Source organism: Strigops habroptila, chromosome Z, assembly GCF_004027225.2.
Source record: "Strigops habroptila isolate Jane chromosome Z, bStrHab1.2.pri, whole genome shotgun sequence".
NCBI lineage: Eukaryota > Metazoa > Chordata > Aves > Psittaciformes > Psittacidae > Strigops > Strigops habroptila.
In genome coordinates this window covers 76,343,155-76,631,512 of record NC_044302.2, presented here as the reverse complement: position 1 = coordinate 76,631,512, position 288,358 = coordinate 76,343,155, and the positions used below count along the sequence as shown (strand labels likewise).

Here is a 288,358-nt window from a genome sequence, read left to right as displayed (position 1 = left end):
ACATGCACACCATGAGCTTTGGTTAAACAGAAACACGAGGGCAGAGATGTTTAAGTCACTCTTCCAATCTGAGGAAACCCTAACATCAGTCAGACAAGCAGCTGCATTTTCCACTGTGACTGTAATTATAAAGGGTGCAGAATCCACCAGATTAGTGAGAAGAGACTCTTTGCACCCCTTCAGTCTGCCTGTGCCTCAGCTCCCCATAACGGCCCATGTCAGGCCAGCGCAGAAATCTCTCCTCCATCCCATTACTCTGATTGTAATCCCCACTGATGTGGCCATGCTGGAGGTAAAGCGGTCTCTACCTTTTGCACACCTGGTAATAGTGTTGCTGCCCAACAGGAACGAGGCAATGGTATGCCAGTGCATACCTACTGCACAACCACTTTTGACAAGAGGCAACAATGAAAAGCGTAGAGAAAATTTAGTGCAAGGAAAAATTAATTGTATGCATTTTTGTTTCTCAAGGTTGGAATTTGGCCAAAATACTTCCATGTGTGCCGAAAACCTTATGGAAACTTTAACAGCCCAAAGAAGTTAAGATGTTGGGTTTTCACCTCTTCTGAGCACAGTCAGACACGGGCCATGTACTGATCAGAACCTTCAAAGATTCTGGGCAGGAAAGCACCAAAGCATATTGATTGACTTTAAATACATGAATAACCAGCAGCCTTCACTAAGGACAAACCATACCTGACAGATTTGGTGTCCTCCTCTGACTGGGCTACAGCATTTGTGGATGAGGGAATGGCATCCTCCTGGACACCTGCAAAGCATTTTATACTGTTCTGCATGACATTTTTGTTTCTAAAATGAAGAGACATGGATCTGACAGGTGGACCACTCGGTGAATAAGGAATTGGCCGGATGGTTGTACTCAAAGAGCTGTGGTCAACAGCTCAATGTCCGTGCGGAGACCAGTGATGAGTGGCATTCTCCAGGGGTCCATATTTTGACTATTTAACATCTTTGTCAGGGACATGGACAGGAGAACCGAGTGCACCCTCTGCAACTTTGCCGGTGACACCAAGCTGAGTGGTGTGGTTGATGCTCCAGAGGGACCCTGACAGGCTTGAGAAGTGGATCATGTGAACCTCATGAAGTTCAACAAAGCCAAGTACAAGATCCTGAACCTGGATTTCAGGATTGCCCCTGGATTAAGGCAATCCCAAACATGGAAACAGTAAGGGTGATGGGTGGACTGAGAGAAGCACAAAGGTGAAGGATTCAGGGGGACTAGTGGCTGAAAAACAATATGAGCCAGCCAGTAATGTGCACTCACAGCCCAATTGTATCCTGGGCTGCATGAAAAGAAGCGTGGCCAGCAGGTCGAGGGAGGCAACTGTGCCCCTCTACTCTGTTCTGGTGAGTACTGCACCCAGCTCTGGGGCCCCCAGTGTAAGAAAGACATGGACCTGCTTGGACAGGTCCAGAGGAGGGCCACAAGGATGATCATGGGACTGGAGCACTTCCCTATGAGGGAAGATTCACAGAGTTGGACCTATTTAGCCTGGAGAAGGCTCTGGGGAGACCTTACAGCAGCCTTCCAGTACCTAAAAGGGCCTACAAGAAAGCTGGAGAGGGACTTTTTACAAAGGCATGTAGGGATAGGACATGGGGAATGGCTTTAAACTGGAAAAGGCTACATTTAGATTAGATACTAGGAAGAAGTGCTTCAGCATGAGGATGGTGAGACACAGGCACAGGTTGCCCAGAGAAGTTGTGTATGCCCCATCCCTGTAAGTGTTCAAGGCCAGGTTAGATGCGGCTTTGATCAACCTGGTCTAGTGGAAGATGTCCCTGCTCATGGCAGGGGGGATGGAATGAGATGATCTTTAAGTTTTTTCCTAACCCAATACATTCTATGATTCTATGACTTGAAAAGTAGGTGACTGATGTGCTTATATTTGAAATCATAAAAGAGTCATTTATTCAGCTGATGGCACCACTTGCTGCAGCTTCTTCAGCCTCATGTTCATGCACTAGTTGTAACTGCACTGCTGTAGCACAGATGGTGCAGTGCAAGCAGCACGTGAATCCTAATGACGAGAAGAAGCGATGGGCCAAGGAAGAACATGAGATTTCTAGTGCAGGCCAGAAGATATGAAGAGGAGTCATGAATAGGGAAAGCGGAAGTTAAGAGAAAATATCTGATATAGTTGCTTGCTAGCTAAGCACATTCCCTCCTGTGCAATAAAAGCTATAGACGGACTTTGGAAGTAAAGAAGGCATGATAATATAACTATACATTAAATTGCGAAGCAAGAAAACTACATTGCAACAACACCGTTAGCATCATGCAGTTAAGTATTCAATGGCTGGAAATTCCGATAAATGTTCAGGCAACTGTGGTTCTTGCATTTCTGCAACGCTTGAGAGCTTGACTACAATGTTAACAGCATACTCTTCATGTTGATTTTGTGCATGATATATCAGTGTTCTCAGCCATGTTTTGGTTATTACTTCCCATTCTGAGGATCCAGGACCTGGGACCTCTTTCTCTTCATATTAATACTAGTGTAAGTTACAAGTAAACTGCACTGAACATGAAAACACTGTCATAAAAAAACCCAGATGCAAGCAGGAACGAAATTATATCCTATTCTTACATAATCAACAGAAAGTGGCAAGTAGCTGGCAAAAAATACCACTGTGAAATCCTAAAGTGATGACTGCAATCTTTATTTTGCAGAAAATGGGTTTTTTACTCTAAATGAGCCTTGTAGATTCCAAAATATGCTTTGTAAAATCATTGCTAATTGTCAGATGATTAAGCCACTGTCACTGAAGCCAGTAAAAAAATCATGCCACTGCAGCTGTCAAGAGTTATGGATTTTAAGGCTCTAGACTATTTTTAACATCATGCAAAAGAATATAAAACATGTAATTATTCAAATGAGAAACGCACGATCTGAAATGTGCAGTGTTTTGAAAATAAGCAAGCATCCTGACACCTGTAACATTGCTGCAATTTGGCTGGCACTGTGATTATGCCAACTATTAGTGCAGCTGTCACCCAAAATGCTGAATAGATGCACGGGCTAAATGCTTCATTTAGGTGAGCAAACATACCAGGGCTTCTAAATGAATGACAATAGAAAGATCTTCCTTGGCTAATTGCTGTGGTGCCACACACAGTGTTTGGCAGGAGGATGATGCTGTGAAAGAGGAACACATTTCTCAGTTTGGGGTTATGTTATTCCCCCAATGTCTGACATAAATATTCTAATTTCTCCTCCAGCTTGAATAGTTAGGGCATGTGTATATGTGTGTAGACTGCTGTACCAACACCCACACTATTATCTATTTACTAACACTGGCCTATGAGCATCTGCGTCCAGATTATTCGCTGCTGGAGGTTAGCATGCACTCACTGAAATCATGGTGACATCCCAGTTCAGACTCCTGCCCTTATATTCCAGAATTTGTAGGCTGCTCTTTCAAGCTTTCAAACCCAGGCACGCTGTCTGTATCCTTGTCTGCATAATAAAAACTTCTTCCCTTTAAAGCAAAACAAATCAAAACTAAGGTGAATAAAATGACATGACTCATTAGTTAAAATCCCCAAGAAAACACATTCTTTACCTAAATCAGTTGTGGCAGCTATTAATATTCCTGCCAGCTGTTACAGAAGGCCTCTTCAAGTGTACTGAGATCTCAACTTAAAGGTCTCCTGACAATGCATCCACCGCAGCATTTTAAAAATGAGCCTTACTCAGTTAAGCCTTCTTAATCTTTATTTGCAACGACTTAAGTGATTTATTCAGGCCTGAGCGGTTCATTAGTTTTAACGGTGAATACTGGCAACTGGAATATTACCATAGCCAGGTGTCAGTAGCGTCTAGGGAAAAAGAAACACTTTCCTGAATGCAGGTCTCAGGACACTGAGGAAACAGGTGAGGCTCATGTAATATTTTGGAGACAGTTGTTTCAACAATTTTGCTGTGTTCTACCCTACCTTGGATAACTCCAAAAATACAGCCTTGGAAGAACCAGTTAACCTCACTTATTTCCAGAAGGTCTGAGGAAGAATAAGCAGTGGCTACCCAGAGCGAGAATGATTACAAGCTTAAATCCATATTAAATTTTCACTCAACTCTGGCTGTGGCAAAATTCAACTTAAATTGGCATTTGAACAGGCAAGGTGCAGATTTCAACTGTCAGTCCAGGGGCAGGGTCTCTTCAGGGTGCCACATGTATAGACATGTGGGAGAGCAGATAAAGCTGAAACTCTCAGTCATCTTTCACAAATCTCTCTCCATCAAGTTAAAATATACACAAAATACCTCAATGTACAATAAACCCCAAATATTGCAAATTCACCAGAAGAGCTATCCTTCTTTGAATACCTCCAACATTTGACACTGAAGACATGCAGTGGATAAAGAACTTGCGATTTTCCTCCTAGGGTGTACTGTGAGCAATTTCCAAGCTGAGTCTGCTGTCTAAAGACATGTCTAAAATGAAGCATTTATATGGTAAAATGAAAAATGGAACTACTGTCTCACAAAAATCATACTTATCAAGAACTTCCCAACTACACTCCCAATCTTGTCAAATGCTTTAAACAAGCTCAAAAAACCTGGATGGGGCCTTGTCGACTGAACCAGAATAAACACAAGAAGCCCATCTCTGGTGCTTCCCGGTTATCATTTTCAGATCACACTACCTCCTTGGTAAAAAGTTTAACAACTGCTCATGGGCAAATAACCCACCCAGCCAGAAGCTCTGCTCTCCCACATCAATCACAACCAAAAAAACCCACTCCGAATTATTGGTTGATATGGATCAGAAAATCTCTCAAAAAGAATCTCCAAACAGAAAACCTCAGAAACAACTCAGGAGCATTTTGTTTTCCCTGCCATTGCCCTTGTGGAAGATCAGTGTACCTACATCACACTGAGCAATTGTCTATGAATAGACAGACCTGCCTTGGAGCAAAGGTTCAGGAACATCAGGACTTTGAGCAATGTCACGCAATGGAGAACTGCTCTTTATAAACCATGTGACATTTCAAAAAGCTGAAACGGTCCAGCACCGAGCCACTTACTTGTGCATTGTGCATTGTATCACTTTGGTTTTTAAGCTATTGTTTCTTTGTTATGCTGCATAGAGCAATGCTGGGCCTGCCAACCTGGAGGAGGGTGCCTGCCACCACAGCAGTACCAACTGCTTTGGGCAGGTTTGTTGAAGTTTCATTCTAGCCTTTCCACTCCATAGGCTGGCATTCACATTAAAGAGGAGTCACTTGTGTACTTTCCAAAACTCCTGTGTAATATTTACCATTCAGAGTCATCACATTTGCTCTTTCTTATTGCAGCTTAACCCCTTTTGGGCCATGAATCCGGACCTCAAGGATGGCTGGCTAAGGGGAGGCTGAACAGCAGCTTTTTTCTTGCTAATTAGTCTCAAACTGCCCATTCCCCTTGGACTTTTTGTTTGTTTACTTGCTATTGTTAGTTCAAGACTTCTTTCTGCCTTCCTAGATATGTCTGTGGCCTCCGCTCCAGTTATATCCAACTGCCAGTCAGTTCTTCACCACACCTTCTGTGGTGATCACAGAACTGCAGAGTGGTTGAGCTTGGAAGGACCTCTGGAACTCATCCTGTCCAATCCCCTGACCAAGCAGGGCAACCTAGAGCCAGCTGCCCAGGACTGTGTCTAAACAGTTTTTGAGTATCTCTGAAGAGAGAGTGAAAACAAGTATTATTATTCAGATTGTGCAGATAAAGAATCAAACAGAAAAACTAGGGCTTTCCCAAGGAAGTTAAGGAACTACGATAGTTTTGGTTCACACTAAGCCTTATTTAACAGTGCTGGACACTTTAGAGACTACTCCTGCCTGTTTGTGGTACAGGCTGAATAAAGAAGATCAAAGCCTGAAAAAACAAATCTACTGAGCAGTGTGATGGTGGTAACTCAAGAAAGTATCACAGTTTTATTAATCAACACTTTCTTTGATGTATTTTTTCCAATGGGTAGAAAGCAGACACATGAAAAAGAACTGGTGATCTAATAGAAAAAGATCAGCTGGGGGAAAAAAAAAGCAAGAAGAAAGTGAAGGACTTAAGGGGGAAAAGTCTGAAAATGCACAATGTTAGTGCAACAGTTAAGGTGCTACTAAATCTAGCCCGACTACCTGTGCAGGTTTTTTAGTCTAACAAAGCTCAAAAGTTGAGGTTTGGCCAAAGCATAGTGTCTGCAACAGCAACAAGGCTTGACCTAAGACTACTAAGACAAAGCCAGTCCACCATTGTCCATGGCTAGAAAAGGGAAGGAAGACAAAGGGAGAGCAGAAGGCGGCTGAGGAACACGGTCTGCAAGGCATTTACAGGCGAAGGTCAGGGCATGGCCGATGAAGAGTCGGCTCTTTGTGGGATGGGGTGCTCTGCTGACCCACAAACCGGCTGAGGCTCCTGCTGTGCTGGCTCCTCCTCGCATTTCCTTCTCAGGATCACTCCTGAGACTCAACTCATCCATTGTGAGCACCATTCCTGATCCTAAATGTTAAAAGTAATGTATTTTAAAACTAGTATCCATGGGCCTAATTTTCTTTTGTCTGTTTGGTCTCTGGCCACGTTGTCCTTCTGTGACGGATTCCGTGCTCCTCGTGCTCCTCCTCCGGGGCTGCAGGGTACCACATCAGCGGCCAGCTCGGGGGAGCAGCGCCCCAGTTCTCTGCCGGCGGGGGAGCAGGAAGAGAGGAGGAGCAGCAGGGGGGCAGTTCTAAACCGAATCTCGGAGCTCTGACCCCTCTCCGCGGCGCCCCCGGCCTGTGCGGGCCCCGCTCCTCCCTCGGCCGCCCCCCCGCGGTGCCGCCGCCGCCGCCGCCGGACCAGACGGGACGGGACGGGGCGGGGCGAGGCGAAGCCAGACAAGATGGCGGCGGGCCCGGTGGGGAGGTAAGGGCCGCCCGCGGCGGGCCGGGCCGGCGCTGGGGCTGCGCAGCTCCCCGGGCTCCCAGCCGGGGTCTGAGGCGGGCGGGTGGCTCAGGGCCGGGGGGAAGCGGCGGGAGGCGCTGCCGGGGCGCGGACCTTCGCCCGGCCTTCCTGGCACGGAGCCGCGGGTGCGCGCAGGAAGGGTTCCGCCGGCCGGGAGGCCAGGCCATAACCTCGGTTTTTCCCTTGTCTTAACCAAGGAGGTTGAGGAGCAGCAGGAGGGGCGGCGTCTGCCCTGTTTGTAGTAGCACTGAGGTAACACCGGGACGCTTCGGCACAAGCGGATGAGAGTGGATGGTGCTCTGCGGCACTGCAGGGCAGCACCAAGTGCTAGCCAGACCAGGGAACCGGTACGCAGGTATGGTCATGAGCAGAGCGGCACTGCCGGATTAAACTGAGATGCAGCTGAAACATTTAGAAGGCAGCAACTGGGTGACATAAAAATGCCACATTTAGTGGTCACAAAGATACGCAGCACTTACGTAAAGTTCATATAGAACAAACCCCTCTGGTAAGCACATTTAAATACATCTTGTTCGTATCCAGATGTCATTTTTGACATCTCTTCCTGCTGTTACGGATTTGTTACACACTGGGTGAAAGGCCTTGTCAGGTACACTTCATACAACCACTTGCAGCAGGAAAGGGTCTGTTCTTGCTAGAACAGAAACTCCAGTTCATTTATGGTATGTTTCATCTGTGGTATGAAATAAAAATATTTCATATGTATACAATGGTTCAGAGCCCCTATGTGTTTAGTCCGGTGGCTTTCAAGCAATGATGAATGCGCTCCCTGTTTTTACTTGCCAGCTGGGTTATTAAGCACTGAAGATATGAACGTGCCTACTCTTTTTAGTTTATTTTAAATTTCAGCAAAGTTGGTGCTTTGCAAAATTCACTGTTGGGACGACGGAAAATAAGTTGGTTATGTAAACTGATTAATGTTATTTTTAACAGCTTTAAGATTATATATATTCACTAGCAGTATTTATATACACACAATCAACTACTAAAACTTAACAACTTTGGATGTGTAGAAAACCAACTTTGTCTAAGTGATCAATATTAAGTATCGTAAGTTGGAAAAGACAACAGGATGGTTGGAGGACTGAGAAGGTAAGACAGTTAAACTTCATGCTGTACTTTACTGGTTATAGCCTCCAAAATTATAATAGTGCAATGGCAACTCATGTTCCCCTCCTGACATGAGGGAAAGCAGTACTGCGTTTGCACATAAGGCTTGCACACCATTGGTGGCTTTCACCTAACTTAGTTGTACTTAAAACATTTTAAGAGGTCACTAAGGCAGGGGATGAAAAGCTCTATTTAGCTCAAGTGAAGTCTTCCTACTCCATAAAGGTACACAGCTGCTTGATGTGTATTAGACATTATATGCAGTTGTTAACAATGCTGTGTGTATTAACGGCACCACTTTTTCCACTTTCCTAGGCAGCTTCAAGAGATAATGGGATATGTCACAACAACGTTAAAATGAGACTAAGCATCAACCCTTGAAGTGGCACTGTACTTGGAAGTGCTACTGTGAGGAAGCCAAAGTACTGAAAGCAATCAGTGCTTGACTGCACGAGACCATGCCTCTCACAGAAGGCAAATGATGCCTTACTTCAAAAGCTTTATGAAATGCAAACTCAGTTATGTCCTTTTGAGTTTCTTTTTTTGCAGGGCAACACTAAACGATCAATGGACTTTTCTTAGAACTGTTATTTGATTGGGGAGAGGGGAAAAGCTAAGGGGAGAGGGAAAGCTAATTGGGGAGAGGGAAGGTTAATTGGGGAGGGAAAGCTAAGGTTCCTACTAATGTATGTTCAAGATGTCTTGCTCTCCCTTGAGACTAAGATTTGGTCTTTGATCTACTATGAAGACTACAGAGGTCAACTTAAAGTGGTGGATGGGGCAAAAACTTTTTTTGCAGCTAGAAATAGGTAGCCTCTGAAAACATGAAGTTGTCAATATAAAGGAATGTAACAGCAAAGTAAGCCAAAAATTCCTAGCTGTCACTAAGAACCCCCAACTGTTTACAAAGGCAAGCAGTGAACTGGTTTAAATTAAATTAAGTAATACTGCTGCAGGCATCCAGTGCTTGTTACTATCTTCAGCTGTCTACTGCTGAAGACATGCTTCAGGCTGTTAAACTTGTGTGGTTTAATGATTTAAATAACATATTGAATATTTTGCTTTATATTGTATGTGTCTAAAGATACATCAAGATAAATAGCTAGCAACTTGTACTGGTTTTATTCAACAGTGCTTTACAGTTGCCTGTATGTTCCAGGAGGATGCCGAGACTATGAAGTTTCCAGTACTTAGACAAGTATCAGAACTTTAACTTGACTAAATTGGGATTAAGTTTTTCCTCATTTTAGAAGGGCACTCCTATCACGCATATGCAGAAGATAGTAGCAAGAAGCACAGTGCTTAAATCGACAGTGATTTATTGTGTTTAGGAACATTCAATAAATACCAAGCTCTTAGCATCAGTTTGGCAATCCTTCCCCATCAAAAATCTGTTGGTTGGTTTATTCTTCTGGCATAAACTCCATTGCCAGCAATGGATGTATCAGAACAAGAAGTTAATAGATACTACACATGCCCACACAGCAGTTTTCTAAACATACCTCTTTTAAAGGCATGAGACAGATTTACTGAACAAATCTCAAGGAAGTTCTTCATAGAAGAAAATGTGGCTACAAGCAGTCTCTTGAACATCGTTTTCTTCACTAATGCTACCTGGTAGTTTATTTCTGGAGTATAGTATTTATTTTTGAACAGTATTGATGACTGTTTACAAACAAGGTTTTTTTTCCCCCCTTTAGCTGCGACATGTAACTAGTACTGAACTGTATGAGTTTAAGAGTGGTGTACCACTTGCTGAGCATTTCATGGCAATCATGAATAAACTCAGAATAGAGGAAAGGGGAAGGGGCAATATGATACTCTGTTAGTAGGGCCCTGGGGGATTTTCTTTCTCTTTTTTTTTCTTTTTAACCACTGTTCAAATGTTAAAGGTATATAATATTTTAATTTGTTTTGACTTTCCATGAAGAATTGTGTTAAAAAAACACAACTGAGGAAACATTCTGCTCATGATGGTAATCACTTTCAAGTACTTAATTTGAATATGCCCCTAAATTCCATTCATGTTTTATTAAAAATGTTTTTATAAAAGCATGAAAACTACAGAAAACCAATTAACATGATAGAGTTAGTCTTGTATATTTTTTCCCACAACTGTATTTTACATATTGCCAAACTTCTGCTTTAGCAAAAGAAACAAAGAATAAAAATAAATTCTCTCCCAACTATTTACACACAGGAATTACCCTGCTGTGGGACTTTACTCTACAGTCCCTCTAACCCAAGGTATAATCTTAGGTGTATCTTTTTGTGATTTTGGTTCTTGGAAGTTTTCAGCAAACCTTTCTCTTGCTTTATCCCAGTTCTTTTTATTCTTGCTCTGGATGATCTGAACATCTTCAGTTGAGGCTGGTCTGCTGGTACCCAAACCCGCATGTGTCTTATGTAACTGAAGGTGGATCTGTCAAATACATTAAAAATGGTAACTGCAATTTAGGTATTCTTAAATACTTCTAAATCATGTTTTATAATACTAATTCTAGCCCCCATCCCCAAGCGCTTCTCTTTAAGCCTCTAATAACATAGAATTATAGAACGGTTTTGGTTGGAAGGAACCTTAAAGCTCATCCAGTTCCAAGCCCCTGCCACGGGCAGGGACACCTTCCACTAGACCAGGTTGCTCAAAGCCCCATCCGACCTGGCCTTGAACACTGCCAGGGATGCGGTATCCACAACTTCTCTGGGCAACCTGTTTCAGTGTCTTACTGCTCTCAGTGAAGAATATACCTAGATCATATGTAGACATATAAAGTACTGTTAAAAAGATGGGTCAAATCACCAGTTCTGGAATTATGGAGTGCTGAATGATGTCACTTGCCACTAACTATAAAGTACTCCTCACTGAGTCAATAGTGTATAATCCCTGTGCTGGGTAGTCTTACAACAAAAGGTACAGTGTGGCTCTGAGCAGTACTACTGCCAAAGGACAGCATATCCCTGGTGAACAAAAATTGGGCTGCCACAGAGGCCCAGAAGTTGATGGCTACAGTGACTTTAGCCAGTTGTTTCTCCCTCACAGTCCATCACCTAGCTTGATTTTGTGCTACATCAGCCTCGGAGAAAGTGAAGAATTCCACCAAGTCCATCTTGAATTCTTATCACTTAAAATTATTTCAGTCTTCCTCCAGACTTCGTATTCAGATATGAGATTTTTAATTGCTAGAAGCTGTCTGTACTCCCTTGTTTCCTACCAAACACAGACATTACTGGCATTTTCTACTTAAGAGACAAAATCACTGAAAAATTTCAAAATACTTCATTAATCAAGAGATTTGAGATCAGCCCTACTGAGACTATTCCTTCCTAACCAGGAATTTGAAATGTTCTAAGTGAATAGTGGCTTACAATTACACATTTTTCACTGCAAATACATTTCTATTCCTTTTTGCTCCAAGTAAAAACCAGAAAGACCTACCGGATCCTTCATACCGCCACCATCCTTGCCCAGGCCTTCCCCCTTCTTCCATCCCATCTTCTCCAACATTTTATGTCCTTTATTGCTGTTGCTGATTTCACTTTGAAGAAAGTTTAAGATAACTGATAAGCAAGAGTTAATACAAAGAGTATGCTCTCTACTCAAGTACGGAAAGACAGAAATGTGCATGCTCTAGAAACCAGGACTCGACTATGATGCTGTTCCCACTTCCACAAAGAGCTATGCAGAATACCCTAGTGCTACCTTTTTCAAGTTCTTTCATGAATATTATCTTATTCCAAGCCTCTGGTCAATACCAACTTAAAAGTCCTTCTGAACTAGTTGATTACTTCTGGAATTAACTTCTAGGTGGGAATTGACTGCACTAGGTAAAAGACAGTATCGCTGCCTCACCACCAAATCATCCTAACACACATTTCATTGCTTCATACTTCCTTTTACTAACCTACAAGTTCTTGTTTTTAAAAACAACACCACTACAACTACAGAAACAAAGGAATGATCAAAGAGGAAGACTAAAACAAGTGTTGTTATGTCCTATGATAGGCTGGATATTGACAGCGAAAGAAACTGCAGGTGAAAAATCTGCATGTGTACCATTACTGGTACTAGATAAGAAAAACAGAAACTGAGGCACTTGAAAAATAGACAATATTGAAGGTGTCAGTAGTGCAGCTGGGGAGTTCCTTGCTGTTTTGAGTTGGTAAGGAAGTGATCTAACCACCCTTACTGCCAAATTGAATTCTGTACGGAAACGTGAGAAAGAGTATATGAACTACTAAGTGAGAATAGTTTATCATTTTCTAGATCTCCTAACACATTAGGGTAATTAGGTAATTAATACTTAAACTGTATCCTGGTAACAAATTAGTACTTCATCATCATTTTTTAAGATTCACTGAAGACACGGAGGATTCCTCCCTTCCCCTCACACCAGTCTCCCCATCCCCCCACCAAACTTACATATGAACAGAAGCTGGACTATCATCTCTCTGGAAGGTTCCTTCACTTCCAATGGTCTCTCTGCGTTTTCCTGCTCTATCTTTGTACTTTGGATTCTTCACTGCTTTATTGTCTTCATACTCTGTGTTCTTTATAAGCAGGTTAAATTCCATCAAGAGAAATAAAGCGGACTTTACATTCTTTATTTTTGATAACTTCACGCTTCCGCCAAAAGTAAGGCATTTTCAGTCTATTTCATTAATTCTACATCTTATAACAAAAAACCATACTTCTCATTTAGTGGGTTCTTACCTTACAGCCATACTTTGTAAGGTATGTGTGTGATGTTATTGCCATCATCACATAATAATTTTGCCAAATTCATTAATTTCACAAAGGCTGTAAATAAATTAACAGGTTCTCCTGAATCTTCACTTCGTATGAAGAACCAATCTCTCCATATTAAGCAGAAAACTATACAGACATACTTTCTGTTTAAACATTCACCTGTTTCTCGCAATTATTTCTTCAGAATAGGTGACAGAACTAAGCATGTGTATAGAGGCCATATTGGTATAATTTTGCTACCTCAAGAATTTGAGAGAAATGATGGCATTCTAATTTCTACACAAATACTTAAGACAACTGCTAGATGTAACCCCATAAAAATAATCTCCAAAACAGAAGTAACTTGAATACTTACATACTATACTGCCTGTACATTCATGTTGGCATTCTTCTATAGCAAAGCAGACTTAACATAAAAACTTAGAAAATTTCCCTCTTCCTTCTGTCATTTTTTCAGTTGCTCATTATTTTTTCCTTTCCAAATAAAGGACAGCACTGCAATTTAGTGCAAACTTAACTGGCAGAAATACAAGTTGAAATGACTTAAAAAAAAAATCTTAACCTCAAAAGGATGAAGAATCTTGCACACAATGGAATGAATCTTCTTTTCCTAAACTTTTAACAGAACTTTCATCACCTGTTACTATCATCTCTCTCTGTAGAGGTTTGTAAATAGTTATTATTCAGTGTACAAAAGACAAACTTGAGTTAAACTACTAGGTTCATCTTATAACAGAAAACCATATTTCTCATTTAGTGGTTTCTTACTTCACAGCCATACTTTGTAAGGTATGTGTATGATGTTATTGCCATCATCACCAGGCCCAAGTCTGAATGAATTTTAAAGTTTTCCTCATTCACTGAAGTCTATGGCTTAACATAGGAATCACAAAGTAGATGTAGACATCAAACCCTTAATCAACTTCTATTGTAAACTCACCTGTAAACCGTATTTTTCCCGTATTTTTTTTAATGCTTTTCTTCTGACTAACTCTCTCTCTTCTTTGCTGAGTGCTGGGCAAACTAAAAGGAAGAACACAGGATTTATTTTCTAATTAATAATGTAACAATGTTTTGAAACCTAAGACAGCTGTAAGAATTTTTGTTCTAAGACTCCTACACACAGACACACATACCAGGAAAAAAATACATCATCATGTATTGTAGAACTATTCCCAAGAAAGAAAAAAACTGTAAAAAAATTGAAGTAATTATTTTGCTTATAAAATAAAGAGCCACAATAAAAAAAAACCCTTATCCTGCAATAACAGGACTAACCAGAAGATTCCTTTTTCCTGTCAAGGCGAAGATGTGCTCTGACTTGTCCTGGTTCACATCCATCACAAGTATCACTGCCAGGATGTATGTGAAAAGAAAGCACAGTTTCACCAATCTTCACTTCATCTCCATGCTCCAAGATGTAGGGATCACATTTTGTTTTAGGCTACAGCAAAAGAAAGTTTTGAAAGCCATGTTAATTAGTTACTAATGAAGGGCACTAATTCTATTTCATAAGCTCTACTCATAATTTAGTAATTCAACTTGGTCTAAAAAATACAGGTAAGTATTCAACTGCAGTGGGTATTTCACACTAGCAACTGCAACTGTTGCAACCTAATATAAAGAAAACATAAAAATATTGTAAGTAGCCTTAAAACCAGAAGAGAAACAACGAAAAGACAAATGTATGAAAGAAGCCGTACAATGATGTTGTTAGTGATTTGCAACAATATATTTAAGAAGCCCACATGACTAAAGTTTTCTTCAATGTAGCATTATAAACAAGTACTCACCTGAAGAATCTGATTTCCATTAACAACTGTTCCATTCTGACTGCCTTGATCCACAAGAACATAATTTTGCAAATCATGGTCAAAATATACTTCTGCATGGAACTGATAAATAGAAGCCTCAGTGAAATGTTCTTATTAAGGAAGTATTAACAATGTATATGCTATTTTAAAGTAAGATTTCAGAATACATTTTAAATGAGTGGCTCTGGTACTTTTAAGTTAACAGAGTATTTCACACCTTATGATTTCATCCATGTGAACTGCAGATGAATGGGCCACACCACCATGAGCTAAAGCATACTATTAATAATATAACTATTTTGACCATAAACTGAATCAATACCGAAAAAGTATATACCTCCGATGTGGCAAGTATACTTTACTTAGAGGACTACAAGATTCACTTATAGACCATTTTTTACTGTTCTTTTAAATAAAATGCTTTTGTCTTATAAGGTATGTTACAGGAGTCTGACTTTTTTCTCTTTCAATTAAAAAAACCCTCATTGTACAGCTTTGGATTACTTCATCTTTCATAACTGAAATATCTCCCTAAATCACATGCTTTTATAAATTCCATGTAATTCACCTTCGCCTGCATCTTAATGCCCAGGACACAATGACTAACCATCATTTGCTGTTTCTTTTATATCCTTTCTGATATTGAGACTAACAACCTAATATTTTTGTTTGTTTTGTTGTTGCAATTCTATCTAGACACTGAACAGAGAAAACACAACTCCAAACTCAAAGATATACACTACCTCCAAAAATGGCCACTGAGTAAACTAAAACATCAACTTCTGCAGCCTTCTAAGGGTGTCAGTAAAAAGCAGGAGTCTAAAAAACCTGACTGCTTCAAATTTGACAAGCAAAGATCCCTTTTGTTACAGTCAAGAAACGCCCCCCCGAATCAATCTGTGAAGAAAATGTTCATTTAAAACCAAATATCTTCTTATCTTTGAGCAATAATTGAGTTGCTACATTCAGTAATTAAAAAAAAAAAAAAAAGAAAGAAAAAAATCAAGGTAGCATTTTGTAGATTGGCTAGCACGTACAACAGGAATACTCCCGTAACAGCGGAGACTGACTAGCTCACTCAATAATTAATTCCTACCTCTGTTTTATTGAATAGGATGAACCCAAACTTCTTCAAAAGATGCTATACCTACAGGATGCAGTGGTTTTTTTTTTAAATCTCACTTTACACTCAAGAAAATGCCGAAGTGGTACACAGCTGTTAACTATGAATAGCAAGGTAAACAAAGTACTCGTTAACTTTTCAGTTCTACAGATCTGTCATTTATCTTCCTGCCTTTGACTCCTTATCTGCAAAGTGAAGTAACTTCTCATAAAACAGGCAGGTACTCAAAGAACTAAAATGGCAACATTACAGAAAAATAAAAGCGTTCTGGCTTCTTCATGCACCCAATTTCAAATACATGCCTGAAAAAAGTCATTTATAGCAGGAAAAGATTTGTTCTGGAAATTATTCAGTATGAAATATGATACATGGCTGATTAATCAGAACTATCAACTGGAACAGACAAAGTGAAAAAGTAAAGCGCATTTCAGATATTGCACTTGCAGATAGTTTTATCTTTTTTTTTTTTTTTTGGATGACATTTTTGTCAATCTAGATTTTCTTTTATTAAGAGTGCTGTATCTATGGTCTGTGAGAGCCATTAATTTATTTTTACTCCTTCTTAGACAGATGAAAAGTTTTCCATTACAACCTGGCACTGAAAGAAATTATGTTAAATTTTCAAACTCCCTGTTTGAACATCACTTACGCATTTATACAGTTGCCTTGAAGAAACATAAAATAAAACCTGTTAGTCTACCTCAACTGCAAGGATTGGATTACTTCATGATAAAGTTCTAACTAGGTGACATCAATATTCTACATATTGTTAGGACTTAACAGACTAATAAGGTTTCTTCCAGTTCAACAACTAATAAATGCAAGACTCAAAGAGTAATTTTTTTTACTATGCATTACACTGTGGACTAGTAGAAGTCCAATTAAAAAAAAAATAAAATAAAAAATTTAGCTTTTCTAGACTTTGAAATTGCACTGCTGCTCATGTTAAATTCCCATTCAGGAAAATACTGTATGTTTTCCTTTTTCTAACTTCAAATATGGCTGAGCCCACATCTCATTCTGAAAGTTCTTAGAAAATTAACATAAGGTTTTGCAAAATTTAAAGACATAAAGCTTCATTCATATGATGATCTATGTTTCAGCAGACAGAAAGAAGAGTTACCTTACTGACTCCAACTTCAGGAATCTCAAGCGTGTGTCCAACATCTTTTTCCCTGAAAAGGCAAGTTGATATATAAATCACAACAAATTAGAAATACGTCTAATAAGTGGCTTACAAAAAGTGCATTTCACTAGAACTTTAATACTAAGTTTTCCTTCTGAGCTCCTACGGAGTTTTACAGACATAAACCACTGCGTTGCTATATAGACCATGTGAGGACTTGCTTCAGGTTCCTTCTTCCATCTGTAAACTATACACAGTAGACAATAAATAGATGATAAAGCTGTTACCGTTAAATTTTATCTATAAATTTGACATTTCTATCTGAACTTTTATACTCATATAATGCCTGTAAATATAACAGCAAGGTACAGTTTCAGATATATATATAAAAAATTCCATTCAGTTTTACCTTCCAATTGTAGCAGGCTTCACAGCTGTGATAATATAAAGTGATCCAGTCTGCAGAACTGGTGATCTTATTACAATCACTCTGATACAAGGAGGCCAGATCTTTTCTTCATCTGTAATTATATAAAAACCCCAATACTATTACTACCAACAAATTACAGTTTTATCTCTATAGCCCATAGCTTTCAAACAACTGATATACATTCAGCCATGATTTGGCTGAATCCTATGCAACTTTCAGAAAAAGAGATGTATAAGCACATCTGAGAAAACTTTGATAAGACTACTGTTTCAAAGGCTTTCTGACTGCACACTGAAGTATTAAAAATGTTCTCCTAATTCTAGTTATTTACATGTGCACAACTGTTTAGTCACAGCAATAAAATATAAATACATGCATAGAATTTCATATGGTAAGTTTACGGATCATTAGTGACAACGGATGCGAATAAAATTTTAGTTTGAGAAAAGACAGCACCTTTTTGTTCACCACATCACAAACCAAATGCATACAGAACTTTATATTTGAGAATTTAAATGCCAAATATATTTTTACTAATTTTTACTTTTATTAGCACTATGCACCAATAGAAAAAGAAAAAATAACAGATGAGCCTATGCATACCTATGTATTTTTGCCCCAATTAAGTAATTATATTCTAACAGCTGTATAAATTCTGTTCTTGGAAGTACATTTGCAGAAACAGTCTCCAGTGATCTTAGTTAGGAACAGACATGGTAAGATGGGAAGACACTAGCTCAGAAGGTACAAGGAGGTGAGAAACTGCCTCCAGTTTTTATTACTCCAGGATTATTGCAGAATTTATTAGAAAACAGTAAGGGAAAGAAATCTGAAAGCCTGATGAGAGCAAGCCCATTTTGAATGGCATTAATCACTCAGAATCTAAGTAGTTGAGTGAGTAAAGTAATGAAAACAGAAGAGACAAACTGACTATTTAACTATGAGCAGGGCATGGGCTGCAGTACAGACTTCCAGAGGTTGCATTTCGTTCTGTGCATTTGGTTGCATGTATCCTTTGCATATACATAGTCACAATTGGTTGCATTATGCTTTTCACAAGTTACTATTTTTTTTATTTCCCTCCCCCCCAAGAGACCATTCAATTCTAGCAGAACACCTTCTTTGGTACAAAACTGTATACAGGTTTCCTCTCTATACCCATTTCTTAAAAGTTGCCACTGAAATACATACAAAATGAGATTTCAAATAGTACTGAGTACTCCACGCACATCCTTTTCACCACAGTGGACACATCTTACATTGAATGATACATGATTGTTTATGAACAGTATCAAAAACATACATTCGTTGAAGAGAGTTAATATACGGAATTACTGTGAGTTCTGTACTAGAACCTCTATTTCACAACAGACTTTTTTTTCTCCTGTCCCTATGCTAATCTAAACAAATCTTATACTGCCAGTGAGGGTTCTACACAAGCACAGGACGTTATACCCCTAAAGAGCTTTTACAAAAACACCACTACTTAATTCTGTGCGAGTAAAGAGAAAGAAACAAATGCCAGTAACATATATATAACTTCTTAATTCAAAGTATCTTAAGTCACATGCTTTTATGTATTAATTTTTTTAAAATTATCCAAACTGTTTTCTTGTAGTTAGTTCTTAATGGACTCCTGGCAAAATACTGTAATATCATACATAAAAGCCATAATAATTCACCTTCATTTTCTGAGTCTTCTGAATCAGCAGTTTCTTCACTTGTTACTTCATCCTCACTGCTGTATGCTTCACACTCTGAATCTGTAATTTCACCTTCTTCTGGCTCACTCTCTGTGTCTGCTGTTCTACTGTCATCTGTATGTGCTGCAGTATCCGGTGTACTTTTGCGAGAATGTGAATTTATATTGTCTGTAGAAATCGATTCTTTGGCTGTTAGACTGTTTTGTGGTTGTGTGTCCATTTTAGTCTTTTTTCTTATGTTTGGAGACTCCTCTTCTTCATTAGAACTTAGTTGCTCAGTAGTGGAAAAGCAATTCAGACTGTTAGATGATTTTTGCTCTTCAGTGTCCAAATCCTGGAGGGGAGTTACAGAATGTTACATTCTTTACAGATCGAGTTATTCTGAAGTCTGCTATCAGCCTGGAAGTAAATTCTTCACTAGGAAGACTTATTTTTACAACTATTAAGAAACAGTTAGATTTCCAGGAAGTTTTGCATATGCAGTCAACAGAGCATTTCGGTAGAAACATTTTCACGTCCTGTTAGGCATGACTGAGAGAGACCATCTTCTATTTGGGAGACTGCACTCTTCTTCTAAACTTCACTTACTGTTTCCTCTTTTCTCACAGAAAACTTAGGATCCTTGTCCTCACTTTCAAACTGGTACAACAGCATCTTGAATATTTTTCCATTTTGACTTTATGACACTTACTTCTGTCCCTCTCTCACTCAATTGTTGCAACTTGTTTAAAAGTTCTTTAACTGATCTTCACCATATCTTCCTCCTGTTTTTGTCTTCTCACATTTTCCCCACAGCAGCCCAGAATACCTGGAATGCCCACCCATGCTTGCCTAATCACCTGTTCTGCCTCCTTTCAGAATTGCAACTTTAAAATAGCCTTTCATCAAGATACTGTAGAGAACTTGAGTTTAATTTATGCTACATGAAACATTTCTACTGAGAATCCATTTTCTACTGCAACGAATTTCTCCACTGAATAACAGATAAGATCATTACCACTTGATTTCACCATCAGAAAAAAGAACATCAAATTTTTTTAAAGTGAGAAATCTAAAATGTCATATTAATTTTGCCAGCGTAATTTTTACCTTGCAAATTTAATTCTCAATTTATTAACCCTGACGATCATTTAAAAAAAAAGAACAGAAAAGAGAACAGCAAAGAGAAAAGAGAACAGCAAAGAGAAAAGAGAACAGCAAAGAGAAAAGAGAACAGCAAAGAGAAAAGAGAACAGCAAAGAGAAAAGAGAACAGCAAAGAGAAAAGAGAACAGCAAAGAGAAAAGAGAACAGCAAAGAGAAAAGAGAACAGCAAAGAGAAAAGAGAACAGCAAAGAGAAAAGAGAACAGCAAAGAGAAAAGAGAACAGCAAAGAGAAAAGAGAACAGCAAAGAGAAAAAGAGAACAGCAAAGAGAAAAAGAGAACAGCAAAGAGAAAAGAGAACAGCAAAGAGAAAAGAGAACAGCAAAGAGAAAAGAGAACAGCAAAGAGAAAAGAGAACAGCAAAGAGAAAAGAGAACAGCAAAGAGAAAAGAGAACAGCAAAGAGAAAAGAGAAAAGGAGAAAAGAGAAAAGGAGAAAAGAGAAAAGGAGAAAAGGAGAAAAGAGAACAGAAAAGAGAAAAGAGAAAAGGAGAAAAGGAGAAAAGAGAAAAGAAGAAAAGAGAACAGAAAAAGAGAAAGAGAAAGGAGAAAGAGAAAAAGAAGAAAAGAGAACAGAAAAAAGAGAAAAGGAGAAAAGGAGAAAAGAGAAAAGAAGAAAAGAGAAAAGAAAAGAGAAAAGAAAAGAGAAAAGAAAAGAGAAAAGAAAAGAGAAAAGAAAAGAGAAAAGAAAAGAGAAAAGAAAAGAGAAAAGAAAAGAGAAAAGAAAAGAGAAAAGAAAAGAGAAAAGAAAAGAGAAAAGAAAAGAGAAAAGAAAAGAGAAAAGAAAAGAGAAAAGAAAAGAGAAAAGAAAAGAGAAAAGAAAAGAGAAAAGAAAAGAGAAAAGAAAAGAGAAAAGAAAAGAGAAAAGAAAAGAGAAATGAACATAAATGGTTTGGCTTGAAAAGATAAATAAAAAAACCCTCATATTTTAATTTATTTACCATCTTAAATTCAGAATGAATGCATTCGATTGCCATGAATTGTACCAAATGTTGCAACACATCAGCTAAAACAAAAAATCCTTAACTTTTTTCAGTGAGTTCTCATATAGATCATTTGACATTTCAAGATACATGCATTAATGTGAACGTTCACATCATGGAAATAAAAGCACTTTCACTTTTCTGAACTGTAAAACCTCATCAGTGGTACAGGTGTAAGACAAACACAAGAATTCCTTTGAGCCTAGCAGTCGAGCTGTTGGATAGGACTTTACAGTGTGCTTTTGAAATACTTTCAGTAAGACAGCAGATTGTCAGAAAAAACAGCACATTTTAAAAGACCTCATGCTTTCACAGAAGGACTGTTGGTTTGGTTAGGGTTTCTCCATAATGCCCTAGCTCTCCTCCTGGAGTCCTCTTACGTATCAAAACAAGGAAGGAAAAGGATCGCAAGGTCACTGCCCAATACTGTTTATTTTAAATAAGAGATACAGTAATCCTGCCAAAAGTAATCTTTTTGGCAAATCTGATTTTTGCTTTTATGAATGACCTTTTCCAGTGTATTTATCCTTGTCTATATGTTTGGTATATATATTAGATCGATGCCCCAACATACGAATGTTGTCTGCAAATCTAAATGTACTTTTTTCCATAATACTGTGAGCTACCGAAGTTTTACTCACGTACTCTGAAAACAGAGAAACTAAATGGTCTACTCAAATCACAACTGATGCAGAGCAACAGATGACTGTGATGCACTGATGCCAAAGTATAATATATCAGCCACTCAGGTCTTTCTCCACAGTGAATCCAGTGATATTAATTTCTGGTATCACTTCAGATATTCTACATTACAAAATAAAAAGTTGCTGTTTCAAAACCTGGTTACTAAAGAGTACACTCTCTTCTGGGTTGAACACAGGAATTTAAAAAAAACCTTATAGACCTTATAATAAATAATAAAACCTTATAGATTCTGTACATACATTCTGCCAATATGACCAATAAACCAGTTCTCAGCAGTTTCTTTATTTTTTCCACTACCACTACAATCAACTGTTAAGAAAGCAAATAAACTAAATAGTTAAGTACTGATAAAAATGAAATCTTCACATTTAGAAATCTTTGTACAAAACTAAAAATTTAAAAATTGCATTCCTAAAGAATATAGATTTTAAGCATGTTATGATTTCATAGATCTGTATTAAAATACACGCCTTGGCGATGTCTAAAGATTAAGCCTGGAGATGTTGACTCGGGATGCTAAATTCTTAAAGCATTTCAGGGGTCTTTAGTTGTGCTGGAGAAATCCTTTTCCATTACGTATGACTACAAGTACTTACACAAGAACATATGTAGCATGTATCTATGCAAACAGCACCTAATATCTTGCCTCCATATAGCCACTGCTTAAAAAACTGGGCAACTGGCAGTAAACAGAATACTCAGTAAATATCATCTGAATGACCTAACAAATACTAGAAATACACTTCATTTCTCATTGGCAAGATACTTTATTCTTCATCCCAAACTCATAGAATCACAGAATCAACTAGATTGGAAAAGACCTTTAAAATCCTCAAGTCTAACCCTTACCCTAGAACTGCCAAGTCCACCACTAAACTACTAAGGGCCTCATCTACACAGTTTTTGCACACTTCCAGGGATGGTGATTCCACCACTGCCCTGGGAAGCCTGTTCCAATGCCTGATCACCCTTCAGTGAAGAAATTTTTCCTAATATCCATTTTAAACCTCCCCTGGTGCAGCTTGAGGCCACTACCTCTTGTCCTATTGCTTGTTACTTGGGAGAAGAGACCGACCCCCACCTCACTACAACCTCCTTTCAGGTAGTTGTAGAGAGCAATAAGGTGCCCCCTGAGCCTTCTCTTCTCCAGACTAAACAACCCCAGTTCCCTCAGCAGTTCCTCATCACACTTGTGCTCCAGACCCTTCACCAGCTTTGCTGCCCTTCTCTGGACTCGCTCCAGCACCTCAATGTCTCTCTTGCAGTGAGGGGCCCAGGGATTCAAGGTGCAGACTCACCACTGCCCAGTGCAGGGGGATGAGCACTGCCCTGGCCCTGCTGGCCACACTATTGCTGATACATGCCAGGACGCCATTGGCCTTCTTGGCTGCCTGGGCACAAGCTGGCTCATGTTCAGCTCTGTCAGTCAGCACCCCCAGGTCCTTTCCCATGAGCAGCTTTCCAGCCACTCTTCCCCAAGCCTGGAGCATTGCATGGGGTTGTTGTGGCCCAAGTGCAGGACCCGGTACTTTGCCTTGTTGAACCTCATACAATTGGCCATAGCCCATTGATGCAGCTTGATGAGATTCCTCCGCAAAGCCCTCCTACCCTCCAGCAGATCAACACTCCCACCCAACTTGGTGTTGTCTGCAAATTTACTGAGGGTGCATTCGATCGCCTCATCCAGATCATCAATGAAGATATTAAACAACACTGGCCCTAACACCGAGGCCTGAGGGACACCACTAGAAGTGGCACCATTTACCACCACTCTTTGGGCTCTGCCATCCAGCCAGTTTTTTACCCAGTGAAAAACACCTATCTAGAGCACCATGAGCAGACAGTTTCTCCAGATACAATACACAATTCTCATGATACAGTATACAAAGTATGGAAGTACGTGCTCATTAAAACCATGTTTGCTACACCATTTTATTAGGCACATACGTTCCTTTGTGTGCTGCTTTGCCTAATATATCTAGTCAGTAGACCCACCCTAACAGTCACATGTTGGATACAGATTACCTCTATGTGATTTAGCTTTGAGAAACTTTTTATCTATTGGGTATCACCACATGATCTCTGATTTGTCCCTCATAAAGCATGAGTAAAATTGTGAGGTGGGATGAATTTGATCCATAATAAACTATTTCTTGACTACAGGCTTGAGTTGGTTTGCATTTCGGCATCCCTGGCAAAAAGACAGCCAAAGGCACAAGTGAAATCAGGATTTTTATGTATCCCACAAGGACTGATCTTGTAAGAATTACAAATCATGCTCATATGACTGGAATTGATGGTTGTGCTTTATAAAGAATAGGCCACAAACTACTGATTATGATGACCCTCTAAAGTATGATGACCCTCTAAAGTGCAGATTGAACAGCTTACAAAATATACATGAATGATTACAATCATGAGCGTTTTTAATGAAAAATTTGAAGTCTTTCAAAACTTTACATTTTTCTGTATTATGCCTGATCAACATGCATGCTCATGCAATTCATCAGCATGCCTTCAAATCAGAACTTAAAAATTACTGTAAGCATATATATAACTAGCATATATAACTAGCTCAATTCTAAGAAGTGCACTGTTTAAACTATTGTTTTATAAATCAATTTCTTTTGTATAAAACGTCCAAGTATGTACAAATACAACTTTTCAGAAATGTGTAGTCTGTTGCTTCTTCATTTGCTACTTCAGTAGATGACTTAATGGAATCATGAGCACTCAACGCTCTCAACTAAAGGGCTGAATATTAGAACTTTAGCACTGACTCTCTCAATTTGAAATATTAATCTGAAAAAAACAGTATTTTACTAAAACATTTTCAAACAGTTTAAAATAGCTCTTTCACTCAGATGACTAAGGTTTTACTTGCTAGCACCATTTCACAAGTATTTCAATTACTTTCTTCCACGCTACACAATACTTGAATTTCCAATGCAAAAGAAGTCTGATTAAAAGCCAGAAAAAGAGAAAAGCTCTTTCTGTATTATAAAGAAGCCATTCTAAACACAGGTGGACAGCTCTGAAAATACAGGAAACATAAATTTGCCTTACTTAAAGAATGCATAGTTTGTTTAGTTAGGACACTGTATGTTAATACAGTAATGCTAACTATGTCTCTTTCCAAATATTCTAGAATTGTCATCAAAGTTTTCTTCAGATGTTTTACTTATACAGTGTTTCAAATATATTTCAAAGTTACTTTGTAGATGAACTGATTTTGATCAAATAGCTTCCAAAAACTTAAGTTTCTTTAGGAAAATAGGTATCTAAACATCCGCTGTTAGATATTAGTTTTCCTTTAATAAAAATATCAAGATCAAAGGTAAACATCCACAGACTAATGTGTCTGTTGTCTCAACTCTACCTTCACCAGAAGCTGCCAATCCAAAAGAAGAAATCTTCAGATTAGCCATGGTTTCTGTCAACTGACGTACCTAAAGATGGGACGAATATCAGCAAAAGTAAACTACACGTGATAAAAAAAAAAATATAAAAAAAAAAAAAAAAAAAAAAAATCACTGCTTGAAGAGTTCTAAGGGAAATACTACTACAAAAGCCTTGTCTCTCCTACCGAAGTAGATAGGATGTGTCTACAATGGAAAAGAATATGGCAGAAGTTAATTTTGAGCACCATGCTGAAATACAATTTATTAGTAGTTTAAGAATAAACTGCAAAAACAGTTTCTGGGAAAAAAGTGGCACATGGCAGACCCCGCATCAAAATTTTGCTACGTATTTTTAACGTCCCCAGTACAGCAAGTAGAACTACATGATCACTACTGCACACAGTCTGTTCTCCAGCCTGTATGGAAGCACTGGATCTTGATATTGGGCCAGGGATCACAGTATCATTTATGCAACCTCATGGTTATTCTAATTTTTTTAAAAAACTTCTCCAAATTTACTTATTTAAAGGTTTTTCTTGTACAGCAGATAACATGGTATTTCTTGCCCCACTTTTTTTTTGGTCAGCCACTACAAACAGATAATCAGAACTGAACTGTATGCCTGAAAGTTCCAATGTATTCCACAATCCTTTTATGTGAGCTGCACAGAGGCTATTTAATACTTCAAGCCGGCAAATAAAATTCCTCATCACCTATTAGAAGCAAGCACGTGGGTAGCATGCTTAGTTTCACAAGTCAAAAGAAAACTATTTGTAATATAGAAGGTTGGTGGCTGAAAAGAATCTCTTTACAGAAAATACTTGTATAAATCACGAACATCCCTCAGGAGATACTAAGCACTTGAGCTACTTTCTGCTTTTTGTTTTTTACAATTAGGAGTACATTAATTTTAGAAGACACTAGCATTTTCTACTTAGTACTGCAGCTTAATTTGTTAAAAATACAATAATATTTTAACATATTTGTTTTATTCTTTAGATCCTCAGATTTATATTGCTTTTTCAAGAATGCTGCAATATTGGTGGAGACTAAACTTGCCATTTCTGTATTTCTAAGCATCCCAACTTGCTACTCATAAATAGATACTATATGTAGCATAGCCGAGTACATCAAATTCTTCACAATAGCTACAAACTAAACCGCAACTAGAAAATCCTCATATGACCAGAAAAAAGGTTAAGAGACTGGACCAGTTACCATCTTTTAGATTAAAAAAATATATTAACTTTGGTTTAAACAGAATAAATAATTCAAAATTCACATGCAATTTTTGTAAAAATTATATAGCTATCAGTACCATCCACGTAGAAATATCTGCTGTAATAATATACACATGTAGCTGCTAAATTTTCATATTTCTTGTATTTAGCAACTTTTACGTAATACTGAGTATCTATCAAAACTTGGTTATATTTAATTCTTTAACTGGAAAAGAGAGAAAACAAGTTTTGCAAGTGTTTTGTGTACTTGAGATTCTAGAACACTGCTCACTGTCTACCCTTGTTTCACATGCATATTCTTATAGAACACCTCATCTTCATTTAGGCATAATGAAATTCAAAGGTACATGACATATTCCCAGAATTAGACTCTGGTATTGCTTTATTTACTACTGTTACTGGTCCACAGACCAGGCAATAAACCAAACTGTTCTCCTACTTGTACTGCATGTAGAGAAAGAAAGTCAAGTAAAACATACTTTCCAGAAACTATAGAAGGAAAAAGGAGAAGGCTGGGTCTAAGTGTTCAGGAAAACATTTCAACAGACAACTCTTCAACCACAATGTTCTACTTAAAACCAGACATTTTGGGTTTTGTTTCAGGATGTCAATAATACAGTAACTAGCATGAACTAATTAGTGATTTTTCCAATACCACACTAAACTGAACAACAGTAGTATTGCCAGGAAACACCAGGCATCTCCGAATTGGATTGTGCACCTTATAAACTATTTTTTTTTCCAGTTTTATAACAGAAAAAAATTAAGATCTATTAGAAAATTAATTTTTTACACTAATCAAACATTTTTTTAAAAACTAAGGAATGAAGTTCTTATATGATTAAGAACCACATAAGAATGAACTGAGCTATGTAAAACATGACAGGTGCTTTGTTTTGTCTAGCAGTTCATTTGCACAAAGTGCACTTTTACGTAAATGACATTCACAAAAGATATTATTTTCTTTTTGAAATTTAAAGTGGAGAGTAATTGTTTTTTGTTTTACTTTGTATGCTCCCATTTTTTGTTTTAAAAAAGTAGAAAAGGTCTTGATTCTTACTATGACAATAACCTTCAATTACTGTTCACAAAGATCTGTGCACTAATTAATATGACTTAAATGTTTTTCTTGTTATCTTGCTGGTCAAAAAAATTAATTCAAAATAAATCAAAGTACTTCGTTTGCTATCAATAGAACACACTAGAAATTGGATGCTTACCTCCTACCTTGTGACTGGGCAAGCTTCACACAAGAGTTGTTAACAAACCATCTATATAAAAATACTTTATCAACATAAATTAAGCTAAAGACAAGCAACTATTTCTAGAAAAAACAAGTGACAGAAGCAGACTCTGATAGGATCCCAAAAAGTAGTCAACATTAGTTGTCAGATCAGAGCAAATGTGCCCCAGAACATTTATAAATACACTTGTTTATTTTGGTAAGTATGTAACAGTTGATGACAAGACTATATTTAGGAGATTTATTAACTGCATTATATGATAAAGCCTTACTTCTGCTACCTTTCCATGATGCTTTCCTGACGCACGATGAATGAAGTTCTGTATTAACAATGCCTTTTGAGAGTGACAGAATGCTAATCCAGCAGTTGTACACAATCTGCCCAGAAGTTGGATGCTGGTAGAACTCCTAGCCTCAACTGCGTTAGCTCCCCTCTCTGAAGCCTAAAGGATCATTAAAATTACTATTGCTATGTATCCTCCTCAAACTTTCAGAACGGAGTGGTACACATGAAATTTTCTCAGAGAAGACACTCCCACATCAGCTACAATCACAGAATCATAGAATGATTCAGGTTGGAAGGGATCTTAAAGATCCTCTAGTTCCAACCCCACTGCCACGGGCAGGGACACCTTCCACTAGGCCAGGTTGCTCCAAGCCCCGTCCAACCTGGCCTTGAACACTGCCAGGGATGGGACATCTGTTTGTTTCTTTATTTATTGCAGTCGATCCACTACCGCTATACATTTAACCTACCTTCACTGGTTCTTAATGTAAACAGTTTCTGTTTTCAAATCTTTCATAAGATCTCAGTCCTGATAAAAAATTTCAAACTCTGTACTGGTGCTACATAACTGTTATGTAAGAAAGAGTACCTGTACACTAAAACGATTACTTCAGATTTCAACCAATCAGCTTGACTGAGGCCTACGTAATGGAATTATGCATCCAATAATATGGCCTCAGTCCCTTATAGTGGGCATTTAGTAAGATGTACAGCTTATCCATGCACTATGGAAAACAAAAATGTATTGAACAAATAAAACAACAATAGGAGAGCATAATATGCAAAGAATTAGAACTTCACAGATGCTTCCTTAATCCCAAATGATGGTAGAGATACTGTAAAATGTCAATGGAGTGAGCTTTGGAATACAGTCACAAAGAAGGGGTGGTGTGTGCATGTGTTTTCAAAACCTTCAGTTTTTGATTCACCATGTGAATTTAAAAAAAAACCAAGCAACCAAACAACACAAACAAAAAACCACCAACAAAAAAAAATATAAGCCAAAGCCCTCAAACCAAGACACTGAGGTAATACTGAATTTCTGGTGTAAATCCAGCCCACACAGTACCCTGAATTCATTCTAGTGTGCTTGCTAATTGGACAGCTTCGCTGACATTCAATTTTAGAGATCTATACAGTTGTACTGCAATAAAGTAACACTGAAAAAGTGAAGGGATCCAAGTTTAGAGTTTCATCCTTAATCGCTCAATGAGAAAATTATTTGAACACTAACCACATATTAGGAACCTGCTATATATAGTTTAAAGATATTTGAATCCTTCAGAAAATAAGCATACATCTTCAGCATAAAAACAAATCCCGCATGATATATTGCATCATGAAAAAAACCCCAGGTTTTGCGTTTTCCGTCTGTCAGTTCTAAAGTTACCTTATAGTCATTTGCAGTAATACGCTCTGGATCTTTTCTCTTCTTTTTCCCTTTTTTATCCCGGGTGTGCTGAGTACCAGAGGTCTGATAAGACTGCAGATCCACTCGTGAATGAAACTGGTATCGGCCACTTTCCACATCACAGTAGTAATAAATTCCCGTTGATGGATCATAATACAGTTGATTTTCCTTTATAAGAAGCAAAGAAAAATGTTATTATCACTTCAATAAATACATTGTTCAAAGAAATACATAATTAATAAAGAACCACACAGTAAGTTTAAAAAAAAGCCAAAACAAAACTCAAGTGTATTAAAGAACTGTGGTGGCTTGACAAGGGCTGACTACACAGTGGCCCATCTAGCCGGGCTCCTCAATCCTCTTTCTCAACAAGACTGGGGAGACTGTAAGATGAAAAGCTCGTAGGTCAAGAAAAAGACAGGGAGATCCCCATCATGGGCAAACCAGATTCGATCTGGTGAAAATAAACTTAATTTCCTGCCAGTTAAAAAAGCACTAGAAGATGAGGACTAAAGACAAAACACCTCTCCCTGCTCCTTTTTCCCCCCCAAGTTCTACTTCACTCCTTTATTCCCAACTCCTCTACCTCTCTTCCCCCTGCCCAAGTGGCACAGGAAGATGAAGAGTGGGGGTCTGTGGCTGGTTCATAACACTTCCTCTGTGCTGCTCCTTCGCGCCCCTCACACTTCCTCCTGCCCAGCATGGGTGCTTCCTGTGGGTTGCAGTCTGTCATAAACTGCTCCAGTGTGGGTCCTCCGCAGCTCATAGCTCCTGCCAAGGGAACCTGCTCTGGCATGGGCAGGCCACAGCTCCTTAAGGAGCTGCTCCACTGCAGGGTCCTCCACAGACTGCAGTGTGAGTATCTGCTCCAGCATGGCCCTCTTCCATGGACTGCAAGGAATTGCCTACTCCAGCACTTGGAGAACTTCCTCCCACTCCTCCTTTGACTTCGGCATTGCAGGGTTGTTTTTCACCCTCCCCTCCCACACACACTCCACTGTGCTATCTTTTGCCCTTTCTTAAATATGCTTCCACAGAGGCACCACCAGCTTTTCTGAAGGGCTCACTGCGTCCTGCCTGTGAACCAGCAATGTCCAGGCAGCCCCTGACCTCTTCTCACACAGGCCACCTCTGCAGCCCCTCACCCCACTAGCAAAACACTGCAGTAAATCAAATACAAGAACACGTTCCATAATTCAGAACAGTTACCGAACAAGAAGATATGCTTTTGTGTAATTGTACTATAAACTGTAATCTACAGCTCAAAACATTTATGTATCTAACTACATCCACAATGTAAAAGCAATGGTATCATTTAAGGCTTTAAGCCCAGATATGTCCCTGAAAAATAAAACATGTAGTTTTGTGTGCCACATGCACCATTTTTTTCCATAGAGTTGAATGTAGTGCTGCAGACAAAACCTTTGTTTTAACACAGTAGCTCCACTAGGATTTGTGGCAGCGTGTATATCTATATATGCATGTACATGTACATGTACCTCAAAGGACAAAAAGAAAACCTCCCCAAAAGCTCTCTTATGAAAAAAGTATTGCAAAAAATCAACCACTATAAAAAAAAAGTTAGGGGATCAAAATTTCAAAGCAGTTTATTTTCCATACCACCAAACTACTTGGTAACTTTACTCAAGTACAAGTATTTTGTGTATTTTCTCTCAACATGCTTTTCATTGTGGCGAAGCCACTGATTGAGTCCACCAATCTGTCTTTTTCTAAACAAATCATCTTTTAGCTCTAGCTTTTAATTTTGAAAGTTGCAGAGCACCTTTATAGTGTAAAATCTCTACAATGCCAAGCAAGTTAAAGATCTAAAGGAGACATCAAAAAGAACTGAATGAAAATCTAAATTTTGTATTTTAACCTGCTAATTTTGACTGAAATAGTTCAACAACTAACTTCCATTACTACTCATCTTCAGTAACATGTTTTTCAAAGCAAAGTCAGTTTAGATCTTAGTTCTTTTGCTCACATCAACTTTTACTACTAAAACTTTTGCAATAGAGAAAAAACGCAGAGGATTTTGAAAACGATCCTTACCGAATTATAGTAGAATCCAGTACTGTGGTCATAATACAATCCTGTATTTTCATCATAAATAAATCCGGTTTGTGAAACAGCAGCTTCTGCAGCAGCTCTCAAGCTCTCTGCCAAAGAACCCTCCGGCACTGAAGTATCTTCCGCTTCCTGATACCAGAAAGTAAGAAATTATATTTTCTTCCAAAAAGGAGCACTTTACAATGCCCTATTTTAAATAAAACAAAATTAGTGCTTGATAGACTTGTTTCAATAGCTATAAAACAAGAAGATAAAAATCCAGCTGTAGTTTACTGATAAACTCCTACTGTACCTTTTCCCCAATCTTTATTCAAAAGTGGTTCTGATCAAAAATATACACAGCAAGTATCTTTTAGTACATTCCTGAAAAAGAGTTCTGCTCTGTTCCATTTCAGTTGCTAGATGCTAAGGCACAAAATCAGTTAAGCTGCTGGAAAACAGGACAAAACGAACCAAAAAACCCCACAACAAAACAGACAAATAAACTGCCCCCAACAACTTCCTTTCTGTATCTGTTGCCTCCTTGTACCAATGGAAGAAAAAGTACACTTTAAGAAATATAGCATGGCCATATTGAACATACTCTACTGATTTTAAAAATGCCATGCTTCCAGGCTAAGTAGGACATAAGTACTATGGGGTTTTTTGTTTGGTTTTTTTTTTTTTTTAAACAGTTACACTTGGAACATACTACAGAAAGAACTAGCTTCAAAGTGCAAGGACGTTTGTCTGCTATTATCAGCACCAGACCATCAGAAAAAAAAATAAAAAAAAAAAAAAATAGAGAACACCACCCCCCCCCAACCAAACCCAACGACATCAAGACCAAAGCACATCTTTGAAATGTAATACTAATAGGATGATGACTTCAAAACTGGTAAAATCCCCAACATTTCCATAACCTGTGAATTCTGGATGAAATTTTCCTCTTCTCCACCTTCAGCAACTTTGGTGCTATCCGTCCTTAATGGAATATTAACACCTGTCTGCAGTTCCTCTGTGGAATTATGCTCATTTTCTTCAGTCCCACGATCATGCTGCACTGGCAGTTCAGACGCACAATCCTGAGTATCAGTGTGATTGTAGTAATCTTCATAGTAGTAATAATCTGTGGAGGTGGGAAGGGAAAGAAAATTGAAGTAGCATAAACTAGCAAAGAAGTATTTTACACAATGCAGTTTAAGGATCCTAAATCTTAAACTGGAAATTTATGGTTGTAAGTAGTCTAATGAAAATCAATTATTAGGTAGTGCCTCTGCTTTGAATTTATTCTACTCTTACTGAAGAAACTATGTCTTGTTTTAATGCGCTATGAAATTTGGTAAAACATATATGTGTGTAATGCGAGATTACTATGTAACAGACTGCTATGACATTAGTTCTGCTATAGTCCATGCTATGTCTTACCCTGTTCTAAAAGGAAATGTTTGAATAAGTACGAAAAGGTCCAAAAGATAATGCCAAGTTACTGAGCTTAATGCAGAGTTGAAATGTGTTTTATATAAGATAATGCTCTAGATGCCTGTTAAAGCAATCACCACCCTCTCTACCTGCTTGCGACCACGCAGCATATTCCTCTGTCTGTACTTCTACGCTATACGTATCCTTCTCCTTCCTACTAGGGACCTCCTTAGTGAGCTCTTCAACCTGAAAGAAGAACAGCATCTTACAGAACACAACACTGCATTTTGGGGATCCACATCAGAAAAGAGTATCAGCCTATTTCACATTCTATAATTCAAACACAACACAATTGGACTACAAGTGTTTCAACTCGTCTTTGGGTGGCAGCAGAGAATTTTCTACTTGAATTGTTGGCATAATGAAAAACATAATTTCTGCGCACAAAGGGTATAATAATAATGGCAAGCACTTAGAAGGAAAAACTTCACCAAGGTTATTCTTAAGATGACCACCCTCAAAAGTTGGATTCAAGCAACAATCACTGTTCTGTGGGGACAAACTGTTGCATTTCATGGAAACACTGCACAGTTTGGGTTGGAAGGGACCTTAAAGCTCATCCAGTTCCAACCCCCTGCCATGGGCAGGGACACCTTCCACTAGACCAGGCTGCTCAAAGCCCTGTCCCACCTGGCCTTGAACACTGCCAGGGATGGGGAAGCCACAGCTTCTCTGGGCAACCTGTGCCAGTGTCTCACCACCCTCATAAGCATTCATAGGACAGCTCTTCCTTCACCTCACCTTGTTTATTAATCTTCTTTTCTGCTGCTAAATGCAGTTTTCCTTCTGACTGCGAAACCAACTTTGTGGCTGAGAAGACGTTACCACTCCCACACCACCACCTGCCGAGCCAAACCTTGAGCGTTGACTCGTGACAGCAAACTGGAGCCAGAAGATGCAGCAGCACTCTTGCTGGTCGCTGAAGTCCCTCCCGCAGCCCAGGAGAGCCTGCCCCACGAGCTCAGCCCGGGCGGAGGGAGCCAGCGATACCGAGGCCGAGGGATGACGGCAGCGCGGATGCCTGACAGGGCCGGTACCGGCTGCCGCCCGGCCCGAACAGAGGAGAGGGCCGCGGGCGCCGGGTCGTACCTGTCTCCTCAGCGCCTCGTTGCCCTCCCGCGCCTCGCGGTAGAGGCGCTCGGTGCGGCGCAGCCGCCGCTGCGTCCGCTCCAGCTGCCCGCGGCAGGCGCCCAGGTCCGCCTCTAGCGCCGCTATCCGCTCCCGCAGAGCCCGCTGCTCACCGCCGGGCGGGGAGGCCATGCCCGACTGCCCGCTCCTCAGCGCCCGCCCGCCGGCCGCCACCGGGCGCCTGCGACGAAGCGGCGGCCGCGGCCCCCCGCGCAGGGCCCGGCCATGGCGCCCGGCTGGGCGCGAGGGCAGCAGCGGCGGAGCGCGCGCCCCGCCCCGCGCGCGAGAGCTACCGGCGGCGGCGGCGCAGAGCGGAGAGACCCTCCGCCGCGCGCCAGGACCCTTCCGCCGGGCGGGAAAGCGGTGCCACCCGGAAGGGGCCGCCACAAGCCGGAAGTGACGCTCGTGGTTGCCCGGCAACACGGTGGGGCGGGCGGGCCCGGAGCAGCCCATGGGGGAGTGGAGCGGCAAAGGGAAGGTGAGGGGTCAGCGGGGCGCCGCGGAGGCTGGGGCCTGCGCGGGCCGGGCCGGGGCTGGAAGTACTCTGTTAAGACTTCTGTGAACGGCCTCAGCCAGCGACTGCGCTTGGCCGTGCACGGGAGGACGTGTTGCTGCTGGCGTAGCGCGAGGTTTCCCTCGGTGGAGTGAAAAGTCCGCACACTGCTCTGTGAACGTGCAGCACGTTTTGGCTGGGGCTTTTTTTACTTCCTATACTGTTTACACTGTCTATACTGTGGCACACCACTTCATATCCCAGTTACAAAGTGCGGTGTTTGGGGAGTATTGCAGTTGTAGCTGTCTGAGCAGCATCCAGGGCTACTGTGTTAAATCCGTGCTGAGAATTGCGGTATAAATTCTGTTGCCGGGATTCCTAGAGGCGGCTGCAGAGGATAATTCAGTGTCAAACCCCCTCCCCAGGCCCATCTCAATATGGTAATTTTCACACCTTCACCACATAGGCTTCAGTTCCGTAAGTCTGATGAGCACAATGCTGCTCAGTTGTTAATGGAATCTAAGTGTCACTTCTGTACCTTGCTCCAGAAACATCATAGTAGGTCAGCCTAACAGTTCTTAGATTTGGCAGTAGTGAATATATCACATACATGGACATCTACTCCTGCTAGCAGATATGTCCTGAATAATGCACCACCTTTAGAGGAAGTGTTCACCTGACTGCTCGCAGTAATGTATGCATTTCATGTATATGTATAATATATTTCATATGTATTTCGCACATATATATTTCATAGAACTTTTTTATTTATTGTTTTTGACCTTTGGCTGATGGTTCTTCCTATGCTGAAAGAGCTCACCAATGGGATGAGAGCTTTAAAGTTTGCAGTGCGTCATGATGCAGGCAACAAAAGTCATAGCTATGCTTCTGTGGCTGCTGAATACAAGGGGCTGGCTTATTGCCTGTCAGACTTTTGCTTCAGCATCAAATTAGTGATTATTTTTGCCACTGCAACCTATCAAGGCACTTCTGAAAGACCTCACTCGGCAGATAATACAATGCTTTTAGTCTCTGAGTTAGAAGCTGAGGTAGTACTACCTTTGTTCACTTGCTCTTCACAGCTGCTGAAGTAATGACCCATTTCCAATAAATAATAAGTCTAAAGACCTGTGACACGGTGTGTCACAGTGTTATTTTAGCAGGAACACTGCTTTCTACTGCAAAGGCAATCTGGTCATGCACTCATGCGCAGCTCATTCAGTACCATTCTGACCAGAAACTGCCAGAACCAAATGCCTGAACTCCACAGGGTGGCCTTCATGAGAGAAAGGCAAGAGAGAAATCTGTATTTATTCATACCCTAACTGAAAAGAAATGGGTAAAATATGTGTATAGCTTGTTTTCTTTACAGCATTGTGTAAAAGGGGGTAAAGCTCTAGTTGGACTGTAGGTCTTAAGAGATGCTAAAACAAAAAATATAGTTTCAGACCTCAGTTTTTCTCTTCCATAGTTTCTCATTGGAAAAGTTATGTCTTATCATCTGAGAATTAGTATATTGTCTCTGTCAAAAGGTATTTCAGATAGTGCTTTTTTTTGGATCGTAATGGTTTTGCTTAGCATGTATAAGTAAAGAAGGACTTGAGCTGGATGGAGATACTTTCTGAAAGAGCACAGTCTTCATCCACTGTTTTGTATTAATTTCAGGGAATTGCGCTTTCTAAGTACATATTATTAAAAGATTAGCCTAATCTCAGGCCTTTGAACTGCAAGTCGTATATTTAATTCTAAAAATATCAGATTATAAAGTTTAAGCAGTGAAAAGAGGATGAAAAATTATGCCAGCACTTCAAACAGTGCATGTTCCTAAAGGTTTGCAGCAGAAGAAAATGGAGAGGATGGAGGAGATGTACACCCCTGCCAGCTGGGGAAATGTGCTGGGGTGCCTTGGTTGTCACCACAGGCTGTTGTTCCACTGAGCCTTGCTGTCAGGAAGCAACAGACCAGGTGGATGAATGGAATATGCAGAGTGCGATTAATACCCACGTGCAGTTGTGTTAAGTCTGAAGAAGAAGGAGGTGGCAGCTGTCACCACAACTAACCAACTTCCAGACAGACCTCTTGTTTAGTGAATGGTCCAGCCACAGGTGTAAGGTCTCGGAGCATGGCACTTCAGAGCTTAAGTCCTCTGAACATATTTCCGCTATTCCTAGTGCTTCTGACCTTACGACATTCAAGGATAACAATGTGAAGGAAACTCAAAAAATCCAAACAGGTCTAACTATGTATTTGCACAGTGCTCCTTTTCTCTGTAAAGCAGAAATGTAAAAACGAACTAGCTTTTACCACTAGATGGCATTTAAGGATTGGGGTTTTTTTAAACGTACTGAAACACAGTCCTGAAAACTGCCTACCTAGGCAAAATGGTGGATTTCTAACCTAATTTTCTTCCTCTTTCTATGCAGTTTGGGCCTGAGCACACAAGTGAGTTATCGATATAGGAGCACACAAACAGAGCTAAAGTTCACTTGCAAGAACTGTGGAAGCCTGCCTTACACTCCTCAACCTCACCACAGTTTTCTTAAAGAGCTGGGCAAAAGCAGTGCAAGCAAAAAACCAGCAAATCTTAGCTTGTTGAATCAACTGGTACTGCAGACAGCCACCAAAACCTGCTTGTTGCTGTCCCTTGAGATAATCTGATCTAAGGGCTGCCAGCATAGTAACAGAGCAAGGCTGAAGAGGAATAAATATGGATGGCCCTTTTTTGCTGTACAAGTGATACCATTGCCTGCATTTTCTCATTACTCCCTGAGCAGCTTGTCCCAAACATCACATACACATACAGAGCTGTTGCTGTGAGTCACCATCTACCTGACAGTAGGAGAAGGTTCACAGGGGCAGCACCAACCTAAATTCTGTGGCTTAGATGCTAACTCTGGTTCCATGTTTTATAAAGGCTATTCAACTTTTTTTTTCCCCCCCAGAGGCATAAAGCTGCCAAATGTCAGGCATCTGATTACAAATAAACTGACAACTTTGCTTAGTTGCAAAGGCAAAAATAGATCAATGTGGGCAAGAATCAGGGTAGTAAATGTAGGCTGTTCTCTGAAGAGAGCAAAGCGCAATGCCAGGGCTTCAGGAACATCTGCCCTTAATAATGCCAAAGTTATTGCAGCTAACACTCTCTGGGATGATACGGCCTCCTCTAACAAGGATGCCACTGGTAGGATCATCATGCTGGATTTGTTAGCTTGTGTCATATGTGAGAGAAACAGTCTTGTCTTCGCATATTGGGGATGGGGCTTTGCAATATTAAGGCTTTGTAATATTAAAGTTTTGCAATATTAAGGCTTTGCAATATTAAGACTTTGCAATATTAAGACTTTGCAATACTGGGACTAGGGCTAAGTTACTAAGGGAAGGAAACAAAGGGTTTGTAATACCATGACTTCAACAGACACACTCTGTGGTTAAAAACAATGTCATCTTTGGGCAACAGACATACTCTGTGGTTAAAAAGAATGGTATCTTTGTACAACCTATGAAACTAAGCTGGTGCAAACTGGTTCTGTAGTTAAACAGTAAGTTGGGATACCACACATGTACCAGAGAGTTATGAAATCGAACCATAAAAGGAGATAAATAAATAAGAGGAAGTAGCGCATGAAATCGAGTAAGAAGGAGATGTAAACAGAGGCAGGACAGTTAGCATGTAGATTATGGGTGTCAGATAGGCTATAAACCTTGGAGTACCCAACCAATGGTGAAACAAGGAAGGGAACTTGTGGACAGGATAGGAAATATAAATCAAAGTTCTGCTTTTGCTGTGTGTGCCTACTTGGTAGGACACCTATTTTTGCAAAAACATTAATAAATGGCTGCTTCACTGTTGTGTCTCCCCTGAGCTTTTACAAGAAAAGTTTTTACCTAGAGACCGTTTCTCACGTCATACATGCCTCACTTGTTGGTGCAGCCGCAGAAAAGATTGTTCTTTCTTTTCTTGAGGTATGCTGTTACGGTTCCAGTGCCTGTGGTATGCTTGCACCCACGGAACATGCCTCCGCACTCTGCTCTTTCTGGGTACCCATGTACAGTCCCACTTCCATGAGCTCCAGCTGCACTTCTGCTCAAGGCCTGCTGACACTGCTACTGCTCCTTGTCCTGGCCTCTGGCAAACCTTAAACTAACAAGGGCCAGGCAACAACACAGAAGTGCGTGGTTTGCCTCCATGCTGTGTAAAGGTACTTTAGCATGTACAGGCCTGAGCATGTCCCAGAAATCAAGGTGACTGTGGTTGTTACATGAAGAAAACCAGTCACACAGGGCAATATAGAAGCAGATGGCTCAGAAGCAAGAAAGCTTCCTGTGACTTATTTATCATGTCATAGCAGGGCAGAAATGACCAATCACATGTGAGAACATGTGGGTGTTACACCTATTTGATGTGCAATACTTACATATTAGCTGCACAATTTGCAGTCTTCCCACTTCCCCCCATCATGGTCATGCTACAGGTTGCATAGCTTTTAAGTTCTGGTTTTAATGAAGAATCAAAAGGACACAGAAGCATTGGATGGTGTGCAGGTGTGAATTTGTAATACATTGTAAACAATTTGTTGACAATTAAAAGGCTGTCTTTAAAAGATATGTTCTTGAAAATGCAGTCCTTTTTTATCAGGGTCAAAAGTGTGGAAAAAAAAATGGAGATGGTTTTGTGAGGGAAGATAGGAAGCAACCTCATCACCAGGTTAATTAAACTGGCAGCTTTGTTCACTTGACTCGTATTTCATGAGAAATTCTGTAGGTGTATTATCAGTTAGTTAAAAAATAACGGGGATAGTGATCACAAAACTGCTGTAGTCATTTATAGCCATGGAGAGATGTATATAACTATTCACATTGCAATGCATTAGGTCGAGAGTCTAATTAGAGCAAATCAGGTGTGACCTCTTTTAATAAGTATGCTGTATGAATTACCTGATCTTCTACTAGAAGCCTGGTGAATTAAAAGTATCTCAATAGCTTTATTATCTGAATAAGAACCAAATTGGACTTACTCTAGTTAAAACTAAACCCAATTATTTTTCAATTTTTGCTATGAATTATTAGATAACTAAATAAAGTCCAAATGAAACTCAATGACCAGGCTATCTGCGGTTTTGACAGGAAGCTAAATTTTTATTTTTTACATTTATTTGGGCTGGGACACGGGCAATGCATCTGATTTTTATCTAGTATGTACTTTTTTCTGCAAAAAATTACTGTCTTTTCTGGGGTAAAGTAATATTCAGGATTGTGGATTTTAGCTCTTCTTTTCATTCTCAGCAGCCTCTTGAGTCTGATTCATTCCTTGCATCCAGAACAGCCGCCATCTCATTGGAATGGAACAAAAGTTGTGTCAGATAAGCAATGTTCAACATGATATCCTGTTCCCAATTATGCCCCTGTGACTCTCCTGTGTTTTCTCCTCTGGGGGCTGATGTGTCCTGGAAGAGAACTTTCAGGTTGTACTTTTTTTCAGAATTTTCCCTCTGAAACAGGGTCTTTTAGTATAAACTTAAAAAAAGTATTTGTGGATGTACTGTAGGAACTTGTATCTGCATTTAAAGTTATGTTTGCATGTCACAGGCACAAGTTTGAATCTAAGAAGGTTTAGTGCTTTTATCATATAAAATGCAATTTGGTTTAGTCATTCTACTTACAGGGACATACCTTATTTCCTCCTGTGATCCTCATTAGAAATATTTGTAGCATTTTCCCAAAATACTCCATTAAGTTCTAAAACATATCAGGAAGCAAGGAGGACACCAAGTGTCATCAGGAAGGCTATACTTTCAAAGGGACACACCATACTTTGGGTTAATAGCTGAGGTTCAGCTCTTCTCTAAAAATGCTGCTGAAAAGCCAGAGAAGGTAGGTGTAGCAGGTGTTTTGGAGGGATCGCTCTGCATTGTGGTGAAACTTGTGGTGTCTTTCTTTTTTCACCATCCTGCTTAGTTGGCTTCCCAAACATCAATAAACCACGAAAATCAGCATTTCTTTAATATGAGCAGAGCCCTCCAAAGTTTCTCTTCTTGCTGTCTCTTAAGAAAGCACAGAAAGTAAGCAGGAATGCATCTGTGTTTTGAAAGCAGGAAGGTCAGCAGTGAAAATTCCCCCAAGACCATGGTTTTAAGGCAATTCTCAACTCAAATGTCTTTTTCTCTTCCTCAGAGGCTATTAAAATGGTTTCTTTCTACATGATGATTCTTCTTGCAAGCCAGTTGCTTCCAAACCTTTGGGTTAAATAGGTCCTTCTCTTTACATGGTATTTCTTGGCTGTTTTTTTCTCAGGCAGTTTTCCTGGATTTTTCATAGAATCATAGAACAACCCGGGTTGGAAGTGATAAGTGATACCAAAAGGCCACCTGGTCCAGTCAGCATCTTGAAAACCTCCAGTGTCAGTGACTCTGCCATGTCCCTGGGGAGGTTGTTCCAGTGATTGATTGTTCTCAATCCATACTTACTAATATAAGTGGCTCTTACCTTGGGTATAGTGGGGTTCTTCACACCAGAACTTTATAATCCTTGTTAAATATTCCTTCTGATGGCATACAGTGACCAACATAGCACAATGGAGGTTTGCTTCCAATATAAAAATGGAGGCAAATGCAAACTTTTTACAAATGTATTACACCAGATAATGTTTACCATAAATATAAATATACATATATACTTTTTTTTTTTTTTTGCAAAGACTTAACAAGTTAAGACTTAAATAAGTCACAGTTCTAGTGCAGATGTGTACTGTTCAGTAGGTCTCTGCAGAGGTTTCACCGGCCTCCAAGCTCCCAGAGAAGGGGACATGGCAGTTCAGGGTGAGCGTGAAAAGGAACATAAGAAGAAAGTTGCTCCCAAAGTGGTAATGGCCACTTTCCTCGCTTTTCCAACACAGATATGCTAAATTCCTTTGTTAGAATTATCTTGATAATGGATAGCCTATACTTCTTGTTTTCTACTGCAATGTTCTTTTAAATTTCTTTGCAATTTATGCATGCATATATACATTCAAGTCACCGCAACATTTCTGTTAACATCCTTGTCAGCTGAAAAGCATTATAGCTCCCTCTTGTTACTGACTACACCAAACTCACTTTTTGGACTTCTTGTTCAAATTCCAGAGTGCAAAGTTGCACCTAGTTTTTGAGGGAGTATGAGACTGGCTACAACTGAGACCAACAAAAAGACAAACTTCTCACTATTACTGATGTGTTTGATACCTGATCCAGCTACTGAATTAGTGATGATAAGACAACTTTGAAGTAGTACCAAAACTGAATGAAGGCCTAAATTATGTGTGATGCCACTAGCTTTTTCCTCCCTCTTTCTCCACTTTCCTGTTCCCTGCTGCTATTGTTGAGTGTGCTGTCTTTCAGCAGCCCTCTTTTTCACTGCAGATGGAGCACAGACACTTCTAAAAGTTGACATTCATGCTCGAAATGGTGCTCATAGCCCAGCTACTCATGTCAGGAATGCTGTAGTATGAAAGTGTAATGCTACTTGCTGTCATGTCTCTGTTCAAATGACTTCTTGGTTATTAACTAGTCTCAGCATCATCACTCTGGGGCAAACATCTGTATTTTCCTCTGCCTGATGAGAGGGCTGAGAGGAGAATTCTATTACCACATTGCCAATACAAATTAATCACCTCTTTCCTGAGGAACATACTAATAGTTTTTCAGATGAAAGGAAAAGAATCTGCCCTGTGCTAGCTTGATTTTTTCAAGATATTTTAATAACAAATAATGTATCTTTTGCAAGAGTAGTGATCAGGGACAATATAAAATATTGCTCTAGTCTTTGGGTAATTTTGAACATGAAACTGGATAACAGGAACTTATTTCAACAGCTATAGCGTACTGAGAAATAAATATATTCTCAAGCCATTAAAACTCTCAGAGGGGCTGGATGGCTGCCGGTGGCAAAGGTCTGTGACTTTGATACATGCACCTTGTTTAATGACTCTTCAGAGAAATCTGGAAAACCTCACAACACAAAAATTCTTCTTTACAATCAAGACTTTCAGACCACTTTGTGCCACGGGTGGTGAAATTTTCTCCTTATTACTTTGATTCTTTAAATCTCTTCAGTTTTTCTGATATCCTACAGGGTTGTGTGAAGGAATTGGAGATGGGCTGCAGGCCTGACTACAGGCAGTAATGACTAATGGAAAAGACCTTCTCTGAACTGCTCAGGGCTGAAACCTGGGGCCAGGGACTAGCTCTTTCAAAAGGCATCATCGGAAACTGGGAATCATGCAAAAATCAAATGGGGAAGGCAAGAGTAGCTTCTGAGTGGTTCCATGCCCCTCATGCTCTCACCTCTGCCATGGACAGAGCTGAGAGGCACCAGCTCCTCTGCCAGCTGCCTGCCAGCCCAGGACAAGGGTGGCCAGCAGGGTCTTGCTCTTCTGTGCAGGAGCAGCAGAGCCGAAGACACAGTTGGTGCCATGTGCAAGGGTGCTGTCCTGGGGAACTGTACTCGGGACCGTCCCGAGGTGTGCTTGTATTTATTCGTGTTGATGCAGCTGTGCTGTAACAGTTTTCAGCCTCACACAGTTTCTCCTCAGCTTCTGGAGTTACACAAGTAAGCCTCCTCCTTCCTTTCCCCGGCATAGCTGTATGCAAATGCTGAAGGTATGTAGGGGGCACTTCATGACTTGTGGCTCTCCCTCCTTGAGACCTGCTATCTTGAGATACTGTGGTAAAATCGAGATTAATGAGAATTTTCAGGAATTTCTAACAAATACAGTTTATCTGGGGAAGTATTTGAGGATTCACATGAGCTGCTAAGATGCTTTGTCTCTCAGAGGAATGTATGTTGCTCCTTAAAGCTGCAAGATCTTACCAAGTAGGGTCATGTGCAAGATCTAGTAGCTACGAAGGACAGCAGCTCAGACCTGAGCACTGCAAGGCTGTGTGTCTGGACTCAGGAAGTATTTGATCTCCCTGCTTCATCTGTGACCAACCGCACATTTTAAGTGGAGAACTGTGGTTCTCCCTAACTTTTAAACCTCAAAACATTACAGACATAACCAGTGACTACCTTTTTTTAAATAATTAACATAATCTTGTACACATATACTACAGATCGTCACCCAGGATAAAAAATAAATTACCTTTAACTGAAATCCACATCCTTCAGTGACAGATTTAAGATTCAGCTGGCTCTTCCTGTTGCCTGGACCTGGACCGTGCACAGAAATGTAATTTAACCTGGTCAGGTATCACAGTAACACGGCTGAGCCACTCCTAAGACTGGTAACAGACACCACCAGGGCTAGCATTGTGCTTTGTAAATAAACCTGCCTGCTAGCAACAACTATATAAATTGCTAATGCAAGACACAGTGCACAGCACAGATAAAGCTTCAGAAGCAGAGCATCCAACACACACAAGCAACAGCTGCAATACCCTTTCAGTTGCTCCCCTTCTAAGATTAGAAAGCCAATGCTGAAGTATTGAAGACCTGTGATAAACAGGGGTGTGTCTGTCTTCTGCCTTCGTCTATTAGTTAAAGCATGTCCTGAAAAGTTTTACATGCCTCTCTTCAAAATAGCAGATTAAATATAGAGTTATATATAGAGAACTTAATTATTTAAGTTATCCCTACACAGAATTGATTTGCAAAGGTAATATTACCTTTGCAAATAGTAAATAGTATAGAAACTATACTAATAGTTTCTATACTATAGTAAATAGTAAATAATATAGAAACTTAAGATATCTCTGATATACCTAACTACAGTGGTTGAAAATGCAGTCTCTCTAGGGTCTTCAGAAAGAACCCTTTATCCTGTTGCGTGCTGGTAGATTGCAGTGCAAGCATGTGCTGCTAACAGCATGATTTTCCAAGGTGATGTGAGCTTGCTTCATTCCTCTGGATGAACCCCAGGCCCTGGCCTGTGAGCCCAAGTGGGACTGTAGCAGTCACAATGAGGTCACAACAGGAAAAGCAGTTTGGTGGACAGGCTTGTATTTTCTGTTACAGCTAGAAAATCTGACAGTCACTGACTGAAAGAAGGAAAAAAGAAGGCTGGAGCAGGGGTTGGAGGGAAAAGGAGGTTGCTATTCATAGGATCAATGGGCTTTGATCCCCAGAGGTTTCCCAGGTCACAATAAATCAGAAAAATCAAATTCCATGAAAATACGTGGAAGAACACATCAGTGCTGAGTGAAGGTGCTGGTAGCTGAAAGAAAGCATGCTCTATGTAGGTAGAGCATGGCCAGTCACTGCACACCTTGTACAAGCCCACACAAGCCAATGCAAACAATTCTGTATGATGTTCTAAGTTTCATGGAAAACATTTGTCTCCAGTATGTAAGATTCCAGCTCCAGACTGTTGGTTGTTCTTCCTTTTTTTTTTTTTTTCCAAAATAAGAATGCAGAGCAGCTTGAAATCCATCTTTGCTGTAAGAAGCTGCAAATCATTAATGTTCAGTACTCCATGCAAATGTTATCAGTGCCTGTAACTCATCTTTTCAGCCATCTAGGTAATGGGACATGATAATGTCCCACAAGATATATATTTTTGCTAAAGCTGAGAAGATGACTTCAGTAACTTTGCTAATGAAATGCTCCATAGAAAGCCTAGAAAATCCTGATCGAGCAGATGTGTACAAAGCCCTTTCCCCCAGTGATTTCTCTATGAAATCTATCTATCTATCTATCTATCTATCTATCTATCTCTATCTATCTTTCTTTCTCTCTCTCCATCTCTTTCTCTCTCTTTCTCTCTCTCTCTCCCTATTTTTAAATTGAGAGCCTTGGAGGGTTCTTAAGATGATGTTTCCCCTTGGAATCCAGTAACGCAGCATCTGTGTTTTTCTGAGAAGGTTTTCAGGTGAAGTGAACCATAAGATTGCTCCCAAGTAGACATTCATCTTTACCTACAAATGGCCTCATTACTCAGCAGGTCACCCATTCATTACTGGTTCTTGTCTCGAGAGCTTGCAGAGTCACCTGGCATCTTGTCTAAGTGTTTTAGCACTAGCAAAAATGGGTATTAATGATTGTCCTTAATAGGACCACATTGTAAGATTTGATTTGAATGCCACAGAGTAACTGGGCCATCCAGAATTGACCTACCTGAAAATGTCAGCGCAGCATGCGACTATTGGGAGAGTTAGGTGCTGCTGTTTCGATTAGTCATTTTATGACTCTGTCCCTAAATGCATCCATTCAGCCTTTTTTTGACTTAAAGCCAACACCAGCTGCTCAGGCTGGGAACTGCCTTCTCTTAGGAAGACCAAAGGAAATGTTGATTTGTGCTGTGTCTATTTGAACCAAAGATCAGCAGGGGAGACTTTCTTCCAATCACAAGCAAATTGAAGACTGTGCGTGACAGGTAGGCCACCGCTGTAGCTTATAATGACTCTAGTTAAATCCCCAGCTGAGTACTTTAACTGCAAGTTAAATTAAGATATTGTACAAAAAGGGTTCCAAATGTAGGTGTCTTCCTTTCTTAAAATAATCCTTAAAAAGCAGTCACATGCCTAAAACCCTGTGATGTGGTAAAACTTTTCTGTCAAGCCATGACAGATACTGATGGGCTGTGCAGTATTTGAATGCAAATCTGGCTCCAGCTCCAACATTAACAAGATGCCGTCTGTTGAGGTAACCGTCACTGGAGTCATCACTGTTACTCAGAAGTGTAGTTGCACACTAGATTAAAAATAGAGATCCCAGTTATAAATAAAGAGAAGTGGTTACCGATTGTGGTGACTTATATCAGAAAAATGTGGTGGTCTCCACTTTTCAGTAGTGATACAGCAGTGATACCCATATAATCTGTGTCTGATTACAGGGTTGTAGGATAATTCAATTTGGAAGAGACCTTCAGATGTCCCTAGTGCAACCTTCTGCTCAGAGTAGTGTCAGCTACAAGGTCAAAGCAGGTTATATGTGATTTGTCAAGTTACTTCCATGTGCACCACTCTCTGCAAGAGTTTTGTTCAGCTCATCCTTAGTTTTGATCCTTGCCTAAATAGTTTAAAATACATGTTAGGAAAATACTGGAAAACACAACTCAAAATGCCTCTGTGCTCATTCATACCTAATTAAGTAAGTTCAGTCCATCCTTAGATCCTTGCCTCACTGCCTTTCTTTGGGCTTAGATCTCACACAGCATCTTTCAATTTCTGCATTCAAAAGGGTTTAGAAAAATATACTGTATTTCTTGGCATGTAGCTGTCATGTTAATATGATTGGCTTGAAAGAATTTTTTTTCTTTTTTACACAGCTCAGAATTTTATATTTCTGAGCTGCACACCAGCAGCAGGTCTGAGCAATTGGCTTGACAGCTCTTTCACATATGTCTTTTTTATATCCTCAAATACAGACTTCCAGTTTATTTTCTATGTGATCAGAGGTGTCTGTTGTTGATACCACTGTCCAGCATGGCAGTTGATTACAGGGTTGTATGAATTTATTACCCTATTTCCACCACAGCCTGCTACATCATTATTTTCCTTGGAACGATCTTAAACAGACGATTTTATACTTCTAGGCACTTCAGAGAGATACCTACATTTGTTAAGCTATGGATGGTACATCTTTAACATATTATGAGCAGAAACATTTCCAAATCAACACTAGCTCTTTCTGTCTGTGCAGAAATTGATCTTTGAACAAACTGGAGAAGGAGCTCTCCCCTCCCGCTTCAAAGAACTCATCTCCTAACTGCCTGCAAATGGTAATGCTAATGCTGGAAGTTACCAATCCTAGAAGTTAGGAGAAAGCAGACAGACAACTTTTGCCTGTTCACCTTCTGCATACCAAGCACACCCTCCTCTTGGGCTGAAGGTATGACTCAGACCTAAATGAGAAAATATTTCAAGATCCATCATGAGTCTTAATCGTTATCCTCCACCAGATGTCAGGGAGCTTACAAAGTTTTTGAGAGGCACAACTCCAGTTCTTATTCATCTGCTCAGGGCTAAGTAAAATAAGGTCTGGACAAGACAAAAATTTTTCTGCACAGGCAGAAAAATTGATAGTGAGAGAACTTCTGTGGAACATTCACCATTCTGCAGACCACAAATGTTCAGAGCTGATGCCACCCTTTTGCACAGTAACTTTAATAAGCCAATCTTTTATCTCTGTGCTTATAAAGAATATCTTTAAATTATGGAATTACTTTGAATATCTATCTAGAGGCCCACAAGGCCATTTTGAAAAACCAAGGCTGATTTGTGTTGGTGACTTTCATGTAACTTTGCAGCATCCTGCTGCAGGCTGGTATGGACAGGTGCCTTTGCCACCATTCTCTAAAGTCAGGAAATGTAATAACAGTGTTCAGGAAAAAAGAACCATTGCTGAAACGATTGCTCTGTGGGAATTGCATTCAACAACAGGGTGTCTGTGGGGATAAGGTTTTTCTCTTACTGCAGTTAGGAAGATTTTTATTTCTTTTTTGGTGAAACATCAAAAATTACACATATTTGCAGATACCTGAGAGACTTATTAGTCCTAGTAGAAATCCTTAACAAAATCCAACTTCCAGTAGTGTAGAAGCATAGAGGGTTGTTTAACCTGAAGAAGAGAAGGCTCAGGGGAGACCTCATCGCTCTCTGTAACTATCTGAAAGGAGGTTGTAGCGAGATAGCTGTTGGTCTCTTCTCCCAGGTAACAAGCATTAGGACGAGAGGAAATGGCCTCAAATTGTGCCAGAGGAGATTTAGATTGGATACTAGGAAAAGATTCTTCACTGAGAGGGTTATCAAGCCCTGGGACAGGCTGCCCAGGGAAGTGGTTGAGTAACCATCCCTGAAGGTATTTAAAAGACATGTAGGCACAGGGCTTAGGAACATGGTTGAATGGTGGAATTATCAGTGTTAGGTTACTTAACGTGCTAGGCTTGGACTTAATGATCTTAAAAGTCTTTTTCAAAGATTCTATGATTCTAAATAACTATTCAAAGTGAAACCAATCTTCATTATTCTGCACAGTGGGTAAAAAAGAAATATAAATCACAGAGGATTCAAGAAGAAATCTCATTCTGGTAACAAAGATGATTGTTTCCAGAAGAAGCCCATACATAAGATATATGATAACAGAAACATAAGTAATAATTTTTAAAATGTGTAAATTGTAGAGACTCCTTTCACACACCTGATCTGCTTCACCAATACCATCAGAAAGTTATCACCCAGGCAGCAGAGAAGTAGCAACACTGCAGCAAATATGTGCAAGGAATTGGGAAGCAGATACTATGATAAAATATAATTATGCTATATAAAAATTGTATTTCTTTGGAAACATTCATATTAAAGTGACAGTTACATCCCAAGAAATACAGTACATTTTTCTAAATGCTTTTCTAATGTGGAAATTGAAAGCTACTGTGCAAGATCCTATCTAAACCTGAAGGAAACAGGCTCGATTTCCAGACTAGCTGATGAGTGTATGTAGCCATTTTCCAATTTGTTCTGTAGAATTGTAAGATTCTGGCATAAAAGAGCAAAAATGAAAGGTGTATTCAGTAGCTCTTGGGAGAAGCTGCTGTGAGGGCCAAAAAAAGGAAATAAGGGAAAAGCTCTGCATTCCTGCTCTGTGTTTTCTTTGGCTTCTGACTGATCAAATTTCATACTTTCTACTTGATCGATCCTTTATCTTAAGGTACAAGTTGCTAAATCCAAAGGCTTCACAAAGCAATAGATGACTAAATTATGCCTTCAGCTGCAGAACTTACATGATATATTTAGTTATGTGAAGTTACAGCCTTAGCTAATTAGTTGACAAAAATACATTTTTTTTAGGCTTTTCCCTTTCAGGGAACAAGGATGTTTCTTTTTATTTTTCTTTAGTCACTTAATAATAAAAGGCTTCAGAATATGTCTACCGAAAGAATAATGACTATACAGAATTTGCATTTTCCTTTTGAATGTTTTTTTCAAGGGAGGCTTACAAACAGCTTTCCAAAACACTTCCCATGATTTCTCCTGGGAGAAATGGGAGAAGGAGCATGTAGACACTGTTGCATGTGCTGTGTCTACACATTTGTTTGTGTTTGGCTCTTGAGGGAACAAAAACTGAATAGAACAATTTCAAGGATATTTTGATGACTGAATATCCATAAATATTGGTCTGATTTAGGTGGGGTTTTTTTGGAGGGAGGGCGGGTGTTTCTTGGTTTTTGTTTGTTTATTTGTTTGTTTTTTGGTTTTGTCTTAATATCTAAGGAAAGAAGCAGATATAACCCCCCCAAAACACTATGAACTCATGAACAGTTAGTGTGTCATGAAAATCTGAGTGTATTCAAAAAGCATAGAAAAGTGGGCTCATACTATATTTGCAGGATGTTATTTCATTTCAGTTCTCATCAGTTCTTGATGCTTCAGACAATGCAAAGATGTCAGTAGGGATGTGAGAGCTTTGCCATACCTACAGCTAAGTGATTAATTTGAATTTTGGAAGGACTTTCTGTTTTAGTCATAGCTTCCAATGGCACCTCTGCTGCAATGCCAGAGTAAAGCATTTCCACCTTCCACACACAGTCACACATTACCATCCCATTGTGCACCCCTTAGTTTGAGTCTGTCCAATCTTTTCTGGCAATAGCTAGAAAAAAAAAAAAAATTGCTTTTTTTTTTATTTAACATTTTTCTGTTCTGTTATACAATGCCACCCCATGGAAACCTATGTCAGCACAGCTGTGTGGTGGGAAGTAGCTGGATGAGATCTCCAGTTTTGCCATGGGTTTATGTCAGGGGTGATGAACTCCGTCAAGCCCTCCCTCAGGAGACAAAAGGGGATTTCAAAACGGTTTGCCCTAACAGCTGCTGCTGCTGTGACACAGCCAGGCAGGGACTCAGAGATGTGGCTAGACCAGTCATAAGCGCCAATGGTTACAGGAAGCCCCAGAATATGGTTATGTTCCCAAGGAGAGTATTTGGATTTACATCCGTATCCATGTGGCGGAAGGTAGGGGCAGGTGCAGTGGCTTTCAGCTTGGGGGCTCTGCTGATTGTGGGGGGACTGGAGCTGGGAGCTGGGAGTCTGCCTTTCTTGCTGAGGGCAGGCAGGAACCTCCTAGAGACCTGGTGAGGCTGAGAAGGGCAATGATTCTCAGCTCTCAGGAACTGCCTCCAAACGTCACCCCTAATTTCATAAGCCTTGCCTGTCTGTTCAATGAACTCATTTTATTCAACCCTGAAAGTGTATCTAATACTAAGATCTGCTTCAAGTGTGGGTCCCTGAAGGCATGATTCCAACATGGGAAAGCGGGGTTCTCTCTATCCTTAGCACTAGCACATTATCCAAGTACTTTCTCACTAAGTGCAAAGGTTGGTTTGCAACTCAGAAAGATGAGTTGTTGGTTGGAAAGATGATAAAATGCCTGATTTCCCATCACTAGGAGTAACTATTTTCCAGCTTATGTTTTGTTTCTTTTCTGTGTCTGCTCTAGAACTATTATAATGGTGATTTCTGTTACTCAGTTAGTGACTCAGTGGCTTTAAAATAGGGCTTTTAACTACAGTGATGCTATACTATAATCTAATTGAAAATGTTTTAATTCAGACCTGAGTTGTGTTAGCTTTTTAACTCAACCTCTGACTAAAATAATTAATACAATATATGGGCACTGGAATATCATGCACAGCCAATTTAGAAGTAAAGTATTAGAAATTGAAGAAAATTAGAGCTAATTGAACATGAAATATCATTCAGCCATTTGAAGTAACAGTTCCGATGCACTGAATACCCACCCTCTCCCTTCTCCCAAGCGCAAAAAGTGTTTGTTTCTTTTAATGATCAAAATGTCATGAATGTGCCTTTCAGCCACATTTGTTAAGAAACTCGCTGAAGGGTGGTTAGAAAGAAACACAAGTTTTAAATGTTCTTCACTGTTTACACTGCTCTCTGTACAGGCTTGGAGCTCATTCACCCTAATCCAGTAAAAGAAACAACATGTATTTCCATAACTTGCAAATTAGCAGTCAAACAAATACAGAGTGTGTAGGTACTAACCTGTGGCTTTCTTGCTTCTTAAAATATTAACAGCTGGTTAAAAACCCGCTTTGGTCATAGCTCTAATCATTACAGAGTAGTGGTAATTGCATCTATGTACTCAAAATGCTAGTACAGCAGTCTGCTTTCTCTGCTCTTTTATTTCAGGCTTTGTCTTTGCCAGGTACTGGACAAGACACAATCAAGTCTTTCAATAAGATGAAGTAGCCTGGCATGATCACCTCCTTTGTAAGTTAAGTAAGATTTAAGGGTTTGAGACCTCTACCAGCTTTGTAATTTGAAAACAGTTGCTATTAATGAAGAGATTTCTCATGAGAGAAAAAAATAGTTTGCATTCCCATTCCCTATTCTGCCAATACAGTAAAAGGCATCTGACATGTCAAGGACTTGTTTCATTTAATCAGCATATGTACTTATTCATCAGTTGAGAGATTTAGTAAGGAGCAGCCTCTTATTGTCCACTCCTCAGAGTGGCAGTATGGGTGATATTGGGTGTTTTTGGTGAAAAGATTAGGGAGGTAGCTGGTGCATCCTTTTGACTCTGAAGCCTGAGACAAGACAAACATGCAGTCTGTGAGAGGAAAGAACAGCAAAGACAGAAACCCCAGCTCTGTTTCTGTTGACATGTGTCTTACTCCCCAATTCACTACTAGCAGAATGCAGATGTAAAACTAACCCTATTAGACTTTCTGTGGTCTCAAAGCTCATATGGAACTTTTAAGGACATCTCATGGGCTTTTGGGTCACAGCTGACTGGCAAAAGATGTAGACTAGGGCATGCTCAGAAGAAAAAGACAAACAAAACCCAACCATGATAAATAAAAAATATGTGTGAGGAAGAGGGCAGCTCTCAGATCTCCCATCCTGTTAAGGACACAGCTGTCTTTCCAAGAGCTGGCAGCATCTTAGAATAAAATCATAGAGCATCTTGCTGAAAACTGTGGCTGGTTCTTGGTGGCTTCATTTGGTCACTGAGACCACCCTGGTCTGGGAGCCCCTAGGCTAGAGCAGGCCACCTGGGTCTCCAGATTTCAGGGCCCAGTGGCTTATCCAGAGTGTACCAGGTACTCCCCCACCACATTTTACATACATACCTCAGCACACGACATCAGCTGCTTCAGTATTCTCAGCAAGGCTGATGTGAAGGGCACAGAAGAGATGGGACAGCCTGGAGGTAGCATCTCTCACTGATCTTAGCTGGAGGAGGTCTTTCAGCCCCATGTTTGCTTTCTGTTTTACTACTGGGCATGTAAGTTTGGCCTGCAATCATAAGATGGTTTTACAGCTCCCAAAGGTGGTGTCTTGAAGGATGTCGGAGGGTACGCATCCTGCTGGAGACTGACCTTTGGCAGAGTAAGATAGTCCCATACAGGCTGGTCCGTGCTGCCTGGGTCCCTGGAGGAAACTGTCCTCCCAAACAAGCCCAGGTTTTGTACTGGAACAGTCCAGAAGAGAGGCTGGCAGCAGGTCAATGGTTTCCCAGCCTGGATGGCAGGCGGTTCATCAGGCCTGTTTGGTCCTGACACTCTCTTATTGAATGATATAAATATTTCCAGTGAATCCCAAGAGTCAATGTCCAGGATAACAAATCTATGGCATTCCATTCACATATCCTCCTGCTTTATGCACATAACAGAATTTCCTAAAAATGGAAACATGGCTTCTCTGTGTTTTGCTCACCAAGGAATATCTGTATTTCAGCATACGGTTTTGACCCATAGGTTTTCCTATCTTGCAATTACCTTATTTGATGGACGTGAACTCAGGCTTTGGCTTGGATTAATTCTATGTTACCTATCTGAATCAGCTTTGCTATTAAAAATAAAGTCCTGTACCACTGGACTGAAGTTCCCACATACATCTTAAAGTACTAGCTCCTTCCACTTTATCCAAGTATCAGCAAAAATAGACTGAAAACCCTAATGCCATTACAGCTAAAACATGACCTCACTTTCATTCTCAGTAAGTCATTCTCTTTAAGTCAGCGTGGACAGAAGAAGGGTGGGAGATTCTGGATCCTTGCCAGGACCAATTTATTCTATTTTTCATTATTTAACAGACAATGTTGAAAATACAAATATCAGTGGGATAAAAAATGGTTTATGTAAGTAGCAGTGGGAAAACTCTGTGGTAAACCAGAGGTGGGACTAATCCCTTAACAGAGACGAGTGAGTAATAGCAGCTGAGACAGACAGAGCAAGGTCTCAGTAGGTGCTGAGTATGTCCATGAGGAGCCAAGCATTTCTGCTCCCGTGACAGTGGTCACTACAGCAAGGCAGGACTGACGTGATCAGTGAATCCTGTGTGCACTGGAACTTAAGAGGACGATAAGGACTAATAAAGGCAATTTGGAGAAGACAAGATGAGTAAAGGGGCTGTTTGAATTTCTAATGAAAACAGACCAAGTGGCTTTTTAGCTGTCTGTGTAATTAGTATTACCACTGAGCAATGTATTACTGGGATTAAAAATACGCCATGTCACTCCTGCAAAAAAGTAATAGAATCAGTACTATGCATTTATTTTAAAAGGCCAGATAACCTGTTCGAGTGCTATTAATCCAAAACCATCATTAACTAGAAAAAGAGACCTATTTCCAATGCTCAAGTAAGACTGTGCTACTTTATAGCTCCTGTTAAAGGGGTGCAGCATCAATTAATAGGAGTTAGTATTCCATTTCTCAGTGGAGGCATGTGCCTTATGGTATCTGCAACTTGCAGCTTCAAGTTGCTCCTTGTTTCTCCGGATTTCCTGAGAAGCCCGCATAAATAGAGGATGAGAGGGATGTTGGTTCAGAGTCTTTTGCCTAGATATTAATACCAAGGAAAACAAAACAGATGGATGGTAGGGCCCAGGCTTTGTTCTGAGGCTAGCAAAGGGAAGTCATCTTTAATGTACTCCATTTACAACCTGCTATATCAATGGTTGTCCCTGGAAACCAAAGGTTACCCACTGTGTGATCCCAAATCACTCTCAGATTGTTAATTAGCTGTTCCTCATTCTTCCCAACAAACCAGGAAGGGTTTAGGCTGTTGCAGTGACTTGCCACTGCCAGCAATGGGAGATCAACTTTCCACCCTCCCGCAGCCTCAGCTACCTGTGCTGTCCTGCACTCCAGTGGCTCACTGGGTCCTTCACTGAGCTGAATCATCTCCCTGGCTCAGTAGAGGACTGATGTGGCAGGCAAACCAGGCAAGTGGCACTGGACACATGCTGGAGAAGGCAGAAGGAGGAAGAGGAGGCAGAGGAGGAGAGGAGCAGTGTGACTCCAGCCTCAGTCACTGCCACCCTCTGACAGCTCAGCAGAGCAGTCAAAACCTACTCATTTCCTAGCTTCTTTTGTTTTTACAGGAGAAGGGAACAGCTTTAGACCCTCCCTCACCACTGTTTGCACCATCATGAGGGGATGATGATGAGATGAAGAAAACTCACCTGCTGGCCTCAGTTGCTGGTGTGTTTATGTAGGCTCCTAGCACCTCACCTTGCATGGTTTGGGGTCTCTGTGCTCCCCAGCAGAGTCCCAGTGCTTGCTTGCCTTCATACAGCTCCTGAGGCTTACCCAATCTCGGGGGAAAAAGCAAAAGGGTGAAAAAACCATGCTACAGATTCTAGTCAGATGTTCCCTTTTAAACACAGACTTGACAAATAATGCTTTATCAGTATCAATGCACATCAGTGATCACATTGTTCAGTCTTGCATTTGGGAATGCTTTCCAATTAAAAGCAAATCGCTGAAAGAGACTTTCAAATTGGTTTCATTGAAGAAGAAGAAAGGAAGGGAAGCTACTTGAGATCTGACAATAGCTGAAGTGATTTGTAAGCATGAAGCACGCAAGATAACATTTAATTAACAGCAGCAAAAATAGAACATTGCTTTGAATTTACGTAAGTTCTCTTGTTCTATGTAAGCGCAATGCCCTTTCTTTAAGTTTCTCTTTTCACAGAGCTGTATTAATGCTCCATTCCTATAGATGATATACCAGTCATAGGTTGGGAAGCACTTCCTATCGCTTTTTCAGATATTTCAATACTCACTTGTAGGTTTTGACCCAGGCAGTATTTTCTAAAAATCTCAATCTGGCATAATTTTCCATAAAGCAGTGAAAGTGACTGCGTAAGGGAAATGACAAATAATTCCTGATATTTATTATGGCTGTGCAGAAGCTTACTTATCTACTGCTGCATAAATCTGAAACATCTCTGTGGCTTAATCGAGTAATATCTCCAGAGCACATGGAGAAACAAGGACACCTGCAACTCAGGTGATGATCCTGGGTCCCCTGGTCAACAGAGCCAGACAGACAGGTTTTTGGTGCCACTCACTTGATCCATTTTAGATGCCTGCTTTAAGGAGATCTTGAGCCGCAGTTCCCAGACACTGCTTCTCCCTGTCAATCAGCGAGATGGCCCTAACACTGTGATGGCTCCAGTTACATAGATCATTCAGTGAGACTGCTCTTGAGAAGGCCCTGGCTCAAAGCACATCTCCCAGCATCACTCCAGTGGTCACTACAGATGGGAAACCCATTCCAACAGCCTCTGCTTAGCACATGCTGTGATGGTATCACTGTCTGCACCCAGTTACCATGCTGCATCAAGATGGCAATGTTGAAATGCCACTGAAATGGATTTGCCTCAGGACCCTCTCCAACCTGTCTAGCAGACTGCCTCTCACATTGTGATGAGTTGGCACTTTGTGAGCAAGTTGTTGCTCCCTAGGGACAGCACTGCTGCCCATGTGCTTTGAGACTCTGTGATGCTAGACTGTATGCTATGCCAGTATGTCTGCTGGGATCCATTAGCCAGGGTTCCTACCTAATTCATTGGTCCTCCAGTCCCCTTGTGATGGAGAGAGTGTTTTAGACCTAGGAAACAACTGGAGGGACTGAATAATGCTGAGCAGCCAGGTTGTAGCTTCTCTATTCATGGCACACTTCAACCTCCACTGGCCAAGGCTCTGGGCAACTTGGTGCAACTAAGATGTAAATATCCAGATGATCTGCAGAGGCCCTCTCTAACCAGAACAGTTATGTGAGGCTGGGGACCACACTGAGCACACAGCTGTTGTCCATGGGGACAGAGTCTGTGCAAGGTTCCCAGCAAAGGGCTGGCATTTGCACCTGACCCCATCTCACCAAAGGTAAAGGTTCCCCTTTCTCTTAAATAATGAGCCAGGATTTCTCTGTGGCTGTTGTTTCCTCTCTCCCTGCTCCACCATGAACCTTCCCACTAGTCTCCCCTGCTGATGCTCTGCTGGAGTTTGAAAACCAGTGTGCAATCGGCTCACAGCGTGCGCTATGCCCACCAGATCAGGCTGCTCCTCTCTTGCTTTCATGGCAAAAACATGCTGCTTTAGCTTTGACATCCACTTTCTTTGGTTTTTTTTTTTTTGAAGTTACCCTGCTTTTAGTTTTACTCCAGTTTTGAATTTTGCAAGCTTACTGCATATGATACTACACCTCTGTGAACTAGAAAACATCAAAGAAACTATATCTCAATATGAAAAATAGCAGTAATTGATAGTAAGTTGTATAGGAATTAGTAGATAATCCACTAGTAATCAATAACTAATTATGCATAGCAATTAATCAATTGTACAAGAAACATGAGCAAACGTGTGACCTATTTGTATGATCTTATTATCCAGATTTAAGCAGTCCTCCAGTTTTTTGGTAACGTTTTAGAGTCATGGAGAACTGCTGGCTTTTCAATCATGGGGTCTCCTGCGTCTGTCTAGTAATATAATCGTACCCCTAGGTTATGATGAACTAGCCTGGCTTTTCCGATTGACTTTCCTTTTGCATTTAATGCAATGCAGGCTCCAAAGACTACTTGACTTTAATGTGTCCTCTGTGAAGTATGCAAACACACACTTGCCAAAACTTTCCCCTCCTGCTCCACTTTTCCCTGCTTAGACAGGAAGAATAACTGTCCAAAAGCCAAGAGATGGGAACAAACTCTGATGGATCACATTCCTGAATTAAACTGGTTTGGAATAAGAACAAGCAAAAAACACTGGGGCAAGTCCCCCAGGATTCAGTCTAGTTCATTCTTCATTTTAGATTGGATCATTTAAACAGCATTTCCACTGCATCCTCAGCTCCCTAGAAAATTGTACCATCCACTGACTGTAGAGATTGACAGCTCAGATGGGCTGAGAATGAGCAGGTTTCTTATTTTGGTAACTCCCATTATCTGTGTTCAAACCAACCAAATTATGATAGCAAACACACAGCAATTTCCCTGTTTTATGAGGAATCTATTTCTAACGTAAAAAGTATTATATTCAGACAGGTAGGGCTGATACTGCTGTAGTGACAAATGGAACAGCCAAACCCAGTCTCATTCCAAAGACAGCTATATGTTTTGGTGTAATGAGATGATAAATATATATGTCAGCTGCATTAAGAATGGACTCTATTATGCAGGAGTGGCTCTGTAAAGCTTCCCAAATTTACTTCTTTGCCTCTTATTTTGAGGATCCAACTCTTACTGCCTCTAAGCTGGTCTTACCTAGTTTTCATCATCTCCCCGACTTAAAGGAGCCCAGTGGACTTTAAGAGGAGTCTTTTCTTTACCCGTAATGACAGTAATTATACTTGTTCTCAGAGCTTCAGCTCAACCCAGGAGCTTGCAGCAACATGAAGACACAGGATCTTTTGTACAGTAAGAAAGTACCTACACATACCCAAAGGTGAACCTGGAGCTTGACTTATTAAACAGTCAGAGACTCCATTTGGTCATCTCTTCATCTGGGACATTTCATCTTTGCTTCCAATTAATTGTTGTATCTGCTGGGACTGCAGGAGAACTTACTGTAACTCTAATTAAGTTATGGCAGAATTAGAAGCATGTGTCATCAATCCCCTTTGCCTTGCAAAAGAGCCAGATTTCCAAATTAAAACATTTTAAAGATAAACCAGAAACCTGAATCAGTGTTCAGACCTCCAAGAGGTGCCCAGTTTAAAGCTCGGTTTACTACAGCACCTAAATTTGAGGAGGATTGAAACCACGAGCTACTTAGAGATGTTCTGTTTTTTTTCTTGTAAATATAGACTTCCTAATAAAGAAGCTTGTGAAACCTTCTCAGAGAGGTTAAGTTTTAATTGTTTCTCCACACACCCAACTGCATACTGAAGGGTTTTTGTGGATCTGCAAAGCCCACGTCCAGCTACCTCTGATGTCAGGAGATGCCTGGCTTCGCCTGCAGTTGGTGGCAGCTGCAGGGTGTGGAGCTGAGTGTCTCCAGCTCCTGTTGAGCCAGGCATCTCCAGCGACTTCTCACAACCAGGAGTAGTCTGGGACTGGGAACAGCAGGGTAGAATCAATGGAGACTCTCAGCAGTGTTCCCCACCAGCCTAACTGAAGTTCTGACATCTGAACAAGATGTCAAAAGATGTCATCATGAGCCAGCTTTTGTATCGGAATACAGCCAGCTCTGCTGTGCTGGAGGTACTTGCCGGTATCCATCAGTTAATTAAAGCTGAGTTTTCCAAAGACAGAATAAGTGTTCTTCAGACAAATTATTATGATCTTTTATCACCTGCTATTGTGATGATTCTGTATTTTTTGATGATTTTATTTTTGTTGTGTGATACTTAGTCATACCCTTTACTATTGCCTCAGATTGTTTCAATAGCTGAGCTTTACATAATGATTTATTTAAATACATGCCAGTGCCTGCCTGTAGCAGTGTGTGTCCAAGATATATGTGGTAGGCACTTCACCACCAGCAGTGGGAAGTGTCCCAGGGCAGGGGGAAGCTCAGCCTGGACATCTCTCATGGGAGAGGAGCTGAGGTTGCCCTTACTTGACAACGGTTTGCTCAGACTCACTGTGAGCACTGGGGAGCAGGAGGCTGCAACGCTATAGTCTTCTGCCGTGGGGCTCCTGGAGCCTGGACAAGGAAGAGCCAGAGATGTGACAGCAGGGAAGGGGGAGAGTTGGGGGGTCTGTACCTGTGAGCTTGAAGGCCAGAGATGTTTCTCCTCCAGCCCTGGGGGTCTCAACTCCTTGTAAGAGGTGGTGCTGCCAAGCACAATGCTGCTTTGGAAGACCTTCAGCTGCCAGCCCAGGGTGGGACTGTGAGTGATAGGACATCCATGAGCAACATGTCCTGCATGAAACAGCCATGTGCTTGACCTGAACGACATGCCTGGGTCCTTCAGAATTAATCCTGGTGAGGGGCACTGAGTACAAGTGTATAAATGAAAGGCAAGTTTTGGTTATAAAACTGCTTGCTTTCCTGTTGAGGGGCAAAGTTATAAAAAAACTATTAGTCAACGCTGTAATTGATGGTTTGATGGTAATTTGCAGCAGCACGGTATCATGAATATCAATTTTATTCAAAAGAACAGATAATGAAAACTTTTCATTTTGTAGTGACTCACGTGTAATACACTGCATTTCCTTTAATAGGAAATGATGTGCGTACAAAATCCATAGTTGCTATGATTAGTTGTTGCTGATCTTTAAAGATAAGAAGCAAAGTGGGGAGAAAAAGTGAAAACTGTGTCAATTTATCAACAAGAAAGTTACTCAGATACCAGAAGTAATGAGGCTCTGAATAAAAATGACTATAATGAATCACTTCCTTGAAGTATAATTTAGCTTGTGTTTAGAACTGAGTAAGTACAGCTTTGAGGTCCTAAGAAGTGTGCATTTCATGAAGGCAAGTGAAATTTCTTTAAGCTCTTAAAAATTAGTTGGGTCTCTGTTACATAATTGGTGCTGTACATATTCCAGTGCAGGATAACAGAGTTCAGAGCCTTTTGTACCCTATGTGCACAAAATAATGCAGTCCCTGTAGCTAGCAAAAAATCCACTTGGCGTGTGAAGCCAGTACAGTGTGATGGCTCTGGAGATGTGTTACAAATCTGCAGTAGATATTCAGTGAGAAGCAGGTTATATGATCAAGCACCTAATGTGTTCTGCAAATTCACTTCCCTTACTATTCAGCCTCTGGGTGATTTCTTCCTACCTATTGACCAAAATGCCACCACAGCGGAAGCAGGGCACAATTTCGTAAAATCAATGTTAGCAGAGCAGATATTTAGAAGATGTTTTAAAAGTAATTTAGACCATTCAGAAAGATCACACTTGTCTTTGTCTGAGTGCTTATTTTCATTGTCAGTAGTGAAAGATAAAAATCAATATTAGTTTATCAGAACTACTCTAACTTAAAATAATATTGCATATTATTATGGGTAATTGCACGTTACTGCCAAGAAGTCTGTGATTTTTTTGTCACTGCTTTAAGAACAAAGAATCTAATTTTGAGAACAGATGGTCAACTCACAAAACAAGAAATCATTGTAACATCTCACCATGATCATTCTTTCTCAGTTACAATTGTTCTGCTGAGTTTTTACCTCTAAAGGCAGCAATTCTAATCTTAATAAAACATTTCTACTACACCTTTACTTGTTGATAATAATCCTTAATTCCTGAACAGTTTTGTTTTGTTTTGTTTTGTTTTGTTTTGTTTTCTCTTAAAAATCCCAAAGTACTTGAACAAGTCGGTATCTATTCTTGTATCAAGGCCTATTTTAAACAGCTTTTGGCATGTGCTCTGTGTTTGTAGGGCCCATAAAAATGTTCCCCTTTCCATTGCCAGAAAACTCTTGATGAACGTTATTTCAGCTGACTGATTCTTTCAAATGTCCAGCGCACTTCTACAGGGGCAAGTGCTCAGGCTTTTTCCCCTCTACCTCCAGAATATTTCCATCTTCTCTTCTGGGTAGTTTCAACAACAACGACTTACCACTCTCCAATAAATCTCTGCAATTGTTATGAATTTATTTCATTTGTACATGGGAAAGATGAAAACAACAATTAAGCTGAAGATTTATTGCAGGGTCTTTAAGTAGAAGACTTGTAATTGTTAAACCTTAACGAAGGTGGGAAATTTAGCCTCCCTCTGGGCAACTCACTACGCTGTTTTTCCTGAACAGCCACCCTGGATTATATGTTAGTACAGAAATGCAGAAGTTGATTCATGTTCTATGTCTCTCTGTCTTCCAAGATTGAGATTCCAGTAAGAATTGCCATTTTTTTTTCTTTCCCTTCAAACAACCGTTTTTAACTCCAGTTTCCTTTGTAGTTTCTGTGGTGCTGTAGAGTTTTTCAGTTGTTTCTTGAGTCTTGGCTGACCATTAAGTTCCAGTTCAGTGGTTTTCTTTCTAAATCTAGCATGGTGCTCCTATGCTCTGTAGTGCTTTTATTGTGGTATCATGCCACCTTTTACATCACTTCTCTAAGGGAAACTCTGTGCTGATGCCAAATCAAAAAGGTGAAGTGGTTAATTCTCCACTAAGAATCTTCACGAAGCCTGTCACTTGCATCTTCTCCTGTCAGCTTACTAGGTTTTAACTTTAATTGTGGTTTGTGTGATTTTGCTTACAATGACAGATGTCAGGGTTTCTAAATTCTGGACATACAATTTCTTCTCTAAGCCAGCATTTCCATACAGTGCCTCTGCAAAGTCTTTTGTTCCATTTTATTATTAGGAACTTGATTTTTTTTTTTTTTTTTTTAAATTCCTGAGAGTCTTTCCAGCTCTTGTAAGCCTCCATTGTAAAAAAAAATAAAATCAAGTTATTTTCTTGCTTCTTTCAACATATATTCATGTTATTGACATGTTTCTCATCCTGATTTCTTCTTTTTTCCTTTTGCAAATTCTTAGTAGCTGCTTCTCTGCTTTTTTTTGTTGTTGTTGTTGTTGTTTGTGGGGGGGGTTTCATGGTCTTTTGTTGTTGTTGTTGTTTTGGTTTTTGTTTGTTTGTTGGTTTTCTTTTTTTTTGTTTGTTTATTTGGTTTTTTGTGCTTTTTTTGTGTGGGTTTTGTTTTGGTTCTGGTTTGTTGTTTTTTTTTTTTTTATTTCTTCTTACAGTGCTTTTATTGCCTTGGTTTCCTTTCTTTTCATTCACAAGGATACTTATTTCCCTATTTTCCAGAACTAAACCCTGGAGGCCTTGTGACATTTGACATCTATAAGCTGACTCGTGTGACTGAAGTTCTGCAACTCCTGAAATGACGAGGGTCTCCTTTAGTACGGGTACACAGATTGAAGTGACTATTGATTTTCTGCATTAGGCGGACCTTAAAGCGCAGACCAAAGAATGCCTGACTGGCTGTGGTGTGGGTTTTTCTAAGACACACAACAGACTGGAGTGATGTCATTGATGGTGCTGCCTAAATTTATGTTGATTAAAAGGAGTAGGGGAAGTGACAACCAGTTCTGGGAAAACCATGATGTACTTGACTATTACGCATGGAGCAATAGCAATAGATGGTGCTGTCCTACACCAAGTCTTGTTTTTCACTCTCCTTCATCCATAACGCTAAGTTTTCTTAGTAATAGACTCCACTTCTGTGTACTATGGGAGGAGAAATCTAAACCTTCTGAACATAAGTATCTTTTCTTTAAGACCTTGGTGATTTGAAGGTATTTAAGTCATAGAATCATAGAATCAACTAGATTAGAAAAGACCTTTGAAATCATTAAGTCCAACCTTTACCCCAGGATTGCCAAGACCACCACTAAACCATGTCACTAAGGGCCTCATCCACATGGTTTTTGAACACTTCCAGGGGTAGTGATTCTGCCACTTCCCTGGGAAGCCTGTTCCAATGCCTGATCACCCTCCAGTGAAGAAATTTTTCCTCATATCCAATCTAAACCTCCCCTGGTGCAGCTTGAGGCCATTTCCTCTTCTCCTATCGCTTGTTACTTGGGAGAAGAGACCAGCCACCCCCTCACTCCATCCTCCTTTCAGGAAGTTGTAGCGAGTGATAAGGTTCCCTCCTGAGTCTTCTCTACTCCAGATTAAACAACTCCAGTTCCCTCAGCCATTCCTCCTCAGACTTGTGCTCCAGACCCTTCACCAGCTCCACTGCCCTTCTCTGGACCTGCTCTGGCACCTCTTGCAGTGAGGGTCCCAGAACTGAACACAGGATTCAAGGCGCAGCCTCACCAGTGCCCAGTACAGGGGGATGAGCACTGCCCTGGCCCTGCTGACCACGCTATTTCTCCTACAGGTCAGGATGCCGTTGGCCGCCTTGGCCACCTGGGCACAAGCTGGCTTATGTTCAGCTCTGTCAATCAGCACCCCCAGGTCCTTTTCCATGAGCAGCTTTCCAGCCACTCTTCCCCAAGCCTTTAGCGTTGCATGGGTTGTTGTGGCCCGAGTGCAGGACCCAGCATTTTGCCTTGTTGAACCTCATATCATTACAAGGGTCACCTTGTCATAGAATGAGATCAGGTTGTTCCAGCAGGACCCGCCGTTCAAGAACCATGCTGGCTGGGTCTGATCCCCTGGTTTTCCTGCGCAGGAATGTTAGGATTGAAAAAAAAATGTATCACATCAAACTGAAAGGTGGGAAATACCACTATTGAACTGCACTAAGCAAGAGATTGTGAGTTTATCTTCATTGGTGATCTAGTCCTGAGCTAGATCTGTTGTTGATATTTCAGCTCCTCTAATGTTTCTTAGTGACCAAGGAGCAGTACTTTACAGACTTCTACCTCTTCCCAGTGTTAAGGTAGGCGTGTGGATAGGTACAGTCTAATAAGGGAACCTGCGAGCTTGTTCTCAAACTGTGCAGCCTGGAAACCTGTCCTGGTTCACCAAAGGGTGCCCAGGAAAGGCTGGTGGGGCTAGATGCAGTTAGGGCCACCCTGAAAGTGACAGGCACCCAAAAAGGGTAAGCTGAGTGTGATGTTGGGGGACAGAGATCTTCTGTCATTGCAAGTTTTCCTAGGAGAAATGGTATCTCTTTGAGTCCTGATTTTTATTTTTTTCTTTTTTAATGCTTCAATGTCTCTGGTGCTGGGTGGCCATGCCAGTGCTGCCAGCACTACACCTGGGGCCCAGGAAGCCCATGATGGGTTGCATGGGGCTGGATCAGAGTCCTGAGCCAGGCTCCACGCCTCGTGGTAGCCAGCAGCAGCTTTGTCTGGTTTTTTTTGAACGAAGCAAAACATTTCCACAATCCCCACCTTTTCCATAAACACAGCCCTGCAGAATGGACACACTTGCCTGAGTCTGACCAGTTCTGCCAAACACATCCCTCTCTTCATGAGTCAGTCACCAAAACTGGGGTCCCAAAACCCTACAAAGGGCGAGACTGAGGCGTCCTGTAGTTTTCACCCACTTCAGTCAGGAGGGATTAACTTCAGAGCTGCTGAACACTCAAGACACTTGTTTTTTGGTGACCAACTGTGAGATTAAGAACCACAAATCAGTGCTGAAGATGTCCAGCATGCTGCTGGATTAATCAGTGTTGACCGTTAATTGAACATCAGAGGAGGAACAATTTGGTCTCACTATTCCCAGGTAGTACTCCCAGAGAACTTATGAATCAGTCTATGTGTCTCCTTCCAAGCTAGGACACAACTCTGGTCCTCTGCTGCACTGTGCTTCCCAGAGCTCTCCAGGCTTACACTCCTCTTCTGCGTCACCAAAGGTCTGTAAAAAATGAATCTGTACTTGTATATCTGTGCCTCCACACGTCAGCAGGACACCTCACCAAAATCCTTCAATAGGGAAGGTGTCATTAAGTGTACAGCTGGAACGTACTCCACTTGAAGGTGTACACAACATTGGCAAACTAAATTTCTGCCGTAATGTTACTTTAATAGTCCACAGTTTCACAGTAACATGTGTTCAAAATCATTGTTTCCAGAAAATTGCACAAGACTTGGGAAGTTTAACCAGAATGCTGAAAGAGCTCTTCAGAAAAATACAACATAATAACATTTTGCCAACTCTTTAAATGTATTTATTTACATTTGGATTTATGTAAGTAAGTTTCCATGCTATAAATTTTTATTAAAAACATGTCATTAGAAATAAATAGTACATTTATAGTCATAAACAAACCAGTAGTTTTTACACACACTAATGCTGGGTTTCCTCTTACAAAACTGGAAGTGTATTCCACCATCAAAGTTTTTTGTTAATACCTGATATAAAAGGATAAAGTTGCTGTATGAAGTTTATACTTATTGTGGGTTTCATATGTCCTCAGACTAGATACACAGAGGATTTTTTTCTGTTTTTCTAATAATATGGGAAACATAGCCTTCTGTTCTTGCTATTGATTTTGGGTATGGTAAATGAGCTTAAATACTGCAGAAAAAATATCTTGATAGTAACAAAGATTAATATATTGATTGCTTTTTCTTGCTTGCGCATGGGAATGACTGGTTTGTATGAAAAAAGAAATATGCTTGTACTGTAGAAAGACTTGATAATACCAGCTGGTTAAAGGAAAAATACATATTTTTTAATTCACCAGAACCTTATTTCATTAGCTATGTGAAAATGTGTGGCCTGTTTTTTCAGATACTAGGAAAGCAGAATTCCTCAATGCTATTCTCCTTTCTGTTTTCTGGTTCCTGCAGATCAATTTGGTGATACTCAAATGTCACACGGTTGATATGTTTGCCACTGGAGACCATTCGCAGCACAGTATTGTCACAGCCAATTTTCATTTGCGCTAATTAGGCAAAAGAGATACAGAGGAGATTTAAAGATACACTTATATGAAAGAGAGGGAAAAAAGATATATAGTGTTGAGAATTGCAAAGTACTGATACACACAATTTTGGAAACAAAGCAAATTTGTATGTATGACCAGTCAGTGGTGGTATTGCTGACTGAATACCTTCTTTTGTATTTGTTAATTTTACTGTACCATGGCTTGGGTATTTAATCACGTGTTGTAACCTTTGCGCATGCAAATGCCACTCACTTCCCATCCACCTACAGTTTTATATATGCATAGATAGATACGATGCAGATGTCTTAGGAAGATAAGGTATGCTACTGTTAGATACCAGGAGCAATGGGTAAGGGAAATGGTGCCCTATCCTGGAGATATCAAAAATGAACAATATTGAAATGATTTCTGTTAGAGGAATGAGTGATTTTGTGCATAAGGAAGTTCTTCACAGTAACAAAGGCATAGGAGAGTTCCACCAAGACAAACGCAAATGGCAGTGCCCAGCATATGGACTCACTCCAGGGGAAATCAAGTCTATCACTAGCTACTGCTTTAGATGAGCCATTTGAGCGGGGGTTTGGCAAAGCCTGTTTCATTTGGGGAACGTCGAGCATCTTCCTCACTGGAGGAGAAATCTGGTGGGTCATTGGGAGAGCAGGACTGTTCAGATGGGATTTCCCTTCCTTCTCACGACCAGGAAAGCACATTTTATTCTCATCAGAGAGCTCAGTATTCACTCAGCACCAGTGCCTGCCAGTTAAAGCTTTGAACAGTGCCTGGACAATGAAGTTCTGGTGTGAAGAAAGGCAAAAGGAGACCAGACACATGCCTGTTCTCCAGCCCTGTGGAAATGCTGCTTCTCAATGTACCTGTTCATACTCCTGTGGTACAACACATGTGCCACAGGGGCTTGTCTGTCACATCACTGCAACGCTTGGTACTCTGCTATACTGAATATTAGGGAAACCGGAAATTCTCAACTTTAGGGGGAAAAATTGGTCACTGACATGGCATGATAGTGAGACAGGAACAGAGCTCCCCCAGGCTTCAAAGCAGAGAGTGGAAGCTCTGAGTCTTTGGGGGTATGTGTTACTCCTGCAGCAGAAAAAGCAGCTTTGGAAACACCGAGTAACTGAGAGAAAACTCCTTAGCTGAAAATTTAACCACTCTGCCTTCGTTTGTTATGAATTTCCAGGCTCCTCTATCTGTTGACTCTCTAATAATCCTGTGTGTTACAGGACAAGCATTTTAAAAATAAGTATAACTTTGTTATAAAATTAATGCAGGGGCGAGTGAAAGTGTTTGTGCGTGCGCTGTGAGCACAGCCCAGCCACGGGCTCAAATAGCTTTAGATGTCATGTTCTGCTAGATGCGAAGTTTACAAGTCTAGCAGGAAATCCAGGTTTGGGGGGGCCTCTGCACGACTCCTTCTAGCTGATTATTTTATCACATGAAGGTAAGTGGAAGAAAGAGTTCTTACCAGATCCATGAAAAGAGTGACAGAGATCAGCAAGTGGAAACATCTTGGATGGGTCTAAGCCAGTTCCTCCTAGCAGCTCTACAAAGTCTCCCACTCCTGCACAGCCTGCCGATGGTTTCTGAAAAGGCAAAGATTAGCAGTTATTTATAATTTATCTTGAAAATGTAGCAGTTCTCTAGACACGACGGCAGCCACCAGTAGGTTTTAGAAGTTCTCCATGCTCAAACCTGTACAAAATCAGGCTGTTTTTATCCTGAACAGTACTACTTCAATTCGATATTAGTCAGTTAATTTCTGAAGAGACTCTGAAGAAAGACCTAAGTAGGCTGTGAAAATTACTGACAAGTAGTTAAGGTGTTGATTCAATTTCTTTTAGTGCTGATAAGCAGTCTGATTCCAGATGCTTAGACATGTAATCAAATTATACAGGCATGGGTTGCATGTGTGCACTCAGCTGGCATGCAGGAACTTAAGTTCCACTATGTCATACATATTCCTAAGCAGTAAGTGTTGCTTTTGGCAAAGTTTAATTAAAGTAGGAATTAACTGAAAGAGTAGTTTTATATGATAACAATGGCTTACTGTGTATTAGACCCACAAGCATTCTTTTCCTGAAAATTAATGATATGTGCCAAAAACATTTTGCACAGACACCTCGTACACCTTTGGGCTGTCACCATATGGGTGCTATTAAATAGCACCCATATGTGCTATTTAGTTGCTTGATTTCTTCATTTTTTTCTGCTGTTGTCCCTTTTCTGCCCACTGCTGAGCAAGTCAGCTCATTTGCTCATCTCTCAAAGCCTGGTTTGCTCAGACACTGGCAGTCCCCATGGAGGATCTAGGCTGCCAGTCTCAGTGGCTGTAGAAAACAAACTTTCTTGCTCCTACCCTTCTGGATATTTTAGAATTTGCACCTTCTTAGACCTCCCAGGCACAGGGGACCACCAACAGCACTTATCCTCTCCTGCTGGTCATCACCAGGCACCAAATGCTGTGGCCAAACCCCAGCCCCATGCTAATGAAACAGTGGATGCTCAGCATGCTGAGCAAGGAATCAGTTGTGAACACCTTTGTATTTTTTCCATGCTAATACCTCAGTATCTAACCCGTGTCTTCTTTTTCTGTTCAGAATGGTTGCTGCTTTCATTAAATACAGACAGAAAGCACTCCTTTCTCTCTAATGAAATTCTTACCCTTTGTTATGGCAACCAATATTTACATGCATTAATGATACTTTGCATAATTTGATTGCCTCTGCAACATTACAAAGACAATAGCAATAGAGACATAATCAGCTCTCATCTCTGGGGGCAAACCAGAGCCCCCAGTGTGTGCACATGGGGCCCAGAGTGCACATGCCTTAGCATCCATGCGACAGGCTATCCCCGCTTCGCCCGCTTCCCTCTCCTGTGACCAGGAAAAGTGCACATGGTAGTAATTTCTTAGGAAACAAAAAACTCACCTTTAAAAAGAGGCCATTTAAATGCCCCAGGATAAGATCAGATATTTTTATCACCACTGGGTATATTATGGAGAAGCTGCAGTTTCTGTGCTGATGAGGAATGACCATGGTAAACCTTCCCGAGGGAGTCTGAGAGATGACGTTGCAAGCTGCAGCACAGGAGAAGGTATAAGAATTACTTGTGCAGTCACTACTGCTTGTAGCAAAATTATGTACTTTCAATACTAACAAAGAATAGATGATTTAATTACTGAGAGTGACAACCAAATACTGGAAAATACGCATATGGCATTTTCTGGTGTTCTTGCATAGCATTTGTTCCCTAAAAATTCCTCATCCATTGCTTACTGTGTAGCATGAGGTCTGGCAGAACTTGAGGCTAAAGCAGTCAGTGGGAGAGCTCACACCTCAAATCCATACATCAGGGGCTCATGTTGTTTTCCAGTTTGAAGGAGGCTAAATACAAGTGCACACCTTTTGTTTAGCTTTGAGTGGTTATTGGCTGGTATTGCAAGCAAGCCCCTAAGCCCTATTCTGCTGCTCTTAAGTGGAGTTCCTTAACTCCATTTACGTTAAAACTAGAGCAGATACATGCTGATTTTATCTTAGAGTTCAAGCTTAACTGTTCAGGTAAGGGAGTAGCTTATCATCTGCATGTGCAACCCAAGGGATCCTCCACACAGACCTGGAGGCCTACAGCTGCTTCAGCAGGCTGATGAATGACAAGCCACCTCCAGCAACTGCACGCAGTAATCACATCCATGGACATGGAAGACCCACCAGTGTGGAGGCCCAGCTTGCAGGCTTGTGACTGAACAACTTGGAGTAAGAATAGGGCAGACAGGTCATCATCTTCGCCCTTTGCATGGTGAGGCAGATAAACCAGACTGGCCTGAACAATAATTGTTACATGTCATGTCCCCCCTCAGAAAAGTGATGCAAGTGACCATTATTTGTGCCTTGCGAGTTCACAGGCTTAACAAAAGAACTTGCGAATAGATCCTTGGGATCATGTATCACGCATAACTGTCACATAACATTCAATATAATGGTTTTGCTGTTGAACTTTTTCAAATATTTTATCTCATTGTTCACCCATATCTAGAAATCACTGAGGTTAAACTCTCTAAATTAATACTATTTGTTCTAGCCAAGTGTGCTGGAACATGACATGTTAGATTGGAAAAAATCTTTGGAAGAAAGAGCCTTCTGACCTTTATTCAGAAGCCGTGCCTAAGCTATCTCTTACACTTCACTGTCTTTTTTTCTTGAGATAGATACACACTGAACCCGAGCCAAATTCTCAGGCTTGCAGGTGTGCATGGCTCCACTGGCGCTACCAGAGCTGTGTCAGGGCAGATAATGCCAGTGAGAGACTCAATGCAAATCAACACATTCATTTTGCTTCCTGCCCCAAACTCAAGCCCATTATATGCTATAAAATGCAGACTTACGAAAGAGGTTGGTGTTTTTCTTGACTGTGATGGTAAATCCATTTCCCGGCTGATGAATCCTGAAGAAGATCATTGCCACATTCTGCGATGACCTGACGCTCTTCTGAATATTGCCACTTTCACAAAAGTCTATGTATCTTTGGGAAGCAGGAAGGGGATGGTCCAAGGAACTGGGAAATTTCTCTCCTTTGAGTATCCAGCCATCAAATACCTATAGGGGTTCAATAATTGAAAACAAGGCTTTTGCTTATCACTCTGTTAGCAGAGTAACATGAAATATTACAGACAGTGTTTTATTTTGACACCAGATTGCCTATTCAAAGCCATCAATTAAAACCAAAAATTCTTTGTATTCATCAGTTTCCTATTATTTAACCAACTATTGAAGCTTCAATCTGTATTTAGGAAATACGTACGTATAAATTTTAATTTTAATTTTCTTTATTTCCTTCAGGTGACAATATTGGTGGCTATTTTTGAAGGAAGCAGCTCTTTTTTGCTACAGCACCATCACATTTGTATCTTTTTTTTTTTAATTATTATTATTCCTTACTATTTAAATTTCTGTCTTACTAAGAGAAGTTCTTTACCAGCTTAATTTGGAAGCTACATGAAACAGAAGTCACTCTCTCAAAGTCAGGGCAGTAAGTCCATTGATCTGGCCTGAAATTTTCCACCGTTCATGTTCTGCAGCTTGTCATTAAGGGCCGGGAGGCCTTTCAGAGGTACTGGAATACAATAAAGCTTTAGGGAGGAATTATTGGCAGAGGTATAGCTCTCTCCTCTTTCTCTCAGCTCATCCTAATTGCTAGAAAGCAGAACAAATGCTGGCTGTTTGACAGGACCTTAAGGAGCGACCACTACAAATCTTTCCTTCACAACAAAACCAAATTATTTGCCCTCACTGTCTTCAGGAAAATGTGCCAAAACTAGAAATCTGTATTAAATTCTAGCATAGCTGCACAGTTGCCTGTTTCAATTCCCTCCTGGCTGCTGCCACCCCGTAATTCCTTCTATGGTCCAGTCAGTACTTGGAAAATGCAAGGACCAGATCCTGCCATTGCTTCAGTGAGTAATCTTAATGTATGTGTAGGAATTCCTCATGATAAAATTGCAGGATTAGTCTCTGGATTTGCCAGAACTATAAATTTTCTGAAGTAATGAGATGTGGATGCTCAAATTACACAAGGGGAAAGCTGCGTGTATAAATACAGTGGTATAATGCAGAAACTGGGGCCTGTGATCAAAGGAGGGAAATCTTTATAAAGCCTCAGAGATTTTTCTATCCTCCACAAGTGGCTGTAAGTCTAGGTACAAAATCCTTGGACCCAAACCAAGCTGAAATCAGCCTCCATATAACAACATGGGAAGAGATCACAGCCAGGGGTATGGGAGGGACAGGATTCCTCTGGCTAAAGCAAGCAGGGGAACAGCATCTCTCCAAGAGAGAGACACAAGGAAAGGACTGAAGGGGACCTTTCCTCTTCCCAGAGCTTAACTTGCCACTGGGTGGGGTGGGGTCTGTGCTGTGCACAGCCGCTGCAGCGTAAAGAGCAGAGAGCAAGGTGCGGAGAGCAGCCTCCTCTGACATCCTGACCTGAGTTCAGATCTTGGTCAATGCTCTGCCTGCCAACAAAATGCCCTGGTGAATTTTTTTTGATATGGGAATATAGATGGCTCTGAGTCACAAACCTCCTTCTGTTCAGGGCAAAAACCCTGAAAAGCCCTAATGGGACCTTTTGAAAGAAAGCCTGCAGTGATCCACTCATTAATAAGCTGATGTTAAGTGACCTGCAAGCAGAGGTCCTGGAGCAGTAACAGCAGCTCAGAAAGCTGTATCATTATCTACAGGGCTTGTGTGCAATGCAAAACCTCCTCATGGGACTGACAGGCTCGGCTCATACTGACCAAACTTCAGTCAGTCCCCCAGGTATGGACACTCAGCAGAGGTGCTCCTGGAACAGTTCAGGAGGTCCAGTGCTGCAGTTTGGAGAGGGATCCTCAGCTTGCGTCCGACTGTGTTTAATGGGGTGGTAATGCGGGAGACATACCCAAAGCGCCTCAGGGAGGAGAAACAGCTGTCCCAGAGACAGCTGCATTGTGAGAGCCTGTTCTACACACAGAAACACACACGCTCGTGCACACACGCATTCGCCTGCTCCTTCCACATGTAGCGAATGTCTGACATATCAGGAAGGCAACGCGCAGCAGAACTCGCCAGCTTCTTACCTTCAGGAAATCGCCCCCTTTGCAGTCGATGTTTACAAAGTCGTAGTCAATCATGATGAGCTCCTCAGGCTCCCCGATGAAGAAGGTAGCGCAGTGCAGCTGTGGTTGGTCTGCAGTGAAGGTGAACTGCCCCTCTATGCTCAGCATGTCAATGCACCCTGCAGAAACAGAGACAGCCTGCTGGGGAGGGAAACCCAGCGCTAGTGCCTGCGGCGCAGGGAAGGGGGTGGTGAGGAGAGACCTACATGCTGACACGTGGCTGGTGGTGAGGAGAGGGAGACCCAGCTGAAGCAATTAGGAGCCTGCCGAGCATCAGAGGATGAATAGTAACTTGCAAGTGTGAGCACAAGAATGCGAGGGGAGGTGCAGGGGGAGATGACATATCGAAACATCTCTGATCAGAAAACTCTGTGTGTGTATGAGCACAAGTGCACGAACACCCTGTTCCTTTAGATTTCCCTCTAATCACAGCTTTTCCACCTGCCCTGGAGATGTGATAATTGCCAGGGACATGGGTGGCCAATCCCCATCCTTCCTTTATTGAGGACCCTCAGCTCTGAGCCCCAACCTCTTCTCAGAGCCCCGTTTCAATCCCTCTGCCTCGACCACAGTTTTTCTCGGACTTTGTTGTTCTTCTCCCCCACCTTGCAGAAAGTGCCTACAGCTCTGTCACTCCCAGATAGCCCCTTTCCCCTCCCTGTGCCCTGAGATCCCCCCAGGACTCTCCCACTGATGATCCCCACCAGAGCGCCAAAGAAACTCACGGAGCGATCGCCGGTAGACCTGCCCTGCAGACAGCTCTCGCTTCAGATCTTCGCTGAGGAGTAGGAAGGGCTCATCTTCACCAGCATCCCTCACCTGGTGAAGGAAAGAGGGCAAGAAGAGTCTGGGACAAAGTAAAATGCAGACCCCTCCCTGCACCTCTCAGGAACAGCCACCAGCAGTTCAAATCCCTCCTCCAGAAGCAGTGCAGCTGTGGAAGAGCTCCGTCAGAAAGCTGCCAACCTGCAGTAAAGGGAGACAAACCTAGCACCTAAGAGGTGAGCCCAGCAGCTCAGTGTGCAGCGAATCTCAAATCCTCAGTAAAAATGCAAGTTTGAGAAAAGGGGTAAAGAAACTGGGGGACAAGGGAACGGCACAGGACTGTTGGATTAAATGTTACCCAGGTGTATATTTAAGGAGGAGTGGGAATAGGAGGGTAGAGAAGAAAAAGCACAATGCTCAAAACCTGGGAGTACAAGTTAGAAGACAGCAGTTAAAAGCTCAGCAAGGTGCCCCATTGCTCACCTCTAGGTATCTGGTTTCCCCCTTGGAGGCTGCCAGGAAGATGAGAATGAAGTGGCACTGAAACTGGAATGCAGACGGCATGCTGACACCTCTTCTGGCAGCCGTCCCTCTCTCCCCACGGCCAAGTTTCTCCCGGTCTGCGCCAGCAGGCAGGAGCCGCTGGAGTATCTTGGAGAGACTCTTTTTATAGAGCTGTTGGGAGGGGAGGCACTTGGTCCCTGTACTGATAGGGTAACCTATGGTAACTGAAATCCTCTCGCAGTGACACAGTACGCGGGCATGACGAGGGTCCAAATCACAGCCACAAATTTTCAAGCCAGTTGAACTCCCCTTACTGACAGATGTCTTTTATCTCCCTGGTGGAGATGAAAAGCTCTGGGGAGGAGAGCCTGTCCCCATGCAGTTGGAGCACTCACACTGTGTTTTTAGTTCCAGTTACTCCAAAGCAAGGAACGAGGAGCATCCCTCCCTCCTCTTCTGCTTTCAAGTCTCAAGGCATTTCGGACCTGCAGGGCTCCCTTCCTCCTTCCTGCTGCTCCGTGACATGCAGCTCTCCACAGGACTCATGCCAGCGGCTCCCCGTCAGCCAGGCCTGGGTGAGCATCCCCGAATCCCAGCCAGGCTTGCAGCCTGGGGCCAGCATCACGCTGGGGCTGGGGGACCCACTGGCTTCCAGGTCCTGTGCCAGCAGCTGGGACACAAGAACAGGCAAAACCAGACAGCTCTCCCCACCAGACATGGCTTTCATACAGAAATTAGAAAAATTTGGGATTCCCAAGGACATATCCCCCACAGAATAGCTGATACTGCTCCAGTCCTGATCCTGAAAGGAAACATAAGAAAGACTTTCGAAAGATGACTCTGAAAATGAAAATTCATAACTCTGCCAAGTACTAAATATCACTAATTCAGCAGATCTATTAGTTGTAGGGTATATTCTTGTTTTCCCCTGACTCAAGATGAACCATCAATACTCTGCAGACAATAACTACCCTTTCCTCATCTCAGGCTTCTTGCTAATATCTCCTTCTGCTCTGTGGTTCCCTGTCAAATCATCACTTTGGTTCAGCAAAACTTAGGCATATGTTTATAATATGATCCAGGATTCAAAGCTTTTAGTTTGCTGCTCCTGATTTCATTTTTAGGGCTTGTAGATAGAACATTTACTTGCTGTTTCACCAAACTTACTGGTCAAATAGCAAATAAATAAATCTTTCTCTGCCTGTATGCCTGTGGTTCTGACTGCATTATGCTGTAATTCTTATGGTTTATTTTAATGTAACTATAATATTGTTCTATATCTGCATGGCACTCCTGTGAATTTGCCATATCTGTGTGGGTTTCAGGAGCATAAGAAATACTTAGGAAACGGAGAACATTATTTTTGAACTTTGACATCAAATTGCATTCAAAGGCTGTGAAAACTGATTTGGAGAACTGTGGTTAATTACTGCATGAACCAAGATATTGAATTATTTCATCTTCATGTACTTGCCTTGAACTGTTTAAATACTGTGCTTTTAGGCAAGTTTTGTCAGAGGATTATCCAAGGGAATTTGGAATCTGGAAATGCATTGAAGTCCTTTGGGAATTACAAGTTTTGATGGAAAACTGCAAGATTTAGTCCCAAGTTGCATTAAAGGATGGCTGGGAGGCTAGTCAGTGTGGGAAGAGGTGCCTTGGCAACCACCAGGATCCTGTGGGACCAGGAGGGGCTGCAGGGGAGCCTAGCCTCATTCATGCTTCTTATCACATGTTCACTTTCTGAAGAAGTGAAGGAAGTTAGAATTACAGCAAGACTCCTTCACTCCCCATCTTCAAGGCACGTTGCAGAAACCAGTCCCAATTCTGGCTGGGAAGTCCCACTTGCCCTGCTTGCCCCCAGCCTAAACCTCAGATCCTGAGTCCTTGCCACTCAGTAAAGGAGAGAGAGTGCTTCGTAGTGTGAGAATTTGACCAGTTACTGAAGATTTCGTTAAATTCAGCTTCTAAAATGAGCGAAGGACAAATGACACTGCTGCTAAATCAACACAACTGTCTAATAAGCCATCTATGGGGTGATCTACTCAGAATAAAACATACCAACAGCAATTTCAACGTATTTTATAGTCTTGCCCGTGAATAGCTGAGATCTGGCTAGCATAGCATATGCTGGTGGAAGTCCTCAGACAAACAGGTGGTCCCAGGGTCTGAAGGACATCCCAGCAGATGAGGTGTGGGGACTGTCTTTCTCCAATCAACAAGGTGGAGAGAGGGAGGATAGGAGCCACCTCCATGTCTATTGCAGTTTCTTACTCACACAGCACCTACAATGGCTTTACATTTTCTATGCAACACCTGCAGGAGTTTGCTCTGAGTGTCAAAAACATTCCGTACAACATTAGTGCAAAAGTTAAACTCAGACACCCCTTGCTGTGGATGTGGAGCTTGGGTGTAACAGGGCTGCTAAGGCAACCTGTCATCTACTCTGCATCATCTTCCACTTTGCATTTTGGTTCTGGGCTCAGCAGGAGCCAATGAAGCATGATGACGTCCTATCCAGCCTCATCACAAAGCCTCCTAGTGCCTGGGATAATTGCTTGTGTCCTCAAACACAGGGCTGCCTTCAGCCCCCAGACTCTTATAAGCAGACCAGTCCCAGGGGAAGGAGGGTGCTCATCTCCCAGCCCATCATCTTGGCTGCCAGAGCGTGAGGGAGAATGGGGCACCACCTCCACAATCAATGCTGCTGCCTCCTCACAGTGTATATAGGTCCCCTTCCCCTCTGTACCTCCCAGTACAGCTGCTCTTGTTTAAAGCCTCTGGCAGAGACTGAGCTCTTCAGGAGATGAGATTGTGACTAACAAAGCAAAGAAAAATCAGCAGTTTAGTCAGGGTTCAAAACATCTCTGCAGCATTTCAGAAGGAAAAAGCACCTTCAATGTGATACAAACCTTTGGGCGAATGAGGAGGGTGTCATCTCTCTTTCATGGGGTTGAGTCATGTTAACACATTGTGGGACTAGTTTTTTCATGAATATCACATTACATAACACAGTAAAATGCTTTCCCAGTTTGACCCTTCTTGTGGCTTTCATGCTACAACACCTTGACTCTGCTAGCAACCATAACTCACACTGGGAACAGCCCCTTTCTCTGGCAGAAGTGATGGGATAAAATCATAGAATCATGGAATAGTTTGGGTTGGAAGGAACCTTCAAAGGTCATCTAGTACAACCCCCTGCAACGAGCAGGGACAAAAAGATGGTCTTTTGGATATTGTCACACTGGTGAGAGGCTGGGCTGCATGCACGCTCTGCTATGGCTCAGGGAGGTATTGCTGGGGCACCCCGTACTTTGCAGAGCCTTGGGTTGTTAAATGGGTGCTGATGGGTGGATTTTTTTACACAGTTCAGCTGTGTACAGGGAGGATCCACCTGTCCCTCGGTGGAAATCCTCATGCACAGAGCTTATAGGTGTCTTGTCAGCTATTATAGCAGAGAAGAGATCCCAGCTGCAGTGAGAGGTGGAGAAAATACAGCTGAATAAAGAGAGTAATGAAACAAACTCCATTTACCCTCCTCCATGGTGATTAAGTGATACCCTGTGCTATAATACAGGTGGTAAATGCAGTTTCTTCCCTCAAAGGTAAGGTAGTTGGTACAGGAAGATTGTGGATGTTCTTGGGTATCTTAGTGTGCAGTGCTTGAGCTACAGACACTCCTAGGGATCCCTCCCTATTGCAAAGAGGGCCCAGGTGTTATGAACCCTTTCTGCTCTCCAAAGGGTCCCTTGAGTCCCCAGCTCTTTAACACAGCACCCTGCCATGCTTCAATTCCTGTAAAAGGCCATTTTATTTCAACACTCACTTCACCACAAACACATTTCAGGCTGTGGCCAGCATTCCTTTCACTCAACGTGGAAATTTCACCAGCAGCACATCTCACCCTGCACCCCAGGTAAAGGTATGAACCTGGAGATTCTGGAGAGCCTGTACAAACCACAGCTCCTGGACTTCCTACCAGCTACATGTTGAAAACCATGAACTTCTGGTTCAGGCCATATTTCTTCCCCTACAGAGCTCTTACCTCTTCAGCTGCAGCCTGACTGCTGGCAGAAGCAGCTAGAGCAGACCAAAACTCCCTCTGGTACCGGGACCTTAAATAAGAGTTAGTTTTCCTGTATAGACACAACGTCATGCAGACTCCAAATGCAGAGGGACCAACCGGCCGCTACACATCCCGTGGGGGCCCCTCTGCTTGCCTGTGCCTGGTGGTTTCTTGAACTGATAGGAGCAGCAGCAAGCCCACAGTGCTACAACACCAGCTGCTCAAGTGAAGAGGATTTCTCCTGCCTTGGGCACTCCATCCTTGGCTGTTGATGCTGATTTCTCACTGCTGCTGAGTGCTGGCTGAAGAGATGTGGTGTGGGGTGATGCACAGTGTGAGACATCTGGCTGGACTTTAAACTTCCTAACATGTCAGCTGCTAAACACTGTGCTGAGCTATATTTATTTCCCCTATGCTCATCCCCACTGTAACTCAGAATTAATTCAGGGACTAGCTTTTCCTTTCCCCCATAGTGTACGTGAGACATAATACTAGCCAGTCCTTGCTTTTTACTGTGTGGCAGCAGGTCTCACACCGATATCCATGTCTTTGCAGGGTAGGGGATTGCTGCACACCACTTGTATTTTATTATACAAGTATGCCATTCAACTGTTTGCAAATCCTTCAGTATATGACTCCTGAACAGTGGGATCGGTTAGCCCAGATTAAGGTGAGAAACAAATCTAGTGGCTCTGAAGTGTCGTGAATGCTACAGCGAGAGCTAAACTTTTGGTCCTTGCTAAATTGCATGCTAGCAATCAGCTATTGCTCTGAAATAACACCACAGAAAAAGAAGTAAAGGGGAAGCTGTATGGCAAATCACAGCCTTGGACGTCATTAAGAAACCTTATCTTTGATATACAAACTCACACAAGACTTCACTTCAAAAACTGTCTGAGATCAAAAAGCTACAGCCAAATGTGTATGGAGTTCCTGCTTCTGGTCCGGTTCCCCCATCGTGTAAGTCACCAGAGATGACATTTTCTGTTTCATTCCTTTACTTTTGTGTTGGTTTCAGTGTCAGACAGGTTCCTCGGCAGGCTATGACCCAACCTGAGCCCAGGACTCCTCTCTCTCCAATCAGTGGGCATCTCTGCCACTGACTTCTCTTGTTACCCATCTGCCCCAGCTCTGTGTTGGGTATGGCAAGCTTCTTCCAAGCCTTGCCATACATCTCTCTGTAATGACACTTCTATTACTTCTTTCCATGTGCCTAAATTGGCTTTAAATAGAGCTGAACTTTCTGTAAGGTGAAGTAAGCTTAGCTTGTTAACTCTGGGCAGTTTGACACAAGAGATGTGTGATTTGTCATGTAGAGTGGTTTAGAGAAATGGCAAACGCATGTGATTTATGAACTGAAAGCCTATCAGCATCATGCAGGCTTGATGATAAGTGTTGCATTAACACTATTTATGGCATCGAATAAGAGCAAGGACTGTGAAGCTCGCAGTTTAGCGGGTTACAAATAATCAAGCAAACATTATATTCAGACACCAAGATTACCTTGAGGGCGGTTATCACTACCAGCTCTGCCTGTGACTCAACCCAGTGTCTACACAAAGGAGTCAGGGCCAAGAAGTGAGAGCAAAGAAAAGTTTTCTCACAGGAAGGAGAGAAGAAATGTGGGGGGGCTCGCAAAGGCACATGCCGTCGCTCTGGCATTAAGAGTCGTGCTGGACATTTGCCGAGCTGTTTGATTTTAGCCTGGGCCTGCCTTCTCTGTGGATCCCCCCCACAGTAACTCCTCTCTAGAGGGCTGATGTAGGAAGACCTCAAAACCAGAGCCACAGACAGGCATCAGTGAGGCTCCCAGACAAGGGACCTTGGTAGATGCCTTCTTCAGCCCATGCCTATGGACCAAAGTCAGTCATGTTTGCCTTTGCCAGCTGCAGCAGCTGATCTGATCAGTCCCAGTGCCCTTGCAGAAGAACAATCTCCTTTCCAAAACATAGCACAGTTATCATGGTTGGACTTTGCTTTGAGGTGTACCCCTCATGGCCCAGGTCAGGTCCTGTGCTGGATGTGCAGAGGGGACAGTGCTGCAGCCTCTTCAACTGCTGCAACCTTGTCTCAGTGAACCTGCCCCAAGCATCAGCTCCTGTTCCTCTGCTCCCAAATTTCATGTTCAGTTCTGGGTTACTAGAACATTTGTCACTTTGTTTTCAATGATGAGGTCACTTTATTATACAGAATATAATTTCCAGATGTATTGAGAAACCTTAGTATTGACACATCACATTCCAAAATTTGTTAGATCTGGATCGCTGAGAAGAACAAACTATCTTTGACAAAGCACCACTTTGACAAGTGATACTTTAAGATATTTTTTCCTATTCAAGGACAAGCATTTCTCAGCTGAAGTGACTATCTCTATGATTGAGTTTTTCTCATCCAGGAAAAACTGTGATTCAACACAATTGTCTCTGCTAGTGTTCAGCATCACAGTAATGGGCCCATTTCAGAAACACTGTGGAGTGTTAACACAATTCAGCTAGTCAATATGAGTCAGATATGAGATGCCAGCATATCCAGCATAATGGTATATTTATCTTTTCAACTGTTCCTACCACTTAGTCCTTTATTTTTCACATGCATGTGATTCCTTATTACTTACCTGTAGTACCATATAGGCTGCAATGCCACTTTGATCAGTTAGGCTCCGAACACTTTAAGTTGAATGTACTGGAATATTTTGTGTATTGAAGTGTATATTTTGTGTATTTTTGTGATTGTGTACTTGTGTATTTGAATATTGAAGGACTTTGAGATCATCTGGGCAGCATTTTTCAACCTTCTGAAGTCTTAAAGACAGCTTCACCTTTGATAGCGGTCCTAGACAATCTCTACTTTAAGTCTACCAACAGACTTTTTCATTTCAAATCGAAACTGTACTTGGCTTTCAAAGGCTGATGATTCTTCTTCATGTAATATTATTCCTGGGGTACCAAAAATAGCAAAAAAAAAAAAATCTCCCCCAAGTGAAAATTGCAGAATTAGGTCATTAGAGCAAGGTCAAAAAGAGATTTGGTTTCACCTAGCCAAGGCATTAATGGTTTAAAGGGATAGAGCTCTCCAACCCTGCCATCTCATCCAGCCACCCTTTGCTCAGCCGCAGGGACCTATTTGCTGCTGCCACTCAATGTTCCCAGCCAAAGCTAGGGAACCTGCATCTTTCTGCAGCCTTCTAACTTCTTGCCATATTTTCAGCCCACAAAACACAACCTTAACTAATGCTCCAGGTGATTCTGTTGCTTTTTTGCTCTTTGCGAGAGATTCTACCCGCAGTTTTTTCCTGCTGTAGCTTTATTCTGTGTTTCCATAAAGTGCTTTCCTGGGTTCATGCCAATGCTGGGAATGTAGAGTCAGAGCAACACATGAAGTTTTAAGGCAGACTCCACAGATAGGTATTTGAGAGCTACACCATGAAAATTTGCTCTGCAACTCTTGAAGTCAACCAGGACCTCGCAGGACAGCTGATTTTCTTCCAAATACTTGTGCTCTGAGCAACTCTTCCTCCCGTCTTCCTTTTAGCTGCCTTGTTGCAACATTTGCAGTTTTACAGACATGTCCTTATTTAGCCAACCAGCTAACAGAAACACAGCTTTCCATTGAAGGCTAATTTAAAATCTCTCAAGCACATGTCCTCAGCTGTTGCAAAATTATGCCACTAAGTGCAATAGGCTCTGTCATTTTACATCAGCTGAGAATCTACTTGCGAGGGCAAAATAAGTGGATGCAGCTGCAGTTCTCTTCCTTGGGAGTTGCCCCTCGTTCACAACTGACTGCAGGTGTCTGAGAGCTGGTATTTAAAAAGGACAAGCTTTAATTTTTTGGATGGTTGGTTTTTTTCTTTTTGTTTTGGTTTGTTGTTTGATTTTTTTTTTTTTTTTAATTGATGTATCTGGTGAAATTTATTGATGTGCTCTCTTTGATAGCTGCCCAGGGCCTTTAACCCATCATACTCTAACACAGAGAAACTGACATGGATGGAACTATCTGAGAAAACAGATTACCAGATTGTAAGTGAAACATTAAATCTCATACCGTATCGTGTGGCAGAAGGATAAAATTGAAAATGTGACCCCTTTTTTCTTCAAATAATACAGTGCCATTCAATAGACTTAATTATCCCTAAAGACACATCTGATAATTGTTGGCCTGTCAATCAAAACTCTTATTAGACATGCACATGACGTCATATCACAGTCTAACAAATCTTCCTGCCAGTCAAAAACCTTTATATAGATTAATCTGATTTCAGAGGCAAGTTTTCTGTTTGACCTTTTACCCAGCTTCTTTAGAGCTGAAATTGGAGAGGAGCTGAGTGTGTGCTGCTGAGATGGGATGATGGGCTCTGGGCTGTCCCTAAGAGTTTCCTTCCTGGCCATGCTCTGCTTTATGCTGCAGTATGGAGCCTAGAAAGGGGCTCTGCCTTGGATGGCTGAGTGACCTGGGGTGGGTCTGCATAGCTACTAGGAGAGCTCTTTACCCCCTTCTTCTGGCCTGTCTGTACCACGGTGTTAATTCCCTGGCAGCTTGGGATATCACAAAGCCGTGCCTCACTGAGATACCTGCACCGGGTTTTGAAATGATACATTCCATCCCCTGCACGCTGTGTACACCCGCTGCGCTGCTGTGGCCATGCAGCCATGGCAGTGATTGCTATGCTGGGGAGACCCCGGAGCCTTTGTACCAGCAGGAAATATCTGCCTTGCTAAGTGAAAAGCGTGTGTGCCTGAGCAGAGCAGGCACCGTACTGACAGAGCAGGGAGTTTGCCAGCCTGTGTGTCAGGGTGCCAAGGATGAGAAGCAAATGCACTGATAATTACTGGGATTTGAAAGACAGCTTCATTCAGAATTCTCAGACCAAACAGGCAGGCATGTCAAAGTGCTGTACTGCACACTGCTCATTGTGCCATGCTGAGCAGCTCTGGGCTGTCACATGTATGATATACACTGCTCTGTGCCTGCCCAGCAGTTGTGACAGGCTTTGGAGATGCTGGATTTCCTATGCTAGCAAGCACAGGTTAATGCAGATACTGCATGTATTCAAGGTATCCCTGCAAGTGCAGTGGCACATTCATAGCTGTAAATATAAAACTGTCACTGTCAATAGCTTTCAGTTCTTTCTCAAATGGCATTTGGTGGAAAGCAATTCATGATATGTCTGGTTGCTGGAAAGATCACCTGTCCTGTTGGAGTCTCTTACTGTCACTTCTCTCCCCATTCTCACAAGCCCAGGCAACTCTGTTTCTCATCTTTACACGGAGGAACTAATGTTGTAAGATGATGATTACCCCATTGCGCTTGACACCCTCTACACTGTTGTAGTCAAAAAGGTTGTGCTGGTGAGTCAGAGCATGGAGAGACTGCCCCATTGCATAGCACTTGTCATGACTGTGGTGTTGTATGAGGCTCTTTGATATCTGTAGTTGGATACTAGATCTGAAGAGGTTACAAATTTATTTACTGATAGTGCATCAAGCTTCCTGTACCCAGTTGTACTGGCACTTCAAGTCTCTTTTGAACTGAAATAAAAGCAAATGGCAGAGGCTGATGCTTTCAAGATAATATCATTTGTCTCTGAAAATCTGCTTTTTAGATGTCAGGCAAAATAATTTCACAATAGCTAGTAAAGATCTTGGCTGGCATTGCTGTATTTTTATTGGTCTTGAATGTAACTTGAAAATATTAAGACCTTCTTGTGGTGTTCAATTTTCTATCGATTTTTCAGACAGTCTGATAACACAAATGATAAAAATGCATGTAATTAGACATCATCGCTAAAGCTGAGAGACTGTGGAGAAAGCCACACAGCAAGCTCCCTCTGCATGTGAACATCAAAGTGCTTTCTAGATTTATGAACTACAGGCAAACTCAAAGTCAGCAGGAAATGTGTCAGTAAACAATGAGGAAAAACATACTGCCTTCATGTTTGAAGGAGACATTTTTCCTTTCTGAAAGAAGCTAAAACCAAATGTTCACATCTGCAGCACAAAGTGGTTTTAGTGAGGTTGGCCATGCAAGCATCGTATGCATAGCCAGTATAAATGGCTTCAATGCAGATTTCCTTCCTGAAGATTACTTACAGAAAACAGGATTGCTCTCACATTTTTCTGGTTCAGGGGCAATTCAGGTGATTTTCAGCTATCTTTCTTTGAAGTGGTGTCTACTAATGCAGCACTACTTGACTCCTGTGGAAGAGTAACAGCAAAAGAATGACCGGCTGGTTCAGTGGGCCAGCCTATGGATAGTCCAAGATTAGGATGGCAAGTCCTTTACCCCGGAACCCCAGAGTGTGTCATGGCTTTGTGTTTGCAAGCATCGGAATGTGCTTTGTAGCATTTTCTTCCTTTTCTGCTTGGTCTTCAATCCTCAGTGTAAAAGGGTTTCTTCTTTAAAGCTGGTAGAGTTTAACAGTTGTCCTTGCAGTTAAAACAGCAACAAGAAAAACCTAACCAGCCAAAAATGGTGACTTATAAGGTTTTATAAAACTTTTGTTGGAATAAAGATCATTTGAGTCATTCTCCTCTGATTCACCCATAGCTCATATGCAAGCAATCCCCTTCCACAGAGGGATTAGATTGCACTCAATCCCTAGTAAATTCAGCTGAGGCGATGCCTCCACTGACCCTTCATCATGGCAGCATCTCTCCCTGCCTGACCCCAGGCATGGTGATGTCGCCAGCTGTGATTTAGCATAATTCTGCTTGGCACACAGGCTGCTATGTGTCCAGGGGCTTATCAGGGATGAGCAGAGAGTTTATGAACTTTCTCGAGCTTGCTTCCAAAATGCCTCCTGCTCAAATGTCATAATGAAGTCTCTGGTCCTTACTGGAGCAATCTTATTACTTTTAGCTTGGGGTTGAAGCTTTAAGCTGCTCTTCTCTCCCTTCCCCTTGAAGGAAGGGGAAAAGCTGGGAGACTAGAAACATTCTGCAGGACCTATGGTGAACCATAAAAGCAGATTTACTTTTTTCTGGCTGATCCTCCAGCCATCCTGGTCCAACAACTGCAGTGGTATTGAGGTGCACAACATTGCAGGGGGCAAAAAGTTGTGCAATTGTTGTCAGTTTTACTTTAATATTTTTAGCTGTGTTTCCCTAGAAGATCTTCTGTGAATTCTATATAACTTCTGTCACTGAAGAGTTAAAGAGGCAGCACATTGTGGCTCTGCATCCACTGCTAAGTCTCCTTTTTTCTGGGATAACACAAGTTTGTGGTGGCTTCATTCTTAGGATGATGTCTGAACCTTGTAATATTTCTTAGATCTTATAGAATCCCCTTGTTATAATAAATTACATCTTCTTAATGATATGTGATTTTGTACAAATATTATAGTCTTAACTGAATGATGTCCAAGGCTCTGGGGAGGAGAGACAAGTGAAATGCATTCTTCAGCTGTTGCCTAGCAGGGCACGTCTTCATTAGGGGATTTTTTTTTTATTAACCTCTTACACAAACAGCAAATCTTTATTTAATTCAGACACCTTTTATTATAGTTTGAAGTTACCATAAAACAACCAGAAACAAAGAGAGCCCTCCATGCAAGAAAAAAGCCACGACACCCTGTCAGTGAGGATTCACAGAGGTTTGGAAGTATGCTTAATTCAAACAAGAGTGCAGAAGTACTTTTAATTCAACCCAAGAGTAGGTTAGCACTGAAAGGGATTTTTTCTACTCTCTCCAAGCCTGGCTAAAGGGTCCCACTGCCCCGTTTGCGCTGCTTCCATGCAATGTTTTGGATCACTGTAAGATGAAATCATTGTTCCACAAAATGACTCACATTACAAAGCTGTACCCTGAGACCCTATCATTAAATACCCCACAAGTGGTCCTCTAAAAGTCCTCCTGTTAAGGGTGCCAGAATTGTGAAAGCAGAAGGCATTTACATTTCCCCTGAAGACCCAGTCCTTCCATCAGCCCTCAAAGCAGTTTGCTGACTAAATCTTCTATGTATTTGAATAATTTAACATATGAATAAATTCATTTATGCTGAATGAAGAGGTGGACTACTGGGATGCAGTAATGCCAACACAACAAAATTGAAGCAGGGGAAGTGAGGGAAATGAACCCGTAACAATGGCAAGCAGTACCGTCTGCTCAGGCAGCAGGAGACAGCTGTGACCACATCTGAAATACAAGAGCGTAGGGAGGTACAGAGCAGCATCTAAAAAGGGCTTTAGAATAAGCAGAGCTGAGCAAAACCCAAGCTGCTTTTTTTGAGCTGCAAGAAATATGATTGTTATAGAATGACTGAAAACTTAATTGCAAGTTTTATGTCTCATTCCAAATTTTCCAATTCAGAAAGTGTGTAAGTAACATTCCCGTGCCTTTTACTTTCCACTGGCAGTTAAGCAAAAGAAGTCTCAGCTTCTGCCAAATGATCTGTCACACCAAGCCCTTGACCTCGGCAACTGATGAATACATGTTACAAATGCATGCAGCACAAAACCTGAAAATATTAAAGGCAGACCTCAAGTAGTGTAAACTGGCATTGGTCCAGCTTACACCAGCTGCTGGTCTGCTCTGTAAATGTCTTAGAGCAGTTAACAGTTGGAGGGATGATGTTTTGCATTCACTAAATGCTGATGAGGGCTACCTAACTAGGCATGCTTTGCTAGCATTTGTGTATTCAGCATTTTTAAAATCCCTCTTTCTTAAGCTGTTCTTCAAAGAAATCATTACATGCCACAGTCAAAGCAGCAACCAGAATGACAAATTCGTGAAAATCCACTTCATTGTCTTTATTGGAGTCCAGATCTTTCATAATCTTATCAACCAGATGGGGGTCCTTTGGGGCCTAAAGAGAAAGAAAAGTGACTTAGCTGTTCGGATCTTGAATACGGAGCTCTGACACACTCTATCGTGGCAGTGCAACCCACTGCTATGTCACGAGCCCTGGTGCTATTAAATAAAAGGCTGCATGCAGTATGCACCTGAATATTAATATGCCACTAGCCACAGCATTAAAAACATAGGTCTGGAGTCCCAGAAGTGCAGAGCAACAGAAACCAAAGACAGCACAGCTCTTAGAAGAAATACAGGTGCTACATAAGCACTGAAATGAATCAAACAGATTTCATGAGCTGCTAAGCACTGCTTTCTTTCGACAAGACGGATCTATAATGTGCATTTCTCTGTATTATCCCTTAACAAACAGTACTTAGATTTTCAACAGGCTGTTCGTAAGTGGTCATATTATACATCCATTCATCACATTCAGAAGATCTCTACTTAGCAAAAAACACATTCTATTCAATGTGAGTAAGAACAGTGAATGTTGTAATAATCAATCAACAGCCAACGTTAAAAGAAAACCCAATTCAAGGAAATGGACTCAATGTAAAAAAATCTTGCTGGTGGTTATAGCATCCACAACAATTTTTATCGTTAAGAGGATACAGAAACCCAACTATGAATCTGGTCATTGTTCCATAAAAAGCACCCATGCTGTGTAATGCAGAACATAACAAACATGCAAAGAGATATTCAGATCAGCAGCTTATCGCTGAAAGGACTTTATTATCATCTCTGTGCAGGGCACACAAGTTGCTGTACTGTGTCTGTAGCCACTGTGCACAAGCTAGTTTCTTGCCTCAAGAGAACTGGTAGCTGGATTTAATTCTTTGAATGACTTACCTATGTCCCATTATTAAAAATGAACAAATAAACAAAAAACTGATTAAAGCCGCTTTAGCATAAATTTTGCTACTGCTTCTAGGCAGCCCTTGTCCTCCTGCTCTGAAGCACAGAGCAGTAAGTAGAGCAAGGTAAGTAAGGTACCTGTTTCTGCTGCTGGTGGCACATGGCAGGACACCGGGGCTGGGCAACTCTCTGAAAACACACTTCTCAAAGCAGACCTTGATCTCATCTCCTTCTGTCTGGCAGGATGTACCTTTCAGAAGGAGATGCTATTCCTGAACACTTGGATAGCTGCTTCTCCTACACATGAAACTAAATCAAGAGGTTCGGGAGCTGCGCCTTACTGAAAGGAAGCTCGCTGGTGAGGAGCTCCTTGAGTTCTCCTTTACTGAGCTTATGTCTGTCTCCTTCCTTGCCAGAGTAGTGATGGAAAATCCTGATCAAGGTGTCCATTGCATCCTCCAGCGGTGTGGACATAACAATGAGAGGGACATCTGCAGGATAAAGATCTAGAGTCAGTGACATTGCACAGGAGCCAGACCAAAGGCTGGCCTTGGGAAGGGGTGGAGAGCTAGCTGAAGAGAGAAATTGTTACCAGAACTGAAAAAAATGGGTTTTCAGTGATCCACCCTCACAGCTGTGTGTGAGCAAGGCTAGAGTGTTAAAAATAAAGCATTGTCCTGAACTCACTAGCAATTACTTCAAAAAGGTAAATGGAAAAGAAGGACTTCTTTTAAGACAGTGATCTACTGTGCATCATTTTGCAAAGTTACTGTAAAATGAAATGTCTCATACCCATAGCTGAAAACACAGGAAAAATGAAGGCACAACCTCCTACCTGTTCATTCAAAAGTTTTCTCAAGAAAATGAGATCAAGAAATAACAGCAGCCAAAGTGGATGAGTTATACAGAATGCTCCACACCAGTTTCTTAGATGGTTAGAGGAAAATCACCAGTAATATGGATAGAAGCATCAGCTTTTGATTTATGCAGTTGTGTTTTCTTGGGTTGACGTTTTTTCTTGTAAATTACCTGAAATAAACAGAGCTAGACATCGCCAAGGGTTTACTTCATCGAGCATGCAGTAAGAAGGTACACAGGGAAGCACCACCAAGAAAAAAAGGTGGAAATGCAATTAGTTGCTGAGTAGCTGACTCAAAAATTGTCTTAAAATAGAAACGAGGTGAAAGGGAAACATTATGTTGATTAAGCCCCAGGAGAGAAATTAAAAAGTCAGAATGAAATTCAAGGTAAGACTGGAGTTGGGAACAATATCACCGTGCAAAGGCTAAGACTTACCTGTTTTGTGGGGTGGCTGAGGTGTTCGCCAAAAAATGCTCAGATCACAGAAAGTGATGGTCACCTTCCTTTCAAAACTTGTGCACAGGCTTTTGTTTATCAGGCTGAGAGGGTGGATTACATATATAGAGACAGATGTATAACTGTCATTAGGAAGATAGGGCTTCTGTTTCCTTCTGCATTTGCCTACTCTGCTCAATAAAAGCTGCTTGCTGTAAATGGGTCACTAAAATATTCACTAGGCAGAGCAGAAGGCTGTGTGTGGAACATAGGAGATGTTTCTTATCATTTGAGCTTTCACAAATATGCCCATCTGGGGGCCTGAAGGTCAAAATTAGAAAAATCCAACAATCACCATGTCAGCATAAACTAACTTTTCCCCATTTTCAACACGACTCTTTCTAATTTGTCTCTCATCACTTATATAGCCGAGAGTCTAAATGGCTGGTGGCAGTCAGTCAGTGTCCGCGAAGATACTTGGGTACTAGAGTTAGCTTTGGAGGTGAGCTTGGCGCAAACCCCTTGAGACATCTGCCTTTATTGTTAGATGTCTCCCTAAGCCTGAAATGTTGGCTTGCTGAATGGAATTCTTGCTGTATCCTCATGAGGAAATGAGGAAACCAGTTTCAGAGGAAGGTGTGCCTGAAGTTACAGTGTGCACTGATCAACAGGCTTGGCTTAATTTTTATTAGTCCTGCACAACAACTGCAGTTTGGCATCTCTCTTTTAATAAGTGATCTTCCCCCAGAAGTACTTCTCCTGCTCTGAAATCCAGGGACCTGCTGACCCTGGGGGCGATGGCTGGGGGATGCAAGAAAGATGCATGGTGGAGCCTACTTACCACCCAAAATTCCAAATAACCACATAACCACAGTTTTCACAACAGCCATGTGAAATGGAAAACTGCTTAATTTGTGTTTGCTTTCCCTCAGTAAAGCCTTCCATCTGCTATACACAGCAAGCACAACTGTGCAGAAATACAGCAAGAGGATACAGAGCTGCAGCTCATTCTTTCTTTTATGCTAGACAGGGGGAAAGAAAATGAGATGGGCACTGTTTTTAGCTCTGAAAGCCTCCTGGTGCTTGTAGGTTCGAGTGCCCCAGTAGATCTCATCCCGCGTCTCTGACTGCCTCCTTTGCTTCCAGACATGATGTTTCTTCTGTCTGCACCATTGTCACAAGTCTCCACAACCTGAGGGGTCTTGGCTATCCCTCTGGCAGAAAGAGAAGGGGAAGGGGGACCACATAAAAGTGCTGGATCCAGTGGTATGGGAGGTGATACTGTGTAAAGCATTGTTTCTGAAACAGTAGGCAGGCTCTTCTGGTTAGGGGTCCCTGTGGATAGGCACCATACTGCATGCAGGGAGTATGCCTTCACCTCCCATCGCTGCAGCCGTGGGTGCTCACCAGGGATGGGGTAAGCCAATGCTCAGGTAAATTTTAGAAAAGGTCCAAGTGGAAACCAGCCTGGAAATGTTGATATGCAACAAGAGGAACCTAATTCCTCGTGGAGTCAGAGGAGAGCTGAGGAGGAGAGTTGCTCCCCATACCTTTTCGCTATTTGGGAATAGCTAATGGGTGCCCAGTTTTATACAGAGAGATCTACCCTGTGCTCCAGCAAGCGCAGGGATCTAGCTGGACCATACGCAGCACTTATGGAGTGTATTCCAGGGAGGATAACATGAGTGATACCAGGTGCAGCACAACTCTCCCACTCATATGCTGGACATTCTCTGTGTCTTTGCAGGTGCTAAGTAAAAGCATGGAGTCTCTTATGTAGCTAGTTACAGCCATGCAGGGCTGCGTCTTGCTTGTGATTCACTAATACTTATAATTATTGCACAGAAATATTAACCAGATAAACATCAAAATACTGGGGTTTTTTGCTATTTATTCGACAACAGTTTCACTCACAGAAGACAAAACCATGGCTGGGTGAATACATAAGTATAAAATCCTTCTGTTTTTCTATATATTACATTGATCCTCTGGCTGATGAATATTGCAAATTAATTATCTAAGCAGAGTCTACAGGAGGTAAAACTACCAGGAAGCAGGTATAAACTTTTAATGCTGCCATCCTCAGGACTGAAGAAAGAAGGGTTTCCTCTATCATCTGCCAGGACATCAGCTCAATAATTTATATAGTGATATAATCTGTGCAGTCTCTTTCAATAGCTACTTTCACTCCAGCTAATTGTGTAAGAAACTCTCTATTCCACACTAGTGGATTACAGGGAATGGATGTGCTGTGTTTGTCCAGAGATCCATCCAGTTTGCTGTGTCCATCCCTTTCTTCTCTCGCTAGTGAAATCCTGTCAGTGGCTCCAGTGACAGCAGAGAACTCCTAACTCCTGTGAGGGCAGGCCCCAGAGACTACGCAAAATTCATGATTATCAATCAACTGGTTTTAATCTTTGTCCAAAACTCCAGCACAATTTGGTTTTGTATGATATCTAATGGCAAGTGTATGATAAATCAATGCATCCTGCAAGCACTTCTGTATCAAGGCAAGATCCAACTCCATGACAGCAACAAGCATTCTCCCATCAGCCCTTCCTCCCCTGCACTCTGGTTTCCACAGGCTAAACACCGAAGCATCACCAGACATACATTTGACAGAGGGAATTAGACTGCAGCACGTTGAATCCTGTGTTCAGTTCTGGACCCCTCACTACAAGAGAGATATTGAGGTGCTGGAGCGGGTCCAGAGAAGCGCAACAAAGCTGGTGAAGGGTCTGGAGCACAAGTCTCATGAGGAGCAGCTGAGGGAACTGGAGTGGTTTAGTCTGGAAAAAAGGATGCTCAGGGGAGGACCTTATCGCACCCTACAACTATGTGCAAGGAAGATGGAGCGAAGTGTGTGTCGGTCTCATTTCCCAAATAAGAAGAGACAGGACAAGAGGAAACGGCCTCACCAGAAGGGTAGTAAGGTATTGGAACAGGCTTCCCAGGGACGTGGTGGAATCACCGTCCCTGGAAATGTTCAAAAACCATGTAGATGAGGCCCTTAGTGGTTTATTGGTGGACTTGGCAGTCCTGGGATAATGGTTCGACTTGATGATCTTAAAAGTCTTTTCCAACCTAGCTGATTCTGTCATTCTATGATTCTGTTATTCTATGACTATAGACATGCTGAAGATTGGTGCCCCCTCATTCATTACCAAATTTTGTCCATTGCAACCTGCCAAATTGTGGCAGTGTTGGTGGGAAGGCACCTCTGAAGGTGCCTAGTCCCACTTCCTGCTCTAAGTGGGATGATCACCATTGCCAGGCCAGGTCAGCAATGGCTTTATCCAGTTAAATCTAGAAAACCTCCAAGGATGGGATTGCACAACTTCTTGCACAACTTGCTCCAATGCTGTACTACCTGCCTGGGGAAGATGGTTACCTTAATATCCAGTCTGAGCATCCCAAACTGCAATTGTAGCCATTGGCCCTTTTTGCACCACCTACCACTACCATAAAGAGTTTAAGTTCGTAGTCTTTATAAATTCCCTTCAAAGAGTCTTCACTCCTTGCTCAAGCTCAAAAATAAACTTAAAAGCAACCTGTCCCCTGACTAGTTTTAGTGGTGTTTTAGTGTTGCCTTTATGTTCTGTGCTTGCCCCTTGCGGACTGCTCCAGCTGTGCCCTTCTCCTAATGAGTATTTCAACACTAAATTGTGTCTACAAAATCAATGGCTGTCAAACGCAGAAGGGCAGATTTATCAGCTGGCATGACACAAATGCTCTATAGGTCGAAACTCTGCCATCTTTACTCAAGCAGTAATGGATGCTTACAGAAGGAGTCAGCCATCTGATCTCACTGGAGGCTGCTGAGAGAGGCAGGGGTTGTTCCTTGCTCTATAAACGTTAGAAAGGACTCAACCAGCTATGACTGCTTCCTTTAACTTTGGTTGGTGTAGGGAAGAGGTACATCCAGCTGGGAAGCTCTCTGGGACTGCTTCTCCCCTCCCACATGGGGCAGTCAAACTACAGGCAGAAAATCTTATCATTGGTCTCATCTCCCTCAAAAGAGCTGAGCAGAGTTCTGCTCTGTGTGAAAGCAGCCAGCCCTTGACATAGGTCAGCAGCTTTCTTCCTCCGCAGCTGGGAAGGAGAAGCTTTGGCTTCTTCACTGGAATTTTTCCTTGGTCTCTTCTTGAGACAACAAAACACAGGCTACCTTTAAAGCAAGAGCAGCCTAAAAAGTGCCAGTCTAAGCCACAGTAAAATACTGCTCAGCTTAAGTGGGAGGATCTCATACTTAGGGCATCTGGTTTTCAACATTTGCCAGAATGCATATGGGGAGTATTTTCTCACAAATTATTATTGCGCTGGGAAAGGCAAGTCAGCCTCCCACCCACATCCTGTCATTATTTGTTTTTCCCAAACTCACACTGCTTTTGGGATGCACGTGTTTTGAGTCAATGTTGTACCCCCAGAGTGGCAAATGGTGTGATGGGAAGCAACAGGGAACACTGCAAGGCTCAGAAGGACAGATACACTATACACTAAAAAGTTTACATTAGATTAGAGCCTAGATTAGTCTAAAGATTTTATTAATATAGACTAAGCGTTTGAGAGCTGATTTGAGGCTTTCATTTGAACCACTATTTTTTGTTGATTTAAAATGGGCATGTTTACATTTTTAGGATTATTAGCATTTTCATTTAGGATTTTTTTCCATATATGGGTGGTTGATTGGTTCATCCATTTACATCAGGCACGTTTTCCTTCCCCACAGGTTCTGGTTCACATCTTTAAGACTGTTTTAACTGCTGTGATCCCACAGGCAGCAGAACAGCAAAGGGCTATTAAAGCTCTTGGCACCTAAATTCGGTGGTTTACTCTGTAGGCATCTTTTTTAATGTGTTACACTTCCAGGGCTGCCCAACTAAAGAGTATCCTGATCTCATTCTCTGCTGAGCCCTGTTTTGGACAAGATTGTACACTTCTTTTTCACATGAGTAAATAATATTTCATTGACATGTCCAGATCATTGAACTCTGCTTGTTCCCATAGAGGTCATTTGTCTTGTGATACTTGCTTAGGACAGAAATTGGAGCATTGTCTGTACTTGAGGTACTGACCTACTGCTCCCTTCTCCCCTCAGAACATCAGCCGCCATTTCCTCCCTCTGTGAGAAACCACCCGTTAGTAGCATGTGAAGGCAACATCAAGTTGTATAGGAATGTACTGTTATCTGGATAATAGCCTAGAAAGCCTTATTAACCCTAAACTGGAGCTATGAAGTGATACTCTGGCTATAAAATTCTTTCTTCCTCATAAGCCTCTGAAGCAGATATATGTATCTAGCTGTGTACCAGCCATTTATTACTTTAATGCAGTCTATTTACACCAAGGCAGGATACCAAAATAACATAAAATACCTCACTGTAGACAGAGTTGGAGCCAGCTCTGCCTCAGGTAGTAGTAGAGGTCCTGTTTCAGAGCAGCTCTCCCACCCCGTAACCAGAGAACAAGCACCTAGTGCCAGCTGGCTTTGGTAGCTCATGTTTCAGCTAGTATTTGGCAATATATCACCTTCTGAACAAAGCCAAAACAGCAATTCTCTTTTTGTTAAATCCATTGACCAATACGCCAAACCCACCCTTTTGAGACATGCTGGTTCTGAACTTACCGATGTTTTCCTCCTAATTCAAACTTGTATCAACATGCAGCAGCTTTTTATCCTAATTCACTTCAACATCCAGTTATGCTACATAACTACAGGGACCTGTGTCACAGGATGGTGGCCAAGTCACCTACAGGTTGTAGCAGTAGGAAAACCTTAGACAAGTTTTCCCTCGTCCTGAGTGGGCTGTTGAGTAACACCTGCCTCAGTTCCTCCTTCCTAGTCTCCAATCACACAGCAGGTATTACTTTGGGGATGTGTTTCCAAGGGCTGGTGTGACTAGCTCTGTGGTGGCAAGGAATGTCTCTGAGCAGTGAAAGCCTCTGGCCCATACAGCTACATGCTTGTACCTGCTCTTGACCATGACATGATGCACCAAGGCTCCAGATGCAGAGCTCACTGTATCTTTTCCATCCTTTCTGCTCTGTCTGTGAGCTGTGAGCTCAAGTGAGTCTGTCTTGAGATAACTGGCAAATAAACCCACCTTCCTTATCACCTCTGCCAAAATAAATACAAAAGATGCAACGGAAAAAAGCCATCCAGACCAACTTGATGCAATATTCCAGGGCATTGTTTGTGTTAAATCAATATAAAAAAATTAGACAAATAAGGTTTGTATGTATATACAACTGAGGAAAACTTTTGGTCTGGGTCTGCCCCTTAGTGTCCTGCTGAAGAACTGCTGCTTCCAGATCTCAAGCTAGTAACGACTACCAAAGCTGCAGGGCCCAAGGGACACAAACTCCCACCTGACTGCTCCAGGACACACAAAGATGCTTCACCTCTGCATTACTACAGCAAGTTCTGCATAAGGGTCTGAATTATCAACAACAAGCCAAACTAGAAGTAGAATCGTTAAAAATGACTTAGAAAAGAAATACCTGTTATTCACAGCTTATTAGCTAGAGCTATAAGCTCTGCAGAGAACTAAAGTGCGTAACACAGTTCAGTGTTAAAACAATGGGAGTTAGGCCCATGCTTTGGTGAATTCAGGCTGTATAGTCCCACTAATGGCCCATAAAAATGCATCCCAAACTTACCACCTGCTGTGGGAAAAAAAAAGTTTTTAAGGCAATGCCACTGTTTGGAGGGTAAATGGAAGAAAAGACCAGAGTAATGTGATGTCCTCCAGAGCTGTTACAGGAGCAATCTGCAAATAGCCATGAATTCTTGCCTAGATGCAATGGGATCAAGAAGCCTGAAGGGGGCATTGAAGGCTAGTAAATGGGCAGGGTATAGAAAGCGTGCTTAAAGAAGATAAGGTCGTAGCAGAAAACCTAAATAAGTATTTTACATGTGTTTTCGCTATGGTAGAGCTTGAGGAGGTTCCCACATCACAGAAATAGGGACATGCTGAAGGATCTCTCTCAGACTGAACTGTAGATAGACGATACTGTAGGGCAAATCCTCAAAACAAGACATAACAAGGCAGAACTGGATGGTATCCACCCCGGAGTTCCAGAGGAACTTGAGATGGATGAATGATGGGAGCCACCGGCTGAAATGTGCTTCAGGAGCACGGCACATAAACCTGGTGGACACAATGCCAAGCGGAGAGGTGTCAGGCAGTATCCAGAGAGCTGCTGAACATTAAGTCTGCTGTCCAGAATGGGTAACGAGGTTGAGATCAGCCTGAAAACCAAAAGGGTGGGAACATGAATAGACACAATACACTAGGGAAACGTAAAGAAGAGTCATAATGTGTTTCTACTGGCATTCCCTGAAGAAGTTCATGGTAGGTGACCTGCCTGATTACTGTCTACCTTGTTCCAGAAAGCATTCCTCACTCTTAAACTAGGCTGCCATGGGATACTGGAAAAAGACTCAAATAGTAAGTGGCTAACTGAAAAATAGGAAATAAAGAATAAATTATTGTGTTTTACAAGTGAACTGACAGCATCAATGGTGTCCCACAGGAGTCTGTCCTGAGGACAGTGCTATTCAACATATTCGTCAGTGATCTGGGAAAGAGAATAAATAATGAAGGGATAAAGGTTTTTTTAAAGCTATATAAAGAGAGCAAATTAAGGTCCAGCTGTGAAGAATGCAGAAGGACCTCATGGAACTGTAGTGTCAGATAAATTCAGCTTTGATAAAGATCAGACAAAATGGGGAAAATCAGTTTTTAGTACACAGCTGTGAGCTTTGAGTTGACTGTTAGGCTTCATGAACAAGATCCTGGGACTAGTGCAAGTGAAAATGTTGGTCCAGTGAGAATTTGAAAACAAACAGGATTAGAAAAGAAATAGAAAACAGAAAAACAGAAGCATTTTTATGCCACTAAATAAGTCCAAGGGAAGCTCCCTTCTGCAATATCATGGTGGTGTTCCTACCTTCATTTTGCAAACAGTACAGCAGGGTTAGAAGAGATAAGAAGAACAGCAAGGAAACAGCTTCTGTGTTAGAAACAGCTAAATATACAAGGCATCTCAGTCTGCAGAAAGACATAACTGGGGATATGAAAGTTGTCCATGCATTTGAGAGTTGCATGGAGAAGGTGAGTAATAATTAATTATTCATGGTCTTTTACAACATAAAATAAGGAAAGACCCCACCCACCCCACCCGACCCCCAGATCAAAACAAGCAGAAGAATGTTTTTGAGCTGCTAAACTGCTTGCTGTGACAAATTCCTGGGAAATACTTATTGAGAGCTACTAAATACAAAAGCTTGTGTCATTAAGACGGCTCCAAAACACAAATCATAGGAGACTGGGTTAGTATTCTGGGGAAGTACCAGCCTTGTTCCATTCTAGTCCTCTTTCCTACATACCTGCATCAGCCACTATTCCTAGTAGGTTACTATGCAAGAACTAGCTTTTGTCTGACATGAAAAGCCCATTGCACTCTTATGTTAACTGAAAAAAAAAATATCTCCCCAAAATAATGTGGGACCAGCACTAGTTCTGACAAACAGCATCTGCTTTCCCAGAGGACTGTGTTGCTCAAATGGCTGTCATTCCAATAATACTGGAATAGGGAGAAAATTCCTTAAAAAGTCCAAGGTAGGCAAAATATTAACTTCCAGGACAAGGTTATAGGAAAGCAAATCTCTGACAGCCGTAAGTGCTTGCAGTCCTCCCTGGATGATCTAACGGATGTTACAGCTGCTGTTGCTTTGAGGAGTCTGTTTTATAAAAGTTAATTTTTGCTGGTACTAGAAATGGAACTGGACCAACACTACAAGAGCAATGATGCAGGAGCCAGGCTGAGTGTTAAAAGCAGATGTAAATTAAGACCCAAAGTCAGAGATGTTGTTCAGGTACAATTGGTTTAATTGTCTTTAAAAGACAGGAAATTAGGTGATTGTTCCACGTTTAATGAACACAGTAAATGGCCAAGAGACATGTTGCACATGTGTAAACAAAGAACAGCTAAGATGGTGGGAAGAACAGAGAAAGCCAACACACATAATTACCTCTTCTCGCCTCAGAGTTTACCCAGAGCTTGGGGCTTCATGTTTTCTCTCTGTGTGGAGGAGAAACCAAGAACACATTGTGCTGTGCAGATACACTCAAGCGTATCAGCAAGATAGACCAGCCTGCCATAGCGCCTCCATCCCTCACCTTTGCAGGGTAGTAGCAGGATCTCCTGGCTCCACCAGCGCTGGCAGGTTCCACCAGCCAGTGGTGGGGTTCCTTCATGTCAAACAACAGGACGGCCCCATGGGTTTTATGTTGGTTTCCTGGCTAACACCCCAGTCACACTCTTTCCCGTCTCATACCACAGTCGTATATCACCTGGCATGTCAGATGCTGAGAGGCCAGGTGTAAGCCTGGCATGGTGACAGAGAACACATTGAACTTGTGTGTCACTGGTCACAGCTCAAACAATGGCAAAACGTATTCTCCAGCCTTCACCTACGCAACCATGGAGTGTTGTTTTGTTCTGATCCTTCTGTTTCAGTTCTTGCTGCTTTTATCCTTGCTTCTGCTCCCCCCAAGCGTAACACTCATTGTCGTGGCTTAAGCTGAACCCAGGATACTCATGCAGCCTTTCAGCCCCTCCATCTGCAGGAAGGGACTACTTCAGCTCCAGCAGACCTCATTGGGTACCTCTGCAGCATGAGGTTCTCTTAGCAGGTCATGTATCATTTACGTGCATCATCTTCCCATCTTGCTATGGGAAGACTGTTTTTTTGTGCCTGATCAGTTAGCTCACTTTCAAGTCTGCCATATTAGATGCACAGAAGTAGTCCGAATGGAACTGGTTTCAACAAACATTTTTAATGCTTAAAAGCAAAGACATTACATAGATGTTGGAAGAGAAAAACTAGACACAAGTGACTGCAGAACTATTACTCAACCAATACACCTCACGGTTAAAATATGTTATCAAGATTTGGCAATAAACTGGAATAAAATCACTTAAGTGAGTTAAAATGGGTGAGTAAAAGTTTTGACAGAGAGAAATCCCACAAAGCAATTATCTACTTTGTCTATGTGCCACGAAAAATAGTTATGTCTGCTGTGGAAAACAGAGTAATTGTGCACAAATCCACTTAGAAATCTACTGCTCTGTTGCCTCCTAAAAGGATGAGTAATATTTTATTGCTCTTACCCTGTTTTCCAAATACCCCTATAACAAAGCTTTGAAAGAGATTGGCGTTACATTCACAGAGTTTCCTTCTCAACTCCTCCCTGCCATGCTGAACAATATTCTACCTTTGATCAGTGGGTCTTCTCCATACTTCAAAGAGCCACATAACACTGTTAAACCTTTTCTCAGCTACAGAATGTTGCACAGGTTGCATTCAAACTCTCTTGATTCCAGTGAGCTTTCAGCATTTGCTATCCCTGAGTTTAATTACATTTATAATGTACTTTCTAAGAGGCATATATCTCTGTGAAGACAATTTCCTTCATAATCAGAACTATATGAATTTCTGTTATTTGCTTTTCAGATATTTGACCAAAGATCTTGAGCTATGCAAAGGAGAATGTCAGTGACTGTTGTCACTGACATAAATTTTTTTAATTTAGGCTTTTATTTCCTCTGCAAGTATTCTCCTGCCTTTTTTGCAGTGATTTTAGAGCGAAATCAGATTTTACCTTTACAGAAAGTCTTTTCCAAACTACTTTTTTGCCATTATTTATAGATTGTCAGCTCTGGGCCCCCCAGCATATGAAGGACGTGAACCTGTTGGAGTGAGTCCAGAGGAGGCCATGAAGATGATCAGAGGGCTGGAGCGCCTCTGCTATGAAGACAGGCTGAGAGAGCTGGGCTTGTTCAGCCTGGAGCAGAGAAGGCTCCAGGGAGACCTTAGAGCAGCTTCCAGTACCTAAAGGGGCTCACAAGAAATCTGGAGAAGGACTTTTTACAAGGGCATGTAGGGCAGGACAAGGGGGAATGGCTTCAAGCTGTCAAAGGGGAGATTTAGATTAGACATTAGGAAAAAAATCTTCCCTGCGAAGGTGGTGAGGCACTGGCACAGGTTGCCCAGAGAAGCTGCGGCTGCCTCATCCCTGGCAGTGTCCAAGGCCAGGCTGGATGGGCCTTTGAGCAATCTGGTCTAGTGGGGGGCATCCATGTCCCTGCCTGCGAAAGGCGGTTGGACCTAGATGATCTTTCAGGTCCCTTCCAACCCAAAGTCTATGATTCTGTGATTCAATACACTGACACAAATGCTGAGACTAGGATTAAATGAGATTTCATATGTACTTTTGATTATAAAAAGCACTGCCATCTCTGAACTAAAAAGTGTGATGATGGTATCGTCATCCTTTCTTGCTCTCTTTTTCTAGAGAGTTTATGTTTCTTGGAGTAAATGGCAGATACAAAAGGCTGACAGGTTCTCAAGAACAAGTACATGCTACCATTTTGTTTCCTTGTGTTGAGTTAGATGTTTCTATATATTCGTTTTGGTACAAAAGTGTAAGTATCCTTGTTTTCAGATAGAAAGAAACAATTTCAAACACCTGAGGCTGTTAAGAGTTCTTAGAGTCATACTGTGGCAGAATTATGGCAGAAACCAGTTTCATATCAATAGTGACTGATGCCTTAATTGTACAGCCCTCTAATTATGGTACCTTTAATAATTATATGCACATATTTGTGTTCTAGCAGTCATTGAAACAACAAGTATAACAGGCATTGATGTCTTTTATTCTAAGAATTATCTGAGTGAAATTATGCCACTCACATAGCAAATGAACAATTACTTTCCAACAACCAAAATTACAGATGTTGCTGACCCATGGAAAGCTCCTAAATGATGATATTACAAAGTATCTAGATTTTTTTTTTTGTCAGGGGACTGAGTCCAGGCATTCCCCATTCTTCATTCTTCAGTTCACTGTCAAAAGAAGTTTGCTGCAAAATGAAAGGCAGATACTCTCACCACCTCCTCTAACAATGCAGCCTCACTGATGGGACAGGGCTAGCACTTCCAGCTGTTCCTGGCTCACTCAAAAAGTGCATCACAGCCTCAGTCCTGCCTTTGATACCATACAGAAGTGCACTTGCAGCATCTTGCAAGAGTATTACAATTCCTCACTGGGGAAGATGAAAGACTGGTAAAAGACAGTACAAATGGGACCGCCTTTACTCAAAGGGTGGAGAAGAAGCATTCCTTACTTATGAAATGTATTTATGTCTTACTTTTCAACCCACTGGTTGAGATAAGAATAGTTTAATAACTAAAATAAAGTACAATATAATACTACTTCTAAAAATAATAAGAATAATGATAAGGGAAATAACAAGGGGAGAGAATATAAAACTAAAAAGGGAAAGGAAAAATAAACAATAAATGCAAGTGATGTACAATACAGTTGCATTCACTGCTGATGGATACCCAGCCTGACTGCTACCCAGCCCAACCTAAGCAGCGATTGGTCCCTTTTGGGTAACTCCCCCCAGTTTCTATACTGGGCATGATGTGCTGTGGTATGGAATACCCCTTTGGCTAGTTTGGGTCAGGTGTCCTGTCTCTGCTCCCTCCTGGCTTCCCATGCCCCTCCTCACTGGCAAAGCATGAGACTGAAAAGTCCTTGCTCAGGGTAAATGCTACTGAGCAACAACTAAAATATTGGTGTGTTATCAGCATTGTTCTCAGACTAAAGCTGAAACACAGCACTGCACCAGCTACAAGGAAGAAAATTAATTAACTCTATCCCAGCTGAACCCAGGACAGTCCGCTCTTGTCAAGCAGCCTGAATCACCACCATCACCAGCACCAAATTATTTGTAGCTACGACTGTGGGAAACATGCATTAAGTTACAGGCAGACATTTGCAGGTGAAGCAACATTTCCATGATGGCAAACTTCACATGGGCTTGGATGCTGTGAAAATAATGAAAAAAAAAACCCCTCCAGCTATTGCTGGCAACAAACTTCTGCATGGCATTCTATTTCAGAAACCTGGGGATTATGGGAGGTGAGTGACAACATCTCTTCTTGTTCAGATAAGATTACACTTGGAAGATTTCATTTTAACAGTAGTTTAGTTCCAAGAAAATACGAGGGGAAAAGGGAAGATATCATGACAATATCCTGCTCCAGAAGATACTCTCCAGGAGCCCTGTATCTCTCCTTGGCAATCTGCTTCTCTAATCCCAACTTTAGTAGAGATATTTAGTATCATCTGTTAAGTCCTTCTCCTTCTCTTACATGAGATACATATATTTGTTTTGAAATGTGGAATTACAAAAGTATTTGCACAGCACAGGTAAACTTGGAATAAGTCTTTTGCAGTTATGTACTTGTTAAAGAAAACGTGCAGTAGCAGCTAGAAACAGAAGAGGGAGCCTTTAATCACAGTATCAGCTCTTTTTGCAGTTTTTCGGAAAATGAAACAAAACACGATTCTATATGCAAAATTCTTTCCCCACCTGAGGAATAGAGTCCTCAGCCAGCTCCTGAATACCACCGATCTCCCTGCGCTTGGGCAGACAGCTTGGTTGGTATGTGACATGTACCTCTGCCCCTTCACTGAGAAGCCATGCTACTGCGTCACACTCTGTGCCCTTTGTCCGATGAGATAACACCACTTCCCTGTACTGCAAGTCTTCTGAAGCCTGGAGGTTAGAATGCAAAAGTGAGGATGTGATTTCAAGGTGTGTGCTCTACTCCATGGAAACACCAAGAGCCAAGTAAATGCTTGTATCTCTGACTTACTGCAGCAGCTTTGGCTTCTCCTGTAAGTGGTGGAGAAGTGGATGCTCTGGGAGGAAGGAGGGAGGTTAGTAGGTTAGACATGCTGAAGCACCTTCCATAGATGTCTACCTACCCATATAGAATGGTTAGATACCAAAGCAAAGATGTGTGTTTTGACTTCCCTCCCAAGTGCAATCTAATTGTGAGGAGCTCACTCTCCTTTGAAGGGAGAATTTGAAGAGCTACTCAGCAGAAAGGCACCGTGAATTCATGATAAGGTAAACTGTGAATTAGCTGGTAAAGGATATGTGCCACGGGCACAATACAGTGACCCCACTAAGTGCACAAGCTTCCTGAATGGTTCTCAGGCCACAGTGCCCTGTGGAGTCCTTGTTCTTCCTGTTCATGCCTGACAGGCCTGGTTCAGTGTCTTTTGATGCCTGCAACCAGCAGTGACTCTAGGGTTGGTATTTGTACCAAATGTTGCACTTAAACCACACACAGAAGACAAAAGGATCTTGGAATACCAGGGCTGCTGACATCTCTCTTATCTAAAGCAATGTTATCTTGATTTGGTGGCAGAGGAAGCTGTGACCTTAGCAGCCAAGTCAGGCACTGCCATTTCCCCTCTTCTGGCAGGGGTATCTCCAGCCCATGATGTCCCATGTCCTAGAGTCAGGACCTTCCCTATCTGCCTGCCCACATGCTGCTGTAACACAGTTAGCAAAGTGAAGGTAGCTGTGGAAGGACCCTCTCTTCCCCCTCTCTCCTGCCATCTCACATTCCCCAGCCCTTCCTCAGCTCCTGCTGCAGAATTCAGTTCTGCAGAGAGTTCACTCTGATCTGAGTTTTGTTGATGCTGGAGCCAGTTCTACATCCTTCAGTAGCAAACCCAAACAAAGCCATCTGCACCTGCAGAGGCAAACAGCCTCCTGACCAACAGTTTACCAACCATCACTTTTAGAGAGTTCCTTTGTCCTCTCCATCACCGGCCTTGTTAACCAAATACTCATGCTGGAGGCTTTGGGAGTTGAGCAAGGCTCCTTGGCTTCAGCTATTTGTCCAGGGTCTGGCAGCAACTCAGACACTTACTGAAGATTGTCTTACCAGCTGCTATTGTAGTATTCAAGACTACCAATTTAACCATACACAGTGGCATGGGGAGCTTCAAGGCAACCAGCCTAACATACACAACACAGTCTTCATAAACTATAACAGAGCAGTTCCATAATCTCCTTTCAGCATTGCATTTTACTATCAAATCACTCTTAACAGCAATAGCACCCTCCACCCCAGCTCACATAGCTACCCCCAGTGTTTCCAGTTGTACACCTGAAGTTAATGGAGAGACATTAGTTATTTTGTCCAAAAGCGGGCAACTTCAGATGAATGAGATACAGCACCACTTGCCTCCAACATATCCTACATTAACACTATGGACTTGCCCTTAATATTTTTACACCATGAACCATGTCTCAGTTCATCTGCTCACAGAAAGCCAGACGGGTTTGTCTGAGTGGGATTTGAAGATGAAATGTCAAGGGGTCATTATGGGTCAAACTGGAAGTATGTCCTGAGCTACTGCCAGCTAAATCCAGCAAGCACCAGAGCATGATGTTCCCTCCGTAGCCCACACTGCCATTTTGACTCATCGATTGTATTTTCTTCATTTTCCCCTGGCTGTTGCAAATGCATGACACAGGAGACTCTTCAGGACTTGCAGGAAACTCCTACCCACTGTGTATTATTTTTTTAATTTATGTTCTACAAGTTAGTTATTTCCTTCATTTCCTCTTATTCAGTGGGGCAGTCTCTCCAAAGAATCCCCATATCCTTTGTTTCTCCACGTTAAATTACTCCATTTTCCCAAGTGCTCAGAAATGCAGACACAGGCCTTGTGCAAACAGGCTGTACCTCTCCGCAGTCCATAGTCCACAGGATTATGTGACACTGCTGTTCCATCACAGACAGTCAGCCAGGGGAAGCACAGACCCAGCTGCTAAACCACAGCACTAGGAGTACATACATACCATCCTGAATTCAGACTTGATGAGGAGAAAACATGAATGCTGATGATGTTCCCCACTGCATCACACCCATGCGTTGCTTCCTCCCAGAAGCTGAGAGCTGGCAAGTGCTGTAAGAGTGGAGGGAGAAGAAAGAATCAAATAAACTGCACTATAGTTTCAATCCGAAATATGCTGAACACTCAGTTCCCAGCAGTTTGCTTCTTGAATGTGAGGCATGAAGCCAGAGTGCAGTCACCAAACCAAAAGTTTCCTTTAAATGCAATAGAGACATCTACTCCTGTATCAGCTCATGCTCGTTCTCAGCCAGAGCACTTGTCACTTGATGCATGCAAGATTTGGCAATTAAAATCCTGCCAACCTTAAGTACTACACATTGATTTTTAGAACTGCCATAAAATACAGACATCATCCTCTTGTCCGCTGTTTCCATAGAACTGTCTGCGTTAACTGACACGCCATTGGGGCTGCAATACCTGGACGTGACCAACTTGGCAGAGCTGAGAGTTATTATTGGGGCATTTCTCTTAACTCCCAAATGCAGACTAGTCAAATGCAGGCTTTTCTTCTCCTCCCCTACTTTGTTGTCTTGCTTTGTTACACAAGTGCTTATTAATGCTTATTACTGCTTATTATTAACACCTTCAAAGCAAACAAAGGAACAAGGCTTAGTCCATGTGGTGAGTGTGCTACCAGCAGACTGCACTGGCAAACCACTCCAAACACAGACTTAACTTTAGCAACAGGACTGTGTACAACCAGTTTACAATCAGTGTAATAATCCTATGGAGACCAGATGGTGCAAGTTTTACCCACAAAGGTGCAGCCTCTGGGTTATAGCTATATTAGGGCTCTTGCTGACCAGACTATGGTGATCAGAGATTGCAACAGTTCTATTCCATGGGTGCTCTATACTGTAGCAAAAGCTTAACACCTAGGTGAGCATTAAGCTGACACAGGTAGCATGTAGCATTCAACAGCTGGCAGTGCATGTGACAGGGAAGCATGGTACTCAGAGACATGGGAGTGGACACATTTTAATTATCTTTGTATTTGGAAATGCAGCCTCTACATTGAAGGGTAAACACTGAAGCTTGGCTCTGACACAATCTAGTCAGAGATAATTCCAGGTAGACCTTGGTACCCTTGAGCTGGCTCTGTTCTCGTGTTTGCACCACACGAGCAATTCCAGGTGGTTTATGAAGCCCAGTGCAGCTATGAAACTACCTACCTCCATATACAGACAGACAGATAATACCTTTCCCCCTTCCCCGCGCCACCAAAATGCTGGCTGGACCACCAAGGAAACTGGTTGCAGACACACTTCAATGACAGTAAATCCCGAACCACACAAGCTAGCACTGTATCAGTGAGCCCTGGTGGATCCAAGGGAGTTGTCACAATGTCTCTGCACAGCATTCAATGCATCCTTCACAATCACTAGTCCTTTTTCCATTATCTGAAGCATCTCCATCTCCTTTAGCTTAGATGACAGAGAGCTGACTATGTAGTCAGCCTATTGTACTGGTCCTGCTAGCAAAGAGCGCCTGGAGAATGTTCAGCAGCAAGCCTACAGAAGATTATCACTCCTAAGAAAAATTGTAGTCAAGACATATTTTCCTGTCTGCTCTTGAATCAAAATAACCATGACTACTGTGTTCATGCTGAATTTAACATTGCTGTTGTACATTAAACATGTTCAAAGTGCCCATGACAGATCAAACGCATCTGTAATGAAACTCGGGTCCCAAAGGGCTGTTACGATAGGTAGGCATTATGCAGCTTGCTTCCCAGGACAGCTACATGTCAAGACATGTGCTACATGTCTTCAGACATCACATCGCACTTAGACAAAATGTATGCTGAACTTGGTGGGCCCAGATTGTATCCATCAAGAAGTTCTGAGAAAATTCAAGGATAAAGTAGCTGAATTAGTAATAGAAGTATGTTACCTCTTGCCAAAATTATACTTTAATATGGCGAGCCAATGCTGTAATCGATAATTAAAACAAGGTTCTGAGGTGTCCAGGGAAGTACTCACCTGTGAGCCCAATATTTGTACTGAGTAATTAGTGACGAGTAAGAAGTGACATCACTAAGGAACTTCTAGACCTTCATGGGAAACGCCACAACAGCTCTTGTGAAGTCTGGGATTAACAGCCTTGTGGAGTTCTTGGAAGAGGCCAGATGCATGTGGAGATAAGGGTGATCCAGGGGATCCAGTCTACCCAGATTTCCAAAAGGCTTTTGGCAAAATTCCTTATCAAAGGCTTTTAAAGAAAACTACACAGCCATGGAGCAAGAGGGAATGTCCTCTTGTGGAAGAATAATTGATCACAGAAAAAGAAACGGAGGATAGCAGAAAAATGGTCAGTTTTCACAATGCCAGTTACTCACCAGTGTAGTGCCAGACCTGTACTGTTCTGTATATTCATACATGGCCTGAAGAGGGTTGAGCAGCGAGGAACAAAAGTTTGCTGATAAAACAAAGTTTGTCAAGACAGTAAGGACTTAGGCAGGCCGCGAAGAATTGCAGAACCTTGTAAAACTGACTGAGCAATCAATTGGTGCATGAATTGAGTATAAATAACACAAAGCGAGTTGCATGAGGGAAACACATCCTAGCTTGACATACAGAACTATGTCAAGCTTGCAAAACAGGCTTGCAAAACAACTGTAACCACTTGGGAGTCAGTCATATGTAGTTACAGGCAGCTGCATGAAAACATCAACTCAATGCTTGGGAACAGGGGGAAAAAAAACAACAAACAATGTTAGGGGCTATTGGGAAAGCGGCTGGACAAGACAGGGACTTGTTCACATCCTTTTCGTCATTAAGAACCAGGGGTCACCGTATGAGGATAGTGGATTGTGTTCAAAGCAAATAAAATTAGGTTGATTTTCACAGTCAGACAAGTGTTACTGATTTGACGAGACAAATCAGACTTAAGGAAGCTCTCATGCTGAAAATAGCTGGACGCTGGGAAGAGTACTGTGGGGGATATGATACATGCCTGCGCTGATTTTACACCTCCCTGGATACATACCCGTAACTTCTATTTGTTGCTGTTACACATGCTCTTCTCAGCAGCAACTTTCCTCAGAGATGCCAATGAGCCTTCATTTTTCTTTTTTTCTGACCTTCAGAGCACATTTCAACAGTCACATAGCACAGCACTCACAGGGTGCAAAGCATTAAACTTCCCTGGCTGCACCTGCGCATCTGGTGCAGCAGTCCTACTGTTTTTTGCAGGCCCCTTGACAGCTTGCTGTCTTGATGACCTCCAAAGGCACGGGTGAGCAGATTAACCTGGCCGAGCTGGATGTACCGTCAGTCTGAGCCCGCAGAGCCATTCCTACAGTCATGGGTGGAGACTTGCTTTCTGCTGTTCATAAGATTAGTCAGAAGCTTTCCAGTCCCTGCGATTCAACTTGCCTTGTAGTTGCATAGTGCAAGCTGGTCTTGGTGGTGAAAGATGCAGTCTGACCCTGTCCCTTGTGCTGAGCCAAGAGTTCATCCAGCAAACCAGCCAAACACAGTTCCCAGTCAAAACTAAACTTTCCTTCCTCCTCCTGGTTTAACTCAGGACTGATCCAATACACCCCAAGGTTGTACATGTCTGTGACAGTATGAGGAAATGGCGTCATCGAGCAGTCAGGTTAGGGGAAAGACCAGTCTACATCTCTTAGCTGTAGCATGTGCTTGAGCTGTTTGTGAAACCATGACATTGTGCACATAAATTACACTGATTTCCAACTCCTCAGTGCTTTCCTGGTTGCAGCACCAATTATTTTTGTAGCATTCAAACGTTAAGTGAGCCATAGGTGGGGAGAGTTTTCTGTATCTCTTGCTGTTAGAATTGCAAAGTTGGCACTGTTCGGGAATATATTTATTGTTAGCTGAAGATGACCACCTTTATACCAATCAATCCTGCCTGATGGTACAGTTCCAAAAAAGGTTAAGCAACCAGCTTCACCCTTCTGGGCTACACATTCTTGCCCCATCACTACCTGGATGCACAGGAACATAATTGTCAATTCAAGGAATTGATTCAAATTGATTGAACCACCAGCCTGGTCTATCTACTCTGTTAATTGGAGCAAACTAATTCAGACTAAATTTAGAATGAGCATTTGCAATGCAGCTACAAATGGGGAAAATTTTCCACAATTCATCCTCATTTCAAGAACAAGCAAAAGAATAAAGCAAAGCAATCCTTTATAAAGGTTCTTCCTCTTTAACCATAGGTTAGTCTTCATTGCGCTAGGGTTGCAGCAAAGAAAGACACATTTGCAGCATTGTTTGTCTAGAAAATAAGGATCGTATGAGCAACTGGATGCTTGATTAAATTTTGAGTACCAGTTCTCCTCTTCCCCTCCTAACCACAAAACATTTAGATGCAGAGGAAGATGCCCCTCCCTATTCCCCCTAAAGACACTAACCCGGATGGTATCACTAAAACAGCAAAGGCAAGGCAAAAAGGACATTAGTAGTCTCTATTACAAAAAGATATTTTAAGCTCCCAGTGAGCATAGTTTGAAGGAGTAAGCTTCACTTAAATGATTGTGGGCTCCTTGAACAGTATTCTCCAAAGTTTGTCACACATAGTACAGGCTCCTTTTCAAATAAATCATTCTACTAATTAAAACATTTTCTCAAGAAAGCTTTCAACAACACTTCAGTAATGTCTAACTCTTAACACGTGTCACTGGCAGACTTCCGCTGTTGCTGCAGGTCAGAGATGAAAGATTCTTCCTTGCAACCTGCTCTGTCAATCCACAGATGAAGAAGGCTAGAAGGGTGAAGTGATAAAGAGGATCAGATGCAGCGGAATGGTCTAACTGATGGTCCCCAACTCCAATCCCGCCAATGACAAGAAAGGAAGAACAAAAAGTAAGAGTACAGATACAAGCATTATTGGCGTACCTCTGATTAAATAGCAACAAAAAATACATCTTGTCCCCCAAAAGACTGGCTATATTAAGCATATTATTTTTCAGTTATTTAAGTCATGCATGAATCATGAGCAATATCTTTGTGGTATTACATATACACACAGAGACCATTCATCATCTTTACAACATACAACCTGTAACCCTTGGACTCCTGGCAGAACACAGGTAGTGCTGTAATCACACGAACTGGATGCCCTTGCTTCGTGTTGTTCCCTTCTGTACGCATGGCAGGAAACACACAATGCTGTCTAGTAAGCTAAAGGACATTTTCATATTGTGTTTATCACACAGGCTGAGGGAAGAGTTGACAGTAGTTTGTGAAGATGGTGCAACCCCCTTCTTCCCCAATCCTTCCAGTGAACTATGACCTCTTACATACAATTATTTTCCATTAAGGATGCTGCATTACATATTCAATTCAGTAACAAATAAGCAATTATTTCCTTTTATTTTTTGTCAGGAAATGGGAAGAGTAAATTGTTTATGCCCAAGCAGCATTTGTGTTCCACATTATCTAAAGAACTGTAAACTCTGCTCCTCAGTGAGACATCTGCTAATGTAAATCACTGTTTTAGCCTGGACCTCTGAAATACCACCACAGGACATCCTACTTTCATGGTAAGAGTTACTATACAAGACTGCAGCAGATAAAAGGTGAGCTAGAGCTTAATTAATCCTTGAGATCAGAGATCAAACACATTAAACAAACTGCTTAGCCTTTATTACGTGTGGAGGAAAAAAACCTTGTTGTAGGGGAAGAATGTGGAAACCAAAGAATAAGACAAGGAACAGATGAGCACAGAGAAAAAAATAATTTATTATATAAATACTTATGGACTTCCAGCTGTACAAGACTGCTCTAATTCCTGCTACAGTTCATCTATCCCCTTCATTACACTCCATATTAGAAGTGGTGAATATTTTCTACCTGTATACTAGCTGTCTCAGAGTACCTTTTGGACTGAGGGCTTTTCCCTTGTGTTAGTAAGGACTGAGCCTATGTCTCCAGATACAGCACTTAGATGTGAGTTCAATGTACAACTTGGTGAAACGTTTACCTGTAAATTTGAAAAAAAACAACAACAACAAAAAAAAAACCCAAACAAAAAAACAAAAACAAAAAAAATTTAAATCCTGCCACCAAACATAAACCCACCAGTTTCTCAGATTAAAAGTAAATGTGATGCCATATTCCTGCGTGGCCACAAGTGGTGGGCGAGAGGACTTCAGATACTTCAGAAATCCACTGGGGTTAAATTTGCTATCTATCTTGTTAACGTATCTAATACCTCATATTCCCCCACAGTTCTGAACCATCTGATTTTAGTTATCTTCTAATAAGATAGGGAACACGGAACAGTTTCACCCTAATGAAATATGTCATTAGGTAATTTTTACCTAACCCATTCAGATATTACACCTACAGTTGTCAGACTTCTAATTCACTGTTATGAATAATATATTTGTGACCTATAGCCAGGCAAGTTGAACTACTTAGCATTTTGAAAAACATGTAAAAGCAGAACAGAAAGCACCCAACTCAAACGTGTTATATATATATATATTAAAAAAAAAAAAAAAATCTTATTTATGTATCTTAAAAAATACAAGGCACATTATATAAAAATCAAATAGCTATTCACCAAAACTTTGTTAAATAGCCTCATTTAAGATCATATACCAGCAAGCATTAAGTAACAGCGGACAGTGTGAGGTGTCCCTGCCCATGGCAGGGGGGTTGGAACTAGATGATCTTAAGGTCCTTTCCAACCCTAACTATTCCAGGATTCTATGATAATCTCAACTACCATTTTATCTCAGTGCTAGCTGATAACAAGTTCAGCTTGTCAACTTGATAGGATAACCTTACAGACTTCTGCCATGTTAGTATTTACAGCAAGGTAACTTGGAAAATAATATGAAATTATATTATACTAAAGATAATAAGCAGTCTACACCAAGATGGTGAAATGGATTCTCTTTTTCTTCTCTCCTCAGTTTCAAATATTTTCAGTGTGAGCAGGTACACAGATCAAAGTCCTACACATACTATCTGTTCAGCTGTTTAATACATTACAGTTAAAGCCAAACAAAACAGATTTCTCTGTTACTTGAATATACTAACAACACTACATAATATTCCAGTGACATTTTGCTTCTTAACGCCTTCAATACTGAACAAAAATGTCTCCAACCACAACTCACTTCCATTTTGGTCAGCAGCATTTTTGCAAAGCATCTGAAATGTCATCACGATTTTTTTTTCCCCAGTCTAATGGGAACTTATCTGCTTACTGTTTCTACACAGAGTAAGCAGCTGTCAGTTCTGAAATACAGGCTTCAATGCAGTTAAACAGCAGAGATGTTTCTTCAGACTCTCTTGTAGAAAATAACTCTCCTGTCACATCCTTTCAGCAGTAGTAATAAAAGTTAACTTTTCTAGGATTAAACTCAGTAGGTTGATTTAGTGGTCCCATTTGAGTTTGAAGAATAAGAATTTGATTTCTTGGGGTATCTTCCTGATGAGAGAGACACTTGCATCCTCCGTGTAGTTCTCACACTTCGGCAGAGAAGAGCATTTTTAAGGTTGTCTCTGAAGTCTTTTGAAATATAGTAATAGATGAATGGATCGATACAACTGTTCAAAGTAGAAAGGCACAGTGCAGTTACGTACGACACATACAGATAGCTCTGGTTGTAGGTTTTGAGGAGCAAATAGTGCACAACAAGCAGCACATTGCTAGGTGTAAAACAGATGAGATACATGGACAGGACAACGATGATGAGTTTGATTGCTCTTTTTCTTTTCTTCCCAGTGCTTACATCTGAGATGGAAGCATTCAGAGTCTTAATCATTAGTATGTAAGCAACAGCAGTGAGGATAGCTGGGATTAAGAAGAGTCCAATTGCAAGTGAGAGGAAATAACTGAACATATCATGAGCCAAAACATTTTCAGGCAACACATCATGGCAGGTAGTGATGTTAAGATTCGAAATATATGTTGTCTGATTAACAAGATACAATGGGATAGTGCTCAACAAAATCAGTATCCAGATAGCAATGGAGATGCCCAAGGCAATTTCAGATTTCTTTCTTGACTGAACTATGGGGTTCACTACAACCCAATACCGTTGCACACTGAGACATGTCATAAAAAGGATGGAGCAGTACATATTTCCATAGAAAAATCCAACAAGTACTTTGCAGAGACCTTCACCAAAGAGCCAATTATTGCCATTTACATGGTATGCAATCTTCAGTGGGAACCAGACAACAAAAAGAAGGTCTGCCAATGCCAAGTTAACCATATAAATCACAGCTGGATGTTTCTTTGTTGTTCGGAAAAAAAAGACCCAGATGGCCATGGCATTGCTTGGCAAACCAACGATAAAGACAACGATATAGACAATGGGAAGAAAAACCGTAGTCAGCTTTCCTGTTAGGGCTTTTGCTGCAAATTCATCCACTTCATACGCGTCTTCAGAGACATTACTTGTATTTGGAACTTGCCGGCCAGCAAAACTTCTTCCTTTTGAACTGCTGGTTCCACTACTCTCTAAAATAACAATAATAAAAAAAAAAAAGTTGCTGTTATCCAAATACAGACTTTTTATCCTTTAAAAAAAAAAAACCCTAGACATCATGATTGACTCTGAAGAATTAAAGAGGGTCTCATCAATAAAAAATTAAGAATGATTTTTAAACACATGGTAATTTTTCTTCCCTTTATTCCCTAAAAGACAACTATATCCCTATTCAAGGATTCTATTAGCAACCAAAATGCTCTTCCACATCACCACCACCATTAAAAATACTTTGTCAAAATAGCTGTCAGGTGCTCCTACCGTCCAAACAGTTACAATAGAAACTGGTTTCAGTACCCCAGGGCACCATTATCCATTCACATGGTAGTGCCAGATTACTCAATTGCTGGGTATTGCTGGTATAACTGCAGCAGGAGTTTCCTTAGTTTAGATGAGCTGAAAAAAAATCAGAAAATTCCTGAAAATCAGGAATGCGGTAAAAGAAGAGTATGCTGTCCTCAGACAAGCAGAACTGAAACTCAGAATGTAATGCCAAAAGCTGCACACAAATCATCTTTAGGGAAAGAAAGATGGGTGTTACACCACATTTGAACTTAAAGTTGAACAAACTAACTTTGCACATGATGATGCAACAGGGCCCATTATCTGGGATCTCCTTCCAATTCAAGGGCAGGATGGTCAGACAATCTCTGCAGTTTCTACTCAAAGTGTTAGGTGGTAAAGCTGACAGCTATGGTTGCTTCACACATCAGACAGCCATTACTTCAATTTTGCTCTGCCTTTTTAGACACCACAGGAACTTACAAACTGTATGGCCAAGCCAGCCATTCCTGACTGCTCTGTCTTTCTGACAGACTTCGGCTGGCCCAGTTCTGAATCCCTCCAAACCCAACACAGTCCTCCCACAGTAACAGGTTAAACTGCGAAGGCAGATACTGTCCATGAACTTGCATGTTCCATAAAGTTGGACATCCACCAAGCTAAACTGTATGGAAATTGACTGTCTGCAGGAGAATTATTTTTAACCTTATCAATATTTGTGGATTATTTTAGCCACAAAAAATCCAACTGGAGCATAAAGGAGAATCTTCTTGAGTAAGCAGGTTTTGTACAACAAGCCACCAACAGTGTCAAAGGATGGTCCCTTTGTTATTCTGCTCACCAAAAAGCCCATAGGTGTTAGTGTGTGCATAAGAGCTGTAATAAAGTGGATTAACAAACATGTGAACCACGGACAGGTCTTAGTATTGCATGAGTGGCAGAAAAAAGGTTTTGTTTATTCCATTTTGAAGCATAGTCAAGCTAAATGGGTGATTTCAAAGACAATGTCTTGCTTTTATAGGAACTTTAACTAGTTTGAGCCTCAAAAATTCTGACTGCAGATACTGGGCAGCTTTTGTTAGCCCAACCAGGACCCATATAGAGAGACAGTTCAGTGTCCTGTTTGTCTTTGCAGTTAACATTACCTCACCAAGCAACCAATCCTTTGTTAGGCATGTGCATTTTCTACACCCTTTTCTTACTCTTTCTGCAGTTTTCCATAACAATTGAGCTCTTTTCCAAGCCGAGTTTCACTCTTCCTGACTCACAAACAGAGAATGCAGTTGACCTGCTAATCTGCCCACGGGAAGTGCTTCCTTGGCATCGCAGGGAAAAAAAGTACACTTCTCTCACAACACCGTTTCAATACCTTTGCCATTTGTCCAGAAGTTATAACCCACTGCATACCAAATGAAGGATTATGCCTACTCTGCAGACACAAAAGTGACAGCAGCACCGAGTATCCAAATTACCTAGCTTAGGTCACGGTAGTAATACCCACACAGGATAAAGGCTAAGATAACCGTGGTCCTTGGATCTGCAGCCCAGATTCACCACAATCCCGTAATGGCATTAGCCTCTTTGAAAACAGCCACAACAAGCCCCGGGCTTACAGTTTATCTCCCTTGGTTGGGATGGGATCATCCTGCTAGCTCATTTTGCTCCCCTACTCCAGAAGATCAATCACCTAGCTAAAACTTTTATACATAGTACCTCTCTCCCTCCCCGCCCAGGTCAGACAACCAGCCTATGATGAGGCAGTTCCATTTCAGAAACTCAGCTCTGAACAACGAAGTTTGCAGTTACCTAGGATCTATTCGTTCAGAAAGCAGGACCTGCCATAAAGCTTGGCTTCAATATTTACACAATCTTTACGCATATACTTTTATTATGTAAATAAGCCCAGGATGAACAAATACAGAAAGACACACTGCAAAGGAGTCCGTAAATATAGCAATGAGGTCTACCATAAAAGGTAGTGAAACATGAACTTTAAGGCAGTGAAATATGACGGGTTTTTTCCTCCCCAAACAGCATTTATATTCAATTATGTTAATTTATGTTCAGCAATACAAAATAACAAAGATAAGAATTAGGATTTTTTTTTAAAGCATAACTTTTCAGAGTTTGGAAAAAAAAGAGAAGTCTTTAAGGTTTTTTTTTTATGTTTAGATTTAGCTTTTAGGCAGGTTGCTAGCCGAGAACCAGGTGAGATTCAGCACCGATGCGGGTGAAGCCACGCCACTCGTGCCAGGCCACCTGCGATCCCGCCGCCCTCCCCGCCCGCTCTGTGCGCCCAAGTCCGCAGGCGGCAGGAAGCCGAGCCCGGCTGCTTCTGCCCGTCGAGCTGCTCTCCCTGCCCGGCGAGGAGGCCGGCCGTGCCCTCCCCACGGGTCCCAGCAGCTCCACAGCCACCGGCCGCCGTTTTCCGGAGCGGTTCGGCTCCGGGAGAACCTCGGCCGGTCTGTTCCGGGAGCCAGAAGCCTGCCCTCCGCCGCTGCCCAGCCCCGCGCCTCGCTCGCCGAGAGCCCAGCCGTGACCCCCGCACCGCTCCCGCCTGCCCCGCCACCGCCGTTGCCCGACCCGCAGCCGAGGAGCACCGAGCAATCAACGCGGCACCCACGGAGCCCTAGGAGAGATCGTCCGTCCCCAGCTGATCCCAGCCAGCCAAGGAGCTTTAGCACCCGTCGGCGGCAGCTCGCACTCCTTCTCCTCTCACCTGCGCGAGTGGCGGCTGCAAGGAGCGCACTGAACAGCAGCCCAGCCAGGCACAGCCTGCGGCGTCCACCCATTCTCCTGCCGCGCTCCGGACACCACTGCCGGCCCCGCACACCCGACCAGTTTCACCTGATACCTGAGCTAGGAGGGGGCGGAGGGCGCGGCCTGGCCGGTACCAGCCCGGCGCGGGCGGGTCTGACCCAAGCCACATCCTCCGCACCCGAAGGGCTTTGGGGCTGCCCCTAAAATGGCGGGGTGAGTGTCGCCCGCCGGATCGCAGTGCCCGGCTCAAAATGGCGGGAGCAGCCCCTTCTTCCCCCCATCCCCGTGAGGGGTGGCTGGTGTCGCGTCTCGCCTCACGCACGGCCTGCGCCCTCGCTCCGTGGCTGAGCAGGTGCCGCGGCGCTCGCCTTCCTTTCCTACTTCCCTCTGTCCCTCCAGGGCTGGCCCTCCGCGGCGGCGGCTCTTGCCTGCGGCAGGTGCTATGTTACCGAAGGGGTACTGTCCGAGCGGCCGTGTGTTCAGAGGTGGTTGTGGTCCCGGCCGAGCTGCTGCTGGAGCGCAGCGGGCTCGTTCTGGGACACAAGGGCTGAGGGCGAACTGGCGAGGGCACGGGGTGGAGGGGCGTTTGGTGGGACAGCGTTACTCGTTCTGAGTTCTGGCGCGCCCCTGTGTGCATGTGTGCCAGGTTTCCTGCTCCGTTACACTGTCATGACAGCCAGGCAGGAAAATGTGTAATGGCTGCTTAACGCAAATGCTGGTTTTATACCATGATAATGTGACCCAGCGTGAGAAAGCTGTGTTTTCACTTGTCAGCCTCGCTTAAACTTGGAGTACACCAACTTCGTTATTTGTTTTGTAAGTAAGGATTTCAAGAACAAAATGAAGCATGATACAATGCCAGCAGTGTTTTCCACAAATACAAATTTCAGAAATGTTCTTATGTTTGTAAAATCAAGCACGCAACTGATTGAATTCTAAAATTAAAGCTACATGTTCAACCCTGGTTCTTGTTTCTAGACCAGTTCTCCACTTATATCAGTAATGCTGCCTCAGTCTGCAAAATGCTCAGTGTTCAGCTGGTGATAAAATTATTGCTTCCTTCCCTCTCCCTCCATTTTTGAATGACTATGTTATGAATATACTCTGTTCTATGTTGTTCCGAAGAGAAGATTGTTCTTTTTGTGGGCTTTCTGTGATGGTTATTAAATGCAGCTGTGAGTTGAGGTCCGTATTGTTCTCATTTTACAGATGGAAAATGGAATATAGAGAGATGAAGGTAAATCCACTTGGAACTTTAGGGTGTCTGAGTCAACATCAAAGGCCTCTCTTTTTTGAGCATTTGTTGTAAGTTACTCCATACTTGAAGCACGGTTCCCGTTTGTCATCCACCTATCTAAGACTGTTTGCAGCTTTCTCATGTTAGTCTCGGCCTCTTTGCTAAGCACTGGGAAAGTCATTGCCTGTCCTTCCAGGCCCCCTCTCTGTCCCTTTCTGTCTCACTTGCAGTGCTCTTTTGTTTACTTTACCATTACAAACTGCTTCATGGGTACTTAATCTCCTGCTCCTAATCACCTTGTCCAGTGAGTTGTAGTCTTCTCATCTGGCTTTTTATCTAATCTCCCTTTCAAACAGTCATGTACACGTGATGGCTACTGGTCTCTACAGTGTTTTTCCTCTCAGATCTCTAGTACTAAGGTGTGGCCAGTCCTTCTCTCATTCATTCTGCTGTAGCTCTGCTCTCCTGCCAGTGCTAAGTTCCAGTTTTCACTGGTTTTTTTTCTCTAGGTTTATTCCATCCGGTCTGTCTTTTTGTCCCCTTTACATTCAAAGCAGAAAGCTCCTTCCCTCATTTGCTTGAATCCAGCAACAGTGGAAGGGACTGAGAATGCACCGGAAAAGTATTTATTGCTGTCACTAAACAAAATCTGCTCTAGTTGCCCCATGACAGGTCAGAGCTACAACTGGAGAAGTCCTGTGGCTGTGGGTAGAGCCAAGGTTACTGCAGCTGCATCTTCAGGAGATGCAGATTTATTCTGGAAATGCAAAGAGGACTTAGCCTCTTTGAGTGTAAGGAAACCGTGTTAACAGAGGTTTGTAGTTTGGCTGGATTTTCATAGAGATGTCAGAAACATATAGTTGATGTGAAGATTATCTCACTTCAATATCTTATAAACAATTAATTAGATTCCCAAGCAATTAAACATGGAGCTTATAAGGGAGTGTCCGGCAACTTCAATACCAAAGAACTCTATCAACCTGCTTTACAAGAGAGACCTTATGGTGGCCTTTCAGTGCTTAAGGGGGGTGTATGAGAAAGATGAGGAGAAACTTTTTATCAGGGCTTGTAGTGACAGGACAAAGGGTAACATTTTAATTTAAAAGAGGGTAGATTTAGGTAAGATATAAGGAAGAAATTCTTCACTTAGGGGGTGATGAGTCACTTAGGGCAGGATGCCCAGAGAAGCTCTGGATGCCCATGCCTGGAAGTGTTCAAGGTCAGGTTGGACGGGGCTTTGAGCAACCTGGTCTAGTGGAAGGTGTTCCTGCCCATAGAATGGGGTTGGAACTAGATGATCTGGAAAGGCCCTTTCCAACACAAACCACTCTATGACCCTGTAATGAGCCAATGGTCTTTGGCACTTGTAAACTGTAATTCCAGGTGCTCCATCTATACCTTACTAACAAGGCTTTTATTCTGGTTTTGTTCTGTTTACTTTTATTAAGAAGTTGGTGTTCCTAGCTAATGTTTTTAGCAGGGATAATATTTGTTAGGAAGATTGCTCATTTGTAGGCTATGAATGGGTTCTGCCTCATGAGTTAAAAGGTGGAAATGCTCTTGCCTCGGTTCAAATCACTGGGACCTCTGTACAGAGCAATGTCAAGCCTTCATAATTGTTAGTTGCCTTTATTGAAGACAGCTGATTTGTCAAACCTGTTTACAGTTCTAGTGTGCCATTTATCAAACAGTTTGGAAAGAAAATGTAACAATTTGTAAATAAACACAAAAAACAGGTTCTTGTTGACTCTTGTTTATCATTGGAAAATAATTGCAATAAATACAGCTGCCACAGAAAGAATAAGTGCATGACTATAGATGCTTATTAAACGTCAATTTTCCCACTACATTGGGTGATTTAGCCTGTCCCCACGGTAGAAATCTGGCATCTCAGAAACGAGGAGAGTACCTGAATACTAAGTTACAGCAAGGCCCTGCTTTTGCAGTGCAGCAGCAGGTCTCTTGGTATAGTAAGCCTTTTTGATTACTCATTTCAGCACAATGAGGCCCTCTATCCTTCCTCCTTGTATTTCTCATTCATAAAAGCCCCTGTGCCATCTTAAGCAGGCTCTTTTGCTTGTTTCCCTGAGCCTTTGAAAAGATCTCTGTATTGCACTTTCAGTTCTTGTTGGCCTTGCTGGCAGGCTCATTAGGTACTGAGTAATGGTTATCACTAATGTTCTTGCCATGCTGTGTGTGTCCAGCAAGGATCCTAGGAAATGAGGAGTTACGGGCAGCAGCTGTATATTTTTCTGCTTCTCTGGTAGTAGAGATCCATCTTGTTTCCCTTTGTGTTTAGGAAGTCATTTCCATTCCATCTCTCACCACATCTACCCCAAGTTTGTTGCAGGTTTTGGAAATTCTAGCCATGGTAAATATGTGCTTTATGAGCATATCATGCTGATGTGTTATTATGTTGTTAATACTTGGCGTACCAGTGTGAGTGGCATATTAATTCATGGTTTTGGGGTCACTGTTGGAAGAAGGGATAGGTAGTATGGGTTGTTTAAGGTGGTCCTTTAATAGTTATTGGGTGTCATCCTGATTTTTTTGACCTTCTGTCAGCAGAGTCCTGTGTTTGCTCCGCATGTTTGGCCTTTAACTCTTCCTGTACTTTCACTTTTCTCAAAAGCAAGGAGACCCAGAGCTTGGGCTGGAGGTATGACAGAGAGAAGTAGCAAAAGGTGTAGAACAAAATGTTAGGTATGTGCAGTGCCGGGAGGTAGAAACAGTGATATGGAAGTACTTCTGTGACTTCTGTTCACCATGACCTTGCTATAATAGAGGACATGCAAATTTAACAAAACGGCTTGTACCGAGCAGAATATAAAGCAGAGCTTCTGTGCTTGTGTTGACAGTTGCTTAATCCATGGTAGATCTGTCTTCAAGTGTGCCTACAGCTACATGAATAAAAGCATGTTAAGGTGCCAAAATCAAGCAACTGAAAATTAGGAAATGCTCTAATTTGGGCTTCTTTTGCAATCTGAATTGTGTACTTAATGTATATGCGTTTTGAAAGGGATTTAGTTGTGACATCATATCCAGTTTTTCTGTGGTGCACTGGATAGAGCGTGCTCATGAATATACAGATAATCTCGTACTTGCACCTCTGTTTACATATATAGAAATGCTCAAGATACTACCATTTAGTTAGTACGGACTTCTTACCCTCCTAGTGTCGTAAAATGAGGAAGTATTCTCTCTGCTTAGATAGGAATGCAGAGAAAGAGATGTGCAGATTGTTTGCACATCACTGAAACCACTAGCTTAGGCTGAGTTTGTATCTATTTGATGTATGTTAGCACCGTTCTGTTACCTGTGCTGAGGAAATGGAACTATTTATCATTATTAAGCGGGGATAAGAATATGTCATAGCTCATCAAAATGAAACATTGTTATGTATTGGCATGTTTGTTAGAGTAGGTGTGCCCTTTGTAATAGCCAGCTGGTCTCCAGAGCAAACCACCTGCAAGCAGACAATAACCTTGCGTCAAAACAAGTAGCTTAAAATAAGGTCAGCATTGCAAAAATAGAAACAAGGTTATTAAAGAGAGGTTATGCTTTGATATACAATCTATTTGCAGTAGAAATATAGTGGGGAAGGTTGCGATGGAAAATTAGTCACAGTATTGGCTGTCATGAACTGGATGAGGATTTTCCACATCTTTCTCTTTCAGAATCGCATCTCACATAGGTAGTTCATTGATAGCTTATCACAGAGATAACTCTGTATTGACACTATGGGACTATCAAAACACCAAATAACTTTCAGGAATAGGTCTTTATTAGGTAACCATTAAAAGTGATAACTGAAAATGTTGAAAGCATTCTGAATCATCTTAAAAGCCCATAACATTTCTCAGATAATTTCTGCTCTTGGTATTCCTTTCAGTAATACAATTAAACCAGTTCCAAGGAGTGATTTAACTTAAATTTTACAACAAAACCTTTCTGATGCCACGAAAAGGTTTCAAAGTCTCTTAGGTATAGTGAAATGTTAATCCTATGCAGTAAGAAGAGGTAAACAGGTTTCTCTTCAGGAGATTAATTAAATGAATATTGGGATACATTGACCAAACTGAGGACAGACTTCTTTTTCCTTTTCCTCTCCAGTTTCAGTTAAGCTACTATTTGTATGTACTAGTTTGTGAAACTGTTTTGAAGGGATTTAGAAGTTATTTTCAGTACAGGTGTATTACAGTTCTTGTCTAGTGTATCTACATTTGCACTGGAAGGAATATAAGGTGGAGTGTATAAATTACTACTCCACTTAAGGTAATCTGAATCATTACAGTGAATCACAAATGCAATGGGAGTCAACAGTATTGTCTTGCAGCAAAGAGGGTTGTTGTCTGTAATGTATGTGAGGAAGTCCTTCATTCAGCACCAGTAAGTTATTTGTTGGACCATATTTTTAACTCAGTCTGTATCTTCCTTAAAGAAAGCTGGATAAAGTTCAGGGAAGATGTGAGCAATTGGAACAATCTGGAGAATGTTTGGAGTAATTAATTTTGTTTGGTCTAAAGAAGCTTGTGGAGAGACATGATGACATACCTAAAGTATGCCTAAGACTGCAGCATGTCTTCCATGTACACTGAGTAAGCTGAAATGTTAGCAAAATTAGACATTAGGGAAAAGATTGTAACACTTGGCAGTAGTTTTATTACCTCTTACTTTCTAGGGATTCAGTAGGAGCTTCATCACTGAAAGTTTTAAAGCGATTCATACAAACATAGATGATGTAAGTATGTGTAGTTCATTCTGGCAGGAGAAGTAGGTGATGCTTTGAGTAACAATTCCAGTCCACCTGTTGACTCAACAACAATGTTCCTAGCAGAACAAAAACCCCAGTCCTTTATTACACAGACCTCAGTGTCTTTGTCTTGTCTGGGATCTGAATATAGTTTGACATAGTGTTGTATGTTGTGAGTTAACCTTAATGGTTTCACACTTGTGTAGCTCTGTTCAAAAACAAATGTTACTGAAATGCTATCTACGCCCTGTCTTACCTGGTTCTAGCTAGGAAGAGTTCAGATCCTTAGGTCTGAGCAATCATGGCTCAGGCAACAGCAAAGTCTCCTGCTGAGATCCATCATGGTTTTGCCTCTGGGAAGAGGAGCTTATTCAAACCCTTCTGCATTTTTGCTTCCCCGTTAGATAGAAGATGATAGTAGTTTTCCAGCCAAAGGAAGGACTAGGAGCCCAGAAGGAGAAGCATCCGGGTGGGGCACTGTGAGATTAAAATCTGAAAGCAACTAGTTTTCAGAGTGGCAGTAGAACTCTGGGAAACCCCATGGGATTTGTACCCATTTTGAAGAGCTTGACAACAGCTTGTTGTTGAAAAATGCCGGTCACAAACCGCAAAAGTTTGGTGGACACCAGGGAGAACCGCTTTGTGAGCCTGAGCAAAACAGTCCCTAAGGACTGGCTCTTTTGTCTGTGATGAGCTACTCCAGCTTGGGAGCACACCATACAGGCAAACTGGAGTATGACACAGTTTCCTTGTTTTATTATGATTCCTCTTCTGCCTTGTGGGCATATATCTCAGATTATTAGCAATCTGTAGTGAGAGTAACCCACAGTAGAAATAACCTACAGATAATGCTAATGCAGTTACTAGCCTGACTATTAGCTTCCCTCCTTTCTGTCCTTGTTCATTTGCATTATTTCTCCTGCTCCTGCCAGCCTGCAGAATGGGATTGCCTACCTCATGCGTCTGCTTTCACCAGCCTTTCCATGTTTCCCAGTTTAGTAGAAGTATGCTTATTTTTCTAGTGTTGTTCTGCTACCACAGAGTTACTACTTCTTACACCACAGTTCCCAAAACACTCTCAGAAAAAGTTTTTTTTCTTCATCATCTAGTTCACCTCTAGAAGATGCCTATGGAAAAGGAATCCACAAATCAAGGAATAAAGCAATGATTGATGAGTGGGGACCTGGAAATACTTTTTTTTTTTTCTCCCTCAAGATCCCTTCATCTGTTGAGGTCTTGCTAGAGTTATAAGATACAGTGCAGTGTTTAAGTAATCCATTGCAAATCTATAGAAGAGAAATGTACATGGAGATGTAGGGATGGGTGGAAAAAGAGTTGTGTGAAAGGAAGAAAAATCTTCCTCAGAATATTCTCATGAAAAGTTAAAGCTGCAGGCTTGCTCTAACTGAACCATAGTCAATAAAAGGCAGGTGGTGCTTTCACATATACAGAACTGCTGAAGTGAACAGGCATTAGAATTTGAGCTGTGATTTGGCCAATACGTTCTGCTTGTCTTAGTTTCAGAATATTCTGATTTCAATTACCTCAGGTTCACTGACATTATGTAAACATCTTGGTGCAGATAAGGCCTGGGACAGCTGCAAGGTTGGATGAATTCTGTCTGAGAATTGTTGATGGCTCCCAAGGAACCTAGGATTTGCACAAGCAGTAATGCCATTCTCCATTGTAAATGGATGCCAAGAGTCAGCATCCAAGAAGTTATTTAATGACAACAATGAGGTCCTGTCTGCACCATTAAGCACTTGCTAATGCTGGGATCTGTCTATTCAGTGTCTTTTTAGAGTCCAACTGATAATTTGAAAAACACAAAATGGAAATAAATTCTGAAATATTCACAGAAGGTTTCTATGCTAAGCTTTTAGTTCAGTTGAATAGATAGACATGTGACATTCATTCATAACAGTGCCGACTGGTGTAAAAGTTATATGAACAATTCCAGCATTGTAAAGTAAAGGAGGCCTTGAAAAATACATTTCTAGATCTGGATCTTACTCTATAAAGTATTTGTGATTGCTTAATCAAATATCTGTTTTTAGGACCTGTCTTACGCTTCCTTGAAAATTGATACTTGTAAATAAACAATGAAAGTCATAACTGCTTTAAATAAGAAAATATGATTTGTTGAATCACAATATCATTTTCCTAAATGGAAGGTGAACTTAATTTGAAGTTTGTGCAGTATCAATCCATCTCTCCTTTTTTATTCTGCATTCTCTGGAAGTTTATGATAGGCTGCTAGTCTGAATTGCCTTGTAAGTTGCATGTATGAAATATGGCATTTTGCCCACATTTCTCAACTAATTGTGGAAATTTTAACAGAATCATGCATTTATTGACTTCTGACCCTGAATTCAATTTCAAGCATTTGACCTGAATGCTTAGCTGATCTTTTGGTATCTGTGATGTGTTCTAGAGTCTCATCCATATTTTATCCATATGTTCTTATCAGTGGTCTAAATAAAATATGAAAAATTATAACTTTTCTAGTCATCATAATAGTGAAATATTGCAACAGCTGTCTGGTAGGAGTATGGGGGATGGAGGGGAACAAAATACTTACAAGGGCATAGCTTTTATTTTCGTTTTCTCACTGTGTGTGTGGACCTGCACTATTCTACTCCACCTGTGTGTGCTGGCTCATAGGTTGGTACAATCACACACGGGTCACTGCCAAAAAGAGGCAGAATTTTATCAGGATCTGTTCCAGTCTAGTTGATGGCATGCCTATGTGGATGTAAAAGAGGGAGTGTTTCAGATACATGCACAAAAGTCCAAGGACACTGAGTAGGTTGGGCAGTTCATGTGGCAGCAGTCCTGGCTTATGACATTTAAATAGTACATGGCATTAGAGTTCAGAAAGCAGCATGGCAAGTAGAAGGAATTGCTGTTTTGGTTTTGCCTGATTTTGGCAGGGACTAATATCTTGCCTGTTGCAGTTTTATGATGGTAACTTGAAGTTAAGCAACAGACACATGAATGTCTCTTAGAAGCTAGATTGAATGGGATTTAACTTAACTTCTACAGCTGGGAATAATAGACAATATGGTGATCCAGTGACATAAACAATTTAGGTTCTGATAAAGTCCAACAATGTTTATGGCACATGATAGAAAGTATTGAATAACTTCAGTATGAGACCTGACTAAGCAGCTGAGAACATTTCAGCCCGTCCACATCCTCTGCCATACAACTACTACATCCACTCAAATACTGGGAGCCAGGTTCAAGCATAAAAAACATTGCACAAAGTGCACCCAGTAGGTAGGAGATCTGTGGAGCTCCTTGCCAAAGGATGCTGGGGATACAAGAGCTTTACATAAGTTCCCAGGAAGACTGGGCAACACTTGAAAGGCAGGTGCTTTGAGAATTACTAAAGAGACAAACCGTAGCTGACTTGGGAATTTCCCTGAGCAGAATGTAGTGTAGGAATGAGAGAGTAACTGGGGAAATACCATTTATGTTTGTCCTCCTCCTTTTCGGTGCATGTGCTTATGGTCACTGCTGTGGCTGGTATCCAGCTCAGTGGGCCTTCCTTTGAATAGCGTGGTCATTTGCCCTAGTTCTTAGGCTTTTCTGAGATGTAGTTTAAACTTGAGTTAGCCAGTTTGTCAGCTGCTAACGCGTCATGTGTCATTATGGATGTCATTTAGGTTCCACTCTGATGTCCTCCAGTGCTTTTCTGTGTTTCCTCATGCTCACCTGGCAGAGACACAGTTTGCTGATGGAGGGGACTCCTGAAGCAGCTCTGTCTTCTCCAGGGAGAATAACTGTGTTGCCTCTGCAGGACCTGTGGGCTCAGCTGGGTGAGCACAGCTGAATCCCACAGCAGCATCACACTGCAGTAAAGCTCACAGTTCGAGAGAGGTGCTGTCATGTCTTAACCTGCCTTTGCAGAGCTCTCGCCATCGTAATTTATCTGAGGAAGGATAGGGCAGGTCTGTCCATGTTACCTTGTGAGACACCTCACCACTGGTTTGAGGGTAGATACTGTTAGCTGCAACTTGGCAACTTGGGGACAGGGAATTAGAAAAGCTGAAGGAGAAAACATAGCTGTGCTAGAAACTGGGCATCTCCTAGCTCTCTAGCGTGGAAAAGATGTGTCTGGCATTGAGCATATATGGCCTTTTCATAGTTTCAGTGTCACTCCTCTGTCGTGATCTACCACATGCTCTTTTACTATAGTTAAAGTGGTTTTGCAGATTGCTTTTGGGGGAATTCCTGCCATCATTGTCATTGAGATGGAGGGAGACTGCTTTTGTCATGCATAGGGATTATTTGTTAAAAAGCACAGAGACTGGAATGATTTGTGTAATTATTTTTATCATCAGGATTGTGGTCTGTCTAGAGCAGAGTCCAGAGTCCACAAAAAATTAATTTAGTGGAAAAAGTATGCCAGTTAGCCAGGACTCCAGAAAATTATTTGGAAACTCCCCATGCTAAGAAAGGATGTGAGAAGGAAATCCAGGCAGCTGTGCTGAGTCATGCACTTTCCACACAGCCACCCCATCTGTTCTCGCGGTGTTTATTCAGTGTGGCAGGATCCAGGATCCAGCTTTGTCCCCTCCTAGTGTCTGAGCCTGCCTTTCCCCTGTCCATGAAATCAGGGGAAAACCACAAACACCTTATCAGATTCAATGCTGTTATTTGGCCCAAAACTGAGAACTACCACACTATCAAAAGAAGCTAGCATTATGACCAAACCCAATTTTATTATTCCATCCTTACATTTTGAGGAGGGAGTTATATTTTTGTAAAATAATCATTTGTGATTGAGTTGTTTAATTTGCAGTTGGATTGTTTAATTTGTTTAAATTTAATGAAAAACTTAGCCATAATCATTCACATTTAGAAAAATAGTTTTTCTTCTACTTAGTTGAAATTTGTGAAATATTTCAGCTCTAGATATATGTGTTGTGTGAGCTAGGTGCTGAGTGTGAAAATGCTTAGTCAACACACATTTAGAAGTGAACAAAGCTGTTAGGATTTGCAAGTTATTTGCTGCACATGCACAGCAGCCACTTTCATCATTAAAAAGGTGAAAGAGAAAAATTGTTAGAGGATGGGAAGAACAGAAAAAGGTGCTTCCCTCTGCCTTGCTGCAGGGCCACGTAGGAACTTTGCTGCAACCTCCAGATGCCACATTTTCCCTGCTCCTGCCTGGGGTTCCTTTGGGAGTGGGAGGGGAAAGTGATTCCACAGAGTACTGTACCCCAGCAGCTTTCCCTGATCTACTGAACACAGCACGGCAGTACAGGAGCCCACCACAAATATGGATTTATTGCTGCAAGGTACAGAATCAGGAAACCTTTCCTTTTCCCCTCTCTCTGCTTAAAACCATTCAGTGTCTTTGGGGAATTCACATGGTGGAAGCAGGATTTGGATTGTTAATCACCCCTATTGTGAGGAGCAAGTAGTTAATCCTTCAGGAGGGGTGCAATATTTTCTTCTAACAGTTGTAGTTATTCCAGTTATGTTGGATTTCCCCAGTCCCAGGGAATTTTCAACCATTTGTTCACCAGGTGACTGTTCCTAAGATGCGTTACTCTAAGCCATAGGCATTAACAATGCTCAGTAAGAGCCAGACCTCCCAGGCAGCGGTGTACTTGGCAGCAGCCAGGGTCTCTTATGGAGGCTTCAGGTCTCTGTTGCTGTCGAGGTCCTGTCCTAGTGTCTGCTGTAAGTCTGGGCTTCCACTGGCACAGCTCCTCCTGGGACCCTGTTTCTGCTGTGCTTAAGGCAACTAAGCTCTTCATTCTCTTGCTGAGTGAGGAGCTGCTTACTCCTTTGTCTCCCCTGCTCCCAGCATCCCAGCTGGGCATTACTCCAACAGGGCTGAGATCTCCTGCCAGATTGCTGGCAGCTGGGGGAAGTTCCCTCAGGCTTGGTTATGAACTCACACCCACCAGCTTCCTTTGCTAAATCCAAGTAAATCCTTCAGCACTACAGTTACTGATTTTGCATTTAAACAGTGTAATCTTGCCTCTGTATAGTATTCTAGCAGTTAAGGAATGTCTTTTTGCAAAACAGTGTCAAAGGCTGAAGTGCAAGAGCAGCCGTACTTGCATTTCAATAGCGTAACAATTCTGCGTGGTTGTTGGAGGAACTCACTGTATTAGCTATCATTGCTGGGTTTGATGGCAAATTAACAAGGTGTGTGGGTGTGAGAATTAAGAAAGTCTAAATGTTCCACAAATGTTTGCTCTGGGGAAGCTATGTTTCTAGGGTTGCTAAGATTAATTCCCCATATTTAATTCAACATGTCACTTGATGACAGCTTCAGTGCTAGCCTTATTGCTGTGCATTTTCTGTGAAAATGAAGCACAGTGCTTTTCTACCTATTTTACTGCAGTAACGGAGATTTGAAACAAAGAAAATGTTGGATTTTATTCTCCCCATTATGTTTATGTTTGTTTACGCTTTGGCAGAAAAGCTGGTTTGTCTAGGATGGAGTCATTCCTGTATTACCTTTCCTGGTGAAGGACTTTTTTTCTGGGTGGTTTTTTTTTTTTTTTTGGGGGGGGGGGGGGGGTTGGTGGGTTTTTTTGTTTGTTCGTTTGTTTTTTTGTTTTTTTGGTTTTTTTTGTTATAGTATGTACATCACAAACTACACATGAAAATAATTGAAATATGATTAAATTACCTCTACTTATAGAGATAAATTACATTTATAATATGTAATTAAATACTCAGTACAGGTCACAGGAGACTACAATGAAGTACTGTATGAAGATTTGAAGGATTTGTGAAACGTAGTTAGGTGGTTCAGGGTGAAGACCTGTTCCAAAGAGCTGAAACTGGCATCTGACTCCCTGCAAAGAGTGTAGCCTTGCTCCTGCCAGCCTCCCATGCTGGGCAGCGCAGCAGGAGGCAGCCCCAGTGAGTTTGGACGTGAGGTCTGGTAACTGCCTGGATGAACAGAAGGCACAGGCTGTCCCTGCTGAAGAAAACCATCTTTGGCCTTACCAAGAGTTTTCTGTATCCTCTTGTGGGAGAGAGGTCAGGAGATTTGGATGATTGGAGCTGGGGGAGAGCATGTCCTACTGTCTCTGCTCTGTTAGAGGATGACACGAGAGTAAACGCCTTGGCTGCCACCAGAAAAACCCAGCAGGAAAACACCTGTGCTTTGGAGCAGGCACAGAGCTAGGGATCTCGGTGCCCAAGGGCTCAGGAGAAACCACTGAGGGTAAGGGTGCAGCCTGCCCCTTGCCTAAGAAACACCAGGTGTCTAATCCAGAAAATCCTGTTTCTGCTTTGCCACTGGATGTGGCAAAACAAAGTTCTTCCTTGCTCTCAAACAACTTCTCCCCAAAAGAGAATCTACAGAGGAAGAGAAGTCAGAGGAGCAGTGCTCTATTTTACCCATTACCTTAAGGATTATGAAGATCTAGGATCAAAGTGTAAAGGGGATTTCAGCTCACATATCTCCTTATGTTAAGACAGAGCTCCGGCCTCCAAGTTAAACGATACTGTAGCGCTTAGACATTTACAATTTTCCCCTAATTAAACTATTCCACTTTGCTTAGAGTACTTAGATGTGTTCATTGGCACACTGGCTGCTTGCATCCTGTTTATTAACAGTAACCTGTCAGGATGAGACCTAACAGCACAGAACCCTAAAAAAGTGTGAAATAAAAACATAAAGGAACAATCTCTCTGTTGCTTTTCACATTCCTGGTGCCTACAACAATGAAATGAACAATTAACATGCGGCAAAACTTCACAAAATTTTCAGGTTCATCCCCAAGAGCAATGAATTCCTGTATTACATCGCTGACTTTGTAACATAATGGCAAACATGACATCCCCACACAGGACCAGTCTTTTATATAGTGCTTGGTTGTGGACCTGTAAAAGAATGCTTGCCTTTCATTTGAGCTTGGTAGTTTATGGCATTTTAACTATGTTATTATGTATTTTCCCCTTTTTTAAGGGGAAAACACACTCTCTTTAGTTCCTGAAACACTACCACATACCAGGCCACTGGGAAAAAAATCACATTTGTTGAAAACTGGAGAGTGGTAACTGCGTGTCTGTACTCAAGAGTTAAAACAAAGGTGTTGACAGTCCCCGCCCAGGTTTATATTACCTTGCAAGTAATAAGCAGCAGCTTTTCATTTACTGTCTGTAGCTTGAGCCATTATAATATACCGAAGTTGCATGTTTAAAGGATTTTTATTTCTTTTGGGAAAGTCAGGACTTTTTTATTTTAAACAGAAGTTGGATTCTCATGTAACTAAGATCAGCATTAGCACTTTAAGAAAAAACAGTAATTATTATAATCCTTATAATAAAGCCTCTTGGATGGTAATTATCAGCTCCTCAGGGCAAGGATTGCATAGTGGCTTACTCAGTAACTCAAGCAAAACTCAAGTGGTTTTGCTTGAGTTTTCTAGGTGCTATCGAAGTATACATTCAGCTCACTTCTAAGGAAAAACCCAGCCTGAAGTGAAGAAATAAGGAGGAAGCCTGGAGTGATGCCAGTGTATGCTGATGCCAACATTGAGCTGTTGACAGAAGAGCTCACTGTGCATGGAAGGCAACTGGTATACACATTGCTCCAAATACTTTTCTTTTTAGTTTTCTGTTCCCCACCCATGTGTTCTTGTCTATTCCTGTTACCAGTAAAATGAGTCAGATGATACTATGCTGTATTTTCCCTACCATAGGATACAGGATCCCTTCTCCACTGGGCAGTTCTAAAAGAACAGACTTGAGGCCACTCAGTTCACTCAGTAAGCCTGTGCCCAGGTACACTAGCAGTGTCTTCTGATGATTTTTAGCAGTCAAATACAATTAATATATGCCAAAAGACAAGTAGGTAGGGAAGAAGAACTGTTGTGGTTTAATCCCAGCTGGTAACTCAGAACCACACAGCCGCTCACTCACTCCCCCCATTCTTTCTTACTCCCCCTGCTCTAGGAGGGACGGGGAGGAGAATTTGAAGAATATAACTCCCACAGGTTGAAATAAGAGCAGTCCAGTAACTAAGGTGTAATACAAAACCACTACTGCTACCACCAGTAATAATAATTATAAGGGAAATAACAAGGGGAGAGAATACAATTGCTCACCACTCACTGACCGATACCCAGCCCAACCTGAGCAGCGATCTGGGTCTTTTTGGTGACTCCCCCCAGTTTATATACTGCGCATGACATGGTGTGGTATGGAATACCCCTTTGGCTAGGTTGGGTCAGGTGTCCTGTCTCTGCTTCCTCCCGGCTTCCCGTGAAAGAATAACTGGTAGGGAAGAATAACTGACCTGGCTAAATGGAGAGCTTTGGCTGGAAATCAGGAAAAAAAAGGAGAGGTTTTGACCTTTGGAAGAAGGGGCAGGCAACTCAGGAGGACTACAACGATGCCATGGGGTTATGCAGGGAGATGCCTAGCTAGAACTTAATTTGTCTACTGCAGTAAAAGGCAATAAATAATGTTTCTGTAAATGCATTCACATCAGAAGTTGGCCTAATGAGAATCGCCATTCTTTACTGGATGCAAGGTGAAATATAGTGACAAAGGATAAGGAAAAGGCTGAGGTACTTAATGCCTTCTTTCCCTCAGTCTTTAATAGTAAAGCAGTAGTTCTCTGGCTGACCCGCCCCCTGAGCTGGAAGACAGGGTTGGGGAGAAGAATGAAGCCCCATAATCCAAGGAGAAGTTTTTAGCAACCTGCTACATCACTTAGACACACACAGGTCTATGGGGCAAGAAGGGAGCCACACAATGGTACTGAGAGAGCTGGCAGAAGTGCTCACTGAGCCACTTTCCATCATTTATCAACAGTCCCAGTTGACTGGAGGTTGGCAAATGTGACAACCATCTACAAGAAGGGCCAGAAGGAGGATCTGGGGAACTACAGACCTGTCAGTCTGACCTTGGTGCCATCTTGAGAGCCATCATGTGGTATGTACAAGACAACTAGGTGATAGGGCTCTGACAGCATGGCTTTATGAAAGGCTAGTCCTGCTTGACTAACCTGTTCTCTTTCTATGACAAGATGACCCACTTAGTGGATGAGGAAAGGCTATGGATGTTTTTTAGTAGACCTTAGTAAAGTCTTTGGCACTGTTTCCCACAGCATTCTCCTGGAGAAGCTGCTTATGGCTTGGATGGGTGTACACTTCACTGGGTAAAAAAACGGGCTGCATGGCCAGACTACAGAAATGGAATAGCTGGATCTATCATTTGGCTATCGCAGGAGTGGGTAACTCCTGGCACTGCTCAAAGCACATACCTAGCTATGAATCCAGTTTTGTCTTGTAGGCAATTAGACATTTCTAAAACAGCTGTGCTCCAGAACTAGGAATCAACACTGGCAGAACCCGGCTGAATAAGTGTTTGTCGGAGGGTAAGGTTTTCACAGCTATTAAGTTTGTTGTGTTACCATACATGTAAGTGATAGCTTTTCTGACTCACTAGGACAACTGCCATTACACAATAGTCAGACACTTACTTTGTATGTGTTCTGGATAACAACACTGTAAGAACAGAAAAAATCATCCATATTTGGCTAGGTGATAAAAAAAAAGACAGAATTGTGAATGAGGTCTTGCTCCTACAGCATTTGAAGACAGGAGGACTTATGAAATTGTGCTTCTATGCGCCTGGTGAAAGAGAAGAGAGAGAACAGGAGTCCCCATAACCACTCTATGGTGACAATTGGAAAGAATTTCCTCTTTTGGATAGGATCCTTAAGGGCCATCCTCTGCAGTTTAGGCATCTTGGTTTCTTCCAGAAACTTTAGTGGGAATGGGCTAAATAATTAAACCTCTCCCATCAGCAGAGTCATGCTTGCTTTTTTTCCTTTCACCCTGACTATGGAGGGACTTTGAGATGTGTGCAGAACACTAAGCTGGGCTCTGACTTGGGGAGAGGCCTCCCAGGGTCTGTATATTTAAGTAGAAGGATAGTCTATTTGTAATACCCATTGAGAAACCCTTAAGAGCTGCACTTCAGCGCACGGTTAAAAGCAGAGCAGGCCTTCAGCAGAAAAAAGGCTCTGCAGTCCTGCCCAAGACTGCAGAAAAGAGGGGAAAATCCCTTGAATCCAATAGTCAAAGCTAGTGAAAGTGTGGCAATCTCATTGTTCTTAATGATTACCATATCCTTGATTCAGATCAACAGATAAATTTATTTTATGAACTCGTAGAGAGTGTTTCTCTACTATCAACTTTTCCCAGGCCTGCTTATTTTTGGAGTCTATACAGTGACAAGGATCACAGAAAGAATAACATGTGGAAGGAAGTAATCTGCAAAACAGCTTAGTGTTTGGGTGGTTATGAAGTCATGCTTTCAACCTGGCAGTGAATTTTGCAGTAGCTATCACAGGGTGAGCATTTCTGACACACTTGGCAATGCTGGTCTGTGTTGTGCTTAATGTCACTGAAATTGCAGGGTGTAACAACTTGCTTCTAATTAAAGAAACAGTTACTCTTTATAGAACTGGCTGCTACAACCTGTACACAAACCCATGATACCAAAACCAAGACACGTGCAAAATGTGTTGGTGGTGACTCCAACAAAAACCTCAACAACAAAGCCTAAAAATCTTTTCTGGATTGAACACTGAATACACAGCAACAGGAGCTCTGAGCAGAGAGAGCCCTGTTAATTGTCTGGCTAATGCCTTCAATCTTTGTGAAATTAAAATTGTTAGTGCAATGAGCAGAATTACCTTTCCAGATGAACTGCTCACAACACTCAACAGGGTCTTAGAATAAGCAGCAAATGTACTGTATGCTGAAAATTGGTTATAAAATCAGAGCTGTGATAACAAGCTGCCCTGGTCATAGAACAAATCAAGCTGTCCTTACTATGCTTCAGTCAAAACATGTTACAATTATAGTAGGTTCTTGTCCAATACAACAAACAAGTAAAAAACTCTCTAAGCAAACTCTCACGCAAAGGACAGCAATGCTATTTGTCCCTACTTTTGTCACAAAGCATTTGTTTGATGAATTTAAGGAGCTACCACCACCTGCAAGGATCCTCACACATGATAGATACTTTGCTTAGAAAACTGAGCTCCACATGTTTTTCCATGTGATATTTGTTCCCAGTGAACTATATTGGAAGATTATTCTTAAAAATTTCTTCCTTTCATTGCACGCAGTCTCATTGCTGCAGAATGTAACTCATGGTTTGCTAGAGAAGCCCTGGGTTTAGTCTGTGGGGCTGGATGTCTTTACCAGTGTTGCTACGAAAAATGATTGTCTGGTTATGGCTTGTAAAACATCTGATTTCTTTATCTAAGAAAGGAATACAGGAAACGTCTGCTTGATAGTGCTGCTGTCACAGTTACAGCAATGGACTAAAATAAATCTCTGATAAGTGACTAATATACACACATGCACACACATAAACATACACATATCCATGCTGCATATGGTGCTGCCAGGGTGGGTCCCTATCTTGCATATAGAGTGGCTGCACCTTGCGCATCAGCAGCATTTGATAAGATTGTTCTGTAACCCTGTGCTCGCAGGTCCCAGGCCTGTGGAGAGGCTGTTCGAGTTCACTAAGCTAAGGCTGATGCCATCCTTAGCTCCATGGTCCCACCCTCCTCATGTAGTTCCTTCTTCCTCCTCCCCCACTGCAAGGTCTGATTCAGGTTGTTCCTGTTAGGAAACGAGTAAACCTGGCTGTTTTTACATTGCTCACACAGGAAAAGGAGATGCTGAAGGCAGCTGGAGACAGCTAAGCTTTTTTCATTGGCACTGTTATCAAGAGAGGTTATCAGTCAGTCAAAGGAAGGTCCTGAATTAGCCTATCCAAGGCCATTCACATGGGCAAACCCACACACTTTTAGGCAGAAGCTCATTTGCTGTCTCATTAATCTAAGTCCTGTTTCCTCTCGCCAGAGGTGGCTAAATCTTAATGAAGTAGTATAAAACTCAGGAGCTGTGCCTAGTTTGTGGCACAGGCAAGGCTGGCACCTGCCTATTAATGGGGGCAGCAAAAATCTTTGCCCTGCACATGCTTGAGGAAGCCGGGGCTCTACCCAGCCCAAGCACTCTCAGGCATGGCTGTTCCTGTGCTTGGGGCTAGAGGCTGGGCAAGCTCCTGAGCTCCACAAAAACATGAGGCACAGGCTTGCCTGCTGCACACCCCAGAGCTTGTATGCTACTGCATGTGAGAGCCCAGGCTGTAACAGAGAGCTTCAGCCATGGGGATGGAGCAAGGTAAAGGCTGCCTTCATCCTTCCTGCTGCTCCTTCTCCTCAGTTTGGGTGTGCAGCTCTGCTCATGAGAGTTGGGCAGGTGGGCAATTGCAGGGCTGGAGGGCCGGGACAGCCAAGCAACAGCTGCAGGGGCATCCACTGCTGCCCCAGCTATCCCTAAGGGGCTTGGGGGCTCCTTGTCCCCAGCCCGAGCGTGGGGAGGTGATGCTGGGCTGAGTGCACAAAGCTCTCAGCGTATCTGCAAATAGTCTACATGCCCTGCTGAGAAGCATCTCACTAGTTTTTCAAGAAGAGATTGGCCTTTCTCTAATGGTGTTGAAAATCATAGCAATCAAAGAAAATATAAAATCCCATTTAGATTCCAGTATTGCTATCCTGTTACTACAGCTCTCTCCTTTGAGCACCTGGCTAAGCATGCAAAAGTTTAAAAGACGACACTGTTAAGATCTTTGTAGAGGTTCCCATACATTCATAGGAGAACTGTAACCCTCATCTCTTGGCAATGCTTCTGCAGACCTCAGTTTACCCTCCATGTCAAAAAATACCACTGAATGAAGAAGTGGCGGCTTCTTGTTGCTGTTCTTTGCTCAGTTTGGTTTTTACATGCTAGTCTGGTAGGAGGGGGTGAGGAAAAGAAAAAAACCCAACAGCCCATCTTGTTTCATTAGAGTACAAACAGAAGATTCTGTGATTGAGCAAAAGTAAAATATTTTCCTCTAAATAGCAACAGCTCTTGATGACTGATTTTCAAGTTAGGAAATACTTTTACTGCTTTAACAGAGCCTGTCAGTTCTGTTGTGTATAGAGTCTGCTGCACCACTGATCTTAGTTTAGAAACTAAGATAAGAATATACAAATGTGGAAAACTAGCTGGAATGGTTTAAAGTACCAAAACATTGTCTTCTTCTCTCCCCTACCTCCCGCCTCACTACAGTGTATCACTTGGGCTAATGAAAGATAATATATCTTTAGACCAGCCTGTCTTTAAACAGTCTTAACATTGTAAATGTAATTTTGAAAGAATTTTCAGTATCTCTGATGCAGATACAAAGGACTTGGAACTGTTTTCAGTGTCTAATGAAAAATATCCATGAGTTCACAGCAGGTTTACAAATATGTTTCACCTAGTGAATGAAGTGCTGTAAGTTCCTCGTTTCAAAAAATTTTGCTAAAGGTAGTATGCAAATAAAAATAGAAAAAAAAAAAAAAGAAGAAGTCAAAGCAGAGTAAGAGATCTTGAGCTGAATTTCAGAGCTTCTGTAAATATAATTTTCAGTGGTGGGAGTAGTAGTTTCTTGGCCACCCCTAGCTTGTGTTTGAGTGATAGAAAACAGAAATCTTCAGCATATTTATTATTTCCTCGGACATGAAAACTGTGATAACTAACTGGATGTATTATATTCTTTGTTGGGTAGAATTGCATGTACCTCTTAGATTCAGCAAAGGTGGGGACAAAAAAAATGTGTGCAAATAAATTGAAATAAATTCTACAAGTGGCACTGGTATACAGGTTTATTCCTTAAATGACCTGTAGGAAAAACATGCAAGAAAAATATTGGACTTATTCCGAAGGAGGGAGATTTATTAGCACCTGATCAGGCAGATAATATAAAGACTGGGTAGCAAAGTTTTCTCCCTCCTTTCTGTTCTTCACCATCTTGGACTAAGTTCTCAGTACTACGTTCTTTAGGCGGCTGTGAACCTTTATCCACATACATGCAATGCAATTATTCTGGTTATTCTAGCTGACCCGATTTGTGAACTTAGCAAATTTCTTGCATTTTATGGTTCATGGAAAAGGTCTCAGATGTGAGTGGTATCACTTTACAAATCCATGAGTTTGCTGCAGGCAAGAACACATCATCTTCTATTTGGTTGTGCAACAGTGTTGATGAGAGTGAGAGATTGGACTAGGCAGCAAAAATTTTTTGTTATAAAATTGAAAAGAGAAGAAGAAAGTCATACGAGTGACCACATGAGAAAATAAACATTCAAATCAGTGTGTTATGTTGTAATGCTTCGACTAACTAACAGTAAAACTGGTGTGGTTTGAAAGTAGATCCCAAAGGCACCTTGCTGTGTGAATTGTGAGGAGGACTGTGTGGGATATTGTCTTGTACAAGAAACAGTGTTTAGGGAGGTTTCAGTAAACAGGACATTATAGTAGGAGGCGGCAGTGATAAAATGGACCCTCTGGAGCTGGATGCCTGTTTCCAATTAAGTGCTGTTCTGAGGGAAAGGAAGCAGACTCCCACAGCATGTGTTTGGCAGCATCATTTCCTGTCTATGAAACCGTGGCTTCTGTACCACTGTATCCTGTTCTAGCAGGTACACAGGGTCCAAGGGAGGCTCCACACCCGCTGGAGTATAAACTGAGTAGGTGGACTTCAGTGTCTGGCTGAAACAGAAATTTGAAAGGTTTGGTTTTAGGATCCTAACTTGCTTAGCTATTGCTGATAGTGATTGCTCTTTCCTGTTTATAAGCCAGAAAATTAAATTATTTAAACATATATGTAAACCAGCCAACCGACCAAGCAAACCAACCAACCACTATAGGGAGCCAGTAGTGATCAGATATTTATAGACAATCTGGCTGTGCAAGTCCATGCAGTTATTTTCCTTCTCTGTGTTCAGGCTTCTGGGAAGCAGCAGTGTCCTGCCTGCCACCTCTAGATGAGCTGAAGGGAGAAACATAGCAAGCTGGTGTGAGCAGGCTGCGAGCCCTGTGGGAGGATAAGCTGGGGGACCCCTGTGCCCAGACCCTGTGGCACAACCTTTGGCACTGCCTGGGTGCATGCTGCCCCATCCACCAAGATGAAAAAACACACGTGAGGACTTCCCCAGGATTGCTGCATCTAGTATGTAATAGTGCAATGAAAAAACCAAAACCACGAAGACCCCAATTCCTAACACAAACCCCAAAACAGATCAAAGGCAAGGACAGTGACTTTCCCAGGCTTACTGTGGATGATTTTGACTCAATGTCATCTGTTTTTCTTTTGGTGAGGGAACACCAAACCAGATTTTCATTGTTAGTTGACTTTATCAGCTCTGACCTTAATGGACTGCATTTGAGCTTAGTGCCATGCTTTAAATGTCAGGCCTTCTTCTGAGGAGAGAGTCTTGTTTGTGGCACTACAAGCACCACTATTATAAGGTTGGTAGCACAAAGAAAAGGAAAATTATTCCACAAGACTTTGCTGCACCTTTTAACAAGTTCTGTTTAAAATAAAGCCACTCACTTTTCCAACACAATTCCAATAGTTTTTTACCTTTACAAATCCACATGTTTGTTTAGAGGGCTAATCAGTAGTTTGCAGTTCAGCGTGGTGTTCAGATTTGGTTTCTAGTGGTCCTCCTCAACAAGCCAAATTGCAACAGCCATACCTAGTTATTTTAATGCTCTCTAGTGTTGACCTGGATTATAGCATGTTATTTGTTCAGCATCTCCAGCTGTATTAGCTGTCGCTAAACCATTTCTATAGTACTTGCAAAATGCCATGAAAAAGAACTTATGCGGGTCATCAATTCTAACCGCGTGAGAGGGCTGATTCACTTTTTAATTTGCTCAGCGTCTTGAAAGATCAAACTGTGATAAGATCAAACATGAAAATGATCAAAAACAAAAAAAAAAGTTGTTTTCTAGGAATTTGCTTAAATATTGCACCCAGCACACCAGACCCTTCTGTTTGCTCCCTCAGCTCTTGGAGCGCTCCAGTGTGAAGCTATAGCTGGTGATCTGCTAGATGGCTCGTACTCTCTTAAAATTTCTGGATCCCATCTCAAGTGGGGAGAGATTCAGTGGCCTGATCCAGTTTGCCTCATGCAAAACCTTGTGAACACACTTTGCAGCATATTCACATTTCTGGCTAGGATTCAATAAATGGGGAAACAGAGCTAACAGCCAGCAGACCATACTCTGTCTGCAGTCAAGTTGCAGGAAGCAGGTTGTAAGGCAGATACATGCTTGGCATTAACTGATAAAATGCTTCTAGCGTGAGTGGACCAATCCCTGCAAAATCCCTGCCATGCTAACTTAAGCACACCTTCTCCTGTGAAATAAGTTGTACCAATGACAGCCACTATTTGAGCAACAGAAACCATGCTGATGATTACAAATCTTGCACCTGCCAATATTGCGACAACATGAAGCTTGCATATCTGGAACATTAGCAAGCTTTCTTATGCATGTTTAGTGCCTCGCACTAACACTCCTCATCTCCAAATGTTATTTGGTATAATTCTATTACCATATGGGTGAAACAGCACATAACATCAATGGGTTTAATTTCTTTTGGTCAGATTTCACTCCCTCCACTTGCCCTGAAAAAGATGTTCGTTTTCTTTCCAAGCTTGCAGTGCAAGGGTGCATCAAGCATGCAGAGATGATTAGCTTTTCCTGTTAGCTTAAGCATGTCAGTCTAAATTGTGGTACTTTTCTGGTTCAGTTTCCTCAAAAGGCTATCACACTGTGCTTTGCTGCATGGCCATGCTCAACAGTTTTTATAACCTGTTTTGCAAATGCTATTTGTGCCTGAGGTTGGCTCCATAAACTGCTGCTACTTGAGCAGGTCCTGCCTTTCTTCTTGACATCAAATACAGCAGCAAAAGCAGACACTGAGAATTGTAGCCTGTTCCAAATAACTCACATATAAATGCTTAATTCAATAAGAGCAGGATGCCTATGCATGTATCATTGAATGATTTGGGTTGGAAGGAACTTTTAAAAGTCATCTAGTCCACCCACTGAAAGTGCTGAAAGGCCACAATAAAGTCTCCCCAGAGGCTTCAGGAGGTTGGAACTAGAGGGTCTTTAAGGTCCCTTCCAACCCAAACCATTCTGTGATTCTGTGATTCTAACTTTCTCACAGGAGAGGTGCTCCAGCCCTCTGATCATCTTTGTAGCCCTTCTCTGGACTCACTCAAGCAGGTCCACATTCTGCTTATGTTAGGAGCCCCAGAGCTGGATGCAGTGCTGCTGCTGCAGGTGGGGTTTCATGAGAGCTGAGTAAAGAAGGACAACCACCTCGCTTGACCTGCTGGTCACGCTCCTTTTGGTGCAGCCCAGCATACGGTTGGGTTTTTGGGCTATGACTACACATTGCTTGGCTTATGTCCAGTTTTCCACCTGTCAGTACCCCCAAGTACTTCTCCACAGGGTTGCTCTCAATCCCTTTATCCTCCAGCCTGTATAGACACTGGGGTCTGCTTGGATCCAGGTGCAGGACCTTGCACTTGACCTTGTTGAAGTTCATGAGGTTTGCATGGGCCCACTGCTCAAGCCTATCAAATGTTGCATTTTCAAACATGCTTAGGCAACATGAAAATACTTTCCAAAGGCAACTTTGGGAAAACTAGCATTTTAGCTAGTTACCAAGAAGTCAAGAAGCCTACTTAGGTACCCTTTTTATTTAAGGGTTCTGTGCTGGAACTGCCTTTCCTGTTTTTCTTTCTTTTTTTCTTCTCATTTGTGTGCAAGCCAGAATCATCAGCAAACCCAGATTCAGCAGTGTGTGTGTAAGAGCTGGAATACTGGCTTACAAACATGCGTAAAATCTTTCTTAGTCACTCTTACTCAAGATCTTTGTTGATGCTCTTAGCCATGAGAATAAACAGTTGTGTTCACCCCTCTCATTTTTTCACCCTGCAAGGTAGGAAGAAGTTGCTCACTTGCAAATGTTCTTGAGCACATGGAGGTTACAAGTGAAACCACCCAACCACAAAGCAAAATGAAGTAAATAATAGCTGATTGCTGACCTGTTTTCCACCTACATTTAGCCTCTCTCCTAGCATGTAGTACTGCTCCTTGCAAAGCAGACTATATGGTCTTTTTTTGCTACCTAAACCATTCTTGTGAACCAAAATACCATGACATTGCAACAAAACCCAACTATCTAAGAGGTCTAAAAAACAGTCCTCCAGCCTGTAACTACAGGAAGCACAGAGGTAATTTTTTTCTGCCAGCAAGAAGCAGATCTTCAAATTTTTAAGATTTTGCTCAAAACTGAAACCACCCCTAATATATTAAATGAGAATGTAACTGAATGTGTCTTAATTTGTGGGAGTTTAGCCTTACAAACTACATATACATGTATTTTTAGCACTCGTACTTAGAAAGTGGCAAATACCTGAGAACAAATATCTAGAGAGACTCCTCTGGTAATGCAATACTTAATTATGTTTAAGTCCATTAAGGAACAGACACAATCTGACAAGAGATCATGGTTAGAAAGAAGTTTCTCACTGTCACACTGTATGCAAAAGTTTACATTTCTTATCACTTGTGCTGGACTGAAGAGAGCTTTTATCCATTGCTGCACTTCTTGGCAGACTCCTATGGCAAATCTTATATTAAACAAATTCCCTCTTAATCTGATTTCCATTTTCATATACAGTTCTATTACCTGCATGCTCATTTCTAAAACAGAATTCCTGTTATTTGGCTTTAGCGTCCCTTGTAGTAAAAGAATGCTACACAGAGTGAAGTTAGCTATTGGGCTCTACACCAGCTACTTTCGTAGATGTGGACACTACGTAAAATACAAAATATTTCCAGACTTGGAAGGGACAAGGGATATTTCTGAGTCCTAAACATGTGCATGATGATTGATCATGTGCACTTAAGCACAGGTTTGCAAACTGCAGAACAGGATGATAAATACAGCTTTTTCAGCATATTTTCTGGAGAGCCATTCAACATCGATTGCTTGTGAAATAAAATGCCACATTTTTTTTGTTAAATTAACTGTGAAAAATACCATGTTCATAACCAAGATGCCCAGCACACACCAAAAGAAAGGCTAGTTCTAGCTGCTGAGAATTATCTTCCCTGACACATTGCACCAATTAATTGCTGGTTTTCAGTTGCCCACATTCCTAAAACCACACAGACTCTTTTGCAGTGGAATATATAAAAATGTAAAATAAAAGAAGTTTCAGTGTCCAAAATGCAAAATAATGCTAAGATTATTCCCGAAATATTGAGAAATAGGGAAAAAACCCCCAAAGCCTGGAAAGATATTTTCACTTTCTTCAGGAAGTACTGGATAGATGGAGAAGTTCCATAAGTAAGAATTTAATCAACCTGATACAGTTAAAAATCCTAAAATGGGATTTCATAAAACACCTGCAAGAAACTGAACTAACAATGCAAAGGATTTGTCTGAAAAAAAAAGATTTATTTGAAAAACACTCAACAACTATTATTAAGGAATTATTTTTCCCCTCTATGTTAACTTATTTATATATGCAATATATGTACATTTACAGAGTTATAATATGAATTCTTTATTACTATAATAAATCCACAGAACTATGTATCGGACAAAAACTTGTAATATATAATGCAGTCTTTCTTTTTGTCTGAAATTGCCTAAAAATTAAGCAGATGTAAGACATGTTTTCTCAATGCATTGCTAATAATTTCCTGTAGACACTGTTGTTCACATTAGTAGAGCACGTACCCCTTCTGCTAGTGGTAGACATTGACTGGCCACTGCTGTTACTACTGTTAGGATCAAAAGTCTTTTTACAATTGAAGAGACTGAAAAGTTGTCTCTGATACTGAGAAGAAGCATAGTAGTAAATGAAGGGATCAATGCAACAGCTAATGCTGCTGATACAAACACAGAGTAGATAGGCAAAGTAGAGATATTCTAAGCTGTTGTCATAAGAAAAATGGATATAATGAATTAATAGGAGAACATTTGTTGGTCCAAAGCAAATAACAAAAACAGAAAAAACAGCCACACACAAGAGCAAGGCACGCGTCTTCTTGTTTTGTTTTGCAACAAGAGTAGAAGAACTAAGACATCGAATGATACACACGTAACAGACAGTAGAAATTATAAATGGCACTACAAAAAACACAGAAGAGAAGATGGAGAAGAAGTGGAGGTAATAGCCATGAAGCTCAGATTCTCTTTGCACATCGTGGCAAGTAGTTATATTTAAATTGGGTATTTCCATTGTTTGCTCTCTAATGAGAAGAGGTATAGCCCCAGTTATCGCTACAAGCCATATGATGAAACAAATCAGTGAGGCACGTGTTAACGTACGCCACCCAAGAGACCGTATGGGATATACCACTGCTAAGAAGCGATCGAAGCTAATGCTTGTCATAAGCATAATTGAACAATACATGTTACAGTAGAAAGCAGCAGTGATGAAACGGCACATTTCGGGTCCAAAAGCCCAGTCATTTCCAGAAAAGTGATAAGCAATCTTAAAAGGAAGCACGCTTACAAACAGGACATCTGCAAGGGCCAAATTCAGCATGTATATCACAGCTGGCTTTTCAATTTTCATTTTTTTCAGAAACACAAGTATCGCTGTAATGTTTAGGGGGAGACTCAGCACAAGCACTACGGTGTAAACTGAAGGAACAAAATGCGTCAGCCATGGACTAGCGAGGTATCTCACTGTTTGCACTGACACTATTCGCTGTTCATGTAGGAATGATCTAGTATGGTTGGTGGCTCCTGATCCAACTTCCAAGTCATCTTCAGTATCACCTTCAGTAGGTATGAGGTCATCCAGGTGACTTACAATGGAGATCATAAAACTTCTGATCTGTAGTGTGCTGCTGTTATATGGAGAGGCTGAAAAATAAGAAAGCATTAAGATTAATAAGCAAATATTTACATCCTATGGGGAAACAAAAACATCTTTCAAAAAGGAAAGCTAAGATCATATTAGCAACACAAAACAATGAGGTTAATTCCTCATTCAAAGTGCAGACTGCCACAGATGTTAGTCCAGCCCTTTTTATTTTAACTTCTGTTACAAGTTTGGGTAAGATGTCCTCCTTGGCCTCCTGTCTCTTAGCCGGGAAGCTTTTACGGCAGGGACTCTACCTAGCAAGTACAGAATAATTCTGTGTGCTCTGGAGACATCTGACTCAACACGACAGCCTCATCAAAACAAGTGGCAGACATCTGCATGCAGTTTTCAAGGCCGATGTGGATCAACCTTTTGCTTGTACCAGACAGGTAGCCACAGACTGCACTGAAACACTTCCTGAGCTTTACTTAACCTACTCCACAGCACATACCCAGTGTGCCCTCGCAGCATTTCTGAAATCTACCACTACTGTTCTCTCTACAGCTTTGCAGCACAGTCGTTGTCTGAGTCTGAGAAGAAAGGCATCAGGACAGGGTATCTGCTTTCTGAATGTAGCTGTAACGGGTTAGGAGTTTGGCATTACAAACTGTTGAATGTGTGTTTATTTATGGGGAAAAAAAAAAAAGACAAAAAACCTCAACCAACCAACCCCGAAAAGCAATACCAAAACCCCCCATCAATCAAAAGACCTACTTTAGACATTATTTCAGAAAAGTTGTCTGGATGGAGTCTTATTTTGGAAGACAGTTGTTTTCCACATCAGCTTAATCTAGTTAGGCGAAGGATAATTCAAACATATTATGGGCAGGCAGAAGTGAGAGAGTTACTACTGTTTAATGATTCATGCTCATAGCTGTGCAACTGATCCTTTGCTGAATCCTAGACAACTAAAACAAAAATGAAGGTGTGTTAGCTTAAATCAGTGAGCTGAAAGGACATTGGCATGATTCACCTGTCTAACACACTGCTCGTTAGAAGCAATTATTTTTTCTACAGTAATTCAAACACTGTTTTTAATGCAGATGAGAACAAACGCATCTGAAGGAGGCAGATGGCAGAGAGGAGTGGCTGGAGCTTTAAGCAGGCAGTTACCCCCCTCTGTATGCAGGCTGTGTGGGAAGGGCTCTGCCCAGCTTGAGTTTTGGTTGAACTTGAATGTGGGGTGATGACTGGTAGGGAAATTTGGGGATTTTTTACAGCTGCTGTGCTGTAGGTATCATGTTGTGTCACAGCAGCATTCAGGGGGCAGAGGGGACGAAAGAGGGGAAGTGTCGGAGATAACATCTTTTGTATGCAAAGTGACTAGATTGCATCCGCTGCACGCCAGAAAAAGGACGCTGGATGAGAATTTCAGCCCAGATGCCTGTTGCATAGACTGCAGTAGGAACAATTTAGTACTTTTCCTGAAATACAAATGCACAGAAGTATGTGAGATTCAGTGTTTGCACAGAAGGGCACTAAACCAGTTTATACAAGGGGCTATTCTGCTGTCTAAAAAAGAACACTAATAAAAGGCCAAACTATAGATCTTTACTTCAAAAGTTTAGTCCAAGCAGGTGGATGGCTCAGGGAGTCACCTCCTAGTTCGGCAGTTTATGTTCAGTATAAGTTATATCTTACTGCCAAGATTACCTACGTGTGCATGATGTGGTAACTGAGATGTTCCCAGCAAGCACCTCTCACATCCCAGTGTACCCGAACTTTGAATGGCTTTGCTTGCACTGCCTCACCTAAGCCAGCAGCGCTGCAGTGCCTCACTTTCTGAGGACTAGCAAGCAAACTAGTCAGTGCCACTGACCCTTTAATGACTGAGGTTAAGTAACTTAATGTGAAAGTCTTTGGTGGTAACCTGACCCACTTGTTGTCAGTGACTCCTAAGTTAGAACAGTATGCAAATATGATAAAGGGAAAAAATGATTGGGCTAGTTCCCTTTTATTGACTACTGACCGTTGTCTTAACTATTGCTTATAATTACTCAAACATTGATAATAATTTTAACTATATCCTGAATTCTTAGAGCTACCTTATTTACAACTTTTTTAGGTGAAACGATTTAGAGTCTGCATTACTCAATATCAAACTTTTCTGTAAGTAAAATCCTATTAGAATAGTTCAGGACAAAAAAAATCATAAATAATTTTAGTTTAGTTAAAATTCTCTGGTTTAACTTAGTGAAAACTATGTGTTATTTGTAGAAGCAGACTTCCTAAGTTCAGAGTTGAACTCAACCTTGATGCTGTTAACAGCACCTCCATGCCATGTCCCTTGCTCACTCCATGTCTCCACCTCGAACTTCGACGACATGAGGTACTACTTGGAAGCCATCTCTATGGAAAAATGCAACAAGACCTCAAAATTGCTATTTCTTTGCCACTTGATAATACATAGAGTGGGAATTTAAACTTGCTTGATGAAATTCAATTTAATTTTAATTTAAAAGACTGATAGCCACGTATCAGTTCTTCTCCTTTGCAAAGCTGCCTGTTTGTATGACACAGCATCTGCCTATTAGGGAAAAAAAACATAGTGCAATTCATGCTTTTTGAAATGGAAAGGAAGATGGTTACTGCCCTGAGGTTCTGAATTCCTTTTATGTCAGTGTTTGTTTGTTTGAAAAACCTGACGATCAGAGATTTATACACAGAAAGGAAGAGGCTGAAATGATATCATATTACTTCAAAAGATATTAGCGAATCTTGATAGTAAACATTAAGGTCAGTAATGGGAAATAAGCATTACCTGTAAGCTGGGATAGCACAAGGCAGCCAATATAGTAGCTCTACAGGAAAGATTTTAAAACTACTCTTATGTAGCCAAAACTATACCAGAATCTGTCAGATGTTCCTTTCTAGCTGTTTTAAAGCTGTAGATATCATTTGTCTAAAACATACTTCACTACAGCTTAAGTAATTTTTAATAAAACATATCATCTTTTAGAAAAACAGAGGTAAAGCTTGTATAATGATCATAAATATTCAGTCATCCTATTTTGCTAGGCTGTCATCCAGTCCTTTTGGAAGAGGTCAAACCTGGTGGGTTACAATTTTTATGAGTAATAGTATTCTCAGGGCTGATATGACAGAGTAAACAGCTCTATCTACTTGTAAACTATAAATGGGTACAAAGACTAAGAAACTAAGAACGAAGAAAGAGTGGGATAAAGCATTGAGGTTTTATCCTTATGGTGTGCAGCCAGGACACTGAACGATACACATACTGTCTTTTCTTTTCTTCCAGTAAGGACTTTGAAAAGCAAAAACTACATAGAACGATACTCAGATTGTCTGAAGCTTTCTTTTTCTGCCTGTGGTCTTTGCACTGATTTTCCAACAAAGACATAGAGAAAAGATGTAGAAAGCTCAGTAAGTTTGGATTGTTTAACAGTCTACACTGTGCTGTTTTCCATCAAGTATTACATATTGTTTGTCTCATGATCTGCATATGCATATTCTGCTTACCCTGAGAGACACTGCAGTTTTATTTTTTAAATTTTACACAGAGCTATTTTATAAATTCCTTTTCTGTCTATTTTCTTATGCAAGGTGCTACTGCACATACCGTTCTGGGAAAGGAGAAATAGAGAACAAAAAATATAATGGCTTCAACCAACCATAAAAAGCACTCTTGAGTTCCAGAAGAAAATGTCAAAGTATTTCTGTAGACCCATAAATCTGGACAGGATGTTTACACACCACCAAGGTTCATGTCCCAAGGGATATCTTTGTGAGGTGGAAACCTAGAGAGTAGGCTCCTACTCAAACCAATTAAATATGTGCTGCTGGACAACAATTAATACCATTTCTGGGTATTACTGTTGACAACTGCACCCATACCGCTGGCTTGTAACAAAAAGTTGGTTTCTCTTATCTCCCCTTTGTATAATCTGCAGTGATAATCATTTGGAATCTGAATTACTGAGTGGCCCATAAATCAGGTACTCGCAGGCAGAATGTGAATTGCATGCCAGGCATGTTTATAAACAAGGTAAATCACAACTCTGTAGGACAGTCAACAATTATTTGGTTTTGTGAAAATATACACTGTATGTCTTTAAAAAAATATCTTCTTTAGCCCACACCTCTGTTTATACAGAATTTGTTACTGGATTAGGCAAGTGATGTAGTAACAATTTGAACATATTTTCCTAAAGTATTGTTTTCTTGCAACCTAGACGGATCGAGGGTCTCACCAGTTAGAGCACTGTTGTTGCTATTAGTTCTAATAGAATATCAATGAAAGTCATCTGCCTGGGGTGGGTACTCTGAACTATTTTTTGTTGGTGGATCTTACAAACTTTGTGCTACCTACAATTTCAGCTGGCAGTCCATCTCCTGAAGTTGTTAACGAAAGGCAATGCCATTGTTTTGAGGAAGTCCACCAGCACGTCCCGCCAGCCTGGTCACTGCTTTCCATCGTAACTTGCTATTGCCTGGCCGCTTCTTTCCATCGTAACTTGCTATTGCCTGGCCGCCTCCTTAGCCATGGGACAACTGTAAACCATTCTTCACCATCAATAACCTTACCCGTGGCATTGCGTCTTTCACAAATCTGTGTATTTGAGATCTGTAACATGTCCTTTATTCGAAAAATAGTTCTCAAAAACCATCCATCTCATGTTGCTTTACTCAGGGCAACTTTATGTTTCAGCCTGTTCTCTGGCTGCTGCTGTGAGAACAACGCTAGCGCAGCATTTCACAGCGCCGAAGCTGTGTCCTAAGGACCAATTAAAACTTCAAAGCGGGAGACCCCTGACCAGGCCAGCGATGCCGTGCGTTTCGTGTATTTCCCTCTGCCAAGCCGCGCGGCCCCGGCCTCGCTGCCGGGCCGCCGTCCGGCCGGGCTCCTCCCTCTGCGCCCGCTTCTCGGGGGACCCCACCTGGGATGGGAGGGCTCGGGCCCGCAGGGTTGGGGCGCAGCAGCTTGACTTGGTCCTTCCCGGCCCTCCCCTGCCCTCCGCTCCGCTCCCCGGCAGCTCCCCGCGCGGGGCGACGACTCACCGCGGCGGGCGGCGGCGGCGGGTGGGCAGCCGAGGACGGCCACGGCGCAGACCAGTGCGGGCAGCGCCCGCGGCCCCATGGCCGCAGGGGTGGGGGGGAGGCCGGGCCGCGGGGAGTCCCCTCCGTCCGTCCGTCCAGCGCAGAGGGACGCGAGCACAAGCGATGCGCGGCAAATAGCAACCGGCGGGAGGCTGGGGCTGGCGAAGGGCCGCCCCGGGGCGGCCGAGCCTTCCTCCGGCGGCAGGGGAGGCGGGGGCGCCATCCTGCCGCGCCGCGTCGGCCGAGGGGGCGCTGTGCGCCGCGCCCGAACCGTCCGTCCCGGAGCGGGAGGAGAGCCGGGCCGCAGGACACCGGAGGGGAGAGCAGAGCCCGCCGCCGCCCTGCGCCGGCAGCCAGCGGAGAAACGGGAAGGGGCCGGGCGGTCGGGCCGGGTGAGGGGGCAGAAGGAGCGGAAGAGGGGTTGTTTTCAAGGAGTTGTTCGAAGCCAAGTTTGCCAGGTTTTGTTTGTGCAATCCAAATTGCGAGTGCCTCACAGGGCTACAGTTACAGGGCCGGCTGAAGTTATCTTCATTATTCTTAATTGAAAGATCACATTCAGAAAAGCTCCTTAATGCACACATCTGCTTTGTATAAACAATATCAAAGCTTGCTTGTACTGGATGGGTACCTGCTCTACAAACTTAGGACAACTCACAACCCATTCATGACCCAGACTTGCAGTCCTCACATCTGTTGTGATAAGACCCTTGCAGAAGTGGTGCCGCTCCTGAGCTCTAGTGGCATATGCCTTGATGTTACAGGTGCTTTGTTCTGTCCTTCGGAGCTGCTCATGAATTGAGAGCTGTTTGAACTGAAACCTGTATGAAAGCTGGAGAGGAATAAGTTTTGGCAACTTGTAGCTAGTATTCTGTCTCTTCTCTTTGAAAATACTTCTTCCAGGATATGTCGCCCCATCCTCAACCGTACAGCCTTCTGGTTACAGCAATAAAGGAAAAAAAGAGGGGGTAGGGGTTTCCATTTAGAAGTTGGTCCTATTTATGAAGTGCCTTTATTACTCCAGAAGCACTGACTTCTGCTGTTAACAAAGTAAAACCAATGGAAAATAAATACTCCTGATCACAAATACCAATTCCCAGTAAGTTATGATGTTCCACAATCCTATCGCTTGCTATTTTATAGCACTGTTAAGGCTGGCTCCAATTTGTGTAGAGCAAGGGTAAGCAATACATACAAGTTTTACGGCTGACCAGCCTTTCTACAGCTCTGTCATCCCAAACAGCAATGTAGGGAACCCCCACAAAACACCTTATACTTCATCATTAACTAATTTTCTTCATCTATTTAGAAAATACCTTAATGAGAGAGAATCTTTTTTTCCATCTATTTGGGAAGAGCAAGTGAAGCTATTCTTGGGCGTTCCTGTGGTCTCACAGCTCTATAAACATGCCCAAAGGTAGGACTTAAAAATTTCAAAACACCAAAATAGAATATCAGTCTTTCTTAAAATAATTGTGTATTTGTAAATGTTATACCAGACCTTAGAAAAGTATGCATTGTCAACATTTCTACTTTTTAAGTTTCAAGAAGCCTTAACCAATGGGCTGCTGCTTGAGGCGTAAACCAGCCTGCAGAATTTGTAAAAGACATGAAGGGAAATGCAGACTACATCTGCAGGGAGTACCTTAGTTGCAGGTACAAGGAACAGCCATAGGCTGTGTTCCTTTACCTTTGTAAATGAGATTACTACAAATATATTGAGTGAATAAACCACCCAACACCTGTGTTTTATCAAATTTTTGCCTGCATATGGGAACCAAATTTAAGTTAATTTTTGTATCCTGTAGTCATGCAAGTCAGGCTGCTACTTTCTTTCTAGATAAACTGATTGTAATAGAGGGGAAAAGTTCATGACTATAAAGCTTTTACCACCAGTTACCCCACTCTACTTCTGCTTCTTGCACTTTTTCGAAGCTTTTTTTTTTTTTTTTAGGCAGAAACATGTTACAAGACAAAACTTAATTCCTGTTGAACACACTACATCTACCAAAAAAGCCTATAATTGTCTGGTAAGATTGCTGCAGCATACTGCATTACTGTTTGGGGAAGGAGCCATCTTCCTGCTGTGCATGCCCATGGTGGGTAGTTACTGCTCGGTGAGGTTAGAAGCATATCTCAGAGGCAAAATCAGCCCTCCAGGAAAAGGGTTGTCCATCTAGTTATGAACTTTTTAAAAATCAGATGTGACCATCACTTTGGATTTGCTATTAGAGGGAAAATTGTTGTGTTGCTCCCATAGTCTTTAAAAAAACAAACAAACAAACAAGGTTTGCAGATAAGCACAAACTGAAACAGAACAAAGCTGTTGTTTGTGATGGTGTTTCTACTTGCCAAAGAAGAAAGAAGTTCTGCAATTCTGTGGATAGTTTTGGAGCTTCAGAGCCCCATCAGAATGGTTACTTTTCAAAACAAACTAAGTTAGCTGACAAGCACTCTTAAGTCAACTCTAAAGACATGCAGTAGAAAAATGCAAACTGTGAGGCTAACAGAGTAAGAGTATTGGCTGTTATAATTTCTTTTGTCTTCCTTAACCAGCAGTAGTGAAAGTTGAAAGATATAGGCAATTATTTCATGGAAAGTTGCATTTTTTTGTCCTATGGTAACAAGTGCCGAGTAGGCACTACTCAGCTGTAATGGCTTTTTCCGTAGGTTTTGCACCAGCAATGTAAGTCTTTCCTCAAGACCATTTATGAATAAAACTAGTTTTATCAAGTCCTATCTAAATTTGAAGACCCTAAATTGAGCTTACAGCAGCCTCCAAACCCCCCCTTTTTTTTTTTTTAATTGCATTTAGCAGCTGTCCCCAGCATAGGACAGCAGTGGGTAGGCACAGAATTACTTTACTCATTTGCATGGTACAATTATAGTTAGGTAGGATCGTCGTGATCAGTCCTGTTTAGCAGGGTTCACTGTTTGTTCAGTGACAAGGCCCTAATTTGAACAAGTTAAGAAAAGAAGCCTCTAAAGGAGTTTAAAGAAATTAAATGGAAATTACACTTTGAAGTGCACCAGAAGAACAGGAAGCCCAAGAAAAGGTTGGAGAAGAAGTGAGTGCTAGCATGCTGACTGTGTGCTAGTGTCATATGTGTCATTACCTGAGAACCACACAAGCTTTCCTGAGTTTGTGTGCATCAGGAAATAACTGAGGAACACGCTATTCACATTAGAACTAAGCAGTCACTAGATGTGTCAAGTGTCTTACGCAGAACTGCATATCCAGGAGTGACTAACTCCCACAAAGGCTGTAGGGCTCTAGTATGTCTCACCAGCAGGTATTACCTCAAAGGTCTAGTCTTAGGATCAGCATCCCACATATGCAGACATACCTGCTCAGCTAGAATTTGTCAAAAATACATAGGGATTAGTAAAGTCTGTCACACATAAAAAAGGAAACAAAAGATTGTGAGTTTAATTCATATTCAAGTACAATTCATTTCTCTCCTTTGGAAAGAAAAGTGCAGCTTTCACCTTCCCATCCAGCTATTTTAAGTGAACCAGGGGTTGGAACTAGATGATCTTTAAGGTTTCTTACAACCCAAACCATTCTATGGTTCTGTGGTTTATGCAGCATTTATGTTACATTAAAATGACTTATACATAGATAGCTAGAACAAAATTGAAAGCACATAGAAGCAGTTTATCTTTTAATTACGGATATTAGCTGTTTTAAGGTATTCAAGTGTTCAAATTTAGTGCCATGCATAAATGAATATCCCTCGTAAATGTAATGGTTGTTTCACAGCTTGTCTAATTCCAGAGGCCAGTGTACCACCTAAACTCATAGCCTGTATATCTGCCACTGACTATGCACTGTTTTATCCTACCTTCAGAATACTTATCTACTATTTATTTTTACAATGCACTCCAGAATACCTCACTGTCCATCTTTTAAAATGTTTGTCATGAGGAAAGTGAAAGTAGAAAATATTTTCTTTTGGTTTGCCTAAATATATAAACATATATATATACATATCACATTACCTACTGTACACAGCAAAATCATCATCATGTTCAGTGGCACAAGGGCCATGAAGTCTTCACTGATGAGCAACCTTTGTAAAGTGTGTTGTGAGGACAATCAAGCTTAATTAGATTCATTTTTATAAAAGCACTGAAGGAAGTTCTTTCACTATGGTCTGTATTGCTGCTTTTACAAGTCTTTTAAATGAAATTTAGGAACTAAGCCAGTTTAATTAGGTAATGTTTATTTTACATAGAACAATCTCCAAAGAATGTTAAAAAACCCAATCTAAATACTGATTTTATTGCATTTATTTTCTTACAATAAAAAAAAAAGGAAAAAAAAAAACCAGACAGGCACAATTTACGTATTCAAATACTTCGAACTGAACAGTGTATGTTCACTGTTCAGGGTTCCCCAATGCCACTCCAAAGGCTGCGAAAGTAGAAAATGTCATTTTACACGAGGCAGTAGTGCATTTAATAGGAATGAATCACAAAATATATTTTTGTACAGTAAGATGTTACTGTCATTTTATAATTACCCATAAAAATTTTTTGAATTGCACCAAAAGTTTGCTTTACAATTGACAACTGCCACAAAATAGGCGTAGTATGTAACTAAGTATTTGTCCAAACTATCCCCTAGAAACAAATTAGAATTTCTTTCAGTAAATACTTAGAGTCTAATAAGAACTATATTATATATCTGAGGTCATTTAAAAATGTTTTAATAAGAAGAGGCTTATATATTCAACTAAATTCAATTTCTGCCTACCTTAATATCCATACAACCACAATAGCAGAGCGTCCTAAACAATATTTTGATTTAAAAGTACCAACACCAATGAAATTTGGAACTGTTTAATCTATATCCTACTTTTCTGCTTCATTTTCAGTGCTGGAAGGCACTGCGTACATTCTTCTGAACATTTGGTGGTTTAGGTTTTTTTAAAAATTAAAGCGTGTACAATGACAAACTCCAAACGAATATTTAAAAGGAAAAAAAAAAAATACTGAATAGACTTCTCACTGATGAATGCGGACCATGATAGCTGAAGACACTCATTTTCCATAGAACTTCTTATTCAACAAGAATATGAGCAAATTCACGTTCACTTTAGCCTTATCAAACATTTTCATTACAGCCACACCTTCGTACTGCATCTGAAGCAAATCCTGTAATCAGAAATAAAATCATTAATCTCTATTTGAATCCATATACTTTACAACAACAAGATTGGGTCATTTTCATCATATGATAACCATCTCAAACTCCAGGTCCTTCGAAATTTAAAGAATTACAAGCGACTATTGGATAGGTGTAGAAAACATTACATGCTTCCTAGACCCCAAATTGCAGGCTGTCAGTAACAGCAAACCAGAAGAAACACCGTTTTCTGTGTATTTTTGTTTTGTCCTTGTTCTTGCTGCTTGCCACTGAACTAATGTGGCATTTGTTTTCATGCAGTTGCCCTGACATAACCACTAACGCAACTCTGTGCCCAGCATCCTACAGAAGCCATATAGTTATTCCCCATATGATCTGCTGCTCTGTGCTGATTGAACAATTCATGAATACATATAAAAAAAATCTGAAATACTTTATATTTAAAGCAAGTGTGACTATATAGCAAATCAACAAAATTCAAACTCTACCTGGAAATGGAGCTGCACTTTTTCCATCTCAACCCCCAAAAATTTTGCTTTGATTTCAAAGTCACCCACTTCTTCTCCAGGTGTGATATCAAACATCACATTCTTAAACCTTGAAACAAAAAGGATAACTGATTATGTATGCTGTACAGTTTTATATAGTCTACAGCTTCTGGGAAAAATCCTGCAGAACGCAAAAGAACTTTGACCATGAGCAGTGTAAATGGTGTCAAACAAACCACCCCATCCCTCCTGCAACATCTTCTTGGAGACTTTCTGTTGTAGATACAGTATGGAATTCAGAGCTCTCTCTTATGTATTGAGGGGGGAGAGGGGAAGAGGAGAGAAAGCTGTGGGAAGTTCAGGGAACAAAGATGATCAAGTGTCCACAGCATAGGAACGGAGCACCCAGATTTTTGTTCTGCCATGCCCAAGTGTCTCCTTGCAGGTGCATACACACTCTCCCCAGGTTTCAGTTTGCGTCATGTGGCTTCCTCTGCCTGACAAACCCACCTGGAAAAAAACTGCATCTGGAAAACTTTTTTCCATGCAGAAGATGGATAGAAGGGTGCAGAGCATGGAAGGTTTTCACTACAGTGGCCTCAAAATGGATGGGTACAAAAGGGATATTAAGCCACCACATCTGTTCACCTAGCCATAATGAGGCAGTGCAGAAAACGAAGTGTTTACTTAGTATATGAAAGTGATTGGTCAGTAAAGAAATACCTGTTACAACTGCGTAACAAATCAGTCAGTAGCAGTGAACATGCTGCTGGACTTGTACTGGTTTCATCTAGAGCTAAATGCCAAAACAGACTTACTCAAACATTTTCCCAAGGTAATCATATAGTGGGGTACAAGAGAAAAAATGAATTATGACAATTAGTCTTTATCAATCTCCTGAATGTAAAAGTCTAAGGTAATATTAGGTGTGGCATAGGAAATGGCAAAGGTTTCTTTTAACAAATGAAAGAAGAAAATGTTGATTAGAAAATGCTCTGAATTTTTTATACCACACTTACTGGTTGGTTTGAAGATCTTCAATTTCTAAGATGACACCTTTTTCATGCAGTCTTGCAGCTGTGTACTTTAATGAGGTCTGCTTCAGTTTTTTGCTTCCCTTCACCTCTTCTTTTCCATCTACTTTAATTGACCTCCGTGAATTTCTGGTAAAAGAACAAGGAAATGGCTTTTAATTTATCTACCAGGTCTTTTATACTTGAACTACTCTTCTAGCCATATTTAGCTTTCCTTCAGTCTTTGCCTTCTTGAACTCCTATTAATGAGCAGAATTAACATTCAGAACAAATCTAAGAATGAGAGGAATTTTTAGCACATAGTGAATAGTCTAAACATTTTGACAACAATTTTGAATCAACATTTCTAGCACTTTTTTAAAGTTTAAACTCTATTGTGAAATGTAACCGCAATCCGAAAGAGTCCACAATCACTGTAAAATAGCAATTTGTAAGCTTACAGTGACATAGGTGTTAAATAAGATTGGCCATTAGAGTTCATTTTTGGATCAGTGAGGTAAGCTCCTGTTCATGTTAGTAATGTGTTTCATTTTGACACATCAGTGGCACTAATGGGGGCTTGCTCTCGAATAACTGCATCGTACCCAAAAGGTAAGATTATTTAGGCATTTGGGGCAATCCCAGGCACAGCTACAGGCTGGGTGGAGAAGAGGTTCAGAGCAGCCCTGCGAAGGACTTGGAGGTCTTGGTTGATAAGAAACTTAACCTGAGCCAGCTTCAGTGTGCACTCAAAGCCCAGAAACCAACCTTATCCTGGGCTGCATCAAAACAAGTGTGACCATCAGGACAAAGGAGGTGATCCTGCCCCTCTACTATGCTCTTGTGAGACCTCACTTGGAGTACTGTGTGCAGTTCTGGTGTCCTCAACATAAAAAGGACATGGAGCTGTGGGAGCAAGTCCAGAGAAGGGCCATGAGGATGATCAGGGGCTGGAGCACCTCTCATATGAAGACAGGCTGAGAAAGTTGGGGCTGTTCAGCCTGGAGAAGAGAAGGCTGCGTGGAGACCTCATAGTAGCCTTCCAGTATCTGAAGGGGTCCCACAAGGGTGCCAGAGAGGGACTTTTCATCAGGGACTGTAGTGATAGGACAAGGGGTAATAGGTTCAGACTAAAACAGGAGAAGTTCAGGTTGGATATAAGGAAGAAGGTCTTTACTGTGAGAGGGGTGAGGCACTGGAACAGGCTGCCCGGAGAAGCAGTGGCTGCTCCATCCCTGGCAGTGTTCAAGGCCAGGTTGGACAGACCCTTGAGAACCTGGTCTAGTGTGAGGTATCCCTGCCCATGGCAGGGGGGTTGGAACTAGATGATCCTTTCCAACCCTAACTATTCTATGATTTAACTATTCTATGATTTATTTCCCTCTTTTCCATGTGAAAGACAAAACACAATCCTTTTAATGAAGGAAAAAAAATCAATAATTACTTCCCAAATCTGCATGACTTCAAAGCATGCTAATATGTGTGAAGTAACACCAATTAAATTTATTGAAAACATGTATACATCTCAGGCCTCTTTCTGTAAGGTAGCTTTAAATAAATGCAAAACTTTACTTTCCAGGTTTTGGCTCAAGTTACGGTGATGACTTCCGTGAACTTTCTAATCCATGGGTTGTCAATCTGTAAGAATCAAAACTTTCAACTACAGATTTATACCTGCTTTCCCCGCCTGATAAAACACACTGAAATACTAGAAGAGAAGACAACTCAACTTACTTTCTTGTTAAGTTGTCTAAGCAAGTTTTTATGTAGGTGTTGTAATAATTAATCTGTTCTTCATAAAATGCTGTCTTGGAGTTAAGTGCATTCAAAGTCTGCTGGAGTTTCACCAATTCAGCTTTTCGGTGATGTCTGTATCTTCTTTGATTCCGGATATCCTAAATAAATCCATTAATGTAATTGGTTTGTTAATTTGATATTTTTAAAAGTATCAGCTCGCTGCCATTCAAATCTGTAATTACACAACCTGACCTAATTAATTGGAGAAAGCACGAACTATGAACTGCCATGTTAGTTTTCATAAGCATGGTACCTGCCATAATAGTAAGTACTGCCATAATACTAAGTACTACGGTTTGTGTGACTGTACGAAAGACAATAGTCACCTTGCTACTCATGTATATGAGTGGCAGTAGTCTCTTGAACTCTGTGATGGTCTCCAGGGCATGACAGACACAGCAGTCATAAGGGATACGTTGCCTTCATGCTATAAATGGAAGCTTTCTCACAGCTAGTTTCTGGTGAAAGTCCTAACAAATGAGAGCTTGGACTTCTACTAAGCAAGAATTAGCTACTGCTAAACTAGAGCTTGGGTTTAAGGCAGTGGTTGAGTTGAGGTAGTTGAAAAAACATATAAGCATCTTCCAGTCGTAAGGCTTATCCCAGTTTTCAGATTACCTTAATGGCTCAAAATAAAGCATCTGGGCTTATAGACAAGAAATAAAGAATGGGGCACTGCATGTGTAGGTAGAATGGTTTTGTCTCAAGCAGAAGGAGATGCAGACACCTGAACAGCGCAGGGCTTTAAAGTGGCACTTCAGAGTAGGTGCAACATGACATAATTGTATTAGAGACTGAGCTCACATGAGTAATTTACTCATTTATATACTCAAATATATTTGCAACTTTAAAAAAATACATATTCATAGTATGTAAATCACTCGTGAGTTAGGAGTAATTTACTTATGAATAAAGATAAACTGATATTAGTCATGAGCAATTAAAGATCATCCAATATTAGTCATAAGCAATTAAAGATAAGCCAATACACTAAGAGCCAGTATTGGTGTGGATTTGGAGCTGGATTTGCCTATGTGTACACAGCAGGCTCGGTGCTTTATCAACCCCAGGATGCCCACTGCATTGGCCCTCTATATTCCTTGAGTCCTGCTGAACCACTGCAGACCAGTGTTAATACCAACCAGAGAATGTTTTGGGACTTTAAGTCTTTTTAAACCTTACCAGTACTACATTAATGATCGATTAACACACTGATGGGTAATTCTGATTAAGTTATAAAAAGCTATATTAAAACACATTATACTGGAGAAGTTAAAACAGCAGCAGTAGTAAATCTGTATAACAGAGTATACAGTTTTATGTTATTCAGTTCAGGTGTTTAAGCATGAGAGAACTGTCTTTCGCTTATTTTGTCAGTAAACAAAGATGATTATTTTTCTTATCTGGATACTTATGCAATTCTGCGTAGCATTCTCTGGAAAATGTACAGCTCTAGCTGGAATGGATTTGGGTCAGATGCTTAAAAACTGTCAATATACAGCACATTCCATTTACCTTGGCGATCTCATTTATAATTTCTTGGTACTTAGTTGCTGCAGAGACTAGTCCTGCTTGTTCCAATGTCCGGAGATTTCTCTGAATTTTCCTTTTCTTTTGTTCTATTGGTAGCTGTCCATCTTCAAAAATAGACTGACTGTGCTTCATTTTCTCTGGAGTTTTGGAATTTAAGATGGCACGTTTTTCTGCAAGTTTCAGGTGCTCAGATTCCTGTGTAGAAAAAAAAAAACCAAAACCAAAAAACACAACAGAAAAGCCCCCCATAAAAATCCAGAACAGTTATTTTCCAGCTCATTATAACAGTTAAGTATTTAAGCACATTGAATTCTCAAAGGAGGTTATCAAGAATCAAGGTGCAGGCTTTATTTATATCCTCTTTCCACATGATCTGAAAGTGCTTCATTTACTATGCCTTTTGACATACCTTAAGTAACTAATCACAACACCTCCATGTGTTTCAATTAATCAAAGCATGTCTAAAATCAGACAGACAAGTCAATGGCTTCACTTAGTTGTTGGACAACTCAGATCTCACAGGTGTCTCCTACATACACACACTGAGGTAAGCTAAAATGCGCACATATTGAGATGTAGCTTTGTGTGTCAGTATCTACAGGGAAGTCTTCAAGTGGGAGCTCTTCCCACTCAATTCCCATACCAGGGATAACAGTAGCTCCCCAGGCAGATGTTTGCTTTTATTGCTTAAGCAAATAAACTAGGTAACAGGGAGCATGAGTTAGACACTGAAGTTCATGAGAAAAAAAGAAATGTAGCAGAAGGATTAACTTCAGGCTATTTGTTTGTGCTATAACAGGATAAAAAGGACCCTGCTTCGAAAGAAATTTAAAAAAAAAATGTAAAAAGAGAATATTATTACTGTGCTAGGTGACAGCAAGACACATTTTTTCTTTTCCTTTGACACTGTTACCAATTATACAGTAAAAGAAAATCTGTAGGTCTCACATTTTGAAGGCTCTAGATTTGGAATAGTCCAAAACCTGCAACATTGTTGTTAAGCAGTGGAGAAAGCTGTTGGAGATCTGTTAAGACTTTTGAACAGCTGTAATAAAGCAAGCACTTTCCTCACTATTCAGGTACAACATAGCACTTACCTGTTGTGCAGTGGCCGGTGTTTCTAATATTTCTAAGAGTGTATCCCCTGGCTGTGTTCGTATCACATCCACAATGAGTCTTTTGGTCCTTTTAGAAATGATATATGGGTATTACAGAACAGTTGTCACTGGATCACTTGTGCATTTCATTTCTTCAACAGTAAAACTAGCAAGCTCCAATTTATTATGGATACTTAGTATTGTTTGTGTGTCCTAGCTTTTTGTTTGAGAGCTTTCATTAATAATGTTGAACACCTGGCTTCTACACAGGTCTGAATAGAGAAATACATCCATACTTCCCTCCCTTTTATTTTAGAAAACAGTTACCAACTAGCACAGTAAAAAAGTTACTGTTAACATGATAAAAATTCAAGCAACAACTTGCATGTGGATTTTAATTACGATCATGAAAAAACAGCAGATATGAACATAATCTTTGCAAAGCCTAAGCTGTGCAAGGTTCCATTAAGGGAACCTTTTCACTCAAAAAAGTACAAATGCACTCAAAACTGATGAACTTCTGAAGGAATATTACATCCACCACAATGCATTTATGGACACCACTTAAGGGCAGATATTTCTCTAGTGGCAGAAGACAAGGAGCATTTCCTTGCTAAAAAAGGCAAGCAGCTACATCCCGATTCGTAAACCAGTTCTTTTTTTGGGTCAGAACGTATCTCATTCCTGCTGCCTCTTCATCCATAATACTTCCAAGAATGTCCTGCTACAGAATTCTATTAATTTAGAGGACACAGTTACAAATGAGATATAGCTCATTATTCTGAGAAATTAACAGAAATTTGAAAATGCAGCTTAAGTTTCCCAGGAAAATATCTAAATATGACCAAGTCTTCTGAGATAAAACACCATGACTAGATTTAAAATGATCATTTACCTACGTAAAGTTGTAGATTTTGTTGGTGTTTTCAGGACAAGAAGTTCTCATAAATGCAATGAAATGGAACAAAAGGTTTACTCATATACAGAAAACATTATATAAAACCAATGAGTATTTGGGTACGATCTAAGCTTCCGTGGAAGGACTGCTCCTTCCCTCTTGGAAAGTGACCTGCTAATCCTCCTGCAAACTAGTTTGACCATTCACAGCTGCTGTCAACAGCACTGAGCAATTCTAGCACATTGCTAGAAGGCCTAGCTGTTCAATGTTAGAAGGACTGCTGTTAAATGTATTTTTAGTTCACAAACTGTGGACTAAACTCGGAGGATGGGGAGTGAGGAGGGAAAGAGGGGTGGATGGGAACAAAAAAAAAAAAAAAAACCAAAAAAAAGGAGGAAAAGACCAAACCCAAAACCACACACAAAAAAAACCCAACCGGAAAAGCTTCCTAAAGTTGGCTCACTTGGGCTACATCAAGACATTGCTGGCTTTCTCTGCCTGACACAACTTTCGTCAGTCTTTGTTGGTCACCACTGCATTCTACATTAATGTATGTGGGATGGCATTGCTATTTTATGCAGTGCCTTAGAAACAGCCGCTGATATGGCTGATAAGACATGAGGCTTATTTCGACTTCCTCTCCCTACGTACCAAACCTATTCAGCTTTGTCACTTTCCAGAAGCACGACACTTGGGGCTGGATGCCTCGCTCTTCACCTGCCACTTGGCATGCAGCACTTGCACACTCAAACCAAGCAGACCAGGCACCTTACATAGAGCCCTCTAGGCAGGGATACCAGCAAGTATTAGGACTTTTCACAGAAGCTTTAACAAAACCATGTAAAAAGCAAATATGTTGCTATTTTTATAGAAATTCACTTGCAGAGAAACAAGGAACACTCAGTGAATCAACTGACTTGAATTTTAGCCAGGTGCCTAACATTTCACAGTCGCAGCAAAAGACTTCTCTGCAGCTAAGGTAGGAAAGTTAAACACCTCTATGTACACATCTCTTGTGTAAAAAGTAGCAGAAGTATTTTAAATGTTGATATTGTTGCAAAGTAACACAGGTTGCTAAATATTCTTCTGTCAGATTGTTTACTAAATTTCCTTAGAATATGATATCACTTGGAAGCACTTATGCAATACAGAAGTTGAATTCTTTTGTTAATTCTCATGCTATTGGTTCAGCATATTTCTGCACAGTGCACAGGATTAAAGACATTTCCTTTGGCCTTCATTTCACATATTTTTAGGGATTTCATGTAGGGGTAGCATTTTACTCCTACAGAGAGCAAAAAAGAACAGGAAGCTTTCTTTTTTTTCTTTTTTAAAGGGACAGCAGCAGGCATATCCTTATTACGAAACCAGCCTGGGAACAGCTGCAGAGCCTTGGTCTCTGAAATGCCAAGTAACAAACAGTTTTGATTCAACATTGTCAATGCAGTCCCTTTACTTTAGACCTCAAATTATGTTTGATAAATTATAGAAAAGCCTCAGTATTTTTTTGTAGAAGATTCAGATCAAATATGCACAAATACAATGGAAAAACTTCTCTTCCTTTTAGGATAAATAGTAAGAGCTTTCTTGCACTTAAAATCAGATTTTTCTTCAGACCTTAGACAGGCATTTATGGATTTCATCCAAATTGCACCACTTATTACAGACATTGTAGTGAATAAATTTCTTCAGAAGTAAAACTTCACATATTACCTAATAAATTCCTTTTACTGATTTTTTTATTTGGAAAACAAATACTAACAGATCAGACTTAATTACAGCTTGTATCTGCACCCTTAGTGCTTGCAAAGGCATGAAATCCTTACCCTGTAATTCCCTTTAAAATGAATTTCTAAACTTCACACTTGTGGGGTATAAATAAGCATGGTAATAAAAGTAATAAAGCAGCATTCCATTCTCCTCCAGGATCTTAAATAAGCCAGTCCTTGTTCTGCACAACTTGAAATAACTTCAAAAGAGGGGTGCCAAAAATTTGATACTAAATGCTTTTATAAAAATATTTCTGACTGTAAAGTAGCCTATATCCCAGGGTACCCCAATAGCCATTTCTTAATTTGCTCACCAGAGAGAATAAACATAATTTTCTTTCCCTGGATAAAGCATGCACTATTCCTGCTGAAGTGACAGTTGCATCCGGTTCAAATGAGTGATGGCAGTACATTAGGAAAGTGTTTTCCTTTGAGCGGGAGGAGAGGGCAGCATGATACTGTCCATCCCTTACAAGGCTAGACAGCTTTTCATCTCTCCTTTCCCAGAGCTATGGTTTTTAAAGCAGAATGCTTTTACAACTTTATGGAAAGCACTTACTAGGCTAGGTAATGATCCAGTCATGCTCCAGAACACAACTGGCAGCATGTTTATCTATCTGCAAGCTTTCTGGAAGGACTGGCACTTTCTCTGACTTTTGCAAAAGTTTGAGTAAGACCAAACAGAAACTGGCTTTTGAAAACTGAGTGCACTCAGTACCTCAAAAATGCACTTAGGCTGGACAGCAGGGTAGAAGTAACTTTTAAAACAATACAAAAGAGAAAGCATTGCCAAAATACAGGTTTTTGAGCAAGACTTACTTTATCATCAGGCTTTTGAGATCCTGATCTTCACCCTCTCGTAACTCATATTTGCTTGTTAGAGACAGTGAAATCTCTGTTTTTGCAAGCTGATTCAGTGTGCTTGCCCTGTTGGGGTCATTGAGATCAACAGCTCCTTCCCCTGTAAGGAAATATCTTTTACTCTAAGTTTTCCAGTTCTCCCATGATTCAATGCACAAAGCAAACAAGAACCTAGTTAATAAACGTAGAAGTTTATTAAACAGCACACCCATTCCTACCATTTAGAAGCAGGGGTTTTTTTTGTTGTTGGTTTTTTTGGGGGGGTTGGTTGTTTTGGGTTTGGCTTTTTTTTTTTTTTTTGATATTGAACAGTCAGAACCATAAGCCAGTTATTTATGTCCAGTTAGAATACTTTGGAAATGCCACCAACTCTTGCTTTTCAAGCTACTGGTGTGCAAGAGGCTCACAAGTCATCTTCTTAAAGAACAATACAATCATGATGATAATAATTTGTCCAAAAATGCAGTGATAGTGGAAAATGAAAGAGTAGCAGCTATGTTAACAGGCTATTCACTTGGAAGCTGGTATAATCCATGGTGTTCTAGCTACTTTGTAAACAGTTCACGTGTTACAACAATTAACGTAAATATCAGTCACATTTATTCCTTATAACTCTAATAAATTTACATAATTTTTAAAACTTCATTTTTTATGTGTCAAAATAAAAAATTATTTCTTCTCTGTGCACATTTTCCAAGTTCTTAGCCAAAAGTAACAAATCTTAAGATCATGATATTAAAAAAAAAAAAAAAAAATCACTTGCTTTCTATCTGCAATTTGAGCACAACTGAACCATTCTAGTTGAAAAATTATTAAAGTTTGGATTTTGAATCACATCAATCTTTAGAGGGAATATTGCAAATTAGATGAAGTTTCAATTATAGGGAGTGATATTACAGAAAGTGTTCAGAAAATAATTCTACAGTAAATGAAGAAGCTGTAACTGTGAGAGACACAAGAGTATTTAAGATCAGGCCCCCATTTCATTCTGCCCCATTTAGTGAAGTTAACCATAAGGGTGAAGAACAACATACCAAGGAAAGACTCTACATCAGGAACAGGTCCCAGCCCTTCCAGCAGTTCGTTCAGCAGGTCATTTGGCTCAGTGGCAATGGCATCCTGATGTTCCAACAGTAGCTATAAACAAATGTAAATGAAGTAATTATCAAAAAAACCAAAATAAAAATTCACTCTTCCTTCTTCCCCCCCCAAACATTCCCAGTGTCTTTATACTTGTAGATAAATCTGGAGACTCAATGTTGAAAACCAGACCTGGTGTGAACAGGATTATAGAGGACCCAGGGTGGGGAAGCATGTTCAGTTCTGGGCTATGAATTTAGGATTGCGTTTTCTGCAAAACAGCTTGCTGTGCTTGTCTGGCAATCATCTCCAAAGTGGAGATACCTATTTTCTATATAGCTATTCCAGTAGCTTGTAACAGAAACAGTGATACAAAGTACAGCCATTTCTCAAAGGAAAGTGAGAAACCAGCTATGCAGCAACTGCTGCACAATTTCTAATGGAAGTTGCAGGAGTTTTGTGAGCATATTCACAATAGCTTCCATTGCTCCTGGGCACATCTGTAAAACTTTAACCCACAAAAATACTCATAAGCAAAGTTAAAGAGCGTGAACAGGGCAGTAACATTTTCTTGAAAACAGGCTGTCACTATCCATGAGACAAGTAACCTCATGCTGAGTTAGATAAAGCCAGCATCATTAGTGACTGCTAGATTGAACAGTCCATTCCCTATAGAAGCAATGTTCCTTACTTGGAAAGCTAATGGAAAGAGAGTGTCACCAAGTGTTATTGGAATTTAGCTACAGCAAAGCATGCACAGTAGGCAAAAAATCCAGGATTTGAAGTGTTTTAAAAATTGCAAGTTATAGTCAAAAGTTACTGGTTACTAGAAACTTACTGACAACTAAAAAGCCTACATCCAGAAGAGAAAGGCATTTCGATGTACTTATAGGATAGAACTGAGCATTACAAGCCCATGACCATTAACTTGTTTAAAACGAGTTTCTCTTATGTGCAGTAGCTACCTCACACTATACATAATGTTGGCAATGATACTGTGAGAGCTGCTGAGAAACACTGTGTGCACTGATTAGAACTCCACCGTGCTTGATGCTATACAAGCACAGAATGAAAAAGACGCTCACAGGACAAATTATTTGAGGCAAAGGCAAGAGATACTTGGGAAGCACCAAAAAGCAAAGCTGATGACTGCAACATCCCTCGTTCCAGCTACAGCCAATAGGCGTGTGCAATGAAAATTAACCGTAGGCAAATGCCATGGGAGATGATGAGAGAGGGCAAATTTGAGAACTTTTTGTGAAGCTGAGCAATGCATGACAAAAGACAAGATGTTTATGCATCTCCTCTTACTCAAACTATTTTTTGAGCTGCATGAGCAGAATAGGAAGTTTAATTTACATTTGCAAGGAAGGTGCAGTGGGAGAAGGCAACTCAGATGAAGGCTCAGACTGCCAGACAAGGTTTGGTGGAACTCCTGGTAAGTACACTGCACACAGATAATGTGTGGTTTTCAGGCCTAATTGCTTGCTTCCTCTAAGCAGGCAAATACGCATAATCATGGTATTAAAAAAGAACATCCGCTTGACCTCATTTGTGTGGCAATTTATTTTCATTAAATTACCTCATATTTTATAGGGTATTTTATCAGCTAATATAAAATTGCATAGTAATACTTCATCGCATTAGGATCAAATAACACCTTAGACATTCAATAGACCCACTAAAAGGAATATTTGGCCAAGACTAGTGCTTAAATGTAACCACTAATCATAAACATGCAGGCATAGGCCTTAAAAAACAGAAAGAATAGGCAAAAAAACAATCCAGTATGTATGTTTTTTAGCAAACCAGGTTATTAGTGGGAGGTTCTTTGGAGTTTTTTTTGCTTTTTGAGGGTGGCGTTTATTTTGGGAGCTTGGAAGGGGAGATGAGGGCATCACAGGGGACAGTTTGCAAGCCAGGAAACAGATAGCAGTATCCCAGCTTTAGGAGGGCCATGTGGTAGACATTTAACTTACACCCTAATGAGTCATACTAAAGACTGCAGTTAATCTTTTCTTTACCCATGATAAAGAACTGGCAGGATGCCACAGCTTCAGTCCTTCTAAATCAGACTTTTGCATCTGCTTCCAACAAAACATATAACAGAATGCCAGAGTCATGATATACACTGACTTTTCCTCTGTTCCCAGAGTCAAAGGAGCTTCTTCAAATTAGTGTCACTTTCTTAGCCAAGACAGGAAAACATTTAGTAAATACAAATAAGTTAGGAATGTCATGCTAGATTAGAACACAAATGTTCCTCCCTCCCATCAGAAAATGTTATATTCTAATTATTATTCAAGATGGTGTTTTTCCATGGAAGCAGTCTTTTAGGAAAAATGCAAATACTCAATTACAGACTATTTTAGAGGTGAACTGAAGAAGTTATTTCAAAAGGAAGGGCGAACACTAAGCCCTTCCCTGAGAGCGTTTGTTGCAAGTGTTTAATAATCTATATGTTAGTCTGTTGACTAGTATATTCTCATTGACTTACTGAATGGGTGTTGATAATTTCTTCGATGGAGATATATATGACAGGTTTGCTAAGGGTCACCATGTCAGAGTATTCATCGATATTGAATTTCTCTTCTGGCTCAGGAACATCACATGCTGCTTGAAAAAAATTCCTGACAGAAAATAAGAAAGACTCTGTAATTGCCCCCTATAAAGTCACTTCAGTTAGCCTGTATAAAACAAACACACACAATCAAGTCTTTGACATACTGAATCATAGAATAGTTTGCATTGAAAGGGACCTTCGAATGTCATCTAGCCCACCCCTCCCTGCAATGAACAGGAACAACATCATCTAGATCAGGTTGCTAAGAGCCCCATGCAGCCTGGCCTTGAATGTCTCCAGGGATGGCACATCCACCAGCTCTCTGGGCAACCTGTGCCAGTATTTTACCACCCTTACTGTGAAAAATATTTTCTTCACGTCCAGCCTGAATCTCCCTTCTTTTAATTTAAAACCATCACTCATCCTATTGTAACAGGCCCTGCTAAAAAGTCTCTCCCCATGTGTTATATTTGTCTTATAAACTGCAATCTACATTTAGTCTTTGAAGGAAACTTTTGGAGGCAATGCATTTACACATCAATACAAATGACAAAGTGTTCTATCTTTCCTGGACAGGAAAGAAAAAAGGGGCTGGGATTCCTTAGTTTGGAGAGTAAAAGCTGAGGGATATGATCAAGTTGCACAAAATGACAATGGCATTGAATGAGATAGAAGCAAAATTCAACAAATCCCACAGTTATGGGACAAAGGGGTATGCAATGAAACTGGTAGAAGAATACTATTTTCAAATGAATGAAAGGAAGCACTGTTTTAACCAACAGGTAGCAAACTTCTGAATATTGCTACAGGAGGAGGTTGAGGAGGCAGATGATCTCAAAGGTATAAGAAGGGTTTAGACAAATTCCTGCACAAGTTCATAAATGCACAGTAAAAGATCTAGGCAGGGTTGGTAGCTTTTAACATAGCTAATACTGCAATTGCAGTTGCTGGGTGAGTATAAGGGGAACAGGCAGCCATCGTTGATGACTAAGAAGGGTTTAGTTGAAGTGCAGAGCACAGTCACCCAGAGACTCAGTTTTGTATAAAGTTAGCTTAATTAGTAGGGGAATTCTTTTTGTAGCAATCAAAAGGCCAACTAGAGGAGGCTCTTTCATTAGCATTTGTTATTCTTACTATAACACTTTGTACTCTATTGTTTCTCCATGATTATGGCATGCCCTTAAGTACTTCATTAAACAGAATGACTAAGTTTAAGTATCTTTGTGCTCATGGCTGGTTTCTCAAGGAAACCCAGTCTATGAACAGCGCATTTAATTTCATGAAGGGCAGACACTAAAGACAGAATTTCCAAAAGTGAGTTTGTCTCAAGACTCAGCAACAGTTTAAGCTAATAATAGCAATCAGTGCAAAAGATGGGCGATAATCCTGAAGAACTTTTGTCCCAGAGCATAGCAAAACATGCAAATTCCTATGAGTGGGCAAGATGAAAGAATAAAATCTGTGTGGAATCTCTCTGCAAAGATGAAAGGATAAAAACAGAAACCACACCTTTTTCCTGTCCAGTAACAATTTTCTTCAGACAAAACATTCAACTATCCTCCCAACCAAAAGAACGCATTATTTCTGCTGGGTAATGGATTACCCTATGCTACTCTTACAATCTGTGTTTGCAGTAAGGAAGCCTTACTGCAACCAAGCCAGCAGAGGTGGTCAGTTCTCAATGTAACGTTCAAGCAGAAATACATCCTGTTACTCCTGCTTCAACTTCCTCAGCAGTGAGGATTTCTTCTCTGGCAGATCACTCAATATTTTAACTCTGAGCAAGGAATTTCCGTAGACAAGGAGTCCACCTGTGCTACTCATCCTAGAGGAGAGCTCTTATTGTATAGGTGTTTATGAGGGCTTTGCATACCTGAACTTCTGGTATGTCTGTGAGAGGTAAGTGTTCATAGATGATAGATGTTCGCTCTCTCCTTCAAAGAGTTTGTTAGAAGCAGCATGCTGAAGGACTTTTGCCACACAACCTAGGTTCCTCCTCTGGTCAGGGTGTATCTGGCCCCCAGCTGTCATATCAATGATATCAAAGCCATCAGGAGCAACAATGGCAGGGTTCATGTAGCGATAGTACAGGAGGTTGCCGACAATCTAAAAGAAAAAATAAGGAGATCTTCCCTTCACACAAGTAATTACTTTTAACAAAACAAGATCAATCATTTCTACTTCTGAATTAGACCACTGGAACCAGTGCTAGAAGAACTCCTAAGACATACATGTTACCATGTAGCTAACTTAAAGAGCCTGTGGTCTTTTACAGCATGTGACTCTTGCAACACCTCTGTGAATGTCAATTACGGACTTTTACAATCACATCTGAATTTGGTGCTGGCTTTAGGTCAGCTAATGCAAGCCATTGAGTTGAATACAAAGACAGATACAACTCTTCTAGATTTTGCAAGGTGCAGCTCCAGAGGCTTATTCTCTACAATGCTACAGATGCCTGCCAGCATTTAGTGCATTCATTGACAAAGGACCCGCTGTTCTCATGAGGACAACATCCATTCCTAAAAGAGTAGAGAACAGATTTTCCAAACTGCAATTTCCATAATGATGTTACAGTAACTTGTATTGTGCAGACAGTGGCTTTGAATCATTCCTGATCTGAGAAACAGGCAGGACTTTTCGTTCTGCAATTTGCCTCAGCTTATGTGTAGTCACATGCAGAACTTCCATTTGCATATTTAAAGGCTTTCAATTGGGTGCCTTATGTTCTATTTGCTTGCCCTTTTTTTTTTTTTCTTGTTCTTCTCCATAAATTGAGCAATGACAATCTGTGTTGCTGGAGTGGTGCACAAGAATACCACATAAGTGCTGCATGCAAGGATTTCCAATTCATTGTTAAACCACACAAAAGCAGAATTAATTTTTCAGCTGAGGAGTTTGAAGCCCTCTATGCACCATATATATATTTTAAACACCGAACTATATCTTTTTGAAGAAAAATGGGGAAGTACCATTAAAATGAATGGCTTATAATTTTAGAACCATGTCATTAAACACTAATGAAAACATCTTTACTGAAGTGCAAATAACTCTAATTTGAGAGAGTTGACAGTCTCTCAGCTGGCTGGAAGGCTCGTGGTGCAATTTCCTTAAGCCCTCTGAAGAGGCACCCTGGCTGTGTTTGGTTAACAATGGCCAGCGTGTCAGTACCATCACTCACACTTTACTTTTCAGTCTGTACAAAAGTCATTCCTACAATTCTTACAAGCATCTTTAAGTGTAATGTAATGATCTACTTGCAATTCATTTTTAGAGCTGTTCCTCATTGTATTTCAGTTATAATATTAATGCATTTTATAATATGTTATTTTTTTAATAACATATTATTTAACAACTTGGGGGAAGGAGCGGCAAGGAGGTATATGACCAGGGGTCATATAATAGGACTGCTGATGGTAAGGACCATAGTACAAATACAAACCCCAAGATGATTCAGATAAACTTCAGCCTTCTAAGAATACCCCTTTGCAACCCAAGAGGCGCCAAGTTCCTTCAGTGAATGCTGGTGTTCTTAGTTCCTTAGAATGCTTAGTGCCAATAAAAACCCCCTTTGGCATTACAAGCTGCTGACAGTTTTCCCTCAGGTGTCTACCTTTAATAGTTCGTCTTCTGTTGCGTCTGGGAATTTCTCATGAAGCGAGCTCTTCAGAACTTTGGCTATGTATCTCATTCCATAACTACATGTAGAACAGATGAAAAGGAAAAATATTGGAAAGACTTAAACAAAACATAAAACAATTATTTTAGTCAGTCAAGTAACTGGTTTTTTTTTACAGCCACTTAAAACATAAAATGAGGTGATAACGGAAAACAGAAGTTTCAATAACAGGGAGTCGTTCATGAGGCTGATAAAGCAGAGTAGCGTGGAGAAACCACTCCCTCTACTGGGGAAATCATTCGAGAGGCACGTATCAGAAACCATGTAATTTGAAAGCATGCCCATCAGTGAGTTTCAAGCGGAGCTTCACTGTGCACATGAACTGCAGCTTCCTAAGTCAACACTTACGGCATCATATTGAGAGAGGAGAATATGGTCGTGAGAACTTTGTCAGTTACTGCTCGCAAACTCTGAATTGATGATTCCAGTTTATTAACCACTTCTGTGTGCGTCAATGCTTGTTCTGTGGTTACATCATATGGCAATTTGCTGTAAAGCAAACAGATATTAAACCAGGCTAAATATATTTGAGAATAATTTTTTATTTTTTTTTTTACTTAGTAAATGCCATCAGTGAACAGAAAAAAAAAAAAAAGAAAACATCAGACAAATAAAGCTGAAGTTAGCTAGGTTACAAAAGTTTTAGATGCATTAGCATCATGGTTTTAGAGGGCGGCAGCTGGTTTAGGTGGGGGTGCACACACCATTATGTACCTTCCCTTAATTACAAAAGGGGAATCCTAATTTAAAGCATGCAGCTCCATGTCCCCGTCCAGCCTAGCTCCTCAAAAGCCTGGAACGCTACTGGCATGCTGTTATAAAAACTGGGGAAAAGGCTATAAATTCTTCCATGGCATAGTCTACTACACTTATAATGATTAAGTAATTGACTTTGAAGTTCATGACCAGGAAAGTATCCCTTTGTTGTTCAGAACAGGTTGAAGTACATGTTTTTCAATCACTTCTCCCCCCAAACTTTCATTGTACTGTAGGAAGGTAGGGAAGGGATGCATGGGCACAAGTGCAATGTGTCAGAGAAGGAAAGAGAAAGCAGAAATGAGGGTTCCCTCAAATATTGAAATAGTACAGTATGTCCAGCTTCCTCACTCACCTGGCCTCACCAGTCTGCATTTCTAGCTGGTTTACCCATGACTTGTACACATCCACAGGACTAGTGTTGATAACGAGGGACTTGTCCTCCATGATCTCCTTCACCACAGGGGCTAGGAGCTGACGCAGAGTATTCTGTCCCCGAGCACCTCGGTTGAAGCTGACGACCATCTTAATAACTGTGGGGTTCCCAGTAACAATATCCTGTATCTGGTCTACCTTAGAGCTGTATCAAGAACAGATTAGTTCAGATCTGACTTATGTATGACTTTATCCATGTTTTCATAACCCAGACATTTAAAATTATCCCATTTCTATGTTGAAACAGGTTTATACAGTCTATTTCTTAGGCTTTCAAATAAAATAATGCTATAGAAATTACTACCTGAATTCTATATGTATTATAATAATGTCCGTGGAACATAGCATAGCTAGTGGCAGCTAATATATACCTGATTCAGGCCCAAATACCTGTTCAGCAGATACCTATTAAGGGCATAAAATAATACTTTATTGTTTTAGGATAACAAGCCACTACTCTCCACTTATAGAACATTTACACTGAGAAAAGAAGGACTTTCTCTACCCTTAAATACTCAAGCACAAAAGCAAGAAACCCCAGTGTCTGCTTTTTTTCAAGCTATTTTTTCGTACAAAAATATTGCCCACCATAGAAAGATTTTTTCCTGAATTGGAAATAGCTTGAGTTAACAAAGAAGTTACACTGAAAACAATTTCCTGTAGTAACAAAAGTATGTATCTAACTTTACAACATCTTAAAGATTAACCATCAAATTCTTTTAGGTATGAAGTATTCGTTGAATGGTCTGCAACACAAATCAACTAAAGTCTTCCTTTGAGTGCACATACTTTATCTCCTCTTCTAGAGCAGTTTTGAAGAGCTTGAGAAGCAGATACTCTTCTCGTTGATTGGAGGCATAGTTGTATAGAGTAAAGATGACCGTATCCATAAACTTGGTTGATTTGTTTTGTGGCATCTGGAAAATCAGCTTTGCCAGATATGTGGGATTAGTCTGTGAAAAAAACAAATGACTGAAATAGTACTGGTCCAGGGCAAACTACACCCACTTAGGGGGCAGCGCTTGCTGTTTCCATTATCACTAAAAGTATTTATGTTCATTCCTGTATATATCACTTTTCCACACTGGCTTTACTTTTTTCCAAATCCTGAGGCACAAGAAACGCTGAATATTGCACAATTAGATATCTATGAGTAACACCAGTAAGGATTTTATTTGTAGTCTCTGAACAGTTACCTCTGTGCATTTGGTCTATGGATCCAATGGCAATGACATTTTACCAAATGACAATGGCTATCTACCAAGACAACACAGCATTCTACATGTCCACTTAGGTATTAGAGAGCATCTGCCCTGCAAAGATCTAAAATTCTTCTAGAAAAACTTCAGTGAGATGAGGTAAAAAGAGCACAAGAACAGATACATTGCATACTGTCAGCTGCACAGCAGACAGCTTCCTTTCCACCATATATAATGCACAATAAGAGAGACAGTAATTTACGTGGACTAAAAGCGATATGGAGGAAAACATTTCTCTCTGACATCAGTACAGACTGAAGTTATTCTCAGGAAAAAACCAGCTATATTTTTTGGATGTTTTAAAGACATGCAGGATTCTCTCAATTCCAGGAAATGCTGGAAGTTGATCGTAGTACTTGCTGCAGTCTGCATACTACAGTGGAAATCTTCTCATAATCACTACTACAATCACTAGAATAAAGCAAGCAATGTATTTGTAGTTTTTCCTCAGCCATTTCTGCCCTGTTAATTTTTTATGTTAATACTTACCTGTAAAAGGTAGAATAAATGTTGATAAGCCTCCAGTTTCTTTCTTCTCTCTTTACTCAAACCTTTGATACCCTGTTTGTCAACCATAACCATCTCTTCCAGCTGATTTTTGCTCTTTTTGTTAAGTTTCTTACTGTGCAGTACCACATCCTGCAGGCAGATGATCAAAAATCTAGATTATATATTCACAAAAAAGGCAAATTGGAAAAATTAACATGTTCCAAACCATGCTAAATGCAATATTTCTCCAAGGGCCTTTAATAGCAACTTTGTATATTTTGCTGCTCCATTCACGAACAAGTCTTTTGAACATCTTTATCTTGTCACCAGTATGGCTTGCCAACGGTGATCATCTGGGAAACCTGATATCATGTACAGGCTCATTCATCATTTAGTTAACAATGAACAAGCACTCTAATATGATCAGACAAGTCTACTCCAATCTACTGAAGACTGCCAAGCAATTACTATTGTCCACAAGTAGCAAAACAGAGCGACATTTGGTAGCAGACTGCCATATCACTCAGGGCAACAGAACAACATCTACTGAAAGGTATTTTGACAAGATTACTTCAGACATGCAAAGAAAGTGCTTAATTTACCAGGAGTATTTTAACTAATTGTTAAGCACTGGCACAGATTCCTCAGACAGGTTGTAAAGCCTCCACCCTTGGTGATACTCAAAAGCTATCTGGACATGGTCCTGGGCACCCTGCTCCGGGTGGCCCTGCTTGAGCAGCAGGGTTGGACCAGAGGACCTCCAGAAGTCCCTTCCGGCCTCAGCTATGCTGTGATTGTGTAATCCTGAGCTCCTTCAACACACAGAAGTGCTCAGTGCATGTTACCAAGGGAGCTTGAACAGAGCCTGCTGACCTGAAGAGTGATTCTGTTTTTCACCAGCAGTCCAATCTTTATATCCATTAAGTTCAAGTCCTTCTCCAGCTGTTGATTGGATCGAATTTTTGTAACCACTTCTTCCCTTAACCTTGTTACTTCTAGTTCTTCTTGGAAGTCTAAGTCACTTTGGTCCAAGAGGTAAGCAAATTTGCGCAGGACAGTCAGGGGTGGATTTTCAGCACCAGCTATAGTTGAAGTAAATAGGCTTGTTAGTTGACATAATACTGTTTGTTGACATAAACCCTCAGAAAACTGGAACTTCAGAGGGACGTTTATGCCAGTTAGAGCAGTATTTTCGTCATACTGTGTAAGTACAGTTAACCAAAATGTTTTCAGCTGTAAAACAACTGGTTTGCAAACACTTGCATCTGCTTTTGAAGGGGAATAAGAGATTGAGAAACCCCAGGTGAAGGTTTAAAAACAAACAAACAAAAAAAAAATTGAACATAGTATCATACTTCTCTCCAAACATGCAGCATTCAACTGTTACCACTTACTTAGTGTTCTGTAGTCCTCCCTGGCTTTATTTGCTCTGAGAAATGCTTGTATCTTCACAATCTCATCATTCTGAAAGGGACCAAGGTTAAGCAAAAGAGTCTAGTTATGACACATTTTTGCTCAGAAACACACAGTGCAGAATCTCTTTCCTGAGATTCCCAAAACTGTCCGGACAGTCATATTACCCTATTTTAATGCTTCACATCCAAAATGGAGGAAAAGGACTTACATGATCCTTGAAGTATTGCAGACGTTTCCTGTAAGCTCTCTTTGCTAGCCACATTTTGACCCATGACTGGATCTGAAAATTAAATAAAATAAAAACTTAACAGACACTGCACAAGCTATTTGCATGTGCATGTTTTAAACTTGTTTCTGACAGTCCTCTTATGCAGGCATGCTCTTATAGTCAGGGCCATAGATGACTGTACCACTGAGCTCCTACAGTCCAGTGACCAGATTAATGGGCTTTGACTGAAATAGCAAGTCTATTTGGAGGGTCTACTCCCTGTGTGTGGCATTATCTTTGGAAGTAATTTCTACATTCAAGCCTCAGCTTTCAGTTGTAAACCAGTCTCCTTCAGACACAGGAGATCAATATCCCATCTGCAGTACTCATGACATAGCATCCCATCAGCATCTCAGAAAAGTGAACACTTTTCAGACAGATTTGAGAGCTTTTAATGAAATGTAACTCACTGTCAACTCAAATATTTTCTGATTTAGTATTATCGAAAGGGAAGTGTAAGAAAATCTCTTAAGAGATGCTCAAGCTCAGGAAAGCCTGATAGAAGTCAAGCACAGAACTTTCAAGAAGTGATTTACTTCAGCTGTCAATTAAACAACTTTCAGCATCATCCAAATTTATGGAGCATGAGTTCCTCCTGTTTGTGTTCCTAGTCTCTGATTTCTAGGTGGTGGAGGACCAAGCCAAGAGATAAAACATATTCAGGCACCAAAACATGGAGGGATCTTACCTTAACAATAGCAGCAACATTGCCTTGAAGCACCTTTAATCTGTCCACATAGCTTTTCCTTTGTTTGTATCCTTTCCAGAAAGCCTGTTTTTTAAAAGGCAGAAGACCGTTACTTCCAACAAGAAATGCGTATTTACGCTAAAATTAACAACAGTGTTTATCACATAGATAAAAACTGCCATTGTGGTAAAGAGATAACTAAGGTGTAAGCAAGTTTGCCTTTATATTTTTAGGTGCCCTGATACATGTCATGTTAATTTTGGCCAATCTTAGCACAACGTTTGTTTTCCAATGCCATTTCCTTCCCTGAAGGGAAGGAAAGAGATAAGAATCCTTATTCTTATCTCCAGTGCACCCATATCCTTTAGTATCCCTGTCACTGGCTTCATCCCACACAGGGAATACTCTGCCAGCTCTTGCCCATTATATCCAAAAGCTGTTCCCTACCTAACTGGACCCTCATTGTTCTTAGCCTGGACTCCTTCCCAAGCACCTGGTCTTCCAGGGCCGCTCAGGATCATCTTTACCGTAGATTACAACCTCCCAATTCCCTCACTTGGCCCTCCCTTTACTAGCTCAGAAGCAAACTCTTGGCATGGAACTGATGACAGGAATAACAGATATTCTTACTGCCTTTACATATTTTGCCTCTCGTCCCTATCCAGCCAGTGACTCCAGCTTTGTCTTCTACTTATTGTCTTTTCACAACTCATTTCTACTTTAATGCCCACAGAAAATAATCAGAGATCAACTTTATCTACATTTCTCTATATTTTTGAACCTGTTCGCAGACCCTGAATTCCTCAAAGAACAGCACAGTCCTTTGCTGGGCTTAGTCACCATGCCAGAAAATGAAAAGCTAGTCCCAATGACAGCTGCTAGTGGTAAAATTATTTAGCATCATGAGTTGTTAAATAAAGTTATTATAGATTAGAAAACATCAGTTGTACATTCTTCTATAATTTTTGGGAAGGTTGAGTGATTGTTTTTCAAGACTGGTATAAATCGCTTCCAGTGGGAGGTGGCTATTTCACCATTTAAAACCACTGTGCATGCATTTGTCCATGTTCACACTCTCAGCAGAAAGTTTTCTTTCTAATCCTTTCAGAGTTCAGCAAACTGAAGACATCTAAGAAACACTGCCAGAGCCTGAGAACACCAGAGTGGCTGCCACACCCTACCCAGCTATGACTTCAAGGAACAGAGGCAAACTTCCAACTGGGGATAGTCTAGAAAGGAATGTATTTCCTAAGCCATTCTTTGCCAAAGAATTTTTGCTTCAATACACAGCAAATGTGTTCTGGTTTTGTACTATGCATAGTTAGGTGTACTGTGCAAAACCTGTACACCTGGAAAGAAAGCCACGGCTATATATTTCTGAGTTTCTTCACTGAAGTAACTTGGGCCGCAGGTGGATATGAGCCATTCTTTTAAAACTGATATTTGCTATTTAGAAGCACAATTTCTCCAATGAGGACAAGAACGTATTTGCAGATGTAGAAGTTTGAACTGCTGGTAATGAAAACAGGCAGAGATACCTATTTGAAAATCGTATCAGTGGTAGGAATCAGCCAGATCACCTGTCACATGCAGAAAGTTACCCAAGCCCTGTTACTTTCTCATTCTACAAAAAAAATACCTGTATTTTGATGGCAGATGGTTCCTGGTTTTGAAGGTATGCTTTTCTCTCCTGATAATTTTTTCTGACTAAGAATCCCCTTGCTCGGGCTTGCAGCTGAACAATCAGATTTTCATTAGCAAGCCACAGCTGCTCTCGGTTGTAATCTGCTGTAACTCGCCCAACAATGCTCTGTTAAGAAATCATGGAAAAAGGTCATTTAACAGAAAAACCCTCATGCCAAAACCATCCTGGAATTTGTTCTGTATTGTCTCCATCATATCACAGAATCATTAGGTTTGTAAGGGACCTCCAGAGGTCATGTAGTCCAACCCTCATATGTATGGCTTCTGTTCATCTCATCTAAGCCTCTCTGATTTACCCCTAGATTTTAATCAGTGTGAAGGAAAAGCTACTTTGTTACCACTGCAAATAAAAACCCCAATTGTGCAGAAGCTTTTGTGATCTACTTTGTTCTAAGTTATATTTCATGTTAACGCAAAACCTCTGCAGTAAGAAAGTTCAAGTATCACACTCATCCTATTGAACTTGGAGATACAGGAATGCTGTCAGATAATTAGATTTAAACATAAAACAGTGCTTCCACATGCCCACAAATACATCATGAAATTCCTTGTCACAGGCCAATGCAAAGTCCAAAAAAATATAAAAGGGTATGGAAGCAATCAGACTTCCCTCCACCAGTATCTGCTGGTGGCCATTAAAAAGTATGCTGTAACTTCCATTTAGGAAGTCCCTGAAGCATTGTCAAACATCAGACAGGAAGTTGTGCTAACACTGCTTAGCCTCAAATTGCTGCTATTGTCAGAAGAAGCTAAAGTGATCTTCAGTCTTACCCAGCACAGCCTCAATCCTTGAGATTGCCGTATTTTGCTCTCTCTCTCAGATGCTTATGCAGCATTTGCAATAAAAGCAAATGTTTCAGCCACGTACCTGGATTTCTTCACCAGTTAACCACGAAGTTTTTGGTACAACTCCTTCAGGGGCATCACAGGTGTCTTCCTCAGTTTCCACATTGTAGTAGTAATCATACATGTTTTTCATTACCAGTTTAATCCATGGACTTTCATTAGAACCTAAGAGCAATATGTTCCATTAGTACACATCTCTGCCCTGCTACACTGCTACATTACAGCTCTTCCTACTCATTTCTCATCTCTGCATTTGCTACAAAGCCATTTTACTTGTAAAGATACTGTATATCTTGGGCCATTTTCTAGTAAGGATGTTTTCAAAATATTCTGTTAGGTGGATCAGGATCATTCTTTTAGAATGAAACAGCTATGATGTAGTACAGATCCTCTGCCAGCTTCTCCAAACCTCAACACACCAAATCAGTGCTTGCTCCTGAAACAGCATGCACTATGTCTTCCATCAACACTCACATGAGTGGAACTGAGACTGTGTTCATAAAAAAAAATGTTGTTCTTGTCTTCTGGCCAAATTCTGGCTTTATTGACACTTACCTCACATGGGACGTTTCCTATGTCAACATTATCGTCTTGTTTAATGCTTTGATAAACAAGGCTGTATCCTGACAGGCAGGAAAAGCCTCATTTCCTCATGGACAAAAGGCCCCAAGGTAAAGCTGAGAAGGTCAGTTGTGCAAAATGCTCTCTTAAAACTCATGTTGCAGGATAAAACATACCCACCTACTCTAAGAAAGTGTACTACATTGACAGTAACTTTTTTCTTTTCGTTGTTAGCTAATCTCGGCTGCATTAGCTATGACCAGCGTGCAGCTCTAACATGACAGAACATCCCATCATCCTGCTATGGGCAGGTTCTAGTCCAGCTTTTGCTGATATCTGCTGCTTTGGCAATGTCTAGGGACCATAAATGGACCACGGACACTCTGGCACAGCCTGCCTTGCTCTTTACAGAAACCTGTAAGGCTGAATTGTGCAGCCTAATGCTTCTTTGCACCTACTACCAGAAAAAAAACCCCAAAAAACCAAAACCGCAAAAAATCCAAATGAACAACCAAAAAAAAAAAAACAAACCACACCACCCCAAAGAAAAAAAACTCCAAACCCCAAACAAAAGAAAACCAAGCCAATAACAAGACCACCAACAAAAAAACAACACCCCCCACCCTCCCAAACCAACCGAACAAAAAAACACCCAACACCCATATATCAGAGAGTAACATGGTTTTCTGAGGGCATGGACTAGTCTGTTGACAGTCAGGAAGAAGCTGTTATAAATTCACCCAGAGGCTAGTTCAAGACTTTAGAAAGTAATAGCTAGACTCTGGAAATAGCTATACTCATTCGTCAGCACGTACTGTGGTCTGGATGATGCGCACAACTGTTCAGCATCACATAAAAAGCACTTGGACATTTCTCGAAAGATTTAAAACCAGTGACTGCCTTCCTCAGTTTACAGTAACTTTAGGTAAGACTTCTGCGCTAGTTTTCCAGTTGCCTCAGTAATATGGACACATGGAACTGTGCTACTCAGGAAGTTTTTTACCTTCTCTAGCTTTCAGATTCTTGGCTTCAGAGAGGTTCCTGAAGTAGGTTTCAGCACACTCAGGAATGACTCTTAATCCAAACTTGGACTGCAGTATCATCAGGATTGGCTGTGAATCACCCTTCTCCAAGCTCTTATTAATCACTGATGTTCCAACAGCCACTAGGGTAAAATAATGACATAGAAAATTAAGTGGTTTATACTTTATGCACCCACAGCTCTAGCCTCCAGCAACCTTGATAAGGGACTTCTAAGGCTGGCACACACAGACAGCATGACATACTCAGTAATTCAGTGCTTCACCCATTTGCAGCATCCTTCATGCTTGTAAGGACAAGTATTTTGGAGAACAGCAAGCTTGTTAGGTAGAAAGAGTGCACTCCACCCATGCTGGGACGCAGCACAACTGAGAGTGATCTGAGGGCATAACTGCTCCCCCATCAAGTGACACACCAGATGACACCAGAGCAAGGGTTGAGGATGGTAGGCACCCCTGCACTTAGTCTACCCTAACAGACAGGCCATCATCTGCTGATTGCTTGGGAGCCTTCTAGAGATACCTGAAGTCATTAGATTATAAACTGTAAACCTCAATGTTCACTTTTACTGTACAAAATGGGAATAAAAACTGATTGCCTCGAGCAAAGTCTTGAAACACTAAGCATCCTAGTCAGGATCCTTTCTTGTCCTCACTCCCCAGGAGCTTGTTTAAAGCTGATGCAGCAAATACATGCCCTTGAGTTTGGAAGAAATGCAGCTCTTGCTTCCAGGGCACAAAAAGTGCCCTGAGAGGTGATGCTATGAAGCATGTTCAAAGTTATATGATGTTAGCCACAATCTGATCCAGGACCTCCTAAGTGTCCTTTGCTTTGTGCAGGTCCCACTATCATCAAAGGAGTTGATACCACCACACCTGACAGCATGTGGTAGCAAATGCCACTTCAAAGCGCCTTACACACTAGAGGTATACACTGCTTTAGAAACTGCTGCTCAGGCCTTTAGTGGTGTTCCTTCACATCTAAACTCACGATACGTGCACAGAAAAACAAGTGATTAGACACATAGCTAGAATATCTACATTATATACTGACCTAAGTGAACCTGGATACCTTTGCATCCCACAGCTGCACTTCACACTGCAACACCAAACACTTTTCCTTATCTTCTGTATATCCAGATTAACACATAAAAGATTCCTCCATGCGTTCAGTGCTCTGACTACACAGAGCGGACCCAAAAGGTGGGTCAATATCAGAAGCCTACGCATGGGAGGCACAGCATGAGACTGAGCTAGCAGAGGAGCATTTCAGCAGTTTTTCCTTGTGGTTAGTTTGACTAAGGTGGAATGGGTAGCTTTGGCTAGACAGTTACAGATCAATCTCCAAATACTTTCGCAACCAGCTGAGAAAAAGTGAACACCACACCACCACTGTCTGCATTCCTACCAGACAGGATCCTGATATATTTCTGTGCTTTCAAAAAGAGCCCTGCCAATCATACATGTGCTCCGCATGAGACTGGAGAACACTTCGTACCGCAGTTGTGGTATTGTGATGCCCAGGCATCTGGTCTCAGCAGTGAGGAAGCAGGAAAAACTGGGAAGTCATGGATTACCAGCTTGCTGCTGCTGGCCTAGGTGGTTCTTGGAGGCTCAGCCCTATTCATACACAGTCCCATGTGCCTCGTTAACTCTGATCACCTGTATTTGAATGCTTTTCTTCCTCCTTTTCATCCTATAGTTACAGGTGTTGGAAGCTGTTGTTATGAAGACAGAACAGCACACAACCTAGCTGGTTTTGTAGGTCCCCTGCTGCCTGGCTTTTTCCGCATCTTTTAATTAATTGTGCCTTTTTTTTTTGAAAGAAAAAAGTAAGAAAAATGATTATAGGGTAAAAAGAATTCAACAGAAATTATTCCTTTCCATTGAAGTGTTAACAATAATACTGCAGCTGTTGCTCTAAAGAAGGGCCACGTGAACCCTTTAAAATTACAAGATAAACAGAGGCTAGCCATCCCCAGCTGCAGAGCTCCAGGCTCCAGTCTGCTCCTGCAGCAATTGGGATGCCAGTACCAGATCAACACTGTGAAGTGGTCTTTTTGACACCCATCCTCCTTTCAAACAGCTCTGATATACAGAGATGGATGCAGTTGTCTGGTGTGATATGGCCAAAATCTCAAAAGCGCCAAATATCGGCTTTTTCCCATAACTAGGACTCTCTTATGACAAATCCTGCTTTGACAGACAGACTTCTTGTGCAAGACTAAGGCTGGAATTGGTGTCTATTCCCAAAATCTATACAGCCGATATTTTATAAATCTCATTTTGCCTTCCACTTTGTTAAGGAATACAACAGTTGAACTAGTTCAAGGAGTGAAGCAAGATGATGCAAACTGCACAACAGCAATGCAAAGAATGAGGGAGCCCACTATCATTTACTGAACACATCTTCCTAAATGAAGATACAAGATAGAGTCCTTTACTGACAGGGAAGACAGTTTATAAAAAACTTCTAAAATTTTAATACTGTAGTATTTAATATTTATAGAAGGCATAAAAATTAGTTTGGAAGAGATCAAGACTGCTTCAGTACAGCTGCCAACACCTTCTCTTAGTTTATCATTTATTTTATTGCAATTACTGCAGCAATCTCAAAAATACACTTTGTTCTGACTGAAAAGCAAATCACTGCATTGCTAAAGTTTTGGAGTGGGATGTGAGGAGCTGTTGGTCTTCCAAAAACAGTGTCTCTGAGATAGATCAAAGCAAAGTTCATTCCCAAGTTGTGATCAAGCTGAACTTTAAGTTTAGACTATGTGAATGCACATGCTAACTTCCTGAGACAGGAAGTGTTTGTTATAGGAAATACCAGGTTCTGTGCCGTGGGGAAATTTTAAATCACGGATTTTAGCTGCAAAACCTTAGAGCTCTTCTGAAGAATGTGCTGTGCTGACACTGCTTCCTTTCAACCCAGAGGGCAGAGTACAGGAGATTAGTAGCTATTTCCACAAATTACTTGTTAAAAGAGTTCTACTGATCATACTTGATTGTGAAAACCTGTGAAACAGATTATATGAAAAGATTTTACTGCAACAACTAGCTAGTGGATGGACTAGTGGCCTATCATTAGCCGTATTTTCTAGTGTTATGGGTAATCCTGTGCTAATTTCTACAGGCCATTTATGAGATACATTCTCAATGTTTTTATACCAGTGGACGCAAATCAGAATGTTTTCAAGTTGCTCTTTAGCTTTAACTTACATCTGTTTATAAGCTGAGCATTTCCTTCCCTTCTCTGTGCTCAGATGTTTCCTCATGCCTCTGGATGGCATTGATGGAAAGCCAGTTTTGTCCACAAGAGAAGGTATCGGTGCTCCTGAGTACAAGAGCTCATTTGGGACAATGTGTGTGAGTCCGACCCCATCTCAGAAAACACAAGTCAAGTGCTTTTCACTACAAGATGTGTGACCTGTGAAAATACTTTGTGTCTTCAGTATCTCTGCTTGGTTACATTAAGATTGTATTGATCAATCAAAACAATTCTGAAGTAACAGCAACACTACATGCAGTGTTTCTGTAGCACGGATAGAGGATTTTATCATAACTAGCTATTTGTTTTCTTCCACTCACAACTTCCCAAACACTAACTACTGACATAGCCTGCCTATAAGTAAACATTAGGCTGCTGCACTGCGCTAATGAAGGCTGAATGCAGTGCTGAAGGAATGCACCGACTTCAGCAGTTGTATTCACAAGCTGTTAGGGTGCAAAAGAAGGTGACGCTGACTCACCCAAAGTCAAGTCAAGCAGAAAGTGAACCAATACCCAATGCCAAGCTATCAGTCTCAGCTGTGCTGTGCTGGCCTGAAGCAGGAAAAAATAGGGACCCCACCATGCTCTCCAGTGTGCCCCATACACCCAGCTACACTTGCTTCTGCATTAATTGCTAAAGTTTATTACATATTATGAATAGTTCTCTAAAATTATTATATGAAGTCCAAACTTTGACAGAAGGTGTTGAGTGCATCCAGGACACAATACTCCCACAGTACAAGCCTTTGCATTTTTGTTATAGATCTCCTCCTCTTTACAGATTGGAAGAGCATGTGCTTCAAAAAGATTGAGGCCTTTTTCTATACTATTTGAAAGTTGATATATTCCTATTTTTTTGTTTGTTAGCAGTTAAAAAAGGCATTCTAATGAGATAGGAATAAACAAAGTTGTAAATATGTAAGAATTTACTCTTACAACACGCTTCAGGATTTTAGTCTTCTATAAGCAAAATAAGTTCTTGAACAGTGTATCCCTTGTCATTCACATATCTTTCCATTTCACCAGATTTATGAAGATACACTGACAGTAAAAATCTTGTTCATGATATTAACCTATATAACCAAATCCACTGAATTATTAGCCAATCCTTAAGGAGTACCACTTTATATAAAAACACCACCACCCCATGAGATCTAAGTCACCCAAATTTTCAGTATGAGAAAGAACACACATTCATTTCTTTTGATGTATTTAAATGGCTGCCACACTTCCCTGATGTGAAAAAAGTAAATTAGAATTTCAGTTTTTCAAGACTAAGACCAAGAGCAATGGAGATGGAGGTTAATGCTTACAGATTGCCGCCTCTTTTATATTATTATTGCCATCACTGATTCCTTTTTGTATTTCGTCCAGCCACAGAAGTGCTGATTCATCTTGGGATTCCTGAAAAAAAAGATAGAGAAAAGCCTTGAAAAAACTGTATTATAATGAAAGTTGTCTGAACCTACTCATACAGCTCTGATAAAATCTACTCTTGCAAAGCCCTTGCACATTAAAAAGAATTTGACTGCTTAAAATCAGAAATAAAACACGTTCATATTCTATTTACTGATGCCAATAAACTCCTGTTGAAATGTAAAGCTCTGAAAGTTTTCATGTACAGAAGACACCATCCTGCCAAAAATCCATAAAAAATTTGAGCGAAGGCAGAAACATTTTAATTTCCCTGATATGAAGGCAAAGAAACCTGAGTCAAATGAAACAACACATTATCAAGAAGCACTGTGACAGCAGTATAAAGAGCACAAAGTAGAAGACTGCAAGAAGTTGGCTTTCTTTCAGAACCCCTTATTTGGAAGAGATCCGCATGTACACCTGAGTACACATTGCATTAGAAAATAACAGCGAGAACTGACATAGGACAGCTCAGGCTTAGTAATGATAATGTAGCTCAGGTAGCAAATGCTTCAGGAATTAAGCAGCAGAGCAGGTCTCACTCTTCCTACAGGCCGACAGTATATGGCATTAAACCCAAGTTAAAATAGAAGGTGCAGGAAGTGGGCTCAGCATTCCTGCTAGCCAACCCTGCGCTGGCTGTGCAGGTTCACAGGTGAACCAACACTTCAGTTGAGAAAATAGGATTTCAGAGCTAAAGCGACCTTTAAAATCTAACAGGGGAGAGGGGGGAGAGGTAGGTGAAAGGGGCGTGTGGTGTGTGGGAATCCTTCTAAAGAGGAAAGAGGAGTGCCAGGTCTGTAATAGGCTAATGATGAGAGAAACAGGAATGTACTGATTTGATAAAGATCTAGGAGTATATACGCACAAATATTTCAGGAAAAAAGCACCCAGAAACTCTCTCAAGCTAACACAGAGTGGACAGAGAACCAGCTTTGCAAAGAATATTCCCTGGTTTTACACCCAACTCCAGGCCAAATATCCAAGAAATTTGTTATCCACTGAAATTACAAAGACAAACCAGGGTAAAACCCCCTAAAGGCAGATTCTTCAAGTCTGCATCATATATGTAAACAAGGCGGCAGAATATCTAAATAAAATCAAGTAGTGTTAAGCAATCGCATGACAGTGAATATACACAGCAAGTTTTTCTAATAGGAAAGTTGGAGTTAACACTTGAGAGAATATATACTAAATTTGTAAACTATAGCTGACAATTTTGAGAAAAGGATTGAAAAACTGAGAAGAATTCCTTATCTTGTATCCAGCTTTTACACACTAAGTACAAGAACAGATGCAAACACTGCTCTGGAGTCAAGTACAGCTTATGCCGAGCCTTGCTGCTAGCTTGGAAGCCAGACCAAGACTTGGGCTGATTTTTTTCTGCTGAAGCAAGCCATTGTTATTTGGCATTCAAGAAAGAAAAAAAAAAAGAAGCCAGACATAAAAAGGAAGGGATCAACAAAACAACATATGAAAAAAGGGGAAGGGTTTTAAAGGCTTCAGGCTTGGAGGGGTGGGAACTCTCTGAGTGGAGCCGGCAGCCAGATTGAAGGAGCACAGACAGTTAACAGTGGGCAGGGAGGCAGAAGGCAGAGCAGATCATAGTTTTCTTAAGGCATGTTTGTATATGTGGCTTACTATCACCTTTGCATTTGCTAACCCAAGATCACCACACTCTTCTCCAAGCCTGACTGCTTCCTTAAGAAGGCTACAGAGTTCAGCAAGTTCAGTCTGTGGATGGGACCCTTGAGGACTTACTAAACTCACCCTTTGATTTTTTCCAGAAACAGCTTTTTACCCCAAATATCTGTATATGCAAATTCCAGTAGAACCCCCCGTATCAGCTCCGGGCTTGTGGTAAATTAGGAGTTAAATTGCTGCTATAAAGCAATTTTATCTCTTTGTTGGGCAGGGGCTAAAACTGAGTCATGTGTGCATAGATGGATACGTCACACCCTCTTGCTGTAGCAGACAAAGAACAAACTAGCTGCTTACCATAAACCTCATGCCTACAGGATGCTTCTGGAGGACAGATCAATCATTCTTTAGCCCCTTACAGAGGGGAAAAAATCCCCTCAAGCAACAAAACACCTCGAGATGAACTAGAGCAGCGTTGTTGTTTGGCTAGCTGCATTTCATCTACTACAATGAAGATATTGATTTTCACTGGACTGCTCTCTCTTACCTCCAGTCTTTTCACAACAGGTGAGTCTATTCCATTATTTCAGTCAATAACATGGGCTTTTTGATAATGCTAGCACTTTGACAGCTTAAATGAGTTGTATATGCATCATTACAGAAAACTATACTCTAGGAAGTCTCACTTAAGGCAGACTTTTATCCTTCTATTTTAGTGACACCTTACCTCCCCCCAGTCACTTTCTATAGTGAATTTTATTTAAGGATATTTCTGTGCTAACTGAAGACTCATCTTCTCTATAGTATTTCTGCAGTGATATGACAATCTTAAACCTGTAGAGTCTTGTTTTTTCTGCTTTTAAAAGTTCAACAGAATTATAACTTCACAGATGGTGCTATTAGAAGGAAGTGCTCAAATAACTTTTTTGACAAAAATAACCAAAGGAAATTACCAAATAGTAAGCCTTTTTTTTCTCACTAGAATTAAAGCTTTTTTCAAACCATACTCACTTTTAAAAGCTGGTTTTCATATATACAATATATATATGCACATGCATGCACATATGTGTCTTTAAAAGAGTGACTAGAATTCATTTTCTCAATTAGCCATACAGAAAAGTACTAAAAGGGATGCAATCTACCAATTATAATTTCAAAATACTCTACAATAAATCTGTCAGTGAGCACTGATAAAACTGTTTTCCATATTTTATTCCGGTATGGAAGGGTAAAAGAAAAACACTTAGGTTTTCATCCAAAGTTCAGTCCACTTCTGAATTCCAGTTTCAAGACGCATGCTCTAAGATTTACACTAAGTCTTTTTGCGTTAAGCACATCTAAGAAAATTTTTAAATGACAAGATTAATTACACAGCTGTTAATTCTGCAAAACCTGTTTCACAACATATGGTTTTAGAAAGTATTTTGAACACATTTGTGCTTCATTTGGAAATGTCAGTGTCACTACAGAGGTCTCTACTAAAGATTGAGGAACAGGCATTAATAAAAGTGGTGTCATTGGCTTTGCCTTCACGCTAATGATATTTATACACTGAAAATACCAGTCCAAGCATTTGTTTTCTGTTCTCAAGAGAAACTCCCTGTTCTCACACATGAGGAGATGAAAAGATCTGGTTTACTTTAGTCAGAAGCTGAATAGCAACATTAATTTGATACCGGAGACCAAAAATATTGAGAGTTGTTTCAATTTTCTAATTTGAAACTTTCAGCCTGTGTTAGACAGGATAGCTTTTTGCATCTTTTGCAGTCATGCATTTCGTCCATGAAGTGACAAGGACAGTACTGCTGTTTGCTTTGGAAATTCTGATCAAGCCTGGACCAAGGCTGCTGCTTATATGATGAGTTTCCAACATTGTTACTACTGGGAAAAACCCTCTAGAGGTGATAAAGATGACACAGATGTCTGATTTTTCCCCTCCCCCCAAAAATTATTGAAAACATGAAAAATGCAGAAAGCTAAGCTTAACACTAAATTCATTCTAAATTTTCAAGGTTGGGTATGACATGACAAAAATCAGTGAAGACTGTCCTTGAGTGCATTTGACATGAACACCCAAAGCAAAGGAGAATGCCACCAAATCTAAACATATATTGATTTTCACATAGAGATCTTCCTCTTTCTCCATTCCTGAAGGTGAATTATATTGCTAATCCAATAGTTTGGTCTTTTTAACAAATTTTTTTTTTTTTTTAAGCTTCGGAATTTTCACTGAATGGCTCTGCAATTAAAACTGTATCACTTATAAAGACTTTCCGTGGAATTTCAGCAAGAGACTATGATTACATCCCGCCGTATGCTATAGAAGGGGAGACCACGACTATTCATATCAAAGAACACAAATGCTCTTCAAAAAAGTCAAATGACTCCACTTTAACAACAGTGAACAACACCACTCTGGAGTATCTGACCAGTTCTCTGAGTACCAAGCTAATACCCGCCATCTACCTCAGTGCTGTTTTATTGGGTGTACCGTCTAATGCCATCATTTTGTGGATGCTGCTGTTCAGAATCCGGTCTGTGTGCACTGCCATTCTCTACACAAACTTGGCTGTTTCAGATCTGCTCTTCTGTATCATGCTGCCCTTCAAAATAGCATACCACATCAATGGGAACAACTGGATATTTGGGGAAATGATGTGTCGAACTACCACTGCAGTGTTTTATGGCAACATGTACTGCTCCATTCTGCTGCTCACGTGCATCAGCATCAGCCGCTACGTGGCCATCGTTCACCCCTTCACCTACAAGAGCTTGCCGAAACGTGTCTATGCCATCACAGTCTGCACTACTGTGTGGACCATCGTGTTCTTGTACATGCTCCCGCTTTGCATAATGCAACAAAGCTATTATGTGAAGCAACTGGACATTTATACCTGCCATGATGTGCACAATGCCTGTGAAACAGTATCTTCCTTCCAATTCTACTACTATGTTTCTTTAGCTATCTTTGGCTTTTTAATACCTCTTGCTACTATCATTTTCTGCTATGTCTCAATTATACGAACTCTCAAGACTCATGAATGGTTCTGGTATGTTAAAGTCAGTCTTTTCATCCTTACCATCTTTGCTATTTGCTTTGTGCCAAGCAATATTATCCTTATTATCCACCACATCAACTATTACTATTACAAAATAGATGGATTGTATTCTTTTTATCTGATTGCTTTATGCCTTAGCAGCTTAAACAGTTGCCTTGACCCTTTCCTTTATTTTCTGATGTCGAAAATTAAAAGTCAATCCAATATTTATCTAACAATGGTTAAAATATCCAGGGAAAAATGAATTTAGTTCAATATTTATACTATTGCAATTATGATTTTGTATAGCACTAACCCAGGCAGCAACAAACCTCAGGTGCAACAATTAAACTTTCAAAATAAAAAAGTGTTAAGGAAGACAATCTCAATAAAAATTTACTTCCTTCCACATACCACAGAAGTAACGTCTTCAGAAACATACTTTTCCACCCCTAAAATACACCTCTATCCATTCATTTCCTTCTGAGAAGATCAATTTCAGGGCCTCAGAGAAGAAACCAGAATATCTGTCACCACAGCCTCTGAACACCAGAAGAGAAATCAACATCCAAACAGCACTTTAGGCCCATTCATGATTTCCAAATACTGCAAATTAGCTCCCAGCCCACAAACACTGCAGGAACAGTGATGTGAAAACAAGTTTTTGGCCCAGTGGAAATGGCAACAAGTAAAAGCACTTTCTACGTGCCTTCAGGCTGTTGAGCTTTGCAGGACCTCCCTGTCAACAAATACTGCCCTGGATGTTGGAAATAGAGAACCAGAGTCCCTACGGGTTCAAGGAGCAATAAATCTACAGCTGTAGACAAGGAGCCTGATACTTCTCAAGGCGGAATCTCCTATGATTCTGCTTAATCAGCTTTGCACAGGAGACTTGTTCTTCCACTTTGTCAGCGCCTGCACTCCTCTAGCCCATGAGGATTGCTAGGAGCTAACCCTTATCAGTGTTAATTCAGGCATTTACTATTCTTGCTTGGTAAGCAAAACAGGGAAGCTATTTTGTAGTATTCTCTATTTCCACATCCTCACAGGAAATACCTACAGTGTTACAAATACTGAAACTAGTTATGATTGATTGTCCATGTTAATAAGGCAAAGGGTCAGCTTTTACATTTACAGAAATTCAAAAGCTGCGTGAGTATAAGTTCCTGCAAAATGAGCTCAATGGTTGGCATTTGTAACTAGAGCATGTAAGACATGAATGTGAAAAATGTTTTACATTGGTTTGATTATAGTATTGTAAAAAAACTTTACTTAAATAACATAATTTGCACTGGAAAGTGTCTTCAAGGAATTTGAAGCCTGATAAGACTCCCCCTTTTTAATTTCTTCTGGCTCCTAATTTAAGTTAGTTTTAATCATAGCATTCTCTCAACATGGATAAGAACAGATTTTAAAGATAAATAAAATAATCCAGATGTTACAAAACTATTGTAAATATAAGAAGCCGTTAACCTAACTGTAAAATCTGTGTGTCTATGAGTCAAGAAAATAAATAACACAGGAACCATTTCAGAGTTTGACACATCTGTTTAAATTTTCAGCCACCAATAATACCCTCCCTAAACACAGGGTTCTCTCCACTGGGACCTGAATACACTTGGTTTGAAATGGCATTAAGAACTGCTACAAGCTGTCATTTAAGATTACAGGAATAAATAAATTCCAGGTTTGAATTTTCAGTTTCAAGCAAGAAACAAAGAGGCGTGATCTGACATTAAGACCTGTAAAGGGTACTGAGAGATTTGGATGCAGACTCTACTTCCCCAAATCTACCACAGCTACAGGGATGTGACAGCAGGCTGGCTAGAATAAAGCAAGCAGGTTTCACCCACATGTTTTTCCAGACACTGGCGAACACAGGAAGTTCACGGGGAGATCTATCTGATCCTTGTAAATCAAATACTTCCTTTTACTATGGCTCACTCCTAAAACATGCAAAATACAATTAAAGGCAAATCTACTTTATAAACAGGGCTCAGAAAAAAGTGGGGAATAGACAGATTTAGACATTGCATCTTTTCAATTCTGTTTGGTTTTTTTGGTTTGGTTTTTTTTTTAGGGAAAGTGTTGCCTAAATCTTATCTTTATGTAAAGGATAGTAATGTCCTTGTGACTGACCAGCATAAAAAGAAAGTCAGATTAATGCATCTGAGTGTTTCTTTTGGAAGCACATATAGTACAGTGTCTTGCTCTCTTCCTAAACAGGAGCAATACTCCTATTTACAGAGGGTTTTAAGTAGTTATCAAAGGGCTGCAAAAACAAAATACCTCAGGAAAGAAAGGCTCAGCAGAAATCTTTAGGAACATCACAAACTTTTGAACAAGAAGATTTTAAAGAGATTGCACAATTTTTGTTCCAAAACTTGGAGACACCCATTTGATTCCTATCAGCACAATCACAAAGAGGTGGGAGCAGGCACGCCCAGGCACCCACGGAGCACAATGGCAGCCAGCAGGAGCAAGCCTGGACAGGGCTGCTGTGTGCAGGCACATGGCCACCTGTGGGCCATAGGTCCCTGCCTTGGGGACATCTTGGCTCACTATGCATACACAAAGGGTCTGGCACATTCCAGGCCAGCACTGCACAGCCATCACCTGCATGGACAATTTCTGCACACAAATATCAACCCTGGACCTTGCAGGACAGGTAAAGTAATCGGCATGCACTAAACCCTCCCCAGCATGCATGGCAAGGGAGGAAGCTTCTCAGCATTCAGGATTCTCTGAAACCAGCCCTCACCTGAGAACCCAAGCAAGAAATTGAGACGTGCAAACGACTTCTGAAAATTCTGACAGTGGATTGATGAAACACACTGTTTCACAGCGAGTACCACTGGTGGCCAGATAGCTAGAAGGCATTTTTACAAGCCAAAGTTCAGTAACTTCTCCAGCTGACCATATTACTTTATGAATGTGTTATGTGAATTTCAAGCATCTTTTCCAAACACTGGACATTTCAAGTGCTGTGCTAGTAGCTTTAAGCTAATCTTGTGTTCAGTCATATCCTGCAAGCTGCCGGGCTGATCTTTGTTTATGCTTCCCTGAGTCGTGATGCTAACCAGGGCACTGCTTTTGGGGAAGCAGATAGCAATACCCTGCTGAGATAGGCTTAACTGGAGGCACATACAATATGGTCAGCTTGTTACTTGATAAAGCAAGAACAGAAATGTGTACAAATTTCCACTGTTATAAAACATGAGATTTAATCAACTGAGACTCTTCAAAGTACTTGCCTGAGGTTTGTTAAGGAACACTAGGAGTCCTTCATGTCTATGACTGCTTTCTGGCAAAAAACTCAATCTACATCCATGTTATAACTACCTGCCTGACACAGTCCAGTGACTAGATCCTCGCACAAATTCATAACTATATCAGGGCCACTGCTGCCCATATTTTACAATAGCTGCAGCAACCTGATAGAATTAAAAATAAGCAAGTTTACTTCAAGTCAGTAGTGACACATATACAGAATATGCCTCAGTATTAATACCTCGAGAACTGATCCCTTTTGCTAGTCAGATAGTAGTGGAAATTACTTAGTGGTAGTTTGTTGTCATTGGTTTATTTAGAAACATCTAAATAATCTAAACGTCAGAGCAACCAGACAGGAACACACATGTAAGTGAAAGGAATTAGCACTTCAGTTCTCACAAACAGCAACAGTCAAAGCTCTAACCTTGCATTTTTGTGCTTTGGCATGGTGCAGAACATCCTGGTAATGCCTTGCATTTACTGATCTCACATCTTGCAGCTTGGCTGTGGGCAACAACAGGGTTTCTAGAGTTTTCTCAGGATTTCCTTCGTCAATTGCTTCATTAATCTGGCCAATTGCAATGATTCCTAGGAAATGGAAGAGTTATTAGAGACGTAGTTATCAAAGAAAGATGCAGCTTGTCCGACACCAGGTACAAACAAAGCAGCAACATGAGGAACAGAAAAATCAAATAACAAGAAGCAGAGGCAGCAACAGCAGTTGATTTAAAATTATTTTTACTCAAACATTTCTGTGAAGTTAGGTTGTGCAGTTTTCCTTTCTGCCATAGTTATTGGTTCATCTGAATCTACCTCTTCATAAAAATCAAATTTATCTTTCCTGAAAAAAGGAAAACTGACTTCCATACTTTCAGGGCAGGAATATACATAAAATGTAAGGAAACATTGGGCATCATATCGAAATATGCTCACCTACATATTGGCTCAGCGCAGAAAGTCTTATTCTCAAGTGGTTTCAGACCAGATTACTTGAAACCCTGATTTGGACAAATACATACATATTGACCTCCCAGCTGCAGCATTACATACCAACTTAACCTCACTGCTTTTAATTTCACCTTAAATAACCAACCTGACAATGTTAACCTTGGGATAAATCACTTGATTGTTCAAACCAGTGGCACCCAGGACTTCAGTCTGCAAGTAATTTTAGGGCTTGCTTACTGAAAGAGAAGCCACTCCCCTATCTGCCGCAAAAAACTATCCCCAGCTAGTGTCACTGAAACCAAGAACAGCTTATTTAGTACTAAAGACTGACTGCAAGACCACCTTTCTTAAGGCCTTTTGCAATGCCAAGTGACTTCAGAAATTCAGACAAAAATGTGATTATGTCAGTCAAATGAACTGCTCAATATCCCACCCTGCCAGGGGGCACAAGCTGCAAGCAAGCTGTGAGTGTCCTCCACAACTAGATTCGGGAAGCAATACATAGTTTTATACAGTCAGTTTTAGTATTTCTGCAATATAAAGCTTCCCTTACCAGTATAAAACAGCAGCATGCATGACACTGTTGGCACTATAGGAAGCACAAAAGTGCTGTGTATCAGTGCCACCTGGAAACAGACTGCACCTTATGAAGGCTCTTAAACTACCCTCCAGGCTTCTTCTCAATGGCACAGAACCCGAAAGCTTCCCTTTCCTTTCCTTTCTCCAGCAAATTTGGCATAACTTGGTAGCCTCAAATTTTAATATTAAAAATAAATCATACTTCCATATCCAGTGGAGAAGCTTGGTCCTTCAGCATTTTTGAATCCCAAATGACCAGCTATCACATTTAACATAGCACCACACTGTCAGGGCAATGCAGTTACATTCAGCCTCAAAAACAAACTCTAAACCCATTTATATTAGAAAAGTAGGCATAAAAAGCTACTGTCAGATAGGAAAACAAGATACCTAGAAGGAGAGCAGGACAGATAATTGCACTGCATAATTTCTTACCAACTAAAAAAGAAAAAAAAAGAAAATGGCTTGGAAATCATTTAATGTTAAAAACTTTTTCCATGGGACACTGCTCTTTGATTGCAATTTCTGGGGGAACAGAAAAGAAAAAAAAGGCAGCAAGACCGTCCAGTGCAAATACTGAAAGATACTGACAAGTGGGCAGAACCATGGCATTTGTGACATTGCAAAAGGCAGACACCCTACAATATATGTTCCAGCCAGCCAAAGCACAACCAGGAATACTTCAAGGACATTAAAAAACCAACTCTCTCTTGAAGAGTGTCTGTTCAGACAGATTCTTAGGTATCAAGGATCAGAGTGCCATCCCTCCAGGCAACATAGAGGAAAAACTACTTACTTTCATTTTCTTCTTTAATTTGCATATTAACCATGTCAATGCAGTTCTGGATATCATTCCAGCTTAAATAATCTTGGCCTTGAGATGAAGCCTCTGACTTAATAGACAATAGTGTATCAGCATAACTATAAGAAGATATAAAATACATAAGTGTATTTCGTACACAAGATAAACTGCCATAAAGAATTAATCAGATGTATCATCCATCACGTAGTGCCTAGTATTTTTTTCAGAGAACGAATTTCAGACAAACTCATCTCTTGCTAGACATTACACAGACATGCAAGCTGCCTTGCTGGTTCTACATATGCATTTCAGGATCTGAAAAAAAGCCCTGTACACTACTTCAGAGCACTTTTCTTGGCAACAGGGGATGATGGTAATACATAGGCTGGACATACACTTTGCTTTATGGTGCTACGTACACCATACAGAGAAACTGTATGGTTGACTGTGTGACTGGGAGAAACTATGGTTGGCTTCTTGACACAAAGTCAAAGAACAGGATTTCAGCCCTAGTATGAGGGCTGCACCTCCTGCAACCTCCATGCTCCCTCCATGTGGAGAATGATGGACTACAGGCAGAGGAAGTGCATTAAAAATGATGCCTCTCTCCCCATAGCTCAAGGTTCTCCAAGCAAGGGCTTTGCAGCCTGTGTCTGCTCTTAGAAGGATCATAGATCAAGATGATCTGGAAACTTTCAGAATAGTGTAAATGTTAAATAATTTTCGTATTCCTGAATCAAGCATAAAACTGCCACAATATGTCATATCAAGTACCAGTCTTCTATTTCCAGCAGAAATCTGAGAAATTAATGGTTGCCAGAAAACACAGAAGACTTATCACGTCCTGCTCCGATTTGCCGATCTGCCCTTCCAGCATTCAGCAGTCTGTGTTTACGAACTTCCGAAGCTGGAGGCTACCTATCACTTTAATAGTTGCAAACAATGCTGTGTTCCACTAATTTATCTACTCGAATTTGAAGTATTATATATTCTTAAAGGATGAGTCCCACTATTGAAGTGTTTTGTGAGATGGCAGTTCCTGATGTAAATTTTGAACTTGATATTTGATAGTGTCCAATCTTTTCTTGCTCTAATGCTCATAAGAAAATAAAAGCTAAAGTTATAAAAGATTGCAACTGTTATCAGCCTGCCCCACAACATACATACTTTTGCAGACCTATGTCATATTTCCCCTAAATTCTCTCCTCTAGGAGACACATTTTTAACAAGTTCATGACTTCTGGCAGAAAACCATTGAACACCATCTCCCTCACCGATTTTTTTCTAGCTCTGCTGTACTCCTTTGGGTATTGTGCAAAGCTTCCTGCAATAGTCAGCATATGGTTGGCAGCACATTTACATAATGACATCAGAATTTTATTTTATTCTCTAGTCCAACTAATTCCTAGTGCTTCATTTGTATTGACTGGTAGCTTAATCTTAAAGAGCAGGTCACAGTAACACCAGCCAGAAATGCTGCATTTGGGCACTTTGTGGCTTGTTTCTTGATGTTCATAATGTTACTTTTCTTATAAGCACCACCTTGCATTGGCAGAAGCCAAGTGGCAGATTAATTTTTCTCCAACTTACGGCACTCTGCTCCGTCTAACCAAAACCCTGGCCTCTTTATTCCTGTCCTGACTGTCCTCTCCTTCCTACTCAGAGACACCTAAGTAAGGGCCACTCTCAGATTCCCATCCCCTAAGAGCTACTGCTGCCCCTTTGGCCTAGTAATGTCTTCCAGCAGCACATGGAGGTTTTCCCCACCTGTAATGGAGAGGCAAGAAGTCTCCCATGTCTCCACACTCTCTGTGCTCAGGTTTCACACAAATCACAGTGCTGCCTAACAGTTTTTGCAGGTACACAAAAGAATGCAGAGATAGCAGCGCATGGCTGTGACAAGTCAGGCATGTGGCAGTGCAAGCAGCTGGCAGCTGGGTGAAGGCTATAACTCAATGTTGAACATGCACATGTGCCACAGCATTGTACTCAGCTTTTTAGCAAGCAGGACTGTGCTAAATTTTTAAGACCTTTGCAGTTCTCAAGCAAAAAAGCCCCAACAAAAACACAAAACCCAAGTCAGCTGTGGTTTAAGGGACCTCCTGGACCTTAAAGCGTTAAACACTACCTCATTCCAAAGATCATCTTTCAGTATTGCAGAGATGTTACTGATTAACGGTTTCCTGCTACAGTTTGTTCATGTTTTAGTGTCTGCAAAAATGCTTGTTGGATCTTAATGTTTGCTTTCTGAAGATATTTTTCCTGCAATCTCAAGTCCTCTGCCCTCAGACGTCTGAGATTGTGTGATTTCTCATATTTACAGATAGACAACTAGTTCAGCAATTGTCATGTGATGCCTGATTAACTTATAATACAGATGTTTATCTTGCAGCTCTTTCAGCTTAATTCACAGCACAACACAGGACAGCCCACCTAGTAAAATGCTGACTTATCCTTTTGCAGAAGTTGCCAAGTCATAGAATCATAAAATCAACTAGGTTGGAAAAGACATTTAAGATCATCAAGTCCAACTGTTACCCCAGGACTGCCAAGTCCACCACTAAACCATGTCACTAGACATCCAGTCAAGACAAAATGAGCCTTTACCGTTGAAAGTTTTCCTCTTCCAGATTATTGAAGCCAATACATGGGGTTCTGAGATGATTCTTTATCATTAGGAGGTCCTTATTTTCCAAGGCCTGGTTTAGCAACACAACAGCTGACAACATTTCTACTGCAATAGACAGTTCATCATGTGCCAGGTAGTTCTGTAGGACAATAATGTACCACAGTCAGGAAGCTAAGTAAGCAGTGTAACAAATTTGAGTTACACAGTCTAGATACCATCAGGGAGATGGAGTTAATTTAAAAAGCCTGGCGAATTTGCTAATCACAGGCATGTCAGGTTAGCAGAACACTGGTGGTAGAGCTTACTGAGTTTGCTACACATCCCTTCAGCCTTTTCTTCCTTTGGCCCACAGTCCCATCTCTTCTGGTCTTACCCTCATAGCAGGGAATTACTTTTCTACCTAATATAGTGTATGTATAATAAATACAATATAATAAAACAGAGTTAGTCCTCATTAAGAGCATGCAACAATTAAAAAATGTCAGTTGATTTGTTGCAACATAAGAGCTCAGCCAGAGCAAAGTGTGTCAAAAACCAAATTCTGTGATTTGGTATTGCCTATTCGACCAAAACCATTCATGCAACATGTAACACCATGGCAATAGAATTAAGTTCAGTTTTACACAACAACATGCTATATTTGTGCTCTTTCATGGTTTGTCTACATAACATCAGTGAGCAGCTCAAACTTTTCACTCTTACCACGGCATTCTGTTGTTGGAGGTTGAACAGCTCAGTCTGATAGAAAACAGCAGCAAATGAGTGAACAACAGGCAGCTGCGCCTCCGGTTTCATCAGTGCAACCAGTGTTTTACTAGGATCACAGTTACGAATTGTAGTATTGATATTGTCAACTGCTATAAGTTCTAGAGAACAGCAGGGAAAGAAAAGCCTATTAATTTTCATATACAATTTGCTCTGTATGCCATGTAGATGACAAGTAGGGTATTCCAAAGAATATAATTTGCTGTCATTAGAGAAAAACCAAACATATTTGTGTGAGATTCTTCAAGACACAACTGCTGAATGTTGCAAGACCAGTGTCTGTTCAAAGGTATGCAGCAAATAATTGACTGGAGGATTTCGAAGTTTCTGGACTTTTAGATATTAGTGGCTGCTTATTGTACCTTTAACCCAAAACAAGGAGCTGTCTCCATCCTAGCACAGAGAAAGCCCTAACATCCCTCCTGGGCTTGCATGTGGCAGGCACTGCGGAGTATGTCAGCTCCAGTGCCTCAGTCTTGCTTCATCACAAATGCCCCTTTCCTTCTGCACTGCATTTCCTCCCTCCTCTCCCCCTTTTGGCAGGACCTAACTCAGCTAGCTAGAACAAGCCTGTCGTGCAACAAAGACATCTTTATTGTCCATTTTGGAAGGCCTCGTTGAAATCAGCCATATATTGGGGGTTTGGGGTTTTCAGTAGCTGAACGAAGGGAAAACCACATGCTATGGCTTCTAGGACTTCCTCTGCATGCCATCTCCTCATTGTTTGTCTACCAGCATGGAAGATCAGTCCTCACAAAGACTGCCATCTAGAAATCAACCCCTTCTCTACAGCTCAGATTTTAAATCAAATAGACTACCGTAGAGGCGTACAAGCATTACTCTTTTCAGTGCCTGGATAACTTGCCTGTTTTGCTTTTTGCTGAACTGACTTCAGCAGATGTTTGAACCTAGCAGAAAAATGCCAAAAAACACTCCCCAGCTGGGCAACTGCAGAAACCTTACAATAGTCCTTAACTTAGGCACAGACAGTGTAGTTGCACACCTGGATTCAACTCTGAAGAAACCCAAGCCAGGACACACCCAGGAACACATTGTACAAGGGACTGCTCTGGTCTTGCACAAAGGGAATCAACCTTGAAAGTTAGACCGTGTGTGGCAAAGTAAAGAATGACAATTATGTAAGTGCCATTTCCATCTCCTCCCTCATCTTACGGCTTTTCTGTATACTATCATCCAGAGCATGTTTTCAGTCACCGCTGACTGCTTAAGTCTGTGCAAGACTGCTTGTACAGCAGACACCATCCACAGTTCATGTAGGCAGCAACACTCAGATCTTATTATACAACACAAAGATGTTGAAAACCTTTCTAAGCAACCAGGCCCAGCTAAACAAGCCCCTTGGTCATACAGGGCCATGTTGCTCTTGAAGGACCTCACTACTGGCTATTCCTGAGGTTACGAAAAGGAAGAAGCTCTCAAAGCTACAGCGTGCATGTTTTTTGAGAGAAAAGAGCAAAGAGGAAAAGAATCGGAGTCCACAAATGGACTAGACAAGCTCTGCAGTGAATAACTAAGATAGTGATTTCTAATTCAGGAGCCAAGCATGCAGTTTGCAAAACACAATTTACATTGTTCACATTCCAGTAACAAAACCCACTGTTTTTCCCTTTTCAAACCAAACATAAGAAATAAGTTGGTCTCGAGATCATTCTTACTGGTTTTCATACATCACATTTTCCCTCCTCATTTCCTTTACCAAGGAACAAATCTTCTAGAGAAAGTACTGCTCACCATATCCAACTGATCTAAAAATAGCCTAACATTTGAGGTAGCAAGTCAAACTTCTCTTCTGGCTTACATTGACTTCACAGGACAGCCTTTCAGTCACATTACAAAAGCAATCAGCTTGGATTGAAAGCATTGGAAATACCACCAGAGACAAGACAGCCACTAAGCCATGCCCAGATGTAGCATTTTAATGTAAGCTGAACTTCCTAGCAAAGAAGATTCCAGTCAAAAGCAACAATACATGCACTGCAAATTTAGATCCCCTTTAACTATATTTTTTTTAGAAACTATAACTTGTCTTGTGACATTCTTAGCAGGCTAAGAACAGATTAGACTTAGGTAAGTGTGTCTAAAACTGAGAAGAGTTTTCCTCTGTGATGTGATTGCAAAATATTCTTCCATGTGGTCATTCTATTTTAATTCTACAAGGATGTTCATCACTCCCAAGTGAGGATTACACTGGTAAATATTTGTTCAAGCCATCAAGCTGTGCATTGTCTTCAGTTTTAGCCAATGTGTTTACCAGTGGCTCAAGTTATTCAAAGAAAAAAGTGTAAGCTACCTCAGACAAGAGTATATCCAGTGTAGCACAGGTTGGTGGCTTGGCAATTGTGACACTGAGAACAGTTACAAAAATAAAATGCAACACATTGCTTCTGTTTGAGAAACCTTGTTTCATGCAAGAAATGGTGGATTCAGTTAACCAGATTAACATAATTAAATGTTGATGGTAAAAATTGAGTATTAAACCAGTTACTCACTAAGCTTGTGAGCCTCAGCTTCCACATTGGCCACACTAACTTCATTCTGTATTTCACTTTTGTCGAGCATATTTGGAACCCCTGCTATCTAACAGATCAGGAAAAAAAAAAAGTTTTAATTATGCTTTTAAGTTTGGTGGGAGATAAGGGATAAAACTCCTTGATGGGACACTGGTATTTAATTGTACTATTCCCTGTGCATCAAAACACATAGTAAACACAACATTAATCTTTCCCTGTGATTTTCATCTTGCTCAAAATGATGATTTTTCTCCTTAAAACCCATTAAAATCTCCTTAAAACCGATTTCTTTCGTTTGCCATTAATGATTTGATATTGCCTTTTGTTGTGCTCAAGCTTAACTCATTTTCAAATCAAACATAGTATTAGGGGTTGCATGCTATAAATTTTCTTCTTGTATCTTAGTAACAACTTAAAAGGACATCATGCTCTTTAGAGCAAATGCAGCTACTTCAGTGTTGATTAGTACATCAATTGTTCAAAAACTTTTATAAAACTGTTTTATAAGTGATGCTGAAAGCAGAGTAAATGTAATCTTTCTCTGGATTAAAATCTGCTAAAAAAAGGCAAACTGATGCAGAGTACTGTTTCATTCCATTACCTGCATTTTCTTTTCTTTAGAATCGCACAATTGCATTAGGTACCATGAGGAATTTTGTGGCAGAACTTCAAGAAGGCTCAGAGCAGGACGGTTCAAACCTGCCATCAGTGTCACTTCATCTTGCTGGTCAATAGCCTCATTCACTTGAACTAAAGCTATGTGAACTGAAATGAAAACAATGCTTATAAACAGCAAATATGCTTTTGTGAAAAATAAAAGTTCATTGCTGTTAGCATCTCACTTCTTGTAATAGCCAGCGTGCGACAATCTTTATCCAGCAAAGGATTATCTATTTCAAGACTAATCCTACAAAAGAGAGTGTCTGACTCTGTGCAAGCCTGTCTGAGAGGAGTTCAACCACAGCCAAGTGGAAGATTATGAATTAATTTTTGCTCTATATAGAAAAGGGGGTCAAAATTTACAGTATTCTGCACACAGAAGGAACTCAAATGTAAGGAAACAGGGCAGGCCATGAATGATTTGAGTGTGAACTAAGGACTTCTTACAGCACAACCCAGAAACCCAGACCATTAGTCCTCCAAAAGATTAGTAAAGAAGGAGCAGCAAGAAAACACTGTTGTAGACAGACATGAGCTACTTCTGCATATTTTATAATATTCCACAGAAATATTTTGTTTGTTCACGTGGATTCAGGTCACATCCAGCTGGAATCGGAGATTCCGAGTTATGTGCACACTTCTGTGATCCAGAACAGCTTACTGTTTATCTTGTTGATATTGCCTTGAATCTCAGCTTGTGTCAGCAGCTCCTCATAGACATCTCTCTCTTCTTCAGAGATTGTGCCATTCTAAGAAAACAAAACTGTTGCTAGTATAGGCAAAACATTTACAGAGAGAAAAGCTATTAGCAAGAGTCATTGAAATTTTGTCAGCTGAAATATTTGCTGGATGTATTTATAAAGGAATTTGTCAACCACAGAAACTAAACAAATAGCACTTTGTGGTAACTTGCTGAGCAGTATTTAAAGCATTTTTTGCTTCCTGTAAAATAACCATGTAAATATAACATAGCATTTTTCAACTACAGAAAGCATTCTCTCTCATGTAGAAAACAAAGCAAATAATTTCACATTAAAAGTCTGTGGCAGAGGTTATACTTTACGCTCAAAAAGATATAATTCTTTTTGCAACTTTTTAAATAGATTTTTATTTTGTTTCTATTTTACTTCTAAAGCAGGTAACAGAGGAAAATCAGTCTTTTTTGGTTTAAGTCTTCCAGTATTTTTTTCTTTGGTCAAAGTTAAGCTGCATCATACTCTTAGTAACCATAGTCTTAAGAAATTGGCTGTCAGCTTGTTGCACTAACATTATTAATCTTTTTAAGCTTATAAGTGTTTGGGTTTTTTTTCCCTAATTGCACTATTAACATTAATTTAAGTTAATTTTTAAAACAGTAATACTAGAGCATGAGAAGCAACATGAAGGAACATGTATACTAGGAATGCTAATAAAATACCCCTACCTTAAGTCTTGCACTTGATTCTTTTCTTCTTTTAGCTTCAAAGAGTTCATTCTGATAGTCTTGTGCAAGTTCTTCATCCACATTTAGCAACATTGCGTTTGGGTTCCTTAAAGTTACAATGGTTTGCTCTGCTATTCCCTTCTCAATAGCTTCATTAATTGCTATTACTGCTGCATGCACTGAAATGAAAAGCACAGTCCTAAATTTCAGGAAGCAAAACACATTCAAAACTGTCACTGCTTCTTCTGATTTATTTGAATTGAGTGTTTAATATATGTTCAACAATTTACATATTCCCCTTCAAACACCCCACTCCTAATTTTTCCCCTAGGCATAAAAAAAGCATGAAGTCAAGCTATACGTTATCAGAGAGAGCAGTTACTGTACAACTTGCCTAGCTGTTGGTGGATAACCCATTGCTTAGCATTAAATTCATGCTATAAAGTTGCCTAAAATGATTTTGGTCTATCTCAGTTCAGCACAGCATCACATGGGAAACATAAGCAGCTGACACGGTGGAAGACAAACAAGCAGAGACAGGCACTGGTTTCTTTGATATTGAACTTTACAAACAGAGGAAGTTCAGATTGGACATTAGAAGGAGATTCTTCACTGGGAGGCTGGTTGTTTGCTGGAACAGATTTTCCAGGGAAGTGGTCACAGCATCAAACCTGTCAGAGTTCAAGGAGTATCTGGGCAACGCTCTGAGTCATACGATTTAGTTTTAGGTCATGCCACAAGGAGCAGGGAGTCGGACTCAGTGACCCTTATGGATTCCTTCCAATTTGAGGTATTCTATGATTCTATAAACATCCAGATCAACATCAAGGCCCTAAGATGACTGCCATTCTTAGGCACATGTGTCACTCCTACATCCTCATATAATAAAACACATAGGAAGGATGTAATCTCTTCCACAGTTGTAGAAGAGGCCGCACTGATGTAAATGGAGCTAGCAAAAAGTAGTCAAAAGACAGCTTCAAGGTTAGGAGAGACGTGAACAGGTACTGGTGAATGTTGTGAACTCATCTACCAAGAGAAGCTGTGAGAAGTCTGAGCAGACTTAAATGAGTAGTCTGCAGGCATGGGACAATAGAGAGGGTTATAAATGATCTTACTTTGAAAGCACTTAAGCTTACTTTTTGCGCTCTGATTTCTACTATTGCTGACAGCACAGCATGAGTAATCAGCAGTGGTTTCACTTCATATCTCCTTTTGCTTACTCCATTTCAGAAGCAGAGTGGTAGGCCCTTTCCTCCAGCAGGATCTCCACATCCAACCTCACTAGTGCTTGAGGGTTCCCAATGCAGATGTTTCCTGTTCTGGGGCAGCGCCTGTTATCTACAGCACACTCCATGCCCAAAGGGACAGAAACAGCATCAGGAAACCCTGCTTTTCTATAGAGACTGAAAACACTTCAGAAGCTAAAGGAAATCCTACACATTCTATAATAAGTTTTCAAAGAAGGAAGTTGCAGCCCTTTCACCTTCAGGGAAGGAAGACAGCTCCCTGGAAAAGAGCTTGGTAGTCACTATACCTCTGAAAATTTGCTAAAAAAGGAGACAAACTACCCTCACTTCCAAAGGCAGTACTTTAAGAGCTAGCTCTACAGAAGCATGCATATACTGAGCTACAGCAGGCTCCAAAATCTGCACCACAGACAACGCAAATCGATGTGGGGAAGTGTGTTTTAAGTTAAGGTCTGGAAATTTCAGCATACTAAGTAACATCATAAATCAGCTTGTTTCAATTATGCTACTTTGCAAGGTTTAACAAAGTTTCAATGGAACTTAATTATAATACAACCTTTATTCCCCCCACGTCCCCACGTACAGTCTGCAGTACTGTTACTAGGTTGTATCAATGGCCCACTGTGCCATTGATCATACTTAAGCCAGCCCTTCTGTTCTTCAGAACAGCCATCTGAAAAAGGCTAGGATTTTCAACCAAATAACCAGAGCTCAAATGTGGGTTGGAGTGGACACATTTCATTTCACATCATTTAAGTTCAAGCAAGTTATTTTTTTTTGTGTGGTTTGTACTTTTTTTTTTTTTTGTAATATATCACTTCATTCCACACACACACACACAAAAAAAAAAAAAAAAACAAAAAACCCACCAAAAACCAAATAAACAAACAAACAAAAAAAAAACCCCCAAAAAACCAAACCAACATCACCCCCACCCTCCACCCCCAAATACCCAAGATGGAGAAATAACAGATTTACTATGATGGATAGGCTTGGGCAGCAAAAAAGCATTCAACTATGTTTTTGAGTGGAAGCTCTTCAAGACAGACTCAAAAGGACCATAACTGTGCATCAATCTCCCTAAAAAGGAAAAGCTTATTTAAATATCTCAGTTTGCTGTACCAAAAAGCAACCTGATGTGTTTGAGGGAAACCTATAAGGTTCCTGCAAAAACCCAACACAGGAAGGAGGCACAGAGGAGACACTTCATTCCCATGGCCGTCTCCATTGAGCCCTCTACAGTGCAGGGGCACACTCAGAGATCGAGTCATCATTCTGGAGGAGCACCTGCTACCAAAACATTATACTCATGCAAAAAATTGTAAGAAATCTTTGTTTCTGGTAGCACTTCCTATGGTTCAACAGAGATGCTCCTGCAGACCGAATGCAGACTGAAAAATTGCAATAGGTCTTGCAGTGATGATGTAGTGTGATAACCAGTGAAAATTTGTTTGCTTTTCTTGTTCTTTATTAAGAGGTGCCAAACATGCTGAATTAAACCAGAGAAAATATTTTGTTAGCATTCTGTCAAATTACCCAGTAGAAAACAGAACAAAAGCCACACTTACATGCAGCTTCATCCACTGATAATTCACTGGCCAGAATCCCACCAATTTTACTAAAAGATGGCATCTGTATACCGTACTTCTCTAGCTCCTTTCGCATGTTGCTGATTTCTTCCTCTGTTTACATTAAAAAAAAAAAATAAAAAAATTAGAAGAAAAGTATAAGGACTTCTTTATGAATCACCATACCTATAAATATGGGTGCAATGTTTTAGAAGTGTGTGTGGTCAGAGCTTAGCAAATTTTCCTCCCCATTTTGAAGGAATCTAAGATATGACAAGTATTCCATGCAAATTCACTCCCTTCTGTCCTTCCCAGTCTGACATTCATTAAAAATAGCAGCCTCCCGCCTACCTTATTAGGATGTGTTCGTAACAACCTTGTGGGAGAAGAAAGACCATAATAGAGAATATGTACAAAGTTAGCAGATTTACTGGGTGATAAAACCATCTAACATTTATCAGATGATCAGTTTATTACCTGTAAAGTCTACTTTTCCCAGTAGGTCCTGGATTTGTGGTGCTAATCCTAGTTTGAACAGATATAAACTGCAAAGAAAAAAATGAAAATGTAAAGTCCTGCATGTGGTTGAGGTGTCCATTTTCTGTACAAGAGAAGAGTGTTTTTATGAATCTTGTCCTTTAATCCTTGAATTGCATGGGCCAATATGGAATAAATTAACCTTACAGTTTTCTTTATTCTGGATTTTCAAGTTTTACAGAAAAAGAATTCTTTTTTTACTTGATATTTCAAAGCAACATCTCTAAGAGAGGCACTGTCAGTGTATCTCAGATCTCAGGGGATGTGTAAACAAGGAGGAAAACTTAATGGAAGACAGTTAAAAAATTTTAAAAGCCCACATTGGGGAGGGAGGGAAGGTGGAAATCAAGGTGTGAATGCACTTTAGTACAACTTGTACCTTTGGATCTATGTACTGTCTGAGTTACGTTGTATCTTCCCTGTAATTAATATCTGAAGACACACAAATCACTGACACCCTTCTTCCTAAGTGTAGAGGAACAAGGACCTGTAAGTTTATCCAAGCCTATCTCAAATATACTTGTGTGATTAGCTATTTATCTTTTGGAAGACAAAGAAAGCTCAATTTAAAATGATATCCAGCAACTAACATTTTTGTTTCAATATAACATGGAAAAATATATATGCTCATTCCTAGAGCTCTACGGTGCTATCTGAAAAAGCATCTTCTAAAAGATATTGAGAAAATATGCATTGTTTCAGCATTTTCTTGTTTGTTTGGTTTGTATCTATGAAAGATTAGTGTTTCTATAGTTTATCAACTATGTATATAATTTCATATATAATTTATACTGAAGATCAACAAACAAGTGAGTTTGGCAAGCAGGGATTGAAAAGGTAGATTTTAAAAACAAGACTTAAATAAAGCATTCCTCCAAAAGGATTATTTTGCACCACTTATTTAAACCACCTCACCCCAACCTCATGCATTGCAACTGTGCATTGCAGATTAGGGGTTTTGTTTCTAGAGGAGTACTCTTCCCTGTTGTGTTTTGTCGTTTGGGTTTTTTTGCTATTAGCAAATCACAGGATGAGACTTCAAAGCAATTATTTGTAGCTGTCACATTTATTTCAGAGCATACAGAATCAACATTTCATCTTCCATATTACCTCAGCTGCTCCTTTGCTCTGTCACAGCTTGGATGGACACAACAGCACATTTCATGTAGGTCAACACTTTTGACTGCTGCAGCCCCTCAAAATCATTATTTTCAAAGCAGTCTTAAATGCAAATTTTCTGTACCATGACTATGGTAATGGAGGACCACGTTCCTCCATTACCCTTATCTACCTGCCAGTCTTTCCTTGTGGGCTTTGAAAGAGATTTTACTTTAAGCCTGAGACAGTGAAATAGTCCTGGCTGAATTACTGGGTGGGTATGAAGCTGAAGGGTGTTACACAAACAGTTATGGAGATCAGCAGCAGCACAGGATACGCTGTTTTTTTTGGGGCAATCACCACAATAAAAAGACAGAGGTAAAAAAAGGGGTATGAACATCTGAGACTAATATTTTTTTCTGCTCAGCCCTTCCAGGAGAATACTGAGCCGTGTGCGTTACTTCTACACTCCTTTATTTGGATAAATTTATCAACCACCAGGTGGTGCTGAAAGTGTGCTTCGAGTCTTGCGGGGAGCACCAAGGCACTTCTACTCTGTACTAGGTCATAATTTCACTTGAAACAGTTGGCTTAGTGCTTTTATAGTGTAACTTGAACCCCAGGAAACCCACATAAAATCAAAAGCAGGGGATCTTGGCGTTAAGAAAGGTGGATATGAGGATTCAGGAGCAGGGGAGAAAAAAAACGGGAAAGGGAAGTTCCCAGGTGAAGTTCCCCATGCTCGCCCACACAGAACTGCAATTCATTCCAGACAGAGGTTCATGGGTCTTGTTTTATGGTTAGCTCATATATAACATGCCATAAAAAACGGATCTAAAAATACCGTGTCTTTTCTTCTTTAAGAAATGTGCGCAGTTTTCTATCGGTTGTTCGGAAAACAAAGTTTAGAAGCTGTCAAGCTTCAGAGGGATAGTTTGTCCAGGATCTGCTGTAGCAGTGATCTGCTTGCCTTTGCAAACAGATTTGTCATTTGACAACTTAAGTTTTTTGGGTGTGTGTGTGGAAAACAAAGTCTCAGAAGCACCGCTATTTATTAACGTGAATCACTCTTAGCATCTTGATTTAAATGAAGCAGTTCTTAACCTCATTTAGTCCAGGAACAAATCCAGATCAGCTTTCACAAGAAAAATGGTGCAAGAAATGAGACCTATGCCTTTGCATTTTTCATGTTGGGCTTTAAGTATTGATGTTTCAACAGGAGAAAAGAGGATAATTATATTCAACAGGAGTCTGGAAAGTGTTTGTCATGTCATTCATTCCTGGCCAGAGCAGTGCTGTATTTGACAGTGCAAGTTGTTCCTCATACACTGGGTGCAATGGTCTTCGTCTCAGACCTAAATAAGGACATATCCTAAAAAATATATTTAAACCATGTTTCTTAGTGTCATTATCTATCTTCAGGCACTCTCACAGCTCAAAGATCATCAAACCCCAAATAACCAGAGACTTTCCTGTGAAATGTTAACATTTCAGATGTCAAATAGACCCTTTGGATAGGTGGAGATTTTTGCTCCTATTACCTACAGTTAAGGCTATTTCATGCTTCTTAAAGGGGAAATTAAAAATAATCTTATCAATTTTAAGCACTTAGTTATGCACACCAACTGTATATAAATGAATTCAAGTAGGAAAAATCTGAACTAAAGATGGCTTCAGGATTTCTGAGAATATGAAAATATCCTGTGTTAAATTTACATAGTTTTGTTGGAAAGCTCAAGAATCACGTTGCTTCAGAGTAATGACTTGGTAACAACTAAAAAAAGAAGAAGTAGGTCAACCCCTCACCTCTGAGAAAGTGCTCAATTTTCCCAAGTTATAAGCCTTTGAAACTTGAGCATGTGCTCCAAGATGCATTAGATTTTAGCTTTTCAACCCAGTGGTGATTCTTCATACAATGGTCATGTGCATATGCTACAGCTGCAAAGGTGAAAAGCCTATGACTTCTGTTTCTGGATGGTGTGGTGCTGGACCCTGAGAACAGCAGGGATATGGATTTTTCCAGGGTTGGTGAACCCTCGATGATTCCCTGGGAGAGGATTCTCTAACAAACCCAGAGAATAAAGCTGGTAGGGGTGCGTGAAGTGAAGCTGGGGAGACAGATGCCAGCAGCAGAAGAGGAACAGAATTAGAGTCCTGCAGCTCAGTGTTCCTCTGATGCCAATACAACTGGGAACACCGCTAGCCAAGCCAATACCCTGCCCGTAATTCTCTTTGCCAGATTGCTTTCAGTGTAGGCTGTGTGCCATTTAATACTAACATGGGAGTTTAATTTCAAAGGCTGCAGAGAACTGATTTGAAAGTGAAGGACATACGCGTTTTAGGAAAAGGCATAGAAATAAATGGAGCTCAACAATTGTTCCTTCAATTCTTATATCCTGCCTGTAAGTCTGTTTCTAAAATAATAGCTTGTAAGTACAGAGTTATAGCTTTGCGTTGATACGCATCAAGAAAAAGTAATTTAAACAAGACAAACTTGGAAGTGAAAGCTAAGACAATACAGACTAATTCTGACACTGGCATAAGTGCTGTGACCTGTCAAGATGGAGAAAGGAAAACTTCTGAAAAGGTCAAACTATTGCAAAATTCAGTTCAAAATGAAAAGAGTTATTGCCATTGCAAAGATCAGGCAGAACTTAAGAAGGTGTCTAATTGATGGGCTTATTGTTCATGTAGCATTCAAATGCACAGTTGATGAAGTGTTCCTCCATACATGAGGGAGCAAATATTGGAAAACCTCATTGTGTTCTTCCACCTCCTGCAAAACGTTCAAGTCAGTCCATAACATGGCAGGAGGGGCACTCGGCAAACAATGTCATCCTGAGCTGGTTAACACCAGAGGCCCATGCATCTAGTTCAAGAAATCACTTTAAGCTTACTTGAGACATCTGCTGACAGAACAGACTGCACTATCGAGTTTTAGGTGAGAGCTACCCTCAAATAGTCTTGGTGATACTCTATAGTTAGAATGACACCAGACTTAATAATTTCAAGCAGCAACACCTGCAAATATGACCAAAAAAAACCCCAAACCAACAACCCAGCCCAATAACAAACACCACAACAAAACCAGGACTGTCAACTCTTAACACCTAGCATTTGAAAAAAATAGGATGAACTTTGGTGATATGACCTATTTATTGGCAGTGAGCACACACAGAGTGCAAGAGTGGCCACATCATTTCAAGGATTAGATCTTAGAAAGTTTCGATTACGGCACGTATTGAATAGTTTCTGACCTATAGCCCTGGAGCAGTTGATGTGCCTTTAAACAACACCATTAGGAACACAGAAGAGTGTTTGGGGTGTAAGGTAATTATGTTCTCTGCAAGACTAGTTGCAAGAAAGTAATGAAAGGGAAAGGTCTCCATGTGCAGGAAATGAGCTAGGGGAGCCACAAGAGGGAGGAGCTGTCTGCTAACACCAGTGCCCCTCACACCAAGGACAGCATGAGGCAGATGTTCATTACTCTTGCTAAACATCACGAAAACCCTTTAAGGCAGGATACAAAAAAAAAAAAAAAAAAAAAAAAAAAGAAAATTAAATTCTACCTTCATGACGTGGTCAAAGCCCTCCCAAATTTACATTCAAAATCAAGTTGCTCAGAACTTTAAAATATTGGAAAATATTATTTTTTACACTGATGGTGTCGTATTACAGTAGTTATTTGCTCCACTTTGGGACAGTAAGATGTCAGTTCATCATCATTTTCACTCAGCCTGTCTGCCCCCCGCAGTTTTATTTGGTTTCTAGTGCAGTATGCTTTGAAATAATGTGAACTTTGTAAGAAGGTGTGCTCACTGAGAGAGGGATGCCTGCACTAAATTCAATTGTCTTTACTTTTCATTTTTAAAACAATTTGGCCACATAAATTCTAACAGATTTTGACATACTGGTTGCCCTAAAGCCATTTCGTGACTTACACTCCTAGATTTGGCAATTACTTTAACTTTTACTCCCATCACTAGTTACCTTAGAGCGTGAATGCAATATATCATCCTAGGGATGTTTTTCCTATCGTAGACATCCGTAGTCTCTGGATAAAAGATCTAAAATACAAAAAGCACACAGTTAAGGGAAAAGACATATTACTGAGCAGAAAAGTAGCTAAAAAGAGCTCTCTGCAGGACTATACCTTAAAGAATTTCAGCTGTTACTGCTATACAGTGATGAATCAAGTCTCTTCTGATGTTGTTTTAGCTTTACCAGTAGTTTTCATAAGGAAGAATTCAATAAAGCATTAAAAAAATACTGGGGGAGCAGTGGGGAGCAGAAAGATACGCAGACAGTATTTCAGCAAGATTTTTAGAAAAGGTCCTTTGGCAGAAGCTCCAGCAGTAGGACAAGCAGTAGGGCTTGTCCTCCTACAGACATCCCAAACCTGGGATGCAGCTACAATTTGCAATGCCTCCTGGCAAAAAAAGCTTATCAAGAATGGTTTAAAACTGCAAAATTCTAATTGCCAGTGCCCCTAACTTTGTGAATACATGATTCACAGAGAAAGATATTCAGAGAGGAGTAGAGGAATAGTAAGCAATTTTGCCAAAAAGTCACATCATAAGTTCCAATTCTGGTTCTACCACTAATTTGTTCCTGGCCTTGGTCCCAGTCCCTAAACACTGATTCTCAAAAAAATAAAGTAAAAGGCTTTAACCGTGAGAGTTGGCAGTCTGCTTCCAGCCCAGGCTGGGAACCTGGGACTGTGATGTCCCATGGTTAATGAGACAAGACTGAGTAAGTCAGTAGTACAGTGCCCTCTTCATCATTCACTCACAATAGCTCTAGGAGGGAGAAGAGGGAGAGCATTTGGCTATGACCACCTTTTGCAACAGAAGCAAAATGTTTCAGAAGAGAGATGGCTGGGTGGAAATCAGCTAGATGAATGGATGTCTCAAGTTAGGCAAGAAAAGAGCTTGAGCTGGGAAAAGCAGGACCCTCCCCGTCTCTGCGGCATTTCTGCTGGCAGTCATGAGTGCCCTTTTCTGCTTGTGGGCACCTGCAGTGGGTTTGCTGGCAGACTGGTCACTAGTCCCTACAGCCTTTCAGGCAGCTGCCTCAGCATCCCTGCTGTGCCTGGCCACAGGCCAGGCACCCCAGGGTGGATGCTGGGCAGCATGGGTGAGGGATTACTTGCCCCCAGCTGTGTGCAGATGCCAAGATGTCCAAACAATCAGAGCAGGTGTTTCCACATTGCCCTTTCTTAAAGGATTTTCACCTGAAAAAGACACACTGGTGCCCAGAAACAGCAGCAGAGGGTGAAATAACAAGTGAAGACCCACAAGAAGGAAGACAAATATAAGAGGTGACCCAAGAAAGCAGCTGACAGAAGACAAGGAGCAGCATAGCCATGTAGATGCACTGGAGCGTACAAGGACAGTCTGGAAACAGGGTAGAGGCAGAGAAACTGGGAGACACATTAGGAGAAAGAGGCAGCAAGAGACACGATGAGAGGTAGTAACCTAAACGAAGCAAATATTTAAGTTTTCTATTTTAAACCATATTCCTTTCAGGCCCCCACAAGCAATAAGATATAGCTAAACCACTGCTAGCACTTCTACTTTTCTTCCCACAGGAGAAGCACCCTGAGTATTTCTACACACAGCATTTGTCTGCAGCAGCCTCAGCCCATGTGCACCAGCAGCAGTAGCACATAACTGACACTCCCACTGCTTTCAGCATTATCTTCACTTATCTTCACTTCAGATTTGTTTCCCAAATAACTCCTTCCCTATAGAGTTACTGTAAGCAGATGTTTTTGCTCAAGCAAATAAAAGGGCATCTCAGTGAGTCAGTGTCTCGAGCCGGTTTCTTTGCTTACCTTAGGCAAACCAATGGACTCCATTGCTCTTAACCACTGCACAGTATTGTCAGTATGCCGAAAATGAAGGCCAGATCGCTATTTCAAACATAGAAGGAAAAGATGATAAAAGTCACATAAAGCAAGTCTGAACCTGGAGACTTGCTTCTTGGAGAGCCTGAAGAAGTGTCAAAATCTCACTGCTGCTCGCAGAGCATCCTGACACATCAACATCCCCATGCTGGCCAGCTCATTCTTCTAAGTAACATAAGCCAGATTTGTACCCATCTGAGTGGGCTTTGACTGAGGTGGCCATTTGAATAGCCCTTCAGTAGTCTTTGAGAGTAAAGGCTGGCCGTCAAACACTGGGAACCACTACCTCCAAAATACAGAAGTGCTAACACTGCTCAGCACTTCTGTGAAGAAGAATGGATAAGGAGCTCTTACTGGCTTGTCAGATTTACCTGAATACCTGCTCCTCCCTATAGTCTAGGCAGGCAGCAGTTAGAAGAGCAGAATGGGATTTTTTTTTTTTTTTTTTTTTTATGTTTTTTTATTTTTTAAGGAGTCAGGGTAAAAGGAGAAAAGAAGCCTGAACTCAAGCTTTGGAGATTTTCAGAAGAAACATTTAAATGTAACCAGGATTCTTAACCATGGTTCTGTAACAATATGGGACCTAGAACAGCTTAGTTTCTCAACTCTCAAACAACAGCCAGTGATTACACCTTAAAAATGACGAGTGATTACACCTTAAAAATTACCATTTCAATTTTTTTCTGCCTGTTCTATGTGTTGAAACAATGCATTCTATAGTGGGATTGCTCATATGCATGTATATATTTCTATATGATTGAAGATCTTGGAGTTAATGAACAGCATGCACAAGTAGCAAGCTAACCTTTATTACTGGGAGCTTGGTTTTTGCTTCTCAGTGTTAACTTTGATAAAATAAACACACATATCCAATGAAGTGAATGTTCTTCTCTACAAGATGAGTAAAATTTGGAATAGTTATCAAGTTTAATTCCTGAATTACTTTTGGCTCCTATTCCTAACAAGAAATAATTGTATAAATGGTAAAGCTCATGTTCTCCCTGGAGCCAGCAGTATAATTTGTTCAGCTTTAAAAACATTAAGTGACACAAACAGTTTTTGTAAGGTTAAAACATTTCTAACATCATGCTGGCTTAGTGCTGTCTGTCTTCCATCTAGTACTGACAATCTTACAGAAGAGGTGCAGAACACCAACCATGCTTGGTACCTTTAAAGTTGGAAGACAGACATCACTTTTTTTTTTTTTGTCTTGTCAGTGAGAGAACTGAAAAAATTATTACCTTATAGCGTGCCTGCTCCACATCATATATCTTTTTGTCTGACACCACGTTAGGGGCAAAGAATTTTGCGAGCTTGGCAAGGTAAACACCATTTCTTAAGCCTTCCTCCAGCTCCGTAGTCGGGGGCAGCTCTTCCTCCAAACAGACCTCCATCCACCTACAGAGACATCATTTGAGAAACGTTGTTATTTGTGGTTTTAGTAGAAGTGACACCTTTCACCCACAACCATTGCACTTTTAATGTCACTACCACAACACAATCATAAGATAAAAGGGTACAGGCTAAGGACAAAATTCTCACATTCATTCACATGGCAGGCCACAATGACTAGAGAATCAAACTAGAGTTTGCACTGTGTAACACATCAATAAGCAAGCAACATGCTTTGAAGTATAAATCCCCTAAGAGGGTCTTTAACTTAGATCTTTTGAACAGAACCATGCTTTTAAATAGGCAATAATTTAAGATGAAACCAGAAGAAAACACAGAATACAATGTATTATTGATGTTTGCATTTAAAAAAGAATCCATGATAGGAATGCCAGGGCAAAACCTCAAGAGCATCGAGACCGATAATGTGTTGGATGAACCTGGTTCCTGCAGCCAATGTGCCCTACAGCCCGAGCTCACAACAATGCTCATCTTAGTACAGAGCACTCCCGCAGCTCATCCTCCTGCCACAGAATATGACAGCTCTCCATATCCACCTGTGAAACACACAGTGCCGGTGCTTGGATGAAGAAGTGAAGCTTCTTGTTGAAACAGCCCAAGGTACTTTATGTATTTGAGGTCTGCTTAGCAGTGAGTGGCTGAAACATTTTCATCACCCATCACATAAGATGGCTTCTAGTCAAAGGGTGACTAAATCCTTCAAGGAGGTAAACTAGTTATGTTTTTGAGACTTGGATGTGATAGATATGGTAGTAGATATAAACCACTAATTGTTACATACATAACCAGTTCAGAAGGCCAGTAACAGACATTAAGCCATATTATCCAGTATGTTTATATGGAGTAACCAAGACAAACTGCTACCAAAGTGCTCCTGAAAAAGGTTAGCATTCTAATCACTAGACCAGAAGTTCCCTACATTGGTGGTCTAGGTGTTTTCACCCTGTGATATTATTCTTATCTCTAGCAGCTAAATCACTTTACAAGAGCTGTAAATGTGGCTAGTTCTCTCCTAGTATTTTTTCTTTCCCCACTTCAGCAATCTCTCTGTTGTTAGGAGGACATTAATACCATTACAAATGGACAAGGACAAAGCTAAAGAAATTAGCTTACTTTACTTACTGTCACTGAGGCAGCCTTGCTGTATGCTGCCTGAGACAGCATTACAAATCTAACACCATCTCCACAGGGGTGGCTTCAGAAACCAGAAAGCTGGGGTCCAAGTTGAAAGTGAGCCAGTTTCTTCTCCCACCACAGAGAAGAAAAAAACTCACTACATCATTTTATTTCACATTAAAACTCAAGACAAATGACCTACTTCATTACACTTTTGGATTTGCTACAGGACATATGAAATTTGTTTCACTGAAGCACAGACTACCCAAATAGCTCTTCAGGAAACCACCAGCCATAAATCTGGGACAATAACGCAAAACTGTGTGGAATGAGTGTCATTAGGAGATCTGTAGTTTGCAGTATAAAAGCTGGTTTGGTGACAAGTTTCCCTGATCCATATTCATGTGTTATTGGTCCATGCCAACGGTCCCAAAAGTCATCATCATTAATGACATTTTGTAGACTATATAGATATACACATTAAGGCAAAATGTCATAATATTTGTTTTCTCCAAAATGGAGGACAAGCAAGAATAAACAAAGAATGTGTGCACCCGGCAATGTGGGTTTCACCTGAGTTGGTTAGCTTTTCTACAGAGTTTATTTCCTAAAATGCACCTTCTAGAAAAAAAGTTGTACGGATAGCAGAAGGAGCTTCTGAGCCAGAGGAAGTAACCACCATGAGACGAAGCTGACCCTGTTGGTCAATGCACCATCTCCAGTGAGAGGAACTGTATGCTCTCAGAGCAGCATTTGCTTCCTTGCTCTGGATCCTTTATACTTCTAATTCTCATTTTTTCCTTATTGAAAGATTTTTCTGATATCTTCAGTCCAGGGCACCAAAAAAAAGATTACATTGCAACTGTCTTTGAAGATACATGTATGTGCGCGCAAAAGGGTCCATATATAATTGAGTCATTCCCCGAGCTCTAAATGAGATGCTTACCCAAGGTGAAAGCTACTCCTCAGCTTTTAAACCTCCTGTTATACAACAACTGCAAAACCAGTTTGCATTTGTTTCCAGTGTGGTGATGAACCTTTAAGATTAATCTGGAACCATCCTGTTCTGGATAGGAAGGCTACCAGCCTAGTGAGTAAATGCAATACACTGAGGAACAAACAGGAAACAATATGAGGAAGCAAAGAAACCAGGGAGGAGGGAAAAAAAAAAAGGGGAAGGAGGGTAATGAAGAATACAGTTGTCAATCCAACAAGTCCAGATAAACAAACTAACAAAAGCAAACAGTCTCTTTTTAGAACGAGAATGTTAGTAGTTCTGTGAAAAAATAAAAAATAAAAAAAGTAGAGAGAATTAAATAGAGCAGACTTGAAAGATGCAAAGAGTCTCTATTTATGGCTAAAAATCTATAAGTGATACAAATTCTAGACAAACTCACAGGTCTGTAGAAAGACAACTCTAACATAAAGCTTTTGGGAATCAATCTTCAAGACTGAGAACACAGCTACAGCTTTTACAGGTTTTACCAATGTCTGGAAGTTGCAGAACTTAGCTACAACAAGATCTACTGTGAAAAGATTTAGTCCATTTTGCAAATTTAATCAGAGGAAGGGAAAACCTTTGGATTTGCATGAAAGCCTGCAAATACACAAACAACCTTGTAAGTTTTAGTTCTGCAAACAGCTGCCACCCAACTCTGTTACTCTTTCTCCTAGTATTTATTGTAGCACATTTATATAGCACTTTTCAGTGCTTGCAGAAAACTAGTCTTTTGTTCTCTTTACACCAATTCAGCCAAAACAGAATTGTAGTTTTAAACAGAAAGAACCATTACTTTCAGGTTGTGAGGTTCTGCTTTTTAAGGCACAGTTTGGTGAGTTTTATGAATGTTATTATATGACATGATACTGACAGCAGGAGTAGGCTGGATTGAAAAAGAAATAAATCCTTCTACTTCAATTTCTTTAAGTGAAACAGAGAATATCCACCTGACAATAATGATTTATAGTACCTTTGCAATTTATTTTTCTTTAGGGTTGAAAAAGCAGCACTGCCTTTGGCTCACCCACTGTTTTCCTGAGCATGCAGTACTGCGGCATCAGCATCAGATTTAAGTCTGTTGCAGAAACTGTTCCTCACAAAAACTAGTTAATACCCTTGCTGCATAAGAGGAAGATCCTATAACCCAATGTTAGATGGTATGTTTTTCTTCAGTATGAAGCTCATGGAACAAAACTAATAGAACTATCAAATGTACAAGCGTATTTCATAGAATCATAGGATAGTTTGCATTGGAAGGGACCTTAAAGGTCATCCAGTTCCAACCCCCCTGCCATGGGTAGGAAGACTTCCCACTAGACCAAGTTGCTCAAAATCCCATCCAACCTGGCCTTGAACTTTCCACAATGCAATTCCACAACTGTGTTTTTAAAAACCTGAATTTACTGACAAATGTATGCCATGCAAAATTGCCAGTGAACATGGTGGTTGATTTGGTCACTCATTACAGCTGAACCCAAACCCCACTCCACAGTGGAAGGACAAAAGAACCTCAGGAAGCAGACCAAAACATTAAACAGCCCTGAAGTCCTGGCTAGTGCCACCAAAAATTAGCTATCATTAGAACAGCCCTGCAAAGCTACCCATGCCAGTTTAAGTCTTAGCATTTGGGTTTAAACACACATTAACAGATGTTCTCCTAAAGAGACATACTTGGAATCATACACCAGTACGCACAAATACAGCCTGCTTTGATTTCGTAATACTGCAGTACTTGCCAGCACAGAAACAAAGGATTTGCCTTAGACGAAAACCCAAACCCAGACCTGATCAATGGAAATTAATCTCCAAAATTTTAGTTCCAATACATAGCACTGGGAAAGCCTGCCAGGAGCTAGTGTTGAGGTACAATTTCCTTTTGCTTTGCTCAATTCTGTTTTGACTCTTGGCAATCTGCTGCAGAGCAGTTCAGCAGTGCATTTCTGGCAAGATAACAATGATGATTTCTGTGCCAGACCCATGAGCAGTTAACAGCATGCTGCTCACCAAGAGATTCCAGTTTCCACATTTGACCACGCAAAACAGCAGCAGTAGAATGTGCTCAGGCTTGCATTTTTAAAGCAAAACACCCCTGAATCTCATTCAAGGCAAGGTAAAGGGAACTGGAAGCACCAGCACTGCACTATGAACTTAACCAGTTATGAAGTTGTCACTGGCAGATCAGCAAAGTACATGCAGCTGGCTAAGGGACTGGAAATGCTGGAGCCAGTGCTCAGCAGAGAAGAGAGAATACATTGTATAACCCACCCAAAGCCCACTACATTTGGCACACACTGGATATAGCGGCAAAATTTATATTTGTGCTGCCCTGCACTTTTGGATTTATGCTGCAAAATGTGGATCCAAGGACATCAGGTTTTCACTTTCTGGGAAGCAAACCTTTGGAGAAGTAAAGATGGGGCTCCAGAGCCAATGCTCAGAACACTCCTGCTGCTATAGTACAAGATAAAGATAAGTTACCACCCATTTACTACGCTCCTGGCTCACAACCACAGCCTTTCAGTATGGTTCAGCACAAGTGAAACAGACTGTTGACCTAGAGCTTATGACACAACCATCTTGTTCCAAAGAAAGGATAAAAAAAGTGTTGTTGCTAGTAAAGTAACCATCAGTCCCAAAGCGAAATGATGGATTCTAACTTTAAGTGTCTGTGTAGTGGCAGGATTATTTTTATATCTAAACTTTTATTTGAAGATAACTAGAAATATAGAATAGGCTGAAGCACGAGAACTCAGCATTTAGAGTTCCACATTGTTATGTCTCTAATTTCTGAATGTAAAGACTTGTTAAGAAACCTCACCTCTTAACTCTTCATTTGCTTTTGGTTTTTAATGAAAAAAAAAAAAGAATAAAAATAAAAATAAATAAAGAAATGTTTTTTCACCCCCACCAACAGTCCCATAAATATTGCTTTAAAAAGCAGGGTGAGAGCAGCAGAAGCAAGTTAGGTGTGTTGCTTGGCTGAGCAGGAGTAGTGGTGGTGGCATTGATTTGTTTACAAGGAAAGACTGTGTTAACTTTGGAATTTGTTCTCATTAAACTGCAAGCTTTAGCATGATACAACTCCTAAACCAGAAACCTTATAAAGAGGTTGTTTCACAAACAGCTACAGGCTATTTCCAGAGCAAATACATGCAGAGCTTCACACAAAGATACATACAGACAATTCGAATATCATCATGGTAAAAAGTGTGAGTTGTGTAAAAAATTTGCAAAGCTTGAAGGCTCCACTTAGAGGCTGTGGAGAGGAGTGGCAGAGCAAGCAGCTGAGAAAAGTACTGTCTTGAGACCTTTATTTCTTCACATTCTGGTGCATTCAGCCCCAGATTTGCTTTACAGTTGGGAGCCTTGGCACAAATCAGAGTTATAGCCCTCTGCTACCAACTTACTCCTGGAGCCAGAGACCCTGGAAACACCGTCCTCTAAATTTGAGGCTCTAGATTCATACTGCAGTGACAACCTTTACAGAATCTCAACTTTCATCCATCCTAAAAAACATACTTTGTATGGAAGATGTCAACATTTTGTGATTGTAGGTTACTGGAGCAATGTGGAGAAAGAAGGTGTAATGTATGTCACCTCCAGTCACTTTTCTTACTTTGCATGCAAGAAATTACATGAAGATAGCATTGTAGATATGAATCACTCGGCTACACAAGAACTCAGAACTTCTGCATGTAAAATGAGGATCAAATCCTTTAGCAAGAGGTTTTGGATTAACTTGTAGAGCTTTGATTTTTACCCTTCCATAAATCAGTTCAAATTCAAATTTGCATATCTAAGACAGCTACTGTTAGATTTAGCAGCATCTGAACTTTTTGTAATTATGATTTCACCAGAGAGGATACTGACTTTCAGTAAGAGCTACACTGAAAACTATGAAGTATTCATGTATGGATTGTCCGTACCTAAGTATCAAAAGACAGATCTCACTGTGTGTTGCTGCATTTTGTTAAGTTGTGCACACCTGCGTGAAGTTTATTGCTACATTCATTTCCCTGATCAAAGTCATTCTGATGCACTTCTTATTCAATTTAAATGAGTTGAAACAAGCAACAGTGATGCCTTGCCTGTCCTGTACATTGCACTAAATCAGCAATAAATACAGTTTTGGCAATGTTTTTCTACACTAGATTTGTGCTGCCATAGCAACACTGCCATATTTACAAAATAACCTGAAAGGTGTTATGAAATTCTGGTTCACAAGATGGCAGCACAGATATTTGTTGTTCTAATCCAGCCATCCCGTATGTGGGTTAATCAGTGATTAGAGTCCACAAGGCAAGGTGCTGCTCAGGAAACCTGCTCAAAAGCCCCAGCATGGCCCCACAGCCATCACTGGCTGCTGGGAACACAGAAGCAACAAAGTCTTGTTTACTCAGCACTTCTTCTCAGGTGGGGGAAAAAAATTAGTTAGACTCTCTAGCAACACGCCAGTAGGCAACATCAGCACATGTGCCTGTGTTTCATCACAGCCCCCAACCTTTGCAAAGGCTTTGTTTTGCTGTCTTCTTTGTTTGCAGAGATAGTAAGATTTAATACTAGGTATCATCCACAAACTGGGTGACTGCTCTGCGAGATAACATGTCAAGTGGGGGCCAGTGCTAACAAAGCCTATGATGATGGTCACAGAAATGCCTCATCTTATTCCCCTGCTATTGGCCTGGCTCCAAGTTGCAAAGGGCTGGGGAAAAATGCTGAAGAGGCAGGAGAGAAAGTGGTAGCAGGAAAGGAGCTCTCTGCACTGGTGAAGCTGCAGCGAGTATTTCTCCCTAAGAAACCTCACCTAATTCTTCTCAGCAGGAATAACAGCAACCAACAGGTTACATAAATTAGGTAAAAATATTGTAAGAATTTTTTTTTTTTCATCTGGATGAAGAAGGCAGAAAAGGATGAAACAGAGAAGATCTCTCCTAAAAACCTTGCAAATTCTGTGCTACTAAGTTAACACAACTCTGATGTGCATCACCCACTTGCAGAGCCTAGACCTGTTTTAACAGCCCTCTCTCCAAGAGGCAGCAGAGACCACAGCAGCAGAAACATAAGTCTTTCCTGTGTTAGTCTGGCAGCAGTGACTCAGTGGCCCCCGGAAAGCATAATTTCAGGCAGACGACAGGCTCAAACCAGTAATGAAATTTTAGGTAGTGTGGACACAAGCTCCATAGCAAGTACCACAAGCAAACACAAAAGTTCTCCCTCCAATCCTACACATCAAATAATTTACCTGAAAAGAAGGGAAGCCAAAAGTGGCATGTGGATTTATCTAAAGTTAGTATTTTGCAAGTCTGTATAGATATTAATTTGATAACCAGAAGCAGACACAGCAATAAAAGCTGCAAATTTTCATACAGTACAGCATTTGTTGGTGTGGAAATGTTACAAGTTATTCCTCCCAACACACCATATTTGCTTTTGAAAAACACTGTGATTGCAGATTCCAAGACCATAGTTTAGACTTGAACATTATACTCTATTGCTACATGCTACTGCAATTTGCTTTGCTCTACTATGTCTTCTACACTTGCAGTATGGCAATACACTTTAGGACACCACCGCGAAAATCCCAGCAGATTTATTTCAGATATTATTTCAGATTTTCCAATTTAAATATTTCTGGCCTGGCGTAATTTGACAAATCCTCAAAGCAATCCACTTGAGCAGAAGAGTTGAAGATATGCGCCACTGGCAAACCACAAAAACATTGCAGTAAAATAACCAGTAATGGGTCCTTCAGATAACCTTCACACTTCTGTCACACATTAGCCTTACTAATCTGAAGTCACAGTTACAGTAAGTCTTTACCCAAAGTCTACACCCTGCCATGACAGTAGATACTACCCAAATCCATAGGAAACAGAGCTGTAGTCTCTATGAAATGATCTATCCAACAGCAAATTTGATGAAGCTACTAAAAATAAACCAAACCTGTCAATCAGGGATCCTATTTCTTTTGTTCACCCTCTCCCAAACTTCAGTGTATCACCAGATGTGTTTTTTCTAGCAGCTGTCAAGCTAGCCACACATGGAATGACAGCTAAAGAAACATCAAAACAACACAGTCATTTTTACATCAAGATCTGGTATTGTATGTGTTTGCCTGTTACCATTGCATGGTGCCTTCCATGCAAGTATTAGTCCTCAGCTGTCCAGAGAAATATGCTATTACTTTTGTTTGCAGGTAAGATGACAGGCATAAGTATTACCACTATGTCTGTAATCAACACACTTTTCTAGGGTAGAAAAGTGACTCAGGGAAGAACCTCCAGTGTAAATTAAGCATAAAAGATTGTACATTGAGTGTGTTTAAAACGAAGTCCGTTATTTAAGACCAGCAACAGAAAGACACAGCTCTACCTGCCAACCTGCATATTTACTTGACAAATGATGCAGTTGGGCAAGCAGACACCCTCAAAGGAGGTACAAACTATAGAGCATATCAAGGCCACGCAGAAGACTTTTGGCAGAGCAAGAAATCAAATTCAAGCATGGCAGGATGCAGGGTATTGTTCTCACTCCTTGATCGGTTCAAGTCCGTTGGGTTGGATTTGAGTATTTGTATTTTACCTGTCCAACATCTGACAAAAGCTACATTTGTGAAAGCATAGTTGCTAGTGCAGCAACTATACAGGTACAGAAACCACAAAAAGACCCAAGAAGTATATCTACTACACTGGCAGCTGAGACCCAAGCAAAGGTGGAAGACAGCAGCCAACTAAGAATTAAAAGGCACAGATGAGAGAACAAGATGTTAAAGAAGTGGAAAGACTGAAAGAACCAGTTTGTGAAAGGCTGAACTGTTGTTAAAAGCATTTAGTATTACGTAAACACTGCAAAACTGCAACAAGAGGGAGTTTGTGAGGTTTAAACATTGCCCCATGTCAGAAAATGAACACAAAACCATGGAACAAAGTTAAACCCAAAGCATTTAGGTGAGAAACTCCATGCACAGCACCTACAGTTACCTTTTCTGTTTTCTTCTTCTCATGGTTATGCAAGCCATGCTCTCCATTTGCAATGGCTGGAAAGCAGTACTTCCCTACCTACTCAATAACAACCTAAAATTTTGTGAAGCATATGGATACAAATAAGCCCTGAGTAAGATGACAAAAACGTAGGCAGGAGTAGCACAACATTTAATAATCCACAAAGAAATGAATACCCAAGAAATTAGTAGTATTGCTTTATAGAGGTGAAGATGAGTAGCCTTTCCATAACACAAGGTAACACCAAAAAAAAAAAAAAAAAAAAAGTCGCAAACAAAACCTAAGAAATTTGAATGAAGCTTTAGATTCTCCAGGATCAACTCCAGTTTCAAAACTACATAGTGTTTTCTACAGAGAGTTGAAGCAGCCAGTTAATACAAATTTATGCTAAAGGTGATATCCAAAATTTCTATATAATGTGTAGATATGAGGCCTTGGTGAAGACCTGGCTACAGTTTTGGCAGTGCAAGTTGGAATTTTTATTGAGGACATGTGACTAAAAGCTGCATAAAATAGTCATGGCCATCTTAAACACATCCTTTTAGGCAGTATCTAAGAGTCAGGAATAAAATCATTCCTTTAAGAAACAGACTTGAGAGACTAAAAATTAGATCAAGCTGATTTAGCTGCAAAACTCTAAAATCTTCCCTTGGAAAAACTTATGTCAATGCACTTAGGCAACAATAGGACAGAGTGAAAGCGTAGCTGTGGTTCGAAGACTAGGCTAAGAAGAAAAAAGTGATTGCAATCATATAGTAAAAATTTAACAGTGTAATTAATAGTACCTCATACAACAAATATCCAGTGTCTAGTGATAGTACTTAAGTTTAAAGGTTTTGAAATCACAATTCCCAACATCTACGCGCACAAGACAATCTTGACTACAAGAACAAAGAGTGAAATATCCCTATCAGAGTAACCAACAAATGATAAAAATCTATCATCTATGACCCAGTGTTCAGGTTACTGAACACAGTAAGAGAAGTTCAAGAAATACTTAAGCAGTTAACAGCCTGCCAGTCTCCAAAGAAGGTATTAGGCACTGGCAGAAGTGAGCTACCAGGACACTGATTCAAAAGCAACAAACAGGTCAACGGTATGTCAAAAGTCTGGCTTATGGCACCTAGCACCAACCAAGAATCCCATTACCACATGACTTATAGTACCAGTGCATAAATTATTTTTTTCCAGCCTGTTATTCAACAATTTAAATGTGCAAACCAGCTATCAGCATCTATGCCATCGGCTGACTCCCGCGCAACCAGCCCACATGCTCTGGCAAACTCACCCTGCAACACAACCACCACTCGTCCACAGCTGACCCAGGGTCTGCTGTCCTCTAATATGATTCCCATGTTACTTGTCACCCCATTTAAACATGACATGCCATATGCATGAAAAGCCTTATCAAACTCACTTTTGGATGTTTAAGACTACTTACGGGAAACCTCAGTTGTTTGTGCAAAGTGACAAATGTAAAACAAAGTGCTCCTTTGTTTCCTTGTTCATGCATGAAGAGGAAATAAAAACTGAAGAAATTTAAAAGCAGAAAGAAAAACTTGACAAGTTTTAGAGACTATTTCAAACTAGTTATAGAGCTTATGTGCTACAACTGTGTTTCCAGAGAGATTTCAGCTTGTTTTCACCCTCTAGCAAACCTTTAGATGCATGAACCCTAGAGAACAGTTTGCTCATGGAGACGCTCAAGGGAAACAAAGGTGGTGCAACCTGCTCCAACCAACACAGTGGCCTATCTGAGGAAGGTGGTACAGGAGTGTTTGCAAGATCTCCAAGTGCTTTCAAGCACAGGAATTAACATTAAAACCTCTGTATTAGAAGATGAAAGTATCATCAGTCATTTTCTATTATCTATTATGAAATCAAAGTGAAACATAGGACATGCACCCAGGCACCCTGATCAGTCCCCTGTCATTAGGAAACTAATATTTTAGACTGATAAAACTTACTTTGCTAGGGCCACAAGAAGATTACTCCATCTTAAAAAAAGCATAATGGGTTAACATGCAATTTCACATTAACAAGATGACACATTAAGACTTCTCCAAAAATACTTAGTACAATTATGTTTACGGAAGTAGAAATTAATAGGACAAGAGAAAACAAATATTAAAGCGTTTTACATTTTACATTTACAGGAGCACTCTCTTGACTTCCTTCATAAAGAGCAGTTAACTCAGGGTCTCTGATCCAGTCAGCAAATGATTTAACACAGCGAAAGAAATCCCCTACACGCATGAACTTGAACCAAAAAGTATGTCAAGTCAATTTACCTCACTGCCAAGCCTATTAATGACCCAGATACTTTGATCAAGTTAACAAGCTCTGATGGTTCACTGATTAACTCTCAGCCCTACATTGAGACCTAAGCGACTTAGGTTGCTATTTTGACCTGCGAATTTGCTCCTCCTTTTTCTCTTCCCATTTCTCTGCACTTTACCCCAAGTGAGTACAGCACCTGCACAGTGCTGGCAACGAATGCTGGGAAGATGTTGCTGCAGTTACAGACAAAAGCCACACGATGTTAAAACTGGAGCTCCAGTTTCCCATACCATTTGTAGGGCATGTTTTTGATTGGTTTTAGGAGGGCTTGTGGATTTTGAGCTACTGGTAGTTGCAGCCTGCAGAGTCTGACTGTTGTGGGCAGTCTGAGTCCTTCTGTAACAGGGCCATTGAGATACTTCTAGCTTCCACAGCAACCTCTCCCACAGCATGATGAAAGCTTAGCTGAGAACATTAAAAAAAAAAAAAAAAACCACGAACCCACAATACAAGTAACAAATCAATCAGCCTGCATAGTGGCAGGCAAAGTGACGATAGAGATCATGGACACACTAGTCATCCACAGTTGCAAAAGCAACTGTGATGGGGGAAAGGAAGAAGAGTGCAACCGTCACCATGCCACACAGTTCCTGTCAGCGAGAGAAATGGGCAGGAAGAGCCAACGACAGCAGCAGCTAGATAAGGGGGATCAGCAGGATGGATGCCAGGATAGCAAGATTTACAGTGGGGAAGAGAAAGCCAATTAGGCAATGTTGACAGAGGCCTGAAAGAGGGTGTGGTGGGGTGGTGTCCCTTAGCCCAGGTCACAAACAAGATGCAGCAGTACCCCAGCAAAAGGAAGATATGCCCAACTGTAAGGAATGCACAACTCCTCACTATGCAATGACAGTCAGATCCATTTACCTTTTAATATCAGAAGTGTCTATGTAAGCACTGGAAGAGGTGCTTTAACAAGGGAGGGGAGTTCCCGTGGTCACCATAGATTTTGCTGAAATATATACCCTAAAATTGCTCAAGAAATTCTTATGAAAGAAGAGGGAAGGGCCTGGAAAAAAGTGTTGGAGGATGTGCACAATTACATTAACAGATAGAACTTGAAACTAAGGAATACACTGTTCTAACTCTGGCACAGAGCGCCTTCATCTAAGGTTTAAAAAGTATGCCCTGCAGAATTTCTGCACACTTCCTTTGATACCCAGTCAAATCCTTAAAGAGCATATTTTACTTCAGCTTTCCATACAAAGATGCAACATAATCAAAATGCCTGCATGTTTTTCCTCCTCAGGAAAACTAATATGTATATTCAAAGAAAATTAAAGCCCAGTTGCTCCTAATTTTGAACATGAATATTACATTCTAAGACTATATTTCAGGAGTGCATATGTTCTTGCAATGAAATAAAAACCCTGCTGGTGTCTCATGTCCACCGATGCAGATTTTTTTCCTGTGAAGAGATGTAAGTTGTTTTTTCTCACTGGGCTGCAAAAAACACATGAAGACTCTCACAACAACTTTCCTCTACTTCAAATGGAAACAAGCATAGTTCTTTTGCCGTTCTTGCTCCCTCATAGCAGTCAGCCACTAAAAATTCAGCCACTTCTTGTCCCAGCTTACAAGCAGCAGATATTTCTGGAGATAGCCATTTCCAAGTTGCTAGACTGGTGGTGCATTTTCATCACCACACTACAGTAAAGGGAGTTTCTCCTAAGTGGAAAAGAAGATCTCCATCTGGTTGCCAAGTCATATCTCTCCCAAAGGCAAAGTGACCCCATCTCCCATGGCATCAAGTTCTCAAACAAATCAAACCTTTGCAACAGTATCCAAACTTATGATTAAGCATTCTGCTACTTTCAACATATTTGCTATCAGAGGAATAAGTTTATCTTTAAGGATAAAGTGAAGAGGACTAAGTGTCCAGTCCCTTGAAATTCTAAAACTATGTTCAGAAAATACGTGCACGTGTCCTTCCTTGTACCCCACTCCACCCCAACACTGCACATAGAGCAAGCCCTACTGAGACTATGCAGTAACTTGCTAAAAGCTTCATTTTAACAAAATTTTAAAACCCACTATAAATTGAAATCATATTTCAGCTGTTAAGGATCTGTCAGAAGTAGGTTTCTCATGAAGGGAACTAAAAGCATTCATAGAGTACAAACCAAAAACAGCACTACCAGATTCATTAAGGTAACCTGAAAATCCAGTATCTAGGTGGGAAGCATGTTTATAGATATACATATAAAGATATTTGAGGAATTTTGATGCCAACATACAAGACAAGTATCTGAGCCATGGCAGTCAAGCAAAGCAAGTGGCTGGGCAAAGAGCATTCAAGAGCTGGGCAAACCCCATGTGTTGCTCACTGAGTGAATCAGCATCTGGCCGACATCTGTCATTCATACATCTGCTGGGCACTGCTGTGAGAAGACAGCAGTCTGCAAGCACATCAAGGTGATAGTTTAAGGTGGGGGGCAGGTGAAGCATATGAAAGTAAAACAAAACATACATCCAACCTAATGAGCCAAATAGGGATGAGAAATAGGTAGGTTGGATAAGGTGTACGCAGCTCCTAAGCAGCAAGTTTGGTGAACTCACTTGATAGCTATTGGAAACCAAAATAGTGACCAGCAACTGGTTTTCCACTACTACTCATAGCTTATGTTCTTATTCAACAAATATAAATTATGTTTTGAACAGTAACAGTGAACTTGGCATTGAGAGAAATCCCAGACATTATTTTGTCCATCAACTGATCACTGCAAGTACATAGTCTTTACTTCTCTTTACTGAGAAGTAGCAGAATGTGCCCAGCATGCACAAAACATTATGTCCTAACTCAAAGATACCCGCTCAGAAAAAGAGCTGGAATTATTACTTTCTAGATACCTGCACAAAAGGGCTTTGTGTTCAGTATGGCTGACCAGGGAAAGAGCATAAGCATTTATCCTTCAGAAATAATTTTTTCTTTCTTTGTCAATTGGTTCTTTCACAAACATGTTAAATGAAAGATAAGGTGTTCTTTTCGATACCACTTTGGTGGCAGATGTAGTCTTAAGATATGAACAGCTTGTTAGCAAATCCTGAGTAACTTAATTCTACATATATAAATATATATGTTATTTTTGAATTATAGCACACTCCTTTCACACAGCTTACTTTACATAAACACTGCCTCTCTGCTCCATTCTGGCTTGCATTGAAAAAAATACTCTCCTGCCACTGCAACACTGTATGACAAGCAAACCATATCTTAGGCTGAAGTATTTACAGCTACTGGAGGGAGAAACACCAACTGTGTGGAGCAAGAAAGAGAGTCAAGGAAACTCTAGATTTAGAAGGGAAACTAAAATTAGATTTTTCAGAAAGTTTTCAGGATTTTTTGTTTGCTTGTTTGGGGTTTGTTTTTAATGCATTGCATTTTTAAACTAATTTCAGTAGATGTGTATTCTATTACTGGCAGTGTTTACTGGCAAATGATCAACTTCCAGTCTCTCATGTTAGTTGTTATGGTTAATTAGACCTTCTCTATGCAAATTTTTACAACATTTCTATTTGGTTTCTAATCAAACAAACTTTACATGCGCTTTTTTAATTAAAATGAAGATATATGCTTACTTCAGCAGCAGCACCATACATTAGAGTAGTTGCTCTATAGCAGTAACCACACATCTGCCTTTACTTTGAGGAGTTTTATTAGGAAATGATGGTGAGCAAAACTGAAACACTGTCTGTATATTGCCAATTACCATTCAACAGTGACCAGAACTCAAAAGCTGCCTTTATATTATTTCTAGTGTATCCATTTCTGCTCTGTAGATGGAACAACAGCACTGTCTGTAAGAACAAAAACAAACTTGTGAAGAATTATAGCTTTTTGGTTTAAGGAAGACTTTTTCAGTCTCTCCTTGGTCCTCTGTCAAAGTGACTTAATTTTCTATGACAAAAAACCTCCACAAGAAATCTTAATCCAGTTTGTTTTCTTAGTTTTCAGCAATTGCCACTACCTTCATCTTGCTGCTTCTTTAAAAGCTAGAAGAGGCTTTTTTATGGAATTTTTAACTCAGTTTATTGCTATTTTACCAAGCCCAAAAGTGAATTTATGTTGATGTAGTAACTTGTATTAACAATATGTATGCTTACAACCACATGCATAAGGCTGCCCAAGAATCCTGCAGTTACCCAGTTTTGGATCCACAAATCTTGTCACAGTGAAGCTTCAGTCTAAGTATTTTAATCACTTCAGCTCTGTTCAACACATGTGAGCATGCATTGCCAGAGTTTTCAGAGAGAAGGCTACACATGTTCAAGGGAAAGCAGAGAGTTTACTGATACTCAAAAGCATCTAGAAATCTTGATGGAATATAGATGCAACTCAGGGTCAGAGCTTGAAAGAAGTAAGTGAGAAGAGGAATACGTTGCAACCTATTTTAGTTTTGCAGAAATCATACCAGGTAGTTCAGTACTTTGTTCTCTTAATGCCTAACACATTTGATTTATGGGTTAGTTTGGCTTTTTTACATCTATTTAAAACCATGCACTGCAGACATCTCTTGGGCAATGCATTTTGACTTCTGAATGACAATTATCTGCACTGGGATGAACAATATCCTATGTTCAGTGCTCTTTAGCTAGAAGTTAGTGGAAGAGTAATCTTTTTTGATGGTGCCTGTCACATCAGTGCATAAATGGTAAATTCTGCTCCAGAAGTGGAAGGCAGTCAAATAATGACCCATTCTAACTCCTTTTAAGTTACAGGTCCAAGATGCAATCTGGGTTTTGGATAGTCAAAGGGCAAAGACCTCTTTCAGAAAGAGTTTTAAATGATGATGAATTTGAATTCAACACTATGTTTAATGGTCTTACCAGGAACATCTGTTTGTATTCTGGTTGCAATACTCAGGAGCAGCAGGAGCAGCAAAGCATGCTGCCTAAGAGGCAGAGCCAGCACTATATCGTGCATGGAAATGAAGTGCACAGGCTAAGCATGTAGACTTGTCTTGCTTAGTGCTGTGCTTAATACAGGTGGGTCAGTTTACATGCCAGTTTTTACTCACTGTTTAGTTTTTAATACAGAACACAGAGACAGAGATGAAGTAATAAGAAACATGCTGCTCAGTTCATTTATCCTGGGGATACAATGTATACTGTATTTCCAGGCCAGGGTCGAACATCTGAAAGCGTGTTGGTTCGTAGCAGATTAAATTCCACTTTACATTCCCAAAGCAGAATAATTCAGGTTGTTATATCTGCCAGTGACAGAAGAGGAACAAAGAGGGGACAGAAAAAATAGAGCTTGTTTCCTCACTAAATCTTACTTATTGGCCTCTTTCACCTTTGCCGTTTTATAAGGGAAAAATTTTGGGCCTCAGTCTTATCTGATGCAGGTTCACAGCATTTCACCAGCCTGTGCCTGGCACTGGCCAGGAACCCTATCTGCTGTGTGTCAGGGTTAGACCACCCAGAGCTGCTGCGGTAAAGGAGTCCTGAGCATGCTCCAGGGTAGCCCTTCATCAAGTCCCACCAACAGCACAAGGGCCATCAGCAAACATTGTCTTTTTAGACCATGTGGCAGGGTGGGGAAGGTGATACAAAGAAACATCTCATGTCAATGCATTACACGTTTGCATATGTAATTATGTAAAGCCACTCCAGTGAACCTAAGGCCATCATTTAAGGGCTCTTTAAGGTACAGATAGGTGGCCACTGGACAAGTTAATATTTTCCTTCCCTTTTTTTCCCCTGCTCATTCTTCCCTGCATTTTGCCTCCAGTTTTTGGCCACACCAGTGCTCCAGAGACTGTGGAAAGAACGGAAACAGGGAACCTGCTGAGAACTAAAGCAACACCACAAGATGCATGTGTTACTGCTGACTAGATCAATTCCCTGGTCTGACACAGCTTGGCTGCGAGAACTACTGCTGGCATGAGGTAGACAGCCGCACAGGATTACCCATGCTGCAGTTATCTGAAAACACAGTTCAAGGAACACAATGCAGCTTTTCTTTATGTCTGTTGATTACCTCTGTATTTAATAAGCACACACACAATTATACTGATTTAAAAATTGAAATATGCATCTGATATACAGATATTTCCTTTTTGTTCTTGTCAGCCCAATTTCTAAATAGCCTTTAGTTTGTGTGTGGGATATTACATTATCCGAATTACATCATTTTCTGGCAACTATGGCAGGCCTAGCCTGTTAGTCACTTTCCAAAACGAGGGAAGAGCCACACTAAGTAAGGACACGCAATTCAAATGTTTCTATTGTTCTGGACTGTGGGGTCCATGCAAGTTCAGTTGCTGCTCAGTACAGAAGAGCTACTAAAATATCTCACTATTGACTTAAATGAAAAGAAGCATTTTCAAGAAGTGAACAGGCAGATACAATTATACAGTCCCCAAAAACTGGAGTTACATGATCACATGCTTGCATGTGTTGGTTTATTAATGGTCGATGCATAGCAAATATGTGCGCACACATTTAGCTGCAAGTTACTTCATCTGCATTTGCCACATAGGCGTTTCCACAGCTGTAAGCAGTAGTTTCACTAACCCTGTGCACAAAACAGGGCAAGACTACAGCCAGCCTTCTCTACTCAGCCCTGTCTGACCCTGCAATTAATCAATCTGAGATATAGATGGAAAGAGATCCAAAAGACTATGGAAACAATTTTTCATTACAGACTGTCTTGAGGAATAGTGCTAATTACCACAGAAGTGTTTCCAGTTCTTCACTGAATCCAGACAGTTATCCACCCCAAGAAGAATGTTTCCTCTTTAGCCACTAATTGGATCTTGTCTGTAAAGCCAATCTTTGTTTCAAAGTCTGACACAGTTTGGGAACTCGGGTACTACAGGGGAAAAAAGATTAAAATGCCTTTCTACAGCTGTCAAAGACACTATAAACACTATCCATACATAAAAGGATGGGGTACATTAACATATATTATTTTCTTTTTTGCATTTATTTTGCAGTTTAGGTAAAATATGACACTCACACTTTTCAGAGTATATTAGAAGCATCTGATCTTGCACAACTTCAGAGTTTCATTTAAAGTATTTACGAATCAGGAAGGCTAACTGCACATTGAATCAGTCACTCTAAATGTCAAGCTATGCAAATGATGGATTTATTAATTATTTAAGCTTGGAAAGTTAAGGGACAGTTACTCCAAGAAGGAACAAGCACTGTTCATTGAAGGCAGTGCTGCATACAGGAGCAAGATACAAGTTTGCTGTACCAATGTCTCCCTGCTTCAAACTCAAACCACCATTTATCCTCTCTCAAATAATCAGGATACCTGAAAACATCAGAAATGCTGTGGCTAAATTTGCTGCATGTGTATACCTCCTTCACATGATACCAAAACCTCAGACTTTTTCCATAATTTGCTACCTCTGGCCACTAGAATAATAATGACCATTTAAAATTAACCACAATTTTGACAACTGATATTCAACTTACGCACAGTGCATGTGATTAAGCTCTTCATAGTGTTAAACCAATACAGATACTATTAAAAAACACTACCCATCTGCTACTTCACCTTCCCAACCCCTAGTCAAGAAGAGGTCAAAGCTAAACTATACTCTTCTGGCTGTAGCAGAGAGCACGCCACTCTCAGGTATTGTGTGCTCCATTCACCAAGCACACCAACTTCTCCCAAGCATCGCTAGATCAGACACATACACCAGGTCCCCTGCACAGGCCAAGAAGTTCTCAGCACAAAAAGGGTACAGAGCAAAGATGATGCTAAGCCAGCTCCCATCTCCACCCTACCCTGAGTTAGCCCACACCAGTCACTGAAACACCATCCAGGCAGTCTCAACTTCTGCCTTCTGCTGCAGCTGTGCTTCTGACAGCAGAAGAGCAGCAGAAGGGTATCATTATCTATGCCTTTAGGCAAATATGCAAGGGAAAACTCACATGTGCTAAGATGTCACATCAACCACAGCATCATTCTGCAAAGATACCAGGTTGCAACAGGACCCACTGCCCAACATCCCCCACTGGCTAACAGAACTTCACATGTAGTCCCTGAAAGCAGAGAAAGCTTCATCATGTTTTGGTTTTTATATCACTTTCCAGTACCCACCCCCCCTCACAGTTCCACCTCTCTGTTTTCGCTACACTTCTGTGATATTGCAATACATTTCTTAAAAAAGTCACAGAGAAGGCTCTCTGAGCTAAGCTGTTCTGCATTTAGATGTTTTTAAAGCTCTAGTTTTGAATGTTAGAAAAAATTTATTCCACCAAACCATGATGGGGTGTGTTTTCACTGTGGGGGTGTAACAGGCTTACCAATGTACAGTTTGCCCTGTAACAAAAATGTAAATGATGATTTCTGAACATTAAATATTTAATGTCAAGAAACTCTACTGGTTCCTGTATTTTATATGAAATTATTCAAAGCAAAATGCTTCAAGTCAGACAAATTGCACGCTTTACAGAGCAAGTCCAATGCAATGCCGTTTCCTCCTGATATCTGGACAAGGCAGGTACACTGTCAGAAGACTCAAAGCGGACAGCTTAAGACAATTCTGGTCCTCTGTCTAAAAGGTTGCTTTCTGAACAGGATACATTTGTGTTCATTTCACACTTTACTATGAAAAACAGCTTGAATATCAGAAGCATGTCAGAGAATATAAATTGGAGTGACAGTTACACAGACTGGACAACATAATCCATAGCTCTACACTTTGTCCCCCAGCACATACAAAGATGTGCAAATATGTTTACTAATTAGTCTTATAACCATTAGAGTCTATTTTCAGAACTTAACAGAGCTTTTTTTTTTTTTTTAAACACATAATTTCTCTGAACTATGTACTTCAGAGAATCAACTCATAAGGTCTGTGGACAACTTGTGGATGCAGGCATAACCAGAGCTTGAAGAAACATAGCAGGTTTGTATTTTGAGTACTATTAGCCCTAAATACAAGGTACAATTCAGACTTCTTTGCACATAGCAGTAATGGACATTATTCAAACACCTCTTAGAGAACGCAGTCATTTATTCCAGCAGTTATACTCTGAGAATGCACAGGTGTGCACAGATGGTGCACAAGAAAAGCAGCATTCCCAAGGACTGAAGGTTCAAAGTTCCTCAGTTGCTTCCAAAGGGATTGAAACAGAGCACTTAGAGCCATGTCAAGTTGAAATTCAATCAATGGGGGTTTTTTTGTGTGTGTGCCTAGACGTTTTTCTGCGTGTTTGCATGGAATGTTCAAATGACTAAGAGGGACTAGTCTATCTTTAGGAGAGTTGAGCTGCTGCTCAATTTTTTTTTTTTTTGGCTAGGGCAACAGATGAAAACTCCTTAGCTCCATGGAGAACAAAGGCTGTCACCAAATTATAGGCCATTACTGGTCTGAAAGAAGGTTGACATGCCCGCTTTTTGATGAAGAGGTGTGTGTGTTCTATTAGGAGATACAGTCACAAGTCAGCTGTTTTACTCAATTTGAATACTTATTCTATGCATGCTTGTTTTTAGCATCTTTTCTACCAACCTACAGATTGCCATGAGTCTGAGGAAAATGGTACTGAATCTTTAAAAAATGCTTTACTCTGCTTTCAAGACACAAATGGCCAGAAACAGCTAAGCTGCTGGGCAGCTCAATGTAAGTTTACATTCTTGCCTGAATTCTAAGCCTGGGATTTATGGACCATGTCTTGATTAATAACAAAAAAGTGGCACCACATACACAACATCTGAAGTTGACCATCTGGGCATAGCAAGTTAGATGCTACAGCTGTGCAACCCGTCCACATTTAGCAGTGAGAAAAGTACAGAAAGGCTATGCGTCCCTGTCACTACCCTTCACGTGACAAACACTCTGACCTGCAAAGGCTTCTTTCTAACAAAATGGCTCAGCACTATTGCTAAGCATACCAGATATATTGCACTTTTTACTATTAACCTGTATTTAAAACTTTATTTTCTTTGTAACCAAGTAGTATTTAATTGCATCATGGATATGAATTTTTAAAACAACAAGAATTGTTTTAAGAATTCAAATCTGGTATTCTAGGTTCAATCATTTAAGACTGAAAAGCAGAATATGAGTGGGCTTTTTCGTTTCCTTTCAAAGCCCTAACACAAACCCTTCATGATAAATTTTCATTTGCTCAATAGTGCTTGCACAGAGGTCTTCTCCAATATATCCATTTCAGAGGAAATGGATCTTGGACAAAAATGAGCTTGGCAACTGTCTCTAAGAAAATGTGGTTACTGAACCAAACTATAGCAACTAAGCCTAACCCATTCTGATCCAGAACAGGCTATTACAACTGCTAAGATTCCTCCAATCTCCACAAGTACCCTGACAGGAGCAGCCATAACCTCAAACAAGTGATTAGTACCTGGGGAGCAACCTTGGCATCCAGCAGAAAGAGATTTTCATGAAGTCTCATTATTGTTTTTCCAAATATTATAACCAGCCTTTGACTCGCTACTGTAATTTCTAGTACTGATCTCCACTGTACCAAAGAGTTCCCTAGTAAAAGGGAAGTCAAACATCTCTTTTTATTATCTGAGATAACATTTAAAAGTAAGAATAGTTAGGCCATCAGTACTGGGGTTTATTTACACACTTCCTACTGAATTGTGACAATGTCTTCTCAGCAAGTCAGTGATGGGTGTGTAGTCTTCAACATATGTGCACTCAGAGAGAATCAGATGGGAACACAATCTAAAAACATTGAATGTTAATTTAATTTCTAGATGCAACGAAAGCCACAGCCAGCACTCTTTGTCTTCATTGTCCAATACACTGGATTACATTGCTCTGCTCACCATTCCCGCATCAAATGCTAAACTGAAATACCAAGTGAATTGCAATAGCTTCCAAATTCAAGGATAAAAGGCAATCATTGTTTTAATGCCTGGAATCTGTGGGATGAAGATTAACACTGACAAACATCTGGCTACCATCAAATAACCCTTTGGGGATCAGAGAAGAGCATTAGCTAAACAAAAAGTATCTGGTGTTTCTACCTTTAAGCATATCAACTGGGGGGGGGGGGTGGGATCAGTCATCAATAAAGCTTGTCTTCTCTTCACAGTAGAGCCAAAAGGTGTTGCAGGGATTAATAATCAGCAGGATAGATACAAAGAAGCATTGAAGCAATAAGGAGCTGATGTAATTTGACTCTGGGTTTCCATTTCAAGATGACTTCCTAGCTAAAAATAAATTACAGGTAACCAGCAGCAGATCTTACCCTCCTCAACAAGGCTGCCCACAGCAGGAGTGAGGGAAACCGGAACTGTGCAAACAACCTAGTGTGCATCTCTATTGTAAGAGGGACTACATATGGCTTCCACCTTTATCACAGCAAGGGTTTCTCTTGCCAGAATATATTGCTACCACCACCACAATAGTATTTTCCCTGCATAAAATAATGAACAGCTGTACTGAAGCCCAATTGATTCTCTCTTCTAGGGGTAAAGAGTGTCAGCCAGCAAGAAGCACAGCACAGGAGCTGCAGCCGTGCCATGGCAGCCGCTTCCTTCTCTTCCAGGTTGCATCACAGCTACTGGATTCCACTGTGAAAGAGGAGGAAAGCTACTCAGGTCGGTGAGGCTTAGACTTTAGCAAGTGTGATTTGCATGAAAAAGAAGCCTCATGCAAACAGACTACACCAAGGTGTAAACACATGCTTATTAATGAACCAAATCTCTAGATGACTTATTTTGACAAATTTTGCACCTATTAAGCCACAGTCTGAACATCAAGGGAGAATCAAAAGATGCAGATGCTTTGCATGTCATTATGCTTGTTCTCATGTAAAAAGCAGAATTCTTGAGTTGATCACATGTACTTATGGGGTAGGATGGCTTAAAAGGACAAATATTGCACAATGATTCCTTTCAAGCAGCACATATTGGCAAACCTCCATCCCTTGCAAACAAGAAATTTGGCCCAGGGGAATGAACTTTCCTAGAATTTAAGAGCTCATTAAAATATATAGTTACTGTGCCTCCTTACTTCAAACAGCTTAAAATGTGAAGGCAGCATAACTTAAAAGTATCACCAATTTTCTGAGCAAACAGACTGCTACAGTGCTTTAGTCATCATTTACTGTCTTTACAAAATCAGGGAGATGATACTGATTCTGTACACTGTTCCTCTTGTCATTCAGGATAAAGACAGACCCGTACCTGTTTGAGGCAAAGTGAGTAACACCAGTAAAGAGTGGGAGGCTAATCACCAGTTATAAAAAGGCAGCAAGTCTCTTAACCCTCCCAAAAGCAAAGGCTGAGGAAGATTCAATAGTGGGAAAAACTGGGTTTGTCTGTAAGAGAAAACAGTAGGAAGGGAGTCAGGAAAAAAACCTCTTTTTTAAAACCAAAATAAGAATGCAGACCAGGAGTTAGGAAATTTCAGGAGGTTTGGGGCTTTGGGGGATTTGATGCTGGTTGTGTGGTTTGTTGGGATTTTGTTTGTTTGTTTGTTTTGTTTGGGGGGTTTTTTGTTTGTTTTTGGGGGGTTTTTGGGGGGGGTGTTTTTGTTTTGGTTTGGTTTTTTTGTTGTTGTTTTGTCGTATGGTTGTTTTGTTGGTTTTGGGGGGCTTGAGAGGGGGTGTCCGTTGTTTGGTCTTTCCCCCCCCCACTTTCCCCTTTCCCCTCCAAAACCTAGAGACACAATCTAGACTTCATCTAAGGTTGGGAACAAGACCTGCTGACCTGTTGAAAAATAGAAGATCTTACTGCCACAGCAACCTTCTTTCGCAGTGATGAGGCATGCTTCTTATAAAGCTGCTCCCCTGAGCACACATTAATTTTCATGCCTGCCATTAGCTGTCAAGTGGCTGTTTAAATATCGCTCAGACTACCTAAACGGTTGAGGATTCTTAGCTTGTTGTCAGTCAAGCATACCAATTTGAGGCGCATGGGAAAGACAGCAGCAAGGGACAATCAAGTCTTACCCCAAGAAATTAAAGCTAGAGATGCACTACCTAGGATAGGCAGACTTTGTTCCCCTCTCTGTAGCTAAGTCCCCCAAGAAGTGCATAGCTGTTATCCCCCAACAACTACATAGCTAGCACAAATGTGTTGATAGTTAAAGCATATCTAAGCAACTTCGAAAGAGCAAGAAACACAATGTGCTTTAGCAATTCATTATTAGATGCAAATCATTGTTTATAGCAAGAGTAGACAAAGTTTATAGTTTAACATTTGGATGGAGCAGAACAAAGATCTTCTTATCCCTACAGAAGTGAGCACTCATTAGCACTTGTTCTGAGGGAGGAGCAATGTTTGAATTGCACCAATTCAGAATTTCCAAAACTGCAAAGAATTTAAGAAAAAAAAGAAGCATAAAAGAAAAAAAAAGATATAATCAAGACTATTATCACTGTTCATAGCATTACACAAAATATTCTCATCGTGGCTGCTAAACTGAGAGAAGGTTTTGGTAAAATTATGTTTCAGCAGCCACCAGAAACCTACCATGGGGCAAGCCTACTTTAACCTGATGGTCCTCCAGGCTGCCATGTTACGCCCTGAGTTTTTATTTATGCTTATCATGGCAGTGGCAGCTCCAACCAGACCAGGTAGAGAAAGATGACAACTCTAATCACCCTGAACACCAACCCTTTCTGCCCATTCCTCAACAGCACGGCCTTGCAATTCTGTTGATCCACTTCTCACCTGCCTTTTCAAGGCAGGGAAGGAACAATCTATTTTCATCCTCTGAGAAACCTTCTCTCATCCAAAAAGCCATCCTCAGGCCCCTATTCCCTCCTTCATTTCTTTTCCAGCTGCTTCAACTGCTTGACTGTGATCCTGTTGAGACAGGCTCTTGGGAGAGGCTTTCAGAGTTTGCTGGAGCTTTTCCTCTGGCAACCCAAGTGGACCACCTCCACTCCCCACACACCACCCGCCCACATGTTTGCCTCTGCTCTTCACCTGCTTCCACTGCTTCGAGTCACACTTCAGTTTGCCTGATATCCTCGTCTAATTTTTGCCATAAAGACCCTTCACAACTTTACCAGCTCATTTTCCCAGGGCATACTCAGAGGGTCAAGCAGAAGAACAGAGAGAGAAACTTTCTTCAAACTCAGGAACAGCTGTTTTCAGCAGTGGGTGGGGAACTGCAGCTCCTGACTCTGACCTCAGCCCTCAGACCCAGCTGGTGGGACAGAAGCACCCAATCAAGCCTCACACCCAGAACAGCTCTTCATCTTTCTTTTCCCTCCTGCACTGTTGACGAAACAATTTGGTTGCAATATCATCAGAGGGAAGCTCTGAACATCTTTCACCTGTTTGTTTTACCAATGCACATCCAGTCTGAGTACTGCTATTTCCTTCTACAAATCTCATGCTTTGACACACACAATGACAGCAGTAAACCATCTGCACTGCACTGTGTTCAAAAGTTTTCATTCTCCCACCAGCCAAGCAGGAAGCTATGTGTGTTACCGCAGTGCCATACTTACTGTGCAATGTCTTTTATAGATATGGAGACAGGATATTCACTGTATTTATCCATAATCTATTCAAATAGGTCACTCAAAGTTCAGTGTTGCACACACTACTACCAGACTGGGTATCTGGAATACAGTATTTTCCGGAGTAATCAAGAGAAAACATGACAAAGACAGATCTCAAAGTGAATACCTATTAAAAAAAAGCAGGTTTAATCTATGCCATAACTATGTGAAAGTCTGAAGCTTTAGCCCTCCTAATCTGTAGATCCATATCTTAATTTGTATACAATGTTAGTGAAGCTCTTTTCTAATATGAGACCTAATGAGAATGTAAGGAAAGAAATGGCAGAAAAAGAGATTGTGAAATATTTCAGTGGCTAGCATAAGGTCTGTATTAAAAATATTTCAGTGCCTCCAACACTTGCCAGCTGTAATTCTTCCCCACCAGAACAACAGAGCTGCTGCTGCTTTTAAAAGGGAAGGCACAGGGATGAAAAGGTGAACAGTTAAGCCTAAGAGACTGCATTCTTTAAGTTCTAGAAAAAAGCTAATAAAGGGCTTCTTAGCAACCTAGGTGCGTGATTCCTTACCATTCACATCATGGAAAACTGTCAAGCCCACTGAGTACACAAACAAGTCAAACGGAACAAAGCTATTGGTCCCCTCTCACTTCTCCTGCTGCTTTCCCAGTGCAAGAGGAAGAACAGGTCAGGTTCATTACAAAGCACCTGCTGGAGTGTTTCTCACACAGTTTCACTCAGGGAAGTGGCAGGAGGCCATCTTTGACTCCCATGTAGGTATGCCAAGCTTATAATTCAAAACACTTCTTCCAGTCTCCAACCTTAAAGATCTGCTTTGAAGTTATTTCATTTATTATTTGCAGCTGTTTAAAAAAAGTCTGCAGATCAAGTAATAAGTATTGATAATAAGTATTTAATCTGTCTTGACAGGTTTACATCAATTAATAAATTGTAGGTAGAAGTCTTACCTCTAGAAAATCCCAGTACAGTTCGCTTGTAACACCACAGGCCAGCATAGCTAACAGAAGTGAATTACAACAAAAGCTCATTTTTATCACCAGCTCAAACACTTTTGACCTTTAAAAGATGACCTCTAGTCAAGCCAGGATTGCACTTTAAACTCATTAAGCCACTTTCTAGGACATACTATGTCAGGGTACTTCATCACCATTTCTGAATGCTCGCCTTGAGAAAAACCTTCCAATAGATGATGCAGCAGGAGAAAAAAATTCCTGAGGTTATTCGGTTTTTGGCTCCTTGATCAGACTCCTCAGAGTAATATGGTCATCATGAAAACATTCTGCAACACTGACTCAATAGTATTTCAACATTTAAATGTCAGAAGTGGATGAAAGTGGTATTGTGCAAAAGCTCTAACAACTGTTATTTTAGAAAGTGCTTTATCAGACATTACCGAAGCTGTACTTCTAAACAAAGCAATTTTCTTGTTTTACTTGCATGCTTTAATGCTCCCCAGACGGAAGTTTTACTGGTAGGCAGCCATGTGAAAGGATTCACTGCTTCAAGGTGATATCCATTTTACACTAGGCACATGCTTATTTTACTAACAGCACTCAAAAACCTGAATGCTTCATCTTAAATATTTGGACACCTAATTCACCCAGCAGGTTTGCGCATGCTTTTCCCAAATCCATACTCGGTCAATCTTGAGACAAGCAGATGTTCCTTTTCTGCAGCAGGAGGAGAAAACTTCAGCTGTATTTTCTTCTGCTGTATCTGCTCCTGCTGCTCTCCTATAGAATCTCAAGCACAACCCATGCTCACTCTGCAAGGTGCCTGCTCCATGATACTGCTACATGTCCTAGCACAATTCTCTGTAACAAATGGCTAAAAAAAGAAAGTGACAAGCAGAGAAAGGTCAGAAAACTTTGTTCACCTGCCTCTTAAAATGAAACTGAGAAGTAGGAGACATAAAGCCAACAAGAGGAAGTCATTCCTTCAGTGCCTTCTTAGCACAAACATCAGCCAAGAGCTCAAAATTGTTTTCTTCAAAGAACTGGACTGGTTTTCGTGTCTGCCAAAAGCACAAGAAACTGTCATAGCATTTAGTTTACAAAAATTGTTTGTTTCATCTTATTCTGTCAGTCTCTTAGCTTTAAGAGAGGACTGTTTTTGGGTACTGTTCTTAAAACCTTCTGGAAGGCCAAATGCTCATTTTCATTTTCAGTTTTATTTTCATCAATTGCAGGGCAACAAAAAAAAAAAGTGCCAAAAGGAATTTGCTTTTCCTTGAGAACTCCCAAGTATCCCTCACACTTTCTCTCAGCCCTCCCTGCCTGGCATTCCTGTAAGCAAGAGAAAGTTAAAGACTCAGATAACAACAAAACATTCTACAAACATTCTTGTTATGCTTTTTTTGTTGCTGAAGAATCATAAGCTTTTGGTGTTCTGCAGGCAGAGACAATTTTTAGTAACAGTCACCTGCTTATTCACATCCAGGGTTACATGAAGGCCACACAGCACATTCAACATTACTTATTGATCTAATCATGCTATCAAATTACCAGCTAAGCAGGATGTTCACAGAAGATACAATTCTTCCAGTGACACCCAGTTCACAGACAGCACAGAAACAGAAGAACTGGAGGGCCCTCTGAAGTGAGTGAACTCTACCCTGAGAAAGTAGGTTCTTTTGCAACACAGGGATCTTGACACTGCTGTAAGTCAGAAGCGCTGCACGCGTGCTTCATCTTTGAACTTGTTGGAAACTAAGTGACTGCAATATAGGTAATGTTTTTGGAAGCCTATGAAGTAACAGAAGAGTTCAACCCTATAATTTGAAATCAAATAACAAGCCACAAGAAAAGACCTTAGGGATGGACAAATCCAATTCTTTCTGCACTAAATCAGAATCCAAACAAAACCTGCATTAAATACAATCTCTTGCCAACACAGGGATTTTGGCCTCACTTCCAGAGAGCAGAGCAAATACAACAGCTTTGCTGACCCCAGTGAATGCTCAGTATATCAGGAGCCCTTTACAGATTTCAGAGAAGCTCTCAATTCAGCAGCAGCAGTCTATTGCCTCTTCCTTGGCATCTCAAGTTATTAAAGGTCAGTCTTGTTAAATCCTCCAATAACCCCTGCTTTCCTAGTCTTTTTTTGCACCTCAGTGGACAAGCTCAATCTTTTGTTAGACATCTTTACAAAGGACTGAAAATGCTGTTTAACACATTTTCTTAAGATGCAAAATAATTACTGTTGACATTGAAAATACCACTGCAATCTCAGCCAGTAATCACCAGAGCAAATGGGTTAGTCCCTGACAGTTTCAGACACTGAAAACTCAAACAGACACCACCTTTGTTGCAGACTTTTCTGACAATAAACAGCTTTTAGAAGGAACAAAAAATGCTAAAGAAATACCTAGAAGCCTTCATGTACTCCTAGCTTCTTCTTAGCATACTAAGAGTGCATAAGCCTATGAGTAACTAACGCCTTCTGGAATAAATTCCTGGTTTAAAGTCAGTCCTCTCCTATTACTTCTCACTGAGGAAAACAGTATGTACTAACCATCATGTGATACCGCTTTGACCTTGAGGAAGTGGAGAAAATGTTGAAATTGGAATCACAACACAAGTATATTTATTTAGCAGCAACAGATCAAGGTCTCTCTCTGTGAGGACAGAAAACAGCAGGAATATTAAAAAAGTATTCACCAGCTTTATAAACTTAACACAGAAATATGACAATACTACTCAATACTTTACTCTTGCATTTACTAAGACTTTAACTACAGTATGTGCTCTTCAAAAAAACAGATAGTAACCATCCCAATATTAAGTATGAAGTGAATCACAAGGTTAGATCAGTGTTCTTGGGGAGAAAAACAAAAAGGGGACATGTACAGGAGATTTGAAAATTCTGTAAAAGCATGCTATGAAATCCAAAAAGCTGCAAACAGCTCTTTCATTGCCATCAATATTAAAACAAAAACCACAGCACTTTTCCCCCCCAACAGCAAGTGTTCAGCATAAATAATTTAAAAGTTTTATGTTTTTGAAAACAGCTGAAGAAAGTGCACCTAAAGAGTTACTGGGTGTATCAAGTTGACTCTTCCCTATTCCATAGATGTTCATCAGAAAAACGGGAAGCCCCAAAACCCTGCTTAAGTCACGAATCCCACTGAACTCTGTTTCAGCAACAACAGTGCAGCTGACCATGGGTTGGCACTCCCCCAAACACACTGCACAGCAAATCCCACATGACCGAGTCTATGCAACATGTAAATGCAGACGTGCTTGAGTAAAGCACACTGTGCTTTCCTTGGGTCATGGTAAGGGAGGTGATGCAATCTGCAGCTTGCAAACTGTCCCAGTTTTTAATGTCCACCAATGCCATATTATTTCATTGCTTTGTTCCTTTAACAGAGTAAAAGAAGGTTAACACAATGCATAGACAGATGTTTGATGTAAATCATGCTATTTGTCCACCTTAGAGCAGCCAGTTTGACAGCCAGGCTTTAAAGACGCTTCTGCCAGAGTGTGACTTATGAGGCATTTGGTGCTCTGATGCTCTCAGTAAGACTAGTGACAGGGTGCCCTGTGGGCAAGCATGGCTGGCACACAACATCATCCTCCATGCACCCACCCAGCCTTGCAGTCCAGGAGCAGCAGCCAGGGTCCATACCTTCTGTTCAATGGTCCTCTACAAATTGCTCCCACTTCTAAGCCTCCAGTCTGGGCACTTTTCGCACAACACCAGTGAACCATTCCCCTTTCTCTCCTTGCTCCCATTGCTCCTCCTTATTCCTTGCACTGGGAAACAAACACACCAGTGCCCTGAGCATAACTAAGCCGTAGCAGGACAATTCCTGCGTACTGAGGGCTGCTCTGCTGCAGGAACCACTGCAGCTTTCATTGTCTTCATGGACAAATTCTGTCTTTGGCCCTTGAACAGGAAGACTGTTACAAGGTAGAATGATAGGGGTAATGAAAAGTATTGGTTTTATGGCAATTTCATTCACTACGAGAGGTCCCTCTTTCACTCTTACCTCACAAAATTTTATAATGCTCCTATCTGCTTTGATGGTAACCAAGTTTTAGAAATGGTTAACACACTATAGACAACAGGAGAGCTCGAGTTGTCAAACTAGATTTATCACTTCTCTTGCAGGGTAAATGCATCACCAATAACCCAAAAGCTTTGACAACCCACCCAGGTGGGAACAATAAGAGCCAGGATTAGAATCCAGGCTCCCATCTCTGCTGCCTTGCAAAACAACTAGGCTACTCCTGCACCACAGGCATTTACAGCTCATCTTTACAATTGCAAATCTATGAGCTCTTGTCCCAGGGCAAGCTAGCTGTTTGTCCTCTAGGTAGCTGGAAAACTATGCATGCAGTTAACCATCTTCCTGCCAGAATAAATCTGTACTCAATACCACAATAACAACTCACTTGTCAACACTTCTCAAATCAATTCTAATAAAACCAAAAACTCACAGGACTCTCTCCTCTTCAAGCTGTTAGAGCAGTTACACTTGTAACTAGTGGAAGTCTCCGCTTGCAAGGCAGAACCTGCGTAGCATTTATAGTCACTGGAAGCTATGTGAAATCCTTCCTAGCGCTTCAAGCTCAAGAGCAGCCCCATTCATTCACTTGAGAGGATTTATTCACAGCCCTTCCCCCAGACTCAAATTTGTCAGGCTCAAAACCCATTCACAGATCTCTGTCTCTACTTTTGAAACCCATTTCAGGCCTTAGTTGTCAAGAACGATGCTAGCATGCAGTAGCAAGTGGAATACATTAAGTGTTCAACGCCATGTACTGCTGCCACTGCAGAAACAGAAAACCACTATGTCATCTCTTTATTTTGCAGCTAATACAAGGCTCATTCTGAATGCATACACTGTGGGCAATTACAGCAAGGACATTTGGGGCTACTGTTTCTCTTTTTATGAACAGAAACAGGTAACTTCATGGATTGTTTTCTCATCTACATATGCATTCGTGCCTAAGAGGACCTCTGACTACCTCCTGTGATTTTGAACTGCAAAATAAAAAACTTGGCAAGAAATATTTTTAATTTGAGTTTAAAGAAAAATTGCCTTCACACATACAACTGAATTAGTGTAAGTTGTACTAGTTCAAGAATGCATGTGAGTTCCTGAACTTGGTTGAAAACCAGATAAATCGCGTAAATTTCCAAGTAATGGCTTGGTTTAAAGAACCTTTTCCCCAGTCAGGGTTAAATCTGGGGTTGAAGCGATTACCTTGAAATCTCTCTTCCTGCGCACCACAGAAAGTGCATAAGCAATTGGAATAAACATGGGCTGCTGAAAAACAGGCAAAGAGTGAAGCTTTGAGAACCATTTTCACAGCGCTCCCTATCTTGAGTGAGGGATTTACTTAGCCCCACACAGACGCCTGCACATAACTACCTCTGCATTTGTCAACAAAAATAGCAAAAGCAACCATGAGAGGCTGTCACACTACCAGCTTCAAACAGACTCCAGAACATCAAGAAAAGGTGGTCCTACAAATGTATGAGCTCCTGCAAGGTGCATACATGGTTTTAGCAACTCTGGGGCGCTGCTATACCCCACTTCTTAAAAAGATCTTTGAATTTCAATGCAGGCAAGTAAAAAGCCATCTTTCTTAAAGCACATGAAACACTGAGACCAACAGCAGGCAAAAGCAGTATATAGTACACACACTGAGCCACACAACCCTGTGACTTAACCAGCTTAGTTAGAAGTCTGACCATGTGCTGCTCTAAAAAGCATGTTCCTAAGTCTTAACTGTCAACAACAAAGTCCCTCACAGAAGACTGCCACTCATTCTGTGGTGGGAAACACTGTGGGTTTTGCAATAGCTGTGCCTACTAACACAGGATTCACATGGTCTGTAGTGAGCAACATCAACAGCCAAAGCACTTCCTAGCATTACTCCATACCTAAAGATAGGAGGTACAAACTGTCACAGTGTTCCTTCTCCAGCTAGTCAGTTCTTGAGATATTTGCACCAAGAGATTTTTAAGGAAACCCAGACTAGTATCTCTCAGCAGCTGCCTTACCCCATAAAGTGCTTGCCTGCAGTAGCTAGAAGTCAAAAGCCAGGTGCAAAGTCATACCTACACATTCAGTGAACAATGACCCCTCCACTCCCCCAGTTGTTTTTCCAATCCAAAACTGGAGGTATGGTGGCACATTGGTTCTTTTAAAAATCTCAACAATCCTGACCACAAGCATTGGTCAGCTCTTCATCCATCCCCAGCCAGTGCTCCAGCTGGTCACTGACATAGAGGGCAACACCCCCTGCTTGTGCGTCCTGCCTGTCCTTTCTATATCCTTCCATTCCAGCACTCCGGTCATAGGAGCCATCTCACCGCATCTCATGAAGCCAATAAGATCATAGTTCTGCAGGCATGTGCAAGTGTCTAACTCCTCTTGTTTATTCCCCATGCTAAGCGTGTTTGGGCCCCTGATGAAGCTGACTTACTGCTGGAGTGGCTGGAATTCCTTTGTGCTGCTCTTCAGCTGACCTGTGATCTCTCTCCAGGCTCTAGGCATCCACAAAGCTGGAAGCATGTTTCTTGTGAACACTTAGTTTCTTGCTTCCAATACACGGAGATTCCCACCAGCATATATCTGTGGGCTCCTCACCAGCAGCAGTGCTCTACACAAGGTAGTGCTATAAAGGTCACCAAGTAAGTTGCTGTCTCACCTCTTCTGATCTATGAAAGCTCATTCACATCTCACCACAGCAGTTTCTCCAAGTGCCTAAATAAACACTTCTTCCAAAAATCAACAGCTCTCCAGGACATGGCAGTTGGAAAAGGAGGATCTCAGCATGTGAAAAGTACACTCCTGCAAGGGAGCTGTTAATAAGCAGATTCCATCAGCCTAGGTAATTTCCTCCACTGATACAATGCAAACAGACATAACCACAAAACAAAGCTTTTTGAATGCTGCGCTAGAATTACAGGGCAACGGGAAATGTGCCAGCCAAAATTCACCACTTGCTGGTCAGCTATACCACCAGTGCGGCATACAAACATCACAGCCCATAGTCCAGCACAGGTGGCATGGTCACACAGCATGTGTGCCCTTGGCACACTCACCATTATTTATTCTGTCATTAACAGACAGGAAAACACAGGCCTTGGCCCCTCTCAGGTGAATAGGAACTACACTCTGGCTTACTGAACAGAGTCCAAACAATGCAGAAGCACCTATCTAAAGGTTAAGAGCAAAATGTAAGCCTTTCCACACTAAGCAAAGGATAAAACAGTGCCCTTCCATGCCTCAGTTACCATCACAGGTTCTTCCCAACATCAACTTTATATGAATACCTTAGGCAAGGTGCAAACCTCAGGTACCACTGCTATCTCTAATACCAACAGCTGTGTTCCTCCCTGCACAACTCGGCCTCAAACTTTCCATTACCACCCTTCCAGATGTAGAAGTTTTGGTCAGTGATCTCTGCCAGCCTCCCTGATAGCCTGCTTCCCTACTTCTTGGTGCACTCTATACCGTACCATAACGACTCAGCTACTGCTGATACCTTAGGAGGCCACCTCAGGTTGCACTTAATATTAACTAGCAGCTACACAGGGTGCAGAATGAAGCCATCAATTTGATCTGACAAACAACGAGGCTTATGGGTGGAGTATAAAGCCAAACAGGCTTTTGAGTTGCACCACGGAAAATCCAACATGCAAAGGAGAAAGAGGAGGAAAAATCAAAACGTCATGTGCTCTCTTGGTGAAGCTGAACCTACAAACTACACCAATATGAGGGCATTGGAGCACAGACTAGCTTCAGGTTTGTCACTCTTCTATTAGAAAAACACCAAACACTCCAACAAACAAACACCGCCCCCCCCCCAAAAAACCACCTCCAAACAAAACCAAATGCAATACCTTTTACAAGAGTGTGGTACCAAAAACAAAGGCGGAAAACTGGGAAAGAACTGGCTTTTCAGTGACTATACTGTTAGATTCAGTGCATGATATGGGATAAATGCCATATGGTTTAGTCTCCAAAAAACAAAGGTCACATCCATCATTACTCAGCAGCGTTATTCTGCAACTATACATGCTGAGCAATGACCCATAACATGTGCACAAATTACCTCAACATCCCAGTGAGCAGGTCAATGCATCCTGTACAGAAACTAGTACAAAGGTTTCTCTCTCCTTCAGATCTTAAGACTTTTCATATGCAAATATTATCCAAGCAATTATTTGATTGATTGATATCACTCACAATTGCATATAAAAACTCTGGCATATCTGCACAATTGTGTAACTACCTGGAACAAAAAACTGTTCAACTCAATAGCTGTCGGTCTTTCTTCTAGGTAAGTACCCTTGAGGATCAAAACATGAAACAGGGAGTATACTTGTTGATCAGTATCTCTGTAGAGACTGACCTACTTCAGGGACAGGTATATCCCAGCTAAGTAGGATTCTTCCAAGGATTTCAGCTCATGAAGCACCCTAATTTCAAACATTTGACCTTCACAGATCTGCTGCCAGCCATGTTCACTGGTGCTTTATTAGGCTTAAGGCAAAGGGGAATATGAACCAAAGTTCATAATCTACAACATGTCAGTAGACTACTGCCCCTAGAAAAATTATTTTTTTTGAAAAAACCATACAAAACAGATTACCAAGACGTAACATTATCTTAACATTTTTTACTTAAAATCATCAAGTTGTATCGCTATATTACAATTTAATCGATTTACCTGTAAATACAAAACTTTAAAGACTTCCTGTAGTCTGAAAGAAACAGACTTAAAACTGAGAATTTGGTAGCATTAATTCACTGTTGAGCTGCCAGGGCTGCACAGTTTCCACAACTTTGCTCATGGAGAAACAGCAGCATGAAACCTGACAGAATTCACTTGTAGTACCAAGCCTTTGTAGGACCCCAGTAAACCATCAGGAACAGAGTAGGCTCTAAATCAAATCTCTGTGGTCCCACAGTGCTGACAACTGGAGCAACCTGAGCTTCCTATGGTGCTATGGTACTGCAAAACTCTTAGCTTCAACGGAAGCCAATTAAGCACTTCAGGTTTTAAGTATTTTAAACTGCATGTACGTTTTTACACAGCAGCTTCCAACTCTGATCTCTTCAGTGATCAATACCGCAACTATCCGTTGGAAACCAATACAATGTAGAAGGCAGGTTTTAGATTATTGAATTTTCTGTTATAAAGAAATTTAACAAGAATGAGGATTTACATTTTCAAGATAAAAATCACTTCTCAAGTGAAATTTCCTAGATAATTTTCCTTCACTGTGCCTTCATTGTCCGAACATGGAAGCTAAAGCTTCAGTGTTTCACACGAGTTCCTGTCCTACTGAGCAGCTGAGTAAGAAAAGTAAGAAGAAAGAAGACAAATACTGGTAGTTCTGGTTATAAAATTGCAACATATACTTTGTGAAACAAAGTGTATTCCATTTCACACAGACAGGGACAAGATTAGTAAAATGAAGCCTCCCATGGTCCAAATTCAAGCTTAGCATAAGAAGGTATAATTTCCTAAGAAACAAAGAGAAACAGTGCCTGCTTAATTATGGATGTATATAACCCTAGCCAGCCACAACAAATTTACTGTAAACTTGATTTGTATTATTTGCCAAAGCTTCAATTTTGGTTTTAAACCCTTCAAATTTGTATTATTATTTACAGTGCTGTAATTGCACGTCTGCAGAGAGACACGCAACAGTAAAAGTCAAACTCAAGGCAGAATCTGGTATTCTGGGTATTACAAAGATAATCTTTAGAAAGGAGGATGTTGTGGTAATTTTTACCTATTCAAATACACCTAACCCAATACAACATTAGGGCTTGTGACACAGCTGTTCAAGCCTACCTTAAGCCTTTTTTATTTAACAGAAGAATTTCCCAAGCGATACTGGAAATGTGTTGGTGTAATGTCTAGAAGGCTTCTATTAGAGGTACCCATGGCTGTATTGTTTGAGAAAATCCCTACTCCTAATTACTTTTCTTGATTTTATTCTTCTCAGGAGTTCAAGGTTACTGGATACTATTCATTTTTCTCTTCTGTGTTCTTTTATATGCACTAAACTTTCCTCAAAGTCAAAAGCAGTAAATCAAATTACATATACAAGCCACCAAAACCTCCATTTATCAGATGAGTGATTTGGGGTAGAAAGGAGCCAGCAGTCTAACAGAACAAAATGATTTCTCTCCAATTCAAAGATTTTTCTCCATATTCACTTACCAACCACTGCAGATACCTCTAAAGCCTGCTCATTGTGTTTAGAAGACAATTTCCTATGCAGTACACAGATACTGTGCCAAGCACAGAAAGTATCTGCAGAAGCATCAGCTACCAGCGGCAGGGTTCCTTCATGTTAAACTTGGAAGGTTTTCATTAAGGCTGGGCTACAGGCAGCAGGTGTGCAAACGCTGGTCTGAAAAGCAGCTGAAAGTACACATTCTTCAACCATTTAATTAACTCCGGCATTTCAAAATGCAGAGATGCTATGCAACAATATTTTGATTACAAATACAGTGAAAGAAAAAAAACCAAAACAACATAACCCCTGTACTGTCCCAGGATGCTCTGTCCCAATTTTTTTGCTATTTATTGTTTACTTCAGTATTTATTAATCTTCAATATGGGCCAAAACACACTGTGTTTGCACACTGCTGATTAGCTGAAACAGTAGTTGCTGTCATTTCAGCAGCTGCCAACCGAATGGAAAGCTCATCTTGCTTTACACATTTCAGTCTACGTTCACTACTATCCACAGCATCCTGAATACTAGAAAATCCTCTCTGAGCATTCAGGATTTATAGAAACAGAAAGAGCTTGCAACTGTAAACAGAAATCAAATGTCAGAGAGGCGGTTCCCGCTCAGAGATTTTGCCCAGGAGGGCAAGCAGGTAGCAGCCACCGCTCCAGGTTGTTTCACAACCCACTGCTGCACCTGGGGCTAAAGGTACCATCCTGCCTTCTCTGATCCAGACCCACAGCCACAAGCACAAGCAGGAAGGGGAGCATATGAATCTTACAGGGGTTGCTCTGGTGCTGCAGGGTAGGGATGAGCACCCAACTGGGATCTCTCTGTTTAGGAGCAGCAGAAGTCAATCCACCAGCAGGTGCCTCCTGCAAATCTGCACCTCAGCATTGCTAAAGGGCTGGACCCACTGTGTGCTGTTGAGGTAGCCTGGACCCTACACCCAAGCATCCCAAGCTTGCACTGGTCTTGTTTTACTGTAGTTTGAATTATTACCCCATTGCTCCCTCTGAGGTTGCTATCTTGCTTTCCAGAATCCCCAGTTTTGTTTCAGCTCTGTTGTAACAAAGAAAATGCTAAATCTCTTCTCTGCCCAACCTGTAGCAGTGCCTGGGATTGCCCCAACCCAGGTGTAGGACCTTACACTTGGCTTGGTTGAACTTCATGAGGTTGGCATTGGCCCACCTCACAAGCGTGTCAAGGTCCCTCTGGATGGCATCCCTTCCCTCCAGCATATCAACTGAACCACACAGCTTGGTGTCATCAGCAAACTTGCTGAGTTTGCCATCACCTGATGGCAGAATTAAAGGAGTATTTCTTCTAGAAAACTGTTAATGGCAAGAATTCATATAAAAATAAACGCAAGGAAGAGGAGGGTGTTACTCATAGCAGATGCTAATTTAGGTCATGAATTGTAAGAATAATTTCACATTTTCTTGGAAATGTCAAGCGAGATGTTTAAAATGTACTAGACAACTTGAGTTCAAAGTAACAAGTAGCCCTGGGAAGCGGGAGAGGGTGAAAAAAGCCAGGAAGCTTAATTGGTAATAATAATAATAGAAGAAAAAAGGCTGGATTTGGAGACCAGTTGTTATTGTTACCTTGCCAGAAGCCAGCAGGTAGATGAATTGCAACAAACCTAGGGGGAACCTTGAGTAAAATCAAAGCTTGACTCACTGATGTTTCTTGAGACGGTGGAGCCAATTTAATGTCTCAGCAAGCAAGACCTGCTCCCTCCCCTCTCCCAAGTGTGCAACTGTACCCCATCCCCTTCCTTTTGCCAGCACTGATTCTCATCCGACCCCTTGATCAGATCAGACAGCTCACTAAACCACTACAAAACTAACTCAGCAAGAGAGCTACAAATTTCCTGCTGGGATAGTGAATCAACTCAGCTGACCAAGGGCAATCTCTTGCAACTGCTCGATGGAGGCAACAAGAGTGTGCAGAGCAGGCCAGTCCTCTCTGGCAGCAGTAAGACACTTGCCATCCTAAATATGTGAACAGGGAACCACTCTGCCATGGAAAGAGGAAGAAAAAGCAATGAAGGCAATGTTTACCACAGCAAATGGGACAGCATACTGAATAGGAAGTAAGAATGGCCAATTTTTAAAATAATGCCCCTAGGACAAGATCATCAGCAGCTGGCTGCCCCACAGCTGCTAAATAGGTAACTGTCAGTGCCACACAGTAATGGCGAGGGGAATGGTGTGGAAACAAAGTTCAGGGCCTTGTTTTACATTTGATTCCTGGCTCAAGAACACTGAATTACTCCATTCTGAAGATCCTATGGTTCGTCATTACACTGAGGTTTCACAGCTTGCACTACTAATCATCAGAATTCAAGTTTCCTTTTCTCTAGGAAATTCTAAGAAAGTCATTACAACTAATGGTTAGGACTAAAACCACCCTCATCAACAAATGCAGAGCAGAAACAAAACACTTAGTGTTGCCCAGGACAATAAATTGAGTACAATAGGCATCTTTGAAAAATTGCGATCAGACTGAATGTAAGATATGCTTTCATATGACATTAGCAGCACTCTTCAAGGCACTCCCAAAGCACAAGGATATTGCACCTTGTTTTCTTGCTCAGTAATTACGAAAATTGTCCAATGTTTGTTTTGAGAATGAAGTGTACAGTACATTTGCACAAAGATGATAAAATCCCTGTGCACTTGCAGAACAGTGCTTCATTACAGACTGTCACTTCAAGAAATGAGTACTCCTGACCAATGGGTTTAGAGGAACTAAAGAAAGAGCAGAGTCCAGGTTACCTTATTGCCCTGCCTGCACTTACCACTGAAATACTGGGATGATATGGATCATTAACTCAGGTGACATTCTGCCATCTTAGCAACCTGAGTCATTTCACAAGCACTAGCCGTAAGAAGGGAGCATGACCACCAAACAGATAGGAACAAAAGACTTTCCCAATTAGTCATAAGTCTGATTTAGCTTCTCACAAAACCACAGCCTAGGGTTTTAGTACCCACCCCTACTTTCACTGAAGATGGTCACGGTCACCACAGTAACTGAGAAAGTTGTCTTGATTGCTTCTAAATCCATCTTTGAATTAAACATTTCACATTGGGCATTAGTTTCTCATGCTGAATACTATAAAATTCCAACATCAAGTTAATCCAAGTAATTCAAGAAGTTGAATAAAAATTACAATGCTCAAGGACACAATAGGGCTGAATTTCTGTATTTAAAGGCCAGGTATAAGTGTGCTTTCATTTACTTACCTTTTTGCTTCTTCTAAGTGGCACAGATACTCATAAGCAATGTTCTGACGCCTCCTCTCATCCATTTCTTCTGCTGAAAGCCTTTCATCGTCCACAATAGCTGCAAACAAAAACCCATATCAAGTTACATATGATTCAGGGGTGATTCTTAGAGCAATGTTACTGAGAACCTAAGGAAATTACTGCAGAAGATAAATTAAAATAGTCATCACTCCTCACCAAAAGAAGGCCTTTTATAGCATGATGTACAGAGATATTAGATCATCAAGAAGATGCTGTTCTCCGTACAGTGAATTTCTCAAGTTTCACTTGTTTAAAACCAAGCATGTATTTGTTCTTTGTGCATTGCCTGGTTTGGGGGCAAGATGGAGTACTCATGTACATGTGGGGCTGAGTCTGTGAGCCAGCAGAATTTCACCTTACACATCCTCAGAGGAGTTTGAGGTCTTCCCTGTGGAAGCTCAAAGCAAGCAGAGGATGAAGAAACCATGTGCTAAGCAGAGCCTCAGCAGTAGCGATGAAGACAGCAATGCACCGAAAATGTATCTCAAGGGCAACTTGGGAAGAGGCTGCAGCATCAGGAACCTGTGAGACTGCAACAGGCTGAGCTGCCTCCCACTGATGGGGGTAATAAGGGCTGTAATCAAATGAACAAGCTGTGGTATTCACACTCCTACTTACTGTTGCAACCAAATCACACTCTCCCAGACTACTAAGGATGACTGTGTGCACATCTCTAACTGTAAATGACCCTGATCATCAACAGCTACTACCCATGACTGGTCTCCCTCTCTTTGTAGGGTACAGAGAGTTTCTGAGCAAATCTGCAATTCTTACAAATGTTTCTAGCAACGAATCTGATGGACCATTCAGTAGCACTGACTTCTGGCTGAATTTCAGTCACAGCGTGTGAGGCTTTTGGAAACAGCCTTCAGCACAAACCAGTTACCAAAATCTGTACTGTTACACAACCCTTATTTGTGCTAGCGGCTCCTAAAAGCGCTGCCCCTGCTCTCCCTCATGCTTCTCTGCCACATACTTTTGCCATTTCATGTGTCAGAGCTGGCAATCCTGAAGGTGTGTCACTGAACCAGAACAAGGGACAGCCCTTGTCAAAGATCAACGGCTAAGAAGAGACCCATGTCTAGGCAGATCAGGTCCTTGATCTAAGCTGCTGTGCACCTGCAGGCACAAGGGAGGGGACGGAAGTGCAGGGCTGGGCCAGACAGTCTCTGCAGCAGCCTACAAGCTGGTTAGCTGAGTACATTAAAATGCATCCTCACTAAAAAAACCTTGGGCCCCTTTCCTCCTCAAATGCACTGTGAGATGTTTGTTAGTTTGACTGCCACACAGATTGTGCATGCCATGAGCAAGTTTTCAGTGTTTCCTGAGCACAGCTGCCTCATATATTGGGCAAGCACCTTCTGGTAGCCAATACAGGCAACTCAAGTAAAATGCACAATGATACAGCAAGAAGCTGTGCTTCACAAGTGTATGCATTCATTGAAGACTGTACCTCAAAAATCAAAAGAGAACATGAATCAAACAGAGAAATGATCCCACATGCATTTACTGAAGACACAAAGAAATTACGCTACTTGCCCATGTTTTGGACTGATGCTACCACACATTTGTTAACGCATCATATAGCTTCTTTAAGCTTTGTAGTTTCAGTTTTAATCACCACAAGCACTGATATCTCTCATCTTCCTTTGCTTTTAAGATGGCTCTTCCTAATTACTCAGAAGTTTCATACACTGATAAAACAAATACGTGTCTTGCTCTGAGTCCCTTTTAAGTCTGGTAACTCCAATAAGTGTGATTCACTCTAAAATGAGCTCTCAGATATTGTAATCAGGTCATCACTTGCTATCAACCAAAACATTAGTTTGGAGGCAAACATGAGATGCAGGTGGTAAAATACTTGGCCTGGCAAATTGGCCATGAAGGCTGCTCTGCTGCTGCTTTTACCCACACTACCATCAGCACGTCCAGGATAGGTTGATTCCACTCCCTGGCACAGCTCCTCTGCTACAGAGGAGTCCGGGCTCCCCAAAGTGAGGGAGAAGTGTTGATGAGCCACCACACTGAAATTTAATATATCACTTTAATACCTATGACACCAAGTTCTGGGGCAACTTTTCAAACATCATAGCTCTCCATCCTCTGTGAGAACTGCCCTGCTCCTCTTAACTCATTAAACAGCAATTTACTCCTGCCCTCAAAACACAACTCACCACAGCCATAAGCAAAGCAGCAAAAAAGGCAGCTTGTCTGAAACTAGGAGTAAGAAAACTACACAACCCATTTGATAAGTATCAGTCTAGGAATTTACCTGAGTAATACTAATGCTGGACAATCTAGTCCTGGATCTACACATCCACAAGTCCCTCTCATCCTCAACAAGGACATCCCAGATCCAGCAACCCCGGCCAGCCTCAAATCCTTCATTAAAATTATTTGCAAATATTGGTTCAGAAGATGCATGAAGGCACTGACAGATACTGAGAGACTGTAATAGCTGATCTTCTTGGGAAACCCTCTAATAATAAGGGAAAAGGGCAAGAGGCAAGAACAAGTAACTTGTAAACACTGAAAAATGGAAAACCCAGATCATTTCTAGATGAGATGCTATATCAGCAGGTCACAGGTAGGAAATCAGGCTTCTCTCCCAACAGGGCTAAAGCTGCTGTTCTGGGTTTAATATATGAGCACTAAAAAGGCAGAGCACAGGGAGTGCCAACACCTACAGTGCTTATGCTGGGAGGAGTCTTTTGCAACACTGGCTCCTGATAAGTCTGATTACACCCTTTCCCCCTCCAGCACCTACTGGCTTCAAAGCAACAGTGTTATCACATCAAATAAGTGGTTACAGACACTTCTAGAAACAGCAATGACAACCTGTAGCATAGAGGTGGCCCCACAACTAAGCTACAGAGGAAACTGCTTTAAAGACTTGGGTCATTAAAGTGTAGTCTACTGTAATATATTTCAGCAAAGGCTATAGTATTTTACTAGAGTCCTGCATATAGCTTTCTACAACTTCAAACACCCTATGAGTGCATCCATCAATCCAGCCACACCAAATTCAACACACAAATTAACTTGGTCTGAGGACAGAAAGCTCAGTCTTTCTGCCTAACAGGGCAAGTATTAGTCAGAAGACTGGGCAGAATGTTGAAAGGATAAATATGTATCAGTAACTTCTTGATAGCACTCAACTCACAAGGGAAGACTGTACTGTGATAAAGGATCTTAACAGAGCAGAGTAAGCAGACCTGGCTTTCACCTGGAGGTCTCCGGCCCACTTGGTAAGGCCAAGCAGGATCCAGAAAGACACAAAACTTTGCATCTGAAAAGATCCAAATACCACAGAACAAGTCACATACACTCTAAATACAAGATACACCAGGGTGGGGGGAAGACATCTAAACCAATATCTTATTATCAAGTTAATCAATTTTGTGACTTTGAATTTGGAATTAAGGAAAAATACCAAATATTCCCTCAAAGAGTGCATGTTAAGAGTATGTCTGGACTATTGACAAGAATTAAGAAAAAAGACAACAATGTAGCTAGCCTAAAAGCCTCAATTTCAATTCTTTTGAGATGTTGCCACCCTGTTAGGCAACAGCCAATATGTACAAGCATGTGTGAGTTCCCTCAATATAGATACTCCTGCATGGAAAAATACTAAAGGAAGAGTGTGTATGAAACACTGTATGGAGCAGTAAGCAGTACTAAATTTAAATTGACACACCTGATTTCAAGCAAACACTAGAAAAGACTTATTCTGGCACCTAGTATGATGCAACAATTGTCCAAGTAAATTCTTCCCACAACTGATTCAATGGAAATGAAACCACATCCTAGTATATAAACTACGAACTTCTCATGCCACATATTTCTCACAAAAAAGAAAAAAAAAAAAAAAAGGTTGTTTACCAGGGCATGTTCATAAATTGAGACACTTGAGCATCTTCCATCAGCTGACATATTGCACTTACATCCACCCTTGGTTTGGTCTGAAATATTTGTCCTGGGTACCACCATCACTGAAGAATCAGAAGAACAGGCAAGGCAGTAGCTAGGACTAGTTTGCGTTTTGATTATGGATTGCAAAAACTTCTGATGTGCCCTGATCCAAGACAGCTACTCCAGTTGCTGGCAAATACTTGGAGTTCTGTCAGCTGATGATGATAGGGCTGCCAATGGAACCCATGGCACACCATACGCCTATAGTAAACATGGCACAAGCAGCATTTACTGAATCTGACTCAGCATTAGTCAACAACATAAAAGCATTTTGACCTTTTGGATTTGAGTAAGTTTTCAGAAATAGGGTCACCATTTCTAAAGCTGCAATATAATTACTGAAACTAGCAATCAGCCCAGGTGCGCAAGAACCTGGATCCATGACCTGGCTAATAGTGCCTGGAAAGATTCAAAACTTCAGGTTCATGTAAGATTATGCTCAGTTTACACAAGAATTTTAAGAATAAGTACTGGCTGCGTAAATGTTGCCCAAGTTCAGAGTTAACCCTCTTATCACAACCATGGCAAGTATTTTGGAGATCCCAGGGTCATACAGATAATCCACATCAACTCTGAGTTTACAGGATCTCTGCTATTAGCATATTTAATGTCATCTGAAGTATAAACAAGAGGTGGTTTACAGGTCTAATTTACAACAGTTTTCAAATGAGCCCATGCGCCCATGGATTATATTTTTAAATGAAGCTAAAATTAAAACTTCTACAATACATAACCAAAAAGCATGCAAGGAAAAGAAACGTTTGATTTGACTTCTGAATACAAATTTATGGAGCACTTTACAAGGCGTAATTGTAAGTTATTGAGGGATCACAGTTCCCCAAACCATTTTTGTTATCTTGAAACACTGAGGCTGGAGAAAAAACTCTGCAAAACCTTCACCAGCATTTAAGACTTCCTGGTTATTCATTTGCACTCAAACATATGACTATCTGCAATAGTTCAAGCACATGGCTCTTTCTAGCAGGCAGACCCTTTAATAAAGCATCTGCCACAGACATACCAAAAGACTTCTTACACTGAAGAAGGAAAAGAAAGGAAAAGAACCTTTTATTTCCCAGGGCCGATCCCTCTCTATTTCCTGCCACCAGAGACCTTTTCCCATGGAAAGTGAGACATGATCCAGGAGGAGGAGGGCTTTTTTGGCACCACAACAGGCAAGCTCAGTACACAGGACATAACAGAGGATAGAGAGAACAAAATCCTCTTGCAGTGACAGAAAAGAATTTTTGAAGTCAGGAATGAGGGAGAAAAAGAGATACATGCAAAATACTGTAAAATGCTGGAATGAAAGCTTTTCACCAGAGTATTTGAATTAAACATTAGCTAAATCTCATTTGGCAGTCCCACATATGTACTGTCCTGGCCACGCAGTAAATAAGGCAAGGCAGTGCTCCAGTCCACTAGTAAGGATTTCTGCATATTCTGCTTATCCCCCCCTCATACCTTCCTGTTTCCTCCACCCAAGCCTGTCGCCACATCCTTAGTATTAGCACACTGAAAAACGTTTAACAGAGCCACGCTGTAAGAGCTGAAAACACAAAAACAAAAGCCAAGCCCCTCTTGCACAAAAACTCCAAACTGACACTTTGCTGGCCATAGGCAGCCCCAGCGAAAGCTGAGCCCATTACAACAGGCTCTAGGCAGCACCCCATTTATGTCTGCCTGTACCATGAGGATAAGCTGTGAACCTGAAACATTTGCCATCACACTTCAGTGCTGTAGTTTCAAGAAAAAGCTGGTTGAATTTTAGATGGTCAAGGTGACTTAAAACATTATTGTATGAGAGCATATAATTATTTTGTCCTAATGTGAAAGAGGCCAATAAATTCCATGCCAGTAAATTCAGAGGTCAATAAATTCAGTAAATTCACCTCTTTATTCCTAGTAAAGTTTGTACTTTCACTCCAGGAGTGCCTGCTCAGGACAGTTCAGCTCCACGGTCACTCCAAGGTTAGCAGTTCAGATGCTGCTACTTCACCAATGCAGCACCATCCAACCCCCGTAACTGGAGCAGGTCCGAGTTGATGATGCTCTGAGATATGCTTGCAGCTACCTGAGCTGCCCTTACTGCAGTGGGGCAGGTGCTTACAGCACTGCAGCTGGAAACTGTGTGGGCAGGATTACATGAACAGATACCAGAAAACACCACTCAAAGCTACAGAGACAGAAGGAATTCCTTCCTGAGCCTCCACTTCCAATACCAACTCACAGGTATCTAATGCAACAGTTTATTAAATGTGCAGAAGATGCTAACTTTAATTATGCGAATCTGAGATCATTCAATAGGCTAAGAAAAAAAAAAATGGCTTTACAGCACAAAACACTTATAATAAGTGTTCTCTTATTAAGGTATTTAGTACTTACAGGTCTATTGTTATACTGGCAGGCATTAATCTTTGGATGAAAAATTTAAGGCTCCAATCAAAACAGCTTTCTATGTCAAAAAGCACAGCCACAAGCAGCTAGCACACGTCCCACAACAATAAAACCAGATGGCCTGAGCCTATTTCTATGGCTCCCATTAAAGGAATTCAGTCCATTCCCTGAACATTTGCTCCAAGAAAGGGCTCTGGACAAAGGCAGACACAGCAAGCACTCGAAAACCTGCCACAGCTGTGAACTTGGAGGGAAGATTCACTTGAGATAGTAGGTTAACAGAAAATTCAATTATGAGGCTCTTCAATATAGCATTTTTCAAATCTATCCAACATTGAACTACTCTCTCCCTCCCTTAAAAATTACTCTCTCTCTCCTAATCTAGTTATTACATTATCCAAAGCATTCAGGCTCAGATTTTCATACAGAAATATACATGCATCCTCTGGCCAGCAGACAGATATTATCCAACTCTTAAAAATTGCGAGTCACACAGGATCTTCAAGGCCACTGTTCTGGACCAGATCTCACTGCCCAGACACTGCAGAAACAGGGAAATTAAGCACATACCATTAGCATGGGAGTTGACAACAGAACTCCAGTAAAAAGACATCCTGATGCAAAACTAAAAAAGTCTGCTAAGCTAATCTTTCCCTTGAGCTTTCTCAGAGAGTCTCATTCCTGTGTGTTCACTTCTCTGAGTCCTCCTCCCCCCATTTCCTTGAAAAATGGCTTCTTTCACTGTCATGCATGTGCTACCACAAGTCCAACCGCATCCACTTACAGACTCTTAGCCCTATTACAATATGTGGAGCGTAGGACTATCATACCAAGGAGACAATGATGCAACAGAAACCACAGCCTATGCTTCTGGAGTCAGGTGTCAAAACTGCTTGATTTCACAGTCTGCCAAGAAGGCAACAGGACTCCAGGGGTGTGGAGATACTTGAATTCCCACAAAGTTTAGAAAGTCTCATTTAACCGTACAGACACAAGACAGCTTTTGCATTCAGCAAGTAACTACATGCACTGCCAGAACATTTAACATTCATTTTTTGGCTTATAGGTAAACACAGGCTTTACTCCGCTTTTAAACTTCAGGCTTTCTACAGTACCATCAAGTGAGACTTTAATAGTGGCAACAATTAAAATACATTAAGCATTTCTAACATCTTATTGCATAATAACAGCGCATGTTCCATCTTTTTTAGTAGGATCCTTCAACCTTGTGCAGAAAAATAACACTGTTCATTTTATCATAACTTCAGTATAATTATTCTGTATGTCTGGAAGAACAAGGAGACAGAGTAATGAAGTTGAAGGAAGTATATGAAAATCCAACTCCATACAATTTTGATTAGCTTCAAGTGTTGCCATCTACAATTATGAACATGAAATGCAATTAATCAGCCTATTGCCCAACCACTTCCACCTATATTTAACTGCTGGACTCATTGCCTCCAGCAATACTTCATGTAAATCCTTGAAATTATAACTATTTACCTTTGCATAATTTGCTAGTGGTCACCTCAAAGCACAACAGGTTTCCCCAAGATTCAGGTGCTCACGGAATACCTTTAAAACTCTAGCTCCTTTTTATGGACTTTATAGTTGACCTTAAAGCTCTTTGCTAATATAAACCCTCAGTCTATGTTGCTGAAAAAGTTGCAAACCTGAGGAAGCACTCAGACTGATGAATCCTGAAGAGGCAGTGAACACCAATTATAAGTTGTTTTTTCCCTTACAGGCCATGTTATCTCTAGATGCCTAGTCTAAAAGCCATTAACATAGCCAAGCTTGAAGGCAGCTTGAAAAAGGCTACATTGGGAAGTAGCCATTCTAGTTCGAAGGTCTGCTTAGTTTCCACATGCTTACAGCAAGAATGACATATTTCATGTGGGCTTTAAAAAAGGCAACTTTTTGAAAAGGCTGGTTGGTCAGATTAACGCATCACTAGAGGCTTGAGGCACTCAAATTAATATTACACATTCCATCAGGAATTTCCAACAGGCTTTCCTTCTCGAGAGGTTAATTCATGAGGAAACAAATAGCAAAGCATGAAAGGTTCCTCTGTCAGCTCTATACACTCACTGCTTTCTTAAATAAAGAACTTATGATTTAAATTCCATGTATTTTGACACTTTCGCCATTTGCTCCATTCATTTCACTGGAATTACTTTAACCTGTTTGCGTTTTATTAGCAATATACATTAACAATCCTCAATAAAAGAGCCAAAATTTTACCATATGGATTCCATTTCCTTACTTTTTACCTACTGTGACCTCAGTTCAACTTAACAAAAGCAGAATGTAAATGAAATAATGAAAAGGACAGTTTAATATTTCCAGGCTAGTAAAACACACTACTCAGCTATGAAAGACAAAAAAAATGTTAGCATCTACAGCACACCTCAATATCAACTCTGTAATGGGATTTAGTCAGAAGAAAAATGCTAAGTATCTTGCCTACAAGTGCTATCAAATTTATTTCTATCATTAAAAATTTTATATTGCATTTTTCTCTGAAAAGAATTGCAGGTATATGAGTAAGTCAAATGGATATGCACACCTACATAAGAGGGAAAGTAACTTGTGGAAGGTAAAATGTTTTGAAGGGCATCCAAAAAAGTGAAAAGCACAGCTGAAAGGCATTCACGGCTTTCAAGGAGCTGGAAGTAGAGGCACAACTTAACAGGAAAAGGAGACGTGCCTGCAGCCTTCTTCTGAACCCCAAAGGCACTTTCATTATATGTAGTCACACCATCACTGCCGCCTGTGACTACAATCCCACCCATAAATATTTGTGGACCAGCTACAGAAAGCCGCTGCAGAAACGGAGTGGAAGAACAGGAAAGAGGGTTGGAGATGACCAGGAGGAAGGGCAGGGCAAAGACTGAACTCACCACAGTGGCAGTACGAAACCCAGACTCAGGTTCATCCGCCCCTGATCTGTTTGCACATGTTGATGTTGACCCAGGACTCTATCACACTCCTACTGCTGCCAGTTTAGATGCTCTGCTGTGCAAACAGCAGCTAAGATCACCCTAATTAAGTTGTTTGAGAATTCTCCAACACAGAGAACCAGAGTAAGGTATGAGGCCTATTGTGGCAAAGGAGGACCATAGGAACTCAAGAAGCTAAGCATGTTTGGCAAGAGCTACTGCAGTTTCACCAAAAGGCAAACTCATCGAAGTCCACAGGGAAGAACATGACACTTTGGTCACTGTTTGTTATTCTCTGGTAGAAATCCAGATGACTGATGGCCATTTAAACAGTAATATATTACGATAATGCCCTGCAAATGCTGCATGGGATTTTTGGCTAAATTGGAACTTTGTCCGATTTCTGTTTCAATCTTGAAAATGTCAAAAAAATCTCACCTGCATTACAGTCTGAGATCATAACAGTAAACTGCTACTAGCTGGAGGTTGGTTAGGGAGGGGCTACTCTTGACTGTGGGAAAGGAGGAAGACAAGAACAACAGGGACAGGGGGTGTGAGAGAGGAAGGGAAGAGCTCCTCACACCTCCTGAAGAAAAGTCTAGCATTATACTCTTTTGGGGGGAAGAATTACCAAATGGATTCAATATTCAGATCATTGAAAGTTTGACACCAAAAAACTTCCTACCAGCAAACTCACAGTACAGTAATCAGCTGGAAGAAATGTGGTAAGATGTAGCTTAAAGAACAGGAGGATGACAAGCAGGAACACAAGAGTGAAAGACAAAGAGAACCTGAGGAAAAAGCTGTGTCTGAGTGTCAATGAGTAACTCGGACAAGGGCTACAGAAGTCATAAGGTCTGAACCATAAGACTCAGAAGGACTGAAACACCTGCCTGGGAAAAGCCATAAGCAAGAGCATCATGTAAGCACTGAGTAGATTTGAAATTGCCTTGAGAAACACTGCAGTGTAGAAACCCTCAGCCCTGACACCTGGTTGCAATTCTTCCTTTGGCAGTGTGTCATCTCCTGGTCCTTCCCCAGCCTTTCTGTTGCAGAGTCGTCCTTCTAACAAGGTCTGAACAAATCATCTGCTTTACTCTCTCCACACTTAGAAAGGAGCTCCAGAAATCACCTGAAATGTTGCAGCACATTTTTCCTTCAAGATAAACACAAGCACGTGAATAAAAAAGAAAAGCATGCATGCCATGAGGTTTGCAGTCTTAAACTTGAACAACACATTTCCCTCTAACTGTCTTGCCTAATTTCCTAAGTAATTATTACAGCCAATATCTTTGAAGTTTGTAATTCAGATTCTTTGATCTACAGGCACAATGGCTTTTTATTAATATTTGTGAGGAGAAAAAAAAGCATTAGGGATAACACATCTGAAGATTTAGTTTGTACCTACAGACCAATGAGATTGAACAATTTTAATATAAAAAATTGTTTGAAATTCACAGGAACATAAAAATAATGATGTATGATGCATAATATTAACATACAGGTATGGTAAGCTTAGGTGATAATCAAGACCCTTGGGCATTCAGAGGCAGACACTGAATGGAGCCACGGTGGTTCCTGCCCTCCCTCCAGCATTCCCAGCTCCACTGGGAAGGCAGCTGAGCTGCTTATGAAGCAACGCCGAAAACCACTGTGCAGTCAGCAGTTGTTTCTGCAGCTGAGATGGGCCAGCACTAGCAGGAACCACAAAAGAAAAAAGGATGGAGATACAACATCAGGCTCACATGCTAGGATCCCATCCTAAAACCTCTTGGCCCTGCCAACTGTGTTGGCCCATGAAGGTATAGCAAGTTACAGGGAATGGAGATGCGCCTTCTTTGTTCTTGCTCCAAGGGTAGGATGAGATGTTCTCACAGGAAGAATGTAAACTCAGTGTATCCATGCAGGTAACCAGTTTGGAGGTGGTCTCATGTTAGCAATAACCTCACTCACCACTTGAAGCCTTCTTGGCTGCCTCCACTTTGCAGTAGGCAAGCAAGTGCTTGCAGAGTTATTGGAGCTGACACTACTGGCTCCAGGGTAACCTTCTCCCAATGCTCCCTGCTAGGTCACTTCACCACACAGGCAGGCAAATATTGCTTGTGGGGCAATTGCCCACACTATTTCTGGACAACTCCTGCTCTTATTTCTCATTTACACACATGCCCAGTAATAGGAATTATTTTTTCCTTCATCATCAGGAGTTAAACCACAGGAAAAAGTAAAAGCATGAAAGGTTTAAGTTTGTAATCTTTGGAAAGGTATGAAAAGAGCAGAAAAATCCTCACTTTTTCACTCAGTACATCCAGTACCTAAAACTGGAAGCTTGAGACTGCTCCAAGTGACAACGACACATCTACCATTGTACATATCGTTGCAAAAATCAGATACAGAATGAGCCAGATGTTCCTTCTAATTTGTCAATAAACCAAGTACTTCCATTTCCAGAACAAGTCACTGACTACTGCACTCACAAGATAAGTTTTCACCCAGGTCATACACTCACAAGTATAGCCGCATTTGTTCTATTAAATTCATATGTCCTCTAAACTGTCACAAAACAATCTCATCTTGAAGATCTGCATTCTTCAAGTTACTTGCTTGTGTCTACTCTATAGCCCACTCCAAAAAAAAAAGTTTGGGTTAATGCAGCATATACTGGCCACAGGACAGCCTCTTAGATGCTTTGAATCCATTTCCACTAGGAAACCACTTCAGTGACAACACTACATATCAAATATCAAAAACATTGTGTAAGCACCTCAAAACAAGCAGTCTGCTTGAAATAGCATTACCAAGACCACCAAAATAAAGGAAGCATAACTAGCTTTCAATCACTGTTATGACAACCATAACACAAGCAACACGTGTAAACTTAGCATCGAACTAAGCTATACGTCTGCAAGTTTTGAAGTGTCTACCGAACAAGGAAATGCATATGCTCAGGGGCTGAGCACTGACTCTTACAGTCTTTTATGTAGCTGCAGTCCATTTCCTTTGTTGAAATAGTACTTCAAAAAGAAAGTCTTTTGCTAGGACTTGTAACTGTTCTTCCTCCAAGTTTTGCTCTGGTTTCCAGCTCACACACTATGGTCAGCCTCCTTATTATAAGGCATTTACAGCTGCTACAAGATGCAAAGCAGTCAAAAAATAACTACTTCACCAGCAGTATCTTAGCCATGTGAATCTCTGCCATTCCTGATCTATATAGGAAATATTTCTGTGGAGACCCAGTGTCACAATAAGCCTTGTTTTTCATCAGTATTTCTGCTTGTCCTGGCCTGCACACTAAAGGCTGTGTGCCTTTAGTGAGCACAAATGGAATACTTCTACGTAATTGGTAACAGTTTTCACGCAAATGGTCAACTTCCAAGAAAGTCTATAACTTGGGGAAATTAAATTAACTGGATCAGATGCAAATGTGCATCTCAAATGTGCCCAAGAAGATAGTGCAGAGCAATTCTGCTACTGCTATAAGAGCCCAGAAATCTTGACTGCTCACTTTTTCATCCTTCTGGGGAGTCTAAGATAGGCCTGTCAATGGGCAGCATTTTCAGCCTGCACAGAAGCAGCCTACCAGACAGCACCTACCCACCATAGTCTTAGGGAAAAAGGGTACAGATGAATGTTACAGAAACCACCCCTATTTTTATCAGAAGCCTCTGTAAACATTAATGAAATTAATTTCAAGTGGAAAAAAAAAAAAAAAAAAAAAAAAAAAAGGAAACTACTGAGTGTTATTGCCATGGTTCCATGGTTCCGTGTTAGAGGAAACACCAGCCCTTGTTTTGCCTGTTACTATGCACAATGCCAAGAAATTTGATTCATTTTGTTCTGAAATAACTCACAACAGTGAAATCTTCAGCAAAACCATGTGGTCTTACTTCTCATGATCTGTATGAAAGTAGAAACTGGAACACAAGCAAAAAGCTTGTTATACATGTGATAAAAGCTGTGTATTTACTGGAGCATTCTAATACTTTTAAATATTGTTATCATTGTCAGAGGTGATATAAATTCGAAGCAGCAGTCGATCACATCCAATCCTTGCAGGCAAGCTGCAAGTCTACCTACCTTCAGCAGTCAGCTGCCATGCAACTTCAAATGCCAAACCAAGCCTGGTTCATCTCCCAGCCTCTCCTAAATCACAGCAAAGAAATCTGTGCTATGGTCTGAAAAGCATTATTCCAAACAACTTCTGAGCTCAGACGTAGTGAAATCACATTTACTACGTGCCTGGTTTTGTAAAAACAGCTGGCCATTTATTCTTGGTAAAAATTCTCCCCCAGATTGATTTAAATGTAATCCCTGCTTTCCCCAGGACTCCTTCATTTTCCTTTTCAGCTACACCACCACATATCCATGCTGATATTTCAATGCATTAGTTGTTCTGCTAGACTGTATTGAGAACATATGGAATTTAAGACTTGTTTACCACTGAACAGGGGCCAGACAGCTATTGCTTGGGTAAATCAGTTGGGCATGAAGAACTAAAAATCCCAGAAATAAGCCACACACACCGCAAGTGACATCTCATCCCTACATTTCTGGGGCCCTGCAAGTCAAGAGTTATTTTAGCAGCAGAAGAGGGTTGGAAAAACATCTTAAATCTTATTTTATGTATAAAAAGCATTTACTTTTCTTTCTTCTTCAAGCAATCTCGTATTTTGACAAGTATTTCTTACAAGTTTCTTACCACTGCTGCATTGCCTGGCAAATGCTGCCATGCCTTTACTGACACTTAGGGATCGAAGCTACAGCAATAGAGACTAAATTCCCTCTAAAATGTTTCTGTAACTCAAAACTCCCTGGGCAGCAGGAGAGCTGAGAGCAGCCCCAGTCCTGGCAGGCAGGCAGGGCACCAGCAGCACCACAGCAGAGGCACCCAAGGGGAGTCCCACTGCTACTTTTCATGTGCCCCAGTCCACTCGTGTGGGCTTCCTGCACATTTTGCTGTCCCACTGCACACACACTTTCCAGAGCTCTATGTGCAGCAGTAACACAACTTAAATCAACTCGACCTGCCATTCCCCTACTGCTTGTACTCATCCCCGCTCCAGCTACTACATTGTGTTGGCAGACCTGTCTGCGGGTTCATGCTGTGAGCCAGGCAGGGGATCTAATCCAGCCAAAAATAATCCCATAGAAGGAGTCGAGGTTGCTTCTTCCACCAGCAGAGCTGACTGAAAGCATACACCACAGCTTCAGGGTGCGGTTCCAGAGCAATTTAAACACATTTAAATTCTGGCTGCCACAGTCCCACCTGGCCAGAATGTTCCCCCTGCCTCAGGCCAGCAATGAGATCTGCAGCCAGCCCCTGCAGAGGCCTGAAGTGACTGTTAATCCAGCAATGCAAATCAGCTCTGCAAAGAGAGATTAGCTTCTTTACGGATTAGGTCTCTGTGCCATCATAGCAGTGCTGGCTAGAGGTGAAGACCACAGCAGCCTGACAGAGCAGCTGAAGCACCTTGACAAGTTGAGGCTGCTGAAACCTCACCAGTTGCAACAGAATGCAGCAAGGCGGGAGCTGGCATTGCAGTGTAATTAACACCAGTTAAAACCAGCACCTTCTCATTGAGATAATGACCCTAGATACAGGATCATGTTTATGGCAAAGCAAACCGATGTCCTTGTTTCAGCTTTTTATTCTGTTTCTAATAATTTCAACTAGACTATTAGACACATATCCCCTGTACTTACCTATGGTTGCCGAAAACACCTTTGAAACCGACATTACAACCCTGTGAAAGAGTGGTTGCCTTAATGAAGCGCATTTCTGCATAGAGTTTGGGCATTTCCCACTCCAACTGCCCTTGGATTCCTCTGTGCTGTGCTTCTAGAAGCTGTGAGGCTCTGATCCTGCAAATGTAACCAGTGTACTGAGCAGCTTTACAAATCAAGCACAATGCAAGAGGTACCCTTAGTTTTCAGCTGGAATAGAAAGTAGAAGGTGGATAGCATACATGATTACATATTTCCCTTCAGACTTTTGAGCCTGGTAAAAATCTGTTTAAATATCTTGCTATGTGCCACAAAAGCTTTTACTGCACTTTGAAAGAAGCAGGTCAGAGTCCACAGGGGAGGACTTGCAGAGACCACATCCTTCATCACCCACTTTAGCTGAAGCCACAGACTGCTTTGCCTGATACATCCAAGCCAAGAGAAGCACCTGGGATGAGGACAGTCATTTCTGCCAGCTCAGGCAGGCACCACACCTTGAGGCTGCAGGTCCTCAGGGGCTGGAAGCAGTATGCCAGCATCTGTGAGTCAGAGCTCTAAGGTGCTCCTTGAGTCTGACTCCTGAAGAATTTATACTCAGCCGACCTCTTAACTTCAGCAATAAGTGATAACTAAGAACTGACATAATTCCTCCAGGTAAGTTTTTCTTGCTAGTGCATGCTTATTTGAATGAAACAGTAATTTAACACTCAAATTGGCCTCCAGCACAGGTTCTTAACGGCTATTTGCTTACATATATCAAAAGGTATTTAGGAGCCATGCAGAGATTCTATGAACACCACCTGGTTCAATAAGTCCCTTGATGGATAGCAAGGAAGTTGATCAAACCGAAGCACTCCTGTTCTATGCTCAAGACCTCCATGCAAGGACTATGGCCCTGTCCCCTCTCTCTCTCCTGCCACATGGCCCACCCTGACACACTGCCAAGGCCTTTAACCACTACAGAGCACCTTGTGGGCACTGCCTGCCCCACCAGCCCATCATCACCACAGACCCAGCTAGCACCACAGCAGCCAGCAAAACACAACTGGAGCAGTGCCGGGGCAAGGTGTTGTCCATCAGCACAAACCTGCCCCTGTTCCAGGGGCTCAGCAGCCCCCATCTCTCCACAGCTGAGAAGATAAGGCAGTAGGTGCCCTGCAGACAACCCTTTTCAAAGCCCAGCTGGCAGCAGACGGAAGAGGATGTTGCTGTTATCTGAAGGTGAACACTGAGGGGCAGGTAGTGCACCCATGAGTGCACTGCCTCGAACGAGCTGTGCCCTGCCCCAGCCCAACTCCTCAGGGATCAGCAAACGAGGTGCCTGCAGCAGGCACTCCTCCCTGCTTGCCTCGCCTCCCCTCCCCAAGACAGAGGCACTTGGTCCCTGCCCTCCCTGGTCGTGCTCCCCAGGATGGGTGGGCACATCTTCTGCCCTGCACCTGTGCTTTCATTCTGCAACATGTGGCAGTACAAGGATACCTGTTCCAGAAAAAAAACACCGAAACAGCCTGAACAAGAGAAGCAAACAGCAGGTTAATAATTTCCTGCAAGGAGCAGAGCACAGGAGAGCATACTTGCTTATCATCCCACTGAAATATGACCCACAAGTCCTGCCTATCACTTCCAGGCTTTTTTTTTCCACCTTACTTGTAAGATTATTCCTAGTAAATCATAGGCAGCTCAAATCAGCAACAGTATCAAGCAAATCCTGAGCTAGAACAACTAGGTAACTGAACCACCACTTAACAGGAGAGCTGCAAGTCTGCATACTTCCTACTCCCTCCTCAAGTATTGAACTTGATCAAGCACACTTGTGTATGCTATAAATCCTGTTTCCAGCACAATGTTAATATTTCCTGTTTCAACAGCATTCAAGTAGCTTTAAGCATGCTGCAACATAGCTCCGTCCTTTACCGAGAGACTTCAGGGGAGATGAGTCTGCTTTGCACAAAAAGCACACAGAGAACCACTCCTATCAAATAAATTATGTGCACTTGGTTAAACAAAGCAGTTAAACTTTTCAAGTTCTCATTCAGCAGTTTAATTATTAGCAAACTACAAAAGACTGGAAGAGATAAACAGTGTATTTGGTTGCCAAATTACACCCATCAATAAAAAAGGAGAAGTGTTCTCATAAGCCCACAAGTACTACCAGAAAGTATACACCCAAAAGAATATATATGCATACAGTACAGTTAAGGTTTTGGGTGAGGGTGGGTTTTTTTTTTTTTTTTTTTCCTTTTCCGAATCTTCAAAAGACCCATCTGTTTTCAGTTAGAAAAATCCTATGGAACTTTTACCAAAAGATCTTTCCCCTCCCCTTCCCCCCCCCCCCCCCCTAAAAAATAACCATTTGTTTCCCTGAGCTTCATAGACATGCAAACAAATTTATAGTTTCTGAAGTTAAATGCTTTTTGAAAGCTACTAGTTTGCAAGCTTTCACATCCTGCTGAAAAAAAGAAGCTAGATGCAGTTTCATAAAGAGGTGTAGGCTCTGTTTCACTTTAGGTTTGCCCTGCCTGTAGAGACAGGCAGGTTTCCCTCCTGAACCTTCATGATGTTTATTTGTCTCATCTCCTGCACTTCTAGGGCCAAACAGAAGCAGTCCTGGGATCCAGGACCAGAAGTACAAGCAACGCCCTCATCATGGGTAGCAAAATGAAGCTTCCCCGTATTTACCCATCTACACCCAGTGAAGCTGGCTTTCCAGCTTCAGCAGGAGAGGTGCAGGTTTTTTAGCTGCTTGTCTCCATTAGGTGTGTCTGGTGGTGCTGAAGCACCTAGTTTCTCTCCCACTCGATATACAGTGACCTGAGATGTATGTTAATTCAGCTACTCTGAACATGGAAATGCCTGAAATCCTTTGCAAATCCAGCCACTCATGGCCTCACTCACTGTAGTTTTATTACATTCCTGGAAATGTGGTGAAACCATTCAGACATTTCTTTAAAACTTAAGTATTTGTTTCTGTACGCAGGTTTCAGTGAGAACTAACTATAAAAGACCCAAGAGTATTATGAAAAAGGCGTTCTCCCACACTGCTTCCCGATTTGCTACCTTCCTATTTACAAAACTTCACATTTAATCTGTGAAGCACATTCAAGATTTATACTTTTTGTCTTTATAATCTTCAACAGCGCCCAGCACTTCTGTTGTAAAAATGGCTCATACCTCAAGTTGCATTACAAGTCCCAATTCTCTGCAGTTATGTGGACCTCTGCATGTGATTGTGCTGGGATTGAGAAATAAACCAGGCAACAGCTGTAGCCAGACTGGAAACCAGCTATGTAAACTCAGTTGTAGTGTGCCTGTTAACACAGTTTCTGCTGCATAAGCTGGTTCCTTGTACTTGCATGATCTCACTTGGGTTGGCGCTGGACATGAATATCTGGAAGACTCAGTGGAGCACCAACAGAAATCTCTTTTAAGCTATTGATAGAATGCAGAGCTGGAGGCACCTTCCATTGCATGGTCCAAAAAGCCACAATACTTTGGCCCTAACAGGCTAAGAGAAGGCTCTAAGACTTTGACTTGAGCTCCTGTTTGTCTCACGAACCATGTTCATCCTGAATTAGCACCTACCCAGAAAAGGATACTCTTGTTTGATTTCATTCAGCTATTTCTTGACTTTAAAATTATCAGCTCTAAGATTTTTTTCAGATGTGTACACTTGAGCTACTACACGAGCAAAATTTGTAACACAAAATGAGTTTATAGGTTAGGGATATGTCTTCCCAGTTACTTACTTTGGGCTGTGAGGTTTCATGCTCAGGGACACTTTTTTCCCTACTGGTACCCACCAGGCTACAAAATGTAGCCAAGGTTTGTATATATCTTCCTCTCCATTTATCAAAATTAAATGCTACTGATAACCATGCACTAGTTCATACAGTTTCTAGCAGAGAATTATCATAGTAAAATGCTAACTTTCTTCAGAGCAATACACAAACTCTGCCAGGAGTCTGAAGCCAAAGTCAAAAGTCCAAGTTAAGTTAAATGTTTAAAACAATACTAAGTCACTAAAGCAAGGAATCTTACCGATTTGATAGCCTCACTTGAACAACTTATTAACTCTTGTAGGAAATCCAGCATAGATGTGGTGTTCAACATGGGGAAGTGTTTGCTAGCGATCCAAAGTGCAGTTTTAGTCATGCAGGGAACCTACAATTTATGATTGGCTTTATAAGAGCTCAGACAATGCTGGTGTAAGCTTTCTAACTAGGGAGCCTTTTCTCCTTTCCCTTTTTTTTTTTTTTTTTTCTTTTTAAGATGCTGCTTCTCTCCTTGTCCCAAAACAGCATGCAGATACAGTGTAGATAAGACATGCTTATGAGATCACTACAGACAAGGCTATGTTTTGTTCTTTGATGGGTGGAGTTTTCCATAGAGCTCTTTGGTGGATTTTTTTTTTTTTTTTCCTATATGGGCACCAAACTGGTTTATTTGAGGAGCCTTTGCCCAATCCCTTGCAAGGAATGCTATCCCAAAGGCTCCCAAAGGGTGGGGAAAAAAAAAATCCATCCTAAAAAAAAAAAAAAAAAAAAAAAAAAAAAGAGTATTCAGTGCTGTACAACAGCCATGACTCTCGCTCTGGGAAGAACAGAATAGCCACTGGTGCCTGAGCACAGGCAGAATCAGTTAGAGGGGAAGTGGCATCAGAATAGCCTAGAAGTACATATTCATCAGCTCCTGTCCCTGGGACAGGAGATCAAACACCAAGAGAGTGGCTACAACTCAACGCACCAGCTCCTTCCTGGCGACCACAGCTCTGAACTATCATAACAAAACATGTATACTGAAAGGCAGACCGTATCATAGAACCTTAGAACAGTTTGGGTTGGAAGGGACCTTGAAGATCATCTCACTCCAACCCCAGTGCCAGGGGGCAGGGACACCTTAAAAAAATGCAAACAAAAAACAACCCCACCAAAACCTTCACACCTTTCAAAACTGTACGCATTCCCTTTAAGATGGTTGTTCTTCCTCCACAATAAGTAAGGCCTGAGATTTTTAAGTTACAATGGATGTGCCCTTTAAGTCAATGCCTCATCTTTGACCATATTGGACTTTATGGCAGAATAGCAAGTGCCACATGTCCACTCATGTTCTGATACCAGCCAGACCCAGATACGCACAGGAAAGCCTCTGTTCCTGGGGGCCTGGTGGGCACACCACATACATTTGAGGAGTTTCTACATGTCAGGCAAGTGGACAAAGTGCCAGTGTGGGGCTGGAGCATCATGCGGCACACCATCTGGACACTGACCTACCATGCAGGCAGTGGCACAGCAAGCTGAGGTGAGTGGGAGATTGGCTTCACAAGCAAAATACTTTTGCCAGCACAGTAGCATAGGCACGCAGCCTAAGCCTGTGGTAACCACTCCAAAATACGTTATCATTACTGACAACTGTGAACACACCTTCCAAAGCCTCTCATCCACCTACTACACAGCGTAAATGAAAAACGAAACCTACAGGCAAGTTCTACAGACTGCTCCAACTGGCAGGCATCAATAGAGCAAACTGCTCAGGAGTGCACAGCATCCTCCAAACTGAAGGTCAAGCTGCCGAACACTGCCTTTTCTGTCAGCCCTGGAAGCGAGGTGACCCCTAACACTGTCAAGGTGCTTTGTGCTTCTTTCAAAACAGAGGTTTCAGAACTGTGCTTAAACAAAGCTGCTATGCTAAGACTTGGGAAGTTGCTCATCAGAATACAGGATGCCAAGGTTGTCATAAGCTTTGCAATAACATGCATGTTCACATTTTTCAATGCCTGAAATAACAGAGCCGTTTCTTCTAGGGATGAGCTCAGCCAGTGGCTTGCCCTGCTCTGGAGCTGGGAGAAAGCACAGCCCAGCGCAGGGTCTCAGGGCAGCACAGCAGTGCTGAGAGAGCCGCAGCAGGCACAGGGAATGTGCTTTAGGGCTTTTCTTAAACTCAGGTTTGGGAAGTAAAGACACCTCCTCTGAAAAGAGACCTGCACTGCTTCTCGCCTCACCCTCGTTATTAAAGTTACAAAGTTCTAAGCCAAAGTTATAAAATCAGAAAGCAAAGTTTTCATTTTACGCTCCGAAATTCCGAAGTGATAATCCAAAGGTTACACAGTTACAACCCGAAGCTATAGTCACAACTCGTTATAAAGTTACAACCCAAAGAGATACCTACATAACGTCAAGTTTCGAAGTTAAAACCCCAAAGCTCCGGCTCTAACCTGAAGCTCCCAAGTTGCAGCGCGCAATTACAGCTATAATCCGTTCAGAGAGTTTCGGAACAAACCCAGCCCCATGAAAACCTGTTCAAAACTCAGCCGGAGCCCCCTGCGAGCTAACCTAAAACAAGCCGGAGCGCTGCAACAGAGTCTGCTGGGAGGGTTTTATTTCCCTCCAAGTCCCTCTTTCAGAGTCAAACCGAGAAAGCCGGTTAGGGAGGAGGACAGAAAGAAAGGCGGGAGGGGGAAATAAAAGAGGCCCGAGGCGCCCGACGCTCCCCCCGACCCCACTCACAGCCGTAGCGGGGCCGCTGCAGGGGCGCCAGCTCCTCATGGTGCATCCTGCCGCTGCCGGGAGGGACGGCGCTGGCCCCCGCCCGCCCTTCTTATGCGCGGCCTCGGCACCGCTGATTTGCTGCGCCCGCGGCCGCGACCGCCCCGCGCGGGGCCGGGGCCACCCGGGGCGGCTCCTCCGAGCGCGGGGGGGGGAAAGGGAAAAGGAGAGAGACCCACTTCCCCCCTCACCCCCCAAAAGAAAAAGGGGGTGAAAAGGGGAAAAAACTGGGGGGGGGGGGGAGGCAAAACGAACGCAAAAATTACAAAAAAAGAAAGAAAAAAGAAAAAGAAAAAAAACCCCAAACCGAAGAGCAAAAACACCTCAAAGCAAAACAAAAAACCAAAAAAATCAAAGAAAAAAATACCCAAATAAACAACAATTCCCCCTCCCTGAAAATCAAACCCAAACCCAGAAAGGCCCCAAACCAAAAAGCAAAAAAATCCAACTCCTTCAAAAAAAAAAAAAAAAAAAAAAAAAAAGAAAAAGAGAGAGAGAGAAGCAATTAAAAACAAAACAAAAAAGCAAAAAAACCCCAAACAAAAACCAGTCCCCCAATGTGAAAAGCCAAGGTGTCTCTCCTCTGGTGTTTTGGCATAGTGGGCTATGAAGAGAGGTGAAAAACCAAGCCCGGCTCTCCCTCCTGAGATTCTGTCCTATCGAAAAGCTGTCACAGCCCAAAAGCAGTGTCTTTGCTGCAACAGAAAGCCACAATCTGCAGGGCAACTTTGGAGTGGGGAGGACCCACACAGCCCTGTCCCATGTTGGTGCTCTGTTCTGAGGGGTTTTGGAGGGAGCAGAGCATGTGCCTGCCCTCGTATCATCATGTGCCTTGTATCACCAGAGGGGGCTTCCTTGTGGACAGCAGAGCAACAAATCCATGGATCAAAAGGTTTGTGCTTAGTCAGGCTCCAGGTGACATCTGAAAAGCACCTGGAGATGGGCAGGACAGCAGTTTCTAAAATGGAAGTGTATTGTAGGACAGGACTGTACCTTCCTGGCAGTCTCTAAGCCCCTGATGTGAAGTTTGCTGGAAGACAGAGAGTGAAACAGTGTCTGTACACAGCCATGACTGGCTTCACAGAGCCAGTGGGACACGGCCCACCTGAGCATGCTTGTGGTTTAGTGCATAGCCAGGTGACTCTGATGGGTATTTGCAGATTGTCAGGAAGATTTCAGTCATCTCTGTTTCACAATAAAACAGCATTGGATCTAGAGACTCCTCTGTAGTTTCCCACAGATTTAAGGATGTCTGTAGGTTGTTTGCAAGACCTTAGTTTTGGTCATTCCTTGTCTCTGGCTGTGCTGGGTACAGGTTACATGTTGAGAGTGTGATGAGGGGGGAAAGACACTCCTGGTAGTAATTAAAACATGGATTATTCGGGAGGAAAAGACCAAAAGGGTACAGAGGAAAAATAACACCCAACAGGAAATGCCATTATTTTTCTTCAGGTCATTTTGATTGTTCCTGCTCTCTTTTCCTACACCACTAGAGCCCAGGGACAATGACTTACTGTAAAGGTGTGTGATGCAGGCATTGGTAAAGCTGCAGCCTGCACTTGGCTTTCTGAATGCTTTCTTTTTAAACAATGTTAAACAATCACCCGTTTACTTGCTTCTCCTCTTACAAAAGAAAGCGAGTAACAAAACGCAACATGAAAATGAGGAAATTGGCTTCCACAGTTTAAAAAGCATTTGAGTTGATTGAAAATACCACATTTGCTTTAAATGACCACTTTTACTGCCTTTTATGCTTAGCCTCAGTCAGGAAAATACTGAAGAACATTTTCTCTTTCCATTTCTTTTATGCTTCAGTCAAAATCAGGCACTTCAAAGTTTTCTTTAAAATATTTATTCTCACTAAAATCAAGTTACTCTATTCCCCTGAAAAGCTTTTTTTTTTTTTTTTTTTTTTTTTTTGACAGGTGTCATCACATTTTAAATTACGCCACATTTTAAGTTACACTCCTCTCTTGAAAAGCACTCAGCCTGGTCTGCAGGATGTGTAGATGTGGTGTGACACAGTGGCAGGGAGATCTCTCTCCTGGAAAAACCATCTGGCAAAGCCTCTGAGGGTCTCTGCTAGCCAGTGCCAGTCTCTGGTGTGGTTTTGTACTCCCTCACTCGCTGTGGTTGGAAAGGCAAGGGTGTGTGCAGTTGTGGTGTCACATGCACGAACATTGACACTGCGGCTGAGAAAATGTTCACCCTTGTCTTTCAGCCTCTGTACCTGCAACATGTTCTCTCCCTCCTCCACCCTATGGCTCCCCATGCCCTGGGCTGGCACCAGCATTTTACTTGCCCCATGGAGACTCAGCTAGTTGACTCAGATGAAAAACTAATTTTCCTTTCTTCTTTTCTTTTTTTTTTTTTTTTTTTTTTTTTTTGTTGTTGTTGTTGTTGTGGTTAGGGCTGTTTCCTAGGCCAGCAGTTCCTCCACCATTTTCACCCTGCTGCCTCTTAAATGCAAGACCCATCACAGAGCAGGGGGCAGCCTGAGGGGAGAAATGAAAGGCCAGGGTAGTGAGAAGTGAGAGCGGTTTTTTGGCTGCGGTAACCTCCATAATGCTTGCAGAACAACAGGCACGACAGGAAACAAACTCTCCCAGTGGGAGATGAGACAGGTAAAAGAATATTGGAGTAACAAGCAGCAGCCACGCAGGTCTGGTCGTGACCTTTTGCATTGGATTTGTTAATCTCTGGTTTTCCAACTTGAAAGGCAAACTCCATCAGCTGTTCATGGCATGAAGATTTAGACAGCTCTGGCAGTAACCAGGGTGAGGGTTGCAGGCCCCCCCAGCGAGCTGCCCAGTGCAGTATGTCAGGTAGGGGAGCAGCCCCTCTGTACCTTCTTTACTTCTCCCTCCTTGTTCCCCTGCTGAAGTGCCACCGCGGCGGCGCCCAGTGCCCGCTCTGCTGGCCGGAACGTTTTCCTACAAGAAAGGCAGCATACCATGCATTCTCCCATTGTCTTACAGGAACCTGATTGCAGTATATGATGTAGAATCAACCACAGATTTTTAGTCAGCCTACGCCAGGCCTAAAGCTATGGACCATACTTGCTTTTAAGTACTTAAGCGCTCCACTTATATGCTTGCTAAGAAGCACGCACTTCAGAAATCAGTGTAGTCAGCTATCTAGAGTAAATGTTTGAAAGTGAACATTTCCTGTTCGCACTCTGTGTCCTTTAATGGAGCTAAAGTCAACGTCCTTGCTGTATTATCAAGGACATTGTGCTATCGATAACGTTTCCCACATTAGCATTGCTGACAGTCCAGCTCCAGCCTCCACACCTGCCTGTGGGTGAAGCAACACACCCCAGCAGGGAGAGAACATGGGAGCAAGCTCAGGGTGAATGGGCTGTGTTATATACACTCTCTGTATTTTCAGAAGCAGCTATGGACTACCCCAGGTCTAGCAGGGAAACAAGTGGACAGAAAACAAAGGAGGAAGAGATTAAAATGTACCCTTCCTACACCTCATTGCCTGCACTTGGATCAAAAAAACTGCAGAGGCCTCTGTTACTTCATGTTTCCTGACAGTGCTGTTGTGTACAAAGGGATTTTATATGGTGGAGGATATTGATATTTGGAATTCTTAGGTGGCTTATGTAGCAGTGACGCAAGTACATGCAGGTAATTAGAGACACTAGGCTTTTTGTTGAAAACATTAGCTTCAATGTCACTTTTTCTGTGACAATACCTTTATTTTATTGGTAAATCATATGCCTTGGCTGGCTACATTTGTCCAACAGAAAGAAAAACTGCATTTGCTAACTTAAAAGAGGTGCTAATTTAAAAGCCTGGGCTGGAGAGTGTCTCTGGGTAAGCAGGAGAGGGAAGCTGCTCCTTGAGTGGGTCAGCCTGACTCTGTGAAGCACAATATGGAAGGAGATTAGCATCAGGCAGGTCCCAGCTGTCGCAAGGACCTTTTCAATTGTTTCCTTTGCGCAGCTAATTAAAGGCCGACAAGCTCAAGCTGTACTTGCCACACTGGCACTTGCGCAGACCCAAGAGCAGTGTGTCATAACCAGAAATGCCTGGCTGTCCTCAATGCTTTCTGAGCAGCCAGCAGGCTTTCCCCTGAGCAGTGGCCAAGAGGGACCTGGGTGCCTCAGCATGTTGGGACGGCTCACTTAGCCCTGCTGAACACCAGAGGTGGCTGAAGGGACAGTGGCTTATAGGGGCCGTGGTGGCAGAGCTAGTACCCCCATACACTGATGAGGATTTCGGTGGAAACATTGGGTCAATCCAGATAAATAATTTTGTATAAGCTGCAGTGAAAAGGCCACATTTGCTGTGTTTCAGAATCCAACCCAAAGACCAGGAGATGCTCAGGCAACATTAGGGAACACAAAACAGGGAAATGTCCCCCAGTGTGGGCTGCCTGTATGGTCTGTGTGGGTCTCGCAAGCTGCTGCCTCCACAGGGAAGGGGATCAGCAGTGGGAATCAGCACTGGGAACCAGGCTGGGTTACAGCCTCCCTCTCAGCATGGTATTCCTGTTATGCATTATTTATTGTTGTGAGGTAAGTAAACAAATAAGTCATCACAGAATTGGCCACAGGGATCCTTGAAAGAGCACAGCTAGTGTCGGGGAGGTGAGGAGCTTTAGCTCCCCTGCTAAGGAAAAGTGAGGGACATCACTTGCCTTTGCTCCCTGCCCTTGTGCACCTAGAGGAGGGAGACAATGGTGCAATCCAGCTCTCTTCTTCATCGATCTCCCTCTCAGCACTCCCCTTCCACTGGATGAGGGCCTGTGGTCACAGCAGAAACCCTGATTTCAGAAGTATATTAAGCTCAAGCTAGACTGCAGCTATGTTAGTCACATTCACTAAAGAAATGTGACATTTCATAAGTTCAAAATACCGTGGCAAACTGAACTGGTGGGTAAAATGGAGACCAGGAACAAGAGTGCTGAAGTGCACTTCTCTATTAGGAGCAATGGTTCCTTCTTGTCCAGGAAGTGATTTTAACTTCTGAACTGTCCTGGCGTACAGTCAGAGACAACATTGAATACCAAAACTCGATGTCTAGAGGAACACATTCTGCCAATTTTACAACAGCTGCTAGAGTGAGTCAAGATAGTTCAAAATATGCTGAACTGAGCCCTGTAGGGCATTAGTCTAAATAAAAAAATTGTAACTATGTTGTTATTTATCTTGAAATAGAAAACCTGATTTTAAAGGCAAAATAAATAGTTTCTGGGATAGAAGGAAAACAAGCATGTGAGTGACTTTGAGCCAAAAATTTAGAGAAAGAAACCAGACGTGTATTCAAATGTTCACAAAAGAGTGTTTTTGTATAGCACTGACACCCAAAAAAGAACAAGATCAGAGAAATACCTTCAGTGTGAGAAGTCTCTCTTCTTTCTACCAATTGCAAATCTCACGTTGTTTGCCTTAAAGCTGCATCTACCAAAAAAGATGCTTGAGCACCTGCATTTCAGTTGTTCTGAGGAAATGAGCCTTTCCAGACCTTGTGTTTTGAGGGAAAACCTGCATATAGTGTCCTGAAATATCAAAAGCCATATATCCTCCAAAATTTTGTCAGTAAACCCTCATGATTTCCAAGTTAGTGCCATGACTCCAAGGGTTTTGGTTTCAAACACTAACCCCTCCCTGGAAACAGCAATACTGTGACTCTGAAGTGACTCTTCCTGGGTCTCGAATTGCACTTTACAAACCAGAGAAGCACTACTCACACTGATGCTGTTGTGCTCACGGAGCTATCTGCAGGGTCACACTATTATCTCAGTCATGGGGCTGAGCTGACTTAATGTTCCTCTTCCCCACACAAAAGCTGTGATTTTTTTCAGAAGCCAACTCAGCTCCCAGGGAGCTGCTTAAGTATGAAGGAGAGGGGAGTGATATGTCCTGTGCTGGAAGTGAGAAGCAGTGGAGGCGTTGGAATATGGGGTTATATGGTAGCTTGCTGTGTCTACTTCTAACTGCTTCATGTTATGCATTCTAGCCTTACCTAAGGTGCATGTCTAAGGTATACTTTTATATGTCCCTCCACTTTTCCCATCCTGGCATGACTTGGTTAAATCCTGCCAGCCAAGGTACCTAAGAAACCAGTTTCTCTGCTTGAACAGGTTTAAAAAAAAAGAAGTATTTGTTCAAAATGTCTTGGAAAAGTGCCCTGGCTCCTGCAAAAATGGCAAGAGTTTAGCAAGACAGAGGTTCTTTCTGCAAGAACTCTGCCAGAAAAGAGCTTTCTCCATTTGTCTGTTGGAATAAATATTTATTCGTTTAACAGAGTACTTCGTAGTGGAGTGACCCTCCTTGTCTAGACAAAATGAATGACCATAAAAATGAATTCAGAACTGTTTGAAAGCAGGGAACATCTGTGCTTGGCTGCAGCTCACAGATCAGCAAAAAACCATTTTTTATTGGGTTGGATATAGCAAAAGTAAAGTCTTGATTGTTTCCTCACATGTCATCCACAAGCTATAAGAGGACTGCTTGTAGCCATGTTTCTTCTGGGGTGAGATTTTTTGGGGTGGGATTTTTTTTTTTTGGTTTTGTAATACAGCATCTGTGTGCTTCTTTGTGATTGCATGTGCTTAGCAATGTTTCCACTCCACTAAAAGTCTATACATTATTCACTCATTAATGTATTATTTTCTTATTACTCTCGAGGCAGAGCACTAGGAGCTTTGCATTTACAGCATACCGAGTGACAGCTACGGCAACCCTACAATTATTTCTTGCCTGCCAACAGTTGCCCCACAGATAAAGCACAGGCTGAACTCCCATGGATTTCCACTAGACTTATTCTGGTCTCCTTATTTCCAGCACTTTTCCACTGGCACAGCTCCAGCCTTTTGAAAAGCTCCTCATTATTCACATTAGTGTAAAAAAATGAAGATTGTGTCTAAAAGACTGACAAATTCAGGCTCTAGGAAGCTCAGCATGGAAAGTTAATTCAAGCACCAAGTACCATTCACACAGGGAACACAGTGTAAGCAGCCTCCTCTTATTTAAATGAAAATCACTTCGGTTTGAATTACACTCCTGGAAGTGGCTTTGTTGTTTTTCTAAGGGAAAAAGGGTATTCCTCAGATAACTAGATCCCAAATCAGTTGCACCTGTAGCATCAAAAGCGGTATGTGATATTCCAGGTAAAAATTAACCAGAAGCCTGCGTCAGTTGGTGAGTGCTGGGATCCTGACACTGGTTCGTTGGTTTATGGAGCATTGCTTGTGGAGAGGCCCTGAGTCGCCCTCTGCTCTAGACTTGACCCACCAAAATGCATGGCTGAGGGAAGCCAGCTAGCAGCTCAGGATACTTTGCTCACCCATTGTACGAGGGACCTGGTACCTAGGCAGTGGATTTACCCGTAAGTGAAGGATCTAAGCCTGCTGCTGGGCAATGACAGCTGAAACCAGCTTTATATTAATAAGGTCTTTCGTGATCCTTTCCATCAGTTATTTTTCCTACTCCACCTGTAGGTCAGATTGGCAATTGCACTGTTTCAATGTGGACCTGTTAATTTTCTATGAACAGATTACTGGCAGTAAAATATGCTCCCCTGATGGGGCCAACGTTAATGTTTTCACACAGGAAAGGTCCTGTGTTGTCATGAACATGTATTCTTCCTTGGTTTCAACATTCATGTAACAATAACAATGCAAAGTAACATATTTAATTACAAATGACTTCTTAAACAGATGTGCGCTCTTACTCACCTTTTTTTTCTTTTGCTTTATGATCGGTCAATAGTTTCAATATGATTTTGCCACTCTAAGCCCAGAGGTTTTCCCCTGGCAATTGGGGTCTGTATGTCTCTGTTTTTCAGCTTTTAACAATTAAGTATTTTAGCTCACAAAACACAGTATGACAACCCTACCAAAGACCACTTAGAGTTCACACTAAGCATAATACTGATATTGCTGTATCTCAAGAGTATAGCAACATCTTACTGTTCCTTGGTCCTACTCTTATCAAGCTCTGTACTAACAGCTAGTGAACTCTATTTTTTTTTTTTTTTTTTTCTGAACAGATTCACCAGTTTATTAAAATTTAAAAAAGATCTGATTTTAGCTAAGGACTGAAAGGGCAAAGTCAAACTCCTTCATACTGAGAATTGGGGTGCTGAGTAATTGTTCTCCAGGATCCTGGGCTTATTTTCCATATAATTTTACTGGTCAGTAACAAAGCAATCATATCTGTAATTCTTTATTGACAGAATGGGAAGGAGAGGGGAACATATTCATAGATAGCAGTTCACGAAGGGCCCAGAAATGCTGGATAGGAAATAAACCCAGGAAAAAAGATCCTAACTGATATATAATCCTACATACCAGGACGATTGCCTTTCAGATAGACTAGCTGTGCCACCACTGCTGCAGTGCTGTTTGTAAGCAGAATCTGGACTGTTTGCAAGAGAGTCTTCAGGGAAGTTTGTTTAAGGACAGCCACTCAAAGTTTATGATGTAGCAGATATGAGAGTCCACTAATGGCTTCATTTTCAGGATGCTTGAGAAGGTAGATTGCTCTTAGTTTTATCTAATTTCTCATTCCTAGCCTCTGTAAAATCTGGTCTGACTGCAAAGCAAAAGATGTTTTTATTTAAAGTCAGGAGCCCCCTCAGTGTCCTGGGGATAAGTGGTTTGCAGTCCGTATGAGCACAAAACACAATCAAATATGTTATGATAAAACTTGTTGTAGAATGCACAATTCAGAGTTATTGTAACCTCCTACAAAACCACTATTGTTCTGCAATAATCCAACTCTGTGGATTATCATGAAATTTTTACATAAAAGTGCCATTTGCCTGTGGGAGAATTGAGATTAGATCTCTAGCCTAGGCTGTATCTGATCAGAATTCAACCAAACTATTTGGATATCCAACCAACATTTTAAGTGATTATAGCAGGCATTTCACAGTTCATCTTGTAGCAAATGATTCTTAAGTACCTAATTTTTTTTCAGCATTGGACAATATGTTTGAGGAATACTTTGACAATTTCCCTTTCTGTGACTAGAATTGCCACAGTCTGGCTTTTCGAAGGATAGTAGTAGTCATCACTCAACGACTGATAAGGCTGACACTGGTTTGTCGTCCCATGTTCAAAGCTGTAAGTATTGCCTAGATTGATTAGTGTAGGCATTTCCAGATGTAGCTTGTTCAGGCATTACCACTGATGACAGCAGCCGCAGCTTCTGCCTCTAGGTCTAAATGTAGTGACAACATTTGGCTTTCTGGGCAAATATCATACAACATTTTGAAGACAGCAGTGTACCCTACTGCAGTCGATAGTGATCAGCAGATCACAGCTGACAGACCTTTGTGTTTGTATAATTTAGCAGGTGATGTGGTCAGGCCCTTTCTTCAAGCTCTATCTTACTCTCCCAGGAAGTCTTGGGTGTCTCTGGTGTTTTCCCAAGCTATTTTGCACATACAACTTTAGTCTGTTATAGTAATACAAAACTGTTACTGAAATCCCAATCACACCGGTTAGGTCCACTCTGAGAGACAGAAGTAACATGATGTGAAACACATCTGTAGAAAGAGTGGATTCACCTGTACACTGTGAAAGTTTACGTATGGTGCCACCAGAAAATAGATAGCATGGTATGATTTTTGGTTCAGCTTAGTATTTTTAGGAAAACCTATGAGGAACACACACACAGTGCTCTGAATTAAGCATCACCTTTTTGCTAGCATAACTACGTCAGCCAGGAGTATATCCATCCATGCGTGCAAAATTCTTCCAAGAAATGCAGTCCTTAAGCCATAGTGCCTTTTCTGCAGGATGATGTGCTCCAACACAAGATTCCCTGCTACTGAAGAGAAGAGTTGATTTTCAACCTCTTTTCTTTTCCAACCTTTTTCTTTATTTTCCCTTAGCAGCCTTCCAGTACCTAAAAGGGCCTACAAGAAAGCTGGAGAGGGACTTTTTACATGTAGTGACAGGACAAGGGCATGTAGTGACAGGACAAGGGGGAACGGTTTTAAACTGAAAGAGGTTAGGCTTATATTAGACATTAGGAAAAAATTGAGGGTGAGGGTGGTGAGGGTGACGGTGGTGAGACATTGGTGCAGCTGTGGCTGTCCCATCCCTGGTATTGTTCAAGGCCAGGTTGGATGGGGCTTTGAACAACCTGGTCTAGTGGAAGGTGTCCCTGCCTGTGGCAGGGGGATTGGAACTAGATGATCTTTAAGGTCCCTTCCAACCAATTTGATGATTCTATGATATGATTTTTCCCAGAATGAGACAAGGAGATACAAGAACAAAATCTTCATCTCCACTAGAAGATGAAAGCGCTGAGTTATACTACTAATCCCCTCCAAATACAGGTGGATAAGGGTGTACATCTAAGGAAACTTAAAATATGGATTAGTACTTCTGTTGCTTGTACTTAATAAACAGAGAAAGGTTTTTCTGTACTGTACCACAAAAAACTCCATTTGCCAAAGGACAGTCACAAAATCATACATGTCCATACATGCTGTTGCATGAGCTGAAAAACCCTTCCATTCACATGTTGGTTAACTTTTTCCTATCGGTTACACAGCTGAAGAGGCTAATGTGTCTTGTTTGGTCCATCATCTGTTTGGAATAACCTATATTTGGAAATCAATTTTCAATCCAGACATGAAGATGGCAGAATATAAATAACTCAGCAGTTTTTGTTATTTTAAAGCTACCATGTTTGATCTGTTGAAGCTTTTTGGATGCCTTTAGTGCACAAATGTAATGAAGAGCTTATATTGTTGCACTGCTGCTTTTTTTGGTTTGAGTTTTTTTTTTTTTTTTGGAGAATACCAAGTTCTTATGGAACCATAGTTTATTGCATAAACTCTCATTGGCCTTTCAGATGCATGGATCATCATACCTTGCAGCAGTATGCTTTTCACGTAGAGTTAGATTAGACCCTTTGGGTGATAATATACCCCCGGAGTGCAGTTATGTAGTGAAAGGCCAGACGTCTATTTTGTGCAATTATGTACCATAAAAATATGTATCCCAGATGGTTAACTAGAGAACTTTATCTTTGCAACCATAGCAACTTTTACTCTTTTTT

General features: G+C 41.1%; 7 protein-coding genes, 1 long non-coding RNA gene and 1 other non-coding gene across 13 annotated transcripts; 3 read left to right on the top strand and 6 right to left on the bottom strand.

The window, feature by feature from the left end:
* The first annotated feature begins 6,926 nt into the window (after positions 1-6,926).
* On the top strand, positions 6,927-17,234 carry LOC115601382. Its single transcript, XR_003989325.1, has 4 exons — positions 6,927-7,299; positions 8,391-10,518; positions 11,492-15,873; positions 16,863-17,234. It is a non-coding gene; the product is annotated as an uncharacterized LOC115601382 (long non-coding RNA).
* On the top strand, positions 8,043-8,181 carry LOC115601439. Its single transcript, XR_003989357.1, has one exon. It is a non-coding gene; the product is annotated as a small nucleolar RNA SNORA47 (small nucleolar RNA).
* AGGF1 (angiogenic factor with G-patch and FHA domains 1) lies at positions 9,378-34,484 on the bottom strand. The gene is made up of 14 exons (XM_030471316.1): positions 34,054-34,484; positions 33,054-33,150; positions 32,406-32,611; positions 31,486-31,632; positions 29,410-29,598; positions 18,998-19,352; positions 17,295-17,406; positions 16,883-16,934; positions 14,616-14,717; positions 14,101-14,266; positions 13,763-13,845; positions 12,496-12,623; positions 11,512-11,611; positions 9,378-10,497 (listed from the first exon to the last, which is right to left on the bottom strand). Exons 1-14 carry the CDS (start codon positions 34,222-34,224, stop codon positions 10,297-10,299), a joined length of 2,109 nt encoding a protein of 702 aa, XP_030327176.1. The 5' UTR covers positions 34,225-34,484; the 3' UTR covers positions 9,378-10,296.
* A 30,683-nt stretch (positions 34,485-65,167) lies between these two features.
* Positions 65,168-74,132, bottom strand: CRHBP (corticotropin releasing hormone binding protein). The gene is made up of 7 exons (XM_030512687.1): positions 73,975-74,132; positions 73,452-73,545; positions 72,688-72,845; positions 70,459-70,669; positions 69,005-69,153; positions 67,540-67,657; positions 65,168-66,053 (listed from the first exon to the last, which is right to left on the bottom strand). The coding sequence occupies exons 1-7, from the start codon at positions 74,053-74,055 to the stop codon at positions 65,896-65,898; spliced, it is 969 nt and encodes a 322-aa protein (XP_030368547.1). The 5' UTR covers positions 74,056-74,132; the 3' UTR covers positions 65,168-65,895.
* Positions 74,133-85,533: 11,401 nt separating this feature from the next.
* On the bottom strand, positions 85,534-108,397 carry S100Z (S100 calcium binding protein Z). Its single transcript, XM_030470568.2, has 5 exons — positions 108,186-108,397; positions 89,006-89,109; positions 88,051-88,200; positions 87,848-87,959; positions 85,534-86,864 (listed from the first exon to the last, which is right to left on the bottom strand). Exons 1-5 carry the CDS (start codon positions 108,395-108,397, stop codon positions 86,828-86,830), a joined length of 615 nt encoding a protein of 204 aa, XP_030326428.1. The 3' UTR covers positions 85,534-86,827.
* A 2,105-nt stretch (positions 108,398-110,502) lies between these two features.
* On the bottom strand, positions 110,503-117,871 carry F2RL1 (F2R like trypsin receptor 1). The gene is made up of 2 exons (XM_030470400.1): positions 116,292-117,871; positions 110,503-113,262 (listed from the first exon to the last, which is right to left on the bottom strand). The coding sequence occupies exons 1-2, from the start codon at positions 116,362-116,364 to the stop codon at positions 112,157-112,159; spliced, it is 1,179 nt and encodes a 392-aa protein (XP_030326260.1). The 5' UTR covers positions 116,365-117,871; the 3' UTR covers positions 110,503-112,156.
* A 24,809-nt stretch (positions 117,872-142,680) lies between these two features.
* Positions 142,681-149,545, bottom strand: F2R (coagulation factor II thrombin receptor). Of its 2 annotated transcripts, none has more exons than XM_030512473.1 (2): positions 149,144-149,545; positions 142,681-144,123 (listed from the first exon to the last, which is right to left on the bottom strand). In XM_030512473.1, the coding sequence occupies exons 1-2, from the start codon at positions 149,403-149,405 to the stop codon at positions 142,928-142,930; spliced, it is 1,458 nt and encodes a 485-aa protein (XP_030368333.1). In that variant the 5' UTR covers positions 149,406-149,545; the 3' UTR covers positions 142,681-142,927. The 2 variants fall into 2 exon arrangements, with proteins under 2 accessions (XP_030368333.1, XP_030368334.1); XM_030512474.1 differs by lacking the exon at positions 149,144-149,545 and adding an exon at positions 148,455-148,994.
* A 3,903-nt stretch (positions 149,546-153,448) lies between these two features.
* IQGAP2 (IQ motif containing GTPase activating protein 2) lies at positions 153,449-277,360 on the bottom strand. Of its 4 annotated transcripts, XM_030512468.1 has the most exons (38): positions 277,285-277,360; positions 255,687-255,786; positions 215,152-215,308; positions 213,839-213,916; positions 211,993-212,069; positions 206,845-206,912; positions 206,368-206,481; positions 203,550-203,728; positions 202,788-202,875; positions 202,068-202,231; positions 201,446-201,533; positions 198,873-199,036; positions 198,149-198,309; positions 195,536-195,660; positions 193,637-193,800; positions 185,158-185,248; positions 180,535-180,696; positions 178,993-179,135; positions 178,060-178,230; positions 176,421-176,504; positions 175,673-175,744; positions 175,443-175,512; positions 174,922-175,130; positions 174,049-174,198; positions 173,090-173,253; positions 172,221-172,445; positions 171,458-171,598; positions 171,044-171,128; positions 169,304-169,536; positions 167,365-167,497; positions 164,822-164,924; positions 163,746-163,887; positions 160,260-160,347; positions 159,145-159,357; positions 157,567-157,727; positions 155,839-155,982; positions 154,820-154,928; positions 153,449-154,339 (listed from the first exon to the last, which is right to left on the bottom strand). In XM_030512468.1, the coding sequence occupies exons 1-38, from the start codon at positions 277,328-277,330 to the stop codon at positions 154,226-154,228; spliced, it is 4,980 nt and encodes a 1,659-aa protein (XP_030368328.1). In that variant the 5' UTR covers positions 277,331-277,360; the 3' UTR covers positions 153,449-154,225. The 4 variants fall into 4 exon arrangements, with proteins under 4 accessions (XP_030368328.1, XP_030368329.1, XP_030368331.1 ...); XM_030512469.1 differs by lacking the exons at positions 201,446-201,533; positions 202,068-202,231; XM_030512470.1 differs by lacking the exons at positions 153,449-154,339; positions 154,820-154,928; positions 155,839-155,982 and adding an exon at positions 157,280-157,450.
* F2RL2 (coagulation factor II thrombin receptor like 2) lies at positions 187,222-191,472 on the top strand. Its single transcript, XM_030512472.1, has 2 exons — positions 187,222-187,468; positions 189,117-191,472. Exons 1-2 carry the CDS (start codon positions 187,411-187,413, stop codon positions 190,202-190,204), a joined length of 1,146 nt encoding a protein of 381 aa, XP_030368332.1. The 5' UTR covers positions 187,222-187,410; the 3' UTR covers positions 190,205-191,472.
* Positions 277,361-288,358: the final 10,998 nt, after the last annotated feature.

Coding starts and splice junctions, on each gene's coding strand:
- AGGF1 (XM_030471316.1), bottom strand. CDS start 34,224: ATGGCCTCCCCGCCCGGCGGTGAGCAGCGGGCTCTGCGGGAGCGGATA. Junction 32,612..33,053: donor TGCTGCGTGGTCGCAAGCAG/GTAGAGAGGGTG, acceptor CCACCTCCACAG/ATTATTACTACTATGAAGAT. Junction 17,407..18,997: donor AGAAGACTCAGAAAATGAAG/GTGAATTATTAT, acceptor ATATAATTACAG/ATGAAGAAAAGATCTGGCCT.
- IQGAP2 (XM_030512468.1), bottom strand. CDS start 277,330: ATGCACCATGAGGAGCTGGCGCCCCTGCAGCGGCCCCGCTACGGCT. Junction 202,232..202,787: donor CAATATCAACAAGATAAACA/GTAAGCTGTTCT, acceptor TTTTCATTTCAG/TTCACATAGCTTTAGTTCAA. Junction 155,983..157,566: donor TTAGACAACTTAACAAGAAA/GTAAGTTGAGTT, acceptor TTCTTTTACCAG/AAATTCACGGAGGTCAATTA.
- F2RL2 (XM_030512472.1), top strand. CDS start 187,411: ATGAAGATATTGATTTTCACTGGACTGCTCTCTCTTACCTCCAGTCTT. Junction 187,469..189,116: donor CTCCAGTCTTTTCACAACAG/GTGAGTCTATTC, acceptor TTTTTTTTTAAG/CTTCGGAATTTTCACTGAAT.
- F2RL1 (XM_030470400.1), bottom strand. CDS start 116,364: ATGGGTGGACGCCGCAGGCTGTGCCTGGCTGGGCTGCTGTTCAGTGCG. Junction 113,263..116,291: donor TGCAGCCGCCACTCGCGCAG/GTGAGAGGAGAA, acceptor TTGTTATTTTAG/AGAGTAGTGGAACCAGCAGT.
- S100Z (XM_030470568.2), bottom strand. CDS start 108,397: ATGACGCCATTTCCTCATACTGTCACAGACATGTACAACCTTGGGGTG. Junction 88,201..89,005: donor TCAGCCACCCCACAAAACAG/GTAAGTCTTAGC, acceptor TTTATCCTGCAG/ATGTCCCTCTCATTGTTATG. Junction 87,960..88,050: donor CACCAGCGAGCTTCCTTTCA/GTAAGGCGCAGC, acceptor TCCTTCTGAAAG/GTACATCCTGCCAGACAGAA.
- CRHBP (XM_030512687.1), bottom strand. CDS start 74,055: ATGCCGTCTGCATTCCAGTTTCAGTGCCACTTCATTCTCATCTTCCTG. Junction 72,846..73,451: donor GGTCTACCGGCGATCGCTCC/GTGAGTTTCTTT, acceptor CTGTTTCTGCAG/GGTGCATTGACATGCTGAGC. Junction 66,054..67,539: donor TCACTCTTTTCATGGATCTG/GTAAGAACTCTT, acceptor TTGCCTAATTAG/CGCAAATGAAAATTGGCTGT.
- F2R (XM_030512473.1), bottom strand. CDS start 149,405: ATGGCGCCCCCGCCTCCCCTGCCGCCGGAGGAAGGCTCGGCCGCCCCG. Junction 144,124..149,143: donor CGCCGCCGCCGCCCGCCGCG/GTGAGTCGTCGC, acceptor CTTATTTTTCAG/CCTCTCCATATAACAGCAGC.